The following is a 284100-nucleotide window of genomic DNA, read 5'->3' on the forward strand; positions in this document are numbered from 1 at the left end:
GGTACCACTCCAGCGGGAAGGTAAATGGCGTATCCGTGTGCTGCTCTGGTTCACCAGAAGCGGCTTAGTCATGCTGGCCACATGACCCGGAGCTGTACGCCGGCTCCCTCAGCCAGTAAAGCAAGATGAGCGCCGCAACCCCAGAGTCGGTCACGACTGGACCTAACGGTCAGGGGTCCCTTTACCTTTTATGACCTTGCTATGCCATCGTAGGTCATCTGTTCTTGGGACAGGGGCCAGGTAGGAATTTTCCCATTTGGCTGATTGGCTGGTGCCACTTGGGTTTCGCTTGCCGTGTAGCAAATCGTCACAACTTTGTAAGGTTTGGTGGTTAGGCATTGGTTCGGTGGTGGTGGAGGGGATGTGTGCCTGCCCCTCCAATGATAGGGTACTCCATTACAGGAATCCAGGGGCTCGCCTTGCTTTTGTCCGATCCCCTTCCAGGGGTTAGGGCCACACCAGAGCCCCTGGGAGCATTTGGGGTGGTGCCTGGTCCATTGCTCTCCCATGATGTTTACCTGTACAGTGGTGCCCCGCAAGACGAATGCCTCACAAGACGGAAAACCCGCTAGACGAAAGGGTTTTCCGTTTTTGAGTTGCTTCGCAAGACGAAATGTCTTGCTAGTCTTGCGATTTCCCCCCCGCTTCCCCCCCTTTTTCTAAGCCGCTAAGCCCCTAATAGCCTTTTAGCAGCTAAGCCGCTAAGCCTTTAATAGCCGCTAAGTCACTAAACCGCTAATAGCGCTAATCCGCTAATAGGGTTGCTTTGCAAGACGAAAAAACCGCTAGACGAAGAGAATCGCGGAACGGATTCTTTTCGTCTTGCGAGGCACCACTGTACTGACCTTTGCCAGTGTCCAGTCATCAGTGCTGTCCTGCTGAGGTCAAGTGCAGCTGGTCAGGAACCAATACCTAAGCAAACCACTCACAATTTGTAATCAATAAAGTTGTGGCCAAAATTATGCCAATACAGTGGTACCTCGGGTTACAGACGCTTCAGGTGACAGACTCCGCTCACCCAGAAATAGTACCTCAGGTTCAGAACTTTGCTTCAGGATGAGAACAGAAATCGTGCTCCAGCGGCGCAGTGGCAGCAGCAGGAGGCCCCACTAGCTAAAGTGGTGCTTCAGGTTAAGAACAGTTTCAGGTTAAGAACGGACCTCGCGAACGAATTAAGCACTTAACCCGAGGTACCACTGTAACCTTAAACTAAATTCTGTGTCAATTGTCTTTATTTATTGGGGGAGGTCTTGGGATCTTAACACGCAGACACAATTCCAGTTGCTCCTAATCCTATAGGAATCCTACCCCTTCCCTCTCCAAATGTATTCATGGGTCAAACTCATCAGCTTCCTTGACATATTCGGGCCAGTTGAGAAACTTGCCTTCTTCCAAATCCAACCTCCAAACACACACACACATTTCCCAAACACACCGATTTCTTTCTTTTTTTAAAAATAATATTTATTACTTTTCCAACAATTTAAACACTACAAAAAAAAAGAACAATACAATACAGAAACACTACATAACACTAACACATTAAACTGACAAAACAAAACAAAATCAATTTAAAACACATCAAACAATTTCAATATCTTATCTTTCATTCACTTATTTCAATGACCTCCTCACACCTCCCTTTTTGTATTCCACTTCTATTAATTGTTTCAGCAATTCCTTTCCATCCATCTTCCTCTGTTTTCTATCCTATAATTATCTTAACACATTCTAACCTTATTTTTTCCTTTAATATTCTATTAATCTATTTATACTTAATTCCTTATAACATTTCTACTAAAGCCATATATCTTCATTCCAACATTCTTCTAACATTCATTAATTTTACAGTATTTCTGTAAATAGTCTTTAAACTTTTTCCAATCTTCTTCCACCGACTCTTCTCCCTGGTCTCGGATTCTGCCAGTCATTTCCGCCAGTTCCATGTAGTCCATCAACTTCATCTGCCATTCTTCCCGGGTGGGTAAGTCTTGTGTCTTCCAATACTTCTAGATCCAACACTTCAGTGTTTTCAAGAAGCAGCCATTCTCTCAGCCAGCAAAAAGCAGCTGATTCATCCAAACACACCAATTTCAGGGTTAGTGGTGCTGACTACAACTGCTGCACTTTATTGCTCTTTGAAGAAGTGACCCCTTGGTGTTTTTAGTAGCTCCAAATTCTTGTTAAACAAGTCAAGAACACTCGGCCTGTTTCTGTCCTCGAGCCATTGTTATGTCATTAAACTGAAAAAACCTAACGCAGTATGCATTAGATACCAGAGGCCTTCTTGCAGAGGATACGAGACAGCGAAATCCTAAAGGGAGCCTCAACAGTATCTATGTATGTGACTACAGCGGCAAGGATTTTTTATGCACAGAAATGGAAGGAGGAGAGAACACACTCAAAGGAGGAATGGTCAGGGGAAATCTTGGAATATGCAGAGATGGCAAAATTGGTGGCACTGTTAAAATACATAAATTGCCCAGATGTGATTATTGGCACAAGGTCACCCCAGCATCTGACCTTAATCCATAACAACAGCCCTGTCTCTTTTGGTTAAAATATGAGATCTGAGGTGCTCTTCTGTTTCTCTCAATCCTTGTGTTTTATGCTTTATGCATGGCTTCCTGTTGGTTGTTTTTCTTCCTTTGTTGGAGTGGGTGGCGCTGTGGTCTAAACCACTGAGCCTCTTGGACTTGCCGATCGGAAGGTTGGCGGTTCGAATCCCCACAACCGAGTGAGCTCCCGTTGCTCGGTCCCTGCTCCTGCCAACCTAGCAGTTCAAAAGCACGCCAGTGCGAGTGGATAAATAGGTAGCGGCGGGAAGGTAAATGGTGTTTTCCATGCGCTCTGGTTTCCGTCACGGTGTCCTGTTGCGCCAGAAGCAGTTCAGTCATGCTGGCCACATGACCCAGAAAACTGTCTGTGGACCAACGCCGGCTCCCTCGGCCTGAAAGCAAGATGAGCGCCGCAACCCCATAGTAGACTTTGACTGGACTTAACTGTCCAGGGGTCCTTTGCCTTTATCTAGAGTGCATTCTACTGTGACTGTATTGCCTCTATGAAGCCTATGTTTGAAGGCATACTCCTTGCACCGTTCATCATCAAAACCACACAAATACCTTGTCTTTTTCACTACGCCACTGTCCTGTCTTTTGTTTGTTTGTTTGTTTAAATTTTAAAGAGAACAGTGGTATGCCCCGTATGGTGTTGTTGTTGTTGTTTAGTCGTGTCCGACTCTTCGTGACCCCCTGGACCAGAGCACGCCAGGCACTCCTGTCTTCCACTGCCTCCCGCAGTTTGGTCAAACTCATGTTAGTAGCTTCAAGAACACTGTCCAACCATCTTGTCCTCTGTCGTCCCCTTCTCCTTGCGCCCTCCATCTTTCCCAACATCAGGTTATTTTCCAGGGAGTTTTCCAGGGAGTCTTCTCTTCTCATGAGGTGGCCAAAGTATTGGGGCCTCAGCTTCAGGATCTGTCCTTCCAGTGAGCACTCATGGCTGATTTCCTTCAGAATGGAGAGGTTTGACCTTCTTGCAGTCCATGGGACTCTCAAGAGTCTCCTCCAGCACCATAATTCAAAAGCATAATTCTTCGGCGCTCAGCCTTCTTTATGGTCCAGCTTTCATGGTGTAGAAAGGACTTATTCTGGCTCAGAATGCTTTGCAACAGAGGTTCTTGGGCTTGAGATTTTCCTGGTTGTGTTTGCTTCTCCTCCTCTCACCAGATTACAGTATTCCCCTTTGTTTGTGGTGGAAATTACTATGGGGTGTGTGTGAACAAAAACCCCAGAGCAAGGAGCCTGGGTGAACTATCTCTGCTCAGACTGTCTCAGCACCTCTTCTAGCCTGGGAATTTCATTTTGCAACGTTTACCCAAGACTGGTTTCCATGGTTTTCTTCTCTCTTACTGACTAGGCCTCTCTTTTATGCCGCTCAGACTTCTGGACTCTCACGTAACCATTGTACTCGAGCTTGCTTTTCCTCTCTATTGCTCCACAGCTGGGGTGATCCACAACCCTCTGTAGCTGTCGCCGTTCCTGAAAGGTTCTGCAGGCTAGTGATGGATGGGCAGGAGATTTCGGGAGATCAAGGCCACTTCCCGAAAACTCCGTTTTTAAGAGGCCCGGGACTTGACTATGCCAATGCCATTGTGGAGTGCATGGCAGCATGGCTCGCGACAGTCCAATAGCAGTTATTGAAAGGAGCATTAACTTCAACAGGGGGTGGTTTCTAGTAGAGAAATGTTGGGTTGATGTTTTCATCGCTCTGCTGTACACCTTCTTTCCCCAGAATGCTATGCCATTTCTCCGATGAAAATAGGGATGTCCTATTTAATAATGTCAGGGGCTCAGGGACTGAGCCACAGGAGAAGGAGGAGATGGAGAGCGAAGGGGAACAATCGGAGGGGAGCGCAGGAGGGTGTGACAGTGACCAGAGAGATTCCCTGAGTCTCTCCAGCAAATCAGAAGATTCCCAGAAGGAGGCCCCCAGGGTCAGGGCAAGGGGGGCCAGTGGGGAGTCGCCAAGCGGCAGCTGGAAATCAGGGGTAGCTTCCCCACCAGAGCGCAGTAGGGGGGGGGGGGGGAAGAATCCCACAGATTAGAACAAAAGCCTCCTCCTGCAGGAGGAGAGAGTGAGGCAGGACTGACACGCCTCCGTCAGAGAGTGGAGGGGCGGAGGAGAGAGCAGGGCCGGCCAGCCTCCCTGAAGGAGAAAGCAGTGAAGGGAGCAGTGCAGCCGTTAGGAGGAAAGTGGGCAGCTGGGCGCGCGCGCCAAGTTCAAATGTAGAGGCGCGAGGGACAGCAGAAAATACGGATTGGGAGCCAGGTCCCAAAGCCCGCCGGAGACAGGGGGAGGAGTCAGAAGAATCCGCCTCCGAAGAGTCCAGGAGGGTTGGGACCCCAGAGGGCAGGAGGACCCGGAGGCGAAAGGAGCAGAGGGAGGAAAGGAAGAGGTGGAGCAAAGCTCGGGTATTGAACTGGTGTAAAGGAGGGGCGGATTCAGACGGGACTTCGCCGGTCTAAGGACTCAGACGTAGCGCTGCGCGCCACGGATGTCAAACCAACAATGAACCACAATAAAGACTTTTGTTTATAAAGAGCAACTGGCGTTGGTCCTTTGTGAGCTGGGACCTGAGGCAGCCGCTGACAAATAATAATAATAATAATAATAATAATATTTATACCCCACCCATCTGACTGGGTTGTCCCAGCCACTCTGGGAGGCTTCCAACATATATAAAAACATAACAAAACATCACACATTAAATAACTTACCATACAGGGCTGCCTTCAGTGGTGTAGTGGTTAAGAGCGATAGACTCGTAATCTGGTGAACTGGGTTTGATTCCCCGCTCCTCCACATGCAGCTGCTGGGTGACCTTGGGCCAGTCACACTTCTCTGAAGTCTCTCAGCCCCACACACCTCACAGCGTGTTTGTTGTGGGGGAGGAAGGGAAAGGAGATTGTTAGCCGCTTTGAGACTCCTGAAGGGGAGTGAAAGGCGGGATATCAAATCCAAACTACTCCTCCTCCTCCTCCTCCTCCTCCTCCTCCTCCTCCTCCTCCTCCTTCTTCTTCTTCTTCAGATGTCTTCTAAAGGTTGTATAATTTAGTGCTGTCTTACTGGGATTTCAAAGGTGGAATTGACGTTGGAGGGAATTTCCGAAAGGCGGTGCTGGGTCACTAATTAATTAATTAATTAATTAATTAATTTTTAAATATTATTTTTTATTAGTTTTCAAATTTTAACAAATCCATCCTAATTGTTTAAATTTAATACATTTTTTTCCAAAAGGTAATTAGGTTTCCCAATCCAGCTTTGGGGTTTGTCTAATAAAAGCTTAACCTTTTTTGCGTGTTCCTAGTATAGTTACCGTATTTTTTGCTCTATAACACGCACCTGACCATAACACGCACATCGTTTTTAGAGGAGGAAAACAAGGGAAAAAACATTCTGAATGAAACAGTGGATGTATCATTTTTGTGCTTCATGCTGTGGCCACAGACATGTGATCTGATGGTGAATTTGGGGTGACCCAATGCAAAGATCCTGAGGATCCATGTGGATCTATGCTTTTTAACCACGTTTTTGCACCATTGCAGCCCCAGGCAACAGTGGGTGTGTGATTTTTGGGGGGCAGGCTGTAGCCATGGACATGCTATATGATCTGATGCTGAATTTGGGGTGACCCAATGCAAAGATCCTGAGGATCCATGTGGATCCATGCTTTTTAACCACGTTTTTGCACCATTGCAGCCCCAGGCAACAGTGGGTGTGTGATTTTTGGGGGGCAGGCTGTAGCCATGGACATGCTATGTGATCTGATGGTGAATTTGGGATGACCCAATGCAAAGATCCTGAGGATCCATGTGGATCCATGCTTTTTAACCACGTTTTTGCACCACTGCAGCCCCAGGCAACAGTGGGTGCGTGATTTTTGGGGGGCAGGCTCTAGCCATGCACATGCTATGTGATCTGATGGTGAATTTGGGGTGACCCAATGCAAAGATCCTGAGGATCCATGTGGATCTATGCTTTGTAACCACATTTTAAGTGGGGAGGGAAGGAAAAACAAAGAAGGGAAAAGGAGCATGAGAGGGGTGTGCAGAGAAGCAGCTGGCTAAGAATGCAGGAGAGGGATTTAACGGGAGGGAGGAAAGAAAGGCAAAAGTTTCCCCCCACCCAAGCACCCAAACCAGCCAGCACCGGAGCACAGAGAGGAATTAGAAGGAACTACACTCTGCTTTCCCCTCTGCTTGCCTGGAGGGGAGGGGCTTTCCCTGCTCTTTGTTCCGTTTGAGCAAACACAGCAAGGAAACTGAGGAGGGTGGGCAGTAAGACCCTGAGGCAGAATGCAGGAAAGCAGCCGCTTCCTCTTTTCAGGTTTCCCTTCTCCGTGAAGCGCAATTTGATTTTTGTCTGATTTTTTGGCTCCAGGGACCACACATTCGCTCCATAACACGCACAGACATTTCCCCTTCCTTTTTAGGAGAAAAAATCTGCGTGTTATAGAGGGAAAAATACGGTACTTATCTCCTTGGCTCGGGGGTTGCATAACTCCATACCCTCTAACATTTCTCCGATGAAAATAGGGACGTCCTAAGGAAAAGCGGGACATTCCGGGATCAAATCAGAAACCGGGGCAGCTTCTGTAAGTCCAGTACTGTCTCTGCAAAATAGGGACACTGGGAGGGTCTGCATATTTCTGAGATATCATTACATAGGTTGGTATTGAATCTGCAGTTCCACCCTCAATAGAAGATCCTCTCTTACCTCTGCTAGCGAATTTGGTGATTTACTTGCTTTGAAAGCCAGCGCTACAAACCATGACATTCTTGCTTACGATTTGCAGCCTGACAACAAAAAGTCAAGTAAATGGCTGTTATAAAATAAATATCAATTTAAATTATCTCTGGTCAAGAAGCTACAGGGTCTCCCTCCCACCCCAGTAGCTGTTATGGGTAGTAAATTAAGAAATTGGCTATTTTTCAGGGACACATTTATCTGAAATATATTCCAACACCATTCAAGCAACAGTACCATTATGTACTATGCTGTCCTATGTATTCTGAACCGAGAGCTAAGTTCATTAACTATTGTGTAAGATACCTGATATGGACAATTAAGTGAAGATCCTATATTTACTGTCTGGATACAATAAGTTCAAGGCAGACAAAGTTGCAAGATTCGTGGCTGTGGCCCAAAAACTGAGAAGAACGTTCATCAGAGACAATATGGTGCACTGTAAAGTCTGATCAGTAATGTAATACAGAGACTTATTTGTGCAGGTGTTACGGTAAAATCTGGGTGCGGGGCTACTCTGCCACCCAGCTCATCGGACTAAGTCCGCGGGTCCCTGCGGAAGAAAATGAGCTCAGCCGGGCACAGGAGCAAACTGCAGAAGATCCAAGTTTATTGCGCAACAGGTTCAAGACGAGATTGAACAGCGAGAAAGGGGTGACATGAACTTTTGAAACTCCCTCCATGTCCCAGAATACAGTGCAAAATACATCCCAGTTACATCATGAATACATTAAGGAGAGGTTGGGTTACACAGATTACATCATGAATACATTAAGGAGAGGTTGGGTTACACAGATTACATCATGAATACATTAAGGAGAGGTTGGGTTACACAGATTACATCATGAATACATTAAGGAGAGGTTGGGTTACACAGATTACATCATGAATACATTAAGGAGAGGTTGGGTTACACCGGATTAACATATGGAGGAGGGAGGGGGGAATATGCAGAGCTGGAGATATGCGCAGATAAGCACTTCCTGAGTACCGGTGATGAGAAGTCAATGGTCCATGTATGCATATTCTGTCACCTGGCATTGCCGGAGGAAAGGCTTGGCAGAGTGATTTGACAGGATTAGGGACTTGACACCTTACTTGAGGGATTATGGAGGACAGGGGAGGTGTCATGGAGTCCTAGAGAAATTGAGCAAATTGGCACGTTGATTTTCTATGAATTTTATAGATTTTAGTCCCTTTTGACATTGACAATTGGAAATAAATGGATATATTGTAGCGAAGAAGAAGGTGAAGAAGACATCCCCCCCCCCCCCGTATCAGTAGGTCTGCATTTTAATGCATGTATGTACAAATTGGTTATATCTCCACAGTGTGCATAGAATACTTTTATTTCCTTTTTTGGGGAACCAGGTCGGTTGCAACAACAAATAAACATTGAGCTAAAATATGTTCCAACACTTTCTTTGTACAAAGAGGTAGTTTGGTTCCTTCCACAGATTTCTGAGTCTTTCATTCCTTCCAAGCAAATTGGGGACGCTGCCAAAGAAATCTGGAATTACACAGTTTTGGCAGCGGGTTTTTTAGTCAAGCGGACTTTTTCTGAACTCCAAGCAGGGGGTTTCATGACCCTCCAGAAGTTCTAAACCGGTCTGGGGAGCAAGGCATCTTGCCCAGTCATGTGTCAACAAAGCCACTCGCCCACACTGGTTTTTCAGCCTTGGGCCTGAGCGTAGCAGGACTTGGTGTGCCACAAAGGTCTCACCTCCTGTGTGAGAGGGAGTTGCTACCAACAGGCTACTACCCTGTTTCCCAGAAAGTAAGACATCACCCGAAAATAAGACCTACCGGTACTTCCAGTTTTGCCTCTCACTGTAAGATAAGGCCTCCCCCGAATATAAGGCCTCCCTGAAGGATCCCTGAAGGACCAGGTGCACAGCCTGGGAGTCATTTCGGACTCACAGCTGCCCATGGAGGCGCAGGTTAATTCTCTGTCCAGGGCAGCTGTTTACCAGCTCCATCTGGTACACAGGCTGAGACCCTACCTGCCCACGGACTGTCTCGCCAGAATGGTGCATGCTCTGGTTATCTCCCGCTTGGACTACTGCAATGCACTCTGTGTGGGGCTACCTTTGAAGGTGACCCAGAAACTGCAATTAATCCAGAATGCGGCAGCTAGACTGGTGACTGGGAGTGGCCTCCGGGACCACATAACACCGGTCCTGAGAGATCTGCATTGGCTCCCAGTACATTTCCGAGCACAATTCAAAGTGTTGGTGCTGACATTTAAAGCCCTAAACGGCCTCGGTCCTGTATACCTGAAGGAGCGTCTCCACCCCCATCGTTCAGCCCGGACACTGAGATCCAGCGCCGAGGGCCTTCTGGCGGTCCCCTCATTGCGAGAAGTGAGGCTACAGGGAACCAGACAGAGGGCCTTCTCGGTAGTGGCGCCCACCCTGTGGAACGCTCTCCCATCAGATGTCAAAGAGATAAATAATTGCCTGACATTCAGAAGACATCTGAAGGCAGTCCTGTTTAGGGAAGTTTTTAATATTTAATGCTGTATTGTTTTTAATACTCGATTGGGAACGGCCCAGAGTGGCTGGGGAAACTCAGCCAGATGGGTGGGGTATAAATAATAAATTATTATTATTACTCTTAGGTCCAAATTAGTTTTCTGTATGTCTTGCTTCACGACTTAAAAAAAAATAAATTCCATCAAAGTAGGCACATTTGTACAACATGTTTTACCACATAGCAAAGCTACAGCTTAAGTGTATGAACATTAATGGTGTGCAATAATATGGTTGGAATTGGCAGACTGCATTGGCAGTCACAACCGGAAACAGACAACAGCTGTAAATTACAAAAACCATGCTCTTCTCCCATGAAACTTTAAGAGGAATTAATTCCTCAGAGGCTTCTGCTCTTTTATGTTTTTGATTTCACGGCAGCGTATTGTTACCCCGAAACATTCTGTCTTTCGCTCCAAATCTTTGCCAAACTGTGGCCGGCAGTGCATCTCTTCAAGAAAAATAGGTGCTGGAACTCAGATTTTATTGCAGAGGTATTCATGAGGTGTGCAGGGGGTGTGAAACCCTGCTCCTTTTAATTATGTCGCTGAGACATCTCCTGCACTGTGGAAAATTCACAGTCCTTGAAAGCATAAGGATATTTGGCCCGTAGGAAGTCCCACATGCTCCCCTCATTGAGCACATCTGGTGCGTCACTGCAAGCGCCAAAAAATCAATGTGCCTGTCAAATGCTGAGTGTTTACCAGAATTTTCAAAGTCACAGATTTTGAGTTTTGTTAATTTTTGTTTTAATCCGATTGTCAGTTGCAAGTAATAGTTTTGCTCGCATCTCAGGGGAGTACTGAACACTGTGGGAACACATTATTTACTGTCTATGAAACAGACGAGATGCACCACTTTTGTCTCAGATTATAGCTACAAGCAAGCTCCATAGACAAGCTCAGGTCAGTACATTATTTATCTAGCTGCGACTGAGTGTACACAGGCCCTCTGGAACTGCCACAACACATAAGATCCCTGATCCGCACTGGATCAACAGAATACCGACAACATTTCCAAATACCTACCAATTAATTGCAAGTGTCATCAAACACTGACAGTAGTTAAGAAAAGAAGCAATGACAGTTGCCTTCTGGGATTGCTGCCACTGTTTCTGAGCCCCAGAACCACCAGCTGCTTATGGTATAGCCAAGGTGACCTGATCCAGTGGGACAGATCCATGCTGAAGCAGGACTTCATGGGGTGATTATGGTGCTTGTTGTTGTTTAGTCGTTTAGTCGTGTCCGACTCTTCGTGACCCCATGGACCAGAGCATGCCAGGCACTCCTGTCTTGTGCCCTCCATCTTTCCCAACATCAGGGTCTTTTCCAGGGTGTCTTCTCTTCTCATGAGGTGGCCAAAGTATTGGAGCCTCAGCTTCAGGATCTGTCCTTCCAGTGAGCACTCAGGGCTGATTTCCTTCAGAATGGAGAGGCCCAATTGAAATGGATCTAGAAATCAGTTTCCTCCAAGAGGGCCTGCATCTCGTCCACAACCACGCACTGTAAAATGTTGCCCAAGGAGGGGAGATTAACAAACTATCCAGCAGTTATGCAGATTACTTAAGTTTTAATTTTTTGGAAGCCGCCCAGAGTGGCTGGGGGACCCAGTCAGATGGGCATATTATTATTATTATTATTATTATTATTATTATTAGAGTCCAGGGTTTATTGACGAGTGGTTTTATCACTGCTTCCTTCAAGCAGGCAGGGACCACTCCCTCTCACAAAGGTAAAGGTAAAGGGACCCCTGACCGTTAGGTTCAGTCGCGGACGACTCTGGGGTTGAGGCACTCATCTCGCTTTAGTGGCCGAGGGAGCCGGCGTACAGCCATCGGGTCATGTGGCCAGCATGACTAAGCCGCTTCTGGCGAACCAGAGCAGCGCACGGAAACGCCGTTTACCTTCCCGCCAGAGCGGTACCTATTTATCTACTTGCACTTTGACGTCCTTTTGAACTGCTAGGTTGGCAGGACCAGGGACGGAGCAACGGGAGCTCACCCTGTCACGGGGATTCGAACCGCCGACCTTCTGATTGGCAAGCCCTAGACTCTGTGGTTTAGACCACAGCGCCACCCGCGTCCCACTACTCCCCCTCACAAGGAGGCACTAATCACCTCCCTGGCCCAGCCAGCTGTCACCTCCTTGCGAGTTTTTATAAGCCAAGAGAGACAAGGGTCCAGAGGCCAAGGGGTCGCCCTGACTAATCCAAGCACTTTGTCTGCATCCTTGAGCCTTACCAGCTGAAACTCATCCAACACAATGGGACTAGACAGTGCTCTGGATGCCCCTTGAGAGTCACCTGCTGTATTAGCCCAGAAATGGAAACAAGAAGAAATTCCGACAGACGAAATTAATGGACTATGCAGAATTGGACAAAATGACAGGAAGGATTCAAAACCTGCGGGACCAGAGATTTACAGAAGATTGGAAGAAGTATATGAATTATTTGAAGAGCAACTGTAATCAACAAATTACGCTAGTAGGTCTACAAGAAGTTTTGTAAGGAGAAATATACGAAGTGTTGCAAAGTAGAAAAAGATAGAGATATTGGTTATGAGTTTGAAATGTAATAAGGAAGATAAGAAATGCATACGGAGAGATTAGATTGGAAAATTTTCAGACAGGATTGATGGAAGTCAAAAATTTGAATAAGTTGTAAAAGTATGTTTAATTACTGTTGAAAATGATATGTTAAAAAAACTAATAAAAAATTATATTAAAAAAAAGAGAGTCATCTGCTGTAGCAGCAGAGTCAATATCTTTTTTAAAAACCAAAACCAGATTTGGGAGAGGGAAATAAGAAGTGTGGGAGCTGTGTGTATATGTGTGTAGGTGCACAGTTTTTTAAAAAAGCAACAAATATATATATACATTAGGAGAACGCTACCCACATCTATGTGTGACATCTAGTTTGGCTCCAAACAGCGCTGAGAGTGTTGGACCAATTTCATCTGAAAGCTGGCAATTTTATTTATAACATTTAGACGCTTGTGTATTTGTTCCAACATTGCATTCATTGTGGGCTGCTTATAAATGAGGAGAAAATTAATGAAACAAGATCTGAATTGAAAACAGGCTCCCCAATTATTTCAACTTCCCTCAGTTTGAGAAATCCACACAGCTTCCAAAAAATAATAATGAAAATTATCCCAACTTCATCAGACATTTAAAGGAACGCTCGCTTACTCAATACAGTAGTGTGCAAAAAGTGATATCACCCCAAAGCCCTAATACATTTTTATTCTATTTGGGTTCATGGAACATTTGCTGCTCATCTGTGTGCCTGGGGTGAACTCTCCAAAAAGAATATAGTGCTCCTCTCCCCTTTCCTTATGGACCACAATAGTGATATCATTTCTTTGTTTAATCAAGTTCTGAAGTTGTTTAATAAAAAGTGGGTATCAGCTTATCACAGGATGTTGTTTTTCCATCACTGTAATGATTATGCTTTCAATGTGTGTTTATTACATTCACTTGTTACTGCAAAATTCCACGTTGTTAATACTTATAGAGGAGCATGTTCCACACACAAGGAATTCATGCCATTGCTATGTTCATGCCATTGCTATGTTAGCACAAAGTTCATGGGTAACTGCTAGTGTGAAGAAGTTTAGAGGGCCATGACTCTGTTGGATCTGGAAAGTTTTAGGAAGGCTTCCCATTTCCATCTGTTTAGTGCGGCCAATCCAAGGGTTTGGTGTCTCCGCTATGCGTGTGTGATGGGAAAACTGTTGAATCTCTTCCACATATAATGTTCAACTGTCCCCTACATAGCATAGCCAGGACTAAATTCCTGGGCCCTGCTTTACTGCGCTTGGTTGGCAGGCCTGTGGAGTCACACGCCGCACTGCTTTTGCAGGATACAGATCCTTCTGTAACTCTGCAGGTGGCGAGATTCCTGAATGCGGTTATCTCACACACAAAAATCACCAAAAAACAACAACATCAAAAATTAATCGGACAGTTATGATGAGAGTGTATGTCGCATCTCGTCTTCAGTTTTCCTTTTTCTGTGAACCGTCCCTTGGAGCTCTCCGGGCCCCAAGCTGTTATTTGGCTCTGCTCAATGACCCTCCCTTGCATCGTGGTGTTCACCTTATGTTGTCGGATATCCCGGTCTTTATGCCTCTGTGCTTTTATGTTTGTACATACTTTATGGGCTAATAGCCGTAAATAAATAAATAAATAAATAAATAAATAAGTACCCCAGCATTCAATTCAGACGCTTCTCTTTAACTTGGAGTTTGCCTCAAGTTCATAGCTGTCAACTGTCCCTTATTTGGCGGGAAAGTCCCTTATCCCAGCGCCGTGTCCCGCTGCTGTCCCTTATTGATGATGTCCCTTAAATTTCCCGGGTTTCAAAGAAAGCAGCTCCTCTCCCTCCCTCCCTGCCGGCCAGGGAGGAGGGAGGCTCCAACTGTGTTGCTTGGCTGCGATGCTCACCCAATAAGGAGCCTAAAACGACTGGGGGGTGGAGCTTGCATGCCTTGTGCCGATCAAATCGGCCGCGTTGCCTGGGGACTCGCCTTTGCTCAGCGCTTCCCAGCAGAGAGGTGACGATGGTTTTCCTTGCTGCATCCCCTTTGCTGGGTTGCTGCACTGTGGGAACCACCGCTTGAGGCTTCGTTTGGCTGCTGGCTGGGCTCTCTGCCTTTGGCTCAGAGGGGCTCAGAAGTTGAACATACCTGTGGTCGGAAAATCCCTTATTTTGGCTGCTGATCCCTTATTTTCAAGGCTGCTGGTCCCTTATTTTCAAATCTGTAAGTTGACAGCTATGCTCAAGTTCAGTCTTGCCCTCTCCTCTCATTCCCAAAGGATTTCTAGGGAGGGAGGGGCCAATTCAATTCTCATTATTCACTCCCTCCAATCTTAAACTTGGAGGTGGAGTAACTTATTCCATAGCGCTCTCTCAGGGTTTGGAGGACATGGCATCACTAATGACAGGAGAACCTCTCAACCCCCACTTTTCATTTCTGACTATCCATCATGGATGCTGAGCATGAGTAAGGAGTAGCATCAAGGACAACAGCTGAATCTCTTGATTGTAGGGTAACCAACCTCATATAACCATCATGCTTGAGTCTCTTTGGTGCATGAAAGGGTTAAAACCATAGAGCAAGCTGTCCTGTCAGGCTTAGCCTATGTCACTTCCCCTCACCTTGGGAGGAAATGAGTAACCAAGTCTTTGTTCTCTCACTCTCATTGCATACAGTCAGTATGGAAGGAGATCTGAGCTGGTCGTTCTTTAAGTAGCCTCTTTTGTTTCATACCAGAACACAGTCTGAAACTAGTATTTTCTCTACCAATAGTATAGATTTTATAAAAACCTTTTGTAACTAAGCCATGTTCTTAACCATATGTGCATTTCCCCCCCTAACTGCTGCATGGAAAAGCACATGAATCCAACCTTTGAAGAGTTTTGTAAGTAAATTATTTTGTGACTTTCCAAATGTGTGGTCCATCTCTGTGCTAGGGATGTGGAAAGGCTTGAAAAGAACTTAAAAGGAACATTTGGGGCCTGACTGGAAAGGAACATTTTAAAGGTTTCACAGCCTGTGCTTCCACAAGTTTATTTGCTGCATGTTTTGCAATGTTAAATCTCTGCCAGGATTCTCTCACCCAAGAGCACTTGGATCTTGGCTTCCACGATTCAAACACTGATAAAAATGTTGAGAAACTGGAATGATCAAAGAATAAACAATGGGTACAAGCAAATCACTGACAATACGGTAGCAGCTGCCAAATTTTACTATATGAACACAGAGAATATAAGCAGGGAGTTTTTGAATGGTTTTGAAGAGAGGTTACTGAGAGAAGCAGTCATTGTACTCTAGTGACTGGTGGGAGCTTAAAAATAGATTGGTGCTCTGGGAGTTCAATCTGGACCACAGCGGGGTGGTAAATTCTTCCCCGTGTGGTGGGATTATTTAGGGCATGAAAGGGTTAAAACCATAGAGTAAGCTGTCATGCCAGGCTTATCCTATATCTTGCTCTATAATAATAATAATAATAATAATAATAATAATAATAATAATAATAATAATAATAATTTATTATTTATTATTTATTATTTATACCCCGCCCATCTGGCTGAGTTTCCCCAGCCACTTTAGGCGGCTTCCAATCAAGTGTTAAAAACAATACAGCATTAAATATTAAAAACTTCCCTAAACAGGGCTGCCTTCAGATGTCTTTTAAAGAGAAGATAGCTGCTTATTTCCTTCACATCTGAAGGAAGGGTGTTCCACAGGGTGGGCGCCACTACCAAGAAGGCCCTCTGTCTGGTTCCCTGTAACTTCACTTCTCGCAATGAGGGAACCTCCAGAAGGCCCTCGGTGCTGGATCTCAGTGTCCAGGCTGAACGATGGGGGTGGAGACGCTCCTTCAGGTATACAGGACCGAGGCTGTTTAGGGCTTTAAAGGTCAGCACCAATACTTTGAATTGTGCTCGGAAACGTACTGGGAGCCAATGCAGGTCTTTAAGGACCGGTGTTATGTGGTCCTGGTGGCCACTCCCAGTCACCAGTCTAGCTGCCGCATTCTGGATTAATTGCAGTTTCCGGGTCACCTTCAAAGGTAGCCCCACGTAGAGCGCATTGCAGTAGTCCAAGCGGGAGATAACCAGAGCATGCACCACTCTGGTGTGACAGTCTGCGGGCAGGTAGGGTCTCAGCCTGCATACCAGGTGGAGCTGGTAGACAGCTGCCCTGGATACAGAATTAACCTGCGCCTCCATGGACAGCTGTGAGTCCAAAATGACTCCCAGGCTGTGCACCTGGTCCTTCAGGGTGATGAACAGGGAGAAAACCGAATAAAAGACAGGAACTCAAGCTCTAAGAAGAATCGCATCAATTCAATGGGGTCTAAAACAATTAAACCACCCACACAGATTCTAAAAGCAATGAAAGCATTTCACCAAATATAAAATTGTCTTTCCATAAATGATTGGGTTACGCTTCAGGGAAAGCCTTCCTGAACAAAAATGTATTTGGTAGACACCTAAACATAATCTCGCCAGGCACCTGTTTGACTTTGGCTGCTTGTTGATTCCAAAGAGCTGCAGTTGCAGCACCAAAAGCTCAATTTCTGGCACAGTGGTACCTTGCTTCTCAAACGCCTTGGTACTCAAATGCCTTGATTCTCAAATGCCGAAAACCCGGAAGTAAGTGTTCTGGTTTTTGAACGTTTTTCAGAAGCCGAATGTCCGATGCGGTTGTCGGCTATTGTTTCTGGGGCACCTGCACCAATCAGAAGTGCCACCTTAGTTTTCGAACATTTCGGAAGTCAAACGGTCTTCCGGAATGGATTAAGTTTGGCGTTTTTGTTTTTGAGGTTTTTTCGGTTAATTTGTTTTTGTGACTGTGTGGAACCCAGTTCAGCTACTGATTGCTTGCGTAACTATGGAAATAGATAAAAGCTTTCTATGATAATGACTATCATCAGTGCAGGTAGGGGGAAAAATATTTTTTATCATCTACAATACTATCTGATTTATTTTACAGTACATTGATTATTGCTTTCATTTTGTGGATCCATGGTCTCGCTAGATAGTAAAATCCATGTTAAATTGCTGTTTTAGGGGTTGTTTTTAAAAGTCTGGAACAGATAAATCCATTTTGCATTACTTTCAATGGGAAAGCGTGCCTTGGTTTTGGAACGCTTTGGTTTTGGAACAGACTTCCGGAAAGGATTAAGTTTGAGAACCAAGGTGCCGCTGTACAAGCTATGGGCACCTCTAGCTTTCCTCCACACAACCAGTCTTGGAAACGTAAACATACTGGACCAGAGAAGCTGGGATTCTCAAAGGCAGTGTGCTGGTCCTGTGGGTTACCCGAGAGGCGAGGTCCAAGTCCGGTCCGTTGTCAAAGGTGCAACGTGGAGGCAGTCCATGGTAGCTGAAGCTGGGTGCAGGACAGTCGGGTGAAGTCAGGAATGGGTCAGGAACTCAGGAGAGCAGGTCAGGGTGCCGGCAGGAACAGGTTACCAACGACGTTGCTCCCGCAACCTGGGACTGAGCGGGCTGGCCTTTATCTCCTCTGAGGCATAGGGCAGCCCCGATCCTCTGGTGATTCGCCTCTCCTGGTCTGGAGGTGAGCACTCCTCCTGTGGGAACTTAGTTCCCTCCGCCTCTCTGCCCTGAGCCTCTGCAGCTCAGGAGAGGCTGGAGGAAACCTCAGCTTCCCCTGACGGGGCTGAGAGTGTAGCACCTGCAGGCAATGGGTCCTCCATCACCTCAGGAGCCAGAGCAGACTCAGCTGGTGCCTGCACCTGAGGATCCAGCACAGGTGAGGACCCTTCAGGCTCAAGCCCCAGCCCGGCTCAGCTGGTTCTGGAGGCAAGGAATCCTGTGGAGGCTGGGATCCCTCAGGTTCAGCCTCCGAGTCCAAATCCCAGGCCATCACAGGCAGGTTCAGCCTCCTCTACATTGGTGTCGTTGTCCACATTCTCCCATATCAGTGAATGGTGACCATTCCTTCCATGAGGATAATAAAGCACTGCAGTGGATGACCCAACAGTAGAGATAATAACAGCAGCAGCAGCAACAACAACAACAATTTATATGCTGCCCATCTGACTATATAGGGACGCGGGTGGCGTTAAACAACAGAGCATAGGATTTACCGATCAGAAGGTCGGCAGTTCAAATCCCCACGACGGGGTGAGCTCCCATTGCTCATCTACTTGCACTTTGACATGCTTTCGAACTGCTAGGTTGGCTCCTGCCAACCTAGCAGTTCGAAAGCATGTCAAAGTGCAAGTAGATAAATAGGTACCGCTCCGGCGGGAAGGTAAACGGCATTTCCGTGTGCTGCTCTGGTTCACCAGAAGTGGCTTAGTCATGCTGGCCACATGACCCGGCAGCTGTACGCCGGCTCCCTCGGCCAGGAAAGCGAGATGAGCGCAGAACCCCAGAGTCGGTCACGACTGGACCTGATGGTCAGGGGTCCCTTTACCTTTACCTTATCTGACTATGTTAACCCAGCCACTCTGGGCAGCTTCCAACAAACAAAAACACAATGCAGTCAAACTTCGGTTGTCAAATATAATCCATTCTGGAAGGCTGTTCGACTTCCAAAACGTTCGACAACCGAGGCGCGGCTTCCAATTGGTTGCAAGAGCTTCTTGAACTGAAGCAGAAGCCGTGATGGACATTCGGGTTCTGAAAAGCGTTCGAAAACCAGAGCATTTACCTCCGGGTTTTCAGCATTTGAGAGCCAAAATATTCGAAAACGGAGGCATTCCGGAACCAAGGTTTGACTGTACCACCTGAAGGTTGGGTGGTCCCACATTACGTAGAGACCTTTGCCTTCTCAGCTGTATGTGAGAAGAAGACAGGGAGGGGCTAGTCTCTGCACTACCGCGGCAGCCCCATCCTGCGTTAATTTAAACACTTAAGTAGAATGTCTGAATAAGGCTCCTGTTATCAGTTTTAAGTCTGCTGCTTAAAGCACAGGAGTGTTATTTTCTCAATTTCGTAGATGAGGAAAGGGAAATATTTTCAACAGAGTGCTCACTCCAAGCCCACCCAGAAAGTGTGGCAAGCCCTCAAATGAAATCCCCCTGGCTCCGAGACAGTCTTCCTCCCCATCTTCCCTCTTAGAACAAGACTTTCCTTTCCTGTGAAGCTGTCGCAGAGCAGGCTGGCATCAACAGAGTCGGTCGAGGCAAACCTTCACGAAGCCTCAGGAATGCTCTCGGCACCGTTTTCAAGCCGTCAGGGGGCCGGTCAGCTGTCTCAGAAGAAAACGCTTCCAGTAAAAATAGGACAGGAAGATTAAGTCGTGAGCAGCACAGTTTGGGCGCATGTGCTTCCGCCTTCCCTTTTCTGCATTGCAATCCTGTGTCTTGACTCAGAGCACGTTCCTGTATACCGTATTTTTTGCTCTATAAGCCTCACTTTTTCCCTTCTAAAAAGTAAGGGGGAAAGTGTGTGCGTCTTATGGAGCGAATACAGGCTGCGCAGCTATCCCAGAAACCAGAACAGCAAGAGGAATTGCTGCTTTCACTGTGTAGTGATCCCTCTTGCTGTTCTGGCTTCTGAGATTCAGAATATTTTTTTTCTTGTTTTCCTCCTCCAAAAACTAGGTGCGTCTTGTGGTCTGGTGCGTCTTATAGAGTGAAAAATACGGTAAGTGGGAAGCAGATTACCCTCATACCCCTCAACATTTCTCTGATAGAAATAGGGATGTCCTATTCTGTAATAATAATAATAATAATAATAATAATAATAATAATAATAATAATAATAATTATACCAATCCCATCTGATTGGGTTATACAAGACATTCTGGGAGGCTTCCAACATCAATAAAAACATCAATAAAAACATAATAAAACATTTTTTTAAAAAACCTTCCCTATACAGGGCTGCCTTCAGATGTCTTCTAAAGTTTGTATGATTACTTATCGCCTTGGCTCAGGGGTCACATAGCTCCATACCTTCCTACATTTCTCCGATGAAAATAGGGACGTCCTAAGGAAAAGCCAGGGACACGGGTGGCGCTGTGGGTAAAACCTCAGTGCCTAGGACTTGCTGATCGTAAGGTCAGCGGTTCGAATCCCCGCGGCGGGGTGAGCTCCCGTCATTCGGTCCCAGCTCCTGCCCACCTAGCAGTTCGAAAGCACCCCTAACTGCAAGTAGATAAATAGGGACCGCTTTATAGCGGGAAGGTAAACAGCGTTTCCGTGTGCGGCGCTGGTGCTGGCTCGCCAGATGCAGCTTCGTCACGCTGGCCACGTGACCCGGAAGTGTCTCCGGACAGCGCTGCCCCCCGGCCTCTTAGGCGAGATGGGCGCGCAACCCTAGAGTCGGTCACGACTGGCCCGTACGGGCAGGGGTACCTTTACCTTTAAGGAAAAGCAGGACATTCCGGGATCAAATCAGAAACCGGGACGGCTTTTGTAAATCCGGGACTGTCCCTGAAAAATAGGGGCCATCTGCATTCTTTTTAGGCGTGCAGTATTCTTCCAACGTGCCAATAAATATTTTGTTTCATAGTCTCTCCTTCAGCAAGCCCAAAGTTATTATAAATGTCTCCCACCACATGAAGAAAGAAAATGAGGATTTGATCTTATCATGTTTTGCTTCAGCACCTCTTGCAGCCTGGTACAGCTGAAGCCTTTGGCTAATCTTCACCCTGTTTTCTACAGTATTCCCTGACAATTGCAGCCTTGATGGGGGCTGTAGCATTTCCAATTTTGCAAAGATTTAACAGCACTTGTGTAGGCCTTGGGACGCGGGTGGCGCTGTGGGTTAAACCACAGAGCCTAGGACTTGCCGATCAGAAGTTCGGCGGTTCGAATCCCCACAACGGGGTGAGCTCCTGTTGCTCGGTCCCTGCTCCTGCCAACCTAGCAGTTCCAAAGCACGTCAAAGTGCAAGTAGATAAATAGGTACCGCTCCGGCAGGAAGGTAAACTGCATTTCCGTGCGCTGCTCTGGTTCGCCAGAAGCGGCTTAGTCATGCCGCTGAAGCATATGTAACCCGAGGTACCACTTTATAATAATGCGTACAATAGGTCTACACCTGACAGTCTGTCTTGGCCCACTGACTCATAATTTCCCAGTTTCCAAAGATATCTTATTTGACCACTTCCTCACAATGCACAGCCAAAGAACGAAAGGAAATTCTTACTGTGGATTTCTATTCCCAGTGACTCCTGGAGGACAGCCTTAACTAGGGGTCAGTGAACGTTTTCAGCAGGGGGCTGATCCACTGTCCTTCAAACCTTGTGGGGGGCCGGACTATTTTTTTGGGGGGGGCGGGGAGAACGAATTCCTATGCCCCACAAATAACCCAGAGATGCATTTTAAATAAAAGCACACATTCTACTCATGTAAAAACACACTGATTCCCGGACTGTCTACAGGCTGGTTTGAAAAGGCAATTGGACCGGATCCGGCCCCCAGGCCTTAGTTCGCCTATCCATGGCCCTTAACACTGGGCTTTGCTCCTCCTCCTTCAAAGAATCGGCTGATTAAATAGCAATTGGCCAAATCTCATCAGCTTAGAATTGGTTTAGTATTTACAAACCTCCCCGGCAAGCATTCTGAAAAAGCTTGTCTCTATTCCGGGAGTTCCTTCCTGGCTCATACTGTTGGCCCATGCCTGTTGATGATGCCGCGTGAATTCACACTATTTTATTGGCCTGTAGGAGTTGTACTTGCTCTGTGAAAAGCACCAGCCATGGCAGAGGGCCACTTGGAAATTCAGCCCTGAAACAAACGCACTCAGAAAAAGAGGAGGTTATAGTTCTACAACGGGAACAGAAAGCTCATAAATTTGTTTCGCAGGAGATGATCAAGAGGGTTGAGCCAAATAGACGAATGTCTTGCCAGCAAAGATCGTCGGGCCACATACAGTGGTACCTCAGGTTAAGTACTTAATTCGTTCCAGAGGTCCGTACTTAACCTGAAACTGTTCTTATCCTGAAGCACCACTTTAGCTAATGGGGCCTCCTGCTGCTGCCGCGCTGCCGGGGCACGATTTCTGTTCTCATCCTGAAGCAAAGTTCTTAACCTGAAGTGCTATTTCTGGGTTAGCGGAGTCTGTAACCTGAATCGTATGTAACCTGAGGTACCACTGTATTTCACAGCAACCAAGCTAAGATTCATTGAGAATAAGGGTAAAGTGCCTTGCCTACCTTAGTTATGGGTGTTGTTGTTTAGTCATGTCCGACTCTTCGTGACCTCATGGACCAGAGCACGCCAGGCACTTCTGTCTTCCACTGCCTCCCGCAGCTTGGTCAAACTCATGCTGGTAGCTTTGAGAACACTGTCCAACCATCTCGTCCTCTGTCCTCCCCTTCTCCTTGTGCCCTCCATCTTTCCCAACATCAGGGTCTTTTCCAGGGAGTCTTCTCTTCTCATGAGGTGGCCAAAGTATTGGAGCCTCAGCTTCAGGATCTGTCCTTCCAGTGAGCACCCAGGGCTGATTTCCTTCAGAATGGATAGGTTTGATCTTCTTGCAGTCCATGGGACTCTCAAGAGTCTCCTCCAGCACCAGAATTCAAAAGCATAATTCAAAAGTTGGAGGAATACTGCATGCCTGAAAAGAATGCAGATGGCCCCTATTTGGCTCTCAAGAGTCTCCTCCAGCACCATAATTCAAAAGCATCAATTCTTAAGCAATCTTGGTTCAAATTCTGAGCGGTGACATTTGCAGAATCATCTTTAATATTCCAAGCCGAAGGAGAACTGCGGAAATGACACTTGATTCACAGTGCAGTTGAGTATTATGAGTTGGACAAATTTGTATACTGAACCTAAGTCTTTATAAATTTATCAACATCACAGGTCGCATCGAGTCAGCAGTGTGATGCAGCAGCAACAAAGGCTGTAGGGTGGTGCTGTGGGTTAAACCACAGAGCCTAGGACTTGCCGATCAGAAGGTCGGTGGTTCGAATCCCCGCGACGGGGTGAGCTCCCGTTGCTCGGTCCCTGCTCCTGCCAACCTAGCAGTTTGAAAGCACGTCAAAGTGCAAGTAGATAAATAGGTACCGCTCCAGCGGGAAGGTAAACGGCGTTTCTGTGTCCTGTTCTGGTTCGCCAGAAGCGGCTTAGTTATGCTGGCCACATGAGCCAGAAGCTGTACACTGGCTCCCTCGGCCAATAAAGCGAGATGAGCGCCGCAACCCCAGAGTCGGTCACGACTGGACCTAATGGTTGGGGGTCCCTTTACCTTTTCCTTACTATCCTAAGCTGCATCAACAGAAGTCTAGTGTCCTGATCAAGGTAAGGAATATTACTGCTCTATTCAGCCTTAGTCAGACCACACCTGGAATACTGTGACCAGTTCTAGACGCCACAATTTAAGAAGGATATGGACAAGCGGGAACATGTGCAGAGGAGGGCATTCAAGATGACCAAGGGTCTGGAAAGTGAGCCATATGAAGAACAGTTGAGGGAGTTGGAGATGTTTAGCCTGGAAAAGAGAAGGACAATGGAAAGGATGTAAGAAAAAAATGGAGTTGGCTTTGACAGCCCAACTCCCCATCAACGGACCCCGTGTCCCCTAAGTCATGTAGGTCAAAACTGCAACTAAATCTCTTCTCAGGCTCCTGGCAGAACCTTCCATGTTTTGTCTCTTGAAGACTACTTCTTGATGTAGATCAGGCATGGCCAAACTTGGCCCTCCAGATGTTTTGGGACTACAATTCCCATCATCCCTGACAACTGGTCCTGTTAGCTAGGGATGATGGGAGTTGTAGTCCATAAACATCTGGAGGGCCAAGTTTGGCAATGCCTGATGTACCGTATTTTTTGCTCTATAAGACTGACTTTTCCTCTCCTAAAAAGTAAGGGGAAATGTGTGTGTGTCTTATGGAGCGAATGAAGGCTGCGCAGCTATCCCAGAAGCCAGAACAGCAAGAGGGATTGCTGCTTTCACTGCACAGCGATCCCTCTTGCTGTTCTGGCTTCTGAGATTCAGATTTTTTTTTTCTTGTTTTCCTCCTCCAAAAACTAGGTGCGTCTTGTGGTCTGGTGCGTCTTATAGAGCGAAAAATATGGTATATAAATAGATATAACACAGAGAGAGGGAGAGAGGGAGGGAGGGAGAGAGGGAGTGTTTTACAGCCCAGTGAATAGAGAAATCTCTTTCCAGGTCAATGTAAGAAATTGTAGAGCACTGGAAAGGCCTAGTTTTATCTGCTGCCAGAGAAGGGATTAAGATACCATGATTCACAGGCCTAAGGACTTTCCCCCTGCCTTTGCCTTTGCTTCTCTGAGGGTAAACTGACAGAGACGAGTTTTTACTCCAAACAGCTGTCTGTTATTTGAATGGAGACAGCTCTTAATCCCGCACATGACAGCCATCAGTGTCTGCTGTAGTGGAAATGTTTCTTGGATCCAGACAAAGCCTCTGGCACAGCACTGAAAATAACGCTGCGTTTGTAAGTTGTAACCCTACAGGCTCTGTTTTCGGCGAGGCTGCAGCCTGCTGGCTAGTCGTCACCGATTCAATTAAAAAGAGAGATGAAGCCAGACTTGCATACGCAGGAAGAAAGGAAAATAAATGGAATTCATTCTCCAAGATCCTTTTCGAAAGCAGGAGGGGAATCAGGAAGTGCGCTGCAGCAAATTAGCTGGGGTGGTTCTGTTCAGAGTGCTGCTTTCAAGACCACTCCACTATTGGGGAAGCTGTGCACTGATAGAAAATATCTTGATTGGTTTTAATTAATCGGCGTATCTGCAGCACCACTCATTTTGAGCCATCTGTGACTGAAAATTGCCAAAGTGCCTTAGCCCATGTCCTATTGCTGAAAGCTGTTCATTACCATTCCTCGGCTGAGTTCAGATCCATGAAAGGTAGCAATACTTAGAAGAGGAAGAAACCTTCCTGTTGTTGTTGTTGTTTAGTCGTTTAGTCGTGTCCGACTCTTTGTGACCCCATGGACCAGAGCACGCCAGGCACTCCTGTCTTCCACTGCCTCCCGCAGTTTGGTCAAACTCATGCTGGTAGCTTCAAGAACACCATCCAACCATCTCATCCTCTGTCGTCCCCTTCTCCTTGTGCCCTCCATCTTTCCCAACATCAGGGTCTTTTCCAGGGAGTCTTCTCTTCTCAGGAGGTGGCCAAAGTATTGGAGCCTCAGCTTCAGGATCTGTCCTTCCAGTGAGCACTCAGGGCTGATTTCCTTCAGAAGGGATAGGTTGGATCTTCTTGCAGTCCATGGGACTCTCAAGAGTCTCCTCCAGCACCATGATTCATAATTTTGCTAATTAATTGAAAATAATTTGCCAATCATTTGCTAATCCTGCAGTGTGAATTTTGAAATGGTATACCATACCCTCCAACATTTCTCCAATGAAAATAGGGACGTCTCATTCCATAATAATTATTTTACTATTTATACCCCACACATCTTTCTGGATTGCCCCAGCCACTCTAGGCAGCTTCCAACATATATAAAAACTTAATAAAACACTTTAAAAAGCTTCCCTATACAGGATTCCCTTCAGAGGGCTTGGGAGCTGCATAACTCCATACCCTCCAACATTTCTCCAATGAAAATAAGGACATCCTAAGGAAAATTGGGACATTCCGGGATCAAATCAGAAACCGGGATGGCTTCTCTAAATCAGGGATGTCCCTGGATAATAGGGACACTTGGAGGTGTCTAGTGTACTTTTTGAATATCCTGCATACAGTGTTGTTGTTGTTTAGTCGTTTAGTCGTGTCCGACTCTTTCTGACCCCCTGGACCAGAGCACGCCAGGCACTCCTGTCTTCCACTGCCTCCCGCAGTTTGGTCAAACTCATGCTGGTAACCTCAAAAACACTATCCAACCATCTCGTCCTCTGTCGTCCCCTTCTCCTTGTGCCCTCCATCTTTCCCAACATCAAGGTCTTCTCCAGGGAGTCTTCTCTTCTCAGGAGGTGCCCAAAGTACTGGAGCCTCAGCTTCATGATCTGTCCTTCCAGTGAGCACTCAGGGCTGATTTCCTTCAGAATGGAGAGGTTTGATCTTCTTGCAGTCCATGGGACTCTCAAGAGTCTCCTCCAGCACCATAATTCAAAAGCATCAATTCTTCAGCGATCAGCCTTCTTTATGGTTCAGCTCTCACTTCCATACATCACTACTGGGGAAACCATGGCTTTAACTATACGGACCTTTGTTGGCAAGGTGACGTCTCTACTTCTCAAGATGCTGTCTAGGCCTGTCATTGCCCTGCATACAGTATCTGTATTTAATACCTGATAATATTTAACTTTTGATATGTGACAATATATGGCAGTTTTTTTACCATTGCTATCTTATGTGTTTCTTTATTTCTTTTTTCTATTATTGTCTTTTGCCTGGGTAAGTTCATATTAATGCAGAATAAGTTCTTGACCTCACACCCATCCCATTTGGGGGTTATATTTGTATTCGTTCCTTTGTCTGTTGTACATACTGTATTTCTCTTTATTGCATAACTGAAAATTGGGAGTTGTTGGGAAGGATTTATCCCTTAATGCACTAAATTATAGCAATAGTATGAAACAAATATAAAAACAGTTAATAGCAGATGGTTGAGTCAATTTGGGCCACTTATATCTCTCTTCAATAATAATAATAATAAAATTCAAGGGAACTTAACAGTAAGTAAAAAAAAACAACTGATAGTATTTGATAGCTTACCTACAATGATATTTCACTATATGCTGGTATTTGATCTATGGAGATAGACTGATATTTGAAACACGACATAACCACAGAATCAGTAACATGTTTGGAGCACACAGATTTTATTTTTGAAGTTGAGAAGAAAAAGTTGAATTTAAAAACAGAATCCCAAGGCTTGTTTCTTTTTTACATGTGAAACAAAAAAAAATTGAATTTTACATTTTAAAAATATTTCAAAATTCATATCCAGCTCTATGAATTCAGTATATTTAGTAAAAACTAATGAAAGTATGGATACGTATGAGGAAAAGTATAGGAAATACAGTGGTACCTCGGGTTACATACGCTTCAGGTTACGTACGCTTCAGGTTACACACTCTGCTAACCCAGAAATAGTGCTTCAGGTTAAGAACTTTGCTTCAGGATAAGAACTGAAATTGGGCTCTGGCGGCGCGGCGGCAGCAGGAGGCCCCATTAGCTAAAGTGGTTCTTCAGGTTAAGAACAGTTTCAGGTTAAGAACGGACCTCCGGAATGAATTAAGTACTTAACCTGAGGTACGTAAATTGGTACAGGTAAAATGAGGCAGTAATGGAAGCTCAGAGTCTGGTCCTCTGGCTGGTATGGGCTCTGATACAATTGCTCCAACTGCACCACTGAAAACCTGGCCTTGCAAGGCAGCTACAACTCATTTTATTCTCGATTCCAAGTGCTTAGCAAACATGTCCCAGCACGCTTCAGAGTCTGCCTTCATCCCACCCGACAGGGTCAAGTCACAACTGGTCCCAAATAGCATGGAAAAATAATAATAACACAACACGAAATTTCCCCAAACTCTTGGTTCTTTAAAAAAAAAATCTTTTAAGGAAACAAGATATTCTTCATTCCATCTTTAGGTGCTTTCTCACTTTTCATTGCACACATTTACAGGCTGACTTCTTCACACCTCTACCACCACAACCGATTTTTAGGAACAGGACTTGAAAACACCAGCCGATTTAGAAGCTTGTTCAGGTGTAGCATTTATGCATACAGTGGTACCTCGGGTTAAGTACTTAATTTGTTCTGGAGGTCCGTTCTTAACCTGAAACTGTTCTTAACCTGAAGCACCACTTTAGCTAATGGGGCCTCCTGCTGCTGCCGTGCTGCGGCAGCGAAATTTCTGTTCTCATCCTGAAGCAAAGTTCTTAACCCAAGGTACTATGTCTGGGTTAGCGGAGTCTGTAACCTGAAGCGTATGTAACCCGAGGTACCACTGTACTATATTCATTAGGTGGGTTTCGATTTTAAAAGACACCTTTGAAAAGTACCGTACTTTTCCGTGTATAAGACGATCTTTTTTCCTGATAAAACAATGTTAAAAAATTGTGGTCGTCTTATACATGGGTAGTGCAGAGTGGGGACAGGGGAATTGTTGCTTTCACGAGTATGAGATTGTCAGCGGTGATTCTGCGGTTGATTGGTGGGTGCGGCAAGGGCTGCTGTTGATTGGCTGCTGTTGTGGCAATTGGGCAGGCTAATGGTGGGTGCTTGCGGCAGGCAGACGATAGTTGGCTCCTGCGACGTGTGAGCTTTGCAGAGTTGATCATTAGGGTGAGCGATTTTCGGGATCCCCTCCCCCCCAAAGCTCAACAACTGGGCAATCCTGTCCCCCCAAAACTCAAGAACTCTTGGCAATCACCCCCCCCCCATTTTCTTAATTTTGTGTCCCCCAAAATCTCATACACAGGGGCGTTTTATACACGGAAAAATATGGTAAGTAGTGAATGTAGGGAAGTATCATAAAAGTGGACATAAAAAATGTAGGATGGCAAAGAATCCATATCCAAAAAGCTTTGGATATGCATATTTGTACACATTGCTTGTCGGGACGCGGGTGGCGCTGTGGCCTAGGACTTGCCGATCAGAAGGTTGGCAGTTTGAATCCCCACGATGGGGTGACCTCCCGTTGCTCGGTCCCTGCTCCTGCCAACCTAGCAGTTTGAAAGCACGTCAAAGTGCAAGTAGATAAATAGCTTCTGCTCCAGCGGGAAGGTAAATGGCGTTTCCGTGCGCTGCTCTGGTTCACCAGAAGCGGCTTAGTCATGCTGGCCACATGACCCGGAAGCTGTACGCCGGCTCCCTCAGCCAATAAAGCGAGATGAGCGCCACAACCCCAGAGTCGGTCACGACTGGACCTAATGGTCAGGGGTCCCTTTACCTTTCTACACATTGCTTGGCTGGAGAATGGAATGGCAAAATCTGGAATTTTGAAAGCCGCATGTGATGCAGTCTGCGCAGGGGGGAGCCCAGCAGGCTGACACAGCTTTAGCACGTGAATCCCCCCAATGGGTGACAACACAACGGGTCGTGTTGTGCTGTGGTCGCCCCTTGCCCACCTCCCTTCATCCATGACTGCTCGCCATGTGCCTGGGCTGCTCTGCAGCCTTCACCAGTGTGAGAGGGGGATCCCCACGGAAGCCAGGGCCTGTGAGGGGTGCCCCCTCAGAATTCTGCACCTGAAGCCACACCCCTCCGCAGCGGCAGAGCAAGCCAATTGGGCGCCTAGGGCGGTGCATGTGCCCTGTGTCCAGGGGTGGGGCCAGCCACCTGCGGGGGCTGGGCCAACCAGGGCAGGACGCTCTGCGGGGCCTCTGAGGAGTCTGCCTGCATAGCTGTCAACCGTCCCTTATTTGGCGGGAAACTCCCTTATCACAGCGCCATGTCCCGCTGCTGTCCCTTATTGATGATGTCCCTTAAATTTCCTGGGTTTCAAAGGAAGCAGCTCCTCTCCCTCCCTCCCTGCCGGCCAGGGAGGAGGGAGGCTCCAACTGTGTTGCTTGGCTACCCGCCCCGCCCCCCTCCAGCCTCCTCTCACCAACCTCAACCCCCAGGAGCCCCTCCCCACTGGGACTGAGGAGCCTTTAGAGGAGAGCAAGGGCAACCATAGAGAAAGCAGTTCAGAGAGAGGAGGAGGAGGTGCAGGCAGGTGTTCCAAGGGCTAACCATAGAGGGGGGAAGCAGAGGAAGGACCACAAGTGCTTCTCCCATAGATTTGTAGTGGTAGACTAGCATAGATGGTCTGCTCTGCGGGTTTACTTCGGGCGCTATTTCCCCCCCTCTCTTCCTCCCATCCCGCCTGATGGAACTGAGAGCTGCAGATGGAGCACGAGAGAAAAGATACAGAACTGCAGCAGCATCTTCGTAGCTTGGACTTCATTTTGCGCGAAAAGTGTTTGCTGCTTGTAGTTATTTAATTGCAGTGTTTCATCAGCTGGTGTCTTGAGCAGCAACCTCTGGAAACGAAGGGCTAAAAACCGGCGCTGCTCTCCCAAATTATCTGGTCCCTTTTAACTTCATATTTCAGCTGGTTGTCTAAAATCCCTTATTTTGGCTGCTGATCCCTTATTTTTGAGGCTGCTGGGCCCTTATTTTCAAATCTGTAAGTTGACAGCTATGGTCTGCCTGCCTCCTCCCACTCAGCCACCCTACAGCTGGGGGAGAGGCAGTGGGCAGACTGTTTGGGGCAGCGCGGAGCCTGCAGGCACCCAAGCCACCATGTTAGTCTCAGGAGAGACACGTGGCTTAGGCGCACTGAGGGCCCCGCGGTGAGTGCTGCCCGGCATTTTGTCACCCCCCCTCAGGGGTGACACCCGGGGTGGCCCGCCCCCACTGCACCCCCCTTCCTCCTCCCCTGCCCCTCCAGCTCCCAAAACTACACCACAGGCTGCACTCCCAGGCTGAAATGATATATAATGGTGCTTTTAATTCAAAAGCATCAATTCTTTGGCGATCAGCCTTCTTTATGGTCCAGCTCTCACTTCCATACATCACTACTTGGCAAATTATTTTCAATTAATTAAATGGGTACAACCGAAATTATGAATTATGGTGCTGGAGGAGACTCTTGAGAGTCCCATGGACTGCAAGAAGATCAAACGTATCCATTCTGAAGGAAATCAGCCCAGAGTGCTCACTGGAAGGACAGATCCTGAAGCTGAGGCTCCAATACTTTGGCCACCTCTTGAGAAGAGAAGACTCCCTGGAAAAGACCCTGATGTTGGGAAAGATGGAGGGCACAAGGAGAAGGGGACGACAGAGGACGAGATGGTTGGACAGTGTTCTCGAAGCTACGAACATGAGTTTGACCAAACTGCGGGAGGCAGTGGAAGACAGGAGTGCCTGGCGTGCTCTGGTCCAGGGGGTCACGAAGAGTCGGACACGACTAAATGACTAAGCAACAACAACAACAACATGGCCTAGTGTTGTTACATGCGCTTGCGTGTAACGTGTGGTTTGAGCCTTGGGGAGAAAAGTGATTGTGTTTACTCTCCAATTCTCAACAGAAGTCCAGGGCTCCGTCTCTCTCCTCTTGGCCTGCAGCCAATAAAGGGTGTTGCTTGACTCTGTCATCTCCTTGCTAGACAAAGTACAAATAATCCAAGTAAAAGACAAATGGCTAAGCAGCGAACGAGACTTGGGAGTGGTAGCGTTTTCTTTTATCAGACTCGACACGTTTCATTAAGCCAGACTGACCAAACTCTTTTTACAGAGCCAGTTTCCTCTTTGTATGATCAGCCGCCTCCAACATTTCTCTGATGAAAATAAGGTAAAGGTAAAGGTACCCCTGCCCGTACGGGCCAGTCTTGACAGACTCTAGGGTTGTGCGCTCATCTCACTCTATAGGCCGGGAGCCAGTGCTATCCGCAGACACTTCCGGGTCACGTGGCCAGCGTGACAAGCTGCATCTGGCGAGCCAGCGCAGCACACGGAACGCCGTTTACCTTCCCGCTGGTAAGCGGTCCCTATTTATCTACTTGCACCCGGGGGTGCTTTCGAACTGCTAGGTTGGCAGGCGCTGGGATAGAACGACGGGAGCGCACCCCGCTGCGGGGATTCGAACCACCGACCATGCGATCGGCAAGTCCTAGGCGCTGAGGTTTTACCCACAGCACCACCCGCGTCCCATCCTCTGATGAAAATAGGGATGTCCTATTCAACAACAACAACAACTTTATTATTTACGGACGTAGAGTTAACCAGGATTTTGTATATTTCCAATAGTACCCCTTTTGTATTACATCCAGTCATACCCTCCAATATTTCTCTGATAAAAATGGGGGTGCCCTATTCCACAACAAAAACAATTTTATTATTCACACCCCGCCCATCTGATAGGGTTGTCCCAGCTACTCTGGGCGGCTTCCAACATATACAAAAACATAATAAAACATTAAACATTAACAAACTTCCCTCTACAGGGCTGCCTTCAGATGCCTTCTAATGGCTGCATCTCCTTGGATCTCATAACTCCATACCATCCAACATTTCTCTGATGAAAATAGGGAAAAGCGGAATTTTGGGACATAATATACAATGAACTCAAAAAGATCTTTAAATTCTCGGCGGACGTGGATGGCGCTGTGGGTAAAAGCCTCAGCGCCTAGGGCTTGCCGATCAAAAGGTCGGCGGTTCGAATCCCCGCGGCGGGGTGTGCTCCCACTGCTCGGTCCCAGCGCCTGCCAACCTAGCAGTTCAAAAGCACCCTCGGGTGCAAGTAGATAAATAGGGACCGCTTACTGGTGGGAAGGTAAACGGCGTTTCCGTGTGCTGCGCTGGCTCGCCAGATGCAGCTTTGTCACGCTGGCCACGTGACCCGGAAGTGTCTCCGGACAGCACTGGCCCCCGGCCTCTTGAGTGAGATGGGCGCACAACCCCAGAGTCTGTCAAGACTGGCCCGTACGGGCAGGGGTACCTTTACCTTTTTATACAATGAACTCAAAAAGATCTTTAAATTCTCATTTCAAAAAATCCCTGAAGCCTTTTTGCTAGGCATTATGCCCATTGATATACCAAAAAACCATAGAACCCTTTTTATGTACGCAACCACAGAGGCGAGGATTTTAATAGCAAAAAACTGGGAAGGTGACGTAATCCCCACAAAAACTGATTGGCAAGCAAAAATGATAGAATATTTAGAACTTGCGAAGATAACTGGGAGAATAAGAGGAAACGCTAACCAGAAAGTCAGTAAAGATTGGACAATATGTAAAGAATATCTTGACAAATCTCCTGACAGATTTGGATTGAATCTTGAAGGTTAAGGAAATCATAAAAGCGAAAATTTCTCCTGATAAGTAACTGAAAAGAATAATAAATAATGAAATGTGTATAGATTAGTAAGGTATACTTGCTTCTTATTTGCAATAAGAAATGGATAAGTGTTGGTACATAATGAAATGTGAAAATGTGAATTTACAAATATAATGTATATGTATTATGTGAAGATTTCATATGTGTATTGCAACATAAGTAATAATAATAATAATAATAATAATAATAATAATAATAATAAGTAAGACATAAAAAGCACAATGAGGTGAATCAGATGTTAAAGTGTATGTAATTTCAAATGAGGTATTGTTATTGTCTATGGTCTGTTTATGTTGTTTTTTGTTTTGCTTATGTTTTATGTAAATTGTTTTGTAATAAATAATCTTTTAAAAATAAATAAATAAAGGGGGGGGGGGAGAGAGAGAAAATAGGGAAAAGCGGGACATTCCAGGATCAAATCAGAAACCGGGATGGGTTCTGTAAATCCAGGACGGTCCCCAGAAAATAGGGAGACTTGAAGGGTCTGCAGCTGCAGACGCTCCTCTATACTACACACAAGTTATAAAGTGCATATTGCACTGTTACAACAGCCTTAATTCCCAGTCTTGTCCTCTCAAAAAAGTGCTGCAATACTATCCCTTCACCAGGATCCACTGACTTAATTCATTGTCCCCAAGATCACCATGCGTGCACGTGGAGGATAAAGAGCAGCAGTTGGTCACATGTAGAAGCGGATTGGCAGAGTGTTACGTACTGAGTTGAATAGGGTCCACAATGCAGCAGTCTGATTGGTCCTAGAACAATGCAGCAGTATGATTGGTCTGCAGGAGCCACCCAATCCAGCTCCAGATGGAAGTGAATCCACAACCTGATTGGCCTACAGGAGAATCCCGGAATTAGCCAATCACGTGCAGCCCATTGTGTAAATAATGTAGATAAAGCAGATACTTTGGGGGAACATATACCTCCTCCCGCTATGAGCTGAATAAAGAGCATGGAATCCATTCTCGACTCCGAGTATATTTCACAGAGAGAGCTGGCAGATCTGCTTTCTAGACTTAGACTGGACAGCCCTTCAAATGGAGGTCTGTCCTCTATAATACAGCCATCCTGAAAGACTTTATTAAAATGTATTTACACACTTCATATGGTGCCCCTTCCTGGAACTAGTGAGGCCGCAGCAGAAAGGAGAAACCCTTCACTTAAGGTGCTTTTCTGAGTTTCCCCAAGTACATACGCTGAATAACTCTTGTTTCAAGTAAGGCTACTTTAACATAGGATCACGCCTATTTTTAGCTAGATTTATCTGTCAGCAGTGCAAACTTTCTTCTCACCATTTGGAATTGTACTGGGCACTCTGACAAACCTGGCCCAAATCTAAACACAACCTGCTTATTAGTGAACACATATGTTTCCAACATATACATTTGAGTCAGCATGGTAGGTTTCTCGTTATAAATAGTCACATTACTTTTAAGTTGCTTTCCATTTCTCCGAGCTGATTAACACCCAGATCCTGATGGTCTAATACAGCGGTTGGCAAGTTTTACCTCGCCTGGGCCAGTTTACTCCCATGGAGATCGCTCTGTGGGCAGGATGCGCAGATGCGATTTTCGGCGCCGCAAAAGCAAGTCCCCGCTCCGCACTGCGCCTGCTATGTACTGAAGTTCTCACCCTGGGCCAGCAGGGGAATACTGTAGATAGTTATGCAAATAAGGGATCAAAAGTGATGTTCAGTGATTGGATAGTTTTAGAAAATTGTTACAGTTACGTTGTACTGGAGCTCTATATAAGCAGGCTGACTGAACCCTTCAGTTCGGTTCTGTTCTGGTCTGTGAATAAACAAGAGCTGTTTGAAGAATCGTTGTGTCGTCTGATATGTTCACCCACAACTTAACACTGGCGACGAAGGTGATTCTTCAAACAGCTCTTGTTTATTCACAGGCACAGTAGTGGGAGTCACTGGAACTCACTCGTACCAGGTGGCACTCGAAGACGGACGCTTGTGGCGCTGGCACATAGACCAGCTTAGGCACAGGGTTGGGGACTTGGACACTTCCATGGTGCCCCCAACTGCGCTCGTGGCTCCGGAACAGACACTTACAGATGGTGAGGCTCCACCTACACCTCCCTCGCAAACTGCGGGCGTGGAGCTGAACCAAGACACTTGAGAGGGTCTGCCGGACTTCCCACAGACAGACCACTGCCGTGCCTGACATTCCGCCAACTCCACTTGCGGAGGTTCCCTTAACAGTGCCAGTTTAGCACAGCGCATGGGGACTCGCCAAGTGGGCAGCTCGGTTCGGGGGTGGCTCGTGGGCCATTTAAACAACCCCCATGGGCCGCTTGTGGCCCATGGGTCACACGTTGCCAACCCCTGGTCTAATAGCACACTTCCCCATCCTGAGGGCCTCAAGGTCAGTTGGACTACAATTCCCATCATCTCTGACTATTGGTCGTGCTTACTGGGGCTTATGGGATTTGTAGTCCAAAACATCTTGAGGGGGCCAAGTTGGGTAAGGCTCCTTGTCTTAAAACAGAAGCAGGAACACATGTGCAAGCCTTGCCTTCAATGTCCCAGGGCATGTGGGCTGCTCTTGAAGCCTTCACATGGTTACTGCAAAGGTCGCAAAGTGTGTTTGGTTGAATGTGCTTAGAAGCAGAAAACCTGTCTTATCAGGGTTCCCAATCATACAGAGCAGATCGTGAAGCTGAGGCTCCAATACTTTGGCCACCTCTTGAGAAGAGAAGACTCCCTGGAAAAGACCCTGATGCTGGGAAAGATGGAGGGCACAAGGAGAAGGGGACGACAGAGGACAAGATGGTTGGACAGTGTTCTCGAAGCTACCAGCATGAGTTTGACCAAACTGCGGGAGGCAGTGGAAGACAGGAGTGCCTGGCGTGCTCTGGTCCATGGGGTCACAAAGAGTCGGACACCGCTGAGAGTTGCAGCACCGCCGCGGCCGCTGAAGCGCCGCCCTTCTGCGTCCCTCCCCATCCCCTCCTCTTCCTCTTCCCTCAGGCTGCCGCTGCCGCCTCCAGCTTCCCCTGGCAGCACGGCGGAAGTCTCGCAAGAGAGGGGCTGCCTCCCCACACGCCACCACCCATCTCCTTATGACGCGCCCCTGAGGGGGGAAAAGGGAGAGATGGAGACGCGGCAGCTCTCTCTCTCACTCTCTCGCGGTGGAGGACCCTGAACCGCTGCTTCCCTCCCGAGCCGGGCGAGCATGAAACCCGGGAAATTTAAGGGACATCATCAATAAGGGACAGCAGAGGGACACGGCGCTGGGATAAGGGAGTTTCCCGCCAGATAAGGGACTGTTGACAGCTATGTGCTTGGCTCACTCAGGACGCCTGCGCATGAGGAGCAGATAGGGCTCATCAACCTAGGAAGGTAGCCCATTGAGGAGAAGACCCTAACTGTTAAAAGTGATTTGACATTTTGTATCCTAAAGTGTTATATGCCTCTCCTCCGGGGGGGCGGGGGCGGAAAGGACAACTGAAAACACTGATTTGTTTCATGTTCTCCTCTGAGAGATCAGCTGAAGGTGAGACCATTTATTTGATAATGATGCCAGCTAGCTTGGAGACTGAAGCCCACCGACCCGAACGGCTGTCTCAGTCCCTTCATTTTCACAAACAACCAGCAAGCTTAACCAATATTTTTGGAGATACGTGAAATTGTTGCTAAATAACCACATTCATAGAAAATTATAGGGCGCCCATTGGCAAACATCTTTATTTATATTTCCCCCTGGTTTGTTTTATGTTTTCAGCATTTCCCTTTCTGGCAACCGTTCAGTAATTCTCGGTTAGGACAAAATACTGGCTTCTGCTCCAAGGAACACCACTTAGTGGTTTATGCAAGGCTGTCATTAGACAGCTCTCCCTCTCTCAAAATTCTGAACAGCTCTACCATATCAAAATCTGTGGTGCGGCTTTCAGTTATGCTGGGCAAGGCAATAACAAAACCAAGTGCAAAGTTCTGGGGGAAGGCCCCGGAACAGCAAAAGAACACAAGGCTTGCTTTCTGATTGCGCATAGTTCCGACGTTGGCCTTTTCGCTTGTCCGATGGGTAGATAGAGACCCTGCGATGCTGTCTAATCCCATTGTAAAATATCGCTGCCAAATATTAGGTGCAGTTTCCTCTGTTCCAGAGTGCTTGCATAAGGGCGGATGGAGCTAAGCAGAAACACTCAGGTAGCAGGGAGGCAGCGGGGAGAGCATAGGGAAGTCTTGAGTCACATCCTTCCTACAAATTGATGAGGAACGCCACACATCGCAACCCCACACCTTAATCTTGTGTCTCCAAGTCCTTTGTAAATGAAACACGAGTTCTGCAGCTTGAGGCCCAAGACCCAACCTGGGATTGCATATCCACATTGACCTGTAAAACATGGTGAGAGGGGTTGGGTTGGCTTACAATCCCAGTGGGATCCCACCATTTAAGGCTGAGGTGCAGCACTCCTTTGTAGAAACTCTCACGCTGCTGTGGAGTTCATAAATTGAGAGCAAAGTGCATACCCTCCAACATTTCTCCGATGAAAACAGGGATGTCCTATTGACGTGGGTGGCGCTATGGGTTAAACCACAGAGCCTGGGACTTGCCGATCAGAAGATTGGTGGTTCGAATCCCCGTGACGGGATGAGCTCCCGTTGCTCAGTCCCTGCTCCTGCCAACCTAGCAGTTCGAAAGCACGTCAAAGTGCAAGTAGATAAATAGGTACCGCTCCGGCGGGAAGGTAAACGGTGTTTCCGTGCGCTGCTCTGGTTCGCCAGAAGCGGCTTAGTCATGCTGGCCACATGACCCGGAAGCTGTACGCCGGCTCCCTCGGCCAATAAAGCGAGATGAGGGCCGCAACCCCAGAGTCGGTCACGACTGGACCTAATGGTCAGGAGTCCCTTTACCTTTACCTATTCCATAATAATAATAATAATAATAATAATAATAATAATAATAATAATAATATTTATACCCACCCATCTGACTGGGTTGTCCCAGCCACTCTGGGCAGCTTTTAATATATATAAGAACATAATAAAACATTAATCGTTTTTTAAAAAAACTTTGCTATACAGCGCTGCCTTCAAATGTCTTCTAAAGGTCGTGCAGCCAAGGAAATACGTAACTATACAACCTTTAGAAGACATCTGAGGACAGGTATACAGTCATACCTTGGAAGTCGAATGGAATCTGTTCCAGAAGTCCGTTCAATTTCCAAAACATTTGAAAATCAAAGCGCGGCTTCTGGTTGGCTGCAGGAAGCTCCTGCAGCCAATCGGAAACCTCGTCAGACATTCAGCTTCCAAAAGAACGTTCAAAAACCAGAACAGTCACTTCTGGGTTTCGATCGTTCGGGAGCCAAAACATTCGTGAACTAGGCTGTTCGACTTCCAAGGTATGACTGTAAATAAAATAATCATCATGACTGAATAGGACATCCCTGTTTTCATTGGAGGGACGCGGGTGGTGCTGTGGTCTAAACTACTGAGCCTCTTGGGCTTGCTGATCAGAAGGTCGGTGGTTCGAATCCCCACGACGGGGTGAGCTCCCGTTGCTCTGTTCCAGCTCCTGCCAACCTAGCAGTTCGAAAGCACGCCAATGCAAGTACATAAATAGGTACTGTTCCGGCGGGAAGGTAAATGGCGTTTCCGTGCACTGCTCTGGTTTCAGAATCGGCTTAGTCATGCTGGCCACACGACCCAGAAAAACTGTCTGTGGACAAACACCGGCTCCCTTGGCCAGTAAAGCGAGATGGGCGCCGCAACCCCAGAGTCATCTGCGACTGGACTTACCTGTCAGGGGTCCTTCACCTTTTTTTTTTATGTGCTATTACCAGTTTCTGTGGCAGAAAGTGGTACCATACAGAATTGTTGAAAAAATAAATGCATGAAACCTGAAATATAGTCAGAGTCGAGTGTGGATTTCATGCTCTTTATTCAGCTCATAGTAGTGAGGAATTAACATTCCCCCAAAACATCTGATTTATATACATTATTTACACAATGGGCCGTACGTGATTGGCTAATTCTGGGATTCTCCTGTAGGCCAATCAGGTTGCGGATTCACTTCCACCTGGAGCTGGACTGGGTGGCTCCTGCGGACCAATCATACTGCTGCATTGTTCTAGGACCAATCAGACTGCCGCATTCTGGACCCTATTGTTCCAGGACCAATCAGACTGCTGCATTCTGAATCCTATTGTTCTAGGACCAATCAGACTGCAGCCTTTTGGATCCTATTCAACTCAGTACATAACAAAACCCCAATTATATAGTGTTCTAGGTCATATGGAAGCTTTCACACATGCAGCTACATGTATGAAGTTTTCCTCCCTACAAGTGCCTGGGATGTGGCCAATGATAGGCCCACCTCACCTTGCAAGTTAGTTTAAGACGTAAACAGACACCTGAATACGTCTCCTTTGTCTGTTCCAAACCGGCAAAATGTAACCATGATCTGAGAGCGATTTGAGTTTCGCATTCTTTCTCTCAATCGAGGCTTTCTACTCTTGAGTACGAATGGCTGGAAGTAGTTCAGGTCAGAAATGAATATACACCTCAGACTCAACAGTAGCTGCCAATTATGCCTGAGCTTGTTTTAAGGTGATTCTAGGGAGACTAATTCTATTGTTCACTACCTGTCTCTTGAGTTGTTTTCCCCCTTTCGTTCAAGAAAACGTCTCAGCTTTCCATTCAAGAAGTCAGTTTGGCCGCTGTGAAAATATCGTTGTGGTTGCTTTCTCAGACAAGTTTTGTGTTAATGCAGACAAGCAAACATTTGATAAAAAAGATAGCTCCTTCAAATCTTGACATATGATTTTTGTTTTCTAAAAAAGGTAAACACTATTTACTTTAATTCTCTATATAAAAATATAGTTTGAGGGAGAAATCCCGTCTGTATCGTATGTTTTCTTGTCACAGTTTTACAACTAGGAACCTGATATGCTTTCTTTTTTGCAAAGTCATAGATTACATGTCTTGCAAAAAGAACCCCCAACAACCTTCTGTTTTTCTGAGATAATCTGGGGTTTTTGTTTTATAGCTTTCATCATTAGGTCTTTGAATTTTAAGTCTCCAAACTGAATCAGCACATCCCTGTTCCACTTAAATACCTTGGTTATTATATTAGCTCTGTATTGTCTGAATCCAGAATAACTATAAATAGTTCTTCAAGGTTCTCAACTAGATTTTTCCCTTTGGACCTCTCTTTCAAGCCCCTGATTTTAATGCCCAATCTTCCGGCTGAATTATCTAGTTCCTTAATCCTATTTTCCAGTCCTTTTTTATCACTTGCTCTGTTGATTTCACCTTCTTTCACTTTACCCTTAAATTCTCCTATCTGTTGCACAAGCAGTTTTTTATTTTCCTTAAGCTCATTCATAGCTTTAATTCCCCGTGCAGCAAATTCATTCTTCTCCTGTACCATTTTAAGCCTTTGGTTTATTCCATTTATTTTTCTTCTTCTAATGCCACTTTGTGGAATCCATTTTGTGTATAATTTTTGCCTCTGATTTTTAAAAATATCTTTGCAAAACTATATTTAACTCCCTGACAGACAGAGACATATCCCATTAATCAACCATTTCCCCTTCCTCCGCCTCCTCCTCCTCCTCCTCCTCCTCCTCCTCCTCCTCCTCTTCTTCTTCTTCTTCTTCTTCTGCTTGTTTCCTCAAGTTCCAAGGCTACCTTTTATTTTCTTTTGAACATGAGAGAATGTTATTAACTGGAAGTAATCCCCAAGCCAATAATCTGAAATACTCACTGAATCAATGAGCTCACCACTTCTCATGGGCTCCACTGTTCCAAACCATGACGATGATGTCACATGATGTCACACGATGTCACACAGTACAGTTCTGCACAGCTGAAGCTCTGCAAAAGAGATGTTTTCACTCACTGACATAGGACCATCTCCTTCCTTCTGACTTCACTTAAGGAAGGCAGGGGAGGAGATGAAGGGACAGCAAGGCAGGAAGGAACCAGTTGTTTTATTCTGAAATGGCATGTATCTACAAAAAAATATCCAACCCAGTCCCCCCTCCCAAGATGATCCAGAACAAGGGTGCCAACTGGAATAAAATACTGTGGTACCTCGGGTTAAGTACTTAATTCATTCCGGAGGTCCGTTCTTAACCTGAAACTGTTCTTAACCTGAAGCACCACTTTAGCTAATGGGGCCTCCCACTGCTGCCACGCCGCCGGAGCACGATTTCTGTTCTCATCCTGAAGCAAAGTTCTTAACCTGAAGCACTATTTTTGGGTTAGCGGAGTCTGTAACCTGAAGCGTATGTAACCGAGGTACCACTGTATGGGGGGGGGGTGGATTGCCCCACATAATCACAAGATGCAACATTCAGGCATGCACCATTTGAATGGTAATGAACATCAACTTTGGGGAGGGGGGCCTTGTCCCCTCAAATATTTTATGGGGGGGGGCAAAGGGACCTCAGCTCCTGGGAGTTGACTCCTATGCTCCAATATCACGTGTAGCCAAATAGTCCTGAAAATTATAGGCGTATAAACCTTTGTTTGACCAAAGCAATGTGACTGTCTCTTTACTGACAAACAGTTTGGGGATTGCTATTTAAATACAGCTAGCAGTTCATTATCATTTGTGTTTCTCTGCTGAGCTTTTACCCTTTTGTAAATCCACTTACATCCTGGATTGAGACATTCCCAAACCTGCCAGGTCACCGCTGCTTATCTTTCCCATGACACCCTGTCTTCTAATCTTCCCAGGGCCATGTCAGTACAATTTCCACATAAAGCAATTATTCCAACTGAATGGAGATATTCCTCCCCCTTTCTCCCACAATGTTTTTTTTTGGGGGGGTGGGGGTGGGATGCTGTGTGTGAGGTGATGAAACTATTAACAAGGTTTAAACACAGACAAGTATGAGAGATGCGTGGCGATTTTCTCATGCAGAATAGAGTCCGGGACCACGGACTGAATGTTAAATGGACCATACCCTAAACATAAAAACAGCCCAAACATGCCTGCTTGATTTATACTAATGCTTATTTTCTCTGTCTGGTCAAAGGTTTAGGCACTTCAAATAGTTCCCAGGGCAACATGACTGCGACAGACTTTAAAGAAGCTTCAAGGCCTAAAATTGAATTACAGTACGCTTAGCTTGCGGTTGCTAGGGAGACTCACAAGACGGAGAGAAAGTTCCTGGCAATTCTTTGCTAGGTGAAATTAAAGCTTTATGGAAACTTTGCTGGGACAAAACTTCACTGGGCTTTACCCATGGCCATCAGGTCTGAGAGAACAAACTTGCGTGAAGCAGATTTGACAGAGAAGTCTGATGAAGCCAGGTGTTTTGAACGTGTTTCATCTGATGGCAGACCTTAGGTAAAGGTAAAGGGACCCCTGACCATTAGGTCCAGTCGTGGCCGACTCTGGGGTTGCGGCGCTTATCTCGCTTTATTGGCCGAGGGAGCCGGCGTACAGCCGGTGGCCAGCATGACTAAGCCGCTTCTGGCAGACCAGAGCAGCACACAGAAATGCCGTTTACCTTCCCGCCAGAGCGATACTTATTTATGTACTTTCACTTTGACCTGCTTTTGAATTGCTAGGTGGCAGTGGCGTAGCGTGGGTTGTCAGCACCCGGGGCAAGGCAACCCGTGGATTTGCGCCCCCTAACCCTAATCCCCAGATGTTGCGCCCGGTGTGGCCGGCCCCCCCTGCACCCCTCACGCTACGCCACTGCTAGGTGGGAAGGAGCAGGGACCGAACAATGGGAGCTCATCCCGTTGCAGAGATTTGAACCGCCGACCTTCCGATCGGCAAATCCTAGGCTCTGTGGTTTAACCCACAGCGCCACCTGCGTCCCCTGATGGCAGACCTTAAGACATCCCTATTTTCATGGGAGAAATGTTGGAGGGGATGCAGCACGGTGGTCTGGTGAGATCTGTCTGGTCCTCCTCCAGCTCCCTTTGTGCCCTGCCCCTCTCTCCATCCTGGTTTTCTCCCGATTTGGTGCCGTCCATGAGGCGACGTGAAGCCGTTCACCTCAAGCGGCAAATCCAACTCCTGAGCCACCCTTGCTCTGCGCCAGGACCACTGTGGCTTTCCCTGGGCTGCCACCACAGCGCTGTTGCCCTCACCATGTTGCAGCATGTAGCAGCAAGGTTGCAGTGGGCACAGCTGCAGCCATGGTGGCAGGGGCAGGGCGGGGGCAGGGCCCGGATCTGCAGTGGGTTGTCGGGACGGGGGCATCATAGGGGCAGAGCAGCCCATCCCTGGGTGCTGCAATTAATAATTGCAACAGTTTGGAGAGTGTCTGCCTTTCTGAGAGACTTTCAAGCTACTCGTGAGCACACAGTGGTTAGGGATGACTCAACCCACTCTATAGTGATTTGCAGCTGCTTCACCCAGATCCGGACAGGTTCAGGATTCAGCCAGATCTGGTACTCTGGTACACAGCCTTAATAGAAAATAATAATAATAATAATAATAATAATAATAATAATAATAATAATAATAATTTATTTCTACCTCGCCCATCTGACTGGGTTTCCCCAGCCACTCTGGGCGGCTTCCAGCAAAAATTAGAAATACATTAAAACATCAGTCATTAAAAACTTCCCTAAACAGGGCTGCCTTCAGATGTCTTCTAAATGTCATATAGTTGTTTATTTCCTTGACATCTGGTGGGAGGGTGTTCCACAGGGAGGGCGCCACCACTGAGAAGGCCCTCTGCCTGGTTCCCTGTAACTTCGCTTCTCAGAAGGAGGGAACTGCCAGAAGGCCCTTGGAGCTGGATCTCAGTGTCTGAGCTGAACGATGGGGGTGGAGATGCTCCTTCAGGTATACAGGGCCAAGGCCATTTAGGGCTTTAAAGGTCAGCACCAACACTTTGAATTGTGCTCAGAAATGTACCGGGAGCCAATGTAACTCATGTCCCCTGCCTGGTAAACTATCTCATCTGCTTGTTTTTATAGGGGCCAAATCTAAGATCAGACCATCAAATATCCGCCAAGCCATAACAATTTCCACTCTACTACATTGGAACAGTATATGTTGGTTCTGAAATGATGAACCACCTTAGTAACAAAGGAGGGGGAAAAATCATTATTTTTTGGCTTCAGGAATAAACAATCTTGTGGTTCTTGACTTTTCATCAGCTTGCAGACATGGGGTGGGTGGGTAGGTGGGGATACCATACAACCTCCAGAAAAGCTCAGGACAAACTCTCTATTACCTGCTCCTACATCAACCCCAAATCGCCCATCATTTCCCTATCATTAGGTGTCTGTAAGGTGATGACAGGTGGATGCAATAAAAGCAGAACTGATGAAAACAAATCATTAGTCTTCCTTCTCACTGTGCTTTCATCTGCTCCTTTAATCTCTTTTATGGGAGAATCACATTTTGGTTTGTAGACACTCATGAACTTCTCAGCCTTCCTTCCTTGAGATGCTGTTGAGAGAAAGCATCCTCTGCATATTTAAACAACAGTTGGAAATCCCCCTTTAAATCCATATCAACGAAAAGAACTCACTCTGAAACTACCTACAGGTGGTACCTAACACCAAGAAAATGAGCGCTAATACGCCCAGGAACCTCACCAAAATGCTGGAGAGGGTACACCTCCACAGGCACATACTTCCACATGTGGTGGGAGTGCCCCAAAATCCAAGTATTCTGGACAACAGCCATACAAGAAATATGTAAAATAACTAAGCAAGTATTAGTTACAGATAGGTAGCCGTGTTGGTCTGCCATAGTCAAAACAAAAAAAATTCCTTCCAGTAGCACCTTAAAGACCAACTAAGTTAGTTCTTGGTATGAGCTTTCGTGGGCATACACACTTCTGAAGAAAGCTCATACCAAGAACTAACTTAGTTGGTCTTTAAGGTGCTACTGGAAGGAATTTTTTTTGTTTTAAGCAAGTATTAGACATCACCCCAGAATTGGCCCTACTAAACATCTTCCAAGACAACAATGCCCATTTACACCACAAAGAACTCATAACCCACCTACTTTCAGCAGCCAGAAACACCATAACCAGACACTGGAGTCCATAGCAGCAGTTCAGGGCTGCCTGCTGTACCACCCATACTGATAATATGCAGCAAAAAGTTACCATCTTTAACCCATTACAGGAGTGAAAACTTGGACTCGCAACCGTTGGTGCCTGGGGCTGTTGGTGCCATGCAGCTTGCATAGCCCTGGCACCAACATTTGTGGGTGCCCAACTGGGCCATAAAGAAGGCTGATGGCCGAAGAATTGATGCTTTTGAATTACGGTGCTGGAGGAGACTCTTGAGAGTCCCATGGACTGCAAGAAGATCAAACCTCTCCATTCTTAAGGAAATCAGCCCTGAGTGCTCATTGGAAGGACAGATCCTGAAGCTGAGGCTCCAAGACTTTGGCCACCTCATGAGAAGAGAAGACTCCCTGGAAAAGACCCTGATGTTGGGAAAGGGGACGACGGAGGACGAGATGGTTGGACAGTGTTCTCGAAGCTACCAGCATGAGTTTGACCAAACTGCGGGAGGCAGTGGAAGACAGGAGTGCCAGGCGTGCTCTGGTCCAAGGGGTCACGAAGAGTCGGACACAACTAAACAACAACAACAAATCCCTTCATGGGGAATTTTATAGGTGTTCAGGCACCCAGGGCCCTGGGTGCTGGCACCTATGACCCATTAGGATTGCTCTCAGTCGACGGGAAAAGCATTGACCTCATCTTAGCCATCACAAAAAGTCAGGTGTTGAAGCTGCAGATTTATGATACTGAATTATATAGACTTACAGCATCAACAGTGCCAACAACGAAACAGGCGTAATTCAAAAAATATCAGTCAGCTTGCCAAACGATATCTGAACTTTGCAGGGTATAATTTTTAGAAATGGAGCTGGTGAGCTAGTACCAAATTACAACCCTCGAGGAACCAGCAACACCCACTGGACTTATTGCACAATATATTGAAATTAAGTGTAATTGGAAAAAGATGGGTGTGAAGGTTGCTACAGAAAATCTTAGTGTGGGGGGGGGGGAGGGACATATAAGAACCCATTTCCTTTAATAATAATGTTATGATAAGGTTGGTTTTTTTAGGCAAGGGAAACCTTTATTTTCATTCAATGGTCTATTGCTTTTGGGCAGGAATGCCTGGGGCGCTCATCTTATGGGCAAAGGGCTGGCTCCGAGTTGTATAATTTCGGCTTTATTACCTCCACTGAATAGGTTCTGGGCAATCCAAAAATAACTTGAAGGATTTGGTCATAAGCATCCACTTTGGGAAATAGTTGTCTTCAGATTTCAGAGAAGGGTGGGAGGGATTTTGCAATCCTGCCTGAAATGGTCTCCCCCCTCTACTCCTTCAGGGGAAGCTCAGGCTGCACTTCTGAGTACACTCAGCATATTGAGAGAGGAGGGAGGAGGAGAGGTCAGGTTGGGGTGGCAGAGGGGGCAAGTGGTGGCAGACCCGCACGGTCCTAGACTGGCGGGTGGGGGGCAGTTGAGGAGGGAATAATAATAACAATAATAATAATAACAATAATAATAATAATTTATTATTTATATCTCGCCCATCTGGCGGGGATTCCCCAGCCACTCTGGACAGCTTCCAACAAAATACAGTGGTGCCTCGCAAGACGAAATTAATTCGTTCTGCGATTTTTTTCGTCTTGCGATTTTTTTCGTCTTGCGAAGCACAGTTTCGGGAAAGTTTTGGAAAAGCTTCAAAAATCACCAAAGTCTTCAAAAACCTCAAAAAAGGCTACCACACCGCGTTCTATGAGTTGCTCCTCGAAGTCAAGTCGCAACTGTATTAACGGTGTTAAGAAAAAGGAAACAAACTTGCAAGACATTTCCGTTTTGCGAAGCAAGCCCATAGGGAAAATTGTCTTGCGAAGCAGCTCAAAAAACAAAAAACCCTTTCATCTAGCGAGTTTTTTGTCTTGCGAGGCATTCGTCTTGCAAGGTACCACTGTATTAAAATACAACAGTCTACTAAACATTAAAAGCTTCCCTAAACAGGGCTGCCTTCAGATGTCTTCTAAAAGTCTGGTAGTTGTTGTTCTCTTTGACATCTGGTGGGAGGGCGTTCCACAGGGAGGGTGCCACCACCGAGAAGGCCCTCTGCCTGGTTCCCTGTAACTTGGCTTCTCGCAGTGAGGGAACCGCCAGAAGGCCCTCGGAGCTGGATCTCAGTGTCCGGGCTGAATGATGGGGGTGGAGACGCTCCTTCAGGTATACTGGACTGAGGCCGTTTAGGGCTTTAAAGGTCAGCACCAACACTTTGAATTGTGCTCGGAAATGTACTGGGAAACCTGCAAGAGGGAAGGAAGCAGGACAGAGGACACTTTTGTCCAAAAAACAGGACGATCCCATTTTTTCTAGTATGATAAATTTTTATTAATTTTCATTTACAACAATCCAATAAGAGCCACATTGATACAATACCAAATCATAAAAGAGCCAATTTATTCAATACCAGATTAAACAGTTTTGCTTGGCTCCCCATGCTCTGGTTTTCGGGGGTTGCTGCTCCAAAACTCTTAGTTAGTCCAAATGCATCCTTTGTTTTATTTCAACAGCCACTGATCTGGTGACTTTCATTCGTATTTAAATATTCCATGTCCCTTCATTTTGCAAGGGTATTTTCATCCTGTGGATTTCTGTGTGAAATGTTTGTTTTACATTCATCTTTTCGTTTTTCTGTTGTAATCCGATGTCTTCCAGCATTTCCCTTTACAGTGGTACCTCGGGTTACATAACACTTCAGGTTACATACGCTTCAGGTTACAGACTCTGCTAACCCAGAAATATTACCTCGGGTTAAGAACTTTGCTTCAGGATGAGAACAGAAATGGTGCTCCGGCAGCGCAGAGGCAGCAGGAGGCCCCATTAGCTAAAGTGGTGCTTCAGGTTAAGAACAGTTTCAGGTTAAGTATGGACCTCCAGAAAGAATTAAGTACTTAACCCGAGGTACCACTATACTTTCGCTTTCTCAAGGACTGAAATTCTCACTGCGACACACACACCATTCGCCATTTTGCTTATCCAAGGCAATAAGAGATGTGGCGTTTCACCAGCTTCCCGGGCAGATATCCAGCTTCTTTCATCTGCCATCCGACAACTAACAAGCTGGTATCCTTCCAAAGTCATAATAAATAAGTGCTCTTTACCGTTCCATGTACCCCATTTTTCTAGGGATGGGTGGCAACCCTATACAGGACACTGCACCCATAGCCACCCTGCTGTCTGTCATTGTCCCTGGAGGAAACAGTAGTTTTAATATCGCCAGGCATTTGAGCTGTCAAGATGTAAACGCTTGCCTCTAAGGAACCCTGGTGGTCCTGGCATATGTTGCATCCCAGTTAAACCAGTGAGTTTCCAGCAGCTTGTTTGTGCCTTCTGTGAAAGAGAGGCAATAAAGAAACAAAACTACTGTATTTTTCGCTCTATAGGACACACTTTTCCCCCTCCAAAAATTAAGGGGAAATGTGTGTGCGTCCTATGGAGCGAATGCAGGCTCCTTGGCTTCAGCGATAGCAACGCGAAGCCTCCGAAGCGCAGAGGGAGCGCTCCCTCTGTGCTCCGGAGGCTTCGTGTTGCTTTCGCTGAAGCCTGGAGAGCGAGAGGGGCCGGTATATACCGACCCCTCTCGCTCTCCAGGCTTCAGGGATAGCCACCTGAAGCCTCCGGAACGCAGCGGGAGGTCCCACTGCGCTCCAGAGGCTTCGGGTTCCTTTTGCTGAAGCCAGGAGAGCAAGACTCTCCCAGCTTCAGCAGAGAGGGAGAGCTGCGCAGCGCCCCTTCAGCCAAACGGGAGGAGAAATGGAAGGGGCTCCTTTTCTCCTGCCGCTTCGCTGAAGGGGCGCAGAGAGGGGGAGGTTTTTTTTTCTTGTTCTCCCTCTCTAAAACAAGGTGTGTCCTATGGTCGGGTGTGTCCTATAGAGCGAAAAATACGGTAAGTTGTGAATGTGGGTGGGTAGGTAGCCAACAAGGATGATTTGAGAACAGGTCATTAAATTTTTTGTCTTCTTAATAAAACGTTCAGTTTTCTCAAATATTCCCAAAGCTTTGGTTGTCACTAATAAGTATTAGAGAGGGAGCAGAAAGAGAGAGAGAGCAGTTTTCTCCCGTTTTCTACGAGTACCAATGGGCAAGATGCTGTCTTCTGTCACTTTCTTTACCTCTTCTCATAGAGAAGAGCCAATTTAGCAAACATCTTGCTGCCAATTGGGTGGGGGGGGTGGGAATGCTTCCTTGCATTTTGACACAGCATACTCAAGTCCAATCCTGCACCCATCTCCCCCAAGTAAAGCAATGAGGGAATCTTTGGGATGTGATACATAAGTAGCAGTCAAGTACAACATTCCTTGTTTTCCTAGAGTGGACATGCGGGGGAATGTATGGTCCAGCCAGCCGAAAACTTCCTGTTTCCTCCTGGCTGGGACATACTTCCTTTGCATGTGACTGGAGGTGGGCATGACCTTACCTGTCCAGGTAACGAAAGGGACAAGGCATGCTGCCACACTCTTTCTTTTTGATTTCCTCTGCCGTTGGAGCAGCTTTTAGCTAGAAATGCTTTCAGCCAACAGAAGACACTGGGATTATCCCCATATGGGCTAGATCCACGTGTATATACTTTGTAACTAAGTCTGCCTTCAGGGATCCAACTGTGAACTGATGATGTGAGTAAACTTCTTTTATATACTTTAAACAAGATTAATCTTTTAAGAGGGCTATAAGGGAACTTACCAGGAACCTAATTTTGAGAGGCTTATACAAGCCTGCAACCAGCTATCTCCTGTGCATTTAAAAGGGGAATGTAAAACTCTACTAAGTAAAGGAACTAGCACAAGTTAGGAAGGATATTAATAAACAATATATCCTTTCCTGCCTCCTTGAACATTCCCACAGAATCACCAGGGAGCCCCCACAGCTTCTTCAAGTTTGGGGATTTATTTTTAAATCCTGCCTGCTGGCCTTTGGATGAACAACCAAGAGGGGACAGGATGGAAGCGTTATGATGATGCCATTAAAGTAAGGTTACCAGATTTTTCCCAATGAATCCAGGGACACTTTCCAACTTCAATAGATTTTGTACGTGGACTGATTTGTAAATCCAGGGACTGTCCCTGAGAAACGGCGACGTCTGGTAGCCTTACATTAAAGGCCAAACTGCATGCAACAGGCAGTTCCATGGTTCTTCCTCCTGGCAATGTGGGATTGGTTTGTTTTTTTGAACAAAAAGCAGCTGCAGAACACTGGAATCGGGAGCAAAGGGATGAGAAGGGGCCATAGCTGTCAACTTACAGATTTGAAAATAAGGGACCAGCAGCCTCGAAAATAAGGGATCAGCAGCCAAAATAAGGGATTTTGCTTAGCTTATACAGAAATCCACCACTGATGGAGCAAGGCTCCTTTTGCTGCTACTGACTGTGTTTTGCAGGGGGTTGGACTAGATGATCATAAGGGTCTACAACTCCGACCAAAGAAGAGTGGTAGACAAAACTGATGAACGACGTCGAGATGGCAAAGCTTACAGGCAGAATTAGAAACCAGGAAGAGGACCTCTTTAATAAAGAATGGCGAAAGTTTATAATTTAGTTGAAAAGCTATTGTCAAGAGTTACATACATTGGGAGGATTGACAGAAAACTTGTAGTAAAAATTTGAACTATGGATGGACAAATGATTTATAAAAATAGAGTTATGAAAGGGATTCAGAGGGGGAAATCACTACATTAAGATGCTGCACTGGTTGGAGGGTATGCTAAGCAGCACGTCGGGGCTGCCGTCATCCTGGCACGAGGAGTTCCATCGGCCCTTCCCCGCCCGAGAGGGAGGGAGAGAGACTCTCACCCACACCGTCCACAAGCCCAGCCTGAGGCGATTGCAGCGCCATGGCGGCCGCTGAAGTGCCACCTTTCTGCGTCTCTCCCCATCCCCGCCTCTTCCTCCTCCCTCAGGCCGCCTCCTCAGCTGCCGCTGCTGCCTCTGCCGCCTCCGGGTTCCCTTGGCAGTGCAGCAGAAATCTCGCAAGAGAGGGACTGCCTGCCCGCCCGCCGCCACCCATCTCCTCACAATGCGTCCCTGAAAGGAAGAGACGGAGATGCGGCAGCTTGTGCGCGCTCTCTCTCGAGGTGGAGGACCCCGAGCCGCTGCTTCCCTCCCGAGCCGGGCAAGCATGAAACCCGGGAAATTTAAGGGACATCATCAATAAGGGACAGCAGCGGGACACGGCCCTGGGATAAGGGAGTTTCCCGCCAAATAAGGGACGGTTGACAGCTATGGAAGGGGCTGCTTATGCCTTTCCTGCCTTGCCCCATGTCTGCTCAGTAATGTGCCTCTCCTTCAGCTGCCTGCCTTGATAGGTAGCCGAAGGAAGGGCATCTGGTGCCTGAACAGATAGATACAGGCATAATTTGTCCCCGTGCTTTCAGCTCACCAGTAGGAGGCATTATAGCAGGGCCAGTAATGGACCTCTGCTCCCCGCTCACACAATTGCAAGCACTCATTCATTCGTTCATTCATTTATAAATCAGTTGATCAATCAAACTCAGTTTAGCCTAGTAGGTTAACATTGCTGTTTTTACTGCATCCATTGACGCCCAGTGTCCTCAGGCACCATGGTAATTCTTGTATGTAAGCACAAGACAACAATTTTAAGGGAAACGAAAGGGGACTTTTCCTCTTCTTGTCTTTGAGGTGTAAACTGGAAATGTCTTACATGCTAACTACTGCCATCTCTGTCATCAGGGAGCATTTATTGACTGTATAAAGGTAAAGGTACTCCTGTCCGACTCTAGGGTTGTGCGCTCATCTCACTTAAGAGGCCGGGGGCCAGCGCTGTCCAGAGACACTTCCAGGTCACATGGCCAGCGTGACGAAGCTGCTCTGGCGAGCCAGCACCAGCGCAGCACACGGAATGCCGTTTACCTTCCCGCTATAAAGCGGTACCTATTTATCTACTTGCACTTAGGGATGCTTTCGAACTGCTAGGTGGGCAGGAGCTGGGACCGAACGACGGGAGCTCACCCCGCCGCGGGGATTCGAACCGCCGACCATGCAATCGGCAAGTCCTAGGCACTGAGGTTTTACGCACAGTGCCACCCGCGTCCCATTGACTGTATAGGCAACTATTATCATCATCAGCAGCAGCAGCAGTAGCAGCAGCAGCAGCAGCAGCATTAGTAACATCCATCATCCAAGTTCATGATAAATTGTGGTGCTCAGCTCTAGATAATTTTCAGGCATAGCACATGACTTTATTTTGGAAAACACACAGGTCTCTTTGATGGCAGGGAGAGGTTTGGTGAAAGGCTTCAAGAATTCAGTTTTATTGCACGTAGCAGAGTTTATATTTTATTTTCTTCTCATACCCACACTATATAATTGTGGGTTACTTATGCGTGTGGTCCCATTGGCAAAGGTTCCTTTTAATTGCTTCTGTGGCGATACTCTGGGCAGAATCGTCATTGCCACAGTTGCCTTCTCCCAAACAATTTCTGCCTCTCAGGTCAGTCCTGTGGGCTTTTAGAGCTCAGATCTGGCTTGAGGTTTGGAGTTCACTCCTCTGATGCCGGTTTCCATTGCAGCCATACATTACTTTTAATATATGCATGTCTTCATTTATTTGATATCTCTTCTTGCCAGGCAAAAAGCAAAAGCCTACAAGGATGGTTTACGCTACTGAATTTCCCCACATGGTTGGATGTGGGAATGTGTCCCTATGAATTGGTTGATGTGTGAGGTTGTAGCCCTTGCTGTGATCATGGTTGTACCATTCAGCTTAGAAAATGTGGCCGGGGTGCCATCGGTGGGGAGATGGGCAAGGGCCCCCCTGCATAGCTGTCAACTTACAGATTTGAAAATAAGGGACCAGCAGCCTCAAAAATAAGGGATCAGCAATCAAAATAAGGGATTTTGCTATTGTAAAGAGTTACAGGTACATACATTGGTAGGATTGACAGATGCTGTCAATCCGGCATGAGGCTGTTGCGGCGCTGCGGCGGTCGCTGAAGCACCACCCTTCTGCGTCCCTCCCCATCCCCTCCTCCGTCAGGCCACCTCCTCAGCTGCCACCACCGCTGCCGCCTCTGGGCTTGCAGGCGGCATGGGCGAGAGTCTCTCTCCCTCCCCCCCCCTTGGGTGGGCAAGGGCCAACGGAACTCCTCGCGCCAGGACAAAGGCGCCAGTGCGCTCTCTCTTGCACGGCGGAGGAGCCCACATGAAACCCGGGAAATTTAAGGGACATCATCAATAAGGGACAGCAGTGGGACACGGCGCTGGGATAAGGGAGTTTCCCGCCAAATAAGAGACGGTTGACAGCTATGCCCCCCTGAAATTTTCGAGGAGGGGACTGGGCTCCTCACTATCATGCCGCCTGTGGTAGGCCTCACCGGCTCTTATATGAGGTAATGCGTGCTCTTTGTACTTTTGTCCATTTGCTGTATTTATTTTCCCCAATTTGAACTATAAAATGGTGATTTTCTTGAGTCGAAATGAGAGTACCCCTAAATATTTTTTTCAGAAAAGGAACTGTTTTACACACACACACACACACAAATTTAGTTCCATTTTTACCCACACCAAAACTGTAAAGGCTGCTATTGCATGAAAATCACTGGATACCAAAGTTGGTTCGACCATGGTACTGATAACACCAAAGAAGTTTTGAAGGAGAGCTCTACGAAATATTGCAGAAAAGATTTATGAGAATGGATTTTAAGGTATGGACTATTAAAAGTAATAGTTAGGAACAAATGTAAGATTAAGAGATGAGGTTTGAAAATCATTAGATGTGGTTGATGGAAGTCTCAGGCTAAAATAGCCAAAATGTTGTATAAGATGAGATGATGTGTTCTGTCTGGAAAATATATGTAAAAACTAATAAAAATGTATATTAAAAAAAACAACAACACCAAAGTTGCAGGTTCAATTCCGGTCCCTTCCAATTCTATGATTCTATGAGGTATCCTTTTGAAACTGGGTAGGATACATACCCTCAAAATGGCATACCAAAGTAATCCAGTAATTCTCCCCAAATTAATAAAGCTATAGTTTTCTGCAACAAATAACAATATTTGTTGTTAAAGGTGCCTAGCAGAAACACCCCTTTGTGTCTAAATTAAGGGTGGGTCCCAATAGATTGACTCCTCCCACTAACTGCAAGTGCTTTCAAATCTGGTGAAGAATGAGCAGCTATCCTAAGTTATCACTATCTTAAGTTTGGTAATCTATATGCACACACTTCAGATAGCTGCTTGATTTGCCTGGCAATGGAATATAGTTCCCCATCTGTTCCTCATTAAAAAGGAAGGATTATAGAGGGGAAAGGATTTCTTATGTGGGGTGCTTGGTGGCAAAACAGTTGGCAACATAAAAAAGAGCTGTACACCAGGTTTAGTGTTCCACGGCACCTGAAACATGAGCTTCACTTTGCTCTGCGTTGGTTATCGTGGCTTTGAGCCACCAAGATTTGAATATAATGTTTACTGAACTAACTTTAGTTTAGCCTGATGCATGACTGAAACCCAGTTTATTCTGGCTGTGGCACTGGGAATATTTTGGATTGGGAAATGTGGTATTCAGCAGTGACACTGACTCAGGGTATGCCGTTTCGTATTTCCATCTTAAAATTAGTTTTCCAAATGGCTTCTATCGTTCTGCAGAGGTCAGCTGTCATTAAATGGATAGTGTAGATCAACTCCTCGAAAGATTCCACCAATGGTGTCTCCGAAAAATTGTACACATCACTTGGGAAGACAGGCGAACTAATGCCAGTGTACTGGAAGAAACAAAGATCACCAGTGTCAAAGCAATGGTTCTTCAACATCAACTTTGTTGATGTGCGGATGCCTGATTATAATCTTCCAAAGCAACTAATCTATTCAGAACTTAAAAATGGGAAGCGTAATGTCAGAGGTCAACAAAAAAGGTTTAAAGACTCTCTCTCAAGGCAAATATTTAAAAATGTCCCCCCAAACTGGGAAACACTGACCTGCGAGCGCTCCAATTGGAGAACAGCCTTTACCAAAGGTATCATGGGCTTTGAAGACGCTCAAGCTCGGGACGCAAGGGAGAAACGTGCTAAGAGGAAGGCACGTTTGTCAAACCCTCACCAAGATAAACTCCCACCCGGAAACCTAACGTATTTTTTGCTCTATAAGACTCTTTCCCTCCTAAAAAGTAAGGGGAAATTGTGCGTCTTATGGAGCGAATGCAGGCTGCACAGCTATCACAGAAGCCAGAGCAGCAAGAGGGATTGCTGCTTTCACTGCACAGCGATCCCTCTTGCTGTTCTGGCTTCTGAGATTCATAATATTTTTTTTCTTGTTTTCCTCCTCCAAAAACTAGGTGAGTCTTGTGGTCTGGTGCGACTTATAGAGCGAAAATACGGTATATCCCCACTGAGGAAGGATGTGTGGATCCAGAATTGGCCTCCATAATCGCTTAGAGACTCACTGTTAAAACTGCTCATGGAAGACAATCTTACTCGGCTATGAGTGATCACCAAAGAAGAAAGAGTGCAGATCATGCAACTCAAGAGAGAACATCCCAATTTAACTCCAAAGTTAAACTTCCCCATTTATGCAGAAAGGCGGGGCTTCCTTTAAACCAAGTGCTGGAGTCCCCAAGATGCTATGGAACAGCCTTCTCACTGTACATGCACAACGCATCATAACCGTTCACCATGCTGGCTTGGGCTGTTGTGACTTGGATTCCACCAATACCTGCAGAGTCAAAGTCCTAGTCATTCATAACATGGAGGCAGGTTCTGGCCCTGACACTTCAGAAACAAATCCACGTTTGCATCAGCACGTGTGTGAAGAGAGAGAAGGAACCTGGTTGCTCATAGGACAGGAGACACAGCAGCTGCAGTCTTGATGCTGGGAATGGCACTCATTTCTGCAAAAAGCTTGCCAATGAGTCTAAGCACTAAACTTCCACAAGTATTTTAGCCAACTACTGCTTCAACAGAAAAGCAGGCTGAGCCTATCAAACCTTTTCTAAGGCAAATGAAGCAGGCCAGAGATCATTTTAAATCCTGCATCGTTGAAAGAACATCCACATGGAAACAGTGGCACCTGCTGGTTAATACTGAAATGAAAAGTTCAGAAACACTGTAATGTGCAAGGTAATGCTTATGGAATTTTACAATTTCTTTTCAACCTGGTCTAAGAGCCATACAGGGACGCGGGTGGCGCTGTGGGTAAAAGCCTCAGCGCCTAGGGCTTGCCGATTGAAAGGTCGGCGGTTCGAATCCCCGCGGCGGGGTGCGCTCCCGTTGTTCGGTCCCAGCGCCTGCCAACCTAGCAGTTCGAAAGCACCCCCGGGTGCAAGTAGATAAATAGGGACCGCTTACTAGCGGGAAGGTAAACGGCGTTTCCGTGTGCGGCTCTGGCTCGCCAGAGCAGCGATGTCACGCTGGCCACATGACCCGGAAGTGTCTCTGGACAGCGCTGGCCCCCGGCCTCTTGAGTGAGATGGGCGCACAACCCTAGAGTCTGTCAAGACTGGCCCGTACAGGCAGGGGTACCTTTACCTTTTAAGAGCCATACATTTCAGGCAAAGATCTGTGATCCAATTACAATGAGAAAAACGTAAACGTGTGCACACGCAGGGCTATTTCCCTCAATATGTGGTCTTGTTTCTTAACAAATGTTCTGAGTAATTTGTACCTGTTACTCACTTGGAGGGGGTGGTACAGCTGTGTTTGCTGTCTCTTTAAAGATTTTTATTTAAAAAACCAGTGTCACATAAAACATTGGTATGCGTAACTATCAAATCAATTACGACCCCCTTTTCCCAGGCTCTGACCAAGAAATCAATGAAACGCATTACTTCAGTTGGGAATATGTCAAAGGAGGACGTCAGATCTGATTGTGTTTGTTCACATGAATATTAATGCATACCAAATTTCCAGAAAGCCATCATCTGCCTGTTGTCCTTTTAATGTTTTACTTGCTCTAAGTTTTTCCATGAATGCAATTGTTCATACTTTTCGTCTCCAGTTATGCATATGTAAATTGTCCTAGCTCTCCCAGCTTTGAGCTATTCATTGCCAGGTTGCAAGTAAAATAAAAATTACCTGCTACTGTGGGGGAGAGCAAGCTGAGGAGTATTCTGTATGTCCTGTTGTGTTATTAAGCTTAGCTCCTTAAATACAGCACCACAGACAAGTTTGATCACGTCACATGTCCACCATATCTTAAACATAGCACCAATACAGTCATAGACCCTCCAGCATAGGGATGAAAGCTGCGGGCTAATCTTATACTTTTAAATACCAGCTATGCAACATAATGTTGTCCAAAGTAAAACTCCCCCCCCCCCCCGTCCACATACTACACCAGTCAGTTTGTTCAAACTGGAACATTTAAGTACCGTATTTTTCGCTCTATAGGACACACTTTCCCCCCTCCAAAAATGAAGGGGAAATGTGTGTGCGTCCTATGGAGTGAATGTAGGGGGGAGGCAGACAGGAAAAGCCCCCAAAAGCCGCACACAAGCTCCGCGCGGCTCTTGCGGGCTTTTCCTCAGGAGGGACAAGGGAGTGACGCAGCCAGTCCCTTCTCCCTCCTCGTAGAAAAGCCCACAGGAGCCACACACTCCTTAAAGGGTGCACGGTTCCTAGGGGCTTTTGCGGGAGGTGGGGGTATTGCCATAGCCGCACACCACCTCACCAGCCGGGCGAAGCATTCTGTTTCGACCGCCAAACCTCTCAGGGGAGCATTTGCAACCGTTTGGCACCATTTTTGAGTGAATGGCCGAAAGTCAGATTTTTGATGAAATTGTGACCCCGGGGCTTAGGGATTTTTTCAAAAAAAGTTGTCGAGGGCTGATTTCTTTTCCTGAGATAAAAAGCCTTCTGTTTCAACCGCCAAACCTCTCAGGGGAGCATTTGCAACCGTTTGGCACCATTTTTGAGTGAATGGCCGAAAGTCAGATTTTTGATGAACGGGGCTTAGGGTTTTTTTTTTTTAAAAAATAAATTTCTGCAGGTTAAATTGTCGAAGGCTGATTTCTTTTTCTGTGATAAAAAGCCTTCTTTTTCGACCGCCAAACCTCTCAGGGGAGCATCTGCAACCGTTTGGCAGCATTTTTGAGTGAATTGCTGAAAGTCCGATTTTTGATGCAATTGTGACCCTGGGGCTTAGGGATTTTTTCAAAAAAATCTTTTTCTGCCAGTTAATTTGTTGAGGGCTGATTTCTTTTCCAGAGATAAAAAGCCTTCTGTTTCGACCGCCAAACCTCTCAGGGGAGCATTTGCAACCGTTTGGCACCATTTTTGAGTGATGGGCCGAAAGTCAGATTTTTGATGAAATTGTGACCCTGGGGCTTAGGGATTTTTCCCAAAAAAATCTTTTTCTACCGGTTTAGTTGTCGAGGGCTGATTTCTTTTCCTTAGATAAAAAACCTTCTGTTTCGACCGCCAAACCTCTCAGGGGAGCATTTGCAACCGTTGGGCACCATTTTTGAGTGAAGGGCCGAAAGTCAGATTTTTGATGAAATTGTGACCCCGGGGCTTAGGGATTTCTTCAAAAAAATCTTTTTATACCGGTTAAGTTGTCGAGGGCTGATTTCTTTTCCTGAGATAAAAAGCCTTCTGTTTCAACCGCCTAACCTCTCAGGGGAGCATTTGCAACCGTTTGGCACCATTTTTGATTTTATGGCCGAAAGTCAGATTTTTGATGAAATCGTGACCCCGGGGCTTAGGGATTTTTTCAAAAAAATCTTTTTCTGCCGGTTAAGTTGTCGAGGGCTGATATCTTTTCCTGAGATAAAAAGCCTTCTGTTTCGACCGCCAAACCTCTCAGGGGAGCATTTGCAACCGTTTGGCACCATTTTTGAGTGATGGGCCGAAAGTGAGATTTTTTATGAAATTGTGACCCCGGGGCTTAGGGATTTTTTTTAAAAAAAATCATTTTCTGCCGGTTAAGTTGTGGAGGGCTGGTTTCTTTTCCTGAGATAAAAAGCCTTCTGTTTCGACCGCTAAACCTCTCAGTGGAGCATTTGCAACCGTTTCGCACCATTTTTGAGTGAATGGCCGAAAGTCGGATTTTTGATGATATTGTGACCCCGGGGCTTAGGGATTTTTTCAAAAAAATCTTTTTATACCGGTTAAGTTGTCGAGGGCTGATTTCTTTTCCTGAGATAAAAAGCCTTCTGTTTCGACCGCCAATCCTCTCAGGGGAGCATTTGCAACCGTTTGGCACAATTTTTGAGTGAATGTCCGAAAGTCTGATTTTTGATGAAATTTTGACCTTAGGGATTTTTTCAAAAAAATCTTTTTCTTCCGATTAAGTTGTCGAGGGCTGATGTCTTTTCCTGAGATAAAAAGCCTTCTGTTTCGACCGCCAAACCTCGCAGGGGAGCATTTGCAACCGTTTCGCACCATTTTTGAGTGAATGGCCGAAAGTCAGATTTTTGATGAAATTGTGACCTTAGGGATTTTTTCAAAAAAATCTTGTTCTGCCTTAGGGATTTTTTCAAAAAAATCTTTTTCTACCGGTTAAGTTGTCGAGGGCTGATTGCTTTTCCTGAGATAAAAAGCCTTCTGTTTCGACCGCCAAACATTGCAGGGGAGCATTTGCAACCGTTTGGCACCATTTTTGAGTGAATGGCCAAAAGTCAGATTTTTGATGAAATTGTGACCCCGGGGCTTAGGGATTTTTTCAAAAAAATCTTTTTTGCCGGTTATGTTGTCGAGGGCTGATTTCTTTTCCTGAGATAAAAAGCCTTCTTTTTCGACCGCCCAACCTCTCAGGGGAGCATTTGCAACCGTTTGGCACCATTTTAGAGTGAATGGCCGAAAGTCAGATTTTTGATGAAATTGTGACCCCGAGGCTTAGGGATTTTTTCAAAAAAATCTTTTTCTGCCGGTTAATTTGTCGAGGGCTGATTTATTTTCCTGGGATAAAAAGCCTTCTGTTTCGACCGCCAAACCTCTCAGGGGAGCATTTGCAACCGTTTGGCACCATTTTAGAGTGAATGGCCGAAAGTCAGATTTTTGATGAAATTGTGACCCCTGGGGCTTAGGGGTTTTTTCAAAAAATTCTTTTTCTGCATGTTAAGTTGTCGAGGGCTGATTTCTTTTCCAGAGACAAAAAGCCTTCTGTTTCGACCGCCAAACATCGCAGGGGAGCATTTACAACCGTTTGGCACCATTTTAGAGTGAATGGCCAAAAGTCAGATTTTTGATGAAATTGTGACCACTGGGGCTTAGGGATTTTTTCAAAAAAATATTTTTCTGCCGGTTATGTTGTCGAAGGCTGATTTCTTTTCCTGATAAAAAAGCGTTCTTTTTCGACCGCCAAACCTCTCAGGGGAGCATTTGCAACCGTTTGGCACCATTTTAGAGTGAATGGCCGAAAGTCAGATTTTTGATGAAATTGTGACCCCGGGGCTTACGGATTTCTTCAAAAAAATCTTTTTCTGCCGCTTTAGTTGTCGAGGGCTGATTTCTTTTCCTTAGATAAAAAGCCTTCTGTTTCGACCGCCAAACCTCTCAGGGGAGTATTTGCAACCGTTTGGCAGCATTTTTGAGTGAATGGCCGAAAGTCAGATTTTTGATGAAATTGTGACTCCGGGGCTTAGGGATTTTTTCAAAAAAATCTTTTTCTGCCGGTTAATTTGTCGAGGGCTGATTTATTTTCCTGGGATAAAAGGCCTTCTGTTTCGACCGCCAAACCTCTCAGGGGAGCATTTGCAACCGTTTGGCACCATTTCTGAGTGAATGGTTGAAAGTCAGATTTTTTAAGAAATTGTGACCTTAGGGATTTTTTCAAAAAAATCTTTTTCTGCCGGTTAAGTTGTCGCGGGCTGATTTCTTTTACTGAGATAAAAAGCCTTCTGTTTCGACGGCCAAACCTCTCAGGGGAGCATTTGCAACCGTTTGGCACCATTTTTGAGTCAATGGCCGAAAGTCAGATTTTTGATGAAATTGTGACCCCGGGGCTTAGGGATTTTTTCAAAAAAATCTTTTTATACCGGTTAAGTTGTCGAGAACTGATTTCTTTTCCTGAGATAAAAAGCCTTCTGTTTCGACCGCCAAACCTCTCAGGGGAGCATTTGCAACCGTTTGGCACAATTTTTGAGTGAATGGCCGAAAGTCTGATTTTTGATGAAATTTTGACCTTAGGGATTTTTTCAAAAAAATCTTGTTCTGCCTTAGGGATTTTTTCAAAAAAATCTTTTTCTACCGGTTAAGTTGTCGAGGGCTGATTGCTTTTCCTTAGATAAAAAGCCTTCTGTTTCGACCGCCAAACCTCTCAGGGGAGCATTTGCAACCGTTTGGCACCATTTCTGAGTGAATGGTCGAAAGTCAGATTTTTAAAGAAATTGTGACCCCGGGGCTTAGGGATTTTTTCAAAAAAATCTTTTTCCACCGGTTAAGATGTCGTGGGCTGATTTCTTTTACTGAGATGAAAAGCCTTCTGTTTCGACTCCCAAACCTCTTAGGGGAGGATTTGCAACCGTTTGGCACCATTTTTGAGTGAATGGCCGAAAGTCACGTTTTTGATGAAATTGTGACCCCGGGGCTTAGGGATTTTTTCAAAAAAATCTTTTTCTTCCGATTAAGTTGCCGAGAGCTGATTTCTTTTCCTGAGATAAAAAGCCTTCTGTTTCGAACGCCAAACATCTCAGGGGAGCATTTGCAACCGTTTGGCATGATTTTTGAGTGAATGGCTGAAAGTTAGATTTTTGATGAAATTGTGACCCCGAGGCTTAGGGATTTTTTCAAAAAAATCTGTTTCTGCCGGTTAATTTGTCGAGGGCTGATTTCTTTTCCTGAGATAAAAACCCTTCTTTTTCGACCGCCAAACCTCTCAGGGGAGCATTTGCAACTGTTTGGCACCATTTTTGAGGGAATGGCCAAAAGTCAGATTTTTGATGAAATTGTGACCCCGGGGCTTAGGGATTTTTTCAAAAAAATCTTTTAATACTGGTTAAGTTGTCGAGGGCTGATTTCTTTTCCTGAGATAAAAAGCCTTCTGTTTCGACCGCCAAACCTCTCAGGGGAGCATTCGCAACAGTTTGGCACCATTTTTGAGTGAATGGTCGGAAGTTAGATTTTTGATGAAATTGTGACCCCGGGGCTTAGGGATTTCTTCAAAAAAATCTTTTTCTGCCGGTTTAGTTGTCGAGGGCTGATTTCTTTTCCTTAGATAAAAAGCCTTCTGTTTCGACCGCCAAACCTCTCAGGGGAGTAATTGCAACCGTTTGGCAGCATTTTTGAGTGAATGGCCGAAAGTCAGATTTTTGATGAAATTGTGACCCCGGGGCTTAGGGATTTTTTCAAAAAAATCTTTTTCTGCCGGTTAATTTGTCGAGGGCTGATTTATTTTCCTGGGATAAAAGGCCTTCTGTTTCGACCGCCAAACCTCTCAGGGGAGCATTTGCAACCGTTTGGCACCATTTCTGAGTGAATGGTTGAAAGTCAGATTTTTTAAGAAATTGTGACCTTAGGGATTTTTTCAAAAAAATCTTTTTCTGCCGGTTAAGTTGTCGCGGGCTGATTTCTTTTACTGAGATAAAAAGCCTTCTGTTTCGACGGCCAAACCTCTCAGGGGAGCATTTGCAACCGTTTGGCACCATTTTTGAGTCAATGGCCGAAAGTCAGATTTTTGATGAAATTGTGACCCCGGGGCTTAGGGATTTTTTTCAAAAAAATCTTTTTATACCGGTTAAGTTGTCGAGAACTGATTTCTTTTCCTGAGATAAAAAGCCTTCTGTTTCGACCGCCAAACCTCTCAGGGGAGCATTTGCAACCGTTTGGCACAATTTTTGAGTGAATGGCCGAAAGTCTGATTTTTGATGAAATTTTGACCTTAGGGATTTTTTCAAAAAAATCTTGTTCTGCCTTAGGGATTTTTTCAAAAAAATCTTTTTCTACCGGTTAAGTTGTCGAGGGCTGATTGCTTTTCCTTAGATAAAAAGCCTTCTGTTTCGACTGCCAAACCTCTCAGGGGAGCATTTGCAACCGTTTGGCACCATTTCTGAGTGAATGGTCGAAAGTCAGATTTTTAAAGAAATTGTGACCCCGGGGCTTAGGGATTTTTTCAAAAAAATCTTTTTCCACCGGTTAAGATGTCGTGGGCTGATTTCTTTTACTGAGATGAAAAGCCTTCTGTTTCGACTCCCAAACCTCTTAGGGGAGCATTTGCAACCGTTTGGCACCATTTTTGAGTGAATGGCCGAAAGTCACGTTTTTAATGAAATTGTGACCCCGGGGCTTAGGGATTTTTTCAAAAAAATCTTTTTCTTCCGATTAAGTTGCCGAGAGCTGATTTCTTTTCCTGAGATAAAAAGCCTTCTGTTTCGAACGCCAAACATCTCAGGGGAGCATTTGCAACCGTTTGGCATGATTTTTGAGTGAATGGCTGAAAGTTAGATTTTTGATGAAATTGTGACCCCGAGGCTTAGGGATTTCTTCAAAAAAATCTTTTTCTGCTGGTTTAGTTGTCGAGGGCTGATTTCTTTTCCTTAGATAAAAAGCCTTCTGTTTCGACCGCCAAACCTCTCAGGGGAGCATTTGCAACCTTTTGGCACCATTTTTGAGTGAATGCCCGAAAGTCAGATTTTTTTTGAAATTGTGACCCCGGGGCTTAGGGATTTTTTCAAAAAAATCTTTTAATACCGGTTAAGTTGTCGAGGGCTGATTTCTTTTCCTGAGATAAAAAGCCTTCTGTTTCGACCGCCAAACCTCTCAGGGGAGCATTCGCAACCGTTTGGCACAATTTTTGAGTGAATGGACGAAAGTCTGATTTTTGATGAAATTTTAACCTTAGGGATTTTTTCAAAAAAATCTTGTTCTGCCTTAGGGATTTTTTCAAAAAAATCTTTTTCTATCGGTTTAGTTGTCGATTGCTGATTGCTTTTCCTGAGATAAAAAGCCTTCTCTTTCGACCGCCAAACCTCTCAGGGGAGCATTTGCAACCGTTTGGCACCATTTTTGAGTGAATGGCCAAAAGTCAGATTTTTGATGAAATTGTGACCCCGGGGCTTAGGGATTTTTTCAAAAAAATCTTTTTCTTCCGATTAAGTTGTCGAGGGCTGATTGCTTTTCCTTAGATAAAAAGCCTTCTGTTTCGACTGCCAAACCTCTCAGGGGAGCATTTGCAACTGTTTGGCACCATTTCTGAGTGAATGGTCGAAAGTCAGATTTTTAAAGAAATTTAGGGATTTTTTCAAAAAAATCTTTTTCCACCGGTTAAGATGTCGTGGGCTGATTTCTTTTACTGAGATGAAAAGCCTTCTGTTTCGACTCCCAAACCTCTTAGGGGAGCATTTGCAACCGTTTGGCACCATTTTTGAGTGAATGGCCGAAAGTCACGTTTTTAATGAAATTGTGACCCCGGGGCTTAGGGATTTTTTCAAAAAAATCTTTTTCTTCCGATTAAGTTGCCGAGAGCTGATTTCTTTTCCTGAGATAAAAAGCCTTCTGTTTTGAACGCCAAACATCTCAGGGGAGCATTTGCAACCGTTTGGCATGATTTTTGAGTGAATGGCTGAAAGTTAGATTTTTGATGAAATTGTGACCCCGAGGCTTAGGGATTTCTTCAAAAAAATCTTTTTCTGTTGGTTTAGTTGTCGAGGGCTGATTTCTTTTCCTTAGATAAAAAGCCTTCTGTTTCGACCGCCAAACCTCTCAGGGGAGCATTTGCAACCTTTTGGCACCATTTTTGAGTGAATGCCCGAAAGTCAGATTTTTTATGAAATTGTGACCCCGGGACTTAGGGATTTTTTCAAAAAAATCTTTTAATACCGGTTAAGTTGTCGAGGGCTGATTTCTTTTCCTGAGATAAAAAGCCTTCTGTTTCGACCGCCAAACCTCTCAGGGGAGCATTCGCAACCGTTTGGCACAATTTTTGAGTGAATGGACGAAAGTCTGATTTTTGATGAAATTTTAACCTTAGGGATTTTTTCAAAAAAATCTTGTTCTGCCTTAGGGATTTTTTCAAAAAAATCTTTTTCTATCGGTTTAGTTGTCGATTGCTGATTGCTTTTCCTGAGATAAAAAGCCTTCTCTTTCGACCGCCAAACATCTCAGGAGAGCATTTGCAACCGTTTGGTAACATTTTTGAGTGTATGGCCAAAAGTCAAATTTTTGATGAACTTGTGACCCCGGGGCTTAGGGATTTTTTCCAAAAAAATCTTTTTTGCCGGTTAAGTTGTCGAGGGCTGATTTCTTTTCCTGAGATAAAAAGCCTTCTGTTTCGACCGCCAAACCTCTCAGGGGAGCATTTGCAACCGTTTGGCACTATTTTTGAGTGAATGGTCGGAAGTCAGATTTTTGATGAAATTGTGACCCCGAGGCTTAGGGTTTTTTTCAAAAAAATCTTTCTCTGCCGGTTAATTTGTCGAGGGCTGATTTCTTTTCCTGAGATAAAAAGCCTTCTGTTTCGACTGCCAAACCTCTCAGGGGAGCATTTGCAACCGTTTGGCACAATTTTTGAGTGAATGCCCGAAAGTCTGATTTTTGATGAAATTTTAACCTTAGGGATTTTTTCAAAAAAATCATGTTCTGCCTTAGGGATTTTTTCAAAAAAATCTTTTTCTGCCGGTTTAGTTGTCGAGGGCTGATTTCTTTTCCTTAGATAAAAGGCCTTTTGTTTCGACCGCCAAACATCTCAGGGGAGCATTTGCAACCGTTTGGCACAATTTTTGAGTGAATGGACGAAAGTCTGATTTTTTAAGAAATTGTGACCTTAGGGATTTATTCAAAAAAATCTTTTTCTGCCGGTTAAGTTGTCGCGGGCTGATTTCTTTTACTGAGATAAAAAGCCTTCTGTTTCGACGGCCAAACCTCTCAGGGAAGCATTTGAAACCGTTTGGCACCATTTTTGAGTGAATGGCCGAAAGTCAGATTTTTGATGAAATTGTGACCCCGGGGCTTAGGGATTTTTTCAAAAAAATCTTTTTATACCGGTTAAGTTGTCGAGAACTGATTTCTTTTCCTGAGATAAAAAGCCTTCTGTTTCGACCGCCAAACCTCTCAGGGGAGCATTTGCAACCGTTTGGCACAATTTTTGAGTGAATGGCCGAAAGTCTGATTTTTGATGAAATTTTGACCTTAGGGATTTTTTCAAAAAAATCTTGTTCTGCCTTAGGGATTTTTTCAAAAAAATCTTTTTCTACCGGTTAAGTTGTCGAGGGCTGATTGCTTTTCCTTAGATAAAAAGCCTTCTGTTTCGACCGCCAAACCTCTCAGGGGAGCATTTGCAACCGTTTGGCACCATTTCTGAGTGAATGGTCGAAAGTCAGATTTTTAAAGAAATTGTGACCCCGGGGCTTAGGGATTTTTTCAAAAAAATCTTTTTCCACCGGTTAAGATGTCGTGGGCTGATTTCTTTTACTGAGATGAAAAGCCTTCTGTTTCGACTCCCAAACCTCTTAGGGGAGCATTTGCAACCGTTTGGCACCATTTTTGAGTGAATGGCCGAAAGTCACGTTTTTGATGAAATTGTGACTCCGGGGCTTAGGGATTTTTTCAAAAAAATCTTTTTCTTCCGATTAAGTTGCCGAGAGCTGATTTCTTTTCCTGAGATAAAAAGCCTTCTGTTTCGAACGCCAAACCTCTCAGGGGAGCATTTGCAACCGTTTGGCATGATTTTTGAGTGAATGGCTGAAAGTTAGATTTTTGATGAAATTGTGACTCCGGGGCTTAGGGATTTTTTCAAAAAAATCTGTTTCTGCCGGTTAATTTGTCGAGGGCTGATTTCTTTTCCTGAGATAAAAAACCTTCTTTTTCGACCGCCAAACCTCTCAGGGGAGCATTTGCAACTGTTTGGCACCATTTTTGAGGGAATGGCCAAAAGTCAGATTTTTGATGAAATTGTGACCCCGGGGCTTAGGGATTTTTTCAAAAAAATCTTTTAATACTGGTTAAGTTGTCGAGGGCTGATTTCTTTTCCTGAGATAAAAAGCCTTCTGTTTCGACCGCCAAACCTCTCAGGGGAGCATTCGCAACAGTTTGGCACCATTTTTGAGTGAATGGTCGGAAGTTAGATTTTTGATGAAATTGTGACCCCGGGGCTTAGGGATTTCTTCAAAAAAATCTTTTTCTGCCGGTTTAGTTGTCGAGGGCTGATTTCTTTTCCTTAGATAAAAAGCCTTCTGTTTCGACCGCCAAACCTCTCAGGGGAGTAATTGCAACCGTTTGGCAGCATTTTTGAGTGAATGGCCGAAAGTCAGATTTTTGATGAAATTGTGACCCCGGGGCTTAGGGATTTTTTCAAAAAAATCTTTTTCTGCCGGTTAATTTGTCGAGGGCTGATTTATTTTCCTGGGATAAAAGGCCTTCTGTTTCGACCGCCAAACCTCTCAGGGGAGCATTTGCAACCGTTTGGCACCATTTCTGAGTGAATGGTTGAAAGTCAGATTTTTTAAGAAATTGTGACCTTAGGGATTTTTTCAAAAAAATCTTTTTCTGCCGGTTAAGTTGTCGCGGGCTGATTTCTTTTACTGAGATAAAAAGCCTTCTGTTTCGACGGCCAAACCTCTCAGGGGAGCATTTGCAACCGTTTGGCACCATTTTTGAGTCAATGGCCGAAAGTCAGATTTTTGATGAAATTGTGACCCCGGGGCTTAGGGATTTTTTTCAAAAAAATCTTTTTATACCGGTTAAGTTGTCGAGAACTGATTTCTTTTCCTGAGATAAAAAGCCTTCTGTTTCGACCGCCAAACCTCTCAGGGGAGCATTTGCAACCGTTTGGCACAATTTTTGAGTGAATGGCCGAAAGTCTGATTTTTGATGAAATTTTGACCTTAGGGATTTTTTCAAAAAAATCTTGTTCTGCCTTAGGGATTTTTTCAAAAAAATCTTTTTCTACCGGTTAAGTTGTCGAGGGCTGATTGCTTTTCCTTAGATAAAAAGCCTTCTGTTTCGACTGCCAAACCTCTCAGGGGAGCATTTGCAACCGTTTGGCACCATTTCTGAGTGAATGGTCGAAAGTCAGATTTTTAAAGAAATTGTGACCCCGGGGCTTAGGGATTTTTTCAAAAAAATCTTTTTCCACCGGTTAAGATGTCGTGGGCTGATTTCTTTTACTGAGATGAAAAGCCTTCTGTTTCGACTCCCAAACCTCTTAGGGGAGCATTTGCAACCGTTTGGCACCATTTTTGAGTGAATGGCCGAAAGTCACGTTTTTAATGAAATTGTGACCCCGGGGCTTAGGGATTTTTTCAAAAAAATCTTTTTCTTCCGATTAAGTTGCCGAGAGCTGATTTCTTTTCCTGAGATAAAAAGCCTTCTGTTTCGAACGCCAAACATCTCAGGGGAGCATTTGCAACCGTTTGGCATGATTTTTGAGTGAATGGCTGAAAGTTAGATTTTTGATGAAATTGTGACCCCGAGGCTTAGGGATTTCTTCAAAAAAATCTTTTTCTGCTGGTTTAGTTGTCGAGGGCTGATTTCTTTTCCTTAGATAAAAAGCCTTCTGTTTCGACCGCCAAACCTCTCAGGGGAGCATTTGCAACCTTTTGGCACCATTTTTGAGTGAATGCCCGAAAGTCAGATTTTTTTTGAAATTGTGACCCCGGGGCTTAGGGATTTTTTCAAAAAAATCTTTTAATACCGGTTAAGTTGTCGAGGGCTGATTTCTTTTCCTGAGATAAAAAGCCTTCTGTTTCGACCGCCAAACCTCTCAGGGGAGCATTCGCAACCGTTTGGCACAATTTTTGAGTGAATGGACGAAAGTCTGATTTTTGATGAAATTTTAACCTTAGGGATTTTTTCAAAAAAATCTTGTTCTGCCTTAGGGATTTTTTCAAAAAAATCTTTTTCTATCGGTTTAGTTGTCGATTGCTGATTGCTTTTCCTGAGATAAAAAGCCTTCTCTTTCGACCGCCAAACCTCTCAGGGGAGCATTTGCAACCGTTTGGCACCATTTTTGAGTGAATGGCCAAAAGTCAGATTTTTGATGAAATTGTGACCCCGGGGCTTAGGGATTTTTTCAAAAAAATCTTTTTCTTCCGATTAAGTTGTCGAGGGCTGATTGCTTTTCCTTAGATAAAAAGCCTTCTGTTTCGACTGCCAAACCTCTCAGGGGAGCATTTGCAACTGTTTGGCACCATTTCTGAGTGAATGGTCGAAAGTCAGATTTTTAAAGAAATTTAGGGATTTTTTCAAAAAAATCTTTTTCCACCGGTTAAGATGTCGTGGGCTGATTTCTTTTACTGAGATGAAAAGCCTTCTGTTTCGACTCCCAAACCTCTTAGGGGAGCATTTGCAACCGTTTGGCACCATTTTTGAGTGAATGGCCGAAAGTCACGTTTTTAATGAAATTGTGACCCCGGGGCTTAGGGATTTTTTCAAAAAAATCTTTTTCTTCCGATTAAGTTGCCGAGAGCTGATTTCTTTTCCTGAGATAAAAAGCCTTCTGTTTTGAACGCCAAACATCTCAGGGGAGCATTTGCAACCGTTTGGCATGATTTTTGAGTGAATGGCTGAAAGTTAGATTTTTGATGAAATTGTGACCCCGAGGCTTAGGGATTTCTTCAAAAAAATCTTTTTCTGTTGGTTTAGTTGTCGAGGGCTGATTTCTTTTCCTTAGATAAAAAGCCTTCTGTTTCGACCGCCAAACCTCTCAGGGGAGCATTTGCAACCTTTTGGCACCATTTTTGAGTGAATGCCCGAAAGTCAGATTTTTTATGAAATTGTGACCCCGGGACTTAGGGATTTTTTCAAAAAAATCTTTTAATACCGGTTAAGTTGTCGAGGGCTGATTTCTTTTCCTGAGATAAAAAGCCTTCTGTTTCGACCGCCAAACCTCTCAGGGGAGCATTCGCAACCGTTTGGCACAATTTTTGAGTGAATGGACGAAAGTCTGATTTTTGATGAAATTTTAACCTTAGGGATTTTTTCAAAAAAATCTTGTTCTGCCTTAGGGATTTTTTCAAAAAAATCTTTTTCTATCGGTTTAGTTGTCGATTGCTGATTGCTTTTCCTGAGATAAAAAGCCTTCTCTTTCGACCGCCAAACATCTCAGGAGAGCATTTGCAACCGTTTGGTAACATTTTTGAGTGTATGGCCAAAAGTCAAATTTTTGATGAACTTGTGACCCCGGGGCTTAGGGATTTTTTCCAAAAAAATCTTTTTTGCCGGTTAAGTTGTCGAGGGCTGATTTCTTTTCCTGAGATAAAAAGCCTTCTGTTTCGACCGCCAAACCTCTCAGGGGAGCATTTGCAACCGTTTGGCACTATTTTTGAGTGAATGGTCGGAAGTCAGATTTTTGATGAAATTGTGACCCCGAGCCTTAGGGTTTTTTTCAAAAAAATCTTTCTCTGCCGGTTAATTTGTCGAGGGCTGATTTCTTTTCCTGAGATAAAAAGCCTTCTGTTTCGACTGCCAAACCTCTCAGGGGAGCATTTGCAACCGTTTGGCACAATTTTTGAGTGAATGCCCGAAAGTCTGATTTTTGATGAAATTTTAACCTTAGGGATTTTTTCAAAAAAATCATGTTCTGCCTTAGGGATTTTTTCAAAAAAATCTTTTTCTGCCGGTTTAGTTGTCGAGGGCTGATTTCTTTTCCTTAGATAAAAGGCCTTTTGTTTCGACCGCCAAACCTCTCAGGGGAGCATTTGCAACCGTTTGGCACAATTTTTGAGTGAATGGACGAAAGTCTGATTTTTTAAGAAATTGTGACCTTAGGGATTTATTCAAAAAAATCTTTTTCTGCCGGTTAAGTTGTCGCGGGCTGATTTCTTTTACTGAGATAAAAAGCCTTCTGTTTCGACGGCCAAACCTCTCAGGGAAGCATTTGAAACCGTTTGGCACCATTTTTGAGTGAATGGCCGAAAGTCAGATTTTTGATGAAATTGTGACCCCGGGGCTTAGGGATTTTTTCAAAAAAATCTTTTTATACCGGTTAAGTTGTCGAGAACTGATTTCTTTTCCTGAGATAAAAAGCCTTCTGTTTTGACCGCCAAACCTCTCAGGGGAGCATTTGCAACCGTTTGGCACAATTTTTGAGTGAATGGCCGAAAGTCTGATTTTTGATGAAATTTTGACCTTAGGGATTTTTTCAAAAAAATCTTGTTCTGCCTTAGGGATTTTTTCAAAAAAATCTTTTTCTACCGGTTAAGTTGTCGAGGGCTGATTGCTTTTCCTTAGATAAAAAGCCTTCTGTTTCGACCGCCAAACCTCTCAGGGGAGCATTTGCAACCGTTTGGCACCATTTCTGACTGAATGGAAGAAAGTCAGATTTTTAAAGAAATTGTGACCCCGGGGCTTAGGGATTTTTTCAAAAATATCTTTTTCCACCGGTTAAGATGTCGCGGGCTGATTTCTTTTACTGAGATGAAAAGCCTTCTGTTTCGACTCCCAAACCTCTTAGGGGAGCATTTGCAACCGTTTGGCACCATTTTTGAGTGAATGGCCGAAAGTCACGTTTTTGATGAAATTGTGACTCCGGGGCTTAGGGATTTTTTCAAAAAAAATCTTTTTCTTCCGATTAAGTTTCCGAGAGCTGATTTCTTTTCCTGAGATAAAAAGCCTTCTGTTTCGAACGCCAAACCTCTCAGGGGAGCATTTGCAACTGTTTGGCACCATTTTTGAGGGAATGGCCGAAAGTCAGATTTTTGATGAAATTGTGACTCCGGGGCTTAGGGATTTTTTCAAAAAAATCTTTTTATACCGGTTAAGTTGTCGAGGGCTTATTTTTTTCCTGAGATAAAAAGCCTTCTGTTTCGACCGCCAAACGTCTCAGGGGAGCATTCGCAACCGTTTGGCACAATTTTTGAGTGAATGGATGAAAGTCTGATTTTTGATGAAATTTTGACCTTAGGGATTTTTTCAAAAAAATCTTGTTCTGCCTTACGGATTTTTTCAAAAAAATCTTTTTCTATCGGTTTAGTTGTCGATTGCTGATTGCTTTTCCTGAGATAAAAAGCCTTCTCTTTCGACCGCCAAACATCTCAGGAGAGCATTTGCAACCGTTTGGTAACATTTTTGAGTGTATGGCCAAAAGTCAAATTTTTGATGAAGTTGTGACCCCGGGGCTTAGGGATTTTTTCCAAAAAAAATTTTTTTGCCGGTTAAGTTGTCGAGGGCTGATTTCTTTTCCTGAGATAAAAAGCCTTCTGTTTCGACCGCCAAACCTCTCAGGGGAGCATTCGCAACCGTTTGGCACCATTTTTGAGTGAATGCCCGAAAGTCTGATTTTTGATGAAATTTTAACCTTAGGGATTTTTTCAAAAAAATCATGTTCTGCCTTAGGGATTTTTTCAAAAAAATTTCTTTTTCTACCGGTTAAGTTGTCGAGGGCTGATTTCTTTTCCTGTGATACAAAGGCTTTTGTTTCGACCGCCAAACCTCTCAGGGGCTTATTTGCAACCGTTTGGCAGCATTTTTGAGTGAATGGCCGAAAGTCAGATTTTTGATGAAATTGTGACCCCGGGGCTTAGGGATTTCTTCAAAAAAATCTTTTTCTGCCGGTTTAGTTGTCGAGGGCTGATTTCTTTTCCTTGGATAAAAGGCCTTCTGTTTCGACCGCCAAACCTCTCAGGGGAGCATTTGCAACCGTATGGCAGCATTTTTGAGTGAATGGCCGAAAGTCAGATTTTTGATGAAATTGTGACCTTAGGGATTTTTTCAAAAAAATCTTGTTCTGCCTTAGGGATTTTTTCAAAAAAATCTTTTTCCGCCGGTTAAGATGTCGCAGGCTGATTTCTTTTACTGAGATGAAAAGCCTTCTGTTTCGACTCCCAAACCTCTTAGGGGAGCATTTGCAACCGTTTGGCACCATTTTTGAGTGAATGGCCAAAAGTCAGATTTTTGATGAAATTGTGACCCCTGGGGCTTAGGGATTTTTTCAAAAAAATATTTTTCTTCCGGTTATGTTGTCGAAGGCTGATTTCTTTTCCTGATATAAAAAGCCTTCTTTTTCGACCCCCAAACCTCTCAGGGGAGCATTTGCAACCGTTTGGCATGATTTTTGAGTGAATGGCTGAAAGTTAGATTTTTGATGAAATTGTGACCCCGAGGCTTAGGGATTTTTTCAAAAAAATCTTTTTCTGCCGGTTAATTTGTCGAGGGCTGATTTCTTTTCCTGAGATAAAAAGCCTTCTGTTTCGACCGCCAAACCTCTCAGGGGAGCATTTGCCACTGTTTGGCACCATTTTTGAGGGAATGGCCGAAAGTCAGATTTTTGATGAAATTGTGACTCCGGGGCTTAGGGATTTCTTCAAAAAAATCTTTTTCTGCTGGTTTAGTTGTCGAGGGCTGATTTCTTTTCCTTAGATAAAAAGCCTTCTGTTTCGACCGCCAAACCTCTCAGGGGAGCATTTGCAACCGTTTGGCACCATTTTTGAGTGAATGCCCGAAAGTCAGATTTTTTATGAAATTGTGACCCCGGGGCTTAGGGATTTTTTTTTAAAAATTTTTTTATACCGGTTAAGTTGTCGAGGGCTTATTTTTTTCCTGAGATAAAAAGCCTTCTGTTTCGACCGCCAAACCTCTCAGGGGAGCATTTGCAACCGTTTGGCACAATTTTTGAGTGAATGGCCGAAAGTCAGATTTTTGATGAAATTGTGACCTTAGGGATTTTTTCAAAAAAATCTTGTTCTGCCTTAGGGATTTTTTCAAAAAAATCTTTTTCTACCGGTTAAGTTGTCGAGGGCTGATTGCTTTTCCTTAGATAAAAAGCCTTCTGTTTCGACCGCCAAACCTCTCAGGGGAGCATTTGCAACCGTTTGGCACCATTTCTGAGTGAATGGTCGAAAGTCAGATTTTTAAAGAAATTGTGACCCCGGGGCTTAGGGATTTTTTCAAAAAAATCTTTTTCCACCGGTTAAGATGTCGCGGGCTGATTTCTTTTACTGAGATGAAAAGCCTTCTGTTTCGACTCCCAAACCACTTAGGGGAGCATTTGCAACCGTTTGGCACCATTTTTGAGTGAATGGCCGAAAGTCACGTTTTTGATGAAATTGTGACCCCGGGGCTTAGGGATTTTTTCAAAAAAATCTTTTTCTGCTGGTTTAGTTGTCGAGGGCTGATTTCTTTTCCTGAGATAAAAAGCCTTCTGTTTCGAACGCCAAACCTCTCAGGGGAGCATTTGCAACCGTTTGGCACCATTTTTGAGTGAATGGCCAAAAGTCAGATTTTTGATGAAATTGTGACCCCGGGGCTTAGGGATTTCTTCAAAAAAATCTTTTTCTTCCGATTAAGTTGTCGAGAGCTGATTTCTTATCCTGAGATAAAAAGCCTTCTGTTTCGAACGCCAAACCTCTCAGGGGAGCATTTGCAACCGTTTGGCACGATTTTTGAGTGAATGGCTGAAAGTTAGATTTTTGATGAAATTGTGACCCCGAGGCTTAGGGATTTTTTCAAAAAAATCTTTTTCTGCCGGTTAATTTGTCGAGGGCTTATTTTTTTTCCCTGAGATAAAAAGCCTTCTGTTTCGACCGCCAAACTTCTCAGAGGAGCATTTGCAACCGTTTGGCACCATTTTTGAGTGAATGGCCGAAAGTCAGATTTTTTATGAAATTGTGACCCCGGGACTTAGGGATTTTTTCAAAAAAATCTTTTTTGCCGGTTAAGTTGTCGAGGGCTGATTTCTTTTCCTGAGATAAAAAGCCTTCTGTTTTGACCGCCAAACCTCTCAGGGGAGCATTCGCAACCGTTTGGCACCATTTTTGAGTGAATGGTCGGAAGTTAGATTTTTGATGAAATTGTGACCTCGAGGCTTAGGGATTTTTTCAAAAAAATCTTTTTCTGCCGGTTAATTTGTCGAGGGCTGATTTATTTTCCTGGGATAAAAAGCCTTCTGTTTCGACAGCCAAGCCTCTCAGGGGAGCATTTGCAACCGTTTGGCACCATTTTAGAGTGAATGGCCGAAAGTCAGATTTTTGATGAAATTGTGACCCCTGGGGCTTAGGGATTTTTTCAAAAAAATCTTTTTCTGCCTGTTAAGTTGTCGAGGGCTGATTTCTTTTCCAGAGATAAAAAGCCTTCTGTTTTGACCGCCAAACATCGCAGGGGAGCATTTACAACCGTTTGGCACCATTTTTGGGTGAATGGCCGAAAGTCAGATTTTTGATGAAATTGTGACCCCGGGGCTTAGGGATTTCTTCAAAAAAATCTTTTTCTGCCGGTTAATTTGTCGAGGGCTGATTTCTTTTCCTGAGATAAAAAGCCTTCTGTTTCGACCGCCAAACTTCTCAGAGGAGCATTTGCAACCGTTTGGCACCATTTTTGAGTGAATGGCCGAAAGTCACGTTTTTAATGAAATTGTGACCCCGGGGCTTAGGGATTTTTTCAAAAAAATCTTTTTTGCCGGTTAAGTTGTCGAGGGCTGATTTCTTTTCCTGAGATAAAAAGACTTCTGTTTTGACCGCCAAACCTCTCAGGGGAGCATTCGCAACCGTTTGGCACCATTTTTGAGTGAATGGTCGGAAGTTAGATTTTTGATGAAATTGTGACCCCGAGGCTTAGGGATTTTTTCAAAAAAATCTTTTTCTGCCGGTTAATTTGTCGAGGGCTGATTTATTTTCCTGGGATAAAAAGCCTTCTGTTTCGACAGCCAAACCTCTCAGGGGAGCATTTGCAACCGTTTGGCACCATTTTAGAGTGAATGGCCGAAAGTCAGATTTTTGATGAAATTGTGACCCCTGGGGCTTAGGGATTTTTTCAAAAAAATCTTTTTCTGCCTGTTAAGTTGTCGAGGGCTGATTTCTTTTCCAGAGATAAAAAGCCTTCTGTTTCGACCGCCAAACATCGCAGGGGAGCATTTACAACCGTTTGGCACCATTTTTGGGTGAATGGCCGAAAGTCAGATTTTTGATGAAATTGTGACCCCGGGGCTTAGGGATTTCTTCAAAAAAATCTTTTTCTGCCGGTTAATTTGTCGAGGGCTGATTTCTTTTCCTGAGATAAAAAGCCTTCTGTTTCGACTGCCAAACCTCTCAGGGGAGCATTTGCAACCGTTTGGCACAATTTTTGAGTGAATGCCCGAAAGTCTGATTTTTGATGAAATTTTAACCTTAGGGATTTTTTCAAAAAAATCATGTTCTGCCTTAGGGATTTTTTCAAAAAAATCTTTTTCTTCCGGTTAAGTTGTCGAGGGCTGATTGCTTTCCCTGAGATAAAAGGCCTTCTCTTTCGACCGCCAAACATCTCAGGAGAGCATTTGCAACCCTTTGGCACCATTTTTGAGTGAATGGCCAAAAGTCAGATTTTTGATGAAATTGTGACCCCGGGGTTTAGGGATTTCTTCAAAAAAATCTTTTTCTGCCGGTTTAGTTGTCGAGGGCTGATTTCTTTTCCTTAGATAAAAGGCCTTCTGTTTCGACCGCCAAACCTCTCAGGGAAGCATTTGCAAGCGTTTGGCACAATTTTTGAGTGAATGGTTGAAAGTCAGATTTTTTAAGAAATTGTGACCTTAGGGATTTTTTCAAAAAAATCTTTTTCTGCCGGTTAAGTTGTCGCGGGCTGATTTCTTTTACTGAGATAAAAAGCCTTCTGTTTCGACGGCCAAACCTCTCAGGGGAGCATTTGCAACCGTTTGGCACCATTTTTGAGTGAATGGCTGAAAGTCAGATTTTTGATGAAATTGTGACCCCGGGGGTTAGGGATTTTTTCAAAAAAATCTTTTTATTCCGGTTAAGTTGTCGAGAACTGATTTCTTTTCCTGAGATAAAAAGCCTTCTGTTTCGACCGCCAAACCTCTCAGGGGAGCATTTGCAACCGTTTGGCACAATTTTTGAGTGAATGGCCGAAAGTCTGATTTTTGATGAAATTTTGACCTTAGGGATTTTTTCAAAAAAATCTTGTTCTGCCTTAGGGATTTTTTCAAAAAGATCTTTTTCTACCGGTTAAGTTGTCGAGGGCTGATTGCTTTTCCTTAGATAAAAAGCCTTCTGTTTCGACCGCCAAACCTCTCAGGGGAGCATTTGCAACCGTTTGGCACCATTTCTGAGTGAATGGTCGAAAGTCAGATTTTTAAAGAAATTGTGACCCCGGGGCTTAGGGATTTTTTCAAAAAAATCTTTTTCCACCGGTTAAGATGTCGCGGGCTGATTTCTTTTACTGAGATGAAAAGCCTTCTGTTTCGACTCCCAAACCTCTTAGGGGAGCATTTGCAACCGTTTGGCACCATTTTTGAGTGAATGGCCGAAAGTCACGTTTTTGATGAAATTGTGACCCCGGGGCTTAGGGATTTTTTCAAAAAAATCTTTTTCTTCCGATTAAGTTGTCGAGAGCTGATTTCTTTTCCTGAGATAAAAAGCCTTCTGTTTCGAACGCCAAACCTCTCAGGGGAGCATTTGCAACCGTTTGGCATGATTTTTGAGTGAATGGCTGAAAGTTAGATTTTTGATGAAATTGTGACCCTGAGGCTTAGGGATTTTTTCAAAAAAATCTTTTTCTGCCGGTTAATTTGTCGAGGGCTGACTTCTTTTCCTGAGATAAAAAGCCTTCTGTTTCGACCGCCAAACCTCTCAGGGGAGCATTTGCAACTGTTTGGCACCATTTTTGAGGGAATGGCCGAAAGTCAGATTTTTGATGAAATTGTGACTCCGGGGCTTAGGGATTTCTTCAAAAAAATCTTTTTCTGCTGGTTTAGTTGTCGAGGGCTGATTTCTTTTCCTTAGATAAAAAGCCTTCTGTTTCGACCGCCAAACCTCTCAGGGGAGCATTTGCAACCGTTTGGCACCATTTTTGAGTGAATGCCCGAAAGTCAGATTTTTTATGAAATTGTGACCCCGGGGCTTAGGGATTTTTTCAAAAAAATCTTTTTATACCGGTTAAGTTGTCGAGGGCTGATTTCTTTTCCTGAGATAAAAAGCCTTCTGTTTCGACCGCCAAACCTCTCAGGGGAGCATTTGCAACCGTTTGGCACCATTTTTGAGTGAATGGACGAAAGTCTGATTTTTGATGAAATTTTGACCTTAGGGATTTTTTCAAAAAAATCTTTTTCTGCCGGTTAATTTGTCGAGGGCTGATTTCTTTTCCTGAGATAAAAAGCCTTCTGTTTCGACTGCCAAACCTCTCAGGGGAGCATTTGCAACCGTTTGGCACCATTTTTGAGTGAATGGCCAAAAGTCAGATTTTTGATGAAATTGTGACCCCGGGGCTTAGGGATTTCTTCAAAAAAATCTTTTTCTTCCGATTAAGTTGTCGAGAGCTGATTTCTTATCCTGAGATAAAAAGCCTTCTGTTTCGAACGCCAAACCTCTCAGGGGAGCATTTGCAACCGTTTGGCAGCATTTTTGAGTGAATGGCCGAAAGTCAGATTTTTGATGAAATTGTGACCCCGAGGCTTAGGGATTTTTTCAAAAAAATCTTTTTCTGCCAGTTAATTTGTCGAGGGCTGATTTCTTTTCCAGAGATAAAAAGCCTTCTGTTTCGACCGCCAAACATCGCAGGGGAGCATTTACAACCGTTTGGCACCATTTTAGAGTGAATGGCCGAAAGTCAGATTTTTGATGAAATTGTGACCCCTGGGGCTTAGGGATTTTTTCAAAAAAATATTTTTCTGCCGGTTATGTTGTCGAGGGCTGATTTCTTTTCCTGAGATAAAAAGCCTTCTTTTTCGACCGCCAAACCTCTCAGTGGAACATTTGCAACCGTTTGGCACCATTTTAGAGTGAATGGCCGAAAGTCAGATTTTTGATGAAATTGTGACCCCGGGGCTTAGGGATTTCTTCAAAAAAATCTTTTTCTTCCGGTTTAGTTGTCGAGGGCTGATTTCTTTTCCTTAGATAAAAAGCCTTCTGTTTCGACCGCCAAACCTCTCAGGGTAGCATTTGCAACCGTTTGGCACCATTTTTGGGTGAATGGCCGAAAGTCAGATTTTTGATGAAATTGTGACCCCCGGGCTTAGGGATTTCTTCAAAAAAATCTTTTTCTGCCGGTTAATTTGTCGAGGGCTGATTTCTTTTCCTTAGATAAAAAGCCTTCTGTTTCGACTGCCAAACCTCTCAGGGGAGCACTTGCAACCGTTTGGCACAATTTTTAAGTGAATGCCCGAAAGTCTGATTTTTGATGAAATTTTAACCTTAGGGATTTTTTCAAAAAAATCATGTTCTGCCTTAGGGATTTTTTCAAAAAAATCTTTTTCTACCGGTTAAGTTTTCGAGGGCTGATTGATTTTCCTGAGATAAAAAGCCTTCTCTTTCGACCGCCAAACATCTCAGGAGAGCATTTGCAACCGTTTGGCACCATTTTTTCAGTGAATGGCCAAAAGTCAGATTTTTGATGAAATTGTGACCCCGGGGCTTAGGGATTTTTTCAAAAAAATCTTTTTCTTCCGATTAAGTTGTCGAGGGCTGATTTCTTTTCCTGAGATAAAAAGCCTTCTGTTTCGACCGCCAAACCTCTCAGGGGAGCATTTGCAACCGTTTGGCATGATTTTTGAGTGAATGGCTGAAAGTTAGATTTTTGATGAAATTGTGACCTCGGGGCTTAGGGATTTTTTCAAAAAAATCTTTTTCTGCCAGTTAAGGTGTCGATGGCTGATTTCTTTTCCTGAGATAAAAAGCCTTCTTTTTCGACCGCCAAACCTCTCAGGGGAGCATTTGCAACCGTTTGGCACCATTTCTGAGTGAATGGCCGAAAGTCAGATTTTTGATGAAATTGTGACCCCGGGGCTTAGGGATTTTTGCAAAAAAATCTTATTCTGCCGGTTAAGTTGACGAGGGCTGATTTCTTTTCCTGAGATAAAAAGCCTTCTGTTTCGACCGCCAAACCTCTCAGGGAAGCATTTGCAATCGTTTGGCACAATTTTTGAGTGAATGGCCGAAAAGTCTGATTTTTGATGAAATTTTGACCTTAGCGATTTTTTCAAAAAAATCTTGTTCTGCCTTAGGGATTTTTTCAAAAAAACCTTTTTCTACCGGTTAAGTTGTCGAGGGCTGATTGCTTTTCCTGAGATAAAAAGCCTTATCCTTCGACCGCCAAACATCTCAGGAGAGCATTTGCAACCGTTTGGCACCATTTTGGAGTGAATGGTCGGAAGTTAGATTTTTGATGAAATTGTGACCCCGGGGCTTAGGGATTTTTTCAAAAAAATCTTTTTCAGCCCGTTAAGTTGTCGAGGGCTGATTTCTTTCCCTGAGATAAAAAGCCTTCTCTTTCGACCGCCAAACATCTCAGGAGAGCATTTGCAACCGTTTGGTAACATTTTTGAGTGAATGGCCGAAAGTCACATTTTTGATGAAATTGTGACCCCGGGGCTTAGGGATTTTTTCAAAAAAATCTTTTTCTTCCGATTAAGTTGTCGAGGGCTGATTTCTTTTCCTGAGATAAAAAGCTTTCTGTTTCGACCGCCAAACCTCTCAGGGGAGCATCTGCAACCGTTTGGCACTATTTTTGAGTGAATGGCCGAAAGTCACGTTTTTCATGAAATTGTGACCTCGGGGCTTAGGGATTTTTTCAAAAAAATCTTTTTCTGCCAGTTAAGGTGTCGATGGCTGATTTCTTTTCCTGAGATAAAAAGTCTTCTGTTTCGACCGCCAAACCTCTCAGGGGAGCATTTGCAACCGTTTGGCACCATTTCTGAGTGAATGGCCGAAAGTCAGATTTTTGATGAAATTGTGACCCCGGGGCTTAGGGATTTTTGCAAAAAAAACTTATTCTGCCGGTTAAGTTGTCGAGGGCTGATTTCTTTTCCTGAGATAAAAAGCCTTCTGTTTCGACCACCAAACCTCTCAGGGAAGCATTTGCAAGCGTTTGGCACAATTTTTGAGTGAATGGCCGAAAAGTCTGATTTTTAATGAAATTTTGACCTTAGGGATTTTTTCAAAAAAATCTTGTTCTGCCTTAAGGATTTCTTCAAAAAAATCTTTTTCTACCGGTTGAGTTGTCGAGGGCTGATTGCTTTTCCTGAGATAAAAAGCCTTCTACTTCAACCGCCAAACATCTCAGGAGAGCATTTGCAACCATTTGGCACCATTTCTGAGTGAATGGCCGAAAGTCAGATTTTTGATGAAATTGTGACCCCGGGGCTTAGGGATTTTTGCAAAAAAATCTTATTCTGCCGGTTAAGTTGTCGAGGGCTGATTTCTTTTCCTGAGATAAAAAGCCTTCTGTTTCGACCGCCAAACCTCTCAGGGAAGCATTTGCAAGCGTTTGGCACAATTTTTGAGTGAATGGCCGAAAAGTCTGATTTTTGATGAAATTTTGACCTTAGGGATTTTTTCAAAAAAATCTCGTTCTGCCTTAGGGATTTTTTTCAAAAAAATCTTTTTCTACCGGTTAAGTTGTCGAGGGCTGATTGCTTTTCCTGAGATAAAAAGCCTTCTCCTTCGACCGCCAAACATCTCAGGAGAGCATTTGCAACCGTTTGGCACCATTTTTGAGGGAATGGCCAAAAGTCAGATTTTTGATGAAATTGTGACCCCGGGGCTTATGGATTTTTTCAAAAAAATCTTTTTTGCCGGTTTAGTTGTCGAGGGCTGATTTCTTTTCCTGAGATAAAAAGCCTTCTGTTTCGACCGCCAAACCTCTCAGGGGAGCATTTACAACCGTTTGGCACCATTTTTGAGTGAATGGCCGAAAGTCAGATTTTTGATGAAATTGTGACCCCGGGGCTTAGGAATTTCTTCAAAAAAATCTTATTCTGCCGGTTTAGTTGTCGAGGGCTGATTTCTTTTCCTGAGATAAAAAGCCTTCTGTTTCGACCGCCAAACCTCTCAGGGAAGCATTTGCAAGCGTTTGGCACAATTTTTGAGTGAATGGCCGAAAAGTCTGATTTTTGATGAAATTTTGACCTTAAGGATTTTTTCAAAAAAATCTTGTTCTGCCTTAGGGATTTTTTCAAAAAAATCTTTTTCTACCAGTTAAGTTGTCGAGGGCTGATTGCTTTTCCTGAGATAAAAAGCCTTCTGTTTCGACCGCCAAACCTCTCAGGGGAGCATTCGCAACCGTTTGGCACCATTTTTGAGTGAATGGTCGGAAGTCAGATTTTTTATAAAATTGTGACCTTAGGGATTTTTTCAAACAAATCTTGTTCTGCCTTAGGGATTTTTTCAAAAAAATCTTTTTCTACCGGTTAAGTTGTCGAGGGCTGATTGCTTTTCCTGAGATAAAAAGCCTTCTCTTTCGACTCCCAAACATCTCAGGAGAGCATTTGCAACCGTTTGGTAACATTGTTGAGTGTATGGCCAAAAGTCAAATTTTTGATGAAATTGTGACCCCGAGGCTTAGGGATTTTTTCCAAAAAAAAATTTTTTGCCGGTTAAGTTGTCGAGGGCTGATTTCTTTTCCTTAGATAAAAAGCCTTCTGTTCCGACTGCCAAACCTCTCAGGAGAGCATTTGCAACCCTTTGGCACCATTTTTGAGTGAATGGCCAAAAGTCAGATTTTTGATGAAATTGTGACCCCGGGGTTTAGGGATTTCTTCAAAAAAATCTTTTTCTGCCGGTTTAGTTGTCGAGGGCTGATTTCTTTTCCTTAGATAAAAGGCCTTCTGTTTCGACCGCCAAACCTCTCAGGGGAGCATTTGCAACCGTTTGGCACCATTTCTGAGTGAATGGTTGAAAGTCAGATTTTTTAAGAAATTGTGACCTTAGGGATTTTTTCAAAAAAATCTTTTTTTTCTGCCGGTTAAGTTGTCGCGGGCTGATTTCTTTTACTGAGATAAAAAGCCTTCTGTTTCGACGGCCAAACCTCTCAGGGGAGCATTTGCAACCGTTTGGCACCATTTTTGAGTGAATGGCCGAAAGTCAGATTTTTGATGAAATTGTGACCCCGGGGGTTAGGGATTTTTTCAAAAAAATCTTTTTATACCGGTTAAGTTGTCGCGGGCTGATTGCTTTTCCTGAGATAAAAAGCCTTCTACTTCGACCGCCAAACATCTCAGGGGAGCATTTGCAACCGTTTGGCACCATTTCTGAGTGAATGGCCGAAAGTCAGATTTTTGATGAAATTGTGACCCCGGGGCTTAGGGATTTTTGCAAAAAAATCTTATTCTGCCGGTTAAGTTGTCGAGGGCTGATTTCTTTTCCTGAGATAAAAAGCCTTCTGTTTCGACCGCCAAACCTCTCAGGGAAGCATTTGCAAGCGTTTGGCACAATTTTTGAGTGAATGGCCGAAAAGTCTGATTTTTGATGAAATTTTGACCTTAGGGATTTTTTCAAAAAAATCTCGTTCTGCGTTAGGGATTTTTTCAAAAAAATCTTTTTCTACCGGTTAAGGTGTCGAGGGCTGATTGCTTTTCCTGAGATAAAAAGCCTTCTCCTTCGACCGCCAAACATCTCAGGAGAGCATTTGCAACCGTTTGGCACCATTTTTGAGGGAATGGCCAAAAGTCAGATTTTTGATGAAATTGTGACCCCGGGGCTTATGGATTTTTTCAAAAAAATATTTTTTGCCGGTTAAGTTGTCGAGGGCTGATTTCTTTTCCTGAGATAAAAAGCCTTCTGTTTCGACCGCCAAACCTCTCAGGGGAGCATTCGCAACCGTTTGGCACCATTTTTGAGTGAATGGTCGGAAGTCAGATTTTTTATGAAATTGTGACCTTAGGGATTTTTTCAAAAAAATCTTGTTCTGCCTTAGGGATTTTTTCAAAAAAAATCTTTTTCTACCGGTTAAGTTGTCGAGGGCTGATTGCTTTTCCTGAGATAAAAAGCCTTCTCTTTCGACCGCCAGACATCTCAGGAGAGCATTTGCAACCGTTTGGTAACATTTTAGAGTGTATGGCCAAAAGTCAAATTTTTGATGAAATTGTGACCCCGGGGCTTAGGGATTTTTTCCAAAAAATTTTTTTCTGCCGGTTTAGTTGTCGAGGGCTGATTTCTTTTCCTGAGATAAAAAGCCTTCTGTTTCGACCGCCAAACCTCTCAGGGGAGCATTTACAACCGTTTGGCACCATTTTTGAGTGAATGGCCGAAAGTCAGATTTTTGATGAAATTGTGACCCCGGGGCTTAGGAATTTCTTCAAAAAAATCTTATTCTGCCGGTTTAGTTGTCGAGGGCTGATTTCTTTTCCTGAGATAAAAAGCCTTCTGTTTCGACCGCCAAACCTCTCAGGGAAGCATTTGCAAGCGTTTGGCACAATTTTTGAGTGAATGGCCGAAAAGTCTGATTTTTGATGAAATTTTGACCTTAAGGATTTTTTCAAAAAAATCTTGTTCTGCCTTAGGGATTTTTTCAAAAAAATCTTTTTCTACCGGTTAAGTTGTCGAGGGCTGATTGCTTTTCCTGAGATAAAAAGCCTTCTGTTTCGACCGCCAAACCTCTCAGGGGAGCATTCGCAACCGTTTGGGACCATTTTTGAGTGAATGGTCGGAAGTCAGATTTTTTATAAAATTGTGACCTTAGGGATTTTTTCAAACAAATCTTGTTCTGCCTTAGGGATTTTTTCAAAAAAATCTTTTTCTACCGGTTAAGTTGTCGAGGGCTGATTGCTTTTCCTGAGATAAAAAGCCTTCTCTTTCGACCGCCAAACATCTCAGGAGAGCATTTGCAACCGTTTGGTAACATTTTTGAGTGTATGGCCGAAAAGTCAAATTTTTGATGAAATTGTGACCCCGGGGCTTAGGGATTTTTTCCAAAAAAAATTTTTTTGCCGGTTAAGTTGTCGAGGGCTGATTTCTTTTCCTTAGATAAAAAGCCTTCTGTTCCGACTGCCAAACCTCTCAGGAGAGCATTTGCAACCCTTTGGCACCATTTTTGAGTGAATGGCCAAAAGTCAGATTTTTGATGAAATTGTGACCCCGGGGTTTAGGGATTTCTTCAAAAAAATCTTTTTCTGCCGGTTTAGTTGTCGAGGGCTGATTTCTTTTCCTTAGATAAAAGGCCTTCTGTTTCGACCGCCAAACCTCTCAGGGGAGCATTTGCAACCGTTTGGCACCATTTCTGAGTGAATGGTTGAAAGTCAGATTTTTTAAGAAATTGTGACCTTAGGGATTTTTTCAAAAAAATCTTTTTTTTCTGCCGGTTAAGTTGTCGCGGGCTGATTTCTTTTACTGAGATAAAAAGCCTTCTGTTTCGACGGCCAGACCTCTCAGGGGAGCATTTGCAACCGTTTGGCACCATTTTTGAGTGAATGGCCGAAAGTCAGATTTTTGATGAAATTGTGACCCCGGGGGTTAGGGATTTTTTCAAAAAAATCTTTTTATACCGGTTAAGTTGTCGAGAACTGATTTCTTTTCCTGAGATAAAAAGCCTTCTGTTTCGACCGCTAAACCTCTCAGGGTAGCATTTGCAACCGTTTGGCACAATTTTTGAGTGAATGGCCGAAAGTCAGATTTTTGATGAAATTGTGACCTTAGGGATTTTTTCAAAAAAATCTTGTTCTGCCTTAGGGATTTTTTCAAAAAAATCTTTTTCTACCGGTTAAGTTGTCGAGGGCTGATTGCTTTTCCTTAGATAAAAAGCCTTCTGTTTCGACCGCCAAACCTCTCAGGGGAGCATTTGCAACCGTTTGGCACCATTTCTGAGTGAATGGTCGAAAGTCAGATTTTTAAAGAAATTGTGACCCCGGGGCTTAGGGATTTTTTCAAAAAAATCTTTTTCCACCGGTTAAGATGTCGCGGGCTGATTTCTTTTAATGAGATGAAAAGCCTTCTGTTTCGACTCCCAAACCTCTGTTTCGAACGCCAAACCTCTCAGGGGAGCATTTGCAACCGTTTGGCATGATTTTTGAGTGAATGGCTGAAAGTTAGATTTTTGATGAAATTGTGACCCCGAGGCTTAGGGATTTTTTCAAAAAAATCTTTTTCTGCCAGTTAATTTGTCGAGGGCTGATTACTTTTCCTGAGATAAAAAGCCTTCTGTTTCGACCGCCAAACCTCTCAGGGGAGCATTTGCAACCGTTTGGCACAATTTTTGAGTGAATGGACGAAAGTCTGATTTTTGATGAAATTTTGACCTTAGGGATTTTTTCAAAAAAATCTTTTTCTGCCGGTTAATTTGTCGAGGGCTGATTTCTTTTCCTGAGATAAAAAGCCTTCTGTTTCGACTGACAAACCTCTCAGGGGAGCATTTGCAACCGTTTGGCACCATTTTTGAGTGAATGGCCAAAAGTCAGATTTTTGATGAAATTGTGACCCCGGGGCTTAGGGATTTCTTCAAAAAAATCTTTTTCTTCCGATTAAGTTGTCGAGAGCTGATTTCTTATCCTGAGATAAAAAGCCTTCTGTTTCGAACGCCAAACCTCTCAGGGGAGCATTTGCAACCGTTTGGCACGATTTTTGAGTGAATGGCTGAAAGTTAGATTTTTGATGAAATTGAGACCCCGAGGCTTAGGGATTTTTTCAAAAAAATCTTTTTCTGCCGGTTAATTTGTCGAGGGCTTATTTTTTCCCCCTGAGATAAAAAGCCTTCTGTTTCGACCGCCAAACTTCTCAGAGGAGCATTAGCAACCGTTTGGCACCATTTTTGAGTGAATGGCCAAAAGTCAGATTTTTTATGAAATTGTGACCCCGGGGCTTAGGGATTTTTTCAAAAAAATCTTTTTTGCCGGTTAAGTTGTCGAGGGCTGATTTCTTTTCCTGAGATAAAAAGCCTTCTGTTTTGACCGCCAAACCTCTCAGGGGAGCATTCGCAACCGTTTGGCACCATTTTTGAGTGAATGGTCGGAAGTTCGATTTTTGATGAAATTGTGGCCCCGATGCTTAGGGATTTTTTCAAAAAAATCTTTTTCTGCCGGTTAATTTGTCGAGGGCTGATTTATTTTCCTGGGATGAAAAGCCTTCTGTTTCGACCGCCAAACCTCTCAGGGGAGCATTTGCAACCGTTTGGCACAATTTTTGAGTGAATGGCCGAAAGTCAGATTTTTGATGAAATTGTGACCCCTGGGGCTTAGGGATTTTATCAAAAAAATCTTTTTCTGCCTGTTAAGTTGTCGAGGGCTGATTTCTTTTCCAGAGATTAAAAGCCTTCTGTTTCGACCGCCAAACATTGCAGGGGAGCATTTACAACCGTTTGGCACCATTTTAGAGTGAATGGCCGAAAGTTAGATTTTTGATGAAATTGTGACCCCTGGGGCTTAGGGATTTTTTCAAAAAAATATTTTTCTGCCGGTTATGTTGTCGAGGGCTGATTTCTTTTCCTGAGATAAAAATCCTTCTTTTTCGACTGCCAAACCTCTCAGTGGAGCATTTGCAACCGTTTGGCACCATTTTAGAGTGAATGGCTGAAAGTCAGATTTTTGATGAAATTGTGACCCCGGGGCTTAGGGATTTCTTCAAAAAAATCTTTTTCTTCCGGTTTAGTTGTCGAGGGCTGATTTCTTTTCCTTAGATAAAAAGCCTTCTGTTTCGACCGCCAAACCTCTCAGGGTAGCATTTGCAACCGTTTGGCACCATTTTTGGGTGAATGGCCGAAAGTCAGATTTTTGATGAAATTGTGACCCCGGGGCTTAGGGATTTCTTCAAAAAAATCTTTTTCTGCCGGTTAATTTGTCGAGGGCTGATTTCTTTTCCTTAGATAAAAAGCCTTCTGTTTCGACTGCCAAACCTCTCAGGGGAGCACTTGCAACCGTTTGGCACAATTTTTAAGTGAATGCCCGAAAGTCTGATTTTTGATGAAATTTTAACCTTAGGGATTTTTTCAAAAAAATCATGTTCTGCCTTAGGGATTTTTTCAAAAAAATCTTTTTCTACCGGTTAAGATGTCGAGGGCTGATTGCTTTTCCTGAGATAAAAAGCCTTCTCTTTCGACCGCCAAACATCTCAGGAGAGCATTTGCAACCGTTTGGCACCATTTTTTCAGTGAATGGCCAAAAGTCAGATTTTTGATGAAATTGTGACCCCGGGGCTTAGGGATTTTTTCAAAAAAATCTTTTTCTTCCGATTAAGTTGTCGAGGGCTGATTTCTTTTCCTGAGATAAAAAGCCTTCTGTTTCGACCGCCAAACCTCTCAGGGGAGCATTTGCAACCGTTTGGCATGATTTTTGAGTGAATGGCTGAAAGTTAGATTTTTGATGAAATTGTGACCTCGGGGCTTAGGGATTTTTTCAAAAAAATCTTTTTCTGCCAGTTAAGGTGTCGATGGCTGATTTCTTTTCCTGAGATAAAAAGTCTTCTGTTTCGACCGCCAAACCTCTCAGGGGAGCATTTGCAACCGTTTGGCACCATTTCTGAGTGAATGGCCGAAAGTCAGATTTTTGATGAAATTGTGACCCCGGGGCTTAGGGATTTTTGCAAAAAAATCTTATTCTGCCGGTTAAGTTGTCGAGGGCTGATTTCTTTTCCTGAGATAAAAAGCCTTCTGTTTCGACCGCCAAACCTCTCAGGGAAGCATTTGCAATCGTTTGGCACAATTTTTGAGTGAATGGCCGAAAAGTCTGATTTTTGATGAAATTTTGACCTTAGCGATTTTTTCAAAAAAATCTTGTTCTGCCTTAGGGATTTTTTCAAAAAAATCTTTTTCTACCGGTTAAGTTGTCGAGGGCTGATTGCTTTTCCTGAGATAAAAAGCCTTCTCCTTCGACCGCCAAACATCTCAGGAGAGCATTTGCAACCGTTTGGCACCATTTTGGAGTGAATGGTCGGAAGTTAGATTTTTGATGAAATTGTGACCCCAGGGCTTAGGGATTTTTTCAAAAAAATCTTTTTCAGCCCGTTAAGTTGTCGAGGGCTGATTTCTTTTCCTGAGATAAAAAGCCTTCTCTTTCGACCGCCAAACATCTCAGGAGAGCATTTGCAACCGTTTCGTAACATTTTTGAGTGTATGGCCAAAAGTCAAATTTTTGATGAAATTGTGACCCCAGGGCTTAGGGATTTTTTACAAAAAAAATTTTTTTGCCGGTTAAGTTGTCGAGGGCTGATTTCTTTTCCTTCGATAAAAAGCCTTCTGTTTCGACTGCCAAACCTCTCAGGGGAGCATCTGCAACCGTTTCGCACTATTTTTGAGTGAATGGCCGAAAGTCACGTTTTTGATGAAATTGTGACCCCGGGGCTTAGGGATTTTTTCAAAAAAATCTTTTTCTTCCGATTAAGTTGTCGAGGGCTGATTTCTTTTCCTGAGATAAAAAGCCTTCTGTTTCGACCGCCAAACCTCTCAGGGGAGCATCTGCAACCGTTTGGCACTATTTTTGAGTGAATGGCCGAAAGTCACGTTTTTCATGAAATTGTGACCTCGGGGCTTAGGGATTTTTTCAAAAAAATCTTTTTCTGCCAGTTAAGGTGTCGAGGGCTGATTGCTTTTCCTGAGATAAAAAGCCTTCTGTTTCGACCGCCAAACATCTCAGGAGAGCATTTGCAACCGTTTGGCACCATTTTTGAGGGAATGGCCAAAAGTCAGATTTTTGATGAAATTGTGACCCCGGGGCTTATGGATTTTTTCAAAAAAATCTTTTTTGCCGGTTAAGTTGTCGAGGGCTGATTTCTTTTCCTGAGATAAAAAGCCTTCTGTTTCGACCCTCAAACCTCTCAGGGGAGCATTCGCAACTGTTTGGCACCATTTTTGAGTGAATGGTCGGAAGTCAGATTTTTTATGAAATTGTGACCTTAGGGATTTTTTCAAAAAAATCTTGTTCTGCCTTAGGGATTTTTTCAAAAAAAATCTTTTTCTACCGGTTAAGTTGTCGAGGGCTGATTGCTTTTCCTGAGATAAAAAGCCGTCTCTTTCGACCGCCAAACATCTCAGGAGAGCATTTGCAACCGTTTGGCACCATTTTTGAGTGAATGGCCAAAAGTCAGATTTTTGATGAAATTGTGACCCCGGGGCTTAGGGATTTTTTCAAAAAAATCTTTTTCTTCCGATTAAGTTGTCGAGGGCTGATTTCTTTTCCTGAGATAAAAAGCCTTCTGTTTCGACCGCCAAACCTCTCAGGGGAGCATTTGCAACCGTTTGGCATGATTTTTAGTGAATGGCTGAAAGTTAGATTTTTGATGAAATTGTGACCTCGGGGCTTAGGGATTTTTTCAAAAAAATCTTTTTCTGCCAGTTAAGGTGTCGATGGCTGATTTCTTTTCCTGAGATAAAAAGACTTCTGTTTCGACCGCCAAACCTCTCAGGGGAGCATTTGCAAAGGTTTGGCACCATTTCTGAGTGAATGGCCGAAAGTCAGATTTTTGATGAAATTGTGACCCCGGGGCTTAGGGATTTTTGCAAAAAAATCTTATTCTGCCGGTTAAGTTGTCGAGGGCTGATTTCTTTTCCTGAGATAAAAAGCCTTCTGTTTCGACCACCAAACCTCTCAGGGAAGCATTTGCAAGCGTTTGGCACAATTTTTGAGTGAATGGCCGAAAAGTCTCATTTTTAATGAAATTTTGACCTTAGGGATTTTTTCAAAAAAATCTTGTTCTGCCTTAAGGATTTCTTCAAAAAAATCTTTTTCTACCGGTTGAGTTGTCGAGGGCTGATTGCTTTTCCTGAGATAAAAAGCCTTCTACTTCGACCGCCAAACATCTCAGGAGAGCATTTGCAACCGTTTGGCACCATTTTGGAGTGAATGGCCGAAAGTCAGATTTTTGATGAAATTGTGACCCCGGGGCTTAGGGATTTTTTCAAAAAAATCTTTTTCAGCCCGTTAAGTTGTCGAGGGCTGATTTCTTTTCCTGAGATAAAAAGCCTTCTCTTTCGACCGCCAAACATCTCAGGAGAGCATTTGCAACCGTTTGGTAACATTTTTGAGTGTATGGCCAAAAGTCAAATTTTTGATGAAATTGTGACCCCGGGGCTTAGGGATTTTTTCCAAAAACTTTTTTTTGCCGGTTAAGTTGTCAAGGGCTGATTTCTTTTCCTTAGATAAAAAGCCTTCTGTTCCGACTGCCAAACCTCTCAGGGGAGCATCTGCAACCGTTTGGCACTATTTTTGAGTGAATGGCCGAAAGTCACGTTTTTGATGAAATTGTGACCCCGGTGCTTAGGGATTTTTTCAAAAAAATCTTTTTCTTCCGATTAAGTTGTCGAGGGCTGATTTCTTTTCCTGAGATAAAAAGCCTTCTGTTTCGACCGCCAAACCTCTCAGGGGAACATCTGCAACCGTTTGGCACTATTTTTGAGTGAATGGCTGAAAGTTAGATTTTTGATGAAATTGTGACCTCGGGGCTTAGGGATTTTTTCAAAAAAATCTTTTTCTGCCAGTTAAGGTGTCGATGGCTGATTTCTTTTCCTGAGATAAAAAGTCTTCTGTTTCGACCGCCAAACCTCTCAGGGGAGCATTTGCAACCGTTTGGCACCATTTCTGAGTGAATGGCCGAAAGTCAGATTTTTGATGAAATTGTGACCCCGGGGCTTAGGGATTTTTGCAAAAAAATCTTATTCTGCCGGTTAAGTTGTCGAGGGCTGATTTCTTTTCCTGAGATAAAAAGCCTTCTGTTTCGACCGCCAAACCTCTCAGGGAAGCATTTGCAAGCGTTTGGCACAATTTTTGAGTGAATGGCCGAAAAGTCTGATTTTTGATGAAATTTTGACCTTAGGGATTTTTTCAAAAAAATCTTGTTCTGCCTTAGGGATTTTTTCAAAAAAATCTTTTTCTACCGGTTAAGTTGTCGAGGGCTGATTGCTTTTCCTGAGATAAAAAGCCTTCTCTTTCGACCGCCAGACATCTCAGGAGAGCATTTGCAACCGTTTGGTAACATTTTAGAGTGTATGGCCAAAAGTCAAATTTTTGATGAAATTGTGACCCCGGGGCTTAGGGATTTTTTCCAAAAAATTTTTTTCTGCCGGTTTAGTTGTCGAGGGCTGATTTCTTTTCCTGAGATAAAAAGCCTTCTGTTTCGACCGCCAAACCTCTCAGGGAAGCATTTGCAAGCGTTTGGCACAATTTTTGAGTGAATGGCCGAAAAGTCTGATTTTTGATGAAATTTTGACCTTAAGGATTTTTTCAAAAAAATCTTGTTCTGCCTTAGGGATTTTTTCAAAAAAATCTTTTTCTACCGGTTAAGTTGTCGAGGGCTGATTGCTTTTCCTGAGATAAAAAGCCTTCTGTTTCGACCGCCAAACCTCTCAGGGGAGCATTCGCAACCGTTTGGCACCATTTTTGAGTGAATGGTCGGAAGTCAGATTTTTTATAAAATTGTGACCTTAGGGATTTTTTCAAACAAATCTTGTTCTGCCTTAGGGATTTTTTCAAAAAAATCTTTTTCTACCGGTTAAGTTGTCGAGGGCTGATTGCTTTTCCTGAGATAAAAAGCCTTCTCTTTCGACCGCCAAACATCTCAGGAGAGCATTTGCAACCGTTTGGCACCATTTTTGAGGGAATGGCCAAAAGTCAGATTTTTGATGAAATTGTGACCCCGGGGCTTATGGATTTTTTCAAAAAAATCTTTTTTGCCGGTTAAGTTGTCGATGGTTGATTTCTTTTCCTTAGATAAAAAGCCTTCTGTTCCGACTGCCAAACCTCTCAGGGGAGCATCTGCAACCGTTTGGCACTATTTTTGAGTGAATGGCCGAAAGTCACGTTTTTGATGAAATTGTGACCCCGGGGCTTAGGGATTTTTTCAAAAAAATCTTTTTCTGCCAGGTAATTTGTCGATGGCTGATTTCTTTTCCTGAGATAAAAAGTCTTCTGTTTCGACCGCCAAACCTCTCAGGGGAGCATTTGCAACCGTTTGGCACCATTTCTGAGTGAATGGCCGAAAGTCAGATTTTTGATGAAATTGTGACCCCGGGGCTTAGGGATTTTTGCAAAAAAATCTTATTCTGCCGGTTAAGTTGTCGAGGGCTGATTGCTTTTCCTGAGATAAAAAGCCTTCTCTTTCGACCGCCAGACATCTCAGGAGAGCATTTGCAACCGTTTGGTAACATTTTAGAGTGTATGGCCAAAACTCAAATTTTTGATGAAATTGTGACCCCGGGGCTTAGGGATTTTTTCCAAAAAAAAATTTTCTGCCGGTTTAGTTGTCGAGGGCTGATTTCTTTTCCTGAGATAAAAAGCCTTCTGTTTCGACCGCCAAACCTCTCAGGGGAGCATTTGCAACCGTTTGGCACCATTTTTGAGTGAATGGCCGAAAGTCAGATTTTTGATGAAATTGTGACCCCGGGGCTTAGGAATTTCTTCAAAAAAATCTTATTCTGCCGGTTTAGTTGTCGAGGGCTGATTTCTTTTCCTGAGATAAAAAGCCTTCTGTTTCGACCGCCAAACCTCTCAGGGAAGCATTTGCAAGCGTTTGGCACAATTTTTGAGTGAATGGCCGAAAAGTCTGATTTTTGATGAAATTTTGACCTTAAGGATTTTTTCAAAAAAATCTTGTTCTGCCTTAGTAATTTTTTCAAAAAAATCTTTTTCTACCGGTTAAGTTGTCGAGGGCTGATTGCTTTTCCTGAGATAAAAAGCCTTCTGTTTCGACCGCCAAACCTCTCAGGGGAGCATTCGCAACCGTTTGGCACCATTTTTGAGTGAATGGTCGGAAGTCAGATTTTTTATAAAATTGTGACCTTAGGGATTTTTTCAAACAAATCTTGTTCTGCCTTAGGGATTTTTTCAAAAAAATCTTTTTCTACCGGTTAAGTTGTCGAGGGCTGATTGCTTTTCCTGAGATAAAAAGCCTTCTCTTTCGACCGCCAAACATCTCAGAAGAGCATTTGCAACCGTTTGGCACCATTTTTGAGGGAATGGCCAAAAGTCAGATTTTTGATGAAATTGTGACCCCGGGGCTTATGGATTTTTTCAAAAAAATCTTTTTTGCCGGTTAAGTTGTCGAGGGCTGATTTCTTTTCCTTAGATAAAAAGCCTTCTGTTCCGACTGCCAAACCTCTCAGGGGAGCATCTGCAACCGTTTGGCACTATTTTTGAGTGAATGGCCGAAAGTCACGTTTTTGATGAAATTGTGACCCCGGGGGCTTAGGGATTTTTTCAAAAAAATCTTTTTCTGCCAGTTAATTTGTCGATGGCTGATTTCTTTTCCTGAGATAAAAAGTCTTCTGTTTCGACCGCCAAACCTCTCAGGGGAGCATTTGCAACCGTTTGGCACCATTTTTGAGTGAATGGCCGAAAGTCAGATTTTTGATGAAATTGTGACCCCGGGGCTTAGGGATTTTTGCAAAAAAATCTTATTCTGCCGGTTAAGTTGTCGAGGGCTGATTGCTTTTCCTGAGATAAAAAGCCTTCTCTTTCGACCGCCAGACATCTCAGGAGAGCATTTGCAACCGTTTGGTAACATTTTAGAGTGTATGGCCAAAAGTCAAATTTTTGATGAAATTGTGACCCCGGGGCTTAGGGATTTTTTCCAAAAAAATTTTTTCTGCCGGTTTAGTTGTCGAGGGCTGATTTCTTTTCCTGAGATAAAAAGCCTTCTGTTTCGACCGCCAAACCTCTCAGGGGAGCATTTGCAACCGTTTGGCACCATTTTTGAGTGAATGGCCGAAAGTCAGATTTTTGATGAAATTGTGACCCCGGGGCTTAGGAATTTCTTCAAAAAAATCTTATTCTGCCGGTTTAGTTGTCGAGGGCTGATTTCTTTTCCTGAGATAAAAAGCCTTCTGTTTCGACCGCCAAACCTCTCAGGGAAGCATTTGCAAGCGTTTGGCACAATTTTTGAGTGAATGGCCGAAAAGTCTGATTTTTGATGAAATTTTGACCTTAAGGATTTTTTCAAAAAAATCTTGTTCTGCCTTAGGGATTTTTTCAAAAAAATCTTTTTCTACCGGTTAAGTTGTCGAGGGCTGATTTCTTTTCCTGAGATAAAAAGCCTTCTGTTTCGACCGCCAAACCTCTCAGGGGAGCATTTGCAACCGTTTGGCACCATTTTTGAGTGAATGGCCGAAAGTCAGATTTTTGATGAAATTGTGACCCCGGGGCTTAGGAATTTCTTCAAAAAAATCTTATTCTGCCGGTTTAGTTGTCGAGGGCTGATTTCTTTTCCTGAGATAAAAAGCCTTCTGTTTCGACCGCCAAACCTCTCAGGGGAGCATTTGCAACCGTTTGGCACCATTTCTGAGTGAATGGCCGAAAGTCAGATTTTTGATGAAATTGTGACCCCGGGGTTTAGGGATTTTTTCAAAAAAATATTTTTCAGCCCGTTAAGTTGTCGAGGGCTGATTGCTTTTCCTGAGATAAAAAGCCTTCTGTTTCGACCGCCAAACCTCTCAGGGGAGCATTCGCAACCGTTTGGCACCATTTTTGAGTGAATGGTCGGAAGTCAGATTTTTTATAAAATTGTGACCTTAGGGATTTTTTCAAACAAATCTTGTTCTGCCTTAGGGATTTTTTCAAAAAAATCTTTTTCTACCGGTTAAGTTGTCGAGGGCTGATTGCTTTTCCTGAGATAAAAAGCCTTCTCTTTCGACCGCCAAACATCTCAGGAGAGCATTTGCAACCGTTTGGTAACATTTTTGAGTGTATGGCCAAAAGTCAAATTTTTGATGAAATTGTGACCCCGGGGCTTAGGGATTTTTTCAAAAAAATCTTTTTCTGCCAGTTAAGGTGTCGATGGCTGATTTCTTTTCCTGAGATAAAAAGTCTTCTGTTTCGACCGCCAAACCTCTCAGGGGAGCATTTGCAACCGTTTGGCACCATTTCTGAGTGAATGGCCGAAAGTCAGATTTTTGATGAAATTGTGACCCCGGGGTTTAGGGATTTTTGCAAAAAAATCTTATTCTGCCGGTTAAGTTGTCGAGGGCTGATTTCTTTTCCTGAGATAAAAAGCCTTCTGTTTCGACCAACAAACCTCTCAGGGAAGCATTTGCAAGCGTTTGGCACAATTTTTGAGTGAATGGCCGAAAAGTCTGATTTTTGATGAAATTTTGACCTTAGGGATTTTTTCAAAAAAATCTTGTTCTGCCTTAGGGATTTTTTCAAAAAAATCTTTTTCTACCGGTTAAGTTGTCGAGGGCTGATTGCTTTTCCTGAGATAAAAAGCTTTCTCCTTCGACCGCCAAACATCTCAGGAGAGCATTTGCAACCGTTTGGCACCATTTTTGAGGGAATGGCCAAAAGTCAGATTTTTGATGAAATTGTGACCCCGGGGCTTATGGATTTTTTCAGAAAAATCTTTTTTGCCGGTTAAGTTGTCAAGGGCTGATTTCTTTTCCTGAGATAAAAAGCCTTCTGTTTCGACCCCCAAACCTCTCAGGGGAGCATTCGCAACCGTTTGGCACCATTTTTGAGTGAATGGTCGGAAGTCAGATTTTTTATGAAATTGTGACCTTAGGGATTTTTTCAAAAAAATCTTGTTCTGCCTTAGGGATTTTTTCAAAAAAAATCTTTTTCTACCGGTTAACTTGTCGAGGGCTGATTGCTTTTCCTGAGATAAAAAGCCTTCTCTTTCGACCGCCAAACATCTCAGGAGAGCATTTGCAACCGTTTGGTAACATTTTAGAGTGTATGGCCAAAACTCAAATTTTTGATGAAATTGTGACCCCGGGGCTTAGGGATTTTTTCCAAAAAAAAATTTTCTGCCGGTTTAGTTGTCGAGGGCTGATTTCTTTTCCTGAGATAAAAAGCCTTCTGTTTCGACCGCCAAACCTCTCAGGGGAGCATTTGCAACCGTTTGGCACCATTTTTGAGTGAATGGCCGAAAGTCAGATTTTTGATGAAATTGTGACCCCGGGGCTTAGGAATTTCTTCAAAAAAATCTTATTCTGCCGGTTTAGTTGTCGAGGGCTGATTTCTTTTCCTGAGATAAAAAGCCTTCTGTTTCGACCGCCAAACCTCTCAGGGAAGCATTTGCAAGCGTTTGGCACAATTTTTGAGTGAATGGCCGAAAAGTCTGATTTTTGATGAAATTTTGACCTTAAGGATTTTTTCAAAAAAATCTTGTTCTGCCTTAGGGATTTTTTCAAAAAAATCTTTTTCTACCGGTTAAGTTGTCGAGGGCTGATTGCTTTTCCTGAGATAAAAAGCCTTCTGTTTCGACCGCCAAACCTCTCAGGGGAGCATTCGCAACCGTTTGGCACCATTTTTGAGTGAATGGTCGGAAGTCAGATTTTTTATAAAATTGTGACCTTAGGGATTTTTTCAAACAAATCTTGTTCTGCCTTAGGGATTTTTTCAAAAAAATCTTTTTCTACCGGTTAAGTTGTCGAGGGCTGATTGCTTTTCCTGAGATAAAAAGCCTTCTCTTTCGACCGCCAAACATCTCAGAAGAGCATTTGCAACCGTTTGGCACCATTTTTGAGGGAATGGCCAAAAGTCAGATTTTTGATGAAATTGTGACCCCGGGGCTTAGGGATTTTTGCAAAAAAATCTTATTCTGCCGGTTAAGTTGTCGAGGGCTGATTGCTTTTCCTGAGATAAAAAGCCTTCTCTTTCGACCGCCAGACATCTCAGGAGAGCATTTGCAACCGTTTGGTAACATTTTAGAGTGTATGGCCAAAAGTCAAATTTTTGATGAAATTGTGACCCCGGGGCTTAGGGATTTTTTCCAAAAAAATTTTTTCTGCCGGTTTAGTTGTCGAGGGCTGATTTCTTTTCCTGAGATAAAAAGCCTTCTGTTTCGACCGCCAAACCTCTCAGGGGAGCATTTGCAACCGTTTGGCACCATTTTTGAGTGAATGGCCGAAAGTCAGATTTTTGATGAAATTGTGACCCCGGGGCTTAGGAATTTCTTCAAAAAAATCTTATTCTGCCGGTTTAGTTGTCGAGGGCTGATTTCTTTTCCTGAGATAAAAAGCCTTCTGTTTCGACCGCCAAACCTCTCAGGGAAGCATTTGCAAGCGTTTGGCACAATTTTTGAGTGAATGGCCGAAAAGTCTGATTTTTGATGAAATTTTGACCTTAAGGATTTTTTCAAAAAAATCTTGTTCTGCCTTAGGGATTTTTTCAAAAAAATCTTTTTCTACCGGTTAAGTTGTCGAGGGCTGATTTCTTTTCCTGAGATAAAAAGCCTTCTGTTTCGACCGCCAAACCTCTCAGGGGAGCATTTGCAACCGTTTGGCACCATTTTTGAGTGAATGGCCGAAAGTCAGATTTTTGATGAAATTGTGACCCCGGGGCTTAGGAATTTCTTCAAAAAAATCTTATTCTGCCGGTTTAGTTGTCGAGGGCTGATTTCTTTTCCTGAGATAAAAAGCCTTCTGTTTCGACCGCCAAACCTCTCAGGGAAGCATTTGCAAGCGTTTGGCACAATTTTTGAGTGAATGGCCGAAAAGTCTGATTTTTGATGAAATTTTGACCTTAAGGATTTTTTCAAAAAAATCTTGTTCTGCCTTAGGGATTTTTTCAAAAAAATCTTTTTCTACCGGTTAAGTTGTCGAGGGCTGATTGCTTTTCCTGAGATAAAAAGCCTTCTGTTTCGACCGCCAAACCTCTCAGGGGAGCATTCGCAACCGTTTGGCACCATTTTTGAGTGAATGGTCGGAAGTCAGATTTTTTATAAAATTGTGACCTTAGGGATTTTTTCAAACAAATCTTGTTCTGCCTTAGGGATTTTTTCAAAAAAATCTTTTTCTACCGGTTAAGTTGTCGAGGGCTGATTGCTTTTCCTGAGATAAAAAGCCTTCTCTTTCGACCGCCAAACATCTCCGGAGAGCATTTGCAACCGTTTGGTAACATTTTTGAGTGTATGGCCAAAAGTCAAATTTTTGATGAAATTGTGACCCCGGGGCTTAGGGATTTTTTCAAAAAAATCTTTTTCTGCCAGTTAAGGTGTCGATGGCTGATTTCTTTTCCTGAGATAAAAAGTCTTCTGTTTCGACCGCCAAACCTCTCAGGGGAGCATTTGCAACCGTTTGGCACCATTTCTGAGTGAATGGCCGAAAGTCAGATTTTTGATGAAATTGTGACCCCGGGGTTTAGGGATTTTTGCAAAAAAATCTTATTCTGCCGGTTAAGTTGTCGAGGGCTGATTTCTTTTCCTGAGATAAAAAGCCTTCTGTTTCGACCACCAAACCTCTCAGGGAAGCATTTGCAAGCGTTTGGCACAATTTTTGAGTGAATGGCCGAAAAGTCTGATTTTTGATGAAATTTTGACCTTAGGGATTTTTTCAAAAAAATCTTGTTCTGCCTTAGGGATTTTTTCAAAAAAATCTTTTTCTACCGGTTAAGTTGTCGAGGGCTGATTGCTTTTCCTGAGATAAAAAGCTTTCTCCTTCGACCGCCAAACATCTCAGGAGAGCATTTGCAACCGTTTGGCACCATTTTTGAGGGAATGGCCAAAAGTCAGATTTTTGATGAAATTGTGACCCCGGGGCTTATGGATTTTTTCAGAAAAATCTTTTTTGCCGGTTAAGTTGTCAAGGGCTGATTTCTTTTCCTGAGATAAAAAGCCTTCTGTTTCGACCCCCAAACCTCTCAGGGGAGCATTCGCAACCGTTTGGCACCATTTTTGAGTGAATGGTCGGAAGTCAGATTTTTTATGAAATTGTGACCTTAGGGATTTTTTCAAAAAAATCTTGTTCTGCCTTAGGGATTTTTTCAAAAAAAATCTTTTTCTACCGGTTAACTTGTCGAGGGCTGATTGCTTTTCCTGAGATAAAAAGCCTTCTCTTTCGACCGCCAAACATCTCAGGAGAGCATTTGCAACCGTTTGGCACCATTTTTGAGTGAATGGCCAAAAGTCAGATTTTTGATGAAATTGTGACCCCGGGGCCTAGGGATTTTTTCAAAAAAATCTTTTTCTTCCGATTAAGTTGTCGAGGGCTGATTTCTTTTCCTGAGATAAAAAGCCTTCTGTTTCGACCGCCAAACCTCTCAGGGGAGCATTTGCAACCGTTTGGCATGATTTTTGAGTGAATGGCTGAAAGTCAGATTTTTGATGAAATTGTGACTTCGGGGCTTAGGGATTTTTTCAAAAAAATCTTTTTCTGCCGGTTAAGGTGTCGATGGCTGATTTCTTTTCCTGAGATAAAAAGTCTTCTGTTTCGACCGCCAAACCTCTCAGGGGAGCATTTGCAACCGTTTGGCACCATTTTGGAGTGAATGGCCGAAAGTCAGATTTTTGATGAAATTGTGACCCCGGGGCTTAGGGATTTTTTCAAAAAAATCTTTTTCAGCCCGTTAAGTTGTCGAGGGCTGATTTCTTTTCCTGAGATAAAAAGCCTTCTCTTTCGACCGCCAAACATCTCAGGAGAGCATTTGCAACCGTTTGGTAACATTTTTGAGTGTATGGCCAAAAGTCAAATTTTTGATGAAATTGTGACCCCGGGGCTTAGGGATTTTTTCCAAAAAATTTTTTTTTGCCGGTTAAGTTGTCGAGGGCTGATTTCTTTTCCTTAGATAAAAAGCCTTCTGTTTCGACTGTCAAACCTCTCAGGGGAGCATCTGCAACCGTTTGGCACTATTTTTGAGTGAATGGCCGAAAGTCACGTTTTTGATGAAATTGTGACCCCGGGGCTTAGGGATTTTTTCAAAAAAATCTTTTTCTTCCGATTAAATTGTCGAGGGCTGATTTCTTTTCCTGAGATAAAAAGCCTTCTGTTTCGACCGCCAAACCTCTCAGGGGAGCATCTGCAACCGTTTGGCACTATTTTTGAGTGAATGGCCGAAAGTCACGTTTTTCATGAAATTGTGACCTCGGGGCTTAGGGATTTTTTCAAAAAAATCTTTTTCTGCCAGTTAAGGTGTCGATGGCTGATTTCTTTTCCTGAGATAAAAAGTCTTCTGTTTCGACCGCCAAACCTCTCAGGGGAGCATTTGCAACCGTTTGGCACCATTTCTGAGTGAATGGCCGAAAGTCAGATTTTTGATGAAATTGTGACCCCGGGGCTTAGGGATTTTTTGCAAAAAAATCTTATTCTGCCGGTTAAGTTGTCGAGGGCTGATTTCTTTTCCTGAGATAAAAAGCCTTCTGTTTCGACCGCCAAACCTCTCAGGGAAGCATTTGCAAGCGTTTGGCACAATTTTTGAGTGAATGGCCGAAAAGTCTGATTTTTGATGAAATTTTGACCTTAGGGATTTTTTCAAAAAAATCTTGTTCTGCCTTAGGGATTTTTTCAAAAAAATCTTTTTCTACCGGTTAAGTTGTCGAGGGCTGATTGCTTTTCCTGAGATAAAAAGCCTTCTCCTTCGACCGCCAAACATCTCAGGAGAGCATTTGCAACCGTTTGGCACCATTTTTGAGGGAATGGCCAAAAGTCAGATTTTTGATGAAATTGTGACCCCGGGGCTTATGGATTTTTTCAAAAAAATCTTTTTTGCCGGTTAAGTTGTCGAGGGCTGATTTCTTTTCCTGAGATAAAAAGCCTTCTGTTTCGACCGCCAAACCTCTCAGGGGAGCATTCGCAACCGTTTGGCACCATTTTTGAGTGAATGGTCGGAAGTCAGATTTTTTATGAAATTGTGACCTTAGGGATTTTTTCAAAAAAATCTTGTTCTGCCTTAGGGATTTTTTTTAAAAAAATCTTTTTCTACCGGTTAAGTTGTCGAGGGCTGATTGCTTTTCCTGAGATAAAAAGCCTTCTCTTTCGACCGCCAGACATCTCAGGAGAGCATTTGCAACCGTTTGGTAACATTTTTGAGTGTATGGCCAAAAGTCAAATTTTTGATGAAATTGTGACCCCGGGGCTTAGGGATTTTTTCCAAAAAAATTTTTTCTGCCGGTTTAGTTGTCGAGGGCTGATTTCTTTTCCTGAGATAAAAAGTCTTCTGTTTCGACCGCCAAACCTCTCAGGGGAGCATTTGCAACCGTTTGGCACCATTTCTGAGTGAATGGCCGAAAGTCAGATTTTTTATGAAATTGTGACCCCGGGGCTTAGGGATTTTTTCAAAAAAATATTTTTCAGCCCGTTAAGTTGTCGAGGGCTGATTGCTTTTCCTGAGATAAAAAGCCTTCTGTTTCGACCGCCAAACATCGCAGGGGAGCATTTACAACCGTTTGGCACCATTTTTGAGTGAATGGCCGAAAGTCAGATTTTTTATGAAATTGTGACCCCGGGGCTTAGGGATTTTTTCAAAAAAATATTTTTCTGCCGGTTATGTTGTCGAGGGCTGATTTCTTTTCCTGAGATAAAAAGCATTTTCTTTTCGACCGCCAAACCTCTCAGGGGAGCATTTGCAACCGTTTGGCATCATTTTAGAGTGAATGTCCGAAAGTCAGATTTTTGATGAAATTGTGACCCCGGGGCTTAGGGATTTCTTCAAAAAAACCTTTTTCTTCCGTTCAAGTTGTCGAGGGCTGGTTTCTTTTCCTGATATAAAAAGCCTTCTGTTTGGACCGCCAAACCTCTCAGAGGAACATTTGCAACCATTTGGCACCATTTTTGAGTGAATGGCTGAAAGTCAGATTTTTGATGAAATTGTGACCCCGGAGCTTACGGATTTTTTCAAAAAAATCTTTTTATACCGGTTAAGTTGTCGAGGGCTCATTTCTTTTCCTGAGATAAAAAGCATTCTTTTTCGACCGCCAAACCTGTCAGGGGAGCATTTGCAACCGTTTGGCGTCATTTTAGAGTGAATGTCCGAAAGTCAGATTTTTGATGAAATTGTGACCCCGGGGCTTAGGGATTTCTTCAAAAAAATCTTTTTCTGCCGGTTTAGTTGTCGAGGACTGATTTCTTTTCCTTAGATAAAAAGCCTTCTGTTTCGACCGCCAAACCTCTCAGGGTAGCATTTGCAACCGTTTGGCACCATTTTTGAGTGAATGGCCGAAAGTCAGATTTTTGATGAAATTGTGACCCCGGGGCTTAGGGATTTCTTCAAAAAAATCTATTTCTGCCGGTTTAGTTGTCGAGGGCTGATTTCTTCTCCTGACATGAAAAGCCTTCTGTTTCGACCGCCAAACCTCTCAGGGTAGCATTTGCAACCGTTTGGCACCATTTTTGAGTGAATGGCCAAAAGTCAGATTTTTGATGAAATTGTGACCCCGGGGCTTAGGAATGTCTTCAAAAAAATCTTATTCTGCCGGTTTAGTTGTCGAGGGCTGATTTCTTTTCCTGAGATAAAAAGCCTTCTGTTTCGACCGCCAAACCTCTCAGGGAGGCATTTGCAAGCGTTTGGCACAATTTTTGAGTGAATGGCCGAAAAGTCTGATTTTTGATGAAATTTTGACCTTAAGGATTTTTTCAAAAAAATCTTGTTCTGCCTTAGGGATTTTTTCAAAAAAATCTTTTTCTACCGGTTAAGTTGTCGAGGGCTGATTGCTTTTCCTGAGATAAAAAGCCTTCTGTTTCGACCGCCAAACCTCTCAGGGGAGCATTCGCAACCGTTTGGCACCATTTTTGAGTGAATGGTCGGAAGTCAGATTTTTTATAAAATTGTGACCTTAGGGATTTTTTCAAACAAATCTTGTTCTGCCTTAGGGATTTTTTCAAAAAAATCTTTTTCTACCGGTTAAGTTGTCGAGGGCTGATTGCTTTTCCTGAGATAAAAAGCCTTCTCTTTCGACCGCCAAACATCTCAGGAGAGCATTTGCAACCGTTTGGTAACATTTTTGAGTGTATGGCCAAAAGTCAAATTTTTGATGAAATTGTGACCCCGGGGCTTAGGGATTTTTTCCAAAAAATTTTTTTTTGCCGGTTAAGTTGTCGAGGGCTGATTTCTTTTCCTTAGATAAAAAGCCTTCTGTTCCGACTGCCAAACCTCTCAGGGGAGCATCTGCAACCGTTTGGCACTATTTTTGAGTGAATGGCCGAAAGTCACGTTTTTGATGAAATTGTGACCCCGGGGCTTAGGGATTTTTTCAAAAAAATCTTTTTCTGCCAGTTAATTTGTCGATGGCTGATTTCTTTTCCTGAGATTAAAAGTCTTCTGTTTCGACCGCCAAACCTCTCAGGGGAGCATTTGCAACCGTTTGGCACCATTTCTGAGTGAATGGCCGAAAGTCAGATTTTTGATGATATTGTGACCCCGGGTCTTAGGGATTATTGCAAAAAAATCTTATTCTGCCGGTTAAGTTGTCGAGGGCTGATTTCTTTTCCTGAGATAAAAAGCCTTCTGTTTCGACCACCAAACCTCTCAGGGAAGCATTTGCAAGCGTTTGGCACAATTTTTGAGTGAATGGCCGAAAAGTCTGATTTTTGATGAAATTTTGACCTTAGGGATTTTTTCAAAAAAATCTTGTTCTGCCTTAGGGATTTTTTCAAAAAAATCTTTTTCTACCGGTTAAGTTGTCGAGGGCTGATTGCTTTTCCTGAGATAAAAAGCCTTCTCCTTCGACCGCCAAACATCTCAGGAGAGCATTTGCAACCGTTTGGCACCATTTTTGAGGGAATGGCCAAAAGTCAGATTTTTGATGAAATTGTGACCCCGGGGCTTATGGATTTTTTCAGAAAAATCTTTTGCCGGTTAAGTTGTCGAGGGCTGATTTCTTTTCCTGAGATAAAAAGCCTTCTGTTTCGACCCCCAAACCTCTCAGGGGAGCATTCGCAACCGTTTGGCACCATTTTTGAGTGAATGGTCGGAAGTCAGATTTTTTATGAAATTGTGACCTTAGGGATTTTTTCAAAAAAATCTTGTTCTGCCTTAGGGATTTTTTCAAAAAAAATCTTTTTCTACCGGTTAACTTGTCGAGGGCTGATTGCTTTTCCTGAGATAAAAAGCCTTCTCTTTCGACCGCCAAACATCTCAGGAGAGCATTTGCAACCGTTTGGCACCATTTTTGAGTGAATGGCCAAAAGTCAGATTTTTGATGAAATTGTGACCCCGGGGCTTAGGGATTTTTTCAAAAAAATATTTTTCTTCCGATTAAGTTGTCGAGGGCTGATTTCTTTTCCTGAGATAAAAAGCCTTCTGTTTCGACCGCCAAACCTCTCAGGGGAGCATTTGCAACCGTTTGGCATGATTTTTGAGTGAATGGCTGAAAGTTAGATTTTTGATGAAATTGTGACCTCGGGGCTTAGGGATTTTTTCAAAAAAATCTTTTTCTGCCGGTTAAGGTGTCGATGGCTGATTTCTTTTCCTGAGATAAAAAACTCTGTTTCGACCGCCAAACCTCTCAGGGGAGCATTTGCAACCGTTTGGCACCATTTTGGAGTGAATGGCCGAAAGTCAGATTTTTGATGAAATTGTGACCCCGGGGCTTAGGGATTTTTTCAAAAAAATCTTTTTCAGCCCGTTAAGTTGTCGAGGGCTGATTTCTTTTCCTGAGATAAAAAGCCTTCTCTTTCGACCGCCAAACATCTCAGGAGAGCATTTGCAACCGTTTGGTAACATTTTTGAGTGTATGGCGAAAAGTCAAATTTTTGATGAAATTGTGACCCCGGGGCTTAGGGATTTTTTCCAAAAAATTTTTTTTTGCCGGTTAAGTTGTCGAGGGCTGATTTCTTTTCCTTAGATAAAAAGCCTTCTGTTTCGACTGCCAAACCTCTCGGGGGAGCATCTGCAACCGTTTGGCACTATTTTTGAGTGAAAGGCCGAAAGTCACGTTTTTGATGAAATTTTGACCCCGGGGCTTAGGGATTTTTTCAAAAAAATCTTTTTCTTCCGATTAAGTTGTCGAGGGCTGATTTCTTTTCCTGAGATAAAAAGCCTTCTGTTTCGACCGCCAAACCTCTCAGGGGAGCATCTGCAACCGTTTGGCACTATTTTTGAGTGAATGGCCGAAAGTCAGATTTTTGATGAAATTGTGACCCCGGGGCTTAGGGATTTTTGCAAAAAAATCTTATTCTGCCGGTTAAGTTGTCGAGGGCTGATTTCTTTTCCTGAGATAAAAAGCCTTCTGTTTCGACCGCCAAACCTCTCAGGGAAGCATTTGCAAGCGTTTGGCACAATTTTTGAGTGAATGGCCGAAAAGTCTGATTTTTGATGAAATTTTGACCTTAGGGATTTTTTCAAAAAAATCTTGTTCTGCCTTAGGGATTTTTTCAAAAAAATCTTTTTCTACCGGTTAAGTTGTCGAGGGCTGATTGCTTTTCCTGAGATAAAAAGCCTTCTCCTTCGACCGCCAAACATCTCAGGAGAGCATTTGCAACCGTTTGGCACCATTTTTGAGGGAATGGCCAAAAGTCAGATTTTTGATGAAATTGTGACCCCGGGGCTTATGGATTTTTTCAGAAAAATCTTTTTTGCCGGTTAAGTTGTCGAGGGCTGATTTCTTTTCCTGAGATAAAAAGCCTTCTGTTTCGACCCCCAAACCTCTCAGGGGAGCATTCGCAACCGTTTGGCACCATTTTTGAGTGAATGGTCGGAAGTCAGATTTTTTATGAAATTGTGACCTTAGGGATTTTTTCAAAAAAATCTTGTTCTGCCTTAGGGATTTTTTTTAAAAAAAACTTTTTCTACCGGTTAATTTGTCGAGGGCTGATTGCTTTTCCTGAGATAAAAAGCCTTCTCTTTCGACCGCCAAACATCTCAGGAGAGCATTTGCAACCGTTTGGCACCATTTTTGAGTGAATGGCCAAAAGTCAGATTTTTGATGAAATTGTGACCCCGGGGCTTAGGGATTTTTTCAAAAAAATCTTTTTCTTCCGATTCAGTTGTCGAGGGCTGATTTCTTTTCCTGAGATAAAAAGCCTTCTGTTTCGACCGCCAAACCTCTCAGGGGAGCATTTGCAACCGTTTGGCATGATTTTTGAGTGAATGGCTGAAAGTCAGATTTTTGATGAAATTGTGACCCCGGGGCTTAGGGATTTTTTCAAAAAAATCTTTTTCAGCCCGTTAAGTTGTCGAGGGCTGATTTCTTTTCCTGAGATAAAAAGCCTTCTCTTTCGACCGCCAAACATCTCAGGAGAGCATTTGCAACCGTTTGGTAACATTTTTGAGTGTATGGCCAAAAGTCAAATTTTTGATGAAATTGTGACCCCGGGGCTTAGGGATTTTTTCCAAAAAAAATTTTTTTGCCGGTTAAGTTGTCGAGGGCTGATTTCTTTTCCTTAGATAAAAAGCCTTCTGTTTCGACTGCCAAACCTCTCAGGGGAGCATCTGCAACCGTTTGGCACTATTTTTGAGTGAATGGCCGAAAGTCACGTTTTTGATGAAATTGTGACCCCGGGGCTTAGGGATTTTTTCAAAAAAATCTTTTTCTTCCGATTAAGTTGTCGAGGGCTGATTTCTTTTCCTGAGATAAAAAGCCTTCTGTTTCGACCGCCAAACCTCTCAGGGGAGCATCTGCAACCGTTTGGCACTATTTTTGAGTGAATGGCCGAAAGTCACGTTTTTCATGAAATTGTGACCTCGGGGCTTAGGGATTTTTTCAAAAAAATCTTTTTCTGCCAGTTAAGGTGTCGATGGCTGATTTCTTTTCCTGAGATAAAAAGTCTTCTGTTTCGACCGCCAAGCCTCTCAGGGGAGCATTTGCAACCGTTTGGCACCATTTCTGAGTGAATGGCCGAAAGTCAGATTTTTGATGAAATTGTGACCCCGGGGCTTAGGGATTTTTGCAAAAAAATCTTATTCTGCCGGTTAAGTTGTCGAGGGATGATTTCTTTTCCTGAGATAAAAAGCCTTCTGTTTCGACCGCCAAACCTCTCAGGGAAGCATTTGCAAGCGTTTGGCACAATTTTTGAGTGAATGGCCGAAAAGTCTGATTTTTGATGAAATTTTGACCTTAGGGATTTTTTCAAAAAAATCTTGTTCTGCCTTAGGGATTTTTTCAAAAAAATCTTTTTCTACCGGTTAAGTTGTCGAGGGCTGATTGCTTTTCCTGAGATAAAAAGTCTTCTGTTTCGACCGCCAAACATCTCAGGAGAGCATTTGCAACCGTTTGGCACCATTTTTGAGGGAATGGCCAAAAGTCAGATTTTTGATGAAATTGTGACCCCGGGGCTTATGGATTTTTTCAAAAAAATCTTTCTTGCCGGTTAAGTTGTCGAGGGCTGATTTCTTTTCCTGAGATAAAAAGCCTTCTGTTTCGACCGCCAAACCTCTCAGGGGAGCATTCGCAACCGTTTGGCACCATTTTTGAGTGAATGGTCGGAAGTCAGATTTTTTATGAAATTGTGACCTTAGGGATTTTTTCAAAAAAATCTTGTTCTGCCTTAGGGATTTTTTTTAAAAAAATCTTTTTCTACCGGTTAAGTTGTCGAGGGCTGATTGCTTTTCCTGAGATAAAAAGCCTTCTCCTTCGACCGCCAAACATCTCAGGAGAGCATTTGCAACCGTTTGGCACCATTTTTGAGGGAATGGCCAAAAGTCAGATTTTTGATGAAATTGTGACCCCGGGGCTTATGGATTTTTTCAAAAAAATCTTTTTTGCCGGTTAAGTTGTCGAGGGCTGATTTCTTTTCCTGAGATAAAAAGCCTTCTGTTTCGACCGCCAAACCTCTCAGGGGAGCATTCGCAACCGTTTGGCACCATTTTTGAGTGAATGGTCGGAAGTCAGATTTTTTATGAAATTGTGACCTTAGGGATTTTTTCAAAAAAATCTTGTTCTGCCTTAGGGATTTTTTTAAAAAAAATCTTTTTCTACCGGTTAAGATGTCGAGGGCTGATTGCTTTTCCTGAGATAAAAAGCCTTCTCTTTCGACCGCCAGACATCTCAGGAGAGCATTTGCAACCGTTTGGCACCATTTCTGAGTGAATGGCCGAAAGTCAGATTTTTTATGAAATTGTGACCCCGGGGCTTAGGGATTTTTTCAAAAAAATATTTTTCTGCCGGTTAAGTTGTCGAGGGCTGATTGCTTTTCCTGAGATAAAAAGCCTTCTCTTTCGACCGCCAGACATCTCAGGAGAGCATTTGCAACCGTTTGGTAACATTTTTGAGTGAATGGCTGAAAGTCAGATTTTTGATGAAATTGTGACCCCGGAGCTTACGGATTTTTTCAAAAAAATATTTTTCTGCCGGTTAAGTTGTCGAGGGCTGATTTTTTTTCCTGAGATAAAAAGCATTCTTTTTCGACCGCCAAACCTCTCAGTGAAGCATTTGCAACCGTTTGGCGTCATTTTAGAGTGAATGGCCGAAAGTCAGATTTTTGATGAAATTGTGACCCCGGGGCTTAGGGATTTCTTCAAAAAAATCTTTTTCTGCCGGTTAAGTTGTCGCGGGCTGATTTCTTTTCCTGAGATAAAAAGCCTTCTGTTTGGACCGCCAAACCTCTCAGAGGAACATTTGCAACCATTTGGCACCATTTTTGAGTGAATGGCTGAAAGTCAGATTTTTGATGAAATTGTGACCCCGGGGCTTAGGGATTTTTTCAATAAAATCTTTTTCTGCCGGTTAAGTTGACGAGGACTGGTTTCTTTTCCTGAGATAAAAAGCCTTCTGTTTCATACGCCAAACCTCTCAGGGGAGCATTTGCAACCGTTTGGCACGATTTTTGAGTGAATGGCTGAAAGTCAGATTTTTTAAGAAATTGTGACCCCGGGGCTTAGGGATTTTTTCAAAAAAATCTTTTTCTTCCGATTAAGTTGTGGAGAGCTGATTTCTTATCCTGAGATAAAAAGCCTTCTCTTTCAACCGCCAAACCTCTCAGGGGAGCCTTTGCAACCGTTTGGCACCATTTTTGAGTGAATGGCCGAAAGTCAGATTTTTGATGAAATTGTGACCCCGGGGCTTAGGGATTTTTTCAAAAAAATCTTTTTCTGCTGGTTAAGTTTTCGAGGGCTGATTTCTTTTCCTGAGATAAAAAGCCTTCTTCTTCGACCGCAAAAGCTCTCAGGGTAGCATTTGCAACCGTTTGGCACCATTTCTGAGTGAATGGCCGAAAGTCAGATTTTTGATGACATTATGACCCCGGGGCTTAGGAATTTTTTCAAAAAAATCTTTTTCTGCCGGTTTAGTTGTCGAGGGCTGATTTCTTTTCCTGAGATAAAAAGCCTTCTGTTTCGACTGCCAAACCTCTTAGGGGAGCATTTGCAACCGTTTGGCACCATTTTTGAGTGAATGGCTGAAAGTTAGATTTTTGATGAAATTGTGACCCGGGATAAGGGATTTTTTCAAAAAAATCTTTTTCTGCCGGTTAAGTTGTCGATGAGTGATTTCTTTTCCGGAGATAAAAAGCCTTCTCTTTCAACCGCCAAACATCTCAGGAGAGCATTTGCAACTGTTTGGCACCATTTTTGAGTGAATGGCCGAAAGTCAGATTTTTGATGAAATTGTGACCCCGGGGCTTAGGGATTTTTTCAAAAAAATCTTTTTCTGTTGGTTTAGTTGTCGAGGGCTGGTTTATTTTCCGGAGATAAAAAACCTTCTTCTTCGACCGCAAAACCTCTCAGGGGAGCATTTGCAACCGTTTGGCAGCATTTTGGAGTGAATGCCGAAAGTCAGATTTTTGATGAAATTGTGACCCAGGGGCTTAGGGATTTTTTCAAAAAAATCTTTTTCTGTTGGTTTAGTTGTCGAGGGCTGATTTCTTTTCCTGAGATAAAAAGCCTTCTGTTTCGACTGCCAAACCTCTTAGGGGAGCATTTGCAACCCTTTGGCACCATTTTTGAGTGAATGGCCGAAAGTCAGATTTTTGATGAAATTGTGACCCCGGGGCTTAGGGATTTTTTCAATAAAATCTTTTTCTGCCGGTTAAGTTGACGAGGACTGGTTTCTTTTCCTGAGATAAAAAGCCTTCTGTTTCATACGCCAAACCTCTCAGGGGAGCATTTGCAACCGTTTGGCACGATTTTTGAGTGAATGGCTGAAAGTCAGATTTTTTAAGAAATTGTGACCCCGGGGCTTAGGGATTTTTTCAAAAAAATCTTTTTCTTCCGATTAAGTTGTCGAGAGCTGATTTCTTTTCCTGAGATAAAAAGCCTTCTCTTTCAACCGCCAAACCTCTCAGGGGAGCATTTGCAACCGTTTGGCACCATTTTTGAGTGAATGGCCGAAAGTCAGATTTTTGATGAAATTGTGACCCCGGGGCTTAGGGATTTTTTCAAAAAAATCTTTTTCTGCTGGTTAAGTTGTCGAGGGCTGGTTTCTTTTCCTGAGATAAAAAGCCTTCTTCTTCGACCGCAAAAGCTCTCAGGGTAGCATTTGCAACCGTTTGGCACCATTTCTGAGTGAATGGCCGAAAGTCAGATTTTTGATGACATTATGACCCCGGGGCTTAGGAATTTTTTCAAAAAAATCTTTTTCTGCCGGTTTAGTTGTCGAGGGCTGATTTCTTTTCCTGAGATAAAAAGCCTTCTGTTTCGACTGCCAAACCTCTTAGGGGAGCATTTGCAACCGTTTGGCACCATTTTTGAGTGAATGGCTGAAAGTTAGATTTTTGATGAAATTGTGACCAGGGATAAGGGATTTTTTCAAAAAAATCTTTTTCTGCCGGTTAAGTTGTCGATGAGTGATTTCTTTTCCGGAGATAAAAAGCCTTCTCTTTCAACCGCCAAACATCTCAGGAGAGCATTTGCAACTGTTTGGCACCATTTTTGAGTGAATGGCCGAAAGTCAGATTTTTGATGAAATTGTGACCCCGGGGCTTAGGGATTTTTTCAAAAAAATCTTTTTCTGTTGGTTTAGTTGTCGAGGGCTGGTTTATTTTCCGGAGATAAAAAACCTTCTTCTTCGACCGCAAAAGCTCTCAGAGGAGCATTTGCAACCGTTTGGCACCATTTTTGAGTGAAGGGCCGAAAGTCAGATTTTTGATGAAATTGTGACCCCGGGGCTTAGGGATTTTTTCAAAAAAATCTTTTTCTGTTGGTTTAGTTGTCGAGGGCTGATTTCTTTTCCTGAGTTAAAAAGCCTTCTGTTTTGACTGCCAAACCACTTAGGGGAGCATTTGCAACCGTTTGGCACCATTTTTGAGTGAATGGTCGAAAGTCAGATTTTTTAAGAAATTGTGACCCTGGAGCTTACGGATATTTTCAAAAAAATCTTTTTATACCGGTTAAGTTGTCGAGGGCTGATTTCTTTTCCTGAGATAAAAAGCCTTCTGTTTCGACCGCCAAACCTCTCAGGGGAGCATTTGCTACCGTTTGGCACCATTTTTGAGTGAATGGCCGAAATTCAGATTTTTGATGAAATTATGACCCCGGGGCTTAGGAATTTTTTCAAAAAAATCTTTTTCTGCCGGTTTAGTTGTGGAGGGCTGATTTCTTTTCCTTAGATAAAAAGCCTTCTGTTTCGAACGCCAAACCTCTCAGGGTAGCATTTGCAACCGTTTGGCACCATTTTTGAGTGAATGGCCGAAAGTCAGATTTTTTAAGAAATTGTGACCCCGGGGCTTAGGGATTTCTTCAAAAAAATCTTTTTCTTCCGGTTTAGTTGTCGAGGGCTGATTTCTTTTCCTGAGATAAAAAGCCTTCTGTTTCGACTGCCAAACCTCTTAGGGGAGCATTTGCAACCCTTTGGCACCATTTTTGAGTGAATGGCCCAAAGTCACGTTTTTGATGAAATTGTGACCCCGGGGCTTAGGGATTTTTTTAAAAAAATCTTTTTATACCGGTTAAGTTGTCGAGGGCTGATTTCTTTTCCTGAGATAAAAAGCCTTCTGTTTCGACCGCCAAACCTCTCAGGGGAGCATTTGCAACCGTTTGGCACCATTTTTGAGTGAATGGCCGAAAGTCAGATTTTTGATGAAATTATGACCCCGGGGCTTAGGAATTTTTTCAAAAAAATCTTTTTCTGCCGGTTAAGTTGTCGCGGGCTGATTTCTTTTCCTGAGATAAAAAGCCTTCTGTTTCGACCGCCAAACCTCTCAGGGGAGTATTTGCAACCGTTTGGCACCATTTTTGAGTGAATGGCCGAAAGTCAGATTTTTTTATGAAATTGTGACCCCGGGGCTTAGGGATTTCTTCAAAATAATCTTTTTCTGCCGGTTTAGTTGTCGAGGGCTGATTTCTTTTCCTTAGATAAAAAGCCTTCTGTTTCGACTGCCAAACCTCTCAGGGGAGCATTTGCAACCGTTTGGCACCATTTTTGAGTGAATGGCTGAAAGTTAGATTTTTGATGAAATTGTGACCCCGGGGATAAGGGATTTTTTCAAAAAAATCTTTTTCTGCCGGTTAAGTTGTCGATGGGTGATTTCTTTTCCGGAGATAAAAAGCCTTCTCTTTCAACCGCCAAACATCTCAGGAGAGCATTTGCAACTGTTTGGCACCATTTTTGAGTGAATGGCCGAAAGTCAGATTTTTGATGAAATTGTGACCTCGGGGCTTAGGGATTTTTTCAAAAAAATCTTTTTCTGTTGGTTTAGTTGTCGAGGGCTGGTTTATTTTCCGGAGATAAAAAAACTTCTTCTTCGACCGCAAAAGCTCTCAGGGGAGCATTTGCAACCGTTTGGCACCATTTTGGAGTGAATGGCCGAAAGTCAGATTTTTGATGAAATTGTGACCCCGGGGCTTAGGGATTTTTTCAAAAAAAATCTTTTTCTTCCGGTTAAGTTGTCGAGGGCTGATTTCTTTTCCTGAGATAAAAAGCCTTCTGTTTCGACCGCCAAACCTCTCAGGGGAGCATTTGCAACCGTTTGGCACCATTTTTGAGTGAATGGCTGAAAGTTAGATTTTTGATGAAAGTGTGACCCCGGGGATAAGGGATTTTTTCAAAAAAATCTTTTTCTACCGGTTAAATTGTCGAGGGCTGATTGCTTTTCCTGTGATAAAAAGCCTTCTCTTTCAACCGCCAAACCTCTCAGGGGAGCATTTGCAACCGTTTGGCACCATTTTTGAGTGAATGGCCGAAAGTCAGATTTTTGATGAAATTGTGACCCCGAGGCTTAGCGATTTTTTCAAAAAAATCTTTTTCTGCCGGTTATTTTGTCAATGGGTGATTTCTTTTCCTGAGATAAAAAGCCTTCTGTTTCGACTGCCAAACCTCTTAGGGGAGCATTTGCAACCGTTTGGCACCATTTTTGAGTGAATGGCCGAAAGTCACGTTTTTGATGAAATTGTGACCCCGGGGGATAGGGATTTTTTCAAAAAAATCTTTTTCTGCCAGTTAAGTTGTCGAGAGCTGATTTCTTTTCCTGAGATAAAAAGCCTTCTGTTTCGAACGCCAAACCTCTCAGGGGAGCATTTGCAACCGTTTGGCACAATTTTTGAGTGAATGGCTGAAAGTTAGATTTTTGATGAAATTGTGACCCCGAGGCTTAGGGATTTTTTCAAAAAAATCTTTTTCTGCCGGTTAAGTTGTCGATGGGTGATTTCTTTTCCGGAGATAAAAAGCCTTCTCTTTCGACCGCCGTACCTCTCAGGGGAGCATTTGCAACCGTTTGGCACCATTTTTGAGTGAAGGGCCGAAAGTCAGATTTTTGATGAAATTGTGACCCCGGGGGATAGGGATTTTTTCAAAAAAATCTTTTTCTGCCAGTTAAGTTGTCGATGGGTGATTTCTTTTCCGGAGATAAAAAGCCTTCTTTTTCAACCGCCAAACATCTCAGGAGAGCATTTGCAACTGTTTGGCACCATTTTTGAGTGAATGGCTGAAAGTCAGATTTTTGATGAAATTGTCACCCCGGGGCTTAGGGATTTTTTCAAAAAAATCTTTTTCTGTTGGTTTAGTTGTCGAGGGCTGGTTTATTTTCCGGAGATAAAAAAACTTCTTCTTCGACCGCAAAAGCTCTCAGGGGAGCATTTGCAACCGTTTCGCACCATTTTTGAGTGAATGGCCGAAAGTCAGATTTTTGATGAAATTGTGACCCCGGGGCTTAGGGATTTTTTCAAAAAAAATCTTTTTCTTCCGGTTAAGTTGTCGAGGGCTGATTTCTTTTCCTGAGATAAAAAGCCTTCTGTTTCGACCGCCAAACCTCTCAGGGGAGCATTTGCAACCGTTTGGCACCATTTTTGAGTGAATGGCTGAAAGTTAGATTTTTGATGAAAGTGTGACCCCGGGGATAAGGGATTTTTTCAAAAAAATCTTTTTCTACCGGTTAAATTGTCGAGGGCTGATTGCTTTTCCTGTGATAAAAAGCCTTCTCTTTCAACCGCCAAACCTCTCAGGGGAGCATTTGCAACCGTTTGGCACCATTTTTGAGTGAATGGCCGAAAGTCAGATTTTTGATGAAATTGTAACCCCGGGGCTTAGGGATTTTTTCAAAAAAATCTTTTCTGCCAGTAAAGTTGTCGAGGGCTGATTTCTTTTCCTGAGATAAATAGCCTTCTGTTTCGACCGCCAAACCTCTCAGGGTAGCATTTGCAACCGTTTGGCACCATTTTTGAGTGAATGGCCGAAAGTCAGATTTTTGATGAAATTGTGACCCCGGGGCTTAGGGATTTTTTTCAAAAAAATCTTTTTCTGCGGGTTAAGTTGTCGATGGGTGATTTCTTTTCCTGAGATAAAAAGCCTTCTGTTTCGACTGCCAAACCTCTTAGGGGAGCATTTGCAACCGTTTGGCACCATTTTTGAGTGAATGGCCGAAAGTCACGTTTTTGATAAAATAGTGACCCCGGGGCTTAGGGATTTTTTCAAAAAAATCTTTTTCTTCCGATTAAGTTGTCGAGAGCTGATTTCTTTTCCTGAGATAAAAAGCCTTCTGTTTCGAACGCCAAACCTCTCAGGGGAGCATTTGCAACCGTTTGGCACGATTTTTGAGTGAATGGCTGAAAGTTAGATTTTTGATGAAATTGTGACCCCGAGGCTTAGGGATTTTTTCAAAAAAATCTTTTTCTGCCGGTTAATTTGTCGAGGGCTGATTTCTTTTCCTGAGATAAAAAGCCTTCTGTTTCGACCGCCAAACCTCTCAGGGGAGCGTTTGCAACCGTTTGGCACCATTTTTTAGTGAATGGCCGAAAGTTAGATTTTTGATGAAATTGTGACTCCGGGGCTTAGGGATTTCTTCAAAAAAATCTTTTTATACTGGTTAAGTTGTCGAGGGCTGATTTCTTTTCCTGAGATAAAAAGCCTTCTGTTTCAACCACCAAACCTCTCAGGGGAGCATTTGCAACCGTTTGGCACCATTTTTGAGTGAATGGCCGAAAGTTAGATTTTTGATGAAATTGTGACCCCGGGGTTTAGGGATTTTTTCAAAAAAATCTTTTTCTGCCGGTTAAGTTGTCGATGGGTGATTTCTTTTCCGGAGATAAAAAGCCTTCTTTTTCAACCGCCAAACATCTCAGGAGAGCATTTGCAACTGTTTGGCACCATTTTTGAGTGAATGGCTGAAAGTCAGATTTTTGATGAAATTGTCACCCCGGGGCTTAGGGATTTTTTCAAAAAAATCTTTTTCTGTTGGTTTAGTTGTCGAGGGCTGGTTTATTTTCCGGAGATAAAAAAACTTCTTCTTCGACCGCAAAAGCTCTCAGGGGAGCATTTGCAACCGTTTCGCACCATTTTTGAGTGAATGGCCGAAAGTCAGATTTTTGATGAAATTGTGACCCCGGGGCTTAGGGATTTTTTCAAAAAAAATCTTTTTCTTCCGGTTAAGTTGTCGAGGGCTGATTTCTTTTCCTGAGATAAAAAGCCTTCTGTTTCGACCGCCAAACCTCTCAGGGGAGCATTTGCAACCGTTTGGCACCATTTTTGAGTGAATGGCTGAAAGTTAGATTTTTGATGAAAGTGTGACCCCGGGGATAAGGGATTTTTTCAAAAAAATCTTTTTCTACCGGTTAAATTGTCGAGGGCTGATTGCTTTTCCTGTGATAAAAAGCCTTCTCTTTCAACCGCCAAACCTCTCAGGGGAGCATTTGCAACCGTTTGGCACCATTTTTGAGTGAATGGCCGAAAGTCAGATTTTTGATGAAATTGTAACCCCGGGGCTTAGGGATTTTTTCAAAAAAATCTTTTCTGCCAGTAAAGTTGTCGAGGGCTGATTTCTTTTCCTGAGATAAATAGCCTTCTGTTTCGACCGCCAAACCTCTCAGGGTAGCATTTGCAACCGTTTGGCACCATTTTTGAGTGAATGGCCGAAAGTCAGATTTTTGATGAAATTGTGACCCCGAGGCTTAGCGATTTTTTCAAAAAAATCTTTTTCCGCCGGTTTAGTTGTCAATGGGTGATTTCTTTTCCTGAGATAAAAAGCCTTCTGTTTCGACTGCCAAACCTCTTAGGGGAGCATTTGCAACCGTTTGGCACCATTTTTGAGTGAATGGCCGAAAGTCACGTTTTTGATGAAATTGTGACCCCGGGGCTTAGGGATTTTTTCAAAAAAATCTTTTTCTTCCGATTAAGTTGTCGAGAGCTGATTTCTTTTCCTGAGATAAAAAGCCTTCTGTTTCGAACGCCAAACCTCTCAGGGGAGCATTTGCAACCGTTTGGCACAATTTTTGAGTGAATGGCTGAAAGTTAGATTTTTGATGAAATTGTGACCCCGAGGCTTAGGGATTTTTTCAAAAAAATCTTTTTCTGCCGGTTAAGTTGTCGATGGGTGATTTCTTTTCCGGAGATAAAAAGCCTTCTCTTTCAACCGCCAAACATCTCAGGAGAGCATTTGCAACTGTTTGGCACCATTTTTGAGTGAATGGCCGAAAGTCAGATTTTTGATGAAATTGTGACCCCGAGGCTTAGGGATTTTTTCAAAAAAATCTTTTTCTGCCCTTTAAGTTGTCGAGGGCTGATTTCTTTTCCTGAGATAAAAAGCCTTCTGTTTCGACTGCCAAACCTCTTAGGGGAGCATTTGCAACTGTTTGGCACCATTTTTCAGTGAATGGCCGAAAGTCACGTTTTTGATGAAATTGTGACCCCGGGGCTTAGGGATTTTTTCAAAAAAATCTTTTCTGCCGGTAAAGTTGTCGAGGGCTGATTTCTTTTCCTGAGATAAATAGCCTTCTGTTTCGAACGCCAAACCACTCAGGGGAGCATTTGCAACCGTTTGGCACCATTTTTGAGTGAAGGGCCGAAAGTCAGATTTTTGATGAAATTGTGACCCCGGGGCTTAGGGATTTTTTCAAAAAAATCTTTTCTGCCAGTAAAGTTGTCGAGGGCTGATTTCTTTTCCTGAGATAAATAGCCTTCTGTTTCGAACGCCAAACCTCTCAGGGGAGCATTTGCAACCGTTTGGCACCATTTTTGAGTGAAGGGCCGAAAGTCAGATTTTTGATGAAATTGTGACCCCGGGGCTTAGGGATTTTTTAAAAAAATCTTTTTATTCCGGTTAAGTTGTCGAGAGCTGATTTCTTTTCCTGAGATAAATAGCCTTCTGTTTCGAACGCCAAACCTCTCAGGGGAGCATTTGCAACCGTTTGGCACCATTTTTGAGTGAAGGGCCGAAAGTCAGATTTTTGATGAAATTGTGACCCCGGGGCTTAGGGATTTTTTAAAAAAATCTTTTTATTCCGGTTAAGTTGTCGAGAGCTGATTTCTTTTCCTGAGATAAATAGCCTTCTGTTTCGAACGCCAAACCTCTCAGGGGAGCATTTGCAACCGTTTGGCACCATTTTTGAGTGAAGGGCCGAAAGTCAGATTTTTGATGAAATTGTGACCCCGGGGCTTAGGGACTTTTAAAAAAAATCTTTTTATTCCGGTTAAGTTGTCGAGAGCTGATTTCTTTTCCTGAGATAAAAAGCCTTCTGTTTCGACCGCCGTACCTCTCAGGGGAGCATTTGCAACCGTTTGGCACCATTTTTGAGTGAAGGGCCGAAAGTCAGATTTTTGATGAAATTGTGACCCCGGGGGATAGGGATTTTTTCAAAAAAATCTTTTTCTGCCAGTTAAGTTGTCGATGGGTGATTTCTTTTCCGGAGATAAAAAGCCTTCTCTTTCAACCGCCAAACATCTCAGGAGAGCATTTGCAACTGTTTGGCTCCATTTTTGAGTGAAAGGCCGAAAGTCAGATTTTTGATGAAATTGTGACCCCGGGGCTTAGGGATTTTTTCAAAAAAATCTTTTTCTGTTGGTTTAGGTGTCGAGGGCTGGTTTATTTTCCGGAGATAAAAAACCTTCTTTTTCGACCGCAAAAGCTCTCAGGGGAGCATTTGCAACCGTTTGGCACCATTTTTGAGTGAATGGCCGAAAGTCAGATTTTTGATGAAATTGTGACCCCGGGGCTTAGGGATTTTTTCAAAAAAATCTTTTCTGCCGGTAAAGTTGTCGAGGGCTGATTTCTTTTCCTGAGATAAATAGCCTTCTGTTTCGACTGCCAAACCTCTCAGGGTAGCATTTGCAACCGTTTGGCACCATTTTTGAGTGAATGGCCGAAAGTCAGATTTTTGATGAAATTGTGACCCCGGGGCTTAGGGATTTTTTCAAAAAAATCTTTTCTGCCGGTAAAGTTGTCGAGGGCTGATTTCTTTTCCTGAGATAAATAGCCTTCTGTTTCGAACGCCAAACCTCTCAGGGGAGCATTTGCAACCGTTTGGCACCATTTTTGAGTGAAGGGCCGAAAGTCAGATTTTTGATGAAATTGTGACCCCGGGGGATAGGGATTTTTTCAAAAAAATCTTTTTCTGCCAGTTAAGTTGTCGATGGGTGATTTCTTTTCCGGAGATAAAAAGCCTTATCTTTCGACCGCAAAAGCTCTCAGGGGAGCATTTGCAACCGTTTGGCACCATTTTTGAGTGAATGGCCGAAAGTCAGATTTTTGATGAAATTGTGACCCCGGGGCTTAGGGATTTTTTCAAAAAAATCTTTTTCTTCCGATTAAGTTGTCGAGAGCTGATTTCTTTTCCTGAGATAAAAAGCCTTCTGTTTCGAACGCCAAACCTCTCAGGGGAGCATTTGCAACTGTTTGGCACGATTTTTGAGTGAATGGCTGAAAGTTAGATTTTTGATGAAATTGTGACCCCGAGGCTTAGGGATTTTTTCAAAAAAATCTTTTTCTGCCGGTTAATTTGTCGAGGGCTGATTTCTTTTCCTGAGATAAAAAGCCTTCTGTTTCGACCGCCAAACCTCTCAGGGGAGCGTTTGCAACCGTTTGGCACCATTTTTTAGTGAATGGCCGAAAGTTAGATTTTTGATGAAATTGTGACTCCGGGGCTTAGGGATTTCTTCAAAAAAATCTTTTTATACTGGTTAAGTTGTCGAGGGCTGATTTCTTTTCCTGAGATAAAAAGCCTTCTGTTTCAACCACCAAACCTCTCAGGGGAGCATTTGCAACCGTTTGGCACCATTTTTGAGTGAATGGCTGAAAGTTAGATTTTTGATGAAATTGTGACCCCGGGGTTTAGGGATTTTTTCAAAAAAATCTTTTTCTGCCGGTTAAGTTGTCGATGGGTGATTTCTTTTCCGGAGATAAAAAGCCTTCTTTTTCAACCGCCAAACATCTCAGGAGAGCATTTGCAACTGTTTGGCACCATTTTTGAGTGAATGGCCGAAAGTCAGATTTTTGATGAAATTGTCACCCCGGGGCTTAGGGATTTTTTCAAAAAAATCTTTTTCTGTTGGTTTAGTTGTCGAGGGCTGGTTTATTTTCCGGAGATAAAAAAACTTCTTCTTCGACCGCAAAAGCTCTCAGGGGAGCATTTGCAACCGTTTCGCACCATTTTTGAGTGAATGGCCGAAAGTCAGATTTTTGATGAAATTGTGACCCCGGGGCTTAGGGATTTTTTCAAAAAAAATCTTTTTCTTCCGGTTAAGTTGTCGAGGGCTGATTTCTTTTCCTGAGATAAAAAGCCTTCTGTTTCGACCGCCAAACCTCTCAGGGGAGCATTTGCAACCGTTTGGCACCATTTTTGAGTGAATGGCTGAAAGTTAGATTTTTGATGAAAGTGTGACCCCGGGGATAAGGGATTTTTTCAAAAAAATCTTTTTCTACCGGTTAAATTGTCGAGGGCTGATTGCTTTTCCTGTGATAAAAAGCCTTCTCTTTCAACCGCCAAACCTCTCAGGGGCTTATTTGCAACCGTTTGGCACCATTTTTGAGTGAATGGCCGAAAGTCAGATTTTTGATGAAATTGTGACCCCTAGGCTTAGCGATTTTTTCAAAAAAATCTTTTTCTGCCGGTTAAGTTGTCAATGGGTGATTTCTTTTCCTGAGATAAAAAGCCTTCTGTTTCGACTGCCAAACCTCTTAGGGGAGCATTTGCAACCGTTTGGCACCATTTTTGAGTGAATGGCCGAAAGTCACGTTTTTGATGAAATTGTGACCTCGGGGCTTAGGGATTTTTTCAAAAAAATCTTTTTCTTCCGATTAAGTTGTCGAGAGCTGATTTCTTTTCCTGAGATAAAAAGCCTTCTGTTTCGAACGCCAAACCTCTCAGGGGAGCATTTGCAACCGTTTGGCACAATTTTTGAGTGAATGGCTGAAAGTTAGATTTTTGATGAAATTGTGACCCCGAGGCTTAGGGATTTTTTCAAAAAAATCTTTTTCTGCCGGTTAAGTTGTCGATGGGTGATTTCTTTTCCGGAGATAAAAAGCCTTCTCTTTCAACCGCCAAACATCTCAGGAGAGCATTTGCAACTGTTTGGCACCATTTTTGAGTGAATGGCCGAAAGTCAGATTTTTGATGAAATTGTGACCCCGGGGCTTAGGGATTTTTTTTAAAAAAAAAATTTCTGTTGGTTTAGTTGTCGAGGGCTGGTTTCTTTTCCTGAGATAAAAAGCCTTCTGTTTCGACTGCCAAACCTCTCAGGGTAGCATTTGCAACCGTTTGGCACCATTTTTGAGTGAATGGCCGAAAGTCAGATTTTTGATGAAATTGTGACCCCGGGGCTTAGGGATTTTTTCAAAAAAATCTTTTCTGCCGGTAAAGTTGTCGAGGGCTGATTTCTTTTCCTGAGATAAATAGCCTTCTGTTTCGAACGCCAAACCTCTCAGGGGAGCATTTGCAACCGTTTGGCACCATTTTTGAGTGAAGGGCCGAAAGTCAGATTTTTGATGAAATTGTGACCCCGGGGGATAGGGATTTTTTCAAAAAAATCTTTTTCTGCCAGTTAAGTTGTCGATGGGTGATTTCTTTTCCGGAGATAAAAAGCCTTATCTTTCGACCGCAAAAGCTCTCAGGGGAGCATTTGCAACCGTTTGGCACCATTTTTGAGTGAATGGCCGAAAGTCAGATTTTTGATGAAATTGTGACCCCGGGGCTTAGGGATTTTTTCAAAAAAATCTTTTCTGCCGGTAAAGTTGTCGAGGGCTGATTTCTTTTCCTGAGATAAAAAGCCTTCTGTTTCGACCGCCAAACCTCTCAGGGGAGCATTTGCAACCGTTTGGCACCATTTTTGAGTGAATGGCTGAAAGTTAGATTTTTGATGAAAGTGTGACCCCGGGGATAAGGGATTTTTTCAAAAAAATCTTTTTCTACCGGTTAAATTGTCGAGGGCTGATTGCTTTTCCTGTGATAAAAAGCCTTCTCTTTCAACCGCCAAACCTCTCAGGGGCTTATTTGCAACCGTTTGGCACCATTTTTGAGTGAATGGCCGAAAGTCAGATTTTTGATGAAATTGTGACCCCTAGGCTTAGCGATTTTTTCAAAAAAATCTTTTTCTGCCGGTTAAGTTGTCAATGGGTGATTTCTTTTCCTGAGATAAAAAGCCTTCTGTTTCGACTGCCAAACCTCTTAGGGGAGCATTTGCAACCGTTTGGCACCATTTTTGAGTGAATGGCCGAAAGTCACGTTTTTGATGAAATTGTGACCTCGGGGCTTAGGGATTTTTTCAAAAAAATCTTTTTCTTCCGATTAAGTTGTCGAGAGCTGATTTCTTTTCCTGAGATAAAAAGCCTTCTGTTTCGAACGCCAAACCTCTCAGGGGAGCATTTGCAACCGTTTGGCACAATTTTTGAGTGAATGGCTGAAAGTTAGATTTTTGATGAAATTGTGACCCCGAGGCTTAGGGATTTTTTCAAAAAAATCTTTTTCTGCCGGTTAAGTTGTCGATGGGTGATTTCTTTTCCGGAGATAAAAAGCCTTCTCTTTCAACCGCCAAACATCTCAGGAGAGCATTTGCAACTGTTTGGCACCATTTTTGAGTGAATGGCCGAAAGTCAGATTTTTGATGAAATTGTGACCCCGGGGCTTAGGGATTTTTTTAAAAAAAAAAATTTCTGTTGGTTTAGTTGTCGAGGGCTGGTTTCTTTTCCTGAGATAAAAAGCCTTCTGTTTCGACTGCCAAACCTCTCAGGGTAGCATTTGCAACCGTTTGGCACCATTTTTGAGTGAATGGCCGAAAGTCAGATTTTTGATGAAATTGTGACCCCGGGGCTTAGGGATTTTTTCAAAAAAATCTTTTCTGCCGGTAAAGTTGTCGAGGGCTGATTTCTTTTCCTGAGATAAATAGCCTTCTGTTTCGAACGCCAAACCTCTCAGGGGAGCATTTGCAACCGTTTGGCACCGTTTTTGAGTGAAGGGCCGAAAGTCAGATTTTTGATGAAATTGTGACCCCGGGGGATAGGGATTTTTTCAAAAAAATCTTTTTCTGCCAGTTAAGTTGTCGATGGGTGATTTCTTTTCCGGAGATAAAAAGCCTTATCTTTCGACCGCAAAAGCTCTCAGGGGAGCATTTGCAACCGTTTGGCACCATTTTTGAGTGAATGGCCGAAAGTCAGATTTTTGATGAAATTGTGACCCCGGGGCTTAGGGATTTTTTCAAAAAAATCTTTTCTGCCGGTAAAGTTGTCGAGGGCTGATTTCTTTTCCTGAGATAAATAGGCTTCTGTTTCGACCGCCAAACCTCTCAGGGTAGCATTTGCAACCGTTTGGCACCATTTTTGAGTGAAGGGCCGAAAGTCAGATTTTTGATGAAATTGTGACCCCGGGGCTTAGGGATTTTTTCAAAAAAATCTTTTTCTGCCGGTTAAGTTGTCGAGGGCTGATTTCTTTTCCTGAGATAAAAAGCCTTCTGTTTCGACTGCCAAACCTCTTAGGGGAGCATTTGCAACCGTTTGGCACCATTTTTGAGTGAATGGCCGAAAGTCAGATTTTTGATGAAATTGTGACCCCGGGGCTTAGGGATTTTTGCAAAAAAATCTTTTTCTGCCGGTTAAGTTGTCGATGGGTGATTTCTTTTCCGGAGATAAAAAGCCTTCTCTTTCAACCGCCAAACATCTCAGGAGAGCATTTGCAACTGTTTGGCACCATTTTTGAGTGAATGGCCGAAAGTCAGATTTTTGATGAAATTGTGACCCCGGGGCTTAGGGATTTTTTCAAAAAAATCTTTTCTGCCGGTAAAGTTGTCGAGGGCTGATTTCTTTTCCTGAGATAAATAGCCTTCTGTTTCGACCGCCAAACCTCTCAGGGTAGCATTTGCAACCGTTTGGCACCATTTTTGAGTGAATGGCCGAAAGTCAGATTTTTGATGAAATTGTGACCCCGGGGCTTAGGGATTTTTTCAAAAAAATCTTTTTCTGCCGGTTAAGTTGTCGATGGGTGATTTCTTTTCCGGAGATAAAAAGCCTTCTCTTTCAACCGCCAAACATCTCAGGAGAGCATTTGCAACTGTTTGGCACCATTTTTGAGTGAATGGCCGAAAGTCAGATTTTTGATGAAATTGTGACCCCGGGGCTTAGGGATTTTTTCAAAAAAATCTTTTTCTGTTGGTTTAGTTGTCGAGGGCTGGTTTATTTTCCGGAGATAAAAAACCTTCTTCTTCGACCGCAAAAGCTCTCAGGGGAGCATTTGCAACCGTTTGGCACCATTTTTTAGTGAAAAGCCGATAGTCAGATTTTTGATGAAATTGTGACCCCGGGGCTTAGGGATTTTTTCAAAAAAATCTTTTTCTGCCGGTTAAGTTGTCGATGGGTGATTTCTTTTCCGGAGATAAAAAGCCTTCTCTTTTAACCGCCAAACGTCTCAGGAGAGCATTTGCAACTGTTTGGCACCATTTTTGAGTGAATGGCCGAAAGTCAGATTTTTGATGAAATTGTGACCCCGGGGCTTAGGGATTTTTTCAAAAAAAAAATTTTCTGTTGGTTTACGTGTCGAGGGCTGGTTTATTTTCCAGAGATAAAAAACCTTCTTCTTCGACCGCAAAAGCTCTCAGGGGAGCATTTGCAACCGTTTGGCACCATTTTTGAGTGAATGGCCGAAAGTCAGATTTTTGATGAAATTGTGACCCCGGGGCTTAGGGATTTTTTCAAAAAAATCTTTTTCTGCCGGTTAAGTTGTCGAAGGCTGATTTCTTTCCCTTAGATAAAAAGCCTTCTGTTTCGACCGCCAAACCTCTCAGGGGAGCATTTGCAACCGTTTGGCACCATTTCTGAGTGAATGGTCGAAAGTCAGATTTTTTAAGAAATTGTGACCCCCCGGCTTAGGCATTTTTCAAAAAAATCTTTTTCTGCCGGTTAAGTTGTCGCGGGCTGATTTCTTTTACTGAGATAAAAAGCCTTCTGTTTCGACTGCCAAACCTCTTAGGGGAGCATTTGCAACCGTTTGGCACCATTTTGGAGTGAATGGCCGAAAGTCAGATTTTTGATGAAATTGTGACCCCGGGGCTTAGGGATTTTTTCAAAAAAATCTTTTTTTCCCGGTTAAGTTGTTGCGGGCTCATTTCTTTTCCTGAGATAAAAAGCCTTCTGTTTCGACCGCCAAACCTCTTAGGGGAGCATTTGCAACCGTTTGGCACCGTTTTTGAGTGAATGGCTGAAAGTCACGTTTTTGATGAAATTGTGACCCCGGGGCTTAGGGATTTTTTCAAAAAAATCTTTTTCTTCCGATTAAGTTGTCGAGGGCTGATTTCTTTTCCTGAGATAAAAAGCCTTCTGTTTCGACCGCCAAACCTCTCAGGGGAGCATCTGCAACCGTTTGGCACCATTTTTGAGTGAATGGCCGAAAGTCAGATTTTTGATGAAATTGTGAACCCGGAGCTTACGGATTTTTTCAAAAAAATCTTTTTCTGCCCGTTAAGTTGTCGAGGGCTGATTTCTTTTCCTGAGATAAAAAGCCTTCTGTTTCGACCGCCAAACCTCTCAGGGGAGCATTTGCAACCGTTTGGCAGCATTTTTGAGTGAATTGCCGAAAGTCAGATATTTGATGAAATTGTGACCCCGGGGCTTATGGATTTTTCAAAAAAATCTTTTTCTGCTGGTTAAGTTGTCGAGGGCTGATTTCTTTTCCTGTGATACAAAGGCTTTTGTTTCGACCGCCAAACCTCTCAGGGGCTTATTTGCAACCGTTTGGCAGCATTTTTGAGGGAATGGCCGAAAGTCAGATTTTTGATGAAATTGTGACCCCGGGGCTTAGGGATTTTTTCAAAAAAATCTTTTTCTGCTGGTTAAGTTGTCTAGGGCTGATTTCTTTTCCTGTGATACAAAGGCTTTTGTTTCGACCGCCAAACCTCTCAGGGGCTTATTTGCAACCATTTGGCAGCATTTTTGAGTAAATGGCCGAAAGTCAGATTTTTGATGAAATTGTGACCCCGGGGCTTAGGGATTTTTTCAAAAAAATCTTTTTCTGCCCGTTAAGTTGTCGAGGGCTGATTTCTTTTCCTGAGATAAAAAGCCTTCTGTTTCGACCGCCAAACCTCTCAGGGGAGCATTTGCAACCGTTTGGCAGCATTTTTGAGTGAATGGCCGAAAGTCAGATTTTTGATGAAATTGTGACCCCGGGGCTTAGGGATTTTTTCAAAAAAATCTTTTTCTGCCGGTTAAGTTGTCGAGGGCTGATTTCTTTTCCTGAGATAAGAAGCCTTCTGTTTCGACCGCCAAACCTCTCAGGGGAGCATTTGCAACCGTTTGGCACCATTTTGGAGTGAATGGCCGAAAGTCAGATTTTTGATGAAATTGTGACCCCGGGGCTTAGGGATTTTTTCAAAAAAATCTTTTTCTGCCGGTTAAGTTGTCGAGGGCTGATTTCTTTTCCTGAGATACAAAGGCTTCTGTTTCGACCGCCAAACCTCTCAGGGGAGCATTTGCAACCGTTTGGCACCATTTTGGAGTGAATGGCCGAAAGTCAGATTTTTGATGAAATTGTGACCCCGGGGCTTAGGGATTTTTTCAAAAAAATCTTTTTCTGCCGGTTAAGTTGTCGAGGGCTGATTTCTTTTCCTGAGATAAAAAGACTTCTGTTTCGACCGCCAAACCTCTCAGGGGAGCATTTGCAACCGTTTGGCAGCATTTTTGAGTGAATGGCCGAAAGTCAGATTTTTGATGAAATTGTGACCCCGGGGCTTAGGGATTTTTTCAAAAAAATCTTTTTCTGCCGGTTAAGTTGTCGAGGGCTGATTTCTTTTCCTGAGATAAGAAGCCTTCTGTTTCGACCACCAAACCTCTCAGGGGAGCATTTGCAACCGTTTGGCACCATTTTGGAGTGAATGGCCGAAAGTCAGATTTTTGATGAAATTGTGACCCCGGGGCTTAGGGATTTTTTCAAAAAAATCTTTTTCTGCCCTTTAAGTTGTCGAGGGCTGATTTCTTTTCCTGTGATACAAAGGCTTCTGTTTCGACCGCCAAACCTCTCAGGGGAGCATTTGCAACCGTTTGGCACCATTTTTGAGTGAATGCCCGAAAGTCAGATTTTTGATGAAATTGTGACCCCGGGGCTTAGGGATTTTTTCAAAAAAATCTTTTTCTTCTGGTTAAGTTGTCGAGGGCTGATTTCTTTTCCTGAGATAAAAAGCCTTCTGTTTCGACTGCCAAACCTCTCGGGGGAGCATTTGCAACCGTTTGGCACCATTTTGGAGTGAATGGCCGAAAGTCAGATTTTTGATGAAATTGTGACCCCGGGGCTTAGGGGTTTTTTCAAAAAAATCTTTTTCTGCCGGTTAAGTTGTCGAGGGCTGATTTCTTTTCCTGAGATAAAAAGACTTCTGTTTCGACCGCCAAACCTCTCAGGGGAGCATTTGCAACCGTTTGGCAGCATTTTTGAGTGAATTGCCGAAAGTCAGATTTTTGATGAAATTGTGACCCCGGGGCTTAGGGATTATTCAAAAAAATCTTTTTCTGCTGGTTAAGTTGTCGAGGGCTGATTTCTTTTCCTGTGATACAAAGGCTTTTGTTTCGACCGCCAAACCTCTCAGGGGCTTATTTGCAACCGTTTGGCAGCATTTTTGAGTGAATGGCCCAAAGTCAGATTTTTGATGAAATTGTGACCCCGGGGCTTAGGGATTTTTTCAAAAAAATCTTTTTCTGCCCGTTAAGTTGTCTAGGGCTGATTTCTTTTCCTGTGATACAAAGGCTTTTGTCAGATTTTTGATGAAATTGTGACCCCGGGGCTTAGGGATTTTTTCAAAAAAATCTTTTTCTGCCCGTTAAGTTGTCGAGGGCTGATTTCTTTTCCTGAGATAAAAAGCCTTCTGTTTCGACCGCCAAACCTCTCAGGGGAGCATTTGCAACCGTTTGGCAGCATTTTTGAGTGAATTGCCGAAAGTCAGATATTTGATGAAATTGTGACCCCGGGGCTTATGGATTTTTCAAAAAAATCTTTTTCTGCTGGTTAAGTTGTCGAGGGCTGATTTCTTTTCCTGTGATACAAAGGCTTTTGTTTCGACCGCCAAACCTCTCAGGGGCTTATTTGCAACCGTTTGGCAGCATTTTTGAGGGAATGGCCGAAAGTCAGATTTTTGATGAAATTGTGACCCCGGGGCTTAGGGATTTTTTCAAAAAAATCTTTTTCTGCTGGTTAAGTTGTCTAGGGCTGATTTCTTTTCCTGTGATACAAAGGCTTTTGTTTCGACCGCCAAACCTCTCAGGGGCTTATTTGCAACCATTTGGCAGCATTTTTGAGTAAATGGCCGAAAGTCAGATTTTTGATGAAATTGTGACCCCGGGGCTTAGGGATTTTTTCAAAAAAATCTTTTTCTGCCCGTTAAGTTGTCGAGGGCTGATTTCTTTTCCTGAGATAAAAAGCCTTCTGTTTCGACCGCCAAACCTCTCAGGGGAGCATTTGCAACCGTTTGGCAGCATTTTTGAGTGAATGGCCGAAAGTCAGATTTTTGATGAAATTGTGACCCCGGGGCTTAGGGATTTTTTCAAAAAAATCTTTTTCTGCCGGTTAAGTTGTCGAGGGCTGATTTCTTTTCCTGAGATAAGAAGCCTTCTGTTTCGACCGCCAAACCTCTCAGGGGAGCATTTGCAACCGTTTGGCACCATTTTGGAGTGAATGGCCGAAAGTCAGATTTTTGATGAAATTGTGACCCCGGGGCTTAGGGATTTTTTCAAAAAAATCTTTTTCTGCCGGTTAAGTTGTCGAGGGCTGATTTCTTTTCCTGAGATACAAAGGCTTCTGTTTCGACCGCCAAACCTCTCAGGGGAGCATTTGCAACCGTTTGGCACCATTTTGGAGTGAATGGCCGAAAGTCAGATTTTTGATGAAATTGTGACCCCGGGGCTTAGGGATTTTTTCAAAAAAATCTTTTTCTGCCGGTTAAGTTGTCGAGGGCTGATTTCTTTTCCTGAGATAAAAAGACTTCTGTTTCGACCGCCAAACCTCTCAGGGGAGCATTTGCAACCGTTTGGCAGCATTTTTGAGTGAATGGCCGAAAGTCAGATTTTTGATGAAATTGTGACCCCGGGGCTTAGGGATTTTTTCAAAAAAATCTTTTTCTGCCGGTTAAGTTGTCGAGGGCTGATTTCTTTTCCTGAGATAAGAAGCCTTCTGTTTCGCCCACCAAACCTCTCAGGGGAGCATTTGCAACCGTTTGGCACCATTTTGGAGTGAATGGCCGAAAGTCAGATTTTTGATGAAATTGTGACCCCGGGGCTTAGGGATTTTTTCAAAAAAATCTTTTTCTGCCCTTTAAGTTGTCGAGGGCTGATTTCTTTTCCTGTGATACAAAGGCTTCTGTTTCGACCGCCAAACCTCTCAGGGGAGCATTTGCAACCGTTTGGCACCATTTTTGAGTGAATGCCCGAAAGTCAGATTTTTGATGAAATTGTGACCCCGGGGCTTAGGGATTTTTTCAAAAAAATCTTTTTCTTCTGGTTAAGTTGTCGAGGGCTGATTTCTTTTCCTGAGATAAAAAGCCTTCTGTTTCGACTGCCAAACCTCTCGGGGGAGCATTTGCAACCGTTTGGCACCATTTTGGAGTGAATGGCCGAAAGTCAGATTTTTGATGAAATTGTGACCCCGGGGCTTAGGGGTTTTTTCAAAAAAATCTTTTTCTGCCGGTTAAGTTTTCGAGGGCTGATTTCTTTTCCTGAGATAAAAAGACTTCTGTTTCGACCGCCAAACCTCTCAGGGGAGCATTTGCAACCGTTTGGCAGCATTTTTGAGTGAATTGCCGAAAGTCAGATTTTTGATGAAATTGTGACCCCGGGGCTTAGGGATTATTCAAAAAAAACTTTTTCTGCTGGTTAAGTTGTCGAGGGCTGATTTCTTTTCCTGTGATACAAAGGCTTTTGTTTCGACCGCCAAACCTCTCAGGGGCTTATTTGCAACCGTTTGGCAGCATTTTTGAGTGAATGGCCCAAAGTCAGATTTTTGATGAAATTGTGACCCCGGGGCTTAGGGATTTTTTCAAAAAAATCTTTTTCTGCCCGTTAAGTTGTCTAGGGCTGATTTCTTTTCCTGTGATACAAAGGCTTTTGTCAGATTTTTGATGAAATTTTGACCCCGGGGCTTAGGGATTTTTTCAAAAAAATCTTTTTCTGCCCGTTAAGTTGTCGAGGGCTGATTTCTTTTCCTGAGATAAAAAGCCTTCTGTTTCGACCGCCAAACCTCTCAGGGGAGCATTTGCAACCGTTTGGCAGCATTTTTGAGTGAATTGCCGAAAGTCAGATATTTGATGAAATTGTGACCCCGGGGCTTATGGATTTTTCAAAAAAATCTTTTTCTGCTGGTTAAGTTGTCGAGGGCTGATTTCTTTTCCTGTGATACAAAGGCTTTTGTTTCGACCGCCAAACCTCTCAGGGGCTTATTTGCAACCGTTTGGCAGCATTTTTGAGGGAATGGCCGAAAGTCAGATTTTTGATGAAATTGTGACCCCGGGGCTTAGGGATTTTTTCAAAAAAATCTTTTTCTGCTGGTTAAGTTGTCTAGGGCTAATTTCTTTTCCTGTGATACAAAGGCTTTTGTTTCGACCGCCAAACCTCTCAGTGGCTTATTTGCAACCATTTGGCAGCATTTTTGAGTAAATGGCCGAAAGTCAGATTTTTGATGAAATTGTGACCCCGGGGCTTAGGGATTTTTTCAAAAAAATCTTTTTCTGCCCGTTAAGTTGTCGAGGGCTGATTTCTTTTCCTGAGATAAAAAGCCTTCTGTTTCGACCGCCAAACCTCTCAGGGGAGCATTTGCAACCGTTTGGCAGCATTTTTGAGTGAATGGCCGAAAGTCAGATTTTTGATGAAATTGTGACCCCGGGGCTTAGGGATTTTTTCAAAAAAATCTTTTTCTGCCGGTTAAGTTGTCGAGGGCTGATTTCTTTTCCTGAGATAAGAAGCCTTCTGTTTCGACCGCCAAACCTCTCAGGGGAGCATTTGCAACCGTTTGGCACCATTTTGGAGTGAATGGCCGAAAGTCAGATTTTTGATGAAATTGTGACCCCGGGGCTTAGGGATTTTTTCAAAAAAATCTTTTTCTGCCGGTTAAGTTGTCGAGGGCTGATTTCTTTTCCTGAGATACAAAGGCTTCTGTTTCGACCGCCAAACCTCTCAGGGGAGCATTTGCAACCGTTTGGCACCATTTTGGAGTGAATGGCCGAAAGTCAGATTTTTGATGAAATTGTGACCCCGGGGCTTAGGGATTTTTTCAAAAAAATCTTTTTCTGCCGGTTAAGTTGTCGAGGGCTGATTTCTTTTCCTGAGATAAAAAGACTTCTGTTTCGACCGCCAAACCTCTCAGGGGAGCATTTGCAACCGTTTGGCAGCATTTTTGAGTGAATGGCCGAAAGTCAGATTTTTGATGAAATTGTGACCCCGGGGCTTAGGGATTTTTTCAAAAAAATCTTTTTCTGCCGGTTAAGTTGTCGAGGGCTGATTTCTTTTCCTGAGATAAGAAGCCTTCTGTTTCGCCCACCAAACCTCTCAGGGGAGCATTTGCAACCGTTTGGCACCATTTTGGAGTGAATGGCCGAAAGTCAGATTTTTGATGAAATTGTGACCCCGGGGCTTAGGGATTTTTTCAAAAAAATCTTTTTCTGCCCTTTAAGTTGTCGAGGGCTGATTTCTTTTCCTGTGATACAAAGGCTTCTGTTTCGACCGCCAAACCTCTCAGGGGAGCATTTGCAACCGTTTGGCACCATTTTTGAGTGAATGCCCGAAAGTCAGATTTTTGATGAAATTGTGACCCCGGGGCTTAGGGATTTTTTCAAAAAAATCTTATTCTGCCCGTTAAGTTTTCGAGGGCTGATTTCTTTTCCTGTGATAAAAAGCCTCCTGTTTCGACGGCCAAACATCTCAGGGGAGCATTTGCAACCGTTTGGCAGCATTTTTGAGTGAATGGCCGAAAGTCAGATTTTTGATGAAATTGTGACCCCGGGGCTTAGGGATTTTTTCAAAAAAATCTTTTTCTTCTGGTTAAGTTGTCGAGGGCTGATTTCTTTTCCTGAGATAAAAAGCCTTCTGTTTCGACTGCCAAACCTCTCGGGGGAGCATTTGCAACCGTTTGGCACCATTTTGGAGTGAATGGCCGAAAGTCAGATTTTTGATGAAATTGTGACCCCGGGGCTTAGGGGTTTTTTCAAAAAAATCTTTTTCTGCCGGTTAAGTTGTCGAGGGCTGATTTCTTTTCCTGAGATAAAAAGACTTCTGTTTCGACCGCCAAACCTCTCAGGGGAGCATTTGCAACCGTTTGGCAGCATTTTTGAGTGAATGGCCGAAAGTCAGATTTTTGATGAAATTGTGACCCCGGGGCTTAGGGATTTTTTTCAAAAAAATGTTTTTCTGCCGGTTAAGTTGTCGAGGGCTGATTTCTTTTCCTGAGATAAGAAGCCTTCTGTTTCGACCGCCAAACCTCTCAGGGGAGCATTTGCAACCGTTTGGCAGCATTTTTGAGTGAATGGCCGAAAGTCAGATTTTTGATGAAATTGTGACCCCGGGGCTTAGGGATTTTTTCAAAAAAATCTTTTTCTGCTGGTTAAGTTGTCTAGGGCTGATTTCTTTTCCTGTGATACAAAGGCTTTTGTTTCGACCGCCAAACCTCTCAGGGGCTTATTTGCAACCATTTGGCAGCATTTTTGAGTAAATGGCCGAAAGTCAGATTTTTGATGAAATTGTGACCCCGGGGCTTAGGGATTTTTTCAAAAAAATCTTTTTCTGCCCGTTAAGTTGTCGAGGGCTGATTTCTTTTCCTGAGATAAAAAGCCTTCTGTTTCGACCGCCAAACCTCTCAGGGGAGCATTTGCAACCGTTTGGCAGCATTTTTGAGTGAATGGCCGAAAGTCAGATTTTTGATGAAATTGTGACCCCGGGGCTTAGGGATTTTTTCAAAAAAATCTTTTTCTGCCGGTTAAGTTGTCGAGGGCTGATTTCTTTTCCTGAGATAAGAAGCCTTCTGTTTCGACCGCCAAACCTCTCAGGGGAGCATTTGCAACCGTTTGGCACCATTTTGGAGTGAATGGCCGAAAGTCAGATTTTTGATGAAATTGTGACCCCGGGGCTTAGGGATTTTTTCAAAAAAATCTTTTTCTGCCGGTTAAGTTGTCGAGGGCTGATTTCTTTTCCTGAGATACAAAGGCTTCTGTTTCAACCGCCAAACCTCTCAGGGGAGCATTTGCAACCGTTTGGCACCATTTTTGAGTGAATAGCCGAAAGTCAGATTTTTGATGAAATTGTGACCCCGGGGCTTAGGGATTTTTTCAAAAAAATCTTTTTCTGCCCGTTAAGTTTTCGAGGGCTGATTTCTTTTCCTGTGATAAAAAGCCTTCTGTTTCGACCGCCAAACCTCTCAGGGGAGCATTTGCAACCGTTTGGCAGCATTTTTGAGTGAATGGCCGAAAGTCAGATTTTTGATGAAATTGTGACCCCGGGGCTTAGGGATATTTTCAAAAAAATCTTTTTCTGCCGGTTAAGTTGTCGAGGGCTGATTTCTTTTCCTGAGATAAGAAGCCTTCTGTTTCGACCGCCAAACCTCTCAGGGGAGCATTTGCAACCGTTTGGCACCATTTTGGAGTGAATGGCCGAAAGTCAGATTTTTGATGAAATTGTGACCCCGGGGCTTAGGGATTTTTTCAAAAAAATCTTTTTCTGCCCTTTAAGTTGTCTAGGGCTGATTTCTTTTCCTGTGATACAAAGGCTTTTGTCAGATTTTTGATGAAATTGTGACCCCGGGGCTTAGGGATTTTTTCAAAAAAATCTTTTTCTGCCCGTTAAGTTGTCGAGGGCTGATTTCTTTTCCTGAGATAAAAAGCCTTCTGTTTCGACCGCCAAACCTCTCAGGGGAGCATTTGCAACCGTTTGGCAGCATTTTTGAGTGAATTGCCGAAAGTCAGATATTTGATGAAATTGTGACCCCGGGGCTTATGGATTTTTCAAAAAAATCTTTTTCTGCTGGTTAAGTTGTCGAGGGCTGATTTCTTTTCCTGTGATACAAAGGCTTTTGTTTCGACCGCCAAACCTCTCAGGGGCTTATTTGCAACCGTTTGGCAGCATTTTTGAGGGAATGGCCGAAAGTCAGATTTTTGATGAAATTGTGACCCCGGGGCTTAGGGATTTTTTCAAAAAAATCTTTTTCTGCTGGTTAAGTTGTCTAGGGCTGATTTCTATTCCTGTGATACAAAGGCTTTTGTTTCGACCGCCAAACCTCTCAGGGGCTTATTTGCAACCATTTGGCAGCATTTTTGAGTAAATGGCCGAAAGTCAGATTTTTGATGAAATTGTGACCCCGGGGCTTAGGGATTTTTTCAAAAAAATCTTTTTCTGCCCGTTAAGTTGTCGAGGGCTGATTTCTTTTCCTGAGATAAAAAGCCTTCTGTTTCGACCGCCAAACCTCTCAGGGGAGCATTTGCAACCGTTTGGCAGCATTTTTGAGTGAATGGCCGAAAGTCAGATTTTTGATGAAATTGTGACCCCGGGGCTTAGGGATTTTTTCAAAAAAATCTTTTTCTGCCGGTTAAGTTGTCGAGGGCTGATTTCTTTTCCTGAGATAAGAAGCCTTCTGTTTCGACCGCCAAACCTCTCAGGGGAGCATTTGAAACCGTTTGGCACCATTTTGGAGTGAATGGCCGAAAGTCAGATTTTTGATGAAATTGTGACCCCCGGGGCTTAGGGATTTTTTCAAAAAAATCTTTTTCTGCCGGTTAAGTTGTCGAGGGCTGATTTCTTTTCCTGAGATACAAAGGCTTCTGTTTCGACCGCCAAACCTCTCAGGGGAGCATTTGGAACCGTTTGGCACCATTTTGGAGTGAATGGCCGAAAGTCAGATTTTTGATGAAATTGTGACCCCGGGGCTTAGGGATTTTTTCAAAAAAATCTTTTTCTGCCGGTTAAGTTGTCGAGGGCTGATTAATTTCCTGAGATAAAAAGACTTCTGTTTCGACCGCCAAACCTCCCAGGGGAGCATTTGCAACCGTTTGGCAGCATTTTTGAGTGAATGGCCGAAAGTCAGATTTTTGATGAAATTGTGACCCCGGGGCTTAGGGATTTTTTCAAAAAAATCTTTTTCTGCCGGTTAAGTTGTCGAGGGCTGATTTCTTTTCCTGAGATACAAAGGCTTCTGTTTCGACCGCCAAACCTCTCAGGGGAGCATTTGCAACCGTTTGGCACCATTTTTGAGTGAATAGCCGAAAGTCAGATTTTTGATGAAATTGTGACCCCGGGGCTTAGGGATTTTTTCAAAAAAATCTTTTTCTGCCCGTTAAGTTTTTGAGGGCTGATTTCTTTTCCTGTGATAAAAAGCCTTCTGTTTCGACCGCCAAACCTCTCAGGGGAGCATTTGCAACCGTTTGGCAGCATTTTTGAGTGAATGGCCGAAAGTCAGATTTTTGATGAAATTGTGACCCCGGGGCTTAGGGATTTTTTCAAAAAAATCTTTTTCTGCCCGTTAAGTTGTCTAGGGCTGATTTCTTTTCCTGTGATACAAAGGCTTTTGTCAGATTTTTGATGAAATTGTGACCCCGGGGCTTAGGGATTTTTTCAAAAAAATCTTTTTCTACCCGTTAAGTTGTCGAGGGCTGATTTCTTTTCCTGAGATAAAAAGCCTTCTGTTTCGACCGCCAAACCTCTCAGGGGAGCATTTGCAACCGTTTGGCAGCATTTTTGAGTGAATTGCCGAAAGTCAGATATTTGATGAAATTGTGAACCCGGGGCTTATGGATTTTTCAAAAAAATCTTTTTCTGCTGGTTAAGTTGTCGAGGGCTGATTTCTTTTCCTGTGATACAAAGGCTTTTGTTTCGACCGCCAAACCTCTCAGGGGCTTATTTGCAACCGTTTGGCAGCATTTTTGAGGGAATGGCCGAAAGTCAGATTTTTGATGAAATTGTGACCCCGGGGCTTAGGGATTTTTTCAAAAAAATCTTTTTCTGCCCGTTAAGTTTTCGAGGGCTGATTTCTTTTCCTGTGATAAAAAGCCTTCTGTTTCGACCGCCAAACCTCTCAGGGGAGCATTTGCAACCGTTTGGCAGCATTTTTGAGTGAATGGCCGAAAGTCAGATTTTTGATGAAATTGTGACCCCGGGGCTTAGGGATTTTTTCAAAAAAATCTTTTTCTGCCGGTTAAGTTGTCGAGGGCTGATTTCTTTTCCTGAGATACAAAGGCTTCGGTTTCAACCGCCAAACCTCTCAGGGGAGCATTTGCAACCGTTTGGCACCATTTTTGAGTGAATAGCCGAAAGTCAGATTTTTGATGAAATTGTGACCCCGGGGCTTAGGGATTTTTTCAAAAAAATCTTTTTCTGCCCGTTAAGTTTTCGAGGGCTGATTTCTTTTCCTGTGATAAAAAGCCTTCTGTTTCGACCGCCAAACCTCTCAAGGGAGCATTTGCAACCGTTTGGCAGCATTTTTGAGTGAATGGCCGAAAGTCAGATTTTTGATGAAATTGTGACCCCGGGGCTTAGGGATTTTTTCAAAAAAATCTTTTTCTGCCGGTTAAGTTGTCGAGGGCTGATTTCTTTTCCTGAGATAAGAAGCCTTCTGTTTCGACCGCCAAACCTCTCAGGGGAGCATTTGCAACCGTTTGGCACCATTTTGGAGTGAATGGCCGAAAGTCAGATTTTTGATGAAATTGTGACCCCGGGGCTTAGGGATTTTTTCAAAAAAATCTTTTTCTGCCCGTTAAGTTGTCTAGGGCTGATTTCTTTTCCTGTGATACAAAGGCTTTTGTCAGATTTTTGATGAAATTGTGACCCCGGGGCTTAGGGATTTTTTCAAAAAAATCTTTTTCTGCCCGTTAAGTTGTCGAGGGCTGATTTCTTTTCCTGAGATAAAAAGCCTTCTGTTTCGACCGCCAAACCTCTCAGGGGAGCATTTGCAACCGTTTGGCAGCATTTTTGAGTGAATTGCCGAAAGTCAGATATTTGATGAAATTGTGAACCCGGGGCTTATGGATTTTTCAAAAAAATCTTTTTCTGCTGGTTAAGTTGTCGAGGGCTGATTTCTTTTCCTGTGATACAAAGGCTTTTGTTTCGACCGCCAAACCTCTCAGGGACTTATTTGCAACCGTTTGGCAGCATTTTTGAGGGAATGGCCGAAAGTCAGATTTTTGATGAAATTGTGACCCCGGGGCTTAGGGATTTTTTCAAAAAAATCTTTTTCTGCTGGTTAAGTTGTCTAGGGCTGATTTCTTTTCCTGTGATACAAAGGCTTTTGTTTCGACCGCCAAACCTCTCAGGGGCTTATTTGCAACCATTTGGCAGCATTTTTGAGTAAATGGCCGAAAGTCAGATTTTTGATGAAATTGTGACCCCGGGGCTTAGGGATTTTTTCAAAAAAATCTTTTTCTGCCCGTTAAGTTGTCGAGGGCTGATTTCTTTTCCTGAGATAAAAAGCCTTCTGTTTCGACCGCCAAACCTCTCAGGGGAGCATTTGCAACCGTTTGGCAGCATTTTTGAGTGAATGGCCGAAAGTCAGATTTTTGATGAAATTGTGACCCCGGGGCTTAGGGATTTTTTCAAAAAAATCTTTTTCTACCCGTTAAGTTGTCGAGGGCTGATTTCTTTTCCTGAGATAAAAAGCCTTCTGTTTCGACCGCCAAACCTCTCAGGGGAGCATTTGCAACCGTTTGGCAGCATTTTTGAGTGAATTGCCGAAAGTCAGATATTTGATGAAATTGTGAACCCGGGGCTTATGGATTTTTCAAAAAAATCTTTTTCTGCTGGTTAAGTTGTCGAGGGCTGATTTCTTTTCCTGTGATACAAAGGCTTTTGTTTCGACCGCCAAACCTCTCAGGGGCTTATTTGCAACCGTTTGGCAGCATTTTTGAGGGAATGGCCGAAAGTCAGATTTTTGATGAAATTGTGACCCCGGGGCTTAGGGATTTTTTCAAAAAAATCTTTTTCTGCCCGTTAAGTTTTCGAGGGCTGATTTCTTTTCCTGTGATAAAAAGCCTTCTGTTTCGACCGCCAAACCTCTCAGGGGAGCATTTGCAACCGTTTGGCAGCATTTTTGAGTAAATGGCCGAAAGTCAGATTTTTGATGAAATTGTGACCCCGGGGCTTAGGGATTTTTTCAAAAAAATCTTTTTCTGCCCGTTAAGTTGTCGAGGGCTGATTTCTTTTCCTGAGATAAAAAGCCTTCTGTTTCGACCGCCAAACCTCTCAGGGGAGCATTTGCAACCGTTTGGCAGCATTTTTGAGTGAATGGCCGAAAGTCAGATTTTTGATGAAATTGTGACCCCGGGGCTTAGGGATTTTTTCAAAAAAATCTTTTTCTACCCGTTAAGTTGTCGAGGGCTGATTTCTTTTCCTGAGATAAAAAGCCTTCTGTTTCGACCGCCAAACCTCTCAGGGGAGCATTTGCAACCGTTTGGCAGCATTTTTGAGTGAATTGCCGAAAGTCAGATATTTGATGAAATTGTGAACCCGGGGCTTATGGATTTTTCAAAAAAATCTTTTTCTGCTGGTTAAGTTGTCGAGGGCTGATTTCTTTTCCTGTGATACAAAGGCTTTTGTTTCGACCGCCAAACCTCTCAGGGGCTTATTTGCAACCGTTTGGCAGCATTTTTGAGGGAATGGCCGAAAGTCAGATTTTTGATGAAATTGTGACCCCGGGGCTTAGGGATTTTTTCAAAAAAATCTTTTTCTGCCCGTTAAGTTTTCGAGGGCTGATTTCTTTTCCTGTGATAAAAAGCCTTCTGTTTCGACCGCCAAACCTCTCAGGGGAGCATTTGCAACCGTTTGGCAGCATTTTTGAGTGAATGGCCGAAAGTCAGATTTTTGATGAAATTGTGACCCCGGGGCTTAGGGATTTTTTCAAAAAAATCTTTTTCTGCCGGTTAAGTTGTCGAGGGCTGATTTCTTTTCCTGAGATACAAAGGCTTCGGTTTCAACCGCCAAACCTCTCAGGGGAGCATTTGCAACCGTTTGGCACCATTTTTGAGTGAATAGCCGAAAGTCAGATTTTTGATGAAATTGTGACCCCGGGGCTTAGGGATTTTTTCAAAAAAATCTTTTTCTGCCCGTTAAGTTTTCGAGGGCTGATTTCTTTTCCTGTGATAAAAAGCCTTCTGTTTCGACCGCCAAACCTCTCAAGGGAGCATTTGCAACCGTTTGGCAGCATTTTTGAGTGAATGGCCGAAAGTCAGATTTTTGATGAAATTGTGACCCCGGGGCTTAGGGATTTTTTCAAAAAAATCTTTTTCTGCCGGTTAAGTTGTCGAGGGCTGATTTCTTTTCCTGAGATAAGAAGCCTTCTGTTTCGACCGCCAAACCTCTCAGGGGAGCATTTGCAACCGTTTGGCACCATTTTGGAGTGAATGGCCGAAAGTCAGATTTTTGATGAAATTGTGACCCCGGGGCTTAGGGATTTTTTCAAAAAAATCTTTTTCTGCCCGTTAAGTTGTCTAGGGCTGATTTCTTTTCCTGTGATACAAAGGCTTTTGTCAGATTTTTGATGAAATTGTGACCCCGGGGCTTAGGGATTTTTTCAAAAAAATCTTTTTCTGCCCGTTAAGTTGTCGAGGGCTGATTTCTTTTCCTGAGATAAAAAGCCTTCTGTTTCGACCGCCAAACCTCTCAGGGGAGCATTTGCAACCGTTTGGCAGCATTTTTGAGTGAATTGCCGAAAGTCAGATATTTGATGAAATTGTGAACCCGGGGCTTATGGATTTTTCAAAAAAATCTTTTTCTGCTGGTTAAGTTGTCGAGGGCTGATTTCTTTTCCTGTGATACAAAGGCTTTTGTTTCGACCGCCAAACCTCTCAGGGGCTTATTTGCAACCGTTTGGCAGCATTTTTGAGGGAATGGCCGAAAGTCAGATTTTTGATGAAATTGTGACCCCGGGGCTTAGGGATTTTTTCAAAAAAATCTTTTTCTGCTGGTTAAGTTGTCTAGGGCTGATTTCTTTTCCTGTGATACAAAGGCTTTTGTTTCGACCGCCAAACCTCTCAGGGGCTTATTTGCAACCATTTGGCAGCATTTTTGAGTAAATGGCCGAAAGTCAGATTTTTGATGAAATTGTGACCCCGGGGCTTAGGGATTTTTTCAAAAAAATCTTTTTCTGCCCGTTAAGTTGTCGAGGGCTGATTTCTTTTCCTGAGATAAAAAGCCTTCTGTTTCGACCGCCAAACCTCTCAGGGGAGCATTTGCAACCGTTTGGCAGCATTTTTGAGTGAATGGCCGAAAGTCAGATTTTTGATGAAATTGTGACCCCGGGGCTTAGGGATTTTTTCAAAAAAATCTTTTTCTGCCGGTTAAGTTGTCGAGGGCTGATTTCTTTTCCTGAGATAAGAAGCTTTCTGTTTCGACCGCCAAACCTCTCAGGGGAGCATTTGCAACCGTTTGGCACCATTTTGGAGTGAATGGCCGAAAGTCAGATTTTTGATGAAATTGTGACCCCGGGGCTTAGGGATTTTTTCAAAAAAATCTTTTTCTGCCGGTTAAGTTGTCGAGGGCTGATTTCTTTTCCTGAGATACAAAGGCTTCTGTTTCGACCGCCAAACCTCTCAGGGGAGCATTTGCAACCGTTTGGCACCATTTTGGAGTGAATGCCCGAAAGTCAGATTTTTGATGAAATTGTGACCCCGGGGCTTAGGGATTTTTTCAAAAAAATCTTTTTCTGCCGGTTAAGTTGTCGAGGGCTGATTTCTTTTCCTGAGATAAAAAGACTTCTGTTTCGACCGCCAAACCTCTCAGGGGAGCATTTGCAACCGTTTTGCAGCATTTTTGAGTGAATGGCCGAAAGTCAGATTTTTGATGAAATTGTGACCCCGGGGCTTAGGGATTTTTTCAAAAAAATCTTTTTCTGCCGGTTAAGTTGTCGAGGGCTGATTTCTTTTCCTGAGATAAGAAGCCTTCTGTTTCGACTGCCAAACCTCTCAGGGGAGCATTTGCAACCGTTTGGCACCATTTTGGAGTGAATGGCCGAAAGTCAGATTTTTGATGAAATTGTGACCACGGGGCTTAGGGGTTTTTTCAAAAAAATCTTTTTCTGCCGGTTAATTTGTCGAGGGCTGATTTCTTTTCCGGAGATAAAAAGACGTCTGTTTCGACCGCCAAACCTCTCAGGGGAGCATTTGCAACCGTTTGGCAGCATTTTTGAGTGAATGGCCGAAAGTCAGATTTTTGATGAAATTGTGACCCCGGGGCTTAGGGATTTTTTTCAAAAAAATCTTTTTCTGCCGGTTAAGTTGTCGAGGGCTGATTTCTTTTCCTGAGATAAGAAGCCTTCTGTTTCGACCGCCAAACCTCTCAGGGGAGCATTTGCAACCGTTTGGCAGCATTTTTGAGTGAATGGCCGAAAGTCAGATTTTTGATGAAATTGTGACCCCGGGGCTTAGGGATTTTTTCAAAAAAATCTTTTTCTGCTGGTTAAGTTGTCTAGGGCTGATTTCTTTTCCTGTGATACAAAGGCTTTTGTTTCGACCGCCAAACCTCTCAGGGGCTTATTTGCAACCATTTGGCAGCATTTTTGAGTAAATGGCCGAAAGTCAGATTTTTGATGAAATTGTGACCCCGGGGCTTAGGGATTTTTTCAAAAAAATCTTTTTCTGCCCGTTAAGTTGTCGAGGGCTGATTTCTTTTCCTGAGATAAAAAGCCTTCTGTTTCGACCGCCAAACCTCTCAGGGGAGCATTTGCAACCGTTTGGCAGCATTTTTGAGTGAATGGCCGAAAGTCAGATTTTTGATGAAATTGTGACCCCGGGGCTTAGGGATTTTTTCAAAAAAATCTTTTTCTGCCGGTTAAGTTGTCGAGGGCTGATTTCTTTTCCTGAGATAAGAAGCCTTCTGTTTCGACCGCCAAACCTCTCAGGGGAGCATTTGCAACCGTTTGGCACCATTTTGGAGTGAATGGCCGAAAGTCAGATTTTTGATGAAATTGTGACCCCGGGGCTTAGGGATTTTTTCAAAAAAATCTTTTTCTGCCGGTTAAGTTGTCGAGGGCTGATTTCTTTTCCTGAGATACAAAGGCTTCTGTTTCGACCGCCAAACCTTTCAGGGGAGCATTTGCAACTGTTTGGCACCATTTTGGAGTGAATGGCCGAAAGTCAGATTTTTGATGAAATTGTGACCCCGGGGCTTAGGGATTTTTTCAAAAAAATCTTTTTCTGCCGGTTAAGTTGTCGAGGGCTGATTTCTTTTCCTGAGATAAAAAGACTTCTGTTTCGACCGCCAAACCTCTCAGGGGAGCATTTGCAACCGTTTGGCAGCATTTTTGAGTGAATGGCCGAAAGTCAGATTTTTGATGAAATTGTGACCCCGGGGCTTAGGGATTTTTTCAAAAAAATCTTTTTCTGCCGGTTAAGTTGTCGAGGGCTGATTTCTTTTCCTGAGATAAGAAGCCTTCTGTTTCGACCGCCAAACCTCTCAGGGGAGCATTTGCAACCGTTTGGCACCATTTTGGAGTGAATGGCCGAAAGTCAGTTTTTGATGAAATTGTGACCCCGGGGCTTAGGGATTTTTTCAAAAAAATCTTTTTCTGCCGGTTAAGTTGTCGAGGGCAGATTTCTTTTCCTGAGATACAAAGGCTTCTGTTTCAACCGCCAAACCTCTCAGGGGAGCATTTGCAACCGTTTGGCACCATTTTTGAGTGAATAGCCGAAAGTCAGATTTTTGATGAAATTGTGACCCCGGGGCTTAGGGATTTTTTCAAAAAAATCTTTTTCTGCCCGTTAAGTTTTCGAGGGCTGATTTCTTTTCCTGTGATAAAAAGCCTTCTGTTTCGACCGCCAAACCTCTCAGGGGAGCATTTGCAACCGTTTGGCAGCATTTTTGAGTGAATGGCCGAAAGTCAGATTTTTGATGAAATTGTGACCCCGGGGCTTAGGGATTTTTTCAAAAAAATCTTTTTCTGCCGGTTAAGTTGTCGAGGGCTGATTTCTTTTCCTGAGATAAGAAGCCTTCTGTTTCGACCGCCAAACCTCTCAGGGGAGCATTTGCAACCGTTTGGCACCATTTTGGAGTGAATGGCCGAAAGTCAGATTTTTGATGAAATTGTGACCCCGGGGCTTAGGGATTTTTTCAAAAAAATCTTTTTCTGCCCTTTAAGTTGTCTAGGGCTGATTTCTTTTCCTGTGATACAAAGGCTTTTGTCAGATTTTTGATGAAATTGTGACCCCGGGGCTTAGGGATTTTTTCAAAAAAATCTTTTTCTGCCCGTTAAGTTGTCGAGGGCTGATTTCTTTTCCTGAGATAAAAAGCCTTCTGTTTCGACCGCCAAACCTCTCAGGGGAGCATTTGCAACCGTTTGGCAGCATTTTTGAGTGAATTGCCGAAAGTCAGATATTTGATGAAATTGTGACCCCGGGGCTTATGGATTTTTCAAAAAAATCTTTTTCTGCTGGTTAAGTTGTCGAGGGCTGATTTCTTTTCCTGTGATACAAAGGCTTTTGTTTCGACCGCCAAACCTCTCAGGGGCTTATTTGCAACCGTTTGGCAGCATTTTTGAGGGAATGGCCGAAAGTCAGATTTTTGATGAAATTGTGACCCCGGGGCTTAGGGATTTTTTCAAAAAAATCTTTTTCTGATGGTTAAGTTGTCTAGGGCTGATTTCTTTTCCTGTGATACAAAGGCTTTTGTTTCGACCGCCAAACCTCTCAGGGGCTTATTTGCAACCATTTGGCAGCATTTTTGAGTAAATGGCCGAAAGTCAGATTTTTGATGAAATTGTGACCCCGGGGCTTAGGGATTTTTTCAAAAAAATCTTTTTCTGCCCGTTAAGTTGTCGAGGGCTGATTTCTTTTCCTGAGATAAGAAGCCTTCTGTTTCGACCGCCAAACCTCTCAGGGGAGCATTTGCAACCGTTTGGCACCATTTTGGAGTGAATGGCCGAAAGTCAGATTTTTGATGAAATTGTGACCCCGGGGCTTAGGGATTTTTTCAAAAAAATCTTTTTCTGCCGGTTAAGTTGTCGAGGGCTGATTTCTTTTCCTGAGATACAAAGGCTTCTGTTTCGACCGCCAAACCTCTCAGGGGAGCATTTGCAACCGTTTGGCACCATTTTGGAGTGAATGGCCGAAAGTCAGATTTTTGATGAAATTGTGACCCCGGGGCTTAGGGATTTTTTCAAAAAAATCTTTTTCTGCCGGTTAAGTTGTCGAGGGCTGATTTCTTTTCCTGAGATAAAAAGACTTCTGTTTCGACCGCCAAACCTCTCAGGGGAGCATTTGCAACTGTTTGGCAGCATTTTTGAGTGAATGGCCGAAAGTCAGATTTTTGATGAAATTGTGACCCCGGGGCTTAGGGATTTTTTCAAAAAAATCTTTTTCTGCCGGTTAAGTTGTCGAGGGCTGATTTCTTTTCCTGAGATAAGAAGCCTTCTGTTTCGACCGCCAAACCTCTCAGGGGAGCATTTGCAACCGTTTGGCACCATTTTGGAGTGAATGGCCGAAAGTCAGATTTTTGATGAAATTGTGACCCCGGGGCTTAGGGATTTTTTCAAAAAAATCTTTTTCTGCCCTTTAAGTTGTCGAGGGCTGATTTCTTTTCCTGTGATACAAAGGCTTCTGTTTCGACCGCCAAACCTCTCAGGGGAGCATTTGCAACCGTTTGGCACCATTTTTGAGTGAATGGCCGAAAGTCAGATTTTTGATGAAATTGTGACCCCGGGGCTTAGGGATTTTTTCAAAAAAATCTTTTTCTGCCGGTTAAGTTGTCGAGGGCTGATTTCTTTTCCTGAGATACAAAGGCTTCTGTTTCAACCGCCAAACCTCTCAGGGGAGCATTTGCAACCGTTTGGCACCATTTTTGAGTGAATAGCCGAAAGTCAGATTTTTGATGAAATTGTGAACTCGGGGCTTAGGGATTTTTTCAAAAAAATCTTTTTCTGCCCGTTAAGTTTTCGAGGGCTGATTTCTTTTCCTGTGATAAAAAGCCTTCTGTTTCGACCGCCAAACCTCTCAGGGGAGCATTTGCAACCGTTTGGCAGCATTTTTGAGTGAATGGCCGAAAGTCAGATTTTTGATGAAATTGTGACCCCGGGGCTTAGGGATTTTTTCAAAAAAATCTTTTTCTGCCGGTTAAGTTGTCGAGGGCTGATTTCTTTTCCTGAGATAAGAAGCCTTCTGTTTCGACCGCCAAACCTCTCAGGGGAGCATTTGCAACCGTTTGGCACCATTTTGGAGTGAATGGCCGAAAGTCAGATTTTTGATGAAATTGTGACCCCGGGGCTTAGGGATTTTTTCAAAAAAATCTTTTTCTGCCCGTTAAGTTGTCTAGGGCTGATTTCTTTTCCTGTGATACAAAGGCTTTTGTCAGATTTTTGATGAAATTGTGACCCCGGGGCTTAGGGATTTTTTCAAAAAAATCTTTTTCTGCCCGTTAAGTTGTCGAGGGCTGATTTCTTTTCCTGAGATAAAAAGCCTTCTGTTTCGACCGCCAAACCTCTCAGGGGAGCATTTGCAACCGTTTGGCAGCATTTTTGAGTGAATTGCCGAAAGTCAGATATTTGATGAAATTGTGAACCCGGGGCTTATGGATTTTTCAAAAAAATCTTTTTCTGCCCGTTAAGTTGTCGAGGGCTGATTTCTTTTCCTGAGATACAAAGGCTTCTGTTTCGACCGCCAAACCTCTCAGGGGCTTATTTGCAACCGTTTGGCAGCATTTTTGAGGGAATGGCCGAAAGTCAGATTTTTGATGAAATTGTGACCCCGGGGCTTAGGGATTTTTTCAAAAAAATCTTTTTCTGATGGTTAAGTTGTCTAGGGCTGATTTCTTTTCCTGTGATACAAAGGCTTTTGTTTCGACCGCCAAACCTCTCAGGGGCTTATTTGCAACCATTTGGCAGCATTTTTGAGTAAATGGCCGAAAGTCAGATTTTTGATGAAATTGTGACCCCGGGGCTTAGGGATTTTTTCAAAAAAATCTTTTTCTGCCCGTTAAGTTGTCGAGGGCTGATTTCTTTTCCTGAGATAAGAAGCCTTCTGTTTCGACCGCCAAACCTCTCAGGGGAGCATTTGCAACCGTTTGGCACCATTTTGGAGTGAATGGCCGAAAGTCAGATTTTTGATGAAATTGTGACCCCGGGGCTTAGGGATTTTTTCAAAAAAATCTTTTTCTGCCGGTTAAGTTGTCGAGGGCTGATTTCTTTTCCTGAGATACAAAGGCTTCTGTTTCGACCGCCAAACCTCTCAGGGGAGCATTTGCAACCGTTTGGCACCATTTTGGAGTGAATGGCCGAAAGTCAGATTTTTGATGAAATTGTGACCCCGGGGCTTAGGGATTTTTTCAAAAAAATCTTTTTCTGCCGGTTAAGTTGTCGAGGGCTGATTTCTTTTCCTGAGATAAAAAGACTTCTGTTTCGACCGCCAAACCTCTCAGGGGAGCATTTGCAACTGTTTGGCAGCATTTTTGAGTGAATGGCCGAAAGTCAGATTTTTGATGAAATTGTGACCCCGGGGCTTAGGGATTTTTTCAAAAAAATCTTTTTCTGCCGGTTAAGTTGTCGAGGGCTGATTTCTTTTCCTGAGATAAGAAGCCTTCTGTTTCGACCGCCAAACCTCTCAGGGGAGCATTTGCAACCGTTTGGCACCATTTTGGAGTGAATGGCCGAAAGTCAGATTTTTGATGAAATTGTGACCCCGGGGCTTAGGGATTTTTTCAAAAAAATCTTTTTCTGCCCTTTAAGTTGTCGAGGGCTGATTTCTTTTCCTGTGATACAAAGGCTTCTGTTTCGACCGCCAAACCTCTCAGGGGAGCATTTGCAACCGTTTGGCACCATTTTTGAGTGAATGGCCGAAAGTCAGATTTTTGATGAAATTGTGACCCCGGGGCTTAGGGATTTTTTCAAAAAAATCTTTTTCTGCCGGTTAAGTTGTCGAGGGCTGATTTCTTTTCCTGAGATACAAAGGCTTCTGTTTCAACCGCCAAACCTCTCAGGGGAGCATTTGCAACCGTTTGGCACCATTTTTGAGTGAATAGCCGAAAGTCAGATTTTTGATGAAATTGTGACCTCGGAGCTTAGGGATTTTTTCAAAAAAATCTTTTTCTGCCCGTTAAGTTTTCGAGGGCTGATTTCTTTTCCTGTGATAAAAAGCCTTCTGTTTCGACCGCCAAACCTCTCAGGGGAGCATTTGCAACCGTTTGGCAGCATTTTTGAGTGAATGGCCGAAAGTCAGATTTTTGATGAAATTGTGACCCCGGGGCTTAGGGATTTTTTCAAAAAAATCTTTTTCTGCCGGTTAAGTTGTCGAGGGCTGATTTCTTTTCCTGAGATAAGAAGCCTTCTGTTTCGACCGCCAAACCTCTCAGGGGAGCATTTGCAACCGTTTGGCACCATTTTGGAGTGAATGGCCGAAAGTCAGATTTTTGATGAAATTGTGACCCCGGGGCTTAGGGATTTTTTCAAAAAAATCTTTTTCTGCCCGTTAAGTTGTCTAGGGCTGATTTCTTTTCCTGTGATACAAAGGCTTTTGTCAGATTTTTGATGAAATTGTGACCCCGGGGCTTAGGGATTTTTTCAAAAAAATCTTTTTCTGCCCGTTAAGTTGTCGAGGGCTGATTTCTTTTCCTGAGATAAAAAGCCTTCTGTTTCGACCGCCAAACCTCTCAGGGGAGCATTTGCAACCGTTTGGCAGCATTTTTGAGTGAATTGCCGAAAGTCAGATATTTGATGAAATTGTGAACCCGGGGCTTATGGATTTTTCAAAAAAATCTTTTTCTGCCCGTTAAGTTGTCGAGGGCTGATTTCTTTTCCTGTGATACAAAGGCTTTTGTTTCGACCGCCAAACCTCTCAGGGGCTTATTTGCAACCGTTTGGCAGCATTTTTGAGGGAATGGCCGAAAGTCAGATTTTTGATGAAATTGTGACCCCGGGGCTTAGGGATTTTTTCAAAAAAATCTTTTTCTGCCGGTTAAGTTGTCGAGGGCTGATTTCTTTTCCTGAGATACAAAGGCTTCTGTTTCGACCGCCAAACCTCTCAGGGGAGCATTTGCAACCGTTTGGCACCATTTTGGAGTGAATGCCCGAAAGTCAGATTTTTGATGAAATTGTGACCCCGGGGCTTAGGGATTTTTTCAAAAAAATCTTTTTCTGCCGGTTAAGTTGTCGAGGGCTGATTTCTTTTCCTGAGATAAAAAGACTTCTGTTTCGACCGCCAAACCTCTCAGGGGAGCATTTGCAACCGTTTGGCAGCATTTTTGAGTGAATGGCCGAAAGTCAGATTTTTCATGAAATTGTGACCACGGGGCTTAGGGGTTTTTTCAAAAAAATCTTTTTCTGCCGGTTAAGTTGTCGAGGGCTGATTTCTTTTCCTGAGATAAAAAGACGTCTGTTTCGACCGCCAAACCTCTCAGGGGAGCATTTGCAACCGTTTGGCAGCATTTTTGAGTGAATGGCCAAAAGTCAGATTTTTGATGAAATTGTGACCCCGGGGCTTAGGGATTTTTTTTCAAAAAAATCTTTTTCTGCCGGTTAAGTTGTCGAGGGCTGATTTCTTTTCCTGAGATAAGAAGCCTTCTGTTTCGACCGCCAAACCTCTGAGGGGAGCATTTGCAACCGTTTGGCAGCATTTTTGAGTGAATGGCCGAAAGTCAGATTTTTGATGAAATTGTGACCCCGGGGCTTAGGGATTTTTTCAAAAAAATCTTTTTCTGCTGGTTAAGTTGTCTAGGGCTGATTTCTTTTCCTGTGATACAAAGGCTTTTGTTTCGACCGCCAAACCTCTCAGGGGCTTATTTGCAACCATTTGGCAGCATTTTTGAGTAAATGGCCGAAAGTCAGATTTTTGATGAAATTGTGACCCCGGGGCTTAGGGATTTTTTCAAAAAAATCTTTTTCTGCCCGTTAAGTTGTCGAGGGCTGATTTCTTTTCCTGAGATAAAAAGCCTTCTGTTTCGACCGCCAAACCTCTCAGGGGAGCATTTGCAACCGTTTGGCAGCATTTTTGAGTGAATGGCCGAAAGTCAGATTTTTGATGAAATTGTGACCCCGGGGCTTAGGGATTTTTTCAAAAAAATCTTTTTCTGCCGGTTAAGTTGTCGAGGGCTGATTTCTTTTCCTGAGATAAGAAGCCTTCTGTTTCGACCGCCAAACCTCTCAGGGGAGCATTTGCAACCGTTTGGCACCATTTTGGAGTGAATGGCCGAAAGTCAGATTTTTTATGAAATTGTGACCCCGGGGCTTAGGGATTTTTTCAAAAAAATCTTTTTCTGCCGGTTAAGTTGTCGAGGGCTGATTTCTTTTCCTGAGATACAAAGGCTTCTGTTTCGACCGCCAAACCTCTCAGGGGAGCATTTGCAACTGTTTGGCACCATTTTGGAGTGAATGGCCGAAAGTCAGATTTTTGATGAAATTGTGACCCCGGGGCTTAGGGATTTTTTCAAAAAAATCTTTTTCTGCCGGTTAAGTTGTCGAGGGCTGATTTCTTTTCCTGAGATAAAAAGACTTCTGTTTTGACCGCCAAACCTCTCAGGGGAGCATTTGCAACCGTTTGGCAGCATTTTTGAGTGAATGGCCGAAAGTCAGATTTTTGATGAAATTGTGACCCCGGGGCTTAGGGATTTTTTCAAAAAAATCTTTTTCTGCCGGTTAAGTTGTCGAGGGCTGATTTCTTTTCCTGAGATAAGAAGCCTTCTGTTTCGACCGCCAAACCTCTCAGGGGAGCATTTGCAACCGTTTGGCACCATTTTGGAGTGAATGGCCGAAAGTCAGATTTTTGATGAAATTGTGACCCCGGGGCTTAGGGATTTTTTCAAAAAAATCTTTTTCTGCCCTTTAAGTTGTCGAGGGCTGATTTCTTTTCCTGTGATACAAAGGATTCTGTTTCGACCGCCAAACCTCTCAGGGGAGCATTTGCAACCGTTTGGCACCATTTTTGAGTGAATGCCCGAAAGTCAGATTTTTGATGAAATTGTGACCCCGGGGCTTAGGGATTTTTTCAAAAAAATCTTATTCTGCCCGTTAAGTTTTCGAGGGCTGATTTCTTTTCCTGTGATAAAAAGCCTTCTGTTTCGACGGCCAAACCTCTCAGGGGAGCATTTGCAACCGTTTGGCAGCATTTTTGAGTGAATGGCCGAAAGTCAGATTTTTGATGAAATTGTGACCCCGGGGCTTAGGGATTTTTTCAAAAAAATCTTTTTCTTCTGGTTAAGTTGTCGAGGGCTGATTTCTTTTCCTGAGATAAAAAGCCTTCTGTTTCGACTGCCAAACCTCTCAGGGGAGCATTTGCAACCGTTTGGCAGCATTTTGGAGTGAATGGCCGAAAGTCAGATTTTTGATGAAATTGTGACCCCGGGGCTTAGGGGTTTTTTCAAAAAAATCTTTTTCTGCCGGTTAAGTTGTCGAGGGCTGATTTCTTTTCCTGAGATAAAAAGACTTCTGTTTCGACCGCCAAACCTCTCAGGGGAGCATTTGCAACCGTTTGGCAGCATTTTTGAGTGAATGGCCGAAAGTCAGATTTTTGATGAAATTGTGACCCCGGGGCTTAGGGATTTTTTTCAAAAAAATCTTTTTCTGCCGGTTAAGTTGTCGAGGGCTGATTTCTTTTCCTGAGATAAGAAGTTTTCTGTTTCGACCGCCAAACCTCTCAGGGGAGCATTTGCAACCGTTTGGCAGCATTTTTGAGTGAATGGCCGAAAGTCAGATTTTTGATGAAATTGTGACCCCGGGGCTTAGGGATTTTTTCAAAAAAATCTTTTTCTGCTGGTTAAGTTGTCGAGGGCTGATTTCTTTTCTTGTGATACAAAGGCTTTTGTTTCGACCGCCAAACCTCTCAGGGGCTTATTTGCAACCGTTTGGCAGCATTTTTGAGTGAATGGCCGAAAGTCAGATTTTTGATGAAATTGTGACCCCGGGGCTTAGGGATTTTTTCAAAAAAATCTTTTTCTGCCGGTTAAGTTGTCGAGGGCTGATTTCTTTTCCTGAGATACAAAGGCTTCTGTTTCGACCGCCAAACCTCTCAGGGGAGCATTTGCAACCGTTTGGCACCATTTTGGAGTGAATGCCCGAAAGTCAGATTTTTGATGAAATTGTGACCCCGGGGCTTAGGGATTTTTTCAAAAAAATCTTTTTCTGCCGGTTAAGTTGTCGAGGGCTGATTTCTTTTCCTGAGATAAAAAGACTTCTGTTTCGACCGCCAAACCTCTCAGGGGAGCATTTGCAACCGTTTGGCAGCATTTTTGAGTGAATGGCCGAAAGTCAGATTTTTGATGAAATTGTGACCCCGGGGCTTAGGGATTTTTTCAAAAAAATCTTTTTCTGCCGGTTAAGTTGTCGAGGGCTGATTTCTTTTCCTGAGATAAGAAGCCTTCTGTTTCGACTGCCAAACCTCTCAGGGGAGCATTTGCAACCGTTTGGCACCATTTTGGAGTGAATGGCCGAAAGTCAGATTTTTGATGAAATTGTGACCACGGGGCTTAGGGGTTTTTTCAAAAAAATCTTTTTCTGCCGGTTAAGTTGTCGAGGGCTGATTTCTTTTCCTGAGATAAAAAGACGTCTGTTTCGACCGCCAAACCTCTCAGGGGAGCATTTGCAACCGTTTGGCAGCATTTTTGAGTGAATGGCCGAAAGTCAGATTTTTGATGAAATTGTGACCCCGGGGCTTAGGGATTTTTTTCAAAAAAATCTTTTTCTGCCGGTTAAGTTGTCGAGGGCTGATTTCTTTTCCTGAGATAAGAAGCCTTCTGTTTCGACCGCCAAACCTCTCAGGGGAGCATTTGCAACGGTTTGGCAGCATTTTTGAGTGAATGGCCGAAAGTCAGATTTTTGATGAAATTGTGACCCCGGGGCTTAGGGATTTTTTCAAAAAAATCTTTTTCTGCTGGTTAAGTTGTCTAGGGCTGATTTCTTTTCCTGTGATACAAAGGCTTTTGTTTCGACCGCCAAACCTCTCAGGGGCTTATTTGCAACCATTTGGCAGCATTTTTGAGTAAATGGCCGAAAGTCAGATTTTTGATGAAATTGTGACCCCGGGGCTTAGGGATTTTTTCAAAAAAATCTTTTTCTGCCCGTTAAGTTGTCGAGGGCTGATTTCTTTTCCTGAGATAAAAAGCCTTCTGTTTCGACCGCCAAACCTCTCAGGGGAGCATTTGCAACCGTTTGGCAGCATTTTTGAGTGAATGGCCGAAAGTCAGATTTTTGATGAAATTGTGACCCCGGGGCTTAGGGATTTTTTCAAAAAAATCTTTTTCTGCCGGTTAAGTTGTCGAGGGCTGATTTCTTTTCCTGAGATAAGAAGCCTTCTGTTTCGACCGCCAAACCTCTCAGGGGAGCATTTGCAACCGTTTGGCACCATTTTGGAGTGAATGGCCGAAAGTCAGATTTTTGATGAAATTGTGACCCCGGGGCTTAGGGATTTTTTCAAAAAAATCTTTTTCTGCCGGTTAAGTTGTCGAGGGCTGATTTCTTTTCCTGAGATACAAAGGCTTCTGTTTCGACCGCCAAACCTCTCAGGGGAGCATTTGCAACTGTTTGGCACCATTTTGGAGTGAATGGCCGAAAGTCAGATTTTTGATGAAATTGTGACCCCGGGGCTTAGGGATTTTTTCAAAAAAATCTTTTTCTGCCGGTTAAGTTGTCGAGGGCTGATTTCTTTTCCTGAGATAAAAAGACTTCTGTTTCGACCGCCAAACCTCTCAGGGGAGCATTTGCAACCGTTTGGCAGCATTTTTGAGTGAATGGCCGAAAGTCAGATTTTTGATGAAATTGTGACCCCGGGGCTTAGGGATTTTTTCAAAAAAATCTTTTTCTGCCGGTTAAGTTGTCGAGGGCTGATTTCTTTTCCTGAGATAAGAAGCCTTCTGTTTCGACCGCCAAACCTCTCAGGGGAGCATTTGCAACCGTTTGGCACCATTTTGGAGTGAATGGCCGAAAGTCAGATTTTTGATGAAATTGTGACCCCGGGGCTTAGGGATTTTTTCAAAAAAATCTTTTTCCGTTGGTTTAGTTGTCGAGGGCTGGTTTCTTTTCCTGAGATAAAAAGCCTTCTGTTTCAACCGCCAAACCTCTCAGGGGAGCATTTGTAACCGTTTGGCACCATTTTTGAGTGAATGGTCGAAAGTCAGATTTTTTAAGAAATTGTGACCCCGGGGCTTAGGGATTTTTTCAAAAAAATCTTTTTCTGCCGGTTAAGTTGTCGCGGGCTGATTTCGTTTCCTGAGATAAAAAGCCTTCTGTTTCGACTGCCAAACCTCTCAGGGGAGCATTTCCAACCGTTTGGCACCGTTTTTGAGTGAATGGCCGAAAGTCACGTTTTTGATGAAATTGTGACCCCGGGGCTTAGGGATTTTTTCAAAAAAATCTTTTTCTTCCGATTAAGTTGTCGAGGGCTGATTTCCTTTCCTGAGATAAAAAGCCTTCTGTTTCGACCGCCAAACCTCTCAGGGGAGCATTTGCAACCGTTTGGCACCATTTTGGAGTGAATGGCCGAAAGTCAGATTTTTTAAGAAATTGTGACGCCGGGGCTTTGGGATTTTTTCAAAAAAATCTTTTTCTCCCGGTTAAGTTGTCGTGGGCTGATTTCTTTTCTTGAGATAAAAAGCCTTCTGTTTCCACCGCCAAACCTCTTAGGGGAGCATTTGCAACCGTTTTGCACCATTTCTGAGTGAATGGTCGAAAGTCAGATTTTTTAAGAAATTGTGACGCCGGGGCTTAGGGATTTTTTCAAAAAAATCTTTTTTTGCCGGTTATGGTGTCGAGGGCTGATTTCTTTTCCTGAGATAAAAAGTCTTCTGTTTCGACCGCCAAACCTCTCAGGGGAGCATTTGCAACCGTTTGGCACCATTTTTGAGTGAATGGCCGAAAGTCAGATTTTTGATGAAATTGTGACCTCGGGGCTTAGGGATTTTTTCAAAAAAATCTTTTTCTGTCGGTTAAGTTGTCGAGGGCTGATTTCTTTTCCTGTGATACAAAGGCTTCTGTTTCGACCGCCAAACCTCTCAGGGGAGCATTTGCAACCGTTTGGCAGCATTTTTGAGTGAATGGCCGAAAGTCAGATTTTTGATGAAATTGTGACCCCCGGGGCTTAGGGATTTTTTCAAAAAAATCTTTTTCTGCCGGTTAAGTTTTTGAGGGCTGATTTCTTTTCCTGTGATAAAAAGCCGTCTGTTTCGACCGCCAAACCTCTCAGGGGAGCATTTGCAACCGTTTGGCAGCATTTTTGAGTGAATGGCCGAAAGTCAGATTTTTGATGAAATTGTGACCCCGGGGCTTAGGGATTTTTCAAAAAAATCTTTTTCTGCTGGTTAGGTTGTCGAGGGCTGATTTCTTTTCCTGTGATACAAAGGCTTTTGTTTCGACCGCCAAACCTCTCAGCGGCTTATTTGTAACCGTTTGGCAGCATATTTGAGTGAATGGCCGAAAGTCAGATTTTTGATGAAATTGTGACCCCGGGGCTTAGGGATTTTTTCAAAAAAATCTTTTTCTGCTGGTTAAGTTGTCTAGGGCTGATTTCTTTTCTTGTGATACAAAGGCTTTTGTTTCGACCGCCAAACCTCTCAGGGGCTTATTTGCAACCATTTGGCAGCATTTTTGAGTAAATGGCCGAAAGTCAGATTTTTGATCAAATTGTGACCCCGGGGCTTAGGGATTTTTTCAAAAAAATCTTTTTCTGCCCGTTAAGTTGTCGAGGGCTGATTTCTTTTCCTGAGATAAAAAGCCTTCTGTTTCGACCGCCAAACCTCTCAGGGGAGCATTTGCAACCGTTTGGCAGCATTTTTGAGTGAATGGCCGAAAGTCAGATTTTTGATGAAATTGTGACTCCGGGGCTTAGGGGTTTTTTCAAAAAAATCTTTTTCTGCCGTTTAAGTTTTCGAGGGCTGATTTCTTTTCCTGTGATACAAAGGCTTCTGTTTCGACCGCCAAACCTCTCAGGGGAGCATTTGCAACCATTTTGGCACCATTTTTGAGTGAATGGCTGAAAGTTAGATTTTTGATGAAATTGTGACCCCGGGGCTTAGGGATTTTTTCAAAAAAATCTTTTTCTGCCAGTTATGTTGTCGAGGGCTGATTTCTTTTCCTGTGATAAAAAGCCTTCGGTTTCGGCCGCCAAACCTCTCAGGGGAGCATTTGCAACCTTTTTGCACCATTTCTGAGTGAATGGTCGAAAGTCAGATTTTTTAAGAAATTGTGACGCCGGGGCTTTGGGATTTTTTCAAAAAAATCTTTTTCTCCCGGTTAAGTTGTTGTGGGCTGATTTCTTTTCTTGAGATAAAAAGCCTTCTGTTTCGACCGCCAAACCTCTTAGGGGAGCATTTGCAACCGTTTGGCACCGTTTTTGAGTGAATGGCCGAAAGTCACGTTTTTGATGAAATTGTGACCCCGGGGCTTAGGGATTTTTTCAAAAAAATCTTTTTCTTCCGATTAAGTTGTCGAGGGCTGATTTCTTTTCCTGAGATAAAAAGCCTTCTGTTTCGACCGCCAAACCTCTCAGGGGAGCATTTGCAACCGTTTGGCACCATTTTGGAGTGAATGGTCGAAAGTCAGATTTTTTAAGAAATTGTGACGCCGGGGCTTTGGGATTTTTTCAAAAAAATCTTTTTCTCCCGGTTAAGTTGTCGTGGGCTGATTTCTTTTCTTGAGATAAAAAGCCTTCTGTTTCCACCGCCAAACCTCTTAGGGGAGCATTTGCAACCGTTTGGCACCGTTTTTGAGTGAATGGCCGAAAGTCACGTTTTTGATGAAATTGTGACCCCGGGGCTTAGGGATTTTTCAAAAAAATCTTTTTCTGCTGTTTAAGTTGTCGAGGGCTGATTTCTTTTCCTGTGATACAAAGGCTTTTGTTTCGACCGCCAAACCTCTCAGGGGCTTATTTGCAACCGTTTGGCACCATTTTGGAGTGAATGGCCGAAAGTCAGATTTTTTAAGAAATTGTGACGCCGGGGCTTTGGGATTTTTTCAAAAAAATCTTTTTCTCCCGGTTAAGTTGTCGTGGGCTGATTTCTTTTCTTGAGATAAAAAGCCTTCTGTTTCCACCGCCAAACCTCTTAGGGGAGCATTTGCAACCGTTTTGCACCATTTCTGAGTGAATGGTCGAAAGTCAGATTTTTTAAGAAATTGTGACGCCGGGGCTTAGGGATTTTTTCAAAAAAATCTTTTTTTGCCGGTTATGGTGTCGAGGGCTGATTTCTTTTCCTGAGATAAAAAGTCTTCTGTTTCGACCGCCAAACCTCTCAGGGGAGCATTTGCAACCGTTTGGCACCATTTTTGAGTGAATGGCCGAAAGTCAGATTTTTGATGAAATTGTGACCTCGGGGCTTAGGGATTTTTTCAAAAAAATCTTTTTCTGCCGGTTAAGTTGTCGAGGGCTGATTTCTTTTCCTGTGATACAAAGGCTTCTGTTTCGACCGCCAAACCTCTCAGGGGAGCATTTGCAACCGTTTGGCAGCATTTTTGAGTGAATGGCCGAAAGTCAGATTTTTGATGAAATTGTGACCCCCGGGGCTTAGGGATTTTTTCAAAAAAATCTTTTTCTGCCGGTTAAGTTTTTGAGGGCTGATTTCTTTTCCTGTGATAAAAAGCCGTCTGTTTCGACCGCCAAACCTCTCAGGGGAGCATTTGCAACCGTTTGGCAGCATTTTTGAGTGAATGGCCGAAAGTCAGATTTTTGATGAAATTGTGACCCCGGGGCTTAGGGATTTTTCAAAAAAATCTTTTTCTGCTGGTTAGGTTGTCGAGGGCTGATTTCTTTTCCTGTGATACAAAGGCTTTTGTTTCGACCGCCAAACCTCTCAGCGGCTTATTTGTAACCGTTTGGCAGCATATTTGAGTGAATGGCCGAAAGTCAGATTTTTGATGAAATTGTGACCCCGGGGCTTAGGGATTTTTTCAAAAAAATCTTTTTCTGCTGGTTAAGTTGTCTAGGGCTGATTTCTTTTCTTGTGATACAAAGGCTTTTGTTTCGACCGCCAAACCTCTCAGGGGCTTATTTGCAACCATTTGGCAGCATTTTTGAGTAAATGGCCGAAAGTCAGATTTTTGATCAAATTGTGACCCCGGGGCTTAGGGATTTTTTCAAAAAAATCTTTTTCTGCCCGTTAAGTTGTCGAGGGCTGATTTCTTTTCCTGAGATAAAAAGCCTTCTGTTTCGACCGCCAAACCTCTCAGGGGAGCATTTGCAACCGTTTGGCAGCATTTTTGAGTGAATGGCCGAAAGTCAGATTTTTGATGAAATTGTGACTCCGGGGCTTAGGGGTTTTTTCAAAAAAATCTTTTTCTGCCGTTTAAGTTTTCGAGGGCTGATTTCTTTTCCTGTGATACAAAGGCTTCTGTTTCGACCGCCAAACCTCTCAGGGGAGCATTTGCAACCGTTTGGCACCATTTTTGAGTGAATGGCTGAAAGTTAGATTTTTGATGAAATTGTGACCCCGGGGCTTAGGGATTTTTTCAAAAAAATCTTTTTCTGCCAGTTATGTTGTCGAGGGCTGATTTCTTTTCCTGTGATAAAAAGCCTTCGGTTTCGGCCGCCAAACCTCTCAGGGGAGCATTTGCAACCTTTTTGCACCATTTCTGAGTGAATGGTCGAAAGTCAGATTTTTTAAGAAATTGTGACGCCGGGGCTTTGGGATTTTTTCAAAAAAATCTTTTTCTCCCGGTTAAGTTGTTGTGGGCTGATTTCTTTTCTTGAGATAAAAAGCCTTCTGTTTCGACCGCCAAACCTCTTAGGGGAGCATTTGCAACCGTTTGGCACCGTTTTTGAGTGAATGGCCGAAAGTCACGTTTTTGATGAAATTGTGACCCCGGGGCTTAGGGATTTTTTCAAAAAAATCTTTTTCTTCCGATTAAGTTGTCGAGGGCTGATTTCTTTTCCTGAGATAAAAAGCCTTCTGTTTCGACCGCCAAACCTCTCAGGGGAGCATTTGCAACCGTTTGGCACCATTTTGGAGTGAATGGTCGAAAGTCAGATTTTTTAAGAAATTGTGACGCCGGGGCTTTGGGATTTTTTCAAAAAAATCTTTTTCTCCCGGTTAAGTTGTCGTGGGCTGATTTCTTTTCTTGAGATAAAAAGCCTTCTGTTTCCACCGCCAAACCTCTTAGGGGAGCATTTGCAACCGTTTGGCACCGTTTTTGAGTGAATGGCCGAAAGTCACGTTTTTGATGAAATTGTGACCCCGGGGCTTAGGGATTTTTCAAAAAAATCTTTTTCTGCTGGTTAAGTTGTCGAGGGCTGATTTCTTTTCCTGTGATACAAAGGCTTTTGTTTCGACCGCCAAACCTCTCAGGGGCTTATTTGCAACCGTTTGGCACCATTTTGGAGTGAATGGCCGAAAGTCAGATTTTTGATGAAATTGTGACCCCGGGACTTAGGGATTTTTTCAAAAAAATCTTTTTCTGCCCTTTAAGTTGTCGAGGGCTGATTTCTTTTCCTGTGATACAAAGGCTTCTGTTTCGACCGCCAAACCTCTCAGGGGAGCATTTGCAACCGTTTGGCACCATTTTTGAGTGAATGGCCGAAAGTCAGATTTTTGATGAAATTGTGACCCCGGGGCTTAGGGATTTTTTCAAAAAAATCTTTTTCTGCCCGTTAAGTTTTCGAGGGCTGATTTCTTTTCCTGTGATAAAAAGCCTTCTGTTTCGACCGCCAAACCTCTCAGGGGAGCATTTGCAACCGTTTGGCAGCAGTTTTGAGTGAATGGCCGAAAGTCAGATTTTTGATGAAATTGTGACCCCGGGGCTTAGGGATTTTTTCAAAAAAATCTTTTTCCGTTGGTTTAGTTGTCGAGGGCTGGTTTCTTTTCCTGAGATAAAAAGCCTTCTGTTTCAACCGCCAAACCTCTCAGGTGAGCATTTGTAACCGTTTGGCACCATTTTTGAGTGAATGGCCGAAAGTCAGATTTTTGATGAAATTGTGACCCCGGGGCTTAGGGATTTTTTCAAAAAAATCTTTTTCTGCCGGTTAAGTTGTCGCGGGCTGATTTCTTTTCCTGAGATAAAAAGCCTTCTGTTTCGACTGCCAAACCTCTCAGCGGAGTATTTGCAACCGTTTGGCACCATTTTTGAGTGAATGGCTGAAAGTTAGATTTTTGATGAAATTGTGACCCTGGGGCTTAGGGATTTTTTCAAAAAAATCTTTTTTTGCCGGTTATGGTGTCGAGGGCTGATTTCTTTTCCTGAGATAAAAAGTCTTCTGTTTCGACCGCCAAACCTCTCAGGGGAGCATTTGCAACCGTTTGGCACCATTTTTGAGGGAATGGCCGAAAGACAGATTTTTGATGAAATTGTGACCCTTAGGGATTTTTTCAAAAAAATCTTTTTCTGCCAGTTATGTTGTCGAGGGCTGATTTCTTTTCCTGTGATAAAAAGCCTTCGGTTTCGGCCGCCAAACCTCTCAGGGGAGCATTTGCAACCGTTTTGCACCATTTCTGAGTGAATGGTCGAAAGTCAGATTTTTTAAGAAATTGTGACGCCGGGGCTTAGGGATTTTTTCAAAAAAATCTTTTTTTGCCGGTTATGGTGTCGAGGGCTGATTTCTTTTCCTGAGATAAAAAGTCTTCTGTTTCGACCGCCAAACCTCTCAGGGGAGCATTTGCAACCGTTTGGCAGCAGTTTTGAGTGAATGGCCGAAAGTCAGATTTTTGATGAAATTGTGACCCCGGGGCTTAGGGATTTTTTCAAAAAAATCTTTTTCCGTTGGTTTAGTTGTCGAGGGCTGGTTTCTTTTCCTGAGATAAAAAGCCTTCTGTTTCAACCGCCAAACCTCTCAGGGGAGCATTTGTAACCGTTTGGCACCATTTTTGAGTGAATGGCCGAAAGTCAGATTGTTGATGAAATTGTGACCCCGGGGCTTAGGGATTTTTTCAAAAAAATCTTTTTCTGCCGGTTAAGTTGTCGCGGGCTGATTTCTTTTCCTGAGATAAAAAGCCTTCTGTTTCGACTGCCAAACCTCTCAGGGGAGTATTTGCAACCGTTTGGCACCATTTTTGAGTGAATGGCTGAAAGTTAGATTTTTGATGAAATTGTGACCCTGGGGCTTAGCGATTTTTTCAAAAAAATCTTTTTTTGCCGGTTATGGTGTCGAGGGCTGATTTCTTTTCCTGAGATAAAAAGTCTTCTGTTTCGACCGCCAAACCTCTCAGGGGAGCATTTGCAACCGTTTGGCACCATTTTTGAGTGAATGGCCGAAAGACAGATTTTTGATGAAATTGTGACCCTTAGGGATTTTTTCAAAAAAATCTTTTTCTGCCAGTTATGTTGTCGAGGGCTGATTTCTTTTCCTGTGATAAAAAGCCTTCGGTTTCGGCCGCCAAACCTCTCAGGGGAGCATTTGCAACCGTTTGGCACCATTTTTGAGTGAATGGCCGAAAGTCAGATTTTTGATGAAATTGTGACCTCGGGGCTTAGGGATTTTTTCAAAAAAATCTTTTTCTGCCGGTTAAGTTGTCGAGGGCTGATTTCTTTTCCTGTGATACAAAGGCTTCTGTTTCGACCGCCAAACCTCTCAGGGGAGCATTTGCAACCGTTTGGCAGCATTTTTGAGTGAATGGCCGAAAGTCAGATTTTTGATGAAATTGTGACCACGGGGCTTAGGGATTTTTTCAAAAAAATCTTTTTCTGCCGGTTAAGTTTTCGAGGGCTGATTTCTTTTCCTGTGATAAAAAGCCGTCTGTTTCGACCGCCAAACCTCTCAGGGGAGCATTTGCAACCGTTTGGCAGCATTTTTGAGTGAATGGCCGAAAGTCAGATTTTTGATGAAATTGTGACCCCGGGGCTTAGGGATTTTTCAAAAAAATCTTTTTCTGCTGGTTAAGTTGTCGAGGGCTGATTTCTTTTCCTATGATACAAAGGCTTTTGTTTCGACCGCCAAACCTCTCAGCGGCTTATTTGTAACCGTTTGGCAGCATTTTTGAGTGAATGGCCGAAAGTCAGATTTTTGATGAAATTGTGACCCCGGGGCTTAGGGATTTTTTCAAAAAAATCTTTTTCTGCTGGTTAAGTTGTCTAGGGCTGATTTCTTTTCCTGTGATACAAAGGCTTTTGTTTCGACCGCCAAACCTCTCAGGGGCTTATTTGCAACCGTTTGGCAGCATTTTTGAGTGAATGGCCGAAAGTCACATTTTTGATGAAATTGTGACTCCGGGGCTTAGGGGTTTTTTCAAAAAAATCGTTTTCTGCCGTTTAAGTTTTCGAGGGCTCATTTCTTTTCCTGTGATACAAAGGCTTCTGTTTCGACCGCCAAACCTCTCAGGGGAGCATTTGCAACCGTTTTGCACCATTTCTGAGTGAATGGTCGAAAGTCAGATTTTTTAAGAAATTGTGACGCCGGGGCTTTGGGATTTTTTCAAAAAAATATTTTTCTCCCGGTTAAGTTGTCGTGGGCTGATTTCTTTTCTTGAGATAAAAAGCCTTCTGTTTCGACCGCCAAACCTCTTAGGGGAGCATTTGCAACCGTTCGGCACCGTTTTTGAGTGAATGGCCGAAAGTCACGTTTTTGATGAAATTGTGACCCCGGGGCTTAGGGATTTTTTCAAAAAAATCTTTTTCTTCCGATTAAGTTGTCGAGGGCTAATTTCTTTTCCTGAGATAAAAAGCCTTCTGTTTCGACCGCCAAACCTCTCAGGGGAGCATTTGCAACCGTTTTGCACCATTTCTGAGTGAATGGTCGAAAGTCAGATTTTTTAAGAAATTGTGACGCCGGGGCTTTGGGATTTTTTCAAAAAAATCTTTTTCTCCCGGTTAAGTTGTCGTGGGCTGATTTCTTTTCTTGAGATAAAAAGCCTTCTGTTTCGACCGCCAAACCTCTTAGGGGAGCATTTGCAACCGTTTGGCACCGTTTTTGAGTGAATGGCCGAAAGTCACGTTTTTGATGAAATTGTGACCCCGGGGCTTAGGGATATTTTCAAAAAAATCTGTTTCTTCCGATTAAGTTGTCGAGGGCTGATTTCTTTTCCTGAGATAAAAAGCCTTCTGTTTCGACCGCCAAACCTCTCAGGGGAGCATTTGCAACCGTTTGGCACCATTTTGGAGTGAATGGCCGAAAGTCAGATTTTTTAAGAAATTGTGACGCCGGGGCTTTGGGATTTTTTCAAAAAAATCTTTTTCTCCCGGTTAAGTTGTCGTGGGCTGATTTCTTTTCTTGAGATAAAAAGCCTTCTGTTTCCACCGCCAAACCTCTTAGGGGAGCATTTGCAACCGTTTGGCACCGTTTTTGAGTGAATGGCCGAAAGTCACGTTTTTGATGAAATTGTGACCCCGGGGCTTAGGGATTTTTTCAAAAAAATCTTTTTCTGCCAGTTATGTTGTCGAGGGCTGATTTCTTTTCCTGTGATAAAAAGCCTTCGGTTTCGGCCGCCAAACCTCTCAGGGGAGCATTTGCAACCGTTTTGCACCATTTCTGAGTGAATGGTCGAAAGTCAGATTTTTTAAGAAATTGTGACGCCGGGGCTTAGGGATTTTTTCAAAAAAATCTTTTTTTGCCGGTTATGGTGTCGAGGGCTGATTTCTTTTCCTGACATAAAAAGTCTTCTGTTTCGACCGCCAAACCTCTCAGGGGAGCATTTGCAACCGTTTGGCACCATTTTTGAGTGAATGGCCGAAAGTCAGATTTTTGATGAAATTGTGACCTCGGGGCTTAGGGATTTTTTCAAAAAAATCTTTTTCTGCCGGTTAAGTTGTCGAGGGCTGATTTCTTTTCCTGTGATACAAAGGCTTCTGTTTCGACCGCCAAACCTCTCAGGGGAGCATTTGCAACCGTTTGGCAGCATTTTTGAGTGAATGGCCGAAAGTCAGATTTTTGATGAAATTGTGACCACGGGGCTTAGGGATTTTTCAAAAAAATCTTTTTCTGCTGGTTAAGTTGTCGAGGGCTGATTTCTTTTCCTGTGATACAAAGGCTTTTGTTTCGACCGCCAAACCTCTCAGGGGCTTATTTGCAACCATTTGGCAGCATTTTTGAGTAAATGGCCGAAAGTCAGATTTTTGATGAAATTGTGACCCCGGGGCTTAGGTATTTTTTCAAAAAAATCTTTTTCTGCCGGTTAATTTGTCGAGGGCTGATTTATTTTCCTGGGATAAAAAGCCTTCTGTTTCGACCGCCAAACCTCTCAGGGGAGCATTTGCAACCGTTTGGCACCATTTTGGAGTGAATGGCCGAAAGTCAGATTTTTTAAGAAATTGTGACGCCGGGGCTTTGGGATTTTTTCAAAAAAATATTTTTCTCCCGGTTAAGTTGTCGTGGGCTGATTTCTTTTCTTGAGATAAAAAGCCTTCTGTTTCCACCGCCAAACCTCTTAGGGGAGCATTTGCAACCGTTTGGCACCGTTTTTGAGTGAATGGCCGAAAGTCACGTTTTTGATGAAATTGTGACCCCGGGGCTTAGGGATTTTTCAAAAAAATCTTTTTCTGCTGGTTAAGTTGTCGAGGGCTGATTTCTTTTCCTGAGATAAAAAGCCTTCTGTTTCGACTGCCAAACCTCTCAGGGGAGTATTTGCAACCGTTTGGCACCATTTTTGAGTGAATGGCTGAAAGTTAGATTTTTGATGAAATTGTGACCCTGGGGCTTAGGGATTTTTTCAAAAAAATCTTTTTTTGCCGGTTATGGTGTCGAGGGCTGATTTCTTTTCCTGAGATAAAAAGTCTTCTGTTTCGGCCGCCAAACCTCTCAGGGGAGCATTTGCAACCGTTTTGCACCATTTCTGAGTGAATGGTCGAAAGTCAGATTTTTTAAGAAATTGTGACGCCGGGGCTTAGGGATTTTTTCAAAAAAATCTTTTTTTGCCGGTTATGGTGTCGAGGGCTGATTTCTTTTCCTGAGATAAAAAGTCTTCTGTTTCGACCGCCAAACCTCTCAGGGGAGCATTTGCAACCGTTTGGCAGCATTTTTGAGTGAATGGCCGAAAGTCAGATTTTTGATGAAATTGTGACCACGGGGCTTAGGGATTTTTTCAAAAAAATCTTTTTCTGCCCGTTAAGTTTTCGAGGGCTGATTTCTTTTCCTGTGATAAAAAGCCTTCTGTTTCGACCGCCAAACCTCTCATGGGAGCATTTGCAACCGTTTGGCAGCATTTTTGAGTGAATGGCCGAAAGTCAGATTTTTGATGAAATTGTGACCCCGGGGCTTAGGGATTTTTTCGAAAAAATCTTTTTCCGTTGGTTTAGTTGTCGAGGGCTGGTTTCTTTTCCTGAGATAAAAAGCCTTCTGTTTCAACCGCCAAACCTCTCAGGGGAGCATTTGTAACCGTTTGGCACCATTTTTGAGTGAATGGCCGAAAGTCAGATTTTTGATGAAATTGTGACCCCGGGGCTTAGGGATTTTTTCAAAAAAATCTTTTTCTGCCGGTTAAGTTGTCGCGGGCTGATTTCTTTTCCTGAGATAAAAAGCCTTCTGTTTCGACTGCCAAACCTCTCAGGGGAGTATTTGCAACCGTTTGGCACCATTTTTGAGTGAATGGCTGAAAGTTAGATTTTTGATGAAATTGTGACCCTGGGGCTTAGGGATTTTTTCAAAAAAATCTTTTTTTGCCGGTTATGGTGTCGAGGGCTGATTTCTTTTCCTGAGATAAAAAGTCTTCTGTTTCGACCGCCAAACCTCTCAGGGGAGCATTTGCAATCGTTTGGCACCATTTTTGAGTGAATGGCCGAAAGACAGATTTTTGATGAAATTGTGACCCCGGGGCTTAGGGATTTTTTCAAAAAAATCTTTTTCTGCCAGTTATGTTGTCGAGGGCTGATTTCTTTTCCTGTGATAAAAAGCCTTCGGTTTCGGCCGCCAAACCTCTCAGGGGAGCATTTGCAACCGTTTTGCACCATTTCTGAGTGAATGGTCGAAAGTCAGATTTTTTAAGAAATTGTGACGCCGGGGCTTAGGGATTTTTTCAAAAAAATCTTTTTTTGCCGGTTATGGTGTCGAGGGCTGATTTCTTTTCCTGTGATAAAAAGCCTTCTGTTTCGACCGCCAAACCTCTCATGGGAGCATTTGCAACCGTTTGGCAGCATTTTTGAGTGAATGGCCGAAAGTCAGATTTTTGATGAAATTGTGACCCCGGGGCTTAGGGATTTTTTCGAAAAAATCTTTTTCCGTTGGTTTAGTTGTCGAGGGCTGGTTTCTTTTCCTGAGATAAAAAGCCTTCTGTTTCAACCGCCAAACCTCTCAGGGGAGCATTTGTAACCGTTTGGCACCATTTTTGAGTGAATGGCCGAAAGTCAGATTTTTGATGAAATTGTGACCCCGGGGCTTAGGGATTTTTTCAAAAAAATCTTTTTCTGCCGGTTAAGTTGTCGCGGGCTGATTTCTTTTCCTGAGATAAAAAGCCTTCTGTTTCGACTGCCAAACCTCTCAGGGGAGTATTTGCAACCGTTTGGCACCATTTTTGAGTGAATGGCTGAAAGTTAGATTTTTGATGAAATTGTGACCCTGGGGCTTAGGGATTTTTTCAAAAAAATCTTTTTTTGCCGGTTATGGTGTCGAGGGCTGATTTCTTTTCCTGAGATAAAAAGTCTTCTGTTTCGACCGCCAAACCTCTCAGGGGAGCATTTGCAACCGTTTGGCACCATTTTTGAGTGAATGGCCGAAAGACAGATTTTTGATGAAATTGTGACCCCGGGGCTTAGGGATTTTTTCAAAAAAATCTTTTTCTGCCAGTTATGTTGTCGAGGGCTGATTTCTTTTCCTGTGATAAAAAGCCTTCGGTTTCGGCCGCCAAACCTCTCAGGGGAGCATTTGCAACCGTTTTGCACCATTTCTGAGTGAATGGTCGAAAGTCAGATTTTTTAAGAAATTGTGACGCCGGGGCTTAGGGATTTTTTCAAAAAAATCTTTTTTTGCCGGTTATGGTGTCGAGGGCTGATTTCTTTTCCTGAGATAAAAAGTCTTCTGTTTCGACCGCCAAACCTCTCAGGGGAGCATTTGCAACCGTTTGGCACCATTTTTGAGTGAATGGCCGAAAGTCAGATTTTTGATGAAATTGTGACGCCGGGGCTTAGGGATTTTTTCAAAAAAATCTTTTTTTGCCGGTTATGGTGTCGAGGGCTGATTTCTTTTCCTGTGATAAAAAGCCTTCTGTTTCGACCGCCAAACCTCTCATGGGAGCATTTGCAACCGTTTGGCAGCATTTTTGAGTGAATGGCCGAAAGTCAGATTTTTGATGAAATTGTGACCCCGGGGCTTAGGGATTTTTTCGAAAAAATCTTTTTCCGTTGGTTTAGTTGTCGAGGGCTGGTTTCTTTTCCTGAGATAAAAAGCCTTCTGTTTCAACCGCCAAACCTCTCAGGGGAGCATTTGTAACCGTTTGGCACCATTTTTGAGTGAATGGCCGAAAGTCAGATTTTTGATGAAATTGTGACCCCGGGGCTTAGGGATTTTTTCAAAAAAATCTTTTTCTGCCGGTTAAGTTGTCGCGGGCTGATTTCTTTTCCTGAGATAAAAAGCCTTCTGTTTCGACTGCCAAACCTCTCAGGGGAGTATTTGCAACCGTTTGGCACCATTTTTGAGTGAATGGCTGAAAGTTAGATTTTTGATGAAATTGTGACCCTGGGGCTTAGGGATTTTTTCAAAAAAATCTTTTTTTGCCGGTTATGGTGTCGAGGGCTGATTTCTTTTCCTGAGATAAAAAGTCTTCTGTTTCGACCGCCAAACCTCTCAGGGGAGCATTTGCAACCGTTTGGCACCATTTTTGAGTGAATGGCCGAAAGACAGATTTTTGATGAAATTGTGACCCCGGGGCTTAGGGATTTTTTCAAAAAAATCTTTTTCTGCCAGTTATGTTGTCGAGGGCTGATTTCTTTTCCTGTGATAAAAAGCCTTCGGTTTCGGCCGCCAAACCTCTCAGGGGAGCATTTGCAACCGTTTTGCACCATTTCTGAGTGAATGGTCGAAAGTCAGATTTTTTAAGAAATTGTGACGCCGGGGCTTAGGGATTTTTTCAAAAAAATCTTTTTTTGCCGGTTATGGTGTCGAGGGCTGATTTCTTTTCCTGAGATAAAAAGTCTTCTGTTTCGACCGCCAAACCTCTCAGGGGAGCATTTGCAACCGTTTGGCACCATTTTTGAGTGAATGGCCGAAAGTCAGATTTTTGATGAAATTGTGCCCTCGGGGCATAGGGATTTTTTCAAAAAAATCTTTTTCTGCCGGTTAAGTTGTCGAGGGCTGATTTCTTTTCCTGTGATACAAAGGCTTCTGTTTCGACCGCCAAACCTCTCATGGGAGCATTTGCAACCGTTTGGCAGCATTTTTGAGTGAATGGCCGAAAGTCAGATTTTTGATGAAATTGTGACCCCGGGGCTTAGGGATTTTTTCGAAAAAATCTTTTTCCGTTGGTTTAGTTGTCGAGGGCTGGTTTCTTTTCCTGAGATAAAAAGCCTTCTGTTTCAACCGCCAAACCTCTCAGGGGAGCATTTGTAACCGTTTGGCACCATTTTTGAGTGAATGGCCGAAAGTCAGATTTTTGATGAAATTGTGACCCCGGGGCTTAGGGATTTTTTCAAAAAAATCTTTTTCTGCCGGTTAAGTTGTCGCGGGCTGATTTCTTTTCCTGAGATAAAAAGCCTTCTGTTTCGACTGCCAAACCTCTCAGGGGAGTATTTGCAACCGTTTGGCACCATTTTTGAGTGAATGGCTGAAAGTTAGATTTTTGATGAAATTGTGACCCTGGGGCTTAGGGATTTTTTCAAAAAAATCTTTTTTTGCCGGTTATGGTGTCGAGGGCTGATTTCTTTTCCTGAGATAAAAAGTCTTCTGTTTCGACCGCCAAACCTCTCAGGGGAGCATTTGCAACCGTTTGGCACCATTTTTGAGTGAATGGCCGAAAGACAGATTTTTGATGAAATTGTGACCCCGGGGCTTAGGGATTTTTTCAAAAAAATCTTTTTCTGCCAGTTATGTTGTCGAGGGCTGATTTCTTTTCCTGTGATAAAAAGCCTTCGGTTTCGGCCGCCAAACCTCTCAGGGGAGCATTTGCAACCGTTTTGCACCATTTCTGAGTGAATGGTCGAAAGTCAGATTTTTTAAGAAATTGTGACGCCGGGGCTTAGGGATTTTTTCAAAAAAATCTTTTTTTGCCGGTTATGGTGTCGAGGGCTGATTTCTTTTCCTGAGATAAAAAGTCTTCTGTTTCGACCGCCAAACCTCTCAGGGGAGCATTTGCAACCGTTTGGCACCATTTTTGAGTGAATGGCCGAAAGTCAGATTTTTGATGAAATTGTGCCCTCGGGGCATAGGGATTTTTTCAAAAAAATCTTTTTCTGCCGGTTAAGTTGTCGAGGGCTGATTTCTTTTCCTGTGATACAAAGGCTTCTGTTTCGACCGCCAAACCTCTCAGGGGAGCATTTGCAACCGTTTGGCAGCATTTTTGAGTGAATGGCCGAAAGTCAGATTTTTGATGAAATTGTGACCACGGGGCTTAGGGATTTTTTCAAAAAAATCTTTTTCTGCCGGTTAAGTTTTCGAGGGCTGATTTCTTTTCCTGTGATAAAAAGCCGTCTGTTTCGAGCGCCAAACCTCTCAGGGGAGCATTTGCAACCGTTTGGCAGCATTTTTGAGTGAATGGCCGAAAGTCAGATTTTTGATGAAATTGTGACCCCGGGGCTTAGGGATTTTTCAAAAAAATCTTTTTCTGCTGGTTAAGTTGTCGAGGGCTGATTTCTTTTCCTGTGATACAAAGGCTTCTGTTTCGACCGCCAAACCTCTCAGGGGAGCATTTGCAACCGTTTGGCACCATTTTTGAGTGAATGGCCGAAAGTCAGATTTTTGATGAAATTGTGACCCCGGGGCTTAGGGATTTTTTCAAAAAAATCTTTTTCTGCCCGTTAAGTTTTCGAGGGCTGATTTCTTTTCCTGTGATAAAAAGCCTTCTGTTTCGACCGCCAAACCTCTCAGGGGAGCATTTGCAACCGTTTGGCAGCAGTTTTGAGTGAATGGCCGAAAGTCAGATTTTTGATGAAATTGTGACCCCGGGGCTTAGGGATTTTTTCAAAAAAATCTTTTTCCGTTGGTTTAGTTGTCGAGGGCTGGTTTCTTTTCCTGAGATAAAAAGCCTTCTGTTTCAACCGCCAAACCTCTCAGGGGAGCATTTGTAACCGTTTGGCACCATTTTTGAGTGAATGGCCGAAAGTCAGATTTTTGATGAAATTGTGACGCCGGGGCTTAGTGATTTTTTCAAAAAAATCTTTTTCTGCCGGTTAAGTTGTCGCGGGCTGATTTCTTTTCCTGAGATAAAAAGCCTTCTGTTTCGACCGCCAAACCTCTCAGGGGAGCATTTGCAACCGTTTGGCAGCATTTTTGAGTGAATGGCCGAAAGTCAGATTTTTGATGAAATTGTGACCACGGGGCTTAGGGATTTTTTCAAAAAAATCTTTTTCTGCCGGTTAAGTTTTCGAGGGCTGATTTCTTTTCCTGTGATAAAAAGCCGTCTGTTTCGACCGCCAAACCTCTCAGGGGAGCATTTGCAACCGTTTGGCAGCATTTTTGAGTGAATGGCCGAAAGTCAGATTTTTGATGAAATTGTGACCCCGGGGCTTAGGGATTTTTCAAAAAAATCTTTTTCTGCTGGTTAAGTTGTCGAGGGCTGATTTCTTTTAATGTGATACAAAGGCTTCTGTTTCGACCGCCAAACCTCTCAGGGGAGCATTTGCAACCGTTTGGCACCATTTTTGAGTGAATGGCCGAAAGTCAGATTTTTGATGAAATTGTGACCCCGGGGCTTAGGGATTTTTTCAAAAAAATCTTTTTCTGCCCGTTAAGTTTTCGAGGGCTGATTTCTTTTCCTGTGATAGAAAGCCTTCTGTTTCGACCGCCAAACCTCTCAGGGGAGCATTTGCAACCGTTTGGCAGCAGTTTTGAGTGAATGGCCGAAAGTCAGATTTTTGATGAAATTGTGACCCCGGGGCTTAGGGATTTTTTCAAAAAAATCTTTTTCCGTTGGTTTAGTTGTCGAGGGCTGGTTTCTTTTCCTGAGATAAAAAGCCTTCTGTTTCAACTGCCAAACCTCTCAGGGGAGCATTTGTAACCGTTTGGCACCATTTTTGAGTGAATGGCCGAAAGTCAGATTTTTGATGAAATTGTGACCCCGGGGCTTAGGGATTTTTTCAAAAAAATCTTTTTCTGCCGGTTAAGTTGTCGCGGGCTGATTTCTTTTCCTGAGATAAAAAGCCTTCTGTTTCGACTGCCAAACCTCTCAGGGGAGTATTTGCAACCGTTTGGCACCATTTTTGAGTGAATGGCTGAAAGTTAGATTTTTGATGAAATTGTGACCCTGGGGCTTAGGGATTTTTTCAAAAAAATCTTTTTTTGCCGGTTATGGTGTCGAGGGCTGATTTCTTTTCCTGAGATAAAAAGTCTTCTGTTTCAACCGCCAAACCTCTCAGGGGAGCATTTGCAACCGTTTGGCACCATTTTTGAGTGAATGGCCGAAAGACAGATTTTTGATGAAATTGTGACCCCGGGGCTTAGGGATTTTTTCAAAAAAATCTTTTTCTGCCAGTTATGTTGTCGAGGGCTGATTTCTTTTCCTGTGATAAAAAGCCTTCGGTTTCGGCCGCCAAACCTCTCAGGGGAGCATTTGCAACCGTTTTGCACCATTTCTGAGTGAATGGTCAAAAGTCAGATTTTTGATGAAATTGTGACCCCGGGGCTTAGGGATTTTTTCAAAAAAATCTTTTTTTGCCGGTTATGGTGTCGAGGGCTGATTTCTTTTCCTGAGATAAAAAGTCTTCTGTTTCGACCGCCAAACCTCTCAGGGGAGCATTTGCAACCGTTTGGCACCATTTTTGAGTGAATGGCCGAAAGTCAGATTTTTGATGAAATTGTGCCCTCGGGGCATAGGGATTTTTTCAAAAAAATCTTTTACAGCCGGTTAAGTTGTCGAGGGCTGATTTCTTTTCCTGTGATACAAAGGCTTCTGTTTCGACTGCCAAACCTCTCAGGGGAGCATTTGCAACCGTTTGGCAGCATTTTTGAGTGAATGGCCGAAAGTCAGATTTTTGATGAAATTGTGACCACGGGGCTTAGGGATTTTTTCAAAAAAATCTTTTTCTGCCGGTTAAGTTTTCGAGGGCTGATTTCTTTTCCTGTGATAAAAAGCCGTCTGTTTCGACCGCCAAACCTCTCAGGGGAGCATTTGCAACCGTTTGGCAGCATTTTTGAGTGAATGGCCGAAAGTCAGATTTTTGATGAAATTGTGACCCCGGGTCTTAGGGATTTTTCAAAAAAATCTTTTTCTGCTGGTTAAGTTGTCGAGGGCTGATTTCTTTTCCTGTGATACAAAGGCTTCTGTTTCGACCGCCAAACCTCTCAGGGGAGCATTTGCAACCGTTTGGCAGCATTTTTGAGTGAATGGCCGAAAGTCAGATTTTTGATGAAATTGTGACCACGGGGCTTAGGGATTTTTTCAAAAAAATCTTTTTCTGCCGGTTAAGTTTTCGAGGGCTGATTTCTTTTCCTGTGATAAAAAGCCGTCTGTTTCGACCGCCAAACCTCTCAGGGGAGCATTTGCAACCGTTTGGCAGCATTTTTGAGTGAATGGCCGAAAGTCAGATTTTTGATGAAATTGTGACCCCGGGGCTTAGGGATTTTTCAAAAAAATCTTTTTCTGCTGGTTAAGTTGTCGAGGGCTGATTTCTTTTCCTGTGATACAAAGGCTTTTGTTTCGACCGCCAAACTTCTCAGCGGCTTATTTGTAACCGTTTGGCAGCATTTTTGAGTGAATGGCCGAAAGTCAGATTTTTGATGAAATTGTGACCCCAGGGCTTAGGGATTTTTTCAAAAAAATCTTTTTCTGCTGGTTAAGTTGTCTAGGGCTAATTTCTTTTCCTGTGATACAAAGGCTTTTGTTTCGACCGCCAAACCTCTCAGGGGCTTATTTGCAACCATTTGGCAGCATTTTTGAGTAAATGGCCGAAAGTCAGATTTTTGATGAAATTGTGACCCCGGGGCTTAGGGATTTTTTCAAAAAAATCTTTTTCTGCCCGTTAAGTTGTCGAGGGCTGATTTCTTTTCCTGAGATAAAAAGCCTTCTGTTTCGACTGCCAAACCTCTCAGGGGAGCATTTGCAACCGTTTGGCAGCATTTTTGAGTGAATGGCCGAAAGTCAGATTTTTGATGAAATTGTGACCCCGGGGCTTAGGGATTTTTTCAAAAAAATCTTTTTCTGCCGGTTAAGTTGTCGAGGGCTGATTTCTTTTCCTGAGATAAGAAGCCTTCTGTTTCGACCGCCAAACCTCTCAGGGGAGCATTTGCAACCCTTTGGCACCATTTTGGAGTGAATGGCCGAAAGTCAGATTTTTGATGAAATTGTGATCCCGGGGCTTAGGGATTTTTTCAAAAAAATCTTTTCCTGCCCTTTAAGTTGTCGAGGGCTGATTTCTTTTCCTGTGATACAAAGGCTTCTGTTTCGACCGCCAAACCTCTCAGGGGAGCATTTGCAACTGTTTAGCAGCATTTTTGAGTGAATGGCCGAAAGTCAGATTTTTGATGAAATTGTGACCCCGGGGCTTAGGGATTTTTTCAAAAAAATCTTTTTCTGCCGGTTAAGTTGTCGATGGCTGATTTCTTTTCCTGAGATAAAAAGACTTCTGTTTCGACCGCCAAACCTCTCAGGGGAGCATTTGCAACCGTTTGGCAGCATTTTTGAGTGAATGGCCGAAAGTCAGATTTTTGATGAAATTGTGACCCCGGGGCTTAGGGATTTTTTTCAAAAAAATCTTTTTCTGCCGGTTAAGTTGTCGAGGGCTGATTTCTTTTCCTGTGAGACAAAGGCTTCTGTTTCGACCGCCAAACCTCTCAGGGGAGCATTTGCAACCGTTTGGCAGCATTTTTGAGTGAATGGCCGAAAGTCAGATTTTTGATGAAATTGTGACCCCGGGGCTTAGGGATTTTTTCAAAAAAATCTTTTTCTGCTGGTTAAGTTGTCGAGGGCTGATTTCTTTTCTTGTGATACAAAGGCTTTTGTTTCGACCGCCAAACCTCTCAGGGGCTTATTTGCAACCGTTTGGCAGCATTTTTGAGTGAATTGCCGAAAGTCAGATTTTTGATGAAATTGTGACCCCGGGGCTTAGGGATTTTTTCAAAAAAATCTTTTTCTGCCGGTTAAGTTGTCGAGGGCTGATTTCTTTTCCTGTGATACAAAGGCTTCTGTTTCGACCGCCAAACCTCTCAGGGGAGCATTTGCAACCGTTTGGCAGCATTTTTGAGTGAATGGCCGAAAGTCAGATTTTTGATGAAATTGTGACCCCGGGGCTTAGGGATTTTTTCAAAAAAATCTTTTTCTGCCCGTTAAGTTGTCGAGGGCTGATTTCATTTCCTGTGATAAAAAGCCTTCTGTTTCGACCGCCAAACCTCTCAGGGGAGCATTTGCAACCGTTTGGCACCATTTTGGAGTGAATGGCCGAAAGTCAGATTTTTGATGAAATTGTGACCCCGGGGCTTAGGGATTTTTTCAAAAAAATATTTTTCTGCCGGTTAAGTTGTCGAGGGCTGATTTCTTTTCCTGAGATAAAAAGCCTTCTGTTTCGACTGCCAAACCTCTCAGGGGAGCATTTGCAACCGTTTGGCACCATTTTGGAGTGAATGGCCGAAAGTCAGATTTTTGATGAAATTGTGACCCCGGGGCTTAGGGATTTTTTCAAAAAAATCTTTTTCTGCCGGTTAAGTTGTCAAGGGCTGATTTCTTTTCCTGAGATAAAAAGCCTTCTGTTTCGACCGCCAAACCTCTCAGGGGAGCATTTGCAACCGTTTGGCAGCATTTTTGAGTGAATGGCCGAAAGTCAGATTTTTGATGAAATTGTGACCCCGGGGCTTAGGGATTTTTTCAAAAAAATCTTTTTCTGCCGGTTAAGTTGTCAAGGGCTGATTTCTTTTCCTGAGATAAAAAGCCTTGTGTTTCGACCGCCAAACCTCTCAGGGGAGCATTTGCAACCGTTTGGCAGCATTTTTGAGTGAATGGCTGAAAGTCAGATTTTTGATGAAATTGTGACCCCGGGGCTTAGGGATTTTTTCAAAAAAATCTTTTTCTGCCCGTTAAGTTGTCGAGGGCTGATTTCATTTCCTGTGATAAAAAGCCTTCTGTTTCGACCGCCAAACCTCTCAGGGGAGCATTTGCAACCGTTTGGCACCATTTTGGAGTGAATGGCCGAAAGTCAGATTTTTGATGAAATTGTGACCCCGGGGCTTAGGGATTTTTTCAAAAAAATCTTTTTCTGCCGGTTAAGTTGTCGAGGGCTGATTTCTTTTCCTGTGATACAAAGGCTTCTGTTTCGACCGCCAAACCTCTCAGGGGAGCATTTGCAACCGTTTGGCAGCATTTTTGAGTGAATGGCCGAAAGTCAGATTTTTGATGAAATTGTGACCCCGGGGCTTAGGGATTTTTTCAAAAAAATCTTTTTCTGCCCGTTAAGTTGTCGAGGGCTGATTTCATTTCCTGTGATAAAAAGCCTTCTGTTTCGACCGCCAAACCTCTCAGGGGAGCATTTGCAACCGTTTGGCACCATTTTGGAGTGAATGGCCGAAAGTCAGATTTTTGATGAAATTGTGACCCCAGGGCTTAGGGATTTTTTCAAAAAAATATTTTTCTGCCGGTTAAGTTGTCGAGGGCTGATTTCTTTTCCTGAGATAAAAAGCCTTCTGTTTCGACTGCCAAACCTCTCAGGGGAGCATTTGCAACCGTTTGGCACCATTTTGGAGTGAATGGCCGAAAGTCAGATTTTTGATGAAATTGTGACCCCGGGGCTTAGGGATTTTTTCAAAAAAATCTTTTTCTGCCGGTTAAGTTGTCAAGGGCTGATTTCTTTTCCTGAGATAAAAAGCCTTCTGTTTCGACCGCCAAACCTCTCAGGGGAGCATTTGCAACCGTTTGGCAGCATTTTTGAGTGAATGGCCGAAAGTCAGATTTTTGATGAAATTGTGACCCCGGGGCTTAGGGATTTTTTCAAAAAAATCTTTTTCTGCCGGTTAAGTTTTCGAGGGCTGATTTCTTTTCCTGTGATAAAAAGACTTCTGTTTCGACCGCCAAACCTCTCAGGGGAGCATTTGCAACCGTTTGGCAGCATTTTTGAGTGAATGGCCGAAAGTCAGATTTTTTATGAAATTGTGACCCCGGGGTTTAGGGATTTTTTTAAAAAAATCTTTTTCTGCCGGTTAAGTTGTCAAGGGCTGATTTCTTTTCCTGAGATAAAAAGCCTTGTGTTTCGACCGCCAAACCTCTCAGGGGAGCATTTGCAACCGTTTGGCAGCATTTTGGAGTGAATGGCCGGAAGTCAGATTTTTGATGAAATTGTGACCCCGGGGCTTAGGGATTTTTTCAAAAAAATATTTTTCTTCTGGTTAAGTTGTCGAGGGCTGATTTCTTTTCCTGAGATAAAAAGCCTTCTGTTTCGACCGCCAAACCTCTCAGGGGAGCATTTGGAACCGTTTGGCAGCATTTTGGAGTGAATGGCTGAAAGTCAGATTTTTGATGAAATTGTGACCCCGGGGCTTAGGGATTTTTTCAAAAAAATCTTTTTCTGCCCGTTAAGTTGTCGAGGGCTGATTTCATTTCCTGTGATAAAAAGCCTTCTGTTTCGACCGCCAAACCTCTCAGGGGAGCATTTGCAACCGTTTGGCACCATTTTGGAGTGAATGGCCGAAAGTCAGATATTTTATGAAATTGTGACCCCGGGGCTTAGGGATTTTTTCAAAAAAATCTTTTTCTGCCGGTTAAGTTGTCTAGGGCTGATTTCTTTTCCTGTGATACAAAGGCTTCTGTTTCGACCGCCAAACCTCTCAGGGGAGCATTTGCAACCGTTTGGCAGCATTTTTGAGTGAATGGCCGAAAGTCAGATTTTTGATGAAATTGTGACCCCGGGGCTTAGGGATTTTTTCAAAAAAATCTTTTTCTTCCGGTTAAGTCGTGGAGGGCTGATTTCATTTCCTGTGATAAAAAGCCTTCTGTTTCGACCGCCAAACCTTTCAGGGGAGCATTTGCAACCGTTTGGCACCATTTTGGAGTGAATGGCCGAAAGTCAGATTTTTGATGAAATTGTGACCCCGGGGCTTAGGGATTTTTTCAAAAAAATCTTTTTCTGCCGGTTAAGTTGTCGAGGGCTGATTTCTTTTCCTGAGATAAAAAGCCTTCTGTTTCGACTGCCAAACCTCTCAGGGGAGCATTTGCAACCGTTTGGCACCATTTTGGAGTGAATGGCCGAAAGTCAGATTTTTGATGAAATTGTGACCCCGGGGCTTAGGGATTTTTTCAAAAAAATCTTTTTCTGCCGTTTAAGTTTTCGAGGGCTGATTTCTTTTCCTGTGATACAAAGGCTTCTGTTTCGACCGCCAAACCTCTCAGGGGAGCATTTCCATCCGTTTGGCAGCATTTTTTAGTGAATGGCCGAAAGTCAGATTTTTGATGAAATTGTGACCCCGGGGCTTAGGGTTTTTTTCAAAAAAATCTTTTTCTGCCGGTTAAGTTTTCGAGGGCTGATTTCTTTTCCTGTGATAAAAAGACTTCTGTTTCGACCGCCAAACCTCTCAGGGGAGCATTTGCAACCGTTTGGCAGCATTTTTGAGTGAATGGCCGAAAGTCAGATTATTGATGAAATTGTGACCCCGGGGCTTAGGGATTTTTTCAAAAAAATCTTTTTCTGCCGGTTAAGTTGTCAAGGGCTGATTTCTTTTCCTGAGATAAAGAGCCTTGTGTTTCGACGGCCAAACCTCTCAGGGGAGCATTTGCAACCGTTTGGCAGCATTTTGGAGTGAATGGCCGAAAGTCAGATTTTTTATGAAATTGTGACTCCGGGGCTTAGGGATTTTTTCAAAAAAATCTTTTTCTGCTGGTTAAGTTTTCGAGGGCTGATTTCTTTTCCTGTGATAAAAAGCCTTCTGTTTCGACCGCCAAACCTCTCAGGGGAGCATTTGGAACCGTTTGGCAGCATTTTTGAGTGAATGGCTGAAAGTCAGATTTTTGATAAAATTGTGACCCCGGGGCTTAGGGATTTTTTCAAAAAAATCTTTTTCTGCTGGTTAAGTTGTTGAGGGCTGATTTCTTTTCCTGAGATAAAATGCCTTCTGTTTCGACCGCCAAACCTCTCAGGGGAGCATTTCCAACCGTTTGGCAGCATTTTTGAGTGAATGGCCGAAAGTCAGATTTTTTATGAAATTGTGACTCCGGGGCTTAGGGATTTTTTCAAAAAAATCTTTTTCTGCCGGTTAAGTTTTCGAGGGCTGATTTCTTTTGCTAAGATGAAAAGCCTTCTGTTTCGACCGCCAAACCTCTCAGGGGAGCATTTGCAACCGTTTGGCAGCATTTTTGAGTGAATGGCCGAAAGTCAGATTTTTTATGAAATTGTGACCCCGGGGCTTAGGGATTTTTTCAAAAAAATCTTTTTCTGCCGGTTAAGCTGTAGAGGGCTGATTTCTTTTCCTAAGATAAAAAGCCTTCTGTTTCGACCGCCAAACCTCTACAGGAACCGTTTGGTAGCATTTTTGAGTGAATGGCCAAAATTCAGATTTTTTATGAAATTGTGACCCCGGGGCTTAGGGATTTTTTCAAAAAAATCTTTTTCTTCCGGTTAAGTTTTCGAGGGCTGATTTCTTTTCCTGTGATAAAAAGCCTTCTGTTTCGACTGCCAAACCTCTCAGGGGAGCATTTGCAACCGTTTGGCAGCATTTTGGAGTGAATGGCCGAAAGTCAGATTTTTGATGAAATTGTGACCCCGGGGCTTAGGGATTTTTTCAAAAAAATCTTTTTCTGCTGGTTAAGTTGTCGAGGGCTGATTTCTTTTCCTGAGATAAAAAGCCTTCTGTTTCGACCGCCAAACCTCTCAGGGGAGCATTTGCAACCGTTTGGCAGCATTTTTGAGTGAATGGCCGAAAGTCAGATTTTTGATGAAATTGTGACCCCGGGGCTTAGGGATTTTTTCAAAAAAATCTTTTTCTGCTGGTTAAGTTGTCGAGGGCTGATTTCTTTTCCTGAGATAAAAAGACTTCTGTTTGGACCGCCAAACCTCTCAGGGGAGCATTTGCAACCGTTTGGCAGCATTTTTGAGTGAATGGCCGAAAGTCAGATTTTTGATGAAATTGTGACCCCGGGGCTTAGGGATTTTTTCAAAAAAATCTTTTTCTGCCCGTTAAGTTGTCGAGGGCTGATTTCATTTCCTGTGATAAAAAGCCTTCTGTTTCGACCGCCAAACCTCTCAGGGGAGCATTTGCAACCGTTTGGCACCATTTTGGAGTGAATGGCCGAAAGTCAGATTTTTGATGAAATTGTGACCCCGGGGCTTAGGGATTTTTTCAAAAAAATCTTTTTCAGCCCGTTAAGTTGTCGAGGGCTGATTTCTTTTCCTGTGATACAAAGGCTTCTGTTTCGACCGCCAAACCTCTCAGGGGAGCATTTGCAACCGTTTGGCAGCCTTTTGGAGTGAATGGCCGAAAGTCAGATTTTTGATGAAATTGTGACCTCGGGGCTTAGGGATTTTTTCAAAAAAATCTTTTTCTGCCGGTTAAGTTTTCGACGGCTGATATCTTTTCCTGAGATAAAAAGCCTTCTGTTTCGACCGCCAAACCTCTCAGGGGAGCATTTGCAACCGTTTGGCAGCATTTTTGAGTGAATGGCCGAAAGTCAGATTTTTGATGAAATTGTGACCCCGGGGCTTAGGGATTTTTTCAAAAAAATCTTTTTCTGCCGGTTAAGTTGTCAAGGGCTGATTTCTTTTCCTGAGATAAAAAGCCTTCTGTTTCGACCGCCAAACCTCTCAGGGGAGCATTTGCAACCGTTTGGCACCATTTTGGAGTGAATGGCCGAAAGTCAGATTTTTGATGAAATTGTGACCCCGGGGCTTAAAGATTTTTTCAAAAAAATCTTTTTCTTCCGGTTAAGTTTTCAAGGGCTGATTTCTTTTCCTGTGATAAAAAGCCTTCTGTTTCGACCGCCAAACCTCTCAGGGGAGCATTTGCAACCGTTTGGCAGCATTTTGGAGTGAATGGCCGAAAGTCAGATTTTTGATGAAATTGTGACCCCGGGGCTTAGGGATTTTTTCAAAAAAATATTTTTCTGCCCGTTAAGTTGTCGAGGGCTGATTTCTTTTCCTGAGATAAAAAGCCTTCTGTTTCGACCGCCAAACCTCTCAGGGGAGCATTTGCAACCGTTTGGCAGCATTTTTGAGTGAATGGCCGAAAGTCAGATTTTTGATGAAATTGTGACCCCGGGGCTTAGGGATTTTTTCAAAAAAATCTTTTTCTGCCCGTTAAGTTGTCGAGGGCTGATTTCATTTCCTGTGATAAAAAGCCTTCTGTTTCGACCGCCAAACCTCTCAGGGGAGCATTTGCAACCGTTTGGCACCATTTTGGAGTGAATGGCCGAAAGTCAGATATTTTATGAAATTGTGACCCCGGGGCTTAGGGATTTTTTCAAAAAAATCTTTTTCTGCCGGTTAAGTTGTCGAGGGCTGATTTCTTTTCCTGTGATACAAAGGCTTCTGTTTCGACCGCCAAACCTCTCAGGGGAGCATTTGCAACCGTTTGGCAGCATTTTTGAGTGAATGGCCGAAAGTCAGATTTTTGATGAAATTGTGACCCCGGGGCTTAGGGATTTTTTCAAAAAAATCTTTTTCTGCCCGTTAAGTTGTCGAGGGCTGATTTCATTTCCTGTGATAAAAAGCCTTCTGTTTCGACCGCCAAACCTTTCAGGGGAGCATTTGCAACCGTTTGGCACCATTTTGGAGTGAATGGCCGAAAGTCAGATTTTTTATGAAATTGTGACCCCGGGGCTTAGGGATTTTTTCAAAAAAATCTTTTTCTGCCGGTTAAGTTGTCGAGGGCTGATTTCTTTTCCTGAGATAAAAAGCCTTCTGTTTCGACTGCCAAACCTCTCAGGGGAGCATTTGCAACCGTTTGGCACCATTTTGGAGTGAATGGCCGAAAGTCAGATTTTTGATGAAATTGTGACCCCGGGGCTTAGGGTTTTTTTCAAAAAAATCTTTTTCTGCCGGTTAAGTTTTCGAGGGCTGATTTCTTTTCCTGTGATAAAAAGACTTCTGTTTCGACCGCCAAACCTCTCAGGGGAGCATTTGCAACCGTTTGGCAGCATTTTTGAGTGAATGGCCGAAAGTCAGATTATTGATGAAATTGTGACCCCGGGGCTTAGGGATTTTTTCAAAAAAATCTTTTTCTGCCGGTTAAGTTGTCAAGGGCTGATTTCTTTTCCTGAGATAAAGAGCCTTGTGTTTCGACGGCCAAACCTCTCAGGGGAGCATTTGCAACCGTTTGGCAGCATTTTGGAGTGAATGGCCGAAAGTCAGATTTTTTATGAAATTGTGACCCCGGGGCTTAGGGATTTTTTCAAAAAAATCTTTTTCTGCTGGTTAAGTTTTCGAGGGCTGATTTCTTTTCCTGTGATAAAAAGCCTTCTGTTTCGACCGCCAAACCTCTCAGGGGAGCATTTGGAACCGTTTGGCAGCATTTTTGAGTGAATGGCTGAAAGTCAGATTTTTGATAAAATTGTGACCCCGGGGCTTAGGGATTTTTTCAAAAAAATCTTTTTCTGCTGGTTAAGTTGTTGAGGGCTGATTTCTTTTCCTGAGATAAAATGCCTTCTGTTTCGACCGCCAAACCTCTCAGGGGAGCATTTGCAACCGTTTGGCAGCATTTTTGAGTGAATGGCCGAAAGTCAGATTTTTTATGAAATTGTGACTCCGGGGCTTAGGGATTTTTTCAAAAAAATCTTTTTCTGCCGGTTAAGTTTTCGAGGGCTGATTTCTTTTGCTAAGATGAAAAGCCTTCTGTTTCGACCGCCAAACCTCTCAGGGGAGCATTTGCAACCGTTTGGCAGCATTTTTGAGTGAATGGCCGAAAGTCAGATTTTTTATGAAATTGTGACCCCGGGGCTTAGGGATTTTTTCAAAAAAATCTTTTTCTGCCGGTTAAGCTGTAGAGGGCTGATTTCTTTTCCTAAGATGAAAAGCCTTCTGTTTCGACCGCCAAACCTCTACAGGAACCGTTTGGTAGCATTTTTGAGTGAATGGCCAAAATTCAGATTTTTTATGAAATTGTGACCCCGGGGCTTAGGGATTTTTTCAAAAAAATCTTTTTCTTCCGGTTAAGTTTTCGAGGGCTGATTTCTTTTCCTGTGATAAAAAGCCTTCTGTTTCGACTGCCAAACCTCTCAGGGGAGCATTTGCAACCGTTTGGCAGCATTTTGGAGTGAATGGCCGAAAGTCAGATTTTTGATGAAATTGTGACCCCGGGGCTTAGGGATTTTTTCAAAAAAATCTTTTTCTGCTGGTTAAGTTGTCGAGGGCTGATTTCTTTTCCTGAGATAAAAAGCCTTCTGTTTCGACCGCCAAACCTCTCAGGGGAGCATTTGCAACCGTTTGGCAGCATTTTGGAGTGAATGGCCGAAAGTCAGATTTTTGATGAAATTGTGACCCCGGGGCTTAGGGATTTTTTCAAAAAAATCTTTTTCTGCTGGTTAAGTTGTCGAGGGCTGATTTCTTTTCCTGAGATAAAAAGCCTTCTGTTTCGACCGGCAAACCTCTCAGGGGAGCATTTGCAACCGTTTGGCAGCATTTTTGAGTGAATGGCCGAAAGTCAGGTTTTTTTATGAAATTGTGACCCCGGGGCTTAGGGATTTTTTCAAAAAAATCTTTTTCTGCTGGTTAAGTTGTCGAGGGCTGATTTCTTTTCCTGAGATAAAAAGACTTCTGTTTGGACCGCCAAACCTCTCAGGGGAGCATTTGCAACCGTTTGGCAGCATTTTTGAGTGAATGGCCGAAAGTCAGATTTTTGATGAAATTGTGACCCCGGGGCTTAGGGATTTTTTCAAAAAAATCTTTTTCTGCCCGTTAAGTTGTCGAGGGCTGATTTCATTTCCTGTGATAAAAAGCCTTCTGTTTCGACCGCCAAACCTCTCAGGGGAGCATTTGCAACCGTTTGGCACCATTTTGGAGTGAATGGCCGAAAGTCAGATTTTTGATGAAATTGTGACCCCGGGGCTTAGGGATTTTTTCAAAAAAATCTTTTTCAGCCCGTTAAGTTGTCGAGGGCTGATTTCTTTTCCTGTGATACAAAGGCTTCTGTTTCGACCGCCAAACCTCTCAGGGGAGCATTTGCAACCGTTTGGCAGCCTTTTGGAGTGAATGGCCGAAAGTCAGATTTTTGATGAAATTGTGACCTCGGGGCTTAGGGATTTTTTCAAAAAAATCTTTTTCTGCCGGTTAAGTTTTCGAGGGCTGATATCTTTTCCTGTGATAAAAAGACTTCTGTTTTGACCGCCAAACCTCTCAGGGGAGCATTTGCAACCGTTTGGCAGCATTTTGGAGTGAATGGCCGAAAGTCAGATTTTTGATGAAATTGTGACCCCGGGGCTTAGGGATTTTTTCAAAAAAATCTTTTTCTGCCGGTTAAGCTGTCGAGGGCTGATTTCTTTTCCTAAGATGAAAAGCCTTCTGTTTCGACCGCCAAACCTCTCAGAAACCGTTTGGCAGCATTTTTGAGTGAATGGCCAAAAGTCAGATTTTTGATGAAATTGTGACCCCGGGGCTTAAAGATTTTTTCAAAAAAATCTTTTTCTTCCGGTTAAGTTTTCAAGGGCTGATTTCTTTTCCTGTGATAAAAAGCCTTCTGTTTCGACCGCCAAACCTCTCAGGGGAGCATTTGCAACCGTTTGGCAGCATTTTGGAGTGAATGGCCGAAAGTCAGATTTTTGATGAAATTGTGACCCCGGGGCTTAGGGATTTTTTCAAAAAAATATTTTTCTGCCCGTTAAGTTGTCGAGGGCTGATTTCTTTTCCTGAGATAAAAAGCCTTCTGTTTCGACCGCCAAACCTCTCAGGGGAGCATTTGCAACCGTTTGGCAGCATTTTTGAGTGAATGGCCGAAAGTCAGATTTTTGATGAAATTGTGACCCCGGGGCTTAGGGATTTTTTCAAAAAAATCTTTTTCTGCCGGTTAAGTTTTCGAGGGCTGATTTCTTTTCCTGAGATAAAAAGCCTTCTGTTTCGACCGCCAAACCTCTCAGGGGAGCATTTGCAACCGTTTGGCAGCATTTTTGAGTGAATGGCCGAAAATCAGATTTTTGATGAAATTGTGACGCAGGGGCTTAGGGATTTTTTCAAAAAAATGTTTATCTGCCGGTTAAGTTTTCAAGGGCTGATTTCTTTTCCTGAGATAAGAAGCCTTCTGTTTCGACCGCCAAACCTCTCAGGGGAGCATTTGCAACCGTTTGGCAGCATTTTGGAGTGAATGGCCGAAAGTCAGATTTTTGATGAAATTGTGACCCCGGGGCTTAGGGATTTTTTCAAAAAAATCTTTTTCTGCCCGTTAAGTTGTCGAGGGCTGATTTCATTTCCTGTGATAAAAAGCCTTCTGTTTCGACCGCCAAACCTCTCAGGGGAGCATTTGCAACCGTTTGGCAGCATTTTTGAGTGAATGGCCGAAAGTCAGATTTTTGATGAGATTGTGACCCCGGGGCTTAGGGATTTTTTCAAAAAAATCTTTTTCTGCCGGTTAAGTTGTCGAGGGCTGATTTCTTTTCCTGTTATACAAAGGCTTCTGTTTCGACCGCCAAACCTCTCAGGGGCTTATTTGCAACCGTTTGGCAGCATTTTTGAGTGAATGGCCGAAAGTCAGATTTTTGATGAAATTGTGACCCCGGGGCTTAGGGATTTTTTCAAAAAAATCTTTTTCTGCCGGTTAAGCTGTTGAGGGCTGATTTCTTTTCCTAAGATGAAAAGCCTACTGTTTCGACCGCCAAACCTCTCAGAAACCGTTTGGTAACATTTTTGAGTGAATGGCCAAAAGTCAGATTTTTTATGAAATTGTGACCCCGGGGCTTAGGGATTTTTTCAAAAAAATCTTTTTCTTCCGGTTAAGTTTTCGAGGGCTGATTTCTTTTCCTGTGATAAAAAGCCTTCTGTTTCGACTGCCAAACGTCTCAGGGGAGCATTTGCAACCGTTTGGCAGCATTTTGGAGTGAATGGCCGAAAGTCAGATTTTTGATGAAATTGTGACCCCGGGGCTTAGGGATTTTTTCAAAAAAATCTTTTTCTGCTGGTTAAGTTGTCGAGGGCTGATTTCTTTTCCTGAGATAAAAAGCCTTCTGTTTCGACCGCCAAACCTCTCAGGGGAGCATTTGCAACCGTTTGGCAGTATTTTTGAGTGAATGGCCGAAAGTCAGATTTTTGATGAAATTGTGACCCCGGGGCTTAGGGATTTTTTCAAAAAAATCTTTTTCAGACCGTTAAGTTGTCGAGGGCTGATTTCTTTTCCTGTGATACAAAGGCTTCTGTTTCGACCGCCAAACCTCTCAGGGGAGCATTTGCAACCGTTTGGCAGCCTTTTGGAGTGAATGGCCGAAAGTCAGATTTTTGATGAAATTGTGACCTCGGGGCTTAGGGATTTTTTCAAAAAAATCTTTTTCTGCCGGTTAAGTTTTCGAGGGCTGATTTCTTTTCCTGTGATACAAAGGCTTCTGTTTCGACCGCCAAACCTCTCAGGGGAGCATTTGCAACCGTTTGGCAGTATTTTTGAGTGAATGGCCGAAAGTCAGATTTTTGATGAAATTGTGACCCCGGGGCTTAGGGATTTTTTCAAAAAAATCTTTTTCTGCTGGTTAAGTTGTCGAGGGCTGATTTCTTTTCCTGAGATAAAAAGACTTCTGTTTCGACCGCCAAACCTCTCAGGGGAGCATTTGCAACCGTTTGGCAGCATTTTTGAGTGAATGGCCGAAAGTCAGATTTTTGATGAAATTGTGACCCCGGGGCTTAGGGATTTTTTCAAAAAAATCTTTTTCAGCCCGTTAAGTTGTCGAGGGCTGATTTCTTTTCCTGTGATACAAAGGCTTCTGTTTCGACCGCCAAACCTCTCAGGGGAGCATTTGCAACCGTTTGGCAGCCTTTTGGAGTGAATGGCCGAAAGTCAGATTTTTGATGAAATTGTGACCTCGGGGCTTAGGGATTTTTTCAAAAAAATCTTTTTCTGCCGGTTAAGTTTTCGAGGGCTGATTTCTTTTCCTGTGATAAAAAGACTTCTGTTTTGACCGCCAAACCTCTCAGGGGAGCATTTGCAACCGTTTGGCAGCATTTTGGAGTGAATGGCCGAAAGTCAGATTTTTGATGAAATTGTGACCCCGGGGCTTAGGGATTTTTTCAAAAAAATCTTTTTCTGCCGGTTAAGCTGTCGAGGGCTGATTTCTTTTCCTAAGATGAAAAGCCTTCTGTTTCGACCGCCAAACCTCTCAGAAACCGTTTGGCAGCATTTTTGAGTGAATGGCCAAAAGTCAGATTTTTGATGAAATTGTGACCCCGGGGCTTAGGGATTTTTTCAAAAAAATCTTTTTCTGCCGGTTAAGTTGTCAAGGGCTGATTTCTTTTCCTGAGATAAAAAGCCTTCTGTTTCGACCGCCAAACCTCTCAGGGGAGCATTTGCAACCGTTTGGCACCATTTTGGAGTGAATGGCCGAAAGTCAGATTTTTGATGAAATTGTGACCCCGGGGCTTAAAGATTTTTTCAAAAAAATCTTTTTCTTCCGGTTAAGTTTTCAAGGGCTGATTTCTTTTCCTGTGATAAAAAGCCTTCTGTTTCGACCGCCAAACCTCTCAGGGGAGCATTTGCAACCGTTTGGCAGCATTTTGGAGTGAATGGCCGAAAGTCAGATTTTTGATGAGATTGTGACCCCGGGGCTAAGGGATTTTTTCAAAAAAATCTTTTTCTGCCGGTTAAGTTGTCGAGGGCTGATTTCATTTCCTGTGATAAAAAGCCTTCTGTTTCGACCGCCAAACCTCTCAGGGGAGCATTTGCAACCGTTTGGCAGCATTTTTGAGTGAATGGCCGAAAGTCAGATTTTTGATGAGATTGTGACCCCGGGGCTAAGGGATTTTTTCAAAAAAATCTTTTTCTGCCGGTTAAGTTGTCGAGGGCTGATTTCTTTTCCTGAGATAAAAAGCCTTCTGTTTCGACCGCCAAACCTCTCAGGGGAGCATTTGCAACCGTTTGGCAGCATTTTGGAGTGAATGGCCGAAAGTCAGATTTTTGATGAAATTGTGACCCCGGGGCTTAGGGATTTTTTCAAAAAAATCTTTTTCTGCCCGTTAAGTTGTCGAGGGCTGATTTCATTTCCTGTGATAAAAAGCCTTCTGTTTCGACCGCCAAACCTCTCAGGGGAGCATTTGCAACCGTTTGGCAGCATTTTGGAGTGAATGGCCGAAAGTCAGATTTTTGATGAAATTGTGACCCCGGGGCTTAGGGATTTTTTCAAAAAAATCTTTTTCTGCCGGTTAAGTTGTCGAGGGCTGATTTCTTTTCCTGTTATACAAAGGCTTCTGTTTCGACCGCCAAACCTCTCAGGGGCTTATTTGCAACCGTTTGGCAGCATTTTTGAGTGAATGGCCGAAAGTCAGATTTTTGATGAAATTGTGACCACGGGGCTTAGGGATTTTTTCAAAAAAATCTTTTTCTGCCGGTTAAGCTGTTGAGGGCTGATTTCTTTTCCTAAGATGAAAAGCCTACTGTTTCGACCGCCAAACCTCTCAGAAACCGTTTGGTAACATATTTGAGTGAATGGCCAAAAGTCAGATTTTTTATGAAATTGTGACCCCGGGGCTTAGGGATTTTTTCAAAAAAATCTTTTTCTTCCGGTTAAGTTTTCGAGGGCTGATTTCTTTTCCTGTGATAAAAAGCCTTCTGTTTCGACTGCCAAACGTCTCAGGGGAGCATTTGCAACCGTTTGGCAGCATTTTGGAGTGAATGGCCGAAAGTCAGATTTTTGATGAAATTGTGACCCCGGGGCTTAGGGATTTTTTCAAAAAAATCTTTTTCTGCTGGTTAAGTTGTCGAGGGCTGATTTCTTTTCCTGAGATAAAAAGCCTTCTGTTTCGACCGCCAAACCTCTCAGGGGAGCATTTGCAACCGTTTGGCAGTATTTTTGAGTGAATGGCCGAAAGTCAGATTTTTGATGAAATTGTGACCCCGGGGCTTAGGGATTTTTTCAAAAAAATCTTTTTCTGCTGGTTAAGTTGTCGAGGGCTGATTTCTTTTCCTGAGATAAAAAGACTTCTGTTTCGACCGCCAAACCTCTCAGGGGAGCATTTGCAACCGTTTGGCAGCATTTTTGAGTGAATGGCCGAAAGTCAGATTTTTGATGAAATTGTGACCCCGGGGCTTAGGGATTTTTTCAAAAAAATCTTTTTCAGCCCGTTAAGTTGTCGAGGGCTGATTTCTTTTCCTGTGATACAAAGGCTTCTGTTTCGACCGCCAAACCTCTCAGGGTAGCATTTGCAACCGTTTGGCAGCCTTTTGGAGTGAATGGCCGAAAGTCAGATTTTTGATGAAATTGTGACCTCGGGGCTTAGGGATTTTTTCAAAAAAATCTTTTTCTGCCGGTTAAGTTTTCGAGGGCTGATTTCTTTTCCTGTGATACAAAGGCTTCTGTTTCGACCGCCAAACCTCTCAGGGGAGCATTTGCAACCGTTTGGCAGTATTTTTGAGTGAATGGCCGAAAGTCAGATTTTTGATGAAATTGTGACCCCGGGGCTTAGGGATTTTTTCAAAAAAATCTTTTTCTGCTGGTTAAGTTGTCGAGGGCTGATTTCTTTTCCTGAGATAAAAAGACTTCTGTTTCGACCGCCAAACCTCTCAGGGGAGCATTTGCAACCGTTTGGCAGCATTTTTGAGTGAATGGCCGAAAGTCAGATTTTTGATGAAATTGTGACCCCGGGGCTTAGGGATTTTTTCAAAAAAATCTTTTTCAGCCCGTTAAGTTGTCGAGGGCTGATTTCTTTTCCTGTGATACAAAGGCTTCTGTTTCGACCGCCAAACCTCTCAGGGGAGCATTTGCAACCGTTTGGCAGCCTTTTGGAGTGAATGGCCGAAAGTCAGATTTTTGATGAAATTGTGACCCCGGGGCTTAGGGATTTTTTCAAAAAAATCTTTTTCTGCCGGTTAAGCTGTCGAGGGCTGATTTCTTTTCCTAAGATGAAAAGCCTTCTGTTTCGACCGCCAAACCTCTCAGAAACCGTTTGGCAGCATTTTTGAGTGAATGGCCAAAAGTCAGATTTTTGATGAAATTGTGACCCCGGGGCTTAGGGATTTTTTCAAAAAAATCTTTTTCTGCCGGTTAAGTTGTCAAGGGCTGATTTCTTTTCCTGAGATAAAAAGCCTTCTGTTTCGACCGCCAAACCTCTCAGGGGAGCATTTGCAACCGTTTGGCACCATTTTGGAGTGAATGGCCGAAAGTCAGATTTTTGATGAAATTGTGACCCCGGGGCTTAAAGATTTTTTCAAAAAAATCTTTTTCTTCCGGTTAAGTTTTCAAGGGCTGATTTCTTTTCCTGTGATAAAAAGCCTTCTGTTTCGACCGCCAAACCTCTCAGGGGAGCATTTGCAACCGTTTGGCAGCATTTTGGAGTGAATGGCCGAAAGTCAGATTTTTGATGAAATTGTGACCCCGGGGCTTAGGGATTTTTTCAAAAAAATATTTTTCTGCCCGTTAAGTTGTCGAGGGCTGATTTCTTTTCCTGAGATAAAAAGCCTTCTGTTTCGACCGCCAAACCTCTCAGGGGAGCATTTGCAACCGTTTGGCAGCATTTTTGAGTGAATGGCCGAAAGTCAGATTTTTGATGAAATTGTGACCCCGGGGCTTAGGGATTTTTTCAAAAAAATCTTTTTCTGCCGGTTAAGTTGTCGAGGGCTGATTTCTTTTCCTGAGATAAAAAGCCTTCTGTTTCGACCGCCAAACCTTTCAGGGGAGCATTTGCAACCGTTTGGCAGCATTTTTGAGTGAATGGATGAAAGTCAGATTTTTGATGAAATTGTGACTCCGGGGCTTAGGGATTTTTTCAAAAAAATCTTTTTCTGCCGGTTAAGTTTTCGAGGGCTGATTTCTTTTGCTAAGATGAAAAGCCTTCTGTTTCGACCGCCAAACCTCTCAGGGGAGCATTTGCAACCGTTTGGCAGCATTTTTGAGTGAATGGCCGAAAGTCAGATTTTTGATGAAATTGTGACCCCGGGGCTTAGGGATTTTTTCAAAAAAATCTTTTTCTGCCCGTTAAGTTGTCGAGGGCTGATTTCATTTCCTGTGATAAAAAGCCTTCTGTTTCGACCGCCAAACCTCTCAGGGGAGCATTTGCAACCGTTTGGCACCATTTTGGAGTGAATGGCCGAAAGTCAGATTTTTGATGAGATTGTGACCCCGGGGCTTAGGGATTTTTTCAAAAAAATCTTTTTCTGCCCGTTAAGTTGTCGAGGGCTGATTTCTTTTCCTGAGATAAAAAGCCTTCTGTTTCGACCGCCAAACCTCTCAGGGGAGCATTTGCAACCGTTTGGCAGCATTTTGGAGTGAATGGCCGAAAGTCAGATTTTTGATGAAATTGTGACCCCGGGGCTTAGGGATTTTTTCAAAAAAATCTTTTTCTGCCGGTTAAGTTTTCGAGGGCTGATTTCTTTTCCTGTGATAAAAAGACTTCTGTTTCGACCGCCAAACCTCTCAGGGGAGCATTTGCAACCGTTTGGCAGCATTTTGGAGTGAATGGCCGAAAGTCAGATTTTTGATGAAATTGTGACCCCGGGGCTTAGGGATTTTTTCAAAAAAATCTTTTTCTGCCGGTTAAGTTGTCGAGGGCTGATTTCTTTTCCTGTTATACAAAGGCTTCTGTTTCGACCGCCAAACCTCTCAGGGGCTTATTTGCAACCGTTTGGCAGCATTTTTGAGTGAATGGCCGAAAGTCAGATTTTTGATGAAATTGTGACCCCGGGGCTTAGGGATTTTTTCAAAAAAATCTTTTTCTGCCGGTTAAGTTGTCAAGGGCTGATTTCTTTTCCTGAGATAAAAAGCCTTCTGTTTCGACCGCCAAACCTTTCAGGGGAGCATTTGCAACCGTTTGGCAGCATTTTTGAGTGAATGGATGAAAGTCAGATTTTTGATGAAATTGTGACCCCGGGGCTTAGGGATTTTTTCAAAAAAATCTTTTCCTGCCCGTTAAGTTGTCGAGGGCTGATTTCATTTCCTGTGATAAAAAGCCTTCTGTTTCGACTGCCAAACCTCTCAGGGGAGCATTTGCAACCGTTTGGCAGCATTTTTGAGTGAATGGCCGAAAGTCAGATTTTTGATGAAATTGTGACCCCGGGGCTTACGGATTTTTTCAAAAAAATCTTTTTCTGCCGGTTAAGTTGTCAAGGGCTGATTTCTTTTCCTGAGATAAAAAGCCTTGTGTTTCGACCGCCAAACCTCTCAGGGGAGCATTTGCAACCGTTTGGCACCATTTTTGAGTGAATGGCCGAAAGTCAGATTTTTGATGAAATTGTGACCACGGGGCTTAGGGATTTTTTCAAAAAAATCTTTTTCTGCCGGTTAAGTTTTCGAGGGCTGATTTCTTTTCCTGTGATAAAAAGCCTTCTGTTTCGACCCCCAACCTCTCAGGGGAGCATTTGCAACCGTTTGGCACCATTTTGGAGTGAATGGCCGAAAGTCAGATTTTTGATGAAATTGTGACCCCGGGGCTTAGGGATTTTTTCAAAAAAATCTTTTTCTGCCCTTTAAGTTGTCGAGGGCTGATTTCTTTTCCTGTGATACAAAGGCTTCTGTTTCAACCGCCAAACCTCTCAGGGGAGCATTTGCAACCGTTTGGCACCATTTTTGAGTGAATAGCCGAAAGTCAGATTTTTGATGAAATTGTGACCCCGGGACTTAGGGATTTTTTCAAAAAAATCTTTTTCTGCCCGTTAAGTTTTCGAGGGCTGATTTCTTTTCCTGTGATAAAAAGCCTTCTGTTTCGACCGCCAAACCTCTCAGGGGAGCATTTGCAACCGTTTGGCAGCATTTTTGAGTGAATGGCCGAAAGTCAGATTTTTGATGAAATTGTGACCCCGGGGCTTAGGGATTTTTTCAAAAAAATCTTTTTCTTCTGGTTAAGTTGTCGAGGGCTGATTTCTTTTCCTGAGATAAAAAGCCGTCTGTTTCGACCGCCAAACCTCTCAGGGGAGCATTTGCAACCGTTTGGCACCATTTTGGAGTGAATGGCCGAAAGTCAGATTTTTGATGAAATTGTGACCCCGGGGCTTAGGGATTTTTTCAAAAAAATCTTTTTCTGCCGATTAAGTTGTCGAGGGCTGATTTCTTTTCCTGAGATAAAAAGACTTCTGTTTCGACCGCCAAACCTCTCAGGGGAGCATTTGCAACCGTTTGGCAGCATTTTTGAGTGAATGGCCGAAAGTCAGATTTTTGATGAAATTGTGACCCCGGGGCTTAGGGATTTTTTCAAAAAAATCTTTTTCTGCCCGTTAAGTTGTCGAGGGCTGATTTCTTTTCCTGAGATAAAAAGCCTTCTGTTTCGACCGCCAAACCTCTCAGGGGAGCATTTGCAACCGTTTGGCAGCATTTTTGAGTGAATGGCCGAAAGTCAGATTTTTGATGAAATTGTGACCCCGGGGCTTAGGGATTTTTTCAAAAAAATCTTTTTCTGCTGGTTAAGTTGTCTAGGGCTGATTTCTTTTCCTGTGATACAAAGGCTTTTGTTTCGACCGCCAAACCTCTCAGGGGAGCATTTGCAACCGTTTGGCAGCATTTTGGAGTGAATGGCCGAAAGTCAGATTTTTGATGAAATTGTGACCCCGGGGCTTAGGGATTATTTCAAAAAAATCTTTTTCTGCCGGTTAAGTTTTCGAGGGCTGATTTCTTTTCCTGTGATAAAAAGACTTCTGTTTCGACCGCCAAACCTCTCAGGGGAGCATTTGCAACCGTTTGGCAGCATTTTGGAGTGAATGGCCGAAAGTCAGATTTTTGATGAAATTGTGACCCCGGGGCTTAGGGATTTTTTCAAAAAAATCTTTCTCTGCCGGTTAAGTTGTCGAGGGCTGATTTCTTTTCCTGTTATACAAAGGCTTCTGTTTCGACCGCCAAACCTCTCAGGGGCTTATTTGCAACCGTTTGGCAGCATTTTTGAGTGAATGGCCGAAAGTCAGATTTTTGATGAAATTGTGACCCCGGGGCTTAGGGATTTTTTCAAAAAAATCTTTTTCTGCCGGTTAAGCTGTTGAGGGCTGATTTCTTTTCCTAAGATGAAAAGCCTACTGTTTCGACCGCCAAACCTCTCAGAAACCGTTTGGCAGCATTTTTGAGTGAATGGCCAAAAGTCAGATTTTTGATGAAATTGTGACCCCGGGGCTTAGGGATTTTTTCAAAAAAATCTTTTTCTGCCGGTTAAGTTGTCAAGGGCTGATTTCTATTCCTGAGATAAAAAGCCTTCTGTTTCGACCGCCAAACCTTTCAGGGGAGCATTTGCAACCGTTTGGCATTATTTTTGAGTGAATGGATGAAAGTCAGATTTTTGATGAAATTGTGACCCCGGGGCTTAGGGATTTTTTCAAAAAAATCTTTTCCTGCCCGTTAAGTTGTCGAGGGCTGATTTCATTTCCTGTGATAAAAAGCCTTCTGTTTCGACCGCCAAACCTCTCAGGGGAGCATTTGCAACCGTTTGGCAGCATTTTTGAGTGAATGGCCGAAAGTCAGATTTTTGATGAAATTGTGAACCCGGGGCTTAGGGATTTTTTCAAAAAAATCTTTTTCTGCCCGTTAAGTTGTCGAGGGCTGATTTCATTTCCTGTGATAAAAAGCCTTCTGTTTCGACCGCCAAACCTCTCAGGGGAGCATTTGCAACCGTTTGGCACCATTTTGAAGTGAATGGCCGAAAGTCAGATTTTTGATGAAATTGTGACCCCGGGGCTTAGGGATTTTTTCAAAAAAATCTTTTTCTGCCCGTTAAGTTGTCGAGGGCTGATTTCTTTTCCTGAGATAAAAAGCCTTCTGTTTCGACCGCCAAACCTCTCAGGGGAGCATTTGCAACCGTTTGGCAGCATTTTGGAGTGAATGGCCGAAAGTCAGATTTTTGATGAAATTGTGACCCCGGGGCTTAGGGATTTTTTCAAAAAAATCTTTTTCTGCCGGTTAAGTTTTCGAGGGCTGATTTCTTTTCCTGTGATAAAAAGACTTCTGTTTCGACCGCCAAACCTCTCAGGGGAGCATTTGCAACCGTTTGGCAGCATTTTGGAGTGAATGGCCGAAAGTCAGATTTTTGATGAAATTGTGACCCCGGGGCTTAGGGATTTTTTCAAAAAAATCTTTTTCTGCCGGTTAAGTTGTCGAGGGCTGATTTCTTTTCCTGTTATACAAAGGCTTCTGTTTCGACCGCCAAACCTCTCAGGGGCTTATTTGCAACCGTTTGGCAGCATTTTTGAGTGAATGGCCGAAAGTCAGATTTTTGATGAAATTGTGACCCCGGGGCTTAGGGATTTTTTCAAAAAAATCTTTTTCTGCCGGTTAAGCTGTTGAGGGCTGATTTCTTTTCCTAAGATGAAAAGCCTACTGTTTCGACCGCCAAACCTCTCAGAAACCGTTTGGCAGCATTTTTGAGTGAATGGCCAAAAGTCAGATTTTTGATGAAATTGTGACCCCGGGGCTTAGGGATTTTTTCAAAAAAATCTTTTTCTGCCGGTTAAGTTGTCAAGGGCTGATTTCTTTTCCTGAGATAAAAAGCCTTCTGTTTCGACCGCCAAACCTCTCAGGGGAGCATTTGCAACCGTTTGGCAGCATTTTTGAGTGAATGGATGAAAGTCAGATTTTTGATGAAATTGTGACCCCGGGGGCTTAGGGATTTTTTCAAAAAAATCTTTTCCTGCCCGTTAAGTTGTCGAGGGCTGATTTCATTTCCTGTGATAAAAAGCCTTCTGTTTCGACCGCCAAACCTCTCAGGGGAGCATTTGCAACCGTTTGGCAGCATTTTTGAGTGAATGGCCGAAAGTCAGATTTTTGATGAAATTGTGACACCGGGGCTTAGGGATTTTTTCAAAAAAATCTTTTTCTGCCGGTTAAGTTTTCGAGGGCTGATTTCTTTTCCTGTGATAAAAAGACTTCTGTTTCGACCGCCAAACCTCTCAGGGGAGCATTTGCAACCGTTTGGCAGCATTTTTGAGTGAATGGCCGAAAGTCAGATTTTTGATGAAATTGTGACCCCGGGGCTTAGGGATTTTTTCAAAAAAATCTTTTTCTGCCGGTTAAGTTGTCAAGGGCTGATTTCTTTTCCTGAGATAAAAAGCCTTGTGTTTCGACCGCCAAACCTCTCAGGGGAGCATTTGCAACCGTTTGGCACCATTTTGGAGTGAATGGCCGAAAGTCAGATCTTTGATGAAATTGTGACCCCGGGGCTTAGGGATTTTTTCAAAAAAATCTTTTTCTGCCGGTTAAGTTGTCGAGGGCTGATTTCTTTTCCTGAGATAAAAAGCCTTCTGTTTCGACCGCCAAACCTTTCAGGGGAGCATTTGCAACCGTTTGGCAGCATTTTTGAGTGAATGGCCGAAAGACAGATTTTTGATGAAATTGTGACCCCGGGGCTTAGGGATTTTTTCAAAAAACTCTTTTTCTGCCAGTTATGTTGTCGAGGGCTGATTTCTTTTCCTGTGATAAAAAGCCTTCGGTTTCGGCCGCCAAACCTCTCAGGGGAGCATTTGTAACCGTTTTGCACCATTTCTGAGTGAATGGTCGAAAGTCAGATTTTTTAAGAAATTGTGACGCCGGGGCTTAGGGATTTTTTCAAAAAAATCTTTTTTTGCCGGTTATGGTGTCGAGGGCTGATTTCTTTTCCTGAGATAAAAATTCTTCTGTTTCGACCGCCAAATTTCTCAGGGGAACATTTGCAACCGTTTGGCACCATTTTTGAGTGAATGGCCGAAAGTCAGATTTTTGATGAAATTGTGACCTCGGGGCTTAGGGATTTTTTCAAAAAAATCTTTTTCTGCCGGTTAAGTTGTCGAGGGCTGATTTCTTTTCCTGTGATAAAAAGCCTTCTGTTTCGACCCCCAACCTCTCAGGGGAGCATTTGCAACCGTTTGGCACCATTTTGGAGTGAATGGCCGAAAGTCAGATTTTTGATGAAATTGTGACCCCGGGGCTTATGGATTTTTTCAAAAAAATCTTTTTCTGCCGGTTAAGTTGTCGAGGGCTGATTTCTTTTCCTGAGATAAAAAGACTTCTGTTTCGACCGCCAAACCTCTCAGGGGAGCATTTGCAACCGTTTAGCAGCATTTTTGAGTGAATGGCCGAAAGTCAGATTTTTGATGAAATTGTGACCCCGGGGATTAGGGATTTTTTCAAAAAAATCTTTTTCTGCCGGTTAAGTTGTCGAGGGCTGATTTCTTTTCCTGTTATACAAAGGCTTCTGTTTCGACCGCCAAACCTCTCAGGGGCTTATTTGCAACCGTTTGGCAGCATTTTTGAGTGAATGGCCGAAAGTCAGATTTTTGATGAAATTGTGACCCTGGGGCTTAGGGATTTTTTCAAAAAAATCTTTTTCTGCCGGTTAAGCTGTTGAGGGCTGATTTCTTTTCCTAAGATGAAAAGCCTACTGTTTCGACCGCCAAACCTCTCAGAAACCGTTTGGCAGCATTTTTGAGTGAATGGCCAAAAGTCAGATTTTTGATGAAATTGTGACCCCGGGGCTTAGGGATTTTTTCAAAAAAATCTTTTTCTGCCGGTTAAGTTGTCAAGGGCTGATTTCTTTTCCTGAGATAAAAAGCCTTCTGTTTCGACCGCCAAACCTTTCAGGGGAGCATTTGCAACCGTTTGGCAGCATTTTTGAGTGAATGGATGAAAGTCAGATTTTTGATGAAATTGTGACCCCGGGGCTTAGGGATTTTTTCAAAAAAATCTTTTTCTGCTGGTTAAGTTGTCGAGGGCTGATTTCATTTCCTGTGATAAAAAGCCTTCTGTTTCGACCGCCAAACCTCTCAGGGGAGCATTTGCAACCGTTTGGCAGCATTTTTGAGTGAATGGCCGAAAGTCAGATTTTTGATGAAATTGTGACCCCGGGGCTTAGGGATTTTTTCAAAAAAATCTTTTTCTGCCGGTTAAGTTTTCGAGGGCTGATTTCTTTTCCTGTGATAAAAAGCCTTCTGTTTCTGCCGCCAAACCTCTCAGGGGAGCATTTGCAACCGTTTGGCAGCATTTTTGAGTGAATGGCCGAAAGTCAGATTTTTGATGAAATTGTGACCCCGGGGCTTAGGGATTTTTTCAAAAAAATCTTTTTCTGCCGGTTAAGTTGTCAAGGGCTGATTTCTTTTCCTGAGATAAAAAGCCTTCTGTTTCGACCGCCAAACCTCTCAGGGGAGCATTTGCAACCGTTTGGCACCATTTTGGAGTGAATGGCCGAAAGTCAGATTTTTGATGAAATTGTGACCCCGGGGCTTAGGGATTTTTTCAAAAAAATCTTTTTCTGCCCGTTAAGTTGTTGAGGGCTGATTTCATTTCCTGTGATAAAAAGCCTTCTGTTTCGACCGCCAAACCTCTCAGGGGAGCATTTGCAACCGTTTGGCACCATTTTGGAGTGAATGGCCGAAAGTCAGATTTTTGATGAGATTGTGACCCCGGGGCTTAGGGATTTTTTCAAAAAAATCTTTTTCTGCCCGTTAAGTTGTTGAGGGCTGATTTCATTTCCTGTGATAAAAAGCCTTCTGTTTCGACCGCCAAACCTCTCAGGGGAGCATTTGCAACCGTTTGGCACCATTTTGGAGTGAATGGCCGAAAGTCAGATTTTTGATGAGATTGTGACCCCGGGGCTTAGGGATTTTTTCAAAAAAATCTTTTTCTGCCCGTTAAGTTGTCGAGGGCTGATTTCTTTTCCTGAGATAAAAAGCCTTCTGTTTCGACCGCCAAACCTCTCAGGGGAGCATTTGCAACCGTTTGGCAGCATTTTGGAGTGAATGGCCGAAAGTCAGATTTTTGATGAAATTGTGACCCCGGGGCTTAGGGATTGTTTCAAAAAAATCTTTTTCTGCCGGTTAAGTTTTCGAGGGCTGATTTCTTTTCCTGTGATAAAAAGACTTCTGTTTCGACCGCCAAACCTCTCAGGGGAGCATTTGCAACCGTTTGGCAGCATTTTGGAGTGAATGGCCGAAAGTCAGATTTTTGATGAAATTGTGACCCCGGGGCTTAGGGATTTTTTCAAAAAAATCGTTTTCTGCCGGTTAAGTTGTCGAGGGCTGATTTCTTTTCCTGTTATACAAAGGCTTCTGTTTCGACCGCCAAACCTCTCAGGGGCTTATTTGCAACCGTTTGGCAGCATTTTTGAGTGAATGGCCGAAAGTCAGATTTTTGATGAAATTGTGACCTCGGGGCTTAGGGATTTTTTCAAAAAAATCTTTTTCTGCCGGTTAAGCTGTTGAGGGCTGATTTCTTTTCCTAAGATGAAAAGCCTACTGTTTCGACCGCCAAACCTCTCAGAAACCGTTTGGCAGCATTTTTGAGTGAATGGCCAAAAGTCAGATTTTTGATGAAATTGTGACCCCGGGGCTTAGGGATTTTTTCAAAAAAATCTTTTTCTGCCGGTTAAGTTGTCAAGGGCTGATTTCTTTTCCTGAGATAAAAAGCCTTCTGTTTCGACCGCCAAACCTTTCAGGGGAGCATTTGCAACCGTTTGGCATTATTTTTGAGTGAATGGTCGAAAGTCAGATTTTTTAAGAAATTGTGACGCCGGGGCTTAGGGATTTTTTCAAAAAAATCTTTTTTTGCTGGTTATGGTGTCGAGGGCTGATTTCTTTTCCTGAGATAAAAAGTCTTCTGTTTCGACCGCCAAATTTCTCAGGGGAGCATTTGCAACCGTTTGGCACCATTTTTGAGTGAATGGCCGAAAGTCAGATTTTTGATGAAATTGTGACCTTGGGGCTTAGGGATTTTTTCAAAAAAATCTTTTTCTGCCGGTTAAGTTGTCGAGGGCTGATTTCTTTTCCTGTGATACAAAGGCTTCTGTTTCGACCGCCAAACCTCTCAGGGGAGCATTTGCAACCGTTTGGCAGCATTTTTGAGTGAATGGCCGAAAGTCAGATTTTTGATGAAATTGTGACCTTGGGGCTTAGGGATTTTTTCAAAAAAATCTTTTTCTGCCGGTTAAGTTGTCGAGGGCTGATTTCTTTTCCTGTGATAAAAAGCCTTCTGTTTCGACCCCCAACCTCTCAGGGGAGCATTTGCAACCGTTTGGCAGCATTTTTGAGTGAATGGCCGAAAGTCAGATTTTTGATGAAATTGTGACCACGGGGCTTAGGGATTTTTTCAAAAAAATCTTTTTCTGCCCGTTAAGTTTTCGAGGGCTGATTTCTTTTCCTGTGATAAAAAGCCTTCTGTTTCGACCGCCAAACCTCTCAGGGGAGCATTTGCAACCGTTTGGCAGCATTTTTGAGTGAATGGCCGAAAGTCAGATTTTTGATGAAATTGTGACCCCGGGGCTTAGGGATTTTTTCAAAAAAATCTTTTCCTGCCCGTTAAGTTGTCGAGGGCTGATTTCTTTTCCTGAGATAAAAAGCCGTCTGTTTCGACCGCCAAACCTCTCAGGGGAGCATTTGCAACCGTTTGGCACCATTTTGGAGTGAATGGCCGAAAGTCAGATTTTTGATGAAATTGTGACCCCGGGGCTTAGGGATTTTTTCAAAAAAATCTTTTTCTGCCGCTTAAGTTGTCGAGGGCTGATTTCTTTTCCTGAGATAAAAAGACTTCTGTTTCGACCGCCAAACCTCTCAGGGGAGCATTTGCAACCGTTTGGCAGCATTTTTGAGTGAATGGCCGAAAGTCAGATTTTTGAAGAAATTGTGACCCCGGGGCTTAGGGATTTTTTCAAAAAAATCTTTTTCTGCTGGTTAAGTTGTCGAGGGCTGATTTCTTTTCCTGTGATAAAAAGACTTCTGTTTCGACCGCCAAACCTCTCAGGGGAGCATTTGCAACCGTTTGGCAGCATTTTTGAGTGAATGGCCGAAAGTCAGATTTTTGATGAAATTGTGACCCCGGGGTTTAGGGATTTTTTTAAAAAAATCTTTTTCTGCCGGTTAAGTTGTCAAGGGCTGATTTCTTTTCCTGAGATAAAAAGCCTTGTGTTTCGACCGCCAAACCTCTCAGGGGAGCATTTGCAACCGTTTGGCAGCATTTTGGAGTGAATGGCCGAAAGTCAGATTTTTGAAGAAATTGTGACCCCGGGGCTTAGGGATTTTTTCAAAAAAATCTTTTTCTGCTGGTTAAGTTGTCGAGGGCTGATTTCTTTTCCTGAGATAAAAAGCCTTCTGTTTCGACCGCCAAACCTCTCAGGGGAGCATTTGGAACCGTTTGGCAGCATTTTTGAGTGAATGGCTGAAAGTCAGATTTTTGATGAAATTGTGACCCCGGGGCTTAGGGATTTTTTCAAAAAAATCTTTTTCTGCCCGTTAAGTTGTCGAGGGCTGATTTCATTTCCTGTGATAAAAAGCCTTCTGTTTCGACCGCCAAACCTCTCAGGGGAGCATTTCCAACCGTTTGCACCATTTTGGAGTGAATGGCCGAAAGTCAGATTTTTTATGAAATTGTGACCCCGGGGCTTAGGGATTTTTTCAAAAAAATCTTTTTCTGCCGGTTAAGTTGTCGAGGGCTGATTTCTTTTCCTGTGATACAAAGGCTTCTGTTTCGACCGCCAAACCTCTCAGGGGAGCATTTGCAACCGTTTGGCAGCATTTTTGAGTGAATGGCCGAAAGTCAGATTTTTGATGAAATTGTGACCCCGGGGCTTAGGGATTTTTTCAAAAAAATCTTTTTCTGCCCGTTAAGTTGTCGAGGGCTGATTTCATTTCCTGTGATAAAAAGCCTTCTGTTTCGACCGCCAAACCTCTCAGGGGAGCATTTGCAACCGTTTGGCACCATTTTGGAGTGAATGGCCGAAAGTCAGATTTTTGATGAAATTGTGACCCCGTGGCTTAGGGATTTTTTCAAAAAAATCTTTTTCTGCCGGTTAAGTTGTCGAGGGCTGATTTCTTTTCCTGTGATACAAAGGCTTCTGTTTCAACCGCCAAACCTCTCAGGGGAGCATTTGCAACCGTTTGGCACCATTTTTGAGTGAATGGCCGAAAGTCAGATTTTTGATGAAATTGTGACCCCGGGGCTTAGGGATTTTTTCAAAAAAATCTTTTTCTGCCGGTTAAGTTTTCGAGGGCTGATTTCTTTTCCTGTGATAAAAAGACTTCTGTTTCGACCGCCAAACCTCTCAGGGGAGCATTTGCAACCGTTTGGCAGCATTTTTGAGTGAATGGATGAAAGTCAGATTTTTGATGAAATTGTGACCCCGGGGCTTAGGGATTTTTTCAAAAAAATCTTTTCCTGCCCGTTAAGTTGTCGAGGGCTGATTTCATTTCCTGTGATAAAAAGCCTTCTGTTTCGACCGCCAAACCTCTCAGGGGAGCATTTGCGACCGTTTGGCAGCATTTTTGAGTGAATGGCCGAAAGTCAGATTTTTGATGAAATTGTGACCCCGGGGCTTAGGGATTTTTTCAAAAAAATCTTTTTCTGCCGGTTAAGTTGTCGAGGGCTGATTTCTTTTCCTGAGATAAAAAGCTTTCTGTTTCGACCGCCAAACCTTTCAGGGGAGCATTTGCAACCGTTTGGCAGCATTTTTGAGTGAATGGATGAAAGTCAGATTTTTGATGAAATTGTGACCTCGGGGCTTAGGGATTTTTTCAAAAAAATCTTTTCCTGCCCGTTAAGTTGTCGAGGGCTGATTTCATTTCCTGTGATAAAAAGCCTTCTGTTTCGACCGCCAAACCTCTCAGGGGAGCATTTGCAACCGTTTGGCAGCATTTTTGAGTGAATGGCCGAAAGTCAGATTTTTGATGAAATTGTGACCCCGGGGCTTAGGGATTTTTTTCAAAAAAATCTTTTTCTGCCGGTTAAGTTGTCGAGGGCTGATTTCTTTTCCTGAGATAAAAAGCCTTCTGTTTCGACCGCCAAACCTCTCAGGGGAGCATTTGCAACCGTTTGGCACCATTTTGGAGTGAATGGCCGAAAGTCAGATTTTTGATGAAATTGTGACCACGGGGCTTAGGGATTTTTTCAAAAAAATCTTTTTCTGCCGGTTAAGTTTTCGAGGGCTGATTTCTTTTCCTGTGATAAAAAGCCTTCTGTTTCGACCCACAACCTCTCAAGGGAGCATTTGCAACAGTTTGGCAGCATTTTTGAGTGAATGGCCGAAAGTCAGATTTTTGATGAAATTGTGACCCCGGGGCTTAGGGATTTTTCAAAAAAATCTTTTTCTGCTGGTTAAGTTGTCGAGGGCTGATTTCTTTTCCTGTGATACAAAGGCTTTTGTTTCGACCGCCAAACCTCTCAGGGGCTTATTTGTAACCGTTTGGCAGCATTTTTGAGTGAATGGCCGAAAGTCAGATTTTTGATGAAATTGTGACCCCGGGGCTTAGGGATTTTTTCAAAAAAATATTTTTCTGCCCTTTAAGTTGTCGAGGGCTGATTTCTTTTCCTGTGATACAAAGGCTTCTGTTTCAACCGCCAAACCTCTCAGGGGAGCATTTGCAACCGTTTGGCACCATTTTTGAGTGAATGGCCGAAAGTCAGATTTTTGATGAAATTGTGACCCCGGGGCTTAGGGATTTTTTCAAAAAAATCTTTTTCTGCCGGTTAAGTTGTCGAGGGCTGATTTCTTTTCCTGTTATACAAAGGCTTCTGTTTCGACCGCCAAACCTCTCAGGGGCTTATTTGCAACCGTTTGGCAGCATTTTTGAGTGAATGGCCGAAAGTCAGATTTTTGATGAAATTGTGACCCCGGGGCTTAGGGATTTTTTCAAAAAAATCTTTTTCTGCCGGTTAAGCTGTTGAGGGCTGATTTCTTTTCCTAAGATGAAAAGCCTACTGTTTCGACCGCCAAACCTCTCAGAAACCGTTTGGCAGCATTTTTGAGTGAATGGCCAAAAGTCAGATTTTTGATGAAATTGTGACCCCGGGGCTTAGGGATTTTTTCAAAAAAATCTTTTTCTGCCGGTTAAGTTGTCAAGGGCTGATTTCTTTTCCTGAGATAAAAAGCCTTCTGTTTCGACCGCCAAACCTTTCAGGGGAGCATTTGCAACCGTTTGGCAGCATTTTTGAGTGAATGGATGAAAGTCAGATTTTTGATGAAATTGTGACCCCGGGGCTTAGGGATTTTTTCAAAAAAATCTTTTCCTGCCCGTTAAGTTGTCGAGGGCTGATTTCATTTCCTGTGATAAAAAGCCTTGTGTGTCGACCGCCAAACCTCTCAGGGGAGCATTTGCAACCGTTTGGCAGCATTTTTGAGTGAATGGCCGAAAGTCAGATTTTTGATGAAATTGTGACCCCGGGGCTTAGGGATTTTTTCAAAAAAATCTTTTTCTGCCGGTTAAGTTTTCGAGGGCTGATTTCTTTTCCTGTGATAAAAAGCCTTCTGTTTCGACCGCCAAACCTCTCAAGGGAGCATTTGCAACCGTTTGGCAGCATTTTTGAGTGAATGGCCGAAAGTCAGATTTTTGATGAAATTGTGACCCCGGGGCTTAGGGATTTTTTCAAAAAAATCTTTTTCTGCCGGTTAAGTTGTCAAGGGCTGATTTCTTTTCCTGAGATAAAAAGCCTTCGGTTTCGACCGCCAAACCTCTCAGGGGAGCATTTGCAACCGTTTGGCACCATTTTGGAGTGAATGGCCGAAAGTCAGATCTTTGATGAAATTGTGACCCCGGGGCTTAGGGATTTTTTCAAAAAAATCTTTTTCTGCCGGTTAAGTTGTCGAGGGCTGATTTCTTTTCCTGAGATAAAAAGCCTTCTGTTTCGACCGCCAAACCTTTCAGGGGAGCATTTGCAACCGTTTGGCAGCATTTTTGAGTGAATGGCCGAAAGACAGATTTTTGATGAAATTGTGACCCCGGGGCTTAGGGATTTTTTCAAAAAAATCTTTTTCTGCCAGTTATGTTGTCGAGGGATGATTTCTTTTCCTGTGATAAAAAGCCTTCGGTTTCGGCCGCCAAACCTCTCAGGGGAGCATTTGCAACCGTTTTGCACCATTTCTGAGTGAATGGTCGAAAGTCAGATTTTTTAAGAAATTGTGACGCCGGGGCTTAGGGATTTTTTCAAAAAAATCTTTTTTTGCCGGTTATGGTGTCGAGGGCTGATTTCTTTTCCCGAGATAAAAAGTCTTCTGTTTCGACCGCCAAATTTCTCAGGGGAGCATTTGCAACCGTTTGGCACCATTTTTGAGTGAATGGCCGAAAGTCAGATTTTTGATGAAATTGTGACCTCGGGGCTTAGGGATTTTTTCAAAAAAATCTTTTTCTGCCGGTTAAGTTGTCGAGGGCTGATTTCTTTTCCTGTGATACAAAGGCTTCTGTTTCGACCGCCAACCTCTCAGGGGAGCATTTGCAACCGTTTGGCACCATTTTGGAGTGAATGGCCGAAAGTCAGATTTTTGATGAAATTGTGACCCCGGGGCTTAGGGATTTTTTCAAAAAAATCTTTTTCTGCCGGTTAAGTTGTCGAGGGCTGATTTCTTTTCCTGAGATAAAAAGACTTCTGTTTCGACCGCCAAACCTCTCAGGGGAGCATTTGCAACCGTTTAGCAGCATTTTTGAGTGAATGGCCGAAAGTCAGATTTTGATGAAATTGTGACCCCGGGGCTTAGGGATTTTTTCAAAAAAATCTTTTTCTGCCGGTTAAGTTGTCGAGGGCTGATTTCTTTTCCTGAGATAAGAAGCCTTCTGTTTCGACCGCCAAACCTCTCAGGGGAGCATTTGCAACCGTTTGGCACCATTTTGGAGTGAATGGCCGAAAGTCAGATTTTTGATGAAATTGTGACCCCGGGGCTTAGGGATTTTTTCAAAAAAATCTTTTTCTGCCCTTTAAGTTGTCGAGGGCTGATTTCTTTTCCTGTGATACAAAGGCTTCTGTTTCAACCGCCAAACCTCTCAGGGGAGCATTTGCAACCGTTTGGCACCATTTTTGAGTGAATGGCCGAAAGTCAGATTTTTGATGAAATTGTGACCCCGGGGCTTAGGGATTTTTTCAAAAAAATCTTTTTCTGCCCGTTAAGTTTTCGAGGGCTGATTTCTTTTCCTGTGATAAAAAGCCTTCTGTTTCGACCGCCAAACCTCTCAGGGGAGCATTTGCAACCGTTTGGCAGCATTTTTGAGTGAATGGCCGAAAGTCAGATTTTTGATGAAATTGTGACCCCGGGGCTTAGGGATTTTTTCAAAAAAATCTTTTTCTTCTGGTTAAGTTGTTGAGGGCTGATTTCTTTTCCTGAGATAAAAAGCTGTCTGTTTCGACCGCCAAACCTCTCAGGGGAGCATTTGCAACCGTTTGGCACCATTTTGGAGTGAATGGCCGAAAGTCAGATTTTTGATGAAATTGTGACCCCGGGGCTTAGGGATTTTTTCAAAAAAATCTTTTTCTGCCGATTAAGTTGTCGAGGGCTGATTTCTTTTCCTGAGATAAAAAGACTTCTGTTTCGACCGCCAAACCTCTCAGGGGAGCATTTGCAACCGTTTGGCAGCATTTTTGAGTGAATGGCCGAAAGTCAGATTTTTGATGAAATTGTGACCCCGGGGCTTAGGGATTTTTTCAAAAAAATCTTTTTCTGCTGGTCAAGTTGTCGAGGGCTGATTTCTTTTCTTGTGATACAAAGGCTTTTGTTTCGACCGCCAAACCTCTCAGGGGCTTATTTGCAACCGTTTGGCAGCATTTTTGAGTGAATGGCCGAAAGTCAGATTTTTGATGAAATTGTGACCCCGTGGCTTAGGGATTTTTTCAAAAAAATCTTTTTCTGCCCGTTAAGTTGTCGAGGGCTGATTTCTTTTCCTGAGATAAAAAGCCTTCTGTTTCGACCGCCAAACCTCTCAGGGGAGCATTTGCAACCGTTTGGCAGCATTTTGGAGTGAATGGCCGAAAGTCAGATTTTTGATGAAATTGTGACCCCGGGGCTTAGGGATTTTTTCAAAAAAATCTTTTTCTGCCGGTTAAGTTTTCGAGGGCTGATTTCTTTTCCTGTGATAAAAAGCCTTCTGTTTCGACCGCCAAAGCTCTCAGGGGAGCATTTGCAACCGTTTGGCAGCATTTTTGAGTGAATGGCCGAAAGTCAGATTTTTGATGAAATTGTGACCCCGGGGCTTAGGGATTTTTTCAAAAAAATCTTTTTCTTCTGGTTATGTTGTCGAGGGCTGATTTCTTTTCCTGAGATAAAAAGCCGTCTGTTTCGACCGCCAAACCTCTCAGGGGAGCATTTGCAACCGTTTGGCAGCATTTTTGAGTGAATGGCCGAAAGTCAGATTTTTGATGAAATTGTGACCCCGGGGCTTAGGGATTTTTTCAAAAAAATCTTTTTCTGCCCGTTAAGTTGTCGAGGGCTGATTTCTTTTCCTGAGATAAAAAGCCTTCTGTTTCGACCGCCAAACCTCTCAGGGGAGCATTTGCAACCGTTTGGCAGCATTTTTGAGTGAATGGCCGAAAGTCAGATTTTTGATGAAATTGTGACCCCGGGGCTTAGGGATTTTTTCAAAAAAATCTTTTTCTGCCGGTTAAGTTTTCGAGGGCTGATTTCTTTTCCTGTGATAAAAAGCCTTCTGTTTCGACCGCCAAACCTCTCAGGGGAGCATTTGCAACCGTTTGGCAGCATTTTTGAGTGAATGGCCGAAAGTCAGATTTTTGATGAAATTGTGACCCCGGGGCTTAGGGATTTTTTCAAAAAAATCTTATTCTGCCGGTTAAGTTGTCAAGGGCTGATTTCTTTTCCTGAGATAAAAAGCCTTGTGTTTCGACCGCCAAACCTCTCAGGGGAGCATTTGCAACCGTTTGGCACCATTTTGGAGTGAATGGCCGAAAGTCAGATTTTTGATGAAATTGTGACCCCGGGGCTTAGGGATTTTTTCAAAAAAATCTTTTTCTGCCGATTAAGTTGTCGAGGGCTGATTTCTTTTCCTGAGATAAAAAGACTTCTGTTTCGACCGCCAAACCTCTCAGGGGAGCATTTGCAACCGTTTGGCAGCATTTTTGAGTGAATGGCCGAAAGTCAGATTTTTGATGAAATTGTGACCCCGGGGCTTAGGGATTTTTTTCAAAAAAATCTTTTTCTGCCGGTTAAGTTGTCGAGGGCTGATTTCTTTTCCTGTGAGACAAAGGCTTCTGTTTCGACCGCCAAACCTCTCAGGGGAGCATTTGCAACCGTTTGGCAGCATTTTTGAGTGAATGGCCGAAAGTCAGATTTTTGATGAAATTGTGACCCCAGGGCTTAGGGATTTTTTCAAAAAAATCTTTTTCTGCTGGTCAAGTTGTCGAGGACTGATTTCTTTTCTTGTGATACAAAGGCTTTTGTTTCGACCGCCAAACCTCTCAGGGGCTTATTTGCAACCGTTTGGCAGCATTTTTGAGTGAATGGCCGAAAGTCAGATTTTTGATGAAATTGTGACCCCGGGGCTTAGGGATTTTTTCAAAAAAATCTTTTTCTGCCCGTTAAGTTGTCGAGGGCTGATTTCTTTTCCTGAGATAAAAAGCCTGCTGTTTCGACCGCCAAACCTCTCAGGGGAGCATTTGCAACCGTTTGGCAGCATTTTTGAGTGAATGGCCGAAAGTCAGATTTTTGATGAAATTGTGACCCCGGGGCTTAGGGATTTTTTTCAAAAAAATCTTTTTCTGCCGGTTAAGTTGTCGAGGGCTGATTTCTTTTCCTGTGAGACAAAGGCTTCTGTTTCGACCGCCAAACCTCTCAGGGGAGCATTTGCAACCGTTTGGCAGCATTTTTGAGTGAATGGCCGAAAGTCAGATTTTTGATGAAATTGTGACCCCAGGGCTTAGGGATTTTTTCAAAAAAATCTTTTTCTGCTGGTCAAGTTGTCGAGGACTGATTTCTTTTCTTGTGATACAAAGGCTTTTGTTTCGACCGCCAAACCTCTCAGGGGCTTATTTGCAACCGTTTGGCAGCATTTTTGAGTGAATGGCCGAAAGTCAGATTTTTGATGAAATTGTGACCCCGGGGCTTAGGGATTTTTTCAAAAAAATCTTTTTCTGCCCGTTAAGTTGTCGAGGGCTGATTTCTTTTCCTGAGATAAAAAGCCTTCTGTTTCGACCGCCAAACCTCTCAGGGGAGCATTTGCAACCGTTTGGCAGCATTTTGGAGTGAATGGCCGAAAGTCAGATTTTTGATGAAATTGTGACCCCGGGGCTTAGGGATTTTTTCAAAAAAATCTTTTTCTGCCGGTTAAGTTTTCGAGGGCTGATTTCTTTTCCTGAGATAAAAAGCCGTCTGTTTCGACCGCCAAACCTCTCAGGGGAGCATTTGCAACCGTTTGGCAGCATTTTTGAGTGAATGGCCGAAAGTCAGATTTTTGATGAAATTGTGACCCCGGGGCTTAGGGATTTTTTCAAAAAAATCTTTTTCTGCCCGTTAAGTTGTCGAGGGCTGATTTCTTTTCCTGTGATAAAAAGCCTTCTGTTTCGACCGCCAAACCTCTCAGGGGAGCATTTGCAACCGTTTGGCAGCATTTTTGAGTGAATGGCCGAAAGTCAGATTTTTGATGAAATTGTGACCCCGGGGCTTAGGGATTTTTTCAAAAAAATCTTTTTCTTCTGGTTATGTTGTCGAGGGCTGATTTCTTTTCCTGAGATAAAAAGCCGTCTGTTTCGACCGCCAAACCTCTCAGGGGAGCATTTGCAACCGTTTGGCAGCATTTTTGAGTGAATGGCCGAAAGTCAGATTTTTGATGAAATTGTGACCCCGGGGCTTAGGGATTTTTTCAAAAAAATCTTTTTCTGCCCGTTAAGTTGTCGAGGGCTGATTTCTTTTCCTGAGATAAAAAGCCTTGTGTTTCGACCGCCAAACCTCTCAGGGGAGCATTTGCAACCGTTTGGCCCCATTTTGGAGTGAATGGCCGAAAGTCAGATTTTTGATGAAATTGTGACCCCGGGGCTTAGGGATTTTTTCAAAAAAATCTTTTTCTGCCGATTAAGTTGTCGAGGGCTGATTTCTTTTCCTGAGATAAAAAGACTTCTGTTTCGACCGCCAAACCTCTCAGGGGAGCATTTGCAACCGTTTGGCAGCATTTTTGAGTGAATGGCCGAAAGTCAGATTTTTGATGAAATTGTGACCCCGGGGCTTAGGGATTTTTTTCAAAAAAATCTTTTTCTGCCGGTTAAGTTGTCGAGGGCTGATTTCTTTTCCTGTGAGACAAAGGCTTCTGTTTCGACCGCCAAACCTCTCAGGGGAGCATTTGCAACCGTTTGGCAGCATTTTTGAGTGAATGGCCGAAAGTCAGATTTTTGATGAAATTGTGACCCCAGGGCTTAGGGATTTTTTCAAAAAAATCTTTTTCTGGTGGTTAAGTTGTCGAGGGCTGATTTCTTTTCTTGTGATACAAAGGCTTTTGTTTCGACCGCCAAACCTCTCAGGGGCTTATTTGCAACCGTTTGGCAGCATTTTTGAGTGAATGGCCGAAAGTCAGATTTTTGATGAAATTGTGACCCCGGGGCTTAGGGATTTTTTCAAAAAAATCTTTTTCTGCCCGTTAAGTTGTCGAGGGCTGATTTCTTTTCCTGAGATAAAAAGCCTTCTGTTTCGACCGCCAAACCTCTCAGGGGAGCATTTGCAACCGTTTGGCAGCATTTTTGTGTGAATGGCCGAAAGTCAGATTTTTGATGAAATTGTGACCCCGGGGCTTAGGGATTTTTTCAAAAAAATCTTTTTCTGCTGGTTAAGTTGTCGAGGGCTGATTTCTTTTCCTGAGATAAAAAGCCTTCTGTTTCGACCGCCAAACCTCTCAGGGGAGCATTTGGAACCGTTTGGCAGCATTTTTGAGTGAATGGATGAAAGTCAGATTTTTGATGAAATTGTGACCCCGGGGCTTAGGGATTTTTTCAAAAAAATCTTTTCCTGCCCGTTAAGTTGTCGAGGGCTGATTTCATTTCCTGTGATAAAAAGCCTTCTGTTTCGACTGCCAAACCTCTCAGGGGAGCATTTGCAACCGTTTGGCACCATTTTGGAGTGAATGGCCGAAAGTCAGATTTTTGATGAAATTGTGACCCCGGGGCTTAGGGATTTTTTCAAAAAAACCTTTTTCTGCCCTTTAAGTTGTCGAGGGCTGATTTCTTTTCCTGTGATACAAAGGCTTCTGTTTCAACCGCCAAACCTCTCAGGGGAGCATTTGCAACCGTTTGGCACCATTTTTGAGTAAATGGCCGAAAGTCAGATTTTTGATGAAATTGTGACCCCGGGGCTTAGGGATTTTTTCAAAAAAATCTTTTTCTGCCCGTTAAGTTTTCGAGGGCTGATTTCTTTTCCTGTGATAAAAAGCCTTCTGTTTCGACCGCCAAACCTCTCAGGGGAGCATTTGCAACCGTTTGGCAGCATTTTTGAGTGAATGGATGAAAGTCAGATTTTTGATGAAATTGTGACCCCGGGGCTTAGGGATTTTTTCAAAAAAATCTTTTCCTGCCCGTTAAGTTGTCGAGGGCTGATTTCATTTCCTGTGATAAAAAGCCTTCTGTTTCGACCGCCAAACCTCTCAGGGGAGCATTTGCAACCGTTTGGCAGCATTTTTGAGTGAATGGCCGAAAGTCAGATTTTTGATGAAATTGTGACCCCGGGGCTTAGGGATTTTTTCAAAAAAATCTTTTTCTGCTGGTTAAGTTGTCGAGGGCTGATTTCTTTTCTTGTGATACAAAGGCTTTTGTTTCGACCGCCAAACCTCTCAGGGGCTTATTTGCAACCGTTTGGCAGCATTTTTGAGTGAATGGCCGAAAGTCAGATTTTTGATGAAATTGTGACCCCGGGGCTTAGGGATTTTTTCAAAAAAATCTTTTTCTGCCCGTTAAGTTGTCGAGGGCTGATTTCTTTTCCTGAGATAAAAAGCCTTCTGTTTCGACCGACAAACCTCTCAGGGGAGCATTTGCAACCGTTTGGCAGCATTTTTGAGTGAATGGCCGAAAGTCAGATTTTTGATGAAATTGTGACCCCGGGGCTTAGGGATTTTTTCAAAAAAATCTTTTTCTGCCGGTTAAGTTTTCGAGGGCTGATTTCTTTTCCTGTGATAAAAAGACTTCTGTTTCGACCGCCAAACCTCTCAGGGGAGCATTTGCAACTGTTTGGCAGCATTTTTGAGTGAATGGCCGAAAGTCAGATTTTTGATGAAATTGTGACCCCGGGGCTTAGGGATTTTTTCAAAAAAATCTTTTTCTGCCGGTTAAGTTGTCAAGGGCTGCTTTCTTTTCCTGAGATAAAAAGCCTTGTGTTTCGACCGCCAAACCTCTCAGGGGAGCATTTGCAACCGTTTGGCACCATTTTGGAGTGAATGGCCGAAAGTCAGATTTTTGATGAAATTGTGACCCCGGGGCTTAGGGATTTTTTCAAAAAAATCTTTTTCTGCTGGTTAAGTTGTCGAGGGCTGATTTCTTTTCCTGAGATAAAAAGCCTTCTGTTTCGACCGCCAAACCTCTCAGGGGAGCATTTGGAACCGTTTGGCAGCATTTTTGAGTGAATGGCTGAAAGTCAGAGTTTTGATGAAATTGTGACCCCGGGGCTTAGGGATTTTTTCAAAAAAATCTTTTTCTGCCCGTTAAGTTGTCGAGGGCTGATTTCATTTCCTGTGATAAAAAGCCTTCTGTTTCGACCGCCAAACCTCTCAGGGGAGCATTTGCAACCGTTTGGCACCATTTTGGAGTGAATGGCCGAAAGTCAGATTTTTGATGAAATTGTGACCCCGGGGCTTAGGGATTTTTTCAAAAAAATCTTTTTCTGCCGGTTAAGTTGTCAAGGGCTGATTTCTTTTCCTGTGATACAAAGGCTTCTGTTTCGACCGCCAAACCTCTCAGGGGAGCATTTGCAACCGTTTGGCAGCATTTTTGAGTGAATGGCCGAAAGTCAGATTTTTGATGAAATTGTGACCCCGGGGCTTAGGGATTTTTTCAAAAAAATCTTTTTCTGCCCGTTAAGTTGTCGAGGGCTGATTTCATTTCCTGTGATAAAAAGCCTTCTGTTTCGACCGCCAAACCTCTCAGGGGAGCATTTGCAACCGTTTGGCAGCATTTTTGAGTGAATGGCCGAAAGTCAGATTTTTGATGAAATTGTGACCCCGGGGCTTAGGGATTTTTTCAAAAAAATCTTTTTCTGCTGGTTAAGTTGTCGAGGGCTGATTTCTTTTCTTGTGATACAAAGGCTTTTGTTTCGACCGCCAAACCTCTCAGGGGCTTATTTGCAACCGTTTGGCAGCATTTTTGAGTGAATGGCCGAAAGTCAGATTTTTGATGAAATTGTGACCCCGGGGCTTAGGGATTTTTTCAAAAAAATCTTTTTCTGCCCGTTAAGTTGTCGAGGGCTGATTTCTTTTCCTGAGATAAAAAGCCTTCTGTTTCGACCGACAAACCTCTCAGGGGAGCATTTGCAACCGTTTGGCAGCATTTTTGAGTGAATGGCCGAAAGTCAGATTTTTGATGAAATTGTGACCCCGGGGCTTAGGGATTTTTTCAAAAAAATCTTTTTCTGCCGGTTAAGTTTTCGAGGGCTGATTTCTTTTCCTGTGATAAAAAGACTTCTGTTTCGACCGCCAAACCTCTCAGGGGAGCATTTGCAACTGTTTGGCAGCATTTTTGAGTGAATGGCCGAAAGTCAGATTTTTGATGAAATTGTGACCCCGGGGCTTAGGGATTTTTTCAAAAAAATCTTTTTCTGCCGGTTAAGTTGTCAAGGGCTGCTTTCTTTTCCTGAGATAAAAAGCCTTGTGTTTCGACCGCCAAACCTCTCAGGGGAGCATTTGCAACCGTTTGGCACCATTTTGGAGTGAATGGCCGAAAGTCAGATTTTTGATGAAATTGTGACCCCGGGGCTTAGGGATTTTTTCAAAAAAATCTTTTTCTGCTGGTTAAGTTGTCGAGGGCTGATTTCTTTTCCTGAGATAAAAAGCCTTCTGTTTCGACCGCCAAACCTCTCAGGGGAGCATTTGGAACCGTTTGGCAGCATTTTTGAGTGAATGGCTGAAAGTCAGAGTTTTGATGAAATTGTGACCCCGGGGCTTAGGGATTTTTTCAAAAAAATCTTTTTCTGCCCGTTAAGTTGTCGAGGGCTGATTTCATTTCCTGTGATAAAAAGCCTTCTGTTTCGACCGCCAAACCTCTCAGGGGAGCATTTGCAACCGTTTGGCACCATTTTGGAGTGAATGGCCGAAAGTCAGATTTTTGATGAAATTGTGACCCCGGGGCTTAGGGATTTTTTCAAAAAAATCTTTTTCTGCCGGTTAAGTTGTCAAGGGCTGATTTCTTTTCCTGTGATACAAAGGCTTCTGTTTCGACCGCCAAACCTCTCAGGGGAGCATTTGCAACCGTTTGGCAGCATTTTTGAGTGAATGGCCGAAAGTCAGATTTTTGATGAAATTGTGACCCCGGGGCTTAGGGATTTTTTCAAAAAAATCTTTTTCTGCCCGTTAAGTTGTCGAGGGCTGATTTCATTTCCTGTGATAAAAAGCCTTCTGTTTCGACCGCCAAACCTCTCAGGGGAGCATTTGCAACCGTTTGGCACCATTTTGGAGTGAATGGCCGAAAGTCAGATTTTTGATGAAATTGTGACCCCGTGGCTTAGGGATTTTTTCAAAAAAATCTTTTTCTGCCGGTTTAGTTGTCGAGGGCTGATTTCTTTTCCTGAGATAAAAAGCCTTCTGTTTCGACTGCCAAACCTCTCAGGGGAGCATTTGCAACCGTTTGGCACCATTTTGGAGTGAATGGCCGAAAGTCAGATTTTTGATGAAATTGTGACCCCGGGGCTTAGGGATTTTTTCAAAAAAATCTTTTTCTGCCCTTTAAGTTGTCGAGGGCTGATTTCTTTTCCTGTGATACAAAGGCTTCTGTTTCAACCGCCAAACCTCTCAGGGGAGCATTTGCAACCGTTTGGCACCATTTTTGAGTGAATGGCCGAAAGTCAGATTTTTGATGAAATTGTGACCCCGGGGCTTAGGGATTTTTTCAAAAAAATCTTTTTCTGCCCGTTAAGTTTTCGAGGGCTGATTTCTTTTCCTGTGATAAAAAGCCTTCTGTTTCGACCGCCAAACCTCTCAGGGGAGCATTTGCAACCGTTTGGCAGCATTTTTGAGTGAATGGATGAAAGTCAGATTTTTGAGGAAATTGTGACCCCGGGGCTTAGGGATTTTTTCAAAAAAATCTTTTCCTGCCCGTTAAGTTGTCGAGGGCTGATTTCATTTCCTGTGATAAAAAGCCTTCTGTTTCGACCGCCAAACCTCTCAGGGGAGCATTTGCGACCGTTTGGCAGCATTTTTGAGTGAATGGCCGAAAGTCAGATTTTTGATGAAATTGTGACCCCGGGGCTTAGGGATTTTTTCAAAAAAATCTTTTTCTGCCGGTTAAGTTGTCGAGGGCTGATTTCTTTTCCTGTGATACAAAGGCTTTTGTTTCGACCGCCAAACCTTTCAGGGGAGCATTTGCAACCGTTTGGCAGCATTTTTGAGTGAATGGATGAAAGTCAGATTTTTGATGAAATTGTGACCTCGGGCCTTAGGGATTTTTTCAAAAAAATCTTTTCCTGCCCGTTAAGTTGTCGAGGGCTGATTTCGTTTCCTGTGATAAAAAGCCTTCTGTTTCGACCGCCAAACCTCTCAGGGGAGCATTTGTAACCGTTTGGCAGCATTTTTGAGTGAATGGCCGAAAGTCAGATTTTTGATGAAATTGTGACCCCGGGGCTTAGGGATTTTTTTCAAAAAAAACTTTTTCTGCCGGTTAAGTTGTCAAGGGCTGATTTCTTTTCCTGAGATAAAAAGCCTTCTGTTTCGACCGCCAAACCTCTCAGGGGAGCATTTGCAACCGTTTGGCACCATTTTGGAGTGAATGGCCGAAAGTCAGATTTTTGATGAAATTGTGACCACGGGGCTTAGGGATTTTTTCAAAAAAATCTTTTTCTTCCGGTTAAGTTTTCGAGGGCTGATTTCTTTTCCTGTGATAAAAAGCCTTCTGTTTCGACCCCCAACCTCTCAGGGGAGCATTTGCAACCGTTTGGCAGCATTTTTGAGTGAATGGCCGAAAGTCAGATTTTTGATGAAATTGTGACCCCGGGGCTTAGGGATTTTTCAAAAAAATCTTTTTCTGCTGGTTAAGTTGTCTAGGGCTGATTTCTTTTCCTGTGATACAAAGGCTTTTGTTTCGACCGCCAAACCTCTCAGGGGCTTATTTGCAACCATTTGGCAGCATTTTTGAGTAAATGGCCGAAAGTCAGATTTTTGATGAAATTGTGACCCCGGGGCTTAGGGATTTTTTCAAAAAAATCTTTTTCTGCCCGTTAAGTTGTCGAGGGCTGATTTCTTTTCCTGAGATAAAAAGCCTTCTGTTTCGACTGCCAAACCTCTCAGGGGAGCATTTGCAACCGTTTGGCACCATTTTGGAGTGAATGGCCGAAAGTCAGATTTTTGATGAAATTGTGACCCCGGGGCTTAGGGATTTTTTCAAAAAAATCTTTTTCTGCCGGTTAAGTTGTCGAGGGCTGATTTCTTTTCCTGAGATAAGAAGCCTTCTGTTTCGACCGCCAAACCTCTCAGGGGAGCATTTGCAACCGTTCGGCACCATTTTGGAGTGAATGGCCGAAAGTCAGATTTTTGATGAAATTGTGACCCCGGGGCTTAGGGATTTTTTCAACAAAATCTTTTTCTGCCCTTTAAGTTGTCGAGGGCTGATTTCTTTTCCTGTGATACAAAGGCTTCTGTTTCGACCGCCAAACCTCTCAGGGGAGCATTTGCAACCGTTTGGCACCATTTTGGAGTGAATGGCCGAAAGTCAGATTTTTGATGAAATTGTGACCCCGGGGCTTAGGGATTTTTTCAAAAAAATCTTTTTCTGCCCTTTAAGTTGTCGAGGGCTGATTTCTTTTCCTGTGATACAAAGGCTTCTGTTTCAACCGCCAAACCTCTCAGGGGAGCATTTGCAACCCTTTGGCACCATTTTTGAGTGAATGGCCGAAAGTCAGATTTTTGATGAAATTGTGACCCCGGGGCTTAGGGATTTTTTCAAAAAAATCTTTTTCTGCCCGTTAAGTTTTCGAGGGCTGATTTCTTTTCCTGTGATAAAAAGCCTTCTGTTTCGACCGCCAAACCTCTCAGGGGAGCATTTGCAACCGTTTGGCAGCATTTTTGAGTGAATGGCCGAAAGTCAGATTTTTGATGAAATTGTGACCCCGGGGCTTAGGGATTTTTTCAAAAAAATCTTTTTCTTCTGGTTAAGTTGCCGAGGGCTGATTTCTTTTCCTGAGATAAAAAGCCTTCTGTTTCGACCGCCAAACCTCTCAGGGGAGCATTTGCAACCGTTTGGCACCATTTTGGAGTGAATGGCCGAAAGTCAGATTTTTGATGAAATTGTGACCCCGGGGCTTAGGGATTTTTTCAAAAAAATCTTTTTCTGCCGGCTAAGTTGTCAAGGGCTGATTTCTTTTCCTGAGATAAAAAGCCTTGTGTTTCGACCGCCAAACCTCTCAGGGGAGCATTTGCAACCGTTTGGCACCATTTTGGAGTGAATGGCCGAAAGTCAGATTTTTGATGAAATTGTGACCCCGGGGCTTAGGGATTTTTTCAAAAAAATCTTTTTCTGCTGGTTAAGTTGTCGAGGGCTGATTTCTTTTCCTGAGATAAAAAGCCTTCTGTTTCGACCGCCAAACCTCTCAGGGGAGCATTTGCAACCGTTTGGCAGCATTTTTGAGTGAATGGCCGAAAGTCAGATTTTTGATGAAATTGTGACCCCGGGGCTTAGGGATTTTTTCAAAAAAATCTTTTTCTGCCCGTTAAGTTGTCGAGGGCTGATTTCTTTTCCTGTGATAAAAAGCCTTCTGTTTCGACCGCCAAACCTCTCAGGGGAGCATTTGCAACCGTTTGGCACCATTTTGGAGTGAATGGCCGAAAGTCAGATTTTTGATGAAATTGTGACCCCGTGGCTTAGGGATTTTTTCAAAAAAATCTTTTTCTGCCGGTTAAGTTGTCGAGGGCTGATTTCTTTTCCTGAGATAAAAAGCCTTCTGTTTCGATTGCCAAACCTCTCAGGGGAGCATTTGCAACCGTTTGGCACCATTTTGGAGTGAATGGCCGAAAGTCAGATTTTTGATGAAATTGTGACCCCGGGGCTTAGGGATTTTTTCAAAAAAATCTTTTTCTGCCCTTTAAGTTGTCGAGGGCTGATTTCTTTTCCTGTGATACAAAGGCTTCTGTTTCAACCGCCAAACCTCTCAGGGGAGCATTTGCAACCGTTTGGCACCATTTTTGAGTGAATGGCCGAAAGTCAGATTTTTGATGAAATTGTGACCCCGGGGCTTAGGGATTTTTTCAAAAAAATCTTTTTCTGCCCTTTAAGTTGTCGAGGGCTGATTTCTTTTCCTGTGATAAAAAGCCTTCTGTTTCGACCGCCAAACCTCTCAGGGGAGCATTTGCAACCGTTTGGCAGCATTTTGGAGTGAATGGCCGAAAGTCAGATTTTTGATGAAATTGTGACCCCGGGGCTTAGGGATTTTTTCAAAAAAATCTTTTTCTGCTGGTTAAGTTGTCGAGGGCTGATTTCTTTTCTTGTGATACAAAGGCTTTTGTTTCGACCGCCAAACCTCTCAGGGGCTTATTTGCAACCGTTTGGCAGCATTTTTGAGTGAATGGCCGAAAGTCAGATTTTTGATGAAATTGTGACCCCGGGGCTTAGGGATTTTTTCAAAAAAATCTTTTTCTGCCCGTTAAGTTTTCGAGGGCTGATTTCTTTTCCTGTGATAAAAAGCCTTCTGTTTCGACTGCCAAACCTCTCAGGGGAGCATTTGCAACCGTTTGGCAGCATTTTTGAGTGAATGGCCGAAAGTCAGATTTTTGATGAAATTGTGACCCCGGGGCTTAGGGATTTTTTTCAAAAAAATCTTTTTCTGCCGGTTAAGTTGTCGAGGGCTGATTTCTTTTCCTGTGAGACAAAGCCTTCTGTTTCGACTGCCAAACCTCTCAGGGGAGCATTTGCAACCGTTTGGCACCATTTTGGAGTGAATGGCCGAAAGTCAGATTTTTGATGAAATTGTGACCCCGGGGCTTAGGGATTTTTTCAAAAAAATCTTTTTCTGCCCTTTAAGTTGTCGAGGGCTGATTTCTTTTCCTGTGATACAAAGGCTTCTGTTTCAACCGCCAAACCTCTCAGGGGAGCATTTGCAACCGTTTGGCACCATTTTTGAGTGAATGGCCGAAAGTCAGATTTTTGATGAAATTGTGACCCCGGGGCTTAGGGATTTTTTCAAAAAAATCTTTTTCTGCCCTTTAAGTTGTCGAGGGCTGATTTCTTTTCCTGTGATAAAAAGCCTTCTGTTTCGACCGCCAAACCTCTCAGGGGAGCATTTGCAACCGTTTGGCAGCATTTTGGAGTGAATGGCCGAAAGTCAGATTTTTGATGAAATTGTGACCCCGGGGCTTAGGGATTTTTTCAAAAAAATCTTTTTCTGCTGGTTAAGTTGTCGAGGGCTGATTTCTTTTCTTGTGATACAAAGGCTTTTGTTTCGACCGCCAAACCTCTCAGGGGCTTATTTGCAACCGTTTGGCAGCATTTTTGAGTGAATGGCCGAAAGTCAGATTTTTGATGAAATTGTGACCCCGGGGCTTAGGGATTTTTTCAAAAAAATCTTTTTCTGCCCGTTAAGTTTTCGAGGGCTGATTTCTTTTCCTGTGATAAAAAGCCTTCTGTTTCGACCGCCAAACCTCTCAGGGGAGCATTTGCAACCGTTTGGCAGCATTTTTGAGTGAATGGCCGAAAGTCAGATTTTTGATGAAATTGTGACCCCGGGGCTTAGGGATTTTTTCAAAAAAATCTTTTTCTTCTGGTTATGTTGTCGAGGGCTGATTTCTTTTCCTGAGATAAAAAGCCGTCTGTTTCGACCGCCAAACCTCTCAGGGGAGCATTTGCAACCGTTTGGCAGCATTTTGGAGTGAATGGCCGAAAGTCAGATTTTTGATGAAATTGTCACCCCGGGGCTTAGGGATTTTTTCAAAAAAATCTTTTTCTGCCGATTAAGTTGTCGAGGGCTGATTTCTTTTCCTGAGATAAAAAGCCTTCTGTTTCGACCGCCAAACCTCTCAGGGGAGCATTTGCAACCGTTTGGCACCATTTTGGAGTGAATGGCCGAAAGTCAGATTTTTGATGAAATTGTGACCCCGTGGCTTAGGGATTTTTTCAAAAAAATCTTTTTCTGCCGGTTTAGTTGTCGAGGGCTGATTTCTTTTCCTGAGATAAAAAGCCTTCTGTTTCGACTGCCAAACCTCTCAGGGGAGCATTTGCAACCGTTTGGCACCATTTTGGAGTGAATGGCCGAAAGTCAGATTTTTGATGAAATTGTGACCCCGGGGCTTAGGGATTTTTTCAAAAAAATCTTTTTCTGCCCTTTAAGTTGTCGAGGGCTGATTTCTTTTCCTGTGATACAAAGGCTTCTGTTTCAACCGCCAAACCTCTCAGGGGAGCATTTGCAACCGTTTGGCACCATTTTTGAGTGAATGGCCGAAAGTCAGATTTTTGATGAAATTGTGACCCCGGGGCTTAGGGATTTTTTCAAAAAAATCTTTTTCTGCCCGTTAAGTTTTCGAGGGCTGATTTCTTTTCCTGTGATAAAAAGCCTTCTGTTTCGACCGCCAAACCTCTCAGGGGAGCATTTGCAACCGTTTGGCAGCATTTTTGAGTGAATGGATGAAAGTCAGATTTTTGAGGAAATTGTGACCCCGGGGCTTAGGGATTTTTTCAAAAAAATCTTTTCCTGCCCGTTAAGTTGTCGAGGGCTGATTTCATTTCCTGTGATAAAAAGCCTTCTGTTTCGACCGCCAAACCTCTCAGGGGAGCATTTGCGACCGTTTGGCAGCATTTTTGAGTGAATGGCCGAAAGTCAGATTTTTGATGAAATTGTGACCCCGGGGCTTAGGGATTTTTTCAAAAAAATCTTTTTCTGCCGGTTAAGTTGTCGAGGGCTGATTTCTTTTCCTGTGATACAAAGGCTTTTGTTTCGACCGCCAAACCTTTCAGGGGAGCATTTGCAACCGTTTGGCAGCATTTTTGAGTGAATGGATGAAAGTCAGATTTTTGATGAAATTGTGACCTCGGGCCTTAGGGATTTTTTCAAAAAAATCTTTTCCTGCCCGTTAAGTTGTCGAGGGCTGATTTCGTTTCCTGTGATAAAAAGCCTTCTGTTTCGACCGCCAAACCTCTCAGGGGAGCATTTGCAACCGTTTGGCAGCATTTTTGAGTGAATGGCCGAAAGTCAGATTTTTGATGAAATTGTGACCCCGGGGCTTAGGGATTTTTTCAAAAAAATCTTTTTCTGCCGGTTAAGTTTTCGAGGGCTGATTTCTTTTCCTGTGATAAAAAGCCTTCTGTTTCGACCGCCAAACCTCTCAGGGGAGCATTTGTAACCGTTTGGCACCATTTTTGAGTGAATGGCCGAAAGTCAGATTTTTGATGAAATTGTGACCCCGGGGCTTAGGGATTTTTTTCAAAAAAAACTTTTTCTGCCGGTTAAGTTGTCAAGGGCTGATTTCTTTTCCTGAGATAAAAAGCCTTCTGTTTCGACCGCCAAACCTCTCAGGGGAGCATTTGCAACCGTTTGGCACCATTTTGGAGTGAATGGCCGAAAGTCAGATTTTTGATGAAATTGTGACCACGGGGCTTAGGGATTTTTTCAAAAAAATCTTTTTCTTCCGGTTAAGTTTTCGAGGGCTGATTTCTTTTCCTGTGATAAAAAGCCTTCTGTTTCGACCCCCAACCTCTCAGGGGAGCATTTGCAACCGTTTGGCAGCATTTTTGAGTGAATGGCCGAAAGTCAGATTTTTGATGAAATTGTGACCCCGGGGCTTAGGGATTTTTCAAAAAAATCTTTTTCTGCTGGTTAAGTTGTCTAGGGCTGATTTCTTTTCCTGTGATACAAAGGCTTTTGTTTCGACCGCCAAACCTCTCAGGGGCTTATTTGCAACCATTTGGCAGCATTTTTGAGTAAATGGCCGAAAGTCAGATTTTTGATGAAATTGTGACCCCGGGGCTTAGGGATTTTTTCAAAAAAATCTTTTTCTGCCCGTTAAGTTGTCGAGGGCTGATTTCTTTTCCTGAGATAAAAAGCCTTCTGTTTCGACTGCCAAACCTCTCAGGGGAGCATTTGCAACCGTTTGGCACCATTTTGGAGTGAATGGCCGAAAGTCAGATTTTTGATGAAATTGTGACCCCGGGGCTTAGGGATTTTTTCAAAAAAATCTTTTTCTGCCGGTTAAGTTGTCGAGGGCTGATTTCTTTTCCTGAGATAAGAAGCCTTCTGTTTCGACCGCCAAACCTCTCAGGGGAGCATTTGCAACCGTTTGGCACCATTTTGGAGTGAATGGCCGAAAGTCAGATTTTTGATGAAATTGTGACCCCGGGGCTTAGGGATTTTTTCAACAAAATCTTTTTCTGCCCTTTAAGTTGTCGAGGGCTGATTTCTTTTCCTGTGATACAAAGGCTTCTGTTTCGACCGCCAAACCTCTCAGGGGAGCATTTGCAACCGTTTGGCACCATTTTGGAGTGAATGGCCGAAAGTCAGATTTTTGATGAAATTGTGACCCCGGGGCTTAGGGATTTTTTCAAAAAAATCTTTTTCTGCCCTTTAAGTTGTCGAGGGCTGATTTCTTTTCCTGTGATAAAAAGCCTTCTGTTTCGACCGCCAAACCTCTCAGGGGAGCATTTGCAACCGTTTGGCAGCATTTTTGAGTGAATGGCCGAAAGTCAGATTTTTGATGAAATTGTGACCCCGGGGCTTAGGGATTTTTTCAAAAAAATCTTTTTCTTCTGGTTAAGTTGTCGAGGGCTGATTTCTTTTCCTGAGATAAAAAGCCTTCTGTTTCGACCGCCAAACCTCTCAGGGGAGCATTTGCAACCGTTTGGCACCATTTTGGAGTGAATGGCCGAAAGTCAGATTTTTGATGAAATTGTGACCCCGGGGCTTAGGGATTTTTTCAAAAAAATCTTTTTCTGCCGGCTAAGTTGTCAAGGGCTGATTTCTTTTCCTGAGATAAAAAGCCTTGTGTTTCGACCGCCAAACCTCTCAGGGGAGCATTTGCAACCGTTTGGCACCATTTTGGAGTGAATGGCCGAAAGTCAGATTTTTGATGAAATTGTGACCCCGGGGCTTAGGGATTTTTTCAAAAAAATCTTTTTCTGCTGGTTAAGTTGTCGAGGGCTGATTTCTTTTCCTGAGATAAAAAGCCTTCTGTTTCGACCGCCAAACCTCTCAGGGGAGCATTTGCAACCGTTTGGCAGCATTTTTGAGTGAATGGCCGAAAGTCAGATTTTTGATGAAATTGTGACCCCGGGGCTTAGGGATTTTTTCAAAAAAATCTTTTTCTGCCCGTTAAGTTGTCGAGGGCTGATTTCATTTCCTGTGATAAAAAGCCTTCTGTTTCGACCGCCAAACCTCTCAGGGGAGCATTTGCAACCGTTTGGCACCATTTTGGAGTGAATGGCCGAAAGTCAGATTTTTGATGAAATTGTGACCCCGTGGCTTAGGGATTTTTTCAAAAAAATCTTTTTCTGCCGGTTAAGTTGTCGAGGGCTGATTTCTTTTCCTGAGATAAAAAGCCTTCTGTTTCGACTGCCAAACCTCTCAGGGGAGCATTTGCAACCGTTTGGCACCATTTTGGAGTGAATGGCCGAAAGTCAGATTTTTGATGAAATTGTGACCCCGGGGCTTAGGGATTTTTTCAAAAAAATCTTTTTCTGCCCTTTAAGTTGTCGAGGGCTGATTTCTTTTCCTGTGATACAAAGGCTTCTGTTTCAACCGCCAAACCTCTCAGGGGAGCATTTGCAACCGTTTGGCACCATTTTTGAGTGAATGGCCGAAAGTCAGATTTTTGATGAAATTGTGACCCCGGGGCTTAGGGATTTTTTCAAAAAAATCTTTTTCTGCCCTTTAAGTTGTCGAGGGCTGATTTCTTTTCCTGTGATAAAAAGCCTTCTGTTTCGACCGCCAAACCTCTCAGGGGAGCATTTGCAACCGTTTGGCAGCATTTTGGAGTGAATGGCCGAAAGTCAGATTTTTGATGAAATTGTGACCCCGGGGCTTAGGGATTTTTTCAAAAAAATCTTTTTCTGCTGGTTAAGTTGTCGAGGGCTGATTTCTTTTCTTGTGATACAAAGGCTTTTGTTTCGACCGCCAAACCTCTCAGGGGCTTATTTGCAACCGTTTGGCAGCATTTTTGAGTGAATGGCCGAAAGTCAGATTTTTGATGAAATTGTGACCCCGGGGCTTAGGGATTTTTTCAAAAAAATCTTTTTCTGCCCGTTAAGTTTTCGAGGGCTGATTTCTTTTCCTGTGATAAAAAGCCTTCTGTTTCGACCGCCAAACCTCTCAGGGGAGCATTTGCAACCGTTTGGCAGCATTTTTGAGTGAATGGCCGAAAGTCAGATTTTTGATGAAATTGTGACCCCGGGGCTTAGGGATTTTTTCAAAAAAATCTTTTTCTTCTGGTTATGTTGTCGAGGGCTGATTTCTTTTCCTGAGATAAAAAGCCGTCTGTTTCGACCGCCAAACCTCTCAGGGGAGCATTTGCAACCGTTTGGCAGCATTTTGGAGTGAATGGCCGAAAGTCAGATTTTTGATGAAATTGTCACCCCGGGGCTTAGGGATTTTTTCAAAAAAATCTTTTTCTGCCGATTAAGTTGTCGAGGGCTGATTTCTTTTCCTGAGATAAAAAGCCTTCTGTTTCGACCGCCAAACCTCTCAGGGGAGCATTTGCAACCGTTTGGCAGCATTTTTGAGTGAATGGCCGAAAGTCAGATTTTTGATGAAATTGTGACCCCGGGGCTTAGGGATTTTTTTCAAAAAAATCTTTTTCTGCCGGTTAAGTTGTCGAGGGCTGATTTCTTTTCCTGTGAGACAAAGGCTTCTGTTTCGACCGCCAATCCTCTCAGGGGAGCATTTGCAACCGTTTGGCAGCATTTTTGAGTGAATGGCCGAAAGTCAGATTTTTGATGAAATTGTGACCCCGGGGCTTAGGGATTTTTTCAAAAAAATCTTTTTCTGCCGGTTAAGTTGTCGAGGGCTGATTTCTTTTCCTGAGATAAAAAGCCTTCTGTTTCGACTGCCAAACCTCTCAGGGGAGCATTTGCAACCGTTTGGCACCATTTTGGAGCGAATGGCCGAAAGTCAGATTTTTGATGAAATTGTGACCCCGGGGCTTAGGGATTTTTTCAAAAAAATCTTTTTCTGCCCTTTAAGTTGTCGAGGGCTGATTTCTTTTCCTGTGATACAAAGGCTTCTGTTTCAACCGCCAAACCTCTCAGGGGAGCATTTGCAACCGTTTGGCACCATTTTTGAGTGAATGGCCGAAAGTCAGATTTTTGATGAAATTGTGACCCCGGGGCTTAGGGATTTTTTCAAAAAAATCTTTTTCTGCCCTTTAAGTTGTCGAGGGCTGATTTCTTTTCCTGTGATAAAAAGCCTTCTGTTTCGACCGCCAAACCTCTCAGGGGAGCATTTGCAACCGTTTGGCAGCATTTTGGAGTGAATGGCCGAAAGTCAGATTTTTGATGAAATTGTGACCCCGGGGCTTAGGGATTTTTTCAAAAAAATCTTTTTCTGCTGGTTAAGTTGTCGAGGGCTGATTTCTTTTCTTGTGATACAAAGGCTTTTGTTTCGACCGCCAAACCTCTCAGGGGCTTATTTGCAACCGTTTGGCAGCATTTTTGAGTGAATGGCCGAAAGTCAGATTTTTGATGAAATTGTGACCCCGGGGCTTAGGGATTTTTTCAAAAAAATCTTTTTCTGCCCGTTAAGTTTTCGAGGGCTGATTTCTTTTCCTGTGATAAAAAGCCTTCTGTTTCGACCGCCAAACCTCTCAGGGGAGCATTTGCAACCGTTTGGCAGCATTTTTGAGTGAATGGCCGAAAGTCAGATTTTTGATGAAATTGTGACCCCGGGGCTTAGGGATTTTTTCAAAAAAATCTTTTTCTTCTGGTTATGTTGTCGAGGGCTGATTTCTTTTCCTGAGATAAAAAGCCGTCTGTTTCGACCGCCAAACCTCTCAGGGGAGCATTTGCAACCGTTTGGCAGCATTTTGGAGTGAATGGCCGAAAGTCAGATTTTTGATGAAATTGTCACCCCGGGGCTTAGGGATTTTTTCAAAAAAATCTTTTTCTGCCGATTAAGTTGTCGAGGGCTGATTTCTTTTCCTGAGATAAAAAGACTTCTGTTTCGACCGCCAAACCTCTCAGGGGAGCATTTGCAACCGTTTGGCAGCATTTTTGAGTGAATGGCCGAAAGTCAGATTTTTGATGAAATTGTGACCCCGGGGCTTAGGGATTTTTTTCAAAAAAATCTTTTTCTGCCGGTTAAGTTGTCGAGGGCTGATTTCTTTTCCTGTGAGACAAAGGCTTCTGTTTCGACCGCCAAACCTCTCAGGGGAGCATTTGCAACCGTTTGGCAGCATTTTTGAGTGAATGGCCGAAAGTCAGATTTTTGATGAAATTGTGACCCCGGGGCTTAGGGATTTTTTCAAAAAAATCTTTTTCTGCTGGTTAAGTTGTCGAGGGCTGATTTCTTTTCCTGTGATACAAAGGCTTTTGTTTCGACCGCCAAACCTCTCAGGGGCTTATTTGCAACCATTTGGCAGCATTTTTGAGTAAATGGCCGAAAGTCAGATTTTTGATGAAATTGTGACCCCGGGGCTTAGGGATTTTTTTCAAAAAAATCTTTTTCTGCCGGTTAAGTTGTCGAGGGCTGATTTCTTTTCCTGTGAGACAAAGCCTTCTGTTTCGACTGCCAAACCTCTCAGGGGAGCATTTGCAACCGTTTGGCACCATTTTGGAGTGAATGGCCGAAAGTCAGATTTTTGATGAAATTGTGACCCCGGGGCTTAGGGATTTTTTCAAAAAAATCTTTTTCTGCCCTTTAAGTTGTCGAGGGCTGATTTCTTTTCCTGTGATACAAAGGCTTCTGTTTCAACCGCCAAACCTCTCAGGGGAGCATTTGCAACCGTTTGGCACCATTTTTGAGTGAATGGCCGAAAGTCAGATTTTTGATGAAATTGTGACCCCGGGGCTTAGGGATTTTTTCAAAAAAATCTTTTTCTGCCCTTTAAGTTGTCGAGGGCTGATTTCTTTTCCTGTGATAAAAAGCCTTCTGTTTCGACCGCCAAACCTCTCAGGGGAGCATTTGCAACCGTTTGGCAGCATTTTGGAGTGAATGGCCGAAAGTCAGATTTTTGATGAAATTGTGACCCCGGGGCTTAGGGATTTTTTCAAAAAAATCTTTTTCTGCTGGTTAAGTTGTCGAGGGCTGATTTCTTTTCTTGTGATACAAAGGCTTTTGTTTCGACCGCCAAACCTCTCAGTGGCTTATTTGCAACCGTTTGGCAGCATTTTTGAGTGAATGGCCGAAAGTCAGATTTTTGATGAAATTGTGACCCCGGGGCTTAGGGATTTTTTCAAAAAAATCTTTTTCTGCCCGTTAAGTTTTCGAGGGCTGATTTCTTTTCCTGTGATAAAAAGCCTTCTGTTTCGACCGCCAAACCTCTCAGGGGAGCATTTGCAACCGTTTGGCAGCATTTTTGAGTGAATGGCCGAAAGTCAGATTTTTGATGAAATTGTGACCCCGGGGCTTAGGGATTTTTTCAAAAAAATCTTTTTCTTCTGGTTATGTTGTCGAGGGCTGATTTCTTTTCCTGAGATAAAAAGCCGTCTGTTTCGACCGCCAAACCTCTCAGGGGAGCATTTGCAACCGTTTGGCAGCATTTTGGAGTGAATGGCCGAAAGTCAGATTTTTGATGAAATTGTCACCCCGGGGCTTAGGGATTTTTTCAAAAAAATCTTTTTCTGCCGATTAAGTTGTCGAGGGCTGATTTCTTTTCCTGAGATAAAAAGCCTTCTGTTTCGACCGCCAAACCTCTCAGGGGAGCATTTGCAACCGTTTGGCAGCATTTTTGAGTGAATGGCCGAAAGTCAGATTTTTGATGAAATTGTGACCCCGGGGCTTAGGGATTTTTTTCAAAAAAATCTTTTTCTGCCGGTTAAGTTGTCGAGGGCTGATTTCTTTTCCTGTGAGACAAAGGCTTCTGTTTCGACCGCCAAACCTCTCAGGGGAGCATTTGCAACCGTTTGGCAGCATTTTTGAGTGAATGGCCGAAAGTCAGATTTTTGATGAAATTGTGACCCCGGGGCTTAGGGATTTTTTCAAAAAAATCTTTTTCTGCCGGTTAAGTTGTCGAGGGCTGATTTCTTTTCCTGAGATAAAAAGCCTTCTGTTTCGACTGCCAAACCTCTCAGGGGAGCATTTGCAACCGTTTGGCACCATTTTGGAGCGAATGGCCGAAAGTCAGATTTTTGATGAAATTGTGACCCCGGGGCTTAGGGATTTTTTCAAAAAAATCTTTTTCTGCCCTTTAAGTTGTCGAGGGCTGATTTCTTTTCCTGTGATACAAAGGCTTCTGTTTCAACCGCCAAACCTCTCAGGGGAGCATTTGCAACCGTTTGGCACCATTTTTGAGTGAATGGCCGAAAGTCAGATTTTTGATGAAATTGTGACCCCGGGGCTTAGGGATTTTTTCAAAAAAATCTTTTTCTGCCCTTTAAGTTGTCGAGGGCTGATTTCTTTTCCTGTGATAAAAAGCCTTCTGTTTCGACCGCCAAACCTCTCAGGGGAGCATTTGCAACCGTTTGGCAGCATTTTGGAGTGAATGGCCGAAAGTCAGATTTTTGATGAAATTGTGACCCCGGGGCTTAGGGATTTTTTCAAAAAAATCTTTTTCTGCTGGTTAAGTTGTCGAGGGCTGATTTCTTTTCTTGTGATACAAAGGCTTTTGTTTCGACCGCCAAACCTCTCAGGGGCTTATTTGCAACCGTTTGGCAGCATTTTTGAGTGAATGGCCGAAAGTCAGATTTTTGATGAAATTGTGACCCCGGGGCTTAGGGATTTTTTCAAAAAAATCTTTTTCTGCCCGTTAAGTTTTCGAGGGCTGATTTCTTTTCCTGTGATAAAAAGCCTTCTGTTTCGACCGCCAAACCTCTCAGGGGAGCATTTGCAACCGTTTGGCAGCATTTTTGAGTGAATGGCCGAAAGTCAGATTTTTGATGAAATTGTGACCCCGGGGCTTAGGGATTTTTTCAAAAAAATCTTTTTCTTCTGGTTACGTTGTCGAGGGCTGATTTCTTTTCCTGAGATAAAAAGCCGTCTGTTTCGACCGCCAAACCTCTCAGGGGAGCATTTGCAACCGTTTGGCAGCATTTTGGAGTGAATGGCCGAAAGTCAGATTTTTGATGAAATTGTCACCCCGGGGCTTAGGGATTTTTTCAAAAAAATCTTTTTCTGCCGATTAAGTTGTCGAGGGCTGATTTCTTTTCCTGAGATAAAAAGACTTCTGTTTCGACCGCCAAACCTCTCAGGGGAGCATTTGCAACCGTTTGGCAGCATTTTTGAGTGAATGGCCGAAAGTCAGATTTTTGATGAAATTGTGACCCCGGGGCTTAGGGATTTTTTTCAAAAAAATCTTTTTCTGCCGGTTAAGTTGTCGAGGGCTGATTTCTTTTCCTGTGAGACAAAGGCTTCTGTTTCGACCGCCAAACCTCTCAGGGGAGCATTTGCAACCGTTTGGCAGCATTTTTGAGTGAATGGCCGAAAGTCAGATTTTTGATGAAATTGTGACCCCGGGGCTTAGGGATTTTTTCAAAAAAATCTTTTTCTGCTGGTTAAGTTGTCGAGGGCTGATTTCTTTTCTTGTGATACAAAGGCTTTTGTTTCGACCGCCAAACCTCTCAGGGGCTTATTTGCAACCGTTTGGCAGCATTTTTGAGTGAATGGCCAAAAGTCAGATTTTTGATGAAATTGTGACCCCGGGGCTTAGGGATTTTTCAAAAAAATCTTTTTCTGCTGGTTAAGTTGTCTAGGGCTGATTTCTTTTCCTGTGATACAAAGGCTTTTGTTTCGACCGCCAAACCTCTCAGGGGCTTATTTGCAACCATTTGGCAGCATTTTTGAGTAAATGGCCGAAAGTCAGATTTTTGATGAAATTGTGACCCCGGGGCTTAGGGATTTTTTCAAAAAAATCTTTTTCTGCCAGTTAAGTTGTCGAGGGCTGATTTCTTTTCCTGAGATAAAAAGCCTTCTGTTTCGACCGCCAAACCTCTCAGGGGAGCATTTGCAACCGTTTGGCACCATTTTGGAGTGAATGGCCGAAAGTCAGATTTTTGATGAAATTGTGACCCCGGGGCTTAGGGATTTTTTCAAAAAAATCTTTTTCTGCCGGTTAAGTTGTCGAGGGCTGATTTCTTTTCCTGAGATAAGAAGCCTTCTGTTTCGACCGCCAAACCTCTTAGGGGAGCATTTGCAACCGTTTGGCACCATTTTGGAGTGAATGGCCGAAAGTCAGATTTTTGATGAAATTGTGCCCCCGGGGCTTAGGGATTTTTTCAACAAAATCTTTTTCTGCCCTTTAAGTTGTCGAGGGCTGATTTCTTTTCCTGTGATACAAAGGCTTCTGTTTCGACCGCCAAACCTCTCAGGGGAGCATTTGCAACCGTTTGGCACCATTTTGGAGTGAATGGCCGAAAGTCAGATTTTTGAGGAAATTGTGACCCCGGGGCTTAGGGATTTTTTCAAAAAAATCTTTTTCTACCTTTAAGTTGTCGAGGGCTGATTTCTTTTCCTGTGATACAAAGGCTTCTGTTTCAACCGCCAAACCTCTCAGGGGAGCATTTGCAACCCTTTGGCACCATTTTTGAGTGAATGGCCGAAAGTCAGATTTTTGATGAAATTGTGACCCCGGGGCTTAGGGATTTTTTCAAAAAAATCTTTTTCTGCTGGTTAAGTTGTCGAGGGCTGATTTCTTTTCTTGTGATACAAAGTCTTTTGTTTCGACCGCCAAACCTCTCAGGGGCTTATTTGCAACCGTTTGGCAGCATTTTTGAGTGAATGGCCGAAAGTCAGATTTTTGATGAAATTGTGACCCCGGGGCTTAGGGATTTTTTCAAAAAAATCTTTTTCTGCCCGTTAAGTTTTCGAGGGCTGATTTCTTTTCCTGTGATAAAAAGCCTTCTGTTTCGACCGCCAAACCTCTCAGGGGAGCATTTGCAACCGTTTGGCAGCATTTTTGAGTGAATGGCCGAAAGTCAGATTTTTGATGAAATTGTGACCCCGGGGCTTAGGGATTTTTTCAAAAAAATCTTTTTCTTCTGGTTATGTTGTCGAGGGCTGATTTCTTTTCCTGAGATAAAAAGCCGTCTGTTTCGACCGCCAAACCTCTCAGGGGAGCATTTGCAACCGTTTGGCAGCATTTTGGAGTGAATGGCCGAAAGTCAGATTTTTGATGAAATTGTCACCCCGGGGCTTAGGGATTTTTTCAAAAAAATCTTTTTCTGCCGATTAAGTTGTCGAGGGCTGATTTCTTTTCCTGAGATAAAAAGACTTCTGTTTCGACCGCCAAACCTCTCAGGGGAGCATTTGCAACCGTTTGGCAGCATTTTTGAGTGAATGGCCGAAAGTCAGATTTTTGATGAAATTGTGACCCCGGGGCTTAGGGATTTTTTTCAAAAAAATCTTTTTCTGCCGGTTAAGTTGTCGAGGGCTGATTTCTTTTCCTGTGAGACAAAGGCTTCTGTTTCGACCGCCAAACCTCTCAGGGGAGCATTTGCAACCGTTTGGCAGCATTTTTGAGTGAATGGCCGAAAGTCAGATTTTTGATGAAATTGTGACCCCGGGGCTTAGGGATTTTTTCAAAAAAATCTTTTTCTGCTGGTTAAGTTGTCGAGGGCTGATTTCTTTTCTTGTGATACAAAGGCTTTTGTTTCGACCGCCAAACCTCTCAGGGGCTTATTTGCAACCGTTTGGCAGCATTTTTGAGTGAATGGCCGAAAGTCAGATTTTTGATGAAATTGTGACCCCGGGGCTTAGGGATTTTTTCAAAAAAATCTTTTTCTGCCGGTTAAGTTGTCGAGGGCTGATTTCTTTTCCTGAGATAAGAAGCCTTCTGTTTCGACCGCCAAACCTCTCAGGGGAGCATTTGCAACCGTTTGGCACCATTTTGGAGTGAATGGCCGAAAGTCAGATTTTTGATGAAATTGTGCCCCCGGGGCTTAGGGATTTTTTCAACAAAATCTTTTTCTGCCCTTTAAGTTGTCGAGGGCTGATTTCTTTTCCTGTGATACAAAGGCTTCTGTTTCGACCGCCAAACCTCTCAGGGGAGCATTTGCAACCGTTTGGCACCATTTTGGAGTGAATGGCCGAAAGTCAGATTTTTGATGAAATTGTGACCCCGGGGCTTAGGGATTTTTTCAAAAAAATCTTTTTCTACCTTTAAGTTGTCGAGGGCTGATTTCTTTTCCTGTGATACAAAGGCTTCTGTTTCAACCGCCAAACCTCTCAGGGGAGCATTTGCAACCCTTTGGCACCATTTTTGAGTGAATGGCCGAAAGTCAGATTTTTGATGAAATTGTGACCCCGGGGCTTAGGGATTTTTTCAAAAAAATCTTTTTCTTCTGGTTAAGTTGTCGAGGGCTGATTTCTTTTCCTGAGATAAAAAGCCTTCTGTTTCGACCGCCAAACCTCTCAGGGGAGCATTTGCAACCGTTTGGCACCATTTTGGAGTGAATGGCCGAAAGTCAGATTTTTGATGAAATTGTGACCCCGGGGCTTAGGGATTTTTTCAAAAAAATCTTTTTCTGCCGGTTAAGTTGTCAAGGGCTGATTTCTTTTCCTGAGATAAAAAGCCTTGTGTTTCGACCGCCAAACCTCTCAGGGGAGCATTTGCAACCGTTTGGCACCATTTTGGAGTGAATGGCCGAAAGTCAGATTTTTGATGAAATTGTGACCCCGGGGCTTAGGGATTTTTTCAAAAAAATCTTTTTCTGCTGGTTAAGTTGTCGAGGGCTGATTTCTTTTCCTGAGATAAAAAGCCTTATGTTTCGACCGCCAAACCTCTCAGGGGAGCATTTGGAACCGTTTGGCAGCATTTTTGAGTGAATGGCTGAAAGTCAGATTTTTGATGAAATTGTGACCCCGGGGCTTAGGGATTTTTTCAAAAAAATCTTTTTCTGCCCGTTAAGTTGTCGAGGGCTGATTTCATTTCCTGTGATAAAAAGCCTTCTGTTTCGACCGCCAAACCTCTCAGGGGAGCATTTGCAACCGTTTGGCACCATTTTGGAGTGAATGGCCGAAAGTCAGATTTTTGATGAAATTGTGACCCCGGGGCTTAGGGATTTTTTCAAAAACATCTTTTTCTGCCCGTTAAGTTGTCGAGGGCTGATTTCATTTCCTGTGATAAAAAGCCTTCTGTTTCGACCGCCAAACCTCTCAGGGGAGCATTTGCAACCGTTTGGCACCATTTTGGAGTGAATGGCCGAAAGTCAGATTTTTGATGAAATTGTGACCCCGGGGCTTAGGGATTTTTTCAAAAAAATCTTTTTCTGCCCTTTAAGTTGTCGAGGGCTGATTTCTTTTCCTGTGATACAAAGGCTTCTGTTTCAACCGCCAAACCTCTCAGGGGAGCATTTGCAACCGTTTGGCACCATTTTTGAGTGAATGGCCGAAAGTCAGATTTTTGATGAAATTGTGACCCCGGGGCTTAGGGATTTTTTCAAAAAAATCTTTTTCTGCCCTTTAAGTTGTCGAGGGCTGATTTCTTTTCCTGTGATAAAAAGCCTTCTGTTTCGACCGCCAAACCTCTCAGGGGAGCATTTGCAACTGTTTGGCAGCATTTTTGAGTGAATGGCCGAAAGTTAGATTTTTGATGAAATTGTGACCCCGGGGCTTAGGGATTTTTTCAAAAAAATCTTTTTCTGCCGGTTAAGTTGTCAAGGGCTGCTTTCTTTTCCTGAGATAAAAAGCCTTGTGTTTCGACCGCCAAACCTCTCAGGGGAGCATTTGCAACCGTTTGGCACCATTTTGGAGTGAATGGCCGAAAGTCAGATTTTTGATGAAATTGTGACCCCGGGGCTTAGGGATTTTTTCAAAAAAATCTTTTTCTGCTGGTTAAGTTGTCGAGGGCTGATTTCTTTTCCTGAGATAAAAAGCCTTCTGTTTCGACCGCCAAACCTCTCAGGGGAGCATTTGGAACCGTTTGGCAGCATTTTTGAGTGAATGGCTGAAAGTCAGAGTTTTGATGAAATTGTGACCCCGGGGCTTAGGGATTTTTTCAAAAAAATCTTTTTCTGCCCGTTAAGTTGTCGAGGGCTGATTTCATTTCCTGTGATAAAAAGCCTTCTGTTTCGACCGCCAAACCTCTCAGGGGAGCATTTGCAACCGTTTGGCACCATTTTGGAGTGAATGGCCGAAAGTCAGATTTTTGATGAAATTGTGACCCCGGGGCTTAGGGATTTTTTCAAAAAAATCTTTTTCTGCCGGTTAAGTTGTCAAGGGCTGATTTCTTTTCCTGTGATACAAAGGCTTCTGTTTCGACCGCCAAACCTCTCAGGGGAGCATTTGCAACCGTTTGGCAGCATTTTTGAGTGAATGGCCGAAAGTCAGATTTTTGATGAAATTGTGACCCCGGGGCTTAGGGATTTTTTCAAAAAAATCTTTTTCTGCCCGTTAAGTTGTCGAGGGCTGATTTCATTTCCTGTGATAAAAAGCCTTCTGTTTCGACCGCCAAACCTCTCAGGGGAGCATTTGCAACCGTTTGGCACCATTTTGGAGTGAATGGCCGAAAGTCAGATTTTTGATGAAATTGTGACCCCGTGGCTTAGGGATTTTTTCAAAAAAATCTTTTTCTGCCGGTTTAGTTGTCGAGGGCTGATTTCTTTTCCTGAGATAAAAAGCCTTCTGTTTCGACTGCCAAACCTCTCAGGGGAGCATTTGCAACCGTTTGGCACCATTTTGGAGTGAATGGCCGAAAGTCAGATTTTTGATGAAATTGTGACCCCGGGGCTTAGGGATTTTTTCAAAAAAATCTTTTTCTGCCCTTTAAGTTGTCGAGGGCTGATTTCTTTTCCTGTGATACAAAGGCTTCTGTTTCAACCGCCAAACCTCTCAGGGGAGCATTTGCAACCGTTTGGCACCATTTTTGAGTGAATGGCCGAAAGTCAGATTTTTGATGAAATTGTGACCCCGGGGCTTAGGGATTTTTTCAAAAAAATCTTTTTCTGCCCTTTAAGTTGTCGAGGGCTGATTTCTTTTCCTGTGATAAAAAGCCTTCTGTTTCGACCGCCAAACCTCTCAGGGGAGCATTTGCAACTGTTTGGCAGCATTTTTGAGTGAATGGCCGAAAGTCAGATTTTTGATGAAATTGTGACCCCGGGGCTTAGGGATTTTTTCAAAAAAATCTTTTTCTGCCGGTTAAGTTGTCAAGGGCTGCTTTCTTTTCCTGAGATAAAAAGCCTTGTGTTTCGACCGCCAAACCTCTCAGGGGAGCATTTGCAACCGTTTGGCACCATTTTGGAGTGAATGGCCGAAAGTCAGATTTTTGATGAAATTGTGACCCCGGGGCTTAGGGATTTTTTCAAAAAAATCTTTTTCTGCTGGTTAAGTTGTCGAGGGCTGATTTCTTTTCCTGAGATAAAAAGCCTTCTGTTTCGACCGCCAAACCTCTCAGGGGAGCATTTGGAACCGTTTGGCAGCATTTTTGAGTGAATGGCTGAAAGTCAGAGTTTTGATGAAATTGTGACCCCGGGGCTTAGGGATTTTTTCAAAAAAATCTTTTTCTGCCCGTTAAGTTGTCGAGGGCTGATTTCATTTCCTGTGATAAAAAGCCTTCTGTTTCGACCGCCAAACCTCTCAGGGGAGCATTTGCAACCGTTTGGCACCATTTTGGAGTGAATGGCCGAAAGTCAGATTTTTGATGAAATTGTGACCCCGGGGCTTAGGGATTTTTTCAAAAAAATCTTTTTCTGCCGGTTAAGTTGTCAAGGGCTGATTTCTTTTCCTGTGATACAAAGGCTTCTGTTTCGACCGCCAAACCTCTCAGGGGAGCATTTGCAACCGTTTGGCAGCATTTTTGAGTGAATGGCCGAAAGTCAGATTTTTGATGAAATTGTGACCCCGGGGCTTAGGGATTTTTTCAAAAAAATCTTTTTCTGCTGGTTAAGTTGTCGAGGGCTGATTTCATTTCCTGTGATAAAAAGCCTTCTGTTTCGACCGCCAAACCTCTCAGGGGAGCATTTGCAACCGTTTGGCACCATTTTGGAGTGAATGGCCGAAAGTCAGATTTTTGATGAAATTGTGACCCCGTGGCTTAGGGATTTTTTCAAAAAAATCTTTTTCTGCCGGTTTAGTTGTCGAGGGCTGATTTCTTTTCCTGAGATAAAAAGCCTTCTGTTTCGACTGCCAAACCTCTCAGGGGAGCATTTGCAACCGTTTGGCACCATTTTGGAGTGAATGGCCGAAAGTCAGATTTTTGATGAAATTGTGACCCCGGGGCTTAGGGATTTTTTCAAAAAAATCTTTTTCTGCCCTTTAAGTTGTCGAGGGCTGATTTCTTTTCCTGTGATACAAAGGCTTCTGTTTCAACCGCCAAACCTCTCAGGGGAGCATTTGCAACCGTTTGGCACCATTTTGGAGTGAATGGCCGAAAGTCAGATTTTTGATGAAATTGTGACCCCGGGGCTTAGGGATTTTTTCAAAAAAATCTTTTTCTGCCGGTTAAGTTGTCGAGGGCTGATTTCTTTTCCTGTGATACAAAGGCTTCTGTTTCGACCGCCAAACCTCTCAGGGGAGCATTTGCAACCGTTTGGCAGCATTTTTGAGTGAATGGCCGAAAGTCAGATTTTTGATGAAATTGTGACCCCGGGGCTTAGGGATTTTTTCAAAAAAATCTTTTTCTGCTGGTTAAGTTGTCGAGGGCTGATTTCATTTCCTGTGATAAAAAGCCTTCTGTTTCGACCGCCAAACCTCTCAGGGGAGCATTTGCAACCGTTTGGCACCATTTTGGAGTGAATGGCCGAAAGTCAGATTTTTGATGAAATTGTGACCCCGTGGCTTAGGGATTTTTTCAAAAAAATCTTTTTCTGCCGGTTTAGTTGTCGAGGGCTGATTTCTTTTCCTGAGATAAAAAGCCTTCTGTTTCGACTGCCAAACCTCTCAGGGGAGCATTTGCAACCGTTTGGCACCATTTTGGAGTGAATGGCCGAAAGTCAGATTTTTGATGAAATTGTGACCCCGGGGCTTAGGGATTTTTTCAAAAAAATCTTTTTCTGCCCTTTAAGTTGTCGAGGGCTGATTTCTTTTCCTGTGATACAAAGGCTTCTGTTTCAACCGCCAAACCTCTCAGGGGAGCATTTGCAACCGTTTGGCACCATTTTTGAGTGAATGGCCGAAAGTCAGATTTTTGATGAAATTGTGACCCCGGGGCTTAGGGATTTTTTCAAAAAAATCTTTTTCTGCCCGTTAAGTTTTCGAGGGCTGATTTCTTTTCCTGTGATAAAAAGCCTTCTGTTTCGACCGCCAAACCTCTCAGGGGAGCATTTGCAACCGTTTGGCAGCATTTTTGAGTGAATGGATGAAAGTCAGATTTTTGAGGAAATTGTGACCCCGGGGCTTAGGGATTTTTTCAAAAAAATCTTTTCCTGCCCGTTAAGTTGTCGAGGGCTGATTTCATTTCCTGTGATAAAAAGCCTTCTGTTTCGACCGCCAAACCTCTCAGGGGAGCATTTGCGACCGTTTGGCAGCATTTTTGAGTGAATGGCCGAAAGTCAGATTTTTGATGAAATTGTGACCCCGGGGCTTAGGGATTTTTTCAAAAAAATCTTTTTCTGCCGGTTAAGTTGTCGAGGGCTGATTTCTTTTCCTGTGATACAAAGGCTTTTGTTTCGACCGCCAAACCTTTCAGGGGAGCATTTGCAACCGTTTGGCAGCATTTTTGAGTGAATGGATGAAAGTCAGATTTTTGATGAAATTGTGACCTCGGGCCTTAGGGATTTTTTCAAAAAAATCTTTTCCTGCCCGTTAAGTTGTCGAGGGCTGATTTCGTTTCCTGTGATAAAAAGCCTTCTGTTTCGACCGCCAAACCTCTCAGGGGAGCATTTGCAACCGTTTGGCAGCATTTTTGAGTGAATGGCCGAAAGTCAGATTTTTGATGAAATTGTGACCCCGGGGCTTAGGGATTTTTTCAAAAAAATCTTTTTCTGCCGGTTAAGTTTTCGAGGGCTGATTTCTTTTCCTGTGATAAAAAGCCTTCTGTTTTGACCGCCAAACCTCTCAGGGGAGCATTTGTAACCGTTTGGCACCATTTTTGAGTGAATGGCCGAAAGTCAGATTTTTGATGAAATTGTGACCCCGGGGCTTAGGGATTTTTTTCAAAAAAAACTTTTTCTGCCGGTTAAGTTGTCAAGGGCTGATTTCTTTTCCTGAGATAAAAAGCCTTCTGTTTCGACCGCCAAACCTCTCAGGGGAGCATTTGCAACCGTTTGGCACCATTTTGGAGTGAATGGCCGAAAGTCAGATTTTTGATGAAATTGTGACCACGGGGCTTAGGGATTTTTTCAAAAAAATCTTTTTCTTCCGGTTAAGTTTTCGAGGGCTGATTTCTTTTCCTGTGATAAAAAGCCTTCTGTTTCGACCCCCAACCTCTCAGGGGAGCATTTGCAACCGTTTGGCAGCATTTTTGAGTGAATGGCCGAAAGTCAGATTTTTGATGAAATTGTGACCCCGGGGCTTAGGGATTTTTCAAAAAAATCTTTTTCTGCTGGTTAAGTTGTCTAGGGCTGATTTCTTTTCCTGTGATACAAAGGCTTTTGTTTCGACCGCCAAACCTCTCAGGGGCTTATTTGCAACCATTTGGCAGCATTTTTGAGTAAATGGCCGAAAGTCAGATTTTTGATGAAATTGTGACCCCGGGGCTTAGGGATTTTTTCAAAAAAATCTTTTTCTGCCCGTTAAGTTGTCGAGGGCTGATTTCTTTTCCTGAGATAAAAAGCCTTCTGTTTCGACTGCCAAACCTCTCAGGGGAGCATTTGCAACCGTTTGGCACCATTTTGGAGTGAATGGCCGAAAGTCAGATTTTTGATGAAATTGTGACCCCGGGGCTTAGGGATTTTTTCAAAAAAATCTTTTTCTGCCGGTTAAGTTGTCGAGGGCTGATTTCTTTTCCTGAGATAAGAAGCCTTCTGTTTCGACCGCCAAACCTCTCAGGGGAGCATTTGCAACCGTTTGGCACCATTTTGGAGTGAATGGCCGAAAGTCAGATTTTTGATGAAATTGTGACCCCGGGGCTTAGGGATTTTTTCAACAAAATCTTTTTCTGCCCTTTAAGTTGTCGAGGGCTGATTTCTTTTCCTGTGATACAAAGGCTTCTGTTTCGACCGCCAAACCTCTCAGGGGAGCATTTGCAACCGTTTGGCACCATTTTGGAGTGAATGGCCGAAAGTCAGATTTTTGATGAAATTGTGACCCCGGGGCTTAGGGATTTTTTCAAAAAAATCTTTTTCTGCCCTTTAAGTTGTCGAGGGCTGATTTCTTTTCCTGTGATACAAAGGCTTCTGTTTCAACCGCCAAACCTCTCAGGGGAGCATTTGCAACCCTTTGGCACCATTTTTGAGTGAATGGCCGAAAGTCAGATTTTTGATGAAATTGTGACCCCGGGGCTTAGGGATTTTTTCAAAAAAATCTTTTTCTGCCCGTTAAGTTTTCGAGGGCTGATTTCTTTTCCTGTGATAAAAAGCCTTCTGTTTCGACCGCCAAACCTCTCAGGGGAGCATTTGCAACCGTTTGGCAGCATTTTTGAGTGAATGGCCGAAAGTCAGATTTTTGATGAAATTGTGACCCCGGGGCTTAGGGATTTTTTTCAAAAAAATCTTTTTCTTCTGGTTAAGTTGTCGAGGGCTGATTTCTTTTCCTGAGATAAAAAGCCTTCTGTTTCGACCGCCAAACCTCTCAGGGGAGCATTTGCAACCGTTTGGCACCATTTTGGAGTGAATGGCCGAAAGTCAGATTTTTGATGAAATTGTGACCCCGGGGCTTAGGGATTTTTTCAAAAAAATCTTTTTCTGCCGGCTAAGTTGTCAAGGGCTGATTTCTTTTCCTGAGATAAAAAGCCTTGTGTTTCGACCGCCAAACCTCTCAGGGGAGCATTTGCAACCGTTTGGCACCATTTTGGAGTGAATGGCCGAAAGTCAGATTTTTGATGAAATTGTGACCCCGGGGCTTAGGGATTTTTTCAAAAAAATCTTTTTCTGCTGGTTAAGTTGTCGAGGGCTGATTTCTTTTCCTGAGATAAAAAGCCTTCTGTTTCGACCGCCAAACCTCTCAGGGGAGCATTTGCAACCGTTTGGCAGCATTTTTGAGTGAATGGCCGAAAGTCAGATTTTTGATGAAATTGTGACCCCGGGGCTTAGGGATTTTTTCAAAAAAATCTTTTTCTGCCCGTTAAGTTGTCGAGGGCTGATTTCATTTCCTGTGATAAAAAGCCTTCTGTTTCGACCGCCAAACCTCTCAGGGGAGCATTTGCAACCGTTTGGCACCATTTTGGAGTGAATGGCCGAAAGTCAGATTTTTATGAAATTGTGACCCCGTGGCTTAGGGATTTTTTCAAAAAAATCTTTTTCTGCCGGTTAAGTTGTCGAGGGCTGATTTCTTTTCCTGAGATAAAAAGCCTTCTGTTTCGACTGCCAAACCTCTCAGGGGAGCATTTGCAACCGTTTGGCACCATTTTGGAGTGAATGGCCGAAAGTCAGATTTTTGATGAAATTGTGACCCCGGGGCTTAGGGATTTTTTCAAAAAAATCTTTTTCTGCCCTTTAAGTTGTCGAGGGCTGATTTCTTTTCCTGTGATACAAAGGCTTCTGTTTCAACCGCCAAACCTCTCAGGGGAGCATTTGCAACCGTTTGGCACCATTTTTGAGTGAATGGCCGAAAGTCAGATTTTTGATGAAATTGTGACCCCGGGGCTTAGGGATTTTTTCAAAAAAATCTTTTTCTGCCCTTTAAGTTGTCGAGGGCTGATTTCTTTTCCTGTGATAAAAAGCCTTCTGTTTCGACCGCCAAACCTCTCAGGGGAGCATTTGCAACCGTTTGGCAGCATTTTGGAGTGAATGGCCGAAAGTCAGATTTTTGATGAAATTGTGACCCCGGGGCTTAGGGATTTTTTCAAAAAAATCTTTTTCTGCTGGTTAAGTTGTCGAGGGCTGATTTCTTTTCTTGTGATACAAAGGCTTTTGTTTCGACCGCCAAACCTCTCAGGGGCTTATTTGCAACCGTTTGGCAGCATTTTTGAGTGAATGGCCGAAAGTCAGATTTTTGATGAAATTGTGACCCCGGGGCTTAGGGATTTTTTCAAAAAAATCTTTTTCTGCCCGTTAAGTTTTCGAGGGCTGATTTCTTTTCCTGTGATAAAAAGCCTTCTGTTTCGACCGCCAAACCTCTCAGGGGAGCATTTGCAACCGTTTGGCAGCATTTTGGAGTGAATGGCCGAAAGTCAGATTTTTGATGAAATTGTCACCCCGGGGCTTAGGGTTTTTTTCAAAAAAATCTTTTTCTGCCGATTAAGTTGTCGAGGGCTGATTTCTTTTCCTGAGATAAAAAGACTTCTGTTTCGACCGCCAAACCTCTCAGGGGAGCATTTGCAACCGTTTGGCAGCATTTTTGAGTGAATGGCCAAAAGTCAGATTTTTGATGAAATTGTGACCCCGGGGCTTAGGGATTTTTTCAAAAAAATCTTTTTCTGCCCTTTAAGTTGTCGAGGGCTGATTTCTTTTCCTGTGATACAAAGGCTTCTGTTTCAACCGCCAAACCTCTCAGGGGAGCATTTGCAACCGTTTGGCACCATTTTTGAGTGAATGGCCGAAAGTCAGATTTTTGATGAAATTGTGACCCCGGGGCTTAGGGATTTTTTCAAAAAAATCTTTTTCTGCCCTTTAAGTTGTCGAGGGCTGATTTCTTTTCCTGTGATAAAAAGCCTTCTGTTTCGACCGCCAAACCTCTCAGGGGAGCATTTGCAACCGTTTGGCAGCATTTTGGAGTGAATGGCCGAAAGTCAGATTTTTGATGAAATTGTGACCCCGGGGCTTAGGGATTTTTTCAAAAAAATCTTTTTCTGCTGGTTAAGTTGTCAAGGGCTGATTTCTTTTCTTGTGATACAAAGGCTTTTGTTTCGACCGCCAAACCTCTCAGGGGCTTATTTGCAACCGTTTGGCAGCATTTTTGAGTGAATGGCCGAAAGTCAGATTTTTGATGAAATTGTGACCCCGGGGCTTAGGGATTTTTTCAAAAAAATCTTTTTCTGCCCGTTAAGTTTTCGAGGGCTGATTTCTTTTCCTGTGATAAAAAGCCTTCTGTTTCGACCGCCAAACCTCTCAGGGGAGCATTTGCAACCGTTTGGCAGCATTTTTGAGTGAATGGCCGAAAGTCAGATTTTTGATGAAATTGTGACCCCGGGGCTTAGGGATTTTTTCAAAAAAATCTTTTTCTTCTGGTTATGTTGTCGAGGGCTGATTTCTTTTCCTGAGATAAAAAGCCGTCTGTTTCGACCGCCAAACCTCTCAGGGGAGCATTTGCAACCGTTTGGCAGCATTTTGGAGTGAATGGCCGAAAGTCAGATTTTTGATGAAATTGTCACCCCGGGGCTTAGGGATTTTTTCAAAAAAATCTTTTTCTGCCGATTAAGTTGTCGAGGGCTGATTTCTTTTCCTGAGATAAAAAGACTTCTGTTTCGACCGCCAAACCTCTCAGGGGAGCATTTGCAACCGTTTGGCAGCATTTTTGAGTGAATGGCCGAAAGTCAGATTTTTGATGAAATTGTGACCCCGGGGCTTAGGGATTTTTTTCAAAAAAATCTTTTTCTGCCGGTTAAGTTGTCGAGGGCTGATTTCTTTTCCTGTGAGACAAAGGCTTCTGTTTCGACCGCCAAACCTCTCAGGGGAGCATTTGCAACCGTTTGGCAGCATTTTTGAGTGAATGGCCGAAAGTCAGATTTTTGATGAAATTGTGACCCCGGGGCTTAGGGATTTTTTCAAAAAAATCTTTTTCTGCCGGTTAAGTTGTCGAGGGCTGATTTCTTTTCCTGAGATAAAAAGCCTTCTGTTTCGACTGCCAAACCTCTCAGGGGAGCATTTGCAACCGTTTGGCACCATTTTGGAGCGAATGGCCGAAAGTCAGATTTTTGATGAAATTGTGACCCCGGGGCTTAGGGATTTTTTCAAAAAAATCTTTTTCTGCCCTTTAAGTTGTCGAGGGCTGATTTCTTTTCCTGTGATACAAAGGCTTCTGTTTCAACCGCCAAACCTCTCAGGGGAGCATTTGCAACCGTTTGGCACCATTTTTGAGTGAATGGCCGAAAGTCAGATTTTTGATGAAATTGTGACCCCGGGGCTTAGGGATTTTTTCAAAAAAATCTTTTTCTGCCCTTTAAGTTGTCGAGGGCTGATTTCTTTTCCTGTGATAAAAAGCCTTCTGTTTCGACCGCCAAACCTCTCAGGGGAGCATTTGCAACCGTTTGGCAGCATTTTTGAGTGAATGGCCGAAAGTCAGATTTTTGATGAAATTGTGACCCCGGGGCTTAGGGATTTTTTCAAAAAAATCTTTTTCTGCCCGTTAAGTTTTCGAGGGCTGATTTCTTTTCCTGTGATAAAAAGCCTTCTGTTTCGACCGCCAAACCTCTCAGGGGAGCATTTGCAACCGTTTGGCAGCATTTTTGAGTGAATGGCCGAAAGTCAGATTTTTGATGAAATTGTGACCCCGGGGCTTAGGGATTTTTTCAAAAAAATCTTTTTCTTCTGGTTATGTTGTCGAGGGCTGATTTCTTTTCCTGAGATAAAAAGCCGTCTGTTTCGACCGCCAAACCTCTCAGGGGAGCATTTGCAACCGTTTGGCAGCATTTTGGAGTGAATGGCCGAAAGTCAGATTTTTGATGAAATTGTCACCCCGGGGCTTAGGGATTTTTTCAAAAAAATCTTTTTCTGCCGATTAAGTTGTCGAGGGCTGATTTCTTTTCCTGAGATAAAAAGACCTGTTTCGACCGCCAAACCTCTCAGGGGAGCATTTGCAACCGTTTGGCAGCATTTTTGAGTGAATGGCCGAAAGTCAGATTTTTGATGAAATTGTGACCCCGGGGCTTAGGGATTTTTTTCAAAAAAATCTTTTTCTGCCGGTTAAGTTGTCGAGGGCTGATTTCTTTTCCTGTGAGACAAAGGCTTCTGTTTCGACCGCCAAACCTCTCAGGGGAGCATTTGCAACCGTTTGGCAGCATTTTTGAGTGAATGGCCGAAAGTCAGATTTTTGATGAAATTGTGACCCCGGGGCTTAGGGATTTTTTCAAAAAAATCTTTTTCTGCTGGTTAAGTTGTCGAGGGCTGATTTCTTTTCTTGTGATACAAAGGCTTTTGTTTCGACCGCCAAACCTCTCAGGGGCTTATTTGCAACCGTTTGGCAGCATTTTTGAGTGAATGGCCAAAAGTCAGATTTTTGATGAAATTGTGACCCCGGGGCTTAGGGATTTTTCAAAAAAATCTTTTTCTGCTGGTTAAGTTGTCTAGGGCTGATTTCTTTTCCTGTGATACAAAGGCTTTTGTTTCGACCGCCAAACCTCTCAGGGGCTTATTTGCAACCATTTGGCAGCATTTTTGAGTAAATGGCCGAAAGTCAGATTTTTGATGAAATTGTGACCCCGGGGCTTAGGGATTTTTTCAAAAAAATCTTTTTCTGCCCGTTAAGTTGTCGAGGGCTGATTTCTTTTCCTGAGATAAAAAGCCTTCTGTTTCGACCGCCAAACCTCTCAGGGGAGCATTTGCAACCGTTTGGCACCATTTTGGAGTGAATGGCCGAAAGTCAGATTTTTGATGAAATTGTGACCCCGGGGCTTAGGGATTTTTTCAAAAAAATCTTTTTCTGCCGGTTAAGTTGTCGAGGGCTGATTTCTTTTCCTGAGATAAGAAGCCTTCTGTTTCGACCGCCAAACCTCTCAGGGGAGCATTTGCAACCGTTTGGCACCATTTTGGAGTGAATGGCCGAAAGTCAGATTTTTGATGAAATTGTGCCCCCGGGGCTTAGGGATTTTTTCAACAAAATCTTTTTCTGCCCTTTAAGTTGTCGAGGGCTGATTTCTTTTCCTGTGATACAAAGGCTTCTGTTTCGACCGCCAAACCTCTCAGGGGAGCATTTGCAACCGTTTGGCACCATTTTGAAGTGAATGGCCGAAAGTCAGATTTTTGATGAAATTGTGACCACGGGGCTTAGGGATTTTTTCAAAAAAATCTTTTTCTACCTTTAAGTTGTCGAGGGCTGATTTCTTTTCCTGTGATACAAAGGCTTCTGTTTCAACCGCCAAACCTCTCAGGGGAGCATTTGCAACCCTTTGGCACCATTTTTGAGTGAATGGCCGAAAGTCAGATTTTTGATGAAATTGTGACCCCGGGGCTTAGGGATTTTTTCAAAAAAATCTTTTTCTGCTGGTTAAGTTGTCGAGGGCTGATTTCTTTTCTTGTGATACAAAGGCTTTTGTTTCGACCGCCAAACCTCTCAGGGGCTTATTTGCAACCGTTTGGCAGCATTTTTGAGTGAATGGCCGAAAGTCAGATTTTTGATGAAATTGTGACCCCGGGGCTTAGGGATTTTTTCAAAAAAATCTTTTTCTGCCCGTTAAGTTTTCGAGGGCTGATTTCTTTTCCTGTGATAAAAAGCCTTCTGTTTCGACCGCCAAACCTCTCAGGGGAGCATTTGCAACCGTTTGGCAGCATTTTTGAGTGAATGGCCGAAAGTCAGATTTTTGATGAAATTGTGACCCCGGGGCTTAGGGATTTTTTCAAAAAAATCTTTTTCTTCTGGTTATGTTGTCGAGGGCTGATTTCTTTTCCTGAGATAAAAAGCCGTCTGTTTCGACCGCCAAACCTCTCAGGGGAGCATTTGCAACCGTTTGGCAGCATTTTGGAGTGAATGGCCGAAAGTCAGATTTTTGATGAAATTGTCACCCCGGGGCTTAGGGATTTTTTCAAAAAAATCTTTTTCTGCCGATTAAGTTGTCGAGGGCTGATTTCTTTTCCTGAGATAAAAAGACTTCTGTTTCGACCGCCAAACCTCTCAGGGGAGCATTTGCAACCGTTTGGCAGCATTTTTGAGTGAATGGCCGAAAGTCAGATTTTTGATGAAATTGTGACCCCGGGGCTTAGGGATTTTTTTCAAAAAAATCTTTTTCTGCCGGTTAAGTTGTCGAGGGCTGATTTCTTTTCCTGTGAGACAAAGGCTTCTGTTACGACCGCCAAACCTCTCAGGGGAGCATTTGCAACCGTTTGGCAGCATTTTTGAGTGAATGGCCGAAAGTCAGATTTTTGATGAAATTGTGACCCCGGGGCTTAGGGATTTTTTCAAAAAAATCTTTTTCTGCTGGTTAAGTTGTCGAGGGCTGATTTCTTTTCTTGTGATACAAAGGCTTTTGTTTCGACCGCCAAACCTCTCAGGGGCTTATTTGCAACCGTTTGGCAGCATTTTTGAGTGAATGGCCAAAAGTCAGATTTTTGATGAAATTGTGACCCCGGGGCTTAGGGATTTTTCAAAAAAATCTTTTTCTGCTGGTTAAGTTGTCTAGGGCTGATTTCTTTTCCTGTGATACAAAGGCTTTTGTTTCGACCGCCAAACCTCTCAGGGGCTTATTTGCAACCATTTGGCAGCATTTTTGAGTAAATGGCCGAAAGTCAGATTTTTGATGAAATTGTGACCCCGGGGCTTAGGGATTTTTTCAAAAAAATCTTTTTCTGCCCGTTAAGTTGTCGAGGGCTGATTTCTTTTCCTGAGATAAAAAGCCTTCTGTTTCGACCGCCAAACCTCTCAGGGGAGCATTTGCAACCGTTTGGCACCATTTTGGAGTGAATGGCCGAAAGTCAGATTTTTGATGAAATTGTGACCCCGGGGCTTAGGGATTTTTTCAAAAAAATCTTTTTCTGCCGGTTAAGTTGTCGAGGGCTGATTTCTTTTCCTGAGATAAGAAGCCTTCTGTTTCGACCGCCAAACCTCTCAGGGGAGCATTTGCAACCGTTTGGCACCATTTTGGAGTGAATGGCCGAAAGTCAGATTTTTGATGAAATTGTGCCCCCGGGGCTTAGGGATTTTTTCAACAAAATCTTTTTCTGCCCTTTAAGTTGTCGAGGGCTGATTTCTTTTCCTGTGATACAAAGGCTTCTGTTTCGACCGCCAAACCTCTCAGGGGAGCATTTGCAACCGTTTGGCACCATTTTGGAGTGAATGGCCGAAAGTCAGATTTTTGATGAAATTGTGACCCCGGGGCTTAGGGATTTTTTCAAAAAAATCTTTTTCTACCTTTAAGTTGTCGAGGGCTGATTTCTTTTCCTGTGATACAAAGGCTTCTGTTTCAACCGCCAAACCTCTCAGGGGAGCATTTGCAACCCTTTGGCACCATTTTTGAGTGAATGGCCGAAAGTCAGATTTTTGATGAAATTGTGACCCCGGGGCTTAGGGATTTTTTCAAAAAAATCTTTTTCTGCCCGTTAAGTTTTCGAGGGCTGATTTCTTTTCCTGTGATAAAAAGCCTTCTGTTTCGACCGCCAAACCTCTCAGGGGAGCATTTGCAACCGTTTGGCAGCATTTTTGAGTGAATGGCCGAAAGTCAGATTTTTGATGAAATTGTGACCCCGGGGCTTAGGGATTTTTTCAAAAAAATCTTTTTCTTCTGGTTAAGTTGTCGAGGGCTGATTTCTTTTCCTGAGATAAAAAGCCTTCTGTTTCGACCGCCAAACCTCTCAGGGGAGCATTTGCAACCGTTTGGCACCATTTTGGAGTGAATGGCCGAAAGTCAGATTTTTGATGAAATTGTGACCCCGGGGCTTAGGGATTTTTTCAAAAAAATCTTTTTCTGCCGGTTAAGTTGTCAAGGGCTGATTTCTTTTCCTGAGATAAAAAGCCTTGTGTTTCGACCGCCAAACCTCTCAGGGGAGCATTTGCAACCGTTTGGCACCATTTTGGAGTGAATGGCCGAAAGTCAGATTTTTGATGAAATTGTGACCCCGGGGCTTAGGGATTTTTTCAAAAAAATCTTTTTCTGCTGGTTAAGTTGTCGAGGGCTGATTTCTTTTCCTGAGATAAAAAGCCTTATGTTTCGACCGCCAAACCTCTCAGGGGAGCATTTGGAACCGTTTGGCAGCATTTTTGAGTGAATGGCTGAAAGTCAGATTTTTGATGAAATTGTGACCCCGGGGCTTAGGGATTTTTTCAAAAAAATCTTTTTCTGCCCGTTAAGTTGTCGAGGGCTGATTTCATTTCCTGTGATAAAAAGCCTTCTGTTTCGACCGCCAAACCTCTCAGGGGAGCATTTGCAACCGTTTGGCACCATTTTGGAGTGAATGGCCGAAAGTCAGATTTTTGATGAAATTGTGACCCCGGGGCTTAGGGATTTTTTCAAAAAAATCTTTTTCTGCCCGTTAAGTTGTCGAGGGCTGATTTCATTTCCTGTGATAAAAAGCCTTCTGTTTCGACCGCCAAACCTCTCAGGGGAGCATTTGCAACCGTTTGGCACCATTTTGGAGTGAATGGCCGAAAGTCAGATTTTTGATGAAATTGTGACCCCGGGGCTTAGGGATTTTTTCAAAAAAATCTTTTTCTGCCCTTTAAGTTGTCGAGGGCTGATTTCTTTTCCTGTGATACAAAGGCTTCTGTTTCAACCGCCAAACCTCTCAGGGGAGCATTTGCAACCGTTTGGCACCATTTTTGAGTGAATGGCCGAAAGTCAGATTTTTGATGAAATTGTGACCCCGGGGCTTAGGGATTTTTTCAAAAAAATCTTTTTCTGCCCTTTAAGTTGTCGAGGGCTGATTTCTTTTCCTGTGATAAAAAGCCTTCTGTTTCGACCGCCAAACCTCTCAGGGGAGCATTTGCAACCGTTTGGCAGCATTTTGGAGTGAATGGCCGAAAGTCAGATTTTTGATGAAATTGTGACCCCGGGGCTTAGGGATTTTTTCAAAAAAATCTTTTTCTGCTGGTTAAGTTGTCGAGGGCTGATTTCTTTTCTTGTGATACAAAGGCTTTTGTTTCGACCGCCAAACCTCTCAGGGGCTTATTTGCAACCGTTTGGCAGCATTTTTGAGTGAATGGCCGAAAGTCAGATTTTTGATGAAATAGTGACCCCGGGGCTTAGGGATTTTTTCAAAAAAATCTTTTTCTGCCCGTTAAGTTTTCGAGGGCTGATTTCTTTTCCTGTGATAAAAAGCCTTCTGTTTCGACCGCCAAACCTCTCAGGGGAGCATTTGCAACCGTTTGGCAGCATTTTTGAGTGAATGGCCGAAAGTCAGATTTTTGATGAAATTGTGACCCCGGGGCTTAGGGATTTTTTCAAAAAAATCTTTTTCTTCTGGTTATGTTGTCGAGGGCTGATTTCTTTTCCTGAGATAAAAAGCCGTCTGTTTCGACCGCCAAACCTCTCAGGGGAGCATTTGCAACCGTTTGGCACCATTTTGGAGTGAATGGCCGAAAGTCAGATTTTTGATGAAATTGTGACCCCGGGTCTTAGGGATTTTTTCAAAAAAATCTTTTTCTTCCGATTAAGTTGTCGAGGGCTGATTTCTTTTCCTGAGATAAAAAGACTTCTGTTTCGACCGCCAAACCTCTCAGGGGAGCATTTGCAACCGTTTGGCAGCATTTTTGAGTGAATGGCCGAAAGTCAGATTTTTGATGAAATTGTGACCCCGGGGCTTAGGGATTTTTTTCAAAAAAATCTTTTTCTGCCGGTTAAGTTGTCGAGGGCTGATTTCTTTTCCTGTGAGACAAAGGCTTCTGTTTCGACCGCCAAACCTCTCAGGGGAGCATTTGCAACCGTTTGGCACCATTTTGGAGTGAATGGCCGAAAGTCAGATTTTTGATGAAATTGTGACCCCGGGGCTTAGGGATTTTTTCAAAAAAATCTTTTTCTGCTGGTTAAGTTGTCGAGGGCTGATTTCTTTTCCTGAGATAAAAAGCCTTCTGTTTCGACCGCCAAACCTCTCAGGGGAGCATTTGGAACCGTTTGGCAGCATTTTTGAGTGAATGGCTGAAAGTCAGATTTTTGATGAAATTGTGACCCCGAGGCTTAGGGATTTTTTCAAAAAAATCTTTTTCTGCCCGTTAAGTTGTCGAGGGCTGATTTCATTTCCTGTGATAAAAAGCCTTCTGTTTCGACCGCCAAACCTCTCAGGGGAGCATTTGCAACCGTTTGGCACCATTTTGGAGTGAATGGCCGAAAGTCAGATTTTTGATGAAATTGTGACCCCGGGGCTTAGGGATTTTTTCAAAAAAATCTTTTTCTGCCGGTTAAGTTGTCAAGGGCTGATTTCTTTTCCTGTGATACAAAGGCTTCTGTTTCGACCGCCAAACCTCTCAGGGGAGCATTTGCAACCGTTTGGCAGCATTTTGGAGTGAATGGCCGAAAGTCAGATTTTTGATGAAATTGTGACCCCGGGGCTTAGGGATTTTTTCAAAAAAATCTTTTTCTGCCCGTTAAGTTGTCGAGGGCTGATTTCATTTCCTGTGATAAAAAGCCTTCTGTTTCGACCGCCAAACCTCTCAGGGGAGCATTTGCAACCGTTTGGCACCATTTTGGAGTGAATGGCCGAAAGTCAGATTTTTGATGAAATTGTGACCCCGTGGCTTAGGGATTTTTTCAAAAAAATCTTTTTCTGCCGGTTAAGTTGTCGAGGGCTGATTTCTTTTCCTGAGATAAAAAGCCTTCTGTTTCGACTGCCAAACCTCTCAGGGGAGCATTTGCAACCGTTTGGCACCATTTTGGAGTGAATGGCCGAAAGTCAGATTTTTGATGAAATTGTGACCCCGGGGCTTAGGGATTTTTTCAAAAAAATCTTTTTCTGCCCTTTAAGTTGTCGAGGGCTGATTTCTTTTCCTGTGATGCAAAGGCTTCTGTTTCAACCGCCAAACCTCTCAGGGGAGCATTTGCAACCGTTTGGCACCATTTTTGAGTGAATGGCCGAAAGTCAGATTTTTGATGAAATTGTGACCCCGGGGCTTAGGGATTTTTTCAAAAAAATCTTTTTCTGCCCTTTAAGTTGTCGAGGGCTGATTTCTTTTCCTGTGATAAAAAGCCTTCTGTTTCGACCGCCAAACCTCTCAGGGGAGCATTTGCAACCGTTTGGCAGCATTTTTGAGTGAATGGCCGAAAGTCAGATTTTTGATGAAATTGTGACCCCGGGGCTTAGGGATTTTTTTCAAAAAAATCTTTTTCTGCCGGTTAAGTTGTCGAGGGCTGATTTCTTTTCCTGTGAGACAAAGGCTTCTGTTTCGACCGCCAAACCTCTCAGGGGAGCATTTGCAACCGTTTGGCAGCATTTTTGAGTGAATGGCCGAAAGTCAGATTTTTGATGAAATTGTGACCCCGGGGCTTAGGGATTTTTTCAAAAAAATCTTTTTCTGCTGGTTAAGTTGTCGAGGGCTGATTTCTTTTCTTGTGATACAAAGGCTTTTGTTTCGACCGCCAAACCTCTCAGGGGCTTATTTGCAACCGTTTGGCAGCATTTTTGAGTGAATGGCCGAAAGTCAGATTTTTGATGAAATTGTGACCCTGGGGCTTAGGGATTTTTTCAAAAAAATCTTTTTCTGCCCGTTAAGTTGTCGAGGGCTGATTTCTTTTCCTGAGATAAAAAGCCTTCTGTTTCGACCGCCAAACCTCTCAGGGGAGCATTTGCAACCGTTTGGCAGCATTTTTGAGTGAATGGCCGAAAGTCAGATTTTTGATGAAATTGTGACCCCGGGGCTTAGGGATTTTTTCAAAAAAATCTTTTTCTGCCGGTTAAGTTTTCGAGGGCTGATTTCTTTTCCTGTGATAAAAAGACTTCTGTTTCGACCGCCAAACCTCTCAGGGGAGCATTTGCAACCGTTTGGCAGCATTTTTGAGTGAATGGCCGAAAGTCAGATTTTTGATGAAATTGTGACCCCGGGGTTTAGGGATTTTTTCAAAAAAATCTTTTTCTGCTGGTTAAGTTGTCGAGGGCTGATTTCTTTTCCTGAGATAAAAAGCCTTCTGTTTCGACCGCCAAACCTCTCAGGGGAGCATTTGGAACCGTTTGGCAGCATTTTTGAGTGAATGGCTGAAAGTCAGATTTTTGATGAAATTGTGACCCCGGGGCTTAGGGATTTTTTCAAAAAAATATTTTTCTGCCCGTTAAGTTGTCGAGGGCTGATTTCATTTCCTGTGATAAAAAGCCTTCTGTTTCGACCGCCAAACCTCTCAGGGGAGCATTTGCAACCGTTTGGCACCATTTTGGAGTGAATGGCCGAAAGTCAGATTTTTTATGAAATTGTGACTAGGGATTTTTTCTGCCCGTTAAGTTGTCGAGGGCTGATTTCATTTCCTGTGATAAAAAGCCTTCTGTTTCGACCGACAAACCTCTCAGGGGAGCATTTGCAACCGTTTGGCACCATTTTGGAGTGAATGGCCGAAAGTCAGATTTTTGATGAAATTGTGACCCCGTGGCTTAGGGATTTTTTCAAAAAAATCTTTTTCTGCCGGTTAAGTTGTCGAGGGCTGATTTCTTTTCCTGAGATAAAAAGCCTTCTGTTTCGACTGCCAAACCTCTCAGGGGAGCATTTGCAACCGTTTGGCACCATTTTGGAGTGAATGGCCGAAAGTCAGATTTTTGATGAAATTGTGACCCCGGGGCTTAGGGATTTTTTCAAAAAAATCTTTTTCTGCCCTTTAAGTTGTCGAGGGCTGATTTCTTTTCCTGTGATACAAAGGCTTCTGTTTCAACCGCCAAACCTCTCAGGGGAGCATTTGCAACCGTTTGGCACCATTTTTGAGTGAATGGCCGAAAGTCAGATTTTTGATGAAATTGTGACCCCGGGGCTTAGGGATTTTTTCAATTAAATCTTTTTCTGCCCTTTAAGTTGTCGAGGGCTGATTTCTTTTCCTGTGATAAAAAGCCTTCTGTTTCGACCGCCAAACCTCTCAGGGGAGCATTTGCAACCGTTTGGCAGCATTTTTGAGTGAATGGCCGAAAGTCAGATTTTTGATGAAATTGTGACCCCGGGGCTTAGGGATTTTTTTCAAAAAAATCTTTTTCTGCCGGTTAAGTTGTCGAGGGCTGATTTCTTTTCCTGTGAGACAAAGGCTTCTGTTTCGACCGCCAAACCTCTCAGAGGAGCATTTGCAACCGTTTGGCAGCATTTTTGAGTGAATGGCCGAAAGTCAGATTTTTGATGAAATTGTGACCCCGGGGCTTAGGGATTTTTTCAAAAAAATCTTTTTCTGCTGGTTAAGTTGTCGAGGGCTGATTTCTTTTCTTGTGATACAAAGGCTTTTGTTTCGACCGCCAAACCTCTCAGGGGCTTATTTGCAACCGTTTGGCAGCATTTTTGAGTGAATGGCCGAAAGTCAGATTTTTGATGAAATTGTGACCCTGGGGCTTAGGGATTTTTTCAAAAAAATCTTTTTCTGCCCGTTAAGTTGTCGAGGGCTGATTTCTTTTCCTGAGATAAAAAGCCTTCTGTTTCGACCGCCAAACCTCTCAGGGGAGCATTTGCAACCGTTTGGCAGCATTTTTGAGTGAATGGCCGAAAGTCAGATTTTTGATGAAATTGTGACCCCGGGGCTTAGGGATTTTTTCAAAAAAATCTTTTTCTGCCCGTTAAGTTGTCGAGGGCTGATTTCATTTCCTGTGATAAAAAGCCTTCTGTTTCGACCGCCAAACCTCTCAGGGGAGCATTTGCAACCGTTTGGCACCATTTTGGAGTGAATGGCCGAAAGTCAGATTTTTTATGAAATTGTGACTAGGGATTTTTTCTGCCCGTTAAGTTGTCGAGGGCTGATTTCATTTCCTGTGATAAAAAGCCTTCTGTTTCGACCGCCAAACCTCTCAGGGGAGCATTTGCAACCGATTGGCACCATTTTGGAGTGAATGGCCGAAAGTCAGATTTTTTATGAAATTGTGTTAGGGATTTTTTCAAAAAAATCTTTTTCTGCCGGTTAAGTTGTCAAGGGCTGATTTCTTTTCCTGTGATATAAAGGCTTCTGTTTCGACCGCCAAACCTCTCAGGGGAGCATTTGCAACCGTTTGGCAGCATTTTTGAGTGAATGGCCGAAAGTCAGATTTTTGATGAAATTGTGACCCCGGGGCTTAGGGATTTTTTCAAAAAAATCTTTTTCTGCCCGTTAAGTTGTCGAGGGCTGATTTCATTTCCTGTGATAAAAAGCCTTCTGTTTCGACCGCCAAACCTCTCAGGGGAGCATTTGCAACCGTTTGGCAGCATTTTTGAGTGAATGGCCGAAAGTCAGATTTTTGATGAAATTGTGACCCCGGGGCTTAGGGATTTTTTCAAAAAAATCTTTTTCTGCCGGTTAAGTTTTCGAGGGCTGATTTCTTTTCCTGTGATAAAAAGACTTCTGTTTCGACCGCCAAACCTCTCAGGGGAGCATTTGCAACCGTTTGGCAGCATTTTTGAGTGAATGGCCGAAAGTCAGATTTTTGATGAAATTGTGACCCCGGGGCTTAGGGATTTTTTCAAAAAAATCTTTTTCTGCCGGTTAAGTTTTCGAGGGCTGATTTCTTTTCCTGTGATAAAAAGACTTCTGTTTCGACCGCCAAACCTCTCAGGGGAGCATTTGCAACCGTTTGGCAGCATTTTTGAATGAATGGCCGAAAGTCAGATTTTTGATGAAATTGTGACCCCGGGGTTTAGGGATTTTTTCAAAAAAATCTTTTTCTGCTGGTTAAGTTGTCGAGGGCTGATTTCTTTTCCTGAGATAAAAAGCCTTCTGTTTCGACCGCCAAACCTCTCAGGGGAGCATTTGGAACCGTTTGGCAGCATTTTTGAGTGAATGGCTGAAAGTCAGATTTTTGATGAAATTGTGACCCCGGGGCTTAGGGATTTTTTCAAAAAAATATTTTTCTGCCCGTTAAGTTGTCGAGGGCTGATTTCATTTCCTGTGATAAAAAGCCTTCTGTTTCGACCGCCAAACCTCTCAGGGGAGCATTTGCAACCGTTTGGCACCATTTTGGAGTGAATGGCCGAAAGTCAGATTTTTTATGAAATTGTGACTAGGGATTTTTTCTGCCCGTTAAGTTGTCGAGGGCTGATTTCATTTCCTGTGATAAAAAGCCTTCTGTTTCGACCGACAAACCTCTCAGGGGAGCATTTGCAACCGTTTGGCACCATTTTGGAGTGAATGGCCGAAAGTCAGATTTTTGATGAAATTGTGACCCCGTGGCTTAGGGATTTTTTCAAAAAAATCTTTTTCTGCCGGTTAAGTTGTCGAGGGCTGATTTCTTTTCCTGAGATAAAAAGCCTTCTGTTTCGACTGCCAAACCTCTCAGGGGAGCATTTGCAACCGTTTGGCACCATTTTGGAGTGAATGGCCGAAAGTCAGATTTTTGATGAAATTGTGACCCCGGGGCTTAGGGATTTTTTCAAAAAAATCTTTTTCTGCCCTTTAAGTTGTCGAGGGCTGATTTCTTTTCCTGTGATACAAAGGCTTCTGTTTCAACCGCCAAACCTCTCAGGGGAGCATTTGCAACCGTTTGGCACCATTTTTGAGTGAATGGCCGAAAGTCAGATTTTTGATGAAATTGTGACCCCGGGGCTTAGGGATTTTTTCAATTAAATCTTTTTCTGCCCTTTAAGTTGTCGAGGGCTGATTTCTTTTCCTGTGATAAAAAGCCTTCTGTTTCGACCGCCAAACCTCTCAGGGGAGCATTTGCAACCGTTTGGCAGCATTTTTGAGTGAATGGCCGAAAGTCAGATTTTTGATGAAATTGTGACCCCGGGGCTTAGGGATTATTTTCAAAAAAATCTTTTTCTGCCGGTTAAGTTGTCGAGGGCTGATTTCTTTTCCTGTGAGACAAAGGCTTCTGTTTCGACCGCCAAACCTCTCAGAGGAGCATTTGCAACCGTTTGGCAGCATTTTTGAGTGAATGGCCGAAAGTCAGATTTTTGATGAAATTGTGACCCCGGGGCTTAGGGATTTTTTCAAAAAAATCTTTTTCTGCTGGTTAAGTTGTCGAGGGCTGATTTCTTTTCTTGTGATACAAAGGCTTTTGTTTCGACCGCCAAACCTCTCAGGGGCTTATTTGCAACCGTTTGGCAGCATTTTTGAGTGAATGGCCGAAAGTCAGATTTTTGATGAAATTGTGACCCTGGGGCTTAGGGATTTTTTCAAAAAAATCTTTTTCTGCCCGTTAAGTTGTCGAGGGCTGATTTCTTTTCCTGAGATAAAAAGCCTTCTGTTTCGACCGCCAAACCTCTCAGGGGAGCATTTGCAACCGTTTGGCAGCATTTTTGAGTGAATGGCCGAAAGTCAGATTTTTGATGAAATTGTGACCCCGGGGCTTAGGGATTTTTTTCAAAAAAATCTTTTTCTGCCGGTTAAGTTGTCGAGGGCTGATTTCTTTTCCTGTGAGACAAAGGCTTCTGTTTCGACCGCCAAACCTCTCAGAGGAGCATTTGCAACCGTTTGGCAGCATTTTTGAGTGAATGGCCGAAAGTCAGATTTTTGATGAAATTGTGACCCCGGGGCTTAGGGATTTTTTCAAAAAAATCTTTTTCTGCTGGTTAAGTTGTCGAGGGCTGATTTCTTTTCTTGTGATACAAAGGCTTTTGTTTCGACCGCCAAACCTCTCAGGGGCTTATTTGCAACCGTTTGGCAGCATTTTTGAGTGAATGGCCGAAAGTCAGATTTTTGATGAAATTGTGACCCTGGGGCTTAGGGATTTTTTCAAAAAAATCTTTTTCTGCCCGTTAAGTTGTCGAGGGCTGATTTCTTTTCCTGAGATAAAAAGCCTTCTGTTTCGACCGCCAAACCTCTCAGGGGAGCATTTGCAACCGTTTGGCAGCATTTTTGAGTGAATGGCCGAAAGTCAGATTTTTGATGAAATTGTGACCCCGGGGCTTAGGGATTTTTTCAAAAAAATCTTTTTCTGCCCGTTAAGTTGTCGAGGGCTGATTTCATTTCCTGTGATAAAAAGCCTTCTGTTTCGACCGCCAAACCTCTCAGGGGAGCATTTGCAACCGTTTGGCACCATTTTGGAGTGAATGGCCGAAAGTCAGATTTTTTATGAAATTGTGACTAGGGATTTTTTCTGCCCGTTAAGTTGTCGAGGGCTGATTTCATTTCCTGTGATAAAAAGCCTTCTGTTTCGACCGCCAAACCTCTCAGGGGAGCATTTGCAACCGATTGGCACCATTTTGGAGTGAATGGCCGAAAGTCAGATTTTTTATGAAATTGTGTTAGGGATTTTTTCAAAAAAATCTTTTTCTGCCGGTTAAGTTGTCAAGGGCTGATTTCTTTTCCTGTGATATAAAGGCTTCTGTTTCGACCGCCAAACCTCTCAGGGGAGCATTTGCAACCGTTTGGCAGCATTTTTGAGTGAATGGCCGAAAGTCAGATTTTTGATGAAATTGTGACCCCGGGGCTTAGGGATTTTTTCAAAAAAATCTTTTTCTGCCCGTTAAGTTGTCGAGGGCTGATTTCATTTCCTGTGATAAAAAGCCTTCTGTTTCGACCGCCAAACCTCTCAGGGGAGCATTTGCAACCGTTTGGCACCATTTTGGAGTGAATGGCCGAAAGTCAGATTTTTGATGAAATTGTGACCCCGGGGCTTAGGGATTTTTTCAAAAAAATCTTTTTCTGCCGGTTAAGTTGTCGAGGGCTGATTTCTTTTCCTGAGATAAAAAGCCTTCTGTTTCGACTGCCAAACCTCTCAGGGGAGCATTTGCAACCGTTTGGCACCATTTTGGAGTGAATGGCCGAAAGTCAGATTTTTGATGAAATTGTGACCCCGGGGCTTAGGGATTTTTTCAAAAAAATCTTTTTCTGCCGTTTAAGTTGTTGAGGGCTGATTTCTTTTCCTGAGATAAAAAGCCGTCTGTTTCGACCGCCAAACCTCTCAGGGGAGCATTTGCAACCGTTTGGCACCATTTTGGAGTGAATGGCCGAAAGTCAGATTTTTGATGAAATTGTGACCCCGGGGCTTAGGGATTTTTTCAAAAAAATCTTTTTCTGCCGATTAAGTTGTCGAGGGCTGATTTCTTTTCCTGAGATAAAAAGACTTCTGTTTCGACCGCCAAACCTCTCAGGGGAGCATTTGCAACCGTTTGGCAGCATTTTTGAGTGAATGGCCGAAAGTCAGATTTTTGATGAAATTGTGACCCCGGGGCTTAGGGATTTTTTTCAAAAAAATCTTTTTCTGCCGGTTAAGTTGTCGAGGGCTGATTTCTTTTCCTGTGAGACAAAGGCTTCTGTTTCGACCGCCAAACCTCTCAGGGGAGCATTTGCAACCGTTTGGCAGCATTTTTGAGTGAATGGCCGAAAGTCAGATTTTTGATGAAATTGTGACCCCGGGGCTTAGGGATTTTTTTCAAAAAAATCTTTTTCTGCCGGTTAAGTTGTCGAGGGCTGATTTCTTTTCCTGTGAGACAAAAGCTTCTGTTTCGACCGCCAAACCTCTCAGGGGAGCATTTGCAACCGTTTGGCAGCATTTTTGAGTGAATGGCCGAAAGTCAGATTTTTGATGAAATTGTGACCCCGGGGCTTAGGGATTTTTTCAAAAAAATCTTTTTCTGCTGGTTAAGTTGTCGAGGGCTGATTTCTTTTCTTGTGATACAAAGGCTTTTGTTTCGACCGCCAAACCTCTCAGGGGCTTATTTGCAACCGTTTGGCAGCATTTTTGAGTGAATGGCCGAAAGTCAGATTTTTGATGAAATTGTGACCCCGGGGCTTAGGGATTTTTTCAAAAAAATCTTTTTCTGCCCGTTAAGTTTTCGAGGGCTGATTTCTTTTCCTGAGATAAAAAGCCTTCTGTTTCGACCGCCAAACCTCTCAGGGGAGCATTTGCAACCGTTTGGCAGCATTTATGAGTGAATGGCCGAAAGTCAGATTTTTGATGAAATTGTGACCCCGGGGCTTAGGGATTTTTTCAAAAAAATCTTTTTCTGCCGGTTAAGTTTTCGAGGGCTGATTTCTTTTCCTGTGATAAAAAGCCTTCTGTTTCGACCGCCAAACCTCTCAGGGGAGCATTTGCAACCGTTTGGCACCATTTTGGAGTGAATGGCCGAAAGTCAGATTTTTGATGAAATTGTGACCCCGGGGCTTAGGGATTTTTTCAAAAAAATCTTTTTCTGCTGGTTAAGTTGTCGAGGGCTGATTTCTTTTCCTGAGATAAAAAGCCTTCTGTTTCGACCGCCAAACCTCTCAGGGGAGCATTTGGAACCGTTTGGCAGCATTTTTGAGTGAATGGCTGAAAGTCAGATTTTTGATGAAATTGTGACCCCGGGGCTTAGGGATTTTTTCAAAAAAATCTTTTTCTGCCCGTTAAGTTGTCGAGGGCTGATTTCATTTCCTGTGATAAAAAGCCTTCTGTTTCGACCGCCAAACCTCTCAGGGGAGCATTTGCAACCGTTTGGCACCATTTTGGAGTGAATGGCCGAAAGTCAGATTTTTGATGAAATTGTGACCCCGGGGCTTAGGGATTTTTTCAAAAAAATCTTTTTCTGCCGGTTAAGTTGTCAAGGGCTGATTTCTTTTCCTGTGATACAAAGGCTTCTGTTTCGACCGCCAAACCTCTCAGGGGAGCATTTGCAACCGTTTGGCAGCATTTTTGAGTGAATGGCCGAAAGTCAGATTTTTGATGAAATTGTGACCCCGGGGCTTAGGGATTTTTTCAAAAAAATCTTTTTCTGCCCGTTAAGTTGTCGAGGGCTGATTTCATTTCCTGTGATAAAAAGCCTTCTGTTTCGACCGCCAAACCTCTCAGGGGAGCATTTGCAACCGTTTGGCACCATTTTGGAGTGAATGGCCGAAAGTCAGATTTTTGATGAAATTGTGACCCCGTGGCTTAGGGATTTTTTCAAAAAAATCTTTTTCTGCCGGTTAAGTTGTCAAGGGCTGATTTCTTTTCCTGAGATAAAAAGCCTTCTGTTTCGACTGCCAAACCTCTCAGGGGAGCATTTGCAACCGTTTGGCACCATTTTGGAGTGAATGGCCGAAAGTCAGATTTTTGATGAAATTGTGACCCCGGGGCTTAGGGATTTTTTCAAAAAAATCTTTTTCTGCCCTTTAAGTTGTCGAGGGCTGATTTCTTTTCCTGTGATACAAAGGCTTCTGTTTCAACCGCCAAACCTCTCAGGGGAGCATTTGCAACCGTTTGGCACCATTTTTGAGTGAATGGCCGAAAGTCAGATTTTTGATGAAATTGTGACCCCGGGGCTTAGGGATTTTTTCAAAAAAATCTGTTTCTGCCCTTTAAGTTGTCGAGGGCTGATTTCTTTTCCTGTCATAAAAAGCCTTCTGTTTCGACCGCCAAACCTCTCAGGGGAGCATTTGCAACCGTTTGGCAGCATTTTTGAGTGAATGGCCGAAAGTCAGATTTTTGATGAAATTGTGACCCCGGGGCTTAGGGATTTTTTTCAAAAAAATCTTTTTCTGCCGGTTAAGTTGTCGAGGGCTGATTTCTTTTCCTGTGAGACAAAGGCTTCTGTTTCGACCGCCAAACCTCTCAGGGGAGCATTTGCAACCGTTTGGCAGCATTTTTGAGTGAATGGCCGAAAGTCAGATTTTTGATGAAATTGTGACCCCGGGGCTTAGGGATTTTTTCAAAAAAATCTTTTTCTGCTGGTTAAGTTGTCGAGGGCTGATTTCTTTTCTTGTGATAGAAAGGCTTTTGTTTCGACCGCCAAACCTCTCAGGGGCTTATTTGCAACCGTTTGGCAGCATTTTTGAGTGAATGGCCGAAAGTCAGATTTTTGATGAAATTGTGACCCTGGGGCTTAGGGATTTTTTCAAAAAAATCTTTTTCTGCCCGTTAAGTTGTCGAGGGCTGATTTCTTTTCCTGAGATAAAAAGCCTTCTGTTTCGACCGCCAAACCTCTCAGGGGAGCATTTGCAACCGTTTGGCAGCATTTTTGAGTGAATGGCCGAAAGTCAGATTTTTGATGAAATTGTGACCCCGGGGCTTAGGGATTTTTTTCAAAAAAATCTTTTTCTGCCGGTTAAGTTTTCGAGGGCTGATTTCTTTTCCTGTGATAAAAAGACTTCTGTTTCGACCGCCAAACCTCTCAGGGGAGCATTTGCAACCGTTTGGCAGCATTTTTGAGTGAATGGCCGAAAGTCAGATTTTTGATGAAATTGTGACCCCGGGGTTTAGGGATTTTTTCAAAAAAATCTTTTTCTGCTGGTTAAGTTGTCGAGGGCTGATTTCTTTTCCTGAGATAAAAAGCCTTCTGTTTCGACCGCCAAACCTCTCAGGGGAGCATTTGGAACCGTTTGGCAGCATTTTTGAGTGAATGGCTGAAAGTCAGATTTTTGATGAAATTGTGACCCCGGGGCTTAGGGATTTTTTCAAAAAAATCTTTTTCTGCCCGTTAAGTTGTCGAGGGCTGATTTCATTTCCTGTGATAAAAAGCCTTCTGTTTCGACCGCCAAACCTCTCAGGGGAGCATTTGCAACCGTTTGGCACCATTTTGGAGTGAATGGCCGAAAGTCAGATTTTTTATGAAATTGTGACTAGGGATTTTTTCTGCCCGTTAAGTTGTCGAGGGCTGATTTCATTTCCTGTGATAAAAAGCCTTCTGTTTCGACCGCCAAACCTCTCAGGGGAGCATTTGCAACTGTTTGGCACCATTTTGGAGTGAATGGCCGAAAGTCAGATTTTTGATGAAATTGTGACCCCGTGGCTTAGGGATTTTTTCAAAAAAATCTTTTTCTGCCGGTTAAGTTGTCGAGGGCGGATTTCTTTTCCTGAGATAAAAAGCCTTCTGTTTCGACTGCCAAACCTCTCAGGGGAGCATTTGCAACCGTTTGGCACCATTTTGGAGTGAATGGCCGAAAGTCAGATTTTTGATGAAATTGTGACCCCGGGGCTTAGGGATTTTTTCAAAAAAATCTTTTTCTGCCCTTTAAGTTGTCGAGGGCTGATTTCTTTTCCTGTGATACAAAGGCTTCTGTTTCAACCGCCAAACCTCTCAGGGGAGCATTTGCAACCGTTTGGCACCATTTTTGAGTGAATGGCCGAAAGTCAGATTTTTGATGAAATTGTGACCCCGGGGCTTAGGGATTTTTTCAAAAAAATCTTTTTCTGCCCTTTAAGTTGTCGAGGGCTGATTTCTTTTCCTGTGATAAAAAGCCTTCTGTTTCGACCGCCAAACCTCTCAGGGGAGCATTTGCAACCGTTTGGCAGCATTTTTGAGTGAATGGCCGAAAGTCAGATTTTTGATGAAATTGTGACCCCGGGGCTTAGGGATTTTTTTCAAAAAAATCTTTTTCTGCCGGTTAAGTTGTCGAGGGCTGATTTCTTTTCCTGTGAGACAAAGGCTTCTGTTTTGACCGCCAAACCTCTCAGAGGAGCATTTGCAACCGTTTGGCAGCATTTTTGAGTGAATGGCCGAAAGTCAGATTTTTGATGAAATTGTGACCCCGGGGCTTAGGGATTTTTTCAAAAAAATCTTTTTCTGCTGGTTAAGTTGTCGAGGGCTGATTTCTTTTCTTGTGATACAAAGGCTTTTGTTTCGACCGCCAAACCTCTCAGGGGCTTATTTGCAACCGTTTGGCAGCATTTTTGAGTGAATGGCCGAAAGTCAGATTTTTGATGAAATTGTGACCCTGGGGCTTAGGGATTTTTTCAAAAAAATCTTTTTCTGCCCGTTAAGTTGTCGAGGGCTGATTTCTTTTCCTGAGATAAAAAGCCTTCTGTTTCGACCGCCAAACCTCTCAGGGGAGCATTTGCAACCGTTTGGCACCATTTTGGAGTGAATGGCCGAAAGTCAGATTTTTGATGAAATTGTGACCCCGGGGTTTAGGGATTTTTTCAAAAAAATCTTTTTCTGCCGGTTAAGTTGTCGAGGGCTGATTTCTTTTCCTGAGATAAAAAGCCTTCTGTTTCGACTGCCAAACCTCTCAGGGGAGCATTTGCAACCGTTTGGCACCATTTTGGAGTGAATGGCCGAAAGTCAGATTTTTGATGAAATTGTGACCCCGGGGCTTAGGGATTTTTTCAAAAAAATCTTTTTCTGCCGATTAAGTTGTCGAGGGCTGATTTCTTTTCCTGTGATAAAAAGCCTTCTGTTTCGACCGCCAAACCTCTCAGGGGAGCATTTGGAACCGTTTGGCAGCATTTTTGAGTGAATGGCTGAAAGTCAGATTTTTGATAAAATTGTGACCCCGGGGCTTAGGGATTTTTTCAAAAAAATCTTTTTCTGCTGGTTAAGTTGTTGAGGGCTGATTTCTTTTCCTGAGATAAAATGCCTTCTGTTTCGACCGCCAAACCTCTCAGGGGAGCATTCGCAACCGTTTGGCAGCATTTTGGAGTGAATGGCCGAAAGTCAGATTTTTGATGAAATTGTGACCCCGGGGCTTAGGGATTTTTTCAAAAAAATCTTTTTCTACCCGTTAAGTTGTCGAGGGCTGATTTCATTTCCTGTGATAAAAAGCCTTCTGTTTCGACCGCCAAACCTCTCAGGGGAGCATTTGCAACCGTTTGGCACCATTTTGGAGTGAATGGCCGAAAGTCAGATTTTTGATGAAATTGTGACCCCGGGGCTTAGGGATTTTTTCAAAAAAATCTTTTTCTGCCGGTTAAGCTGTTGAGGGCTGATTTCTTTTCCTAAGATGAAAAGCCTACTGTTTCGACCGCCAAACCTCTCAGAAACCGTTTGGCAGCATTTTTGAGTGAATGGCCAAAAGTCAGATTTTTGATGAAATTGTGACCCCGGGGCTTAGGGATTTTTTCAAAAAAATCTTTTTCTGCCGGTTAAGTTGTCAAGGGCTGATTTCTTTTCCTGAGATAAAAAGCCTTCTGTTTCGACCGCCAAACCTCTCAGGGGAGCATTTGGAACCGTTTGGCAGCATTTTTGAGTGAATGGCTGAAAGTCAGATTTTTGATGAAATTGTGACCCCGGGGCTTAGGGATTTTTTCAAAAAAATCTTTTTCTGCCCGTTAAGTTGTCGAGGGCTGATTTCATTTCCTGTGATAAAAAGCCTTCTGTTTCGACCGCCAAACCTCTCAGGGGAGCATTTGCAACCGTTTGGCACCATTTTGGAGTGAATGGCCGAAAGTCAGATTTTTTATGAAATTGTGACTAGGGATTTTTTCTTCCCGTTAAGTTGTCGAGGGCTGATTTCATTTCCTGTGATAAAAAGCCTTCTGTTTCGACCGCCAAACCTCTCAGGGGAGCAATTGCAACCGTTTGGCACCATTTTGGAGTGAATGGCCGAAAGTCAGATTTTTTATGAAATTGTGTTAGGGATTTTTTCAAAAAAATCTTTTTCTGCCGGTTAAGTTGTCGAGGGCTGATTTCTTTTCCTGTGATACAAAGGCTTCTGTTTCGACCGCCAAACCTCTCAGGGGAGCATTAGCAAACGTTTGGCAGCATTTTTGAGTGAATGGCCGAAAGTCAGATTTTTGATGAAATTGTGACCCCGTGGCTTAGGGATTTTTTCAAAAAAATCTTTTTCTGCCGGTTAAGTTGTCGAGGGCTGATTTCTTTTCCTGAGATAAAAAGCCTTCTGTTTCGACTGCCAAACCTCTCAGGGGAGCATTTGCAACCGTTTGGCACCATTTTGGAGTGAATGGCCGAAAGTCAGATTTTTGATGAAATTGTGACCCCGGGGCTTAGGGATTTTTTCAAAAAAATCTTTTTCTGCCGTTTAAGTTTTCGAGGGCTGATTTCTTTTCCTGTGATACAAAGGCTTCTGTTTCGACCGCCAAACCTCTCAGGGGAGCATTTGCAACCGTTTGGCAGCATTTTTGAGTGAATGGCCGAAAGTCAGATTTTTGATGAAATTGTGACCCCGGGGCTTAGGGTTTTTTTCAAAAAAATCTTTTTCTGCCGGTTAAGTTTTCGAGGGCTGATTTCTTTTCCTGTGATAAAAAGACTTCTGTTTCGACCGCCAAACCTCTCAGGGGAGCATTTGCAACCGTTTGGCATCATTTTTGAGTGAATGGCCGAAAGTCAGATTTTTGATGAAATTGTGACCCCGGGGCTTAGGGATTTTTTCAAAAAAATCTTTTTCTGCCGGTTAAGTTGTCAAGGGCTGATTTCTTTTCCTGAGATAAAGAGCCTTGTGTTTCGACCGCCAAACCTCTCAGGGGAGCATTTGCAACCGTTTGGCAGCATTTTGGAGTGAATGGCCGAAAGTCAGATTTTTTATGAAATTGTGACCCCGGGGCTTAGGGATTTTTTCAAAAAAATCTTTTTCTGCCGATTAAGTTGTCGAGGGCTGATTTCTTTTCCTGTGATAAAAAGCCTTCTGTTTCGACCGCCAAACCTCTCAGGGGAGCATTTGGAACCGTTTGGCAGCATTTTTGAGTGAATGGCTGAAAGTCAGATTTTTGATAAAATTGTGACCCCGGGGCTTAGGGATTTTTTCAAAAAAATCTTTTTCTGCTGGTTAAGTTGTTGAGGGCTGATTTCTTTTCCTGAGATAAAATGCCTTCTGTTTCGACCGCCAAACCTCTCAGGGGAGCATTTGGAACCGTTTGGCAGCATTTTTGAGTGAATGGCTGAAAGCCAGATTTTTGATGAAATTGTGACCCCGGGGCTTAGGGATTTTTTCAAAAAAATCTTTTTCTGCCGGTTAAGCTGTCGAGGGCTGATTTCTTTTCCTAAGATGAAAAGCCTTCTGTTTCGACCGCCAAACCTCTCAGAAACCGTTTGGCAGCATTTTTGAGTGAATGGCCAAAAGTCAGATTTTTTATGAAATTGTGACCCCGGGGCTTAGGGATTTTTTCAAAAAAATATTTTTCTGCCCGTTAAGTTGTCGAGGGCTGATTTCTTTTCCTGAGATAAAAAGCCTTCTGTTTCGACCGCCAAACCTCTCAGGGGAGCATTCGCAACCGTTTGGCAGCATTTTGGAGTGAATGGCCGAAAGTCAGATTTTTGATGAAATTGTGACCCCGGGGCTTAGGGATTTTTTCAAAAAAATCTTTTTCTGCCCGTTAAGTTGTCGAGGGCTGATTTCATTTCCTGTGATAAAAAGCCTTCTGTTTCGACCGCCAAACCTCTCAGGGGAGCATTTGCAACCGTTTGGCACCATTTTGGAGTGAATGGCCGAAAGTCAGATTTTTGATGAAATTGTGACCCCGGGGCTTAGGGATTTTTTCAAAAAAATCTTTTTCTGCCGGTTAAGTTGTCGAGGGCTGATTTCTTTTCCTATTATACAAAGGCTTCTGTTTCGACCGCCAAACCTCTCAGGGGCTTATTTGCAACCGTTTGGCAGCATTTTGGAGTGAATGGCCGAAAGTCAGATTTTTGATGAAATTGTGACCCCGGGGCTTAGGGATTTTTTCAAAAAAATCTTTTTCTGCCGGTTAAGCTGTTGAGGGCTGATTTCTTTTCCTAAGATGAAAAGCCTACTGTTTCGACCGCCAAACCTCTCAGAAACCGTTTGGCAGCATTTTTGAGTGAATGGCCAAAAGTCAGATTTTTGATGAAATTGTGACCCCGGGGCTTAGGGATTTTTTCAAAAAAATCTTTTTCTGCCGGTTAAGTTGTCAAGGGCTGATTTCTTTTCCTGAGATAAAAAGCCTTCTGTTTCGACCGCCAAACCTCTCAGGGGAGCATTTGCAACCGTTTGGCAGCATTTTTGAGTGAATGGATGAAAGTCAGATTTTTGATGAAATTGTGACCCCGGGGCTTAGGGATTTTTTCAAAAAAATCTTTTCCTGCCCGATAAGTTGTCGAGGGCTGATTTCATTTCCTGTGATAAAAAGCCTTCTGTTTCGACCGCCAAACCTTTCAGGGGAGCATTTGCAACCGTTTGGCAGCATTTTTGAGTGAATGGCCGAAAGACAGATTTTTGATGAAATTGTGACCCCGGGGCTTAGGGATTTTTTCAAAAAAATCTTTTTCTGCCAGTTATGTTGTCGAGGGCTGATTTCTTTTCCTGTGATAAAAAGCCTTCGGTTTCGGCCGCCAAACCTCTCAGGGGAGCATTTGCAACCGTTTTGCACCATTTCTGAGTGAATGGTCGAAAGTCAGATTTTTTAAGAAATTGTGACGCCGGGGCTTAGGGATTTTTTCAAAAAAATCTTTTTCTGCCGGTTAAGTTTTCGAGGGCTGATTTCTTTTCCTGAGATAAAAAGTCTTCTGTTTCGACCGCCAAATTTCTCAGGGGAGCATTTGCAACCGTTTGGCACCATTTTTGAGTGAATGGCCGAAAGTCAGATTTTTGATGAAATTGTGACCCCGGGGCTTAGGGATTTTTTCAAAAAAATCTTTTTCTGCCGGTTAAGTTGTCGAGGGCTGATTTCTTTTCCTGTTATACAAAGGCTTCTGTTTCGACCGCCAAACCTCTCAGGGGCTTATTTGCAACCGTTTGGCAGCATTTTTGAGTGAATGGCCGAAAGTCAGATTTTTGATGAAATTGTGACCCTGGGGCTTAGGGATTTTTTCAAAAAAATCTTTTTCTGCCGGTTAAGCTGTTGAGGGCTGATTTCTTTTCCTAAGATGAAAAGCCTACTGTTTCGACCGCCAAACCTCTCAGAAACCGTTTGGCAGCATTTTTGAGTGAATGGCCAAAAGTCAGATTTTTGATGAAATTGTGACCCGGGGGCTTAGGGATTTTTTCAAAAAAATCTTTTTCTGCCGGTTAAGTTGTCAAGGGCTGATTTATTTCCTGAGATAAAAAGCCTTCTGTTTCGACCGCCAAACCTTTCAGGGGAGCATTTGCAACCGTTTGGCAGCATTTTTGAGTGAATGGATGAAAGTCAGATTTTTGATGAAATTGTGACCCCGGGGCTTAGGGATTTTTTCAAAAAAATCTTTTCCTGCCCGTTAAGTTGTCGAGGGATGATTTCATTTCCTGTGATAAAAAGCCTTCTGTTTCGACCGCCAAACCTCTCAGGGGAGCATTTGCAACCGTTTGGCAGCACTTTTGAGTGAATGGCCGAAAGTCAGATTTTTGATGAAATTGTGACCCCGGGGCTTAGGGATTTTTTCAAAAAAATCTTTTTCTGCCGGTTAAGTTGTCAAGGGCTGATTTCTTTTCCTGAGATAAAAAGCCTTGTGTTTCGACCGCCAAACCTCTCAGGGGCTTATTTGCAACCGTTTGGCACCATTTTGGAGTGAATGGCCGAAAGTCAGATTTTTGATGAAATTGTGACCCCGGGGCTTAGGGATTTTTTCAAAAAAATCTTTTTCTGCCCGTTAAGTTGTCGAGGGCTGATTTCATTTCCTGTGATAAAAAGCCTTCTGTTTCGACCGCCAAACCTCTCAGGGCAGCATTTGCAACCGTTTGGCACCATTTTGGAGTGAATGGCCGAAAGTCAGATTTTTGATGAGATTGTGACCCCGGGGCTTAGGGATTTTTTCAAAAAAATCTTTTTCTGCCCGTTAAGTTGTCGAGGGCTGATTTCTTTTCCTGAGATAAAAAGCCTTCTGTTTCGACCGCCAAACCTCTCAGGGGAGCATTTGCAACCGTTTGGCAGCATTTTGGAGTGAATGGCCGAAAGTCAGATTTTTGATCAAATTGTGACCCCGGGGCTTAGGGATTTTTTCAAAAAAATCTTTTTCTGCCGGTTAAGTTTTCGAGGGCTGATTTCTTTTCCTGTGATAAAAAGCCTTCTGTTTCGACCGCCAAACCTCTCAGGGGAGCATTTGCAACTGTTTGGCAGCATTTTGGAGTGAATGGCCGAAAGTCAGATTTTTGATGAAATTGGGACCCCGGGGCTTAGGGATTTTTTCAAAAAAATCGTTTTCTGCCGGTTAAGTTGTCGAGGGCTGATTTCTTTTCCTGTTATACAAAGGCTTCTGTTTCGACCGCCAAACCTCTCAGGGGCTTATTTGCAACCGTTTGGCAGCATTTTTGAGTGAATGGCCGAAAGTCAGATTTTTGATGAAATTGTGACCCCGGGGCTTAGGGATTTTTTCAAAAAAATCTTTTTCTGCCGGTTAAGCTGTTGAGGGCTGATTTCTTTTCCTAAGATGAAAAGCCTACTATTTCGACCGCCAAACCTCTCAGAAACCGTTTGGCAGCATTTTTGAGTGAATGGCCAAAAGTCAGATTTTTGATGAAATTGTGACCCCGGGGCTTAGGGATTTTTTCAAAAAAATCTTTTTCTGCCCGTTAAGTTGTCGAGGGCTGATTTCATTTCCTGTGATAAAAAGCCTTCTGTTTCGACCGCCAAACCTCTCAGGGGAGCATTTGCAACCGTTTGGCATCATTTTTGAGTGAATGGCCGAAAGTCAGATTTTTGATGAAATTGTGACCCCGGGGCTTAGGGATTTTTTCAAAAAAATCTTTTTCTGCCGGTTAAGTTGTCAAGGGCTGATTTCTTTTCCTGAGATAAAGAGCCTTGTGTTTCGACCGCCAAACCTCTCAGGGGAGCATTTGCAACCGTTTGGCAGCATTTTTGAGTGAATGGCCGAAAGTCAGATTTTTGATGAAATTGTGACCACGGGGCTTAGGGATTTTTTCAAAAAAATCTTTTTCTGCCGGTTAAGTTTTCGAGGGCTGATTTCTTTTCCTAAGATAAAAAGCCTTCTGTTTCGACCCCCAACCTCTCAGGGGAGCATTTGCAACCGTTTGGCACCATTTTGGAGTGAATGGCCGAAAGTCAGATTTTTGATGAAATTGTGACCCCGGGGCTTAGGGATTTTTTCAAAAAAATCTTTTTCTGCCGGTTAAGTTGTCGAGGGCTGATTTCTTTTCCTGAGATAAAAAGACTTCTGTTTCGACCGCCAAACCTCTCAGGGGAGCATTTGCAACCGTTTAGCAGCATTTTTGAGTGAATGGCCGAAAGTCAGATTTTTGATGAAATTGTGACCCCGGGGCTTAGGGATTTTTTCAAAAAAATCTTTTTCTGCCGGTTAAGTTGTCGAGGGCTGATTTCTTTTCCTGAGATAAGAAGCCTTCTGTTTCGACCGCCAAACCTCTCAGGGGAGCATTTGCAACCGTTTGGCACCATTTTGGAGTGAATGGCCGAAAGTCAGATTTTTGATGAAATTGTGACCCCAGGGCTTAGGGATTTTTTCAAAAAAATCTTTTTCTGCCCTTTAAGTTGTCGAGGGCTGATTTCTTTTCCTGTGATACAAAGGCTTCTGTTTCAACCGCCAAACCTCTCAGGGGAACATTTGCAACCGTTTGGCAGCATTTTTGAGTGAATGGCCGAAAGTCAGATTTTTGATGAAATTGTGACCCCGGGGCTTAGGGATTTTTTCAAAAAAATCTTTTTCTGCCGATTAAGTTGTCGAGGACTGATTTCTTTTCCTGAGATAAAAAGCCTTCTGTTTCGACCGCCAAACCTCTCAGGGGAGCATTTGCAACCGTTTGGCAGCATTTTTGAGTGAATGGCCGAAAGTCAGATTTTTGATGAAATTGTGACCCCGGGGCTTAGGGATTTTTTTCAAAAAAATCTTTTTCTGCCGATTAAGTTGTCGAGGGCTGATTTCTTTTCCTGTGAGACAAAGGCTTCTGTTTCGACCGCGAAACCTCTCAGGGGAGCATTTGCAACCGTTTGGCAGCATTTTTGAGTGAATGGCCGAAAGTCAGATTTTTGATGAAATTGTGACCCCGGGGCTTAGGGATTTTTTCAAAAAAATCTTTTTCTGCTGGTTAAGTTGTCGAGGGCTGATTTCTTTTCTTGTGATACAAAGGCTTTTGTTTCGACCGCCAAACCTTTCAGGGGCTTATTTGCAACCGTTTGGCAGGATTTTTGAGTGAATGGCCGAAAGTCAGATTTTTGATGAAATTGTGACCCCGGGGCTTAGGGATTTTTTCAAAAAAATCTTTTTCTGCCCTTTAAGTTGTCGAGGGCTGATTTCTTTTCCTGTGATACAAAGGCTTCTGTTTCAACCGCCAAACCTCTCAGGGGAACATTTGCAACCGTTTGGCAGCATTTTTGAGTGAATGGCCGAAAGTCAGATTTTTGATGAAATTGTGACCCCGGGGCTTAGGGATTTTTTCAAAAAAATCTTTTTCTTCTGGTTAAGTTGTCGAGGGCTGATTTCTTTTCCTGAGATAAAAAGCCGTCTGTTTCGACCGCCAAACCTCTCAGGGGAGCATTTGCAACCGTTTGGCACCATTTTGGAGTGAATGGCCGAAAGTCAGATTTTTGATGAAATTGTGACCCCGGGGCTTAGGGATTTTTTCAAAAAAATCTTTTTCTGCCGATTAAGTTGTCGAGGACTGATTTCTTTTCCTGAGATAAAAAGCCTTCTGTTTCGACCGCCAAACCTCTCAGGGGAGCATTTGCAACCGTTTGGCAGCATTTTTGAGTGAATGGCCGAAAGTCAGATTTTTGATGAAATTGTGACCCCGGGGCTTAGGGATTTTTTTCAAAAAAATCTTTTTCTGCCGGTTAAGTTGTCGAGGGCTGATTTCTTTTCCTGTGAGACAAAGGCTTCTGTTTCGACCGCGAAACCTCTCAGGGGAGCATTTGCAACCGTTTGGCAGCATTTTTGAGTGAATGGCCGAAAGTCAGATTTTTGATGAAATTGTGACCCCGGGGCTTAGGGATTTTTTCAAAAAAATCTTTTTCTGCTGGTTAAGTTGTCGAGGGCTGATTTCTTTTCTTGTGATACAAAGGCTTTTGTTTCGACCGCCAAACCTTTCAGGGGCTTATTTGCAACCGTTTGGCAGGATTTTTGAGTGAATGGCCGAAAGTCAGATTTTTGATGAAATTGTGACCCCGGGGCTTAGGGATTTTTTCAAAAAAATCTTTTTCTGCCCGTTAAGTTGTCGAGGGCTGATTTCTTTTCCTGAGATAAAAAGCCTTGTGTTTCGACCGCCAAACCTCTCAGGGGAGCATTTGCAACCGTTTGGCAGCATTTTGGAGTGAATGGCCGAAAGTCAGATTTTTGATGAAATTGTGACCCCGGGGCTTAGGGATTTTTTCAAAAAAATCTTTTTCTGCTGGTTAAGTTGTCGAGGGCTGATTTCTTTTCCTGAGATAAAAAGCCTTCTGTTTCGACCGCCAAACCTCTCACGGGAGCATTTGGAACCGTTTGGCAGCATTTTTGAGTGAATGGCTGAAAGTCAGATTTTTGATGAAATTGTGACCCCGGGGCTTAGGGATTTTTTCAAAAAAATCTTTTTCTGCCCGTTAAGTTGTCGAGGGCTGATTTCATTTCCTGTGATAAAAAGCCTTCTGTTTCGACCGCCAAACCTCTCAGGGGAGCATTTGCAACCGTTTGGCACCATTTTGGAGTGAACGGCCGAAAGTCAGATTTTTTATGAAATTGTGACCCCGGGGCTTAGGGATTTTTTCAAAAAAATCTTTTTCTGCCGGTTAAGTTGTCGAGGGCTGATTTCTTTTCCTGTGATACAAAGGCTTCTGTTTCGACCGCCAAACCTCTCAGGGGAGCATTTGCAACCGTTTGGCAGCATTTTTGAGTGAATGGCCGAAAGTCAGATTTTTGATGAAATTGTGACCCCGGGGCTTAGGGATTTTTTCAAAAAAATCTTTTTCTGCCCGTTAAGTTTTCGAGGGCTGATTTCTTTTCCTGTGATAAAAAGCCTTCTGTTTCGACCGCCAAACCTCTCAGGGGAGCATTTGCAACCGTTTGGCAGCATTTTTGAGTGAATGGCCGAAAGTCAGATTTTTGATGAAATTGTGACCCCGGGGCTTAGGGATTTTTTCAAAAAAATATTTTTCTGCCGGTTAAGTTGTCAAGGGCTGATTTCTTTTCCTGAGATAAAAAGCCTTCTGTTTCGACCGCCAAACCTTTCAGGGGAGCATTTGCAACCGTTTGGCAGCATTTTTGAGTGAATGGCCGAAAGACAGATTTTTGATGAAATTGTGACCCCGGGGCTTAGGGATTTTTTCAAAAAAATCTTTTTCTGCCAGTTATGTTGTCGAGGGCTGATTTCTTTTCCTGTGATAAAAAGCCTTCGGTTTCGGCCGCCAAACCTCTCAGGGGAGCATTTGCAACCGTTTTGCACCATTTCTGAGTGAATGGTCGAAAGTCAGATTTTTTAAGAAATTGTGACGCCGGGGCTTAGGGATTTTTTCAAAAAAATCTTTTTCTGCCGGTTAAGTTTTCGAGGGCTGATTTCTTTTCCTGAGATAAAAAGTCTTCTGTTTCGACCGCCAAATTTCTCAGGGGAGCATTTGCAACCGTTTGGCACCATTTTTGAGTGAATGGCCGAAAGTCAGATTTTTGATGAAATTGTGACCTCGGGGCTTAGGGATTTTTTCAAAAAAATCTTTTTCTGCCGGTTAAGTTGTCGAGGGCTGATTTCTTTTCCTGTGATAAAAAGCCTTCTGTTTCGACCCCCAACCTCTCAGGGGAGCATTTGCAACCGTTTGGCACCATTTTGGAGTGAATGGCCGAAAGTCAGATTTTTGATGAAATTGTGACCCCGGGGCTTAGGGATTTTTTCAAAAAAATCTTTTTCTGCCGGTTAAGTTGTCGAGGGCTGATTTCTTTTCCTGAGATAAAAAGACTTCTGTTTCAACCGCCAAACCTCTCAGGGGAGCATGTGCAACCGTTTAGCAGCATTTTTGAGTGAATGGCCGAAAGTCAGATTTTTGATGAAATTGTGACCCCGGGGCTTAGGGATTTTTTCAAAAAAATCTTTTTCTGCCGGTTAAGTTGTCGAGGGCTGATTTCTTTTCCTGTTATACAAAGGCTTCTGTTTCGACCGCCAAACCTCTCAGGGGCTTATTTGCAACCGTTTGGCAGCATTTTTGAGTGAATGGCCGAAAGTCAGATTTTTGATGAAATTGTGACCCTGGGGCTTAGGGATTTTTTCAAAAAAATCTTTTTCTGCCGGTTAAGCTGTTGAGGGCTGATTTCTTTTCCTAAGATGAAAAGCCTACTGTTTCGACCGCCAAACCTCTCAGAAACCGTTTGGCAGCATTTTTGAGTGAATGGCCAAAAGTCAGATTTTTGATGAAATTGTGACCCGGGGGCTTAGGGATTTTTTCAAAAAAATCTTTTTCTGCCGGTTAAGTTGTCAAGGGCTGATTTATTTCCTGAGATAAAAAGCCTTCTGTTTCGACCGCCAAACCTTTCAGGGGAGCATTTGCAACCGTTTGGCAGCATTTTTGAGTGAATGGCCGAAAGTCAGATTTTTGATGAAATTGTGACCCCGGGGCTTAGGGATTTTTTCAAAAAAATCTTTTCCTGCCCGTTAAGTTGTCGAGGGATGATTTCATTTCCTGAGATAAGAAGCCTTCTGTTTCGATCGCCAAACCTCTCAGGGGAGCATTTGCAACCGTTTGGCACCATTTTGGAGTGAATGGCCGAAAGTCAGATTTTTGATGAAATTGTGACCCCAGGGCTTAGGGATTTTTTCAAAAAAATCTTTTTCTGCCCTTTAAGTTGTCGAGGGCTGATTTCTTTTCCTGTGATACAAAGGCTTCTGTTTCAACCGCCAAACCTCTCAGGGGAACATTTGCAACCGTTTGGCACCATTTTTGAGTGAATGGCCGAAAGTCAGATTTTTGATGAAATTGTGACCCCGGGGCTTAGGGATTTTTTCAAAAAAATCTTTTTCTGCCCATTAAGTTTTCGAGGGCTGATTTCTTTTCCTGTGATAAAAAGCCTTCTGTTTCGACCGCCAAAGCTCTCAGGGGAGCATTTGCAACCGTTTGGCAGCATTTTTGAGTGAATGGCCGAAAGTCAGATTTTTGATGAAATTGTGACCCCGGGGCTTAGGGATTTTTTCAAAAAAATCTTTTTCTGCCGATTAAGTTGTCGAGGACTGATTTCTTTTCCTGAGATAAAAAGACTTCTGTTTCGACCGCCAAACCTCTCAGGGGAGCATTTGCAACCGTTTGGCAGCATTTTTGAGTGAATGGCCGAAAGTCAGATTTTTGATGAAATTGTGACCCCGGGGCTTAGGGATTTTTTTCAAAAAAATCTTTTTCTGCCGGTTAAGTTGTCGAGGGCTGATTTCTTTTCCTGTGAGACAAAGGCTTCTGTTTCGACCGCCAAACCTCTCAGGGGAGCATTTGCAACCGTTTGGCAGCATTTTTGAGTGAATGGCCGAAAGTCAGATTTTTGATGAAATTGTGACCCCGGGGCTTAGGGATTTTTTCAAAAAAATCTTTTTCTGCTGGTTAAGTTGTCGAGGGCTGATTTCTTTTCTTGTGATACAAAGGCTTTTGTTTCGACCGCCAAACCTTTCAGGGGCTTATTTGCAACCGTTTGGCAGGATTTTTGAGTGAATGGCCGAAAGTCAGATTTTTGATGAAATTGTGACCCCGGGGCTTAGGGATTTTTTCAAAAAAATCGTTTTCTGCCCGTTAAGTTGTCGAGGGCTGATTTCTTTTCCTGAGATAAAAAGCCTTGTGTTTCGACCGCCAAACCTCTCAGGGGAGCATTTGCAACCGTTTGGCAGCATTTTGGAGTGAATGGCCGAAAGTCAGATTTTTGATGAAATTGTGACCCCGGGGCTTAGGGATTTTTTCAAAAAAATCTTTTTCTGCTGGTTAAGTTGTCGAGGGCTGATTTCTTTTCCTGAGATAAAAAGCCTTCTGTTTCGACCGCCAAACCTCTCACGGGAGCATTTGGAACCGTTTGGCAGCATTTTTGAGTGAATGGCTGAAAGTCAGATTTTTGATGAAATTGTGACCCCGGGGCTTAGGGATTTTTTCAAAAAAATCTTTTTCTGCCGGTTAAGTTGTCGAGGGCTGATTTCATTTCCTGTGATAAAAAGCCTTCTGTTTCGACCGCCAAACCTCTCAGGGGAGCATTTGCAACCGTTTGGCACCATTTTGGAGTGAATGGCCGAAAGTCAGATTTTTTATGAAATTGTGACCCCGGGGCTTAGGGATTTTTTCAAAAAAATCTTTTTCTGCCGGTTAAGTTGTCGAGGGCTGATTTCTTTTCCTGTGATACAAAGGCTTCTGTTTCGACCGCCAAACCTCTCAGGGGAGCATTTGCAACCGTTTGGCAGCATTTTTGAGTGAATGGCCGAAAGTCAGATTTTTGATGAAATTGTGACCCCGGGGCTTAGGGATTTTTTCAAAAAAATCTTTTTCTGCCCGTTAAGTTGTCGAGGGCTGATTTCATTTCCTGTGATAAAAAGCCTTCTGTTTCGACCGCCAAACCTCTCAGGGGAGCATTTGCAACCGTTTGGCACCATTTTGGAGTGAATGGCCGAAAGTCAGATTTTTGATGAAATTGTGACCCCGTGGCTTAGGGATTTTTTCAAAAAAATCTTTTTCTGCCGGTTAAGTTGTCGAGGGCTGATTTCTTTTCCTGAGATAAAAAGCCTTCTGTTTCGACTGCCAAACCTCTCAGGGGAGCATTTGCAACCGTTTGGCACCATTTTGGAGTGAATGGCCGAAAGTCAGATTTTTGATGAAATTGTGACCCCGGGGCTTAGGGATTTTTTCAAAAAAATCTTTTTCTGCCCTTTAAGTTGTCGAGGGCTGATTTCTTTTCCTGTGATACAAAGGCTCCTGTTTCAACCGCCAAACCTCTCAGGGGAGCATTTGCAACCGTTTGGCACCATTTTTGAGTGAATGGCCGAAAGTCAGATTTTTGATGAAATTGTGACCCCGGGGCTTAGGGATATTTTCAAAAAAATCTTTTTCTGCCCGTTAAGTTTTCGAGGGCTGATTTCTTTTCCTGTGATAAAAAGCCTTCTGTTTCGACCGCCAAACCTCTCAGGGGAGCATTTGCAACCGTTTGGCAGCATTTTTGAGTGAATGGCCGAAAGTCAGATTTTTGATGAAATTGTGACCCCGGGGCTTAGGGATTTTTTCAAAAAAATCTTTTTCTGCCGGTTAAGTTGTCGAGGGCTGATTTCTTTTCCTGTGATAAAAAGCCTTCTGTTTCGACCGCCAAACCTCTCAGGGGAGCATTTGCAACCGTTTGGCAGCATTTTTGAGTGAATGGCCGAAAGTCAGATTTTTGATGAAATTGTGACCCCGGGGCTTAGGGATTTTTTCAAAAAAATCTTTTTCTGCCGGTTAAGTTTTCGAGGGCTGATTTCTTTTCCTGTGATAAAAAGCCTTCTGTTTCGACCGCCAAACCTCTCAGGGGAGCATTTGTAACCGTTTGGCACCATTTTTGAGTGAATGGCCGAAAGTCAGATTTTTGATGAAATTGTGACCCCGGGGCTTAGGGATTTTTTTCAAAAAAATCTTTTTCTGCCGGTTAAGTTATCGAGGGCTGATTTCTTTTCCTGAGATAAAAAGCCTTCTGTTTCGACCGCCAAACCTCTCAGGGGAGCATTTGCAACCGTTTGGCAGCATTTTGGAGTGAATGGCCGAAAGTCAGATTTTTGATGAAATTGTGACCCCGGGGCTTAGGGATTTTTTCAAAAAAATCTTTTTCTGCCGGTTAAGTTTTCGAGGGCTGATTTTTTTTCCTGTGAGAAAAAGCCTTCTGTTTCGACCCCCAACCTCTCAGGGGAGCATTTGCAACCGTTTGGCAGCATTTTTGAGTGAATGGCCGAAAGTCAGATTTTTGATGAAATTGTGACCCCGGGGCTTAGGGATTTTTTCAAAAAAATCTTTTTCTGCTGGTTAAGTTGTCTAGGGCTGATTTCTTTTCCTGTGATACAAAGGCTTTTGTTTCGACCGCCAAACCTCTCAGGGGCTTATTTGCAACCATTTGGCAGCATTTTGGAGTGAATGGCCGAAAGTCAGATTTTTGATGAAATTGTGACCCCGGGGCTTAGGGTTTTTTTCAAAAAAATCTTTTTCTGCCCTTTATGTTGTCGAGGGCTGATTTCTTTTCCTGTGATACAAAGGCTTCTGTTTCGACCGCCAAACCTCTCAGGGGAGCATTTGCAACCGTTTGGCACCATTTTGGAGTGAATGGCCGAAAGTCAGATTTTTGATGAAATTGTGACCCCGGGGCTTAGGGATTTTTTCAAAAAAATCTTTTTCTGCCCTTTAAGTTGTCGAGGGCTGATTTCTTTTCCTGTGATACAAAGGCTTCTGTTTCAACCGCCAAACCTCTCAGGGGAGCATTTGCAACCCTTTGGCACCATTTTTGAGTGAATGGCCGAAAGTCAGATTTTTGATGAAATTGTGACCCCGGGGCTTAGGGATTTTTTCAAAAAAATCTTTTTCTGCCCGTTAAGTTTTCGAGAGCTGATTTCTTTTCCTGTGATAAAAAGCCTTCTGTTTCGACCGCCAAACCTCTCAGGGGAGCATTTGCAACCGTTTGGCAGCATTTTTGAGTGAATGGCCGAAAGTCAGATTTTTGATGAAATTGTGACCCCGGGGCTTAGGGATATTTTTCAAAATAATCTTTTTCTGCCGGTTAAGTTGTCGAGGGCTGATTTCTTTTCCTGTGAGACAAAGGCTTCTGTTTCGACCGCCAAACCTCTCATGGGAGCATTTGCAACCGTTTGGCAGCATTTTTGAGTGAATGGCCGAAAGTCAGATTTTTGATGAAATTGTGACCCCGGGGCTTAGGGATTTTTTCAAAAAAATCTTTTTCTGCTGGTTAAGTTGTCGAGGGCTGATTTCTTTTCTTGTGATACAAAGGCTTTTGTTTCGACCGCCAAACCTCTCAGGGGCTTATTTGCAACCGTTTGGCAGCATTTTTGAGTGAATGGCCGAAAGTCAGATTTTTGATGAAATTGTGACCCCGGGGCTTAGGGATTTTTTCAAAAAAATCTTTTTCTGCCCGTTAAGTTGTCGAGGGCTGATTTCTTTTCCTGAGATAAAAAGCCTTCTGTTTCGACCGCCAAACCTCTCAGGGGAGCATTTGCAACCGTTTGGCAGCATTTTGGAGTGAATGGCCGAAAGTCAGATTTTTGATGAAATTGTGACCCCGGGGCTTAGGGATTTTTTCAAAAAAATCTTTTTCTGCCGGTTAAGTTTTCGAGGGCTGATTTCTTTTCCTGTGATAAAAAGACTTCTGTTTCGACCGCCAAACCTCTCAGGGGAGCATTTGCAACCGTTTGGCAGCATTTTTGAGTGAATGGCCGAAAGTCAGATTTTTGATGAAATTGTGACCCCGGGGATTAGGGATTTTTTCAAAAAAATCTTTTTCTGCCCTTTAAGTTGTCGAGGGCTGATTTCTTTTCCTGTGATACAAAGGCTTCTGTTTCAACCGCCAAACCTCTCAGGGGAGCATTTGCAACCCTTTGGCACCATTTTTGAGTGAATGGCCGAAAGTCAGATTTTTGATGAAATTGTGACCCCGGGGCTTAGGGATTTTTTCAAAAAAATCTTTTTCTGCCCGTTAAGTTTTCGAGAGCTGATTTCTTTTCCTGTGATAAAAAGCCTTCTGTTTCGACCGCCAAACCTCTCAGGGGAGCATTTGCAACCGTTTGGCAGCATTTTTGAGTGAATGGCCGAAAGTCAGATTTTTGATGAAATTGTGACCCCGGGGCTTAGGGATATTTTTCAAAATAATCTTTTTCTGCCGGTTAAGTTGTCGAGGGCTGATTTCTTTTCCTGTGAGACAAAGGCTTCTGTTTCGACCGCCAAACCTCTCATGGGAGCATTTGCAACCGTTTGGCAGCATTTTTGAGTGAATGGCCGAAAGTCAGATTTTTGATGAAATTGTGACCCCGGGGCTTAGGGATTTTTTCAAAAAAATCTTTTTCTGCTGGTTAAGTTGTCGAGGGCTGATTTCTTTTCTTGTGATACAAAGGCTTTTGTTTCGACCGCCAAACCTCTCAGGGGCTTATTTGCAACCGTTTGGCAGCATTTTTGAGTGAATGGCCGAAAGTCAGATTTTTGATGAAATTGTGACCCCGGGGCTTAGGGATTTTTTCAAAAAAATCTTTTTCTGCCCGTTAAGTTGTCGAGGGCTGATTTCTTTTCCTGAGATAAAAAGCCTTCTGTTTCGACCGCCAAACCTCTCAGGGGAGCATTTGCAACCGTTTGGCAGCATTTTGGAGTGAATGGCCGAAAGTCAGATTTTTGATGAAATTGTGACCCCGGGGCTTAGGGATTTTTTCAAAAAAATCTTTTTCTGCCGGTTAAGTTTTCGAGGGCTGATTTCTTTTCCTGTGATAAAAAGACTTCTGTTTCGACCGCCAAACCTCTCAGGGGAGCATTTGCAACCGTTTGGCAGCATTTTTGAGTGAATGGCCGAAAGTCAGATTTTTGATGAAATTGTGACCCCGGGGATTAGGGATTTTTTTAAAAAAATCTTTTTCTGCCGGTTAAGTTGTCAAGGGCTGATTTCTTTTCCTGAGATAAAAAGCCTTGTGTTTCGACCGCCAAACCTCTCAGGGGAGCATTTGCAACCGTTTGGCAGCATTTTGGAGTGAATGGCCGAAAGTCAGATTTTTGATGAAATTGTGACCCCGGGGCTTAGGGATTTTTTCAAAAAAATCTTTTTCTGCTGGTTAAGTTGTCGAGGGCTGATTTCTTTTCCTGAGATAAAAAGCCTTCTGTTTCGACCGCCAAACCTCTCAGGGGAGCATTTGGAACCGATTGGCAGCATTTTTGAGTGAATGGCTGAAAGTCAGATTTTTGATGAAATTGTGACCCCGGGGCTTATGGATTTTTTCAAAAAAAATCTTTTTCTGCCCGTTAAGTTGTCGAGGGCTGATTTCATTTCCTGTGATAAAAAGCCTTCTGTTTCGACCGCCAAACCTCTCAGGGGAGCATTTGCAACCGTTTGGCACCATTTTGGAGTGAATGGCCGAAAGTCAGATTTTTTATGAAATTGTGACCCCGGGGCTTAGGGATTTTTTCAAAAAAATCTTTTTCTGCCGGTTAAGTTGTCGAGGGCTGATTTCTTTTCCTGTGATACAAAGGCTTCTGTTTCGACCGCCAAACCTCTCAGGGGAGCATTTGCAACCGTTTGGCAGCATTTTTGAGTGAATGGCCGAAAGTCAGATTTTTGATGAAATTGTGATCCCGGGGCTTAGGGATTTTTTCAAAAAAATCTTTTTCTGCCCGTTAAGTTGTCGAGGGCTGATTTCATTTCCTGTGATAAAAAGCCTTCTGTTTCGACCGCCAAACCTCTCAGGGGAGCATTTGGAACCGTTTGGCAGCATTTTTGAGTGAATGGCTGAAAGCCAGATTTTTGATGAAATTGTGACCCCGGGGCTTAGGGATTTTTTCAAAAAAATCTTTTTCTGCCGGTTAAGCTGTCGAGGGCTGATTTCTTTTCCTAAGATGAAAAGCCTTCTGTTTCGACCGCCAAACCTCTCAGAAACCGTTTGGCAGCATTTTTGAGTGAATGGCCAAAAGTCAGATTTTTTATGAAATTGTGACCCCGGGGCTTAGGGATTTTTTCAAAAAAATCTTTTTCTTCCGGTTAAGTTTTCAAGGGCTGATTTCTTTTCCTGTGATAAAAAGCCTTCTGTTTCGACCGCCAAACCTCTCAGGGGAGCATTTGCAACCGTTTGGCAGCATTTTGGAGTGAATGGCCGAAAGTCAGATTTTTGATGAAATTGTGACCCCGGGACTTAGGGATTTTTTCAAAAAAATCTTTTTCTGCTGGTTAAGTTGTCGAGGGCTGATTTCTTTTCCTGAGATAAAAAGCCTTCTGTTTCGACCGCCAAACCTCTCAGGGGAGCATTTGCAACCGTTTGGCAGCATTTTTGAGTGAATGGCCAAAAGTCAGATTTTTTATGAAATTGTGACCCCGGGGCTTAGGGATTTTTTCAAAAAAATCTTTTTCTTCCGGTTAAGTTTTCGAGGGCTGATTTCTTTTCCTGTGATAAAAAGCCTTCTGTTTCGACCGCCAAACCTCTCAGGGGAGCATTTGCAACCGTTTGGCAGCATTTTGGAGTGAATGGCCGAAAGTCAGATTTTTGATGAAATTGTGACCCCGGGGCTTAGGGATTTTTTCAAAAAAATCTTTTTCTGCTGGTTAAGTTGTCGAGGGCTGATTTCTTTTCCTGAGATAAAAAGCCTTCTGTTTCGACCGCCAAACCTCTCAGGGGAGCATTTGCAACCGTTTGGCAGCATTTTTGAGTGAATGGCCGAAAGTCAGATTTTTGATGAAATTGTGACCCCGGGGCTTAGGGATTTTTTCAAAAAAATCTTTTTCTGCTGGTTAAGTTGTCGAGGGCTGATTTCTTTTCCTGAGATAAAAAGACTTCTGTTTCGACCGCCAAACCTCTCAGGGGAGCATTTGCAACCGTTTGGCAGCATTTTTGAGTGAATGGCCGAAAGTCAGATTTTTGATGAAATTGTGACCCCGGGGCTTAGGGATTTTTTCAAAAAAATCTTTTTCTGCCCGTTAAGTTGTCGAGGGCTGATTTCATTTCCTGTGATAAAAAGCCTTCTGTTTCGACCGCCAAACCTCTCAGGGGAGCATTTGCAACCGTTTGGCACCATTTTGGAGTGAATGGCCGAAAGTCAAATTTTTGATGAAATTGTGACCCCGGGGCTTAGGGATTTTTTCAAAAAAATCTTTTTCAGCCCGTTAAGTTGTCGAGGGCTGATTTCTTTTCCTGTGATACAAAGGCTTCTGTTTCGACCGCTAAACCTCTCAGGGGAGCATTTGCAACCGTTTGGCAGCCTTTTGGAGTGAATGGCCGAAAGTCAGATTTTTGATGAAATTGTGACCCCGGGGCTTAGGGATTTTTTCAAAAAATCTTTTTCTGCCGGTTAAGTTTTCGAGGGCTGATTTCTTTTCCTGTGATAAAAAGACTTCTGTTTTGACCGCCAAACCTCTCAGGGGAGCATTTGCAACCGTTTGGCAGCATTTTGGAGTGAATGGCCGAAAGTTAGATTTTTTATGAAATTGTGACCCCGGGGCTTAGGGATTTTTTCAAAAAAATCTTTTTCTGCAGGTTAAGTTGTCGAGGGCTGATTTCTTTTCCTGTTATACAAAGGCTTCTGTTTCGACCGCCAAACCTCTCAGGGGCTTATTTGCAACCGTTTGGCAGCATTTTTGAGTGAATGGCCGAAAGTCAGATTTTTGATGAAATTGTGACCCCGGGGCTTAGGGATTTTTTCAAAAAAAATCTTTTTCCGCCCGTTAAGTTGTCGAGGGCTGATTTCTTTTCCTGAGATAAAAAGAGTTCTGTTTCGACCGCCAAACCTCTCAGGGGAGCATTTGCAACCGTTTGGCAGCATTTTTGAGTGAATGGCCGAAAGTCAGATTTTTGATGAAATTGTGACCCCGGGGCTTAGGGATTTTTTCAAAAAAATCTTTTTCTTCTGGTTAAGTTGTCGAGGGCTGATTTCTTTTCCTGAGATAAAAAGCCTTCTGTTTCGACCGCCAAACCTCTCAGGGGAGCATTTGCAACCGTTTGGCAGCATTTTGGAGTGAATGGCCGAAAGTCAGATTTTTGATGAAATTGTGACCCCGGGGCTTAGGGATTTTTTCAAAAAAATATTTTTCTGCCCGTTAAGTTGTCGAGGGCTGATTTCTTTTCCTGAGATAAAAAGCCTTCTGTTTCGACCGCCAAACCTCTCAGGGGAGCATTTGCGACCGTTTGGCAGCATTTTTGAGTGAATGGCCGAAAGTCAGATTTTTGATGAAATTGTGACCCCGGGGCTTAGGGATTTTTTCAAAAAAATCTTTTTCTGCCGGTTAAGTTTTCGAGGGCTGATTTCTTTTCCTGTGATAAAAAGCCTTCTGTTTCGACCGCCAAACCTCTCAGGGGAGCATTTGCAACCGTTTGGCAGCATTTTGGAGTGAATGGCCGAAAGTCAGATTTTTGATGAAATTGTGACCCCGGGGCTTAGGGATTTTTTCAAAAAAATCTTTTTCTGCTGGTTAAGTTGTCGAGGGCTGATTTCTTTTCCTGAGATAAAAAGCCTTCTGTTTCGACCGCCAAACCTCTCAGGGGAGCATTTGCAACCGTTTGGCAGCATTTTTGAGTGAATGGCCGAAAGTCAGATTTTTGATGAAATTGTGACCCCGGGGCTTAGGGATTTTTTCAAAAAAATCTTTTTCTGCTGGTTAAGTTGTCGAGGGCTGATTTCTTTTCCTGAGATAAAAAGACTTCTGTTTCGACCGCCAAACCTCTCAGGGGAGCATTTGCAACCGTTTGGCAGCATTTTTGAGTGAATGGCCGAAAGTCAGATTTTTGATGAAATTGTGACCCCGGGGCTTAGGGATTTTTTCAAAAAAATCTTTTTCTGCCCGTTAAGTTGTCGAGGGCTGATTTCATTTCCTGTGATAAAAAGCCTTCTGTTTCGACCGCCAAACCTCTCAGGGGAGCATTTGCAACCGTTTGGCACCATTTTGGAGTGAATGGCCGAAAGTCAGATTTTTGATGAAATTGTGACCCCGGGGCTTAGGGATTTTTTCAAAAAAAATCTTTTTCCTCCCGTTAAGTTGTCGAGGGCTGATTTCTTTTCCTGAGATAAAAAGACTTCTGTTTCGACCGCCAAACCTCTCAGGGGAGCATTTGCAACCGTTTGGCAGCATTTTTGAGTGAATGGCCGAAAGTCAGATTTTTGATGAAATTGTGACCCCGGGGCTTAGGGATTTTTTCAAAAAAATCTTTTTCTGCCGGTTAAGTTGTCGAGGGCTGATTTCTTTTCCTGAGATAAAAAGCCTTCTGTTTCGACCGCCAAACCTCTCAGGGGAGCATTTGCAACCGTTTGGCACCATTTTGGAGTGAATGGCCGAAAGTCAGATTTTTGATGAAATTGTGACCCCGGGGCTTAGGGATTTTTTCAAAAAAATATTTTTCTGCCCGTTAAGTTGTCGAGGGCTGATTTCTTTTCCTGAGATAAAAAGCCTTCTGTTTCGACCGCCAAACCTCTCAGGGGAGCATTTGCGACTGTTTGGCAGCATTTTTGAGTGAATGGCCGAAAGTCAGATTTTTGATGAAATTGTGACCCCGGGGCTTAGGGATTTTTTCAAAAAAATCTTTTTCTGCCGGTTAAGTTGTCGAGGGCTGATTTCTTTTCCTGAGATAAAAAGCCTTCTGTTTCGACCGCCAAACCTTTCAGGGGAGCATTTGCAACCGTTTGGCAGCATTTTTGAGTGAATGGCCGAAAGTCAGATTTTTGATGAAATTGTGACTCCGGGGCTTAGGGATTTTTTCAAAAAAATCTTTTTCTGCCGCTTAAGTTTTCGAGGGCTGATTTCTTTTGCTAAGATGAAAAGCCTTCTGTTTCGACCGCCAAACCTCTCAGGGGAGCATTTGCAACCGTTTGGCAGCATTTTTCAGTGAATGGCCGAAAATCAGATTTTTGATGAAATTGTGACCCAGGGGCTTAGGGATTTTTTCAAAAAAATCTTTATCTGCCGGTTAAGTTTTCAAGGGCTGATTTCTTTTCCTGAGATAAAAAGCCTTCTGTTTCGACCGCCAAACCTCTCAGGGGAGCATTTGCAACCGTTTGGCAGCATTTTTGAGTGAATGGCCGAAAGTCAGATTTTTGATGAAATTGTGACCCCGGGGCTTAGGGATTTTTTCAAAAAAATCTTTTTCTGCCCGTTAAGTTGTCGAGGGCTGATTTCATTTCCTGTGATAAAAAGCCTTCTGTTTCGACCGCCAAACCTCTCAGGGGAGCATTTGCAACCGTTTGGCACCATTTTTGAGTGAATGGCCGAAAGTCAGATTTTTGATGAAATTGTGACCCCGGGGCTTAGGGATTTTTTCAAAAAAATCTTTTTCTGCCCGTTAAGTTGTCGAGGGCTGATTTCTTTTCCTGAGATAAAAAGCCTTCTGTTTCGACCGCCAAACCTCTCAGGGGAGCATTTGCAACCGTTTGGCAGCATTTTGGAGTGAATGGCCGAAAGTCAGATTTTTGATGAAATTGTGACCCCGGGGCTTAGGGATTTTTTCAAAAAAATCTTTTTCTGCCGGTTAAGCTGTCGAGGGCTGATTTCTTTTCCTAAGATGAAAAGCCTACTGTTTCGACCGCCAAACCTCTCAGAAACCGTTTGGCAGCATTTTTGAGTGAATGGCCAAAAGTCAGATTTTTGATGAAATTGTGACCCCGGGGCTTAGGGATTTTTTCAAAAAAATCTTTTTCTGCCGGTTAAGTTGTCAAGGGCTGATTTCTTTTCCTGAGATAAAAAGCCTTCTGTTTCGACCGCCAAACCTCTCAGGGGAGCATTTGCAACCGTTTGGCACCAATTTGGAGTGAATGGCCGAAAGTCAGATTTTTTATGAAATTGTGACCCCGGGGCTTAGGGATTTTTTCAAAAAAATCTTTTTCTGCCGGTTAAGTTGTCGAGGGCTGATTTCTTTTCCTGTGATAAAAAGCCTTCTGTTTCGACCGCCAAACCTCTCAGGGGAGCATTTGCAACCGTTTGGCAGCATTTTGGAGTGAATGGCCGAAAGTCAGATTTTTGATGAAATTGTGACCCCGGGGCTTAGGGATTTTTTAAAAAAATCTTTTTCTGCCCGTTAAGTTGTCGAGGGCTGATTTCTTTTCCTGAGATAAAAAGCCTTCTGTTTCGACTGCCAAACCTCTCAGGGGAGCATTTGCGACCGTTTGGCAGCATTTTTGAGTGAATGGCCGAAAGTCAGATTTTTGATGAAATTGTGACCCCGGGGCTTAGGGATTTTTTCAAAAAAATCTTTTTCTGCCGGTTAAGTTGTCGAGGGCTGATTTCTTTTCCTGAGATAAAAAGCCTTCTGTTTCGACCGCCAAACCTTTCAGGGGAGCATTTGCAACCGTTTGGCAGCATTTTTGAGTGAATGGATGAAAGTCAGATTTTTAATGAAATTGTGACTCCGGGGCTTAGGGATTTTTTCAAAAAAATCGTTTTCTGCCCGTTAAGTTGTCGAGGGCTGATTTCTTTTCCTGAGATAAAAAGCCTTCTGTTTCGACCGCCAAACCTCTCAGGGGAGCATTTGCAACCGTTTGGCAGCATTTTGGAGTGAATGGCCGAAAGTCAGATTTTTGATGAAATTGTGACCCCGGGGCTTAGGGATTTTTTCAAAAAAATCTTTTTCTGCCGGTTAAGCTGTCGAGGGCTGATTTCTTTTCCTAAGATGAAAAGCCTACTGTTTCGACCGCTAAACCTCTCAGAAACCGTTTGGCAGCATTTTTGAGTGAATGGCCAAAAGTCAGATTTTTGATGAAATTGTGACCCCGGGGCTTAGGGATTTTTTCAAAAAAATCTTTTTCTGCCGGTTAAGTTGTCAAGGGCTGATTTCTTTT

The sequence above is a fragment of the Podarcis muralis genome, chromosome 6 (genome assembly GCF_964188315.1).
Source record: "Podarcis muralis chromosome 6, rPodMur119.hap1.1, whole genome shotgun sequence".
Taxonomy (NCBI): Eukaryota; Metazoa; Chordata; class Lepidosauria; order Squamata; family Lacertidae; genus Podarcis; species Podarcis muralis.